Source organism: Podarcis tiliguerta (genome assembly GCF_965153285.1).
Source record: "Podarcis tiliguerta genome assembly, chromosome: 7".
In the NCBI taxonomy this organism is placed as follows: Eukaryota; Metazoa; Chordata; class Lepidosauria; order Squamata; family Lacertidae; genus Podarcis; species Podarcis tiliguerta.
The window spans coordinates 32937313-33176977 of NC_139540.1; the positions used below are offsets into that span (position 1 = coordinate 32937313).

A 239665-nucleotide genomic window follows, 5' to 3' on the forward strand; every position below is an offset into this window, starting at 1 on the left:
ACAGTCAAGTAGTTCTATCTTCCTCTGTTCCAAATATGTATTATTATTTTTATTTATTTTGGCCGCCGTCTTTATTCCCAGGCAATGCCTTTGTCCTTCGCCTCCCCTTTGGGAGGTTCTACTCTTAGGAAACAATGTTTGCCCAGAAAACGCCTCATGCAGCACAATCTTATACAAAACTGCTCAATAAGGAGCCCCACCGTGTTTAATTGGTTTATTCCCAGGAATATGTTCGCAGAGGATCCGCTGGGAAGTGTGCTGGGCGAAACTGGATGCGATCATGTCGCATGGTTTCTTGCATTTCCCGATAAGATTACCGTATTAGTTTATTTTATTGGCGGGGGGGGGGGGGTATGCATAATCCTGAGGCACTTTGAAGGCTATCAGATTTATTCCGGCATAAGATATCGTGGACCATTCAGATGCATGAAATGTTTTCCTGTGATGAAAGTATAATATGCTTCCATATGCTGTTGCGGGGAGGGGGTGTAAACGGTGAAGTCAGAAGGATACTATGCGGAAAGTACGAACGAGCAAGTGACAGTCGCATAAGTAACCTATCTCCTGACATGTCACATAAACGGAATGAGGCACACTGTACTGTAATTTACAGCTAGTTGATCGTTCTTTACCATTGTTCCCGCTTCTCCCATCAGCCTCCAGATAAGGCTTATTAATCTGTGATTCCGAATTTCAGGATCGCCCCCACCCCAACTAATGCCAAAGTTTTGTGCTGCGAACCCCGCGTTTTGTGCGACTCCCCAAACCGAGTAATTGACAAAACAAATCGGAGTCACAAGTTAATGTCAAAAATCCATCCTTGTCCCATTGACTCCAAATCAGTGCCAAAGTTTGGTGCCATTTTGTGCCGCAACGGCCCCCCCGCTTTCCCAGCCCCCCCCCCCAGCTATTGATGAGTGGTCCTTGGCTGAGAGAATAGGTTGGGTAGAATGGGATGCTAAGGAACTCCTCATCTTTGAGCGATCTCGGAGGAACGCTCCTTTTCCTTTGGTTTATTTTAACCTTCCCTGGTGAAGGTAGGACTATGGATGTTTTCACAGTACTGTAATGTTGACAAGACTTCGTTTTTTATTTCTCTTTTTGAGCACTTCATGTAGTAAACGCTGTTAAGGTAGGGAGAGCGGAAGAGAGTTGGAAACAAAACTGACCTCCAGTGCCGATTGCATCTTGGGCAGTCATTGCTGAGATGTGATGCGGAGCGAAGGCTCTCCACCTTTCTCCTCCTCCTCCTCCTCCTCCTCCTCCTCCTCCCCTCTAAGCAAGCCGGTCTTTGACCAATAGCTGGTGCCGTCTAAGGAGGCGGGCGAAGGTGGTGGTCGGAGAGAGACTTGCATCTCTCCGCTCGCCTCCTTCCGGCGAGCATCCTTGGAGCACCATCTGCCCGCAAGGCACACGTGGGTCTTCCTTAAGAGGCCGCTTCTGGTAGGCGCAGCGTAGAGGGGCGGCCAGAAGAACCGTCGCGGAGCAAGTTGAGCAACTCCGGAGTGAGTAGCAGCTGCGGGCAGCAAACTTCCCTTCTTTGCCTGGCTGCCATCCATCCCGGGAGCCTCTGACGTTGCCGGGGAGCGGGAGGCGTCCAAACACCATAGCTGTCAACGTTTTCCTTTTTTTAAGGGAAATTCCCTTATTCCGAATAGGATTCCTCGCAAGAAAAGGGGAAAGTTGACAGCTATGCCAAACACCTGCTAGTGTAGATGCCTCCCAAAGAAAACCGGAGTGACTCCGGTTCTAGAGCGAGCGCCAGATCACTTTTGCCAGCAGAATAACTAGGAGAGAAAGGGATGCTGCTTTCTGCAGGTGTTTGGGAAGAGTATTTCGACTTTAGCTGCGGCGCCAGGACCGATCCTTAGTCCAAGGCGTCTCGCCTGCCTCCCACTCGAGCCCGCCGGCCAGCCGGGGCAGATCTGCCCTGCGAGGGCCCGCCTCTGCCCTCGGGAGGTGCCCCTTGCTTAAGCGGAGGGGAACTCTCCGAAGTAGTAAGCGCTCGGCCCCCTCTGTCCCTTGCCAGCGCTGGAGAGCCAGATCTGACGGGTAGGACTGGTTCTGGTGCCCTCACTCCGGAAGAGGAGGTGGCTGGCCTGGCCACGCCAGCCTCCCCGAGGCGACACTGGTCCTGGGTCTCTAGGAGGTTCTGGGACGACAGCAAGCCCTGCTACCGCAGTGGGCCAGATCCCAGACGTGGACCACAAGTCCCTGTAAAGATCTGGCTGATGGTTAAGTAGGGAGCATCAAGGAGTCTTTAACCCACCGCTGGTCCCTGGAGTCATTTTTATTTCATAGGCAGAGATAACTTTCCCCGCATGGATTCTGAATAGCATCCCTCGCTTTTTAGTGTCTCTGTTTGGCTTATTCATTCCCAGAAGGGCGCCCCTGCCCTGGAGCTCAATGGGACTTATCTCCCAGAGAAGAAAGGGTTTTCAGGATCGTAGCGCAGGAGGGCCTCCTCTGTGCGCAACCCGACGTATTTCAGGAGGTTGGGCGGCTGCATCTCTTTTGGGTCCGCTGCAGAAGGGGGCATTTCAGCTGGTCCTGGCCAGCCCTGGAAGGTGCAGGAGGAGCCCCCGAGCATAGCTGTCAACTTTTCCCTTTTCTTGCGAGGAATCCTTGACAGCTATGGTGGGCAGCGCCGCCTCTGCGAGAGCTGCTTGCGGAGGTGCTCCTCGAGGTTTGGCGGAAAGGGAGCGCCGTCAGGGCGACGAGACCTGCGGGAGCAACACCACGAAGCGCCGCTTCCCTGGACCAGAGCTTTCCCAAAGTCACAGATCCCTTCCAGTGCCGTCCCTAGGAGTGTTTGCTCACGAGTAGCTCCATCCGAGTTCAAAGGAGCTTATCCTTCCAAGATGCGTTTACAGCCTCATCTTAGGCAGCTTTACCCAGAAATAAACCTAGCATGATATGGGAAACTAAAAAATGAACGCTGACAGGCGTTTCCTCCCCTTACTTATTCTTACCCCATGAAAAGCAGCATGGGGAGATTTTTTTATTACTTGGGGTTAAATACATCCCCTCCCCCCAGTGATTTATTTTGAATGTTTCCGGCTCCCAAGCACTGTAAATGGTGAAGGGCTGGAATTTAGGAAAGGGGTTTTAAACCACCCTGCAGATGGCAATCATTAAGAGGACGGTGTGGCGGGTCTGCTTTTGTGGATGATGAAAGGTGTCCCGGGATGGATTTCAAGCCCGTTTTTCGCACGAAGGTTAATATTGCTCTCTGGTCCCCTCGGAAGAAAGTCTCCCTAATCCATGGGGATGGGGCTCCCCCCCAAGCACCCCACATTCTCATGTAGAATCGGTAGGTTCGCGAATCCACTTGGACACCTGAGGAAAGATCCAAGCTGCGAGCAAAGAGAGTGACAGCCCAGAAGAAGCCCGCCAAAAAAGGAAGCTCGAGGGGAGATGGCGGGAAGAAGGTCGCGACCCCGATATAAGCTGACCTGGGAGTAAGGGCCATTGAACTCGGCGAGGCTTACTTCTAAGCAGACTTTTTGACAAGCCATGCTTAGGATTAAGATATAGTCTTTTATCTGTATTCTGTCGATAACTGGCGCTCCCTTCCTCGGTGCAGGAAGCGTTCCTGGACTTGTCACAGCTGGGGCTCCTGCTGTTTCGTGTCCATTTGCCTCGCATTAGCCCCTCGTGTTCGCTTTGGGTGTTCCCGCCACACCCCACAGATGACGACCCTCCGGGAGAGTCCTCGGTGGGTGGGGACTTATGAAGGGTCTCGGGACAATAGGGCGGAGAGCGTTTCCCTGACGGGGAAGTAATCCGGTGGCCTTATATAAGCCTCCGGGGACGGGAACTGACAGTAGCTGAGGTAACCTCAGCTCCACTGCGCCTGAGGAAAAGTTGCCCTTCCTCCGTTCCCTCAGCTCTCTGGCCACAATGCACCCCATGACGAGTCTCCATGAGCACCTTTTCCTCCAGCAGGTAGCCCCCTCCCCCTCCCTGCCCTCCCCGAGGCGCGCGCTGCCTCTCACACCCGCCCTGCCTTATTATTTCTCCCCACAGGTTCCCGCGCTTTCCGCCTCGCCGCGCTCCTCAATGGCCTCCTCCTCCTCCTTCTCCGCCGAGCCTAGCCGAGGCGAAGGCAGCAACGAGTCTTTGCTGATGCTCCTGAGGGGCTGCCAGCCCGGGCCCGGCGTCGCCTCCCCCTTCGGCCCGGTCCTGCCAGCGCCGCGCTTCTTCGAGGCGCAGCCTTCCGCCTGCCCCTTCCAGGCGCCCCTGGGAGCAGGACTGAGTCCCGGTTCGCCTCGCCTGGCGCCCTTCCCCTTCTCGCGCCTGCCTGCCGCCGCCTTCCTGCCTCCTCAGCTGCTGCCGCCGCCGCCCGGTCCTCCTCTGTCCAGGCCCCAGCCGCTGCCGGTGGTCTTCCCTTCGCCCTTGGCTCGGAAGGGCGAGTCGCCTCGCCGGCGCGTCTCCGAGGGAGCGTCGCCCAAGAAGAAGAGCCCCGACGGAGCTCCGGACGCCGCCGAGCAGCGCGCGCCCACCTACCGCTTCACCGCCCAGGAGCTGCACGCCGTCCTCTACGGGGCCGGGCCAGGAGGGAGGCAGCAGGGCGCCATGGCGGGAGCCGGGCACCCTCCTCGCAGCCCGGGTAAGGAAGGCACCCGCGCGGGGTTTCCCCACAGCCTAGAGGGCGGAGGGTGGAGGGCAGGAAGAAGGCGGGCTTGGGGTGAGAGGGTGGCTGCTTCATAGGAAGAAACTTCGACTAGGACGACCAAGTTTGCACAAAAGCTTTTTTTGCCGGGACGTCTCACTGCCCCAACGCGAGGCTCCTTGGATAGGAACGTTTCCTCAAATAAAAGTAAAGCGTGGCGTCAAATGAAAATGGCACTTTCCCCCACCCCATTAAATCTGCTCCCAGATTTAAGATCGTTAGGAAACTTTTGCCCCCGGGGTTAAATAACAGGGGCAAAAAGAACCCTTCTAATACTTTGAATTCTGGGTTCTTGGTGCACACACAGAAAGAAAAGTGGCTGGAATTTGCGGGCTGATTTTCTTGGGCAGATGGCAATATCCTAGAAGGAGTCTGGTGCAGCCGTGGTCAACTTCTGTCCAAATTTTGCAAAGAAAAGTACACCCCCCTTTTTATATAAAAACCCCCAATGACTGGAATAGGATGGGGGTGGGAGGAAAGAGTGAAGTAGAAGTTCAACCATTAATTGCAGGCAAAATTAAACTGGGTTTTAAGAAATCGGAGCAGTTCTGTGGAAAAACTAGATAATGGCACAGCTGGAGTCAATTTCTCTATTTTATTTTAACCCAACAGTTTATTGCTTAAACTGATGAAAACTATTGTATCTATCAGTGATTTTTAAAAAGCATTGGGTGAGGAACTGGTGTAATTATTTTATTATCTTCCATGTATTGGTTAAATACGTTTTCAAAGCAAAAATGTTTCTGTGGAAGGAGAAACTCTGAATGCTTCTGGAGAGTCTCTCTTGACTCCCCTTTTTGTTACCTTTAATCCACCCCCAAATAAGAGAATCCAATTTTTTCTCAGAAGGGCTCCTCTTGCGAGAGAAGACCCTGATCATGCTGATCATGCTCCAACGCCTTTGCCAGATAAGAGTCAGGAAATCCTGCACTTTAACAGCAGGGCTATGGAATAAATTACCCGCTCACCCCCACTGTAACCATCCATCCCATATGCTTCAGAGAAGTGGTTAAACTGGGGACAGAGTGGGGACCTTTAGATGTGTCTGTGCCCGCGCGCAGTACTTTCCTAAGCTTATCTTGTTGGCACTGAAGGGTGGGGTAGTTTATTTCGGATGTATTACTCCGGTGTAACAGGGTTTAAGTTTTGTAAAGGCACGAATCCTATGCATTTCTATTCAAATTCCAATGAGGCAAATATTGATTCCAGCCTGTTTTATTGCAGGGTCCGTAGACCCGGTGTAACTGCAATCCTCGCTCTACTTTCATGGGAATCGCCTATTTAATTCGGTGGGATTTACTTCTGAGTAGGCATGGTTGGGATTGCGCTGTTACTCCCAGTTGTCTGAGTGCAGTACTAGTTCTCCTTTGCTTTCCCGTTAGGCGCAGCTGACGGTCAGCCGCCGCTCCTAGACAGGTCTTCTCTGCAACTCCCGGAAGGTAGCTGCGTTTGTTTGGTTTGGCTTTTGTCAAAGGGGTGGTTGGGGAAGAGGGGTCAAGGCTGATCCTTTTGAGTTCTCCTCGTTTTCTTCAACCTAAAGACTAATCCTTCTCCCTTCTTCCTCTCTCTCCCCCACTCCCGTTTCCTCTCTGTAGGGCTGACGGTGTTGCAGACCGTCTACGAGGACAGTCCGCAGCTGGGAGTCTTCTGCACCGAGACCATCCCCGTCGGCGTCCGCTTCGGCCCTTTCCAGGGCAAAGTTGTCAACATCAGCGAGATCAAGACTTACGATGACAATTCCCTGATGTGGGAGGTACAATTCGCTGATGTACTGTCGCTTTCTTTTCTCCGAGGGGAGGTGCGGGGGGGGGGGCTGGATGCCTCAAGCCACGCCTCTGCATAGCTGATCATCACCGCACTTACAGTACTTGGGAAACCAGTTTCTCTGGTTCCAAGGGGTCTTACTCCCAGTAAATGCGCACGCGCGTCCAGCTTTCTAAGGGAGATAGCGCATTTCGCTCCTCAGCTGGGTGTTTTAGGAAGAAAGCAGTGTGGAGTAATGGTAGAGTGTTGGACTAGGGTTCAAATTTCCGCTGAGCCATGAAACTCGTAGGGTCAATCAGTCTCTCAGCCTAACCTACCTCACAGGGTTGTTCTGAAGATAAAATGGGGAGGAAGAGGGCCGTGAATGCCGCCTTGAGCTTCCTTGTAGGGAAGGTGCAAAAAAATAAACAAAGGGCGTATGATGCTGGACTCGCATCAACCCCAGGCTGCACGGCCAGTGGTTATGTAAGATGAGTGTTTTAGTCCCATCTGGAAGTCCAGAAGTTCCTCCACCGCTGTCTAGAGGAATAGGTGGCTTGGCTATGAAAAGATCCTGCGCGGATTGATTTAGAAGCAATCCCCACTGCTAACTCCTAACTAAGCGTGTCCATGAGGATTGCAGTTTAGCTGAACTCCAAACCCCTTGCTTTCAACGTGAGTGGGGCGAGGGAACAGGAAGGGGCGTTTAGATTCCCACCCACCCCTCTCCTTGCCAGAAGCGGCGTTGTCTTCCTGGGTTGCTGCTCTCGCTATAAGCGGGGCGAGCAACCGTGTGTAAAGTTTGTGTGTCCATCCCAACAGATTTTCGAGAACGGCCGCTTGAGCCACTTCATCGACGGCAGGGGCTCCTCCGGCAACTGGATGTCCTTAGTGAACTGCGCCCGCTTCCCCGAGGAGCAGAACTTGACGGCCCTGCAGTGCCAGGGGCAGATATTCTACGAGAGCTGCAAAGAGGTCACGCCCGGCCAGGAACTGTTGGTCTGGTACGGGGATTGCTACTTGCAGTTCTTGGGCATCCCTATCAGCCTGAAGGGAACGGCGGAAGGGAAGCCTGTCCAGGCGCACAGTGAAGGTCAGTTGGCAACCTTCCAAGGCTCCGTAAGAGTCGCGCTCAGAGCTGTTGCAGCCGGGAATCTGAACGGTCTGCTCTGTTTGCACATTGGCTCTCTCCCCCCAACCCCCAAATACTGCTTGTAAGTTCAAAATAAGTTAAACGCTTCACTTTATAGTCTGGTTGTCCACTTATAAAACTCCCTGTTCATTGCATTTATTCCTCCTCCCTCTTTCACTTTTTGTGCGCGCGCCTGCTTCTGAAACTAGGTGGCTGTAAAACAACCCACCACCCCTGACGGTGGCTTTTTCCTTCCCTTTCTCACCCTCAGAGTCTCTGGAGGGCTATAAGTGCGAGCGCTGCGGCAAGGTGTTCGCCTACAAATACTACCGCGACAAGCACCTGAAGTACACCCGGTGCGTGGACCAAGGGGACAGGAAATTCCCGTGCCAGCTTTGCAAGCGATCTTTTGAGAAAAGGGACCGGCTGAGGATCCACGTCCTGCACGTGCACGAGAAGCACAGGCCTCACAAAGTAAGGGATCGCCAACTGGCGCCGCAGCTGGAGCAGCAGGAAATAAGTGTTTCAAAGAGTACAGAGTGCCACCCGCCCCCAACACGCTTCTCAGGAATGGAAGCAAGCCTCGGGGAATGGGGGGGAATGTGTGCGGAGCATTGTTGGGCAGGGACATCTCAGGCGGTAGATTCAGGATTGCCAAAGGGAATCGTCCTCAATAGGACGATTCAATTAGCCTTGAATCGTGGGCAAGTTGAACGGTCCGTGTATCTCTGTGTGTGTTCTGTGACTTGCTTTTGCGTGATTGTGGTTTCATCCAACGGGCACTTTACTATCCTGTTTTTAATTTTAAAAAGGTCTTTTGGTCGTTTTCATAAAGGGCTCCGTGCGTGTAGCCTTACTTGGGAGTAAGTCCCATGGAAAGCAATGGAATTTGACTTCCGAGTAAGCATTGCTTTGTATGGCATCGGGCTTAAATACGGTGTGTCACAAAGGATGCCCTTGAAAGTCTCTGCAGCTGTTACGTGTTGCATTTGTGTGTGTGAATGCGGAGGAGCCTAATGGACTGTGATAGGTTGTTCTCCGTTGGCACTTGCCGATTTCGTTTAAGCTCCGCATAAGTAGGCTGAGGCAGAGACTCAATGCAGTAGTAGTTATCTATTAAGAGTACGTTTTCTTTGCGGTCTAGTTAAAACAGTGGTTCTCAAAGGGTGTGGCAGGAGACGGTGGCGGGAGGATTCAAATACAATCAATATTATGTGTTATTATGTGGCTGCATTTTCCCCCCTGGGTGTCCCATGATCATATTATAAAGCAGCTGTGTTCTGAGTTACAAGTCAGGCACTGCTAGGAGTTGCTTCTTTTCCTTTTCCAATGTATTTCTTACCGATAAAAAAAAATATCGGTGTGGCGCCTGCAAATTTTACTTCTGAAAGCGTGGCCCAAATAAAACAGTCTGAGAACCGCTGAGGGGGTGAAGGAAAACCATGGTGACACTTCCGGGAAGGGGTCGTGATTGTGCCCCCTCTCGGGAAAAAACAACGCAGAGAGTTCAAGCTACTCTCCTGCTTCACTGCAGGGAGTGATTGCAGCTCCAGGAAAACCACCATTGCAAAACGCGCCGCCTCTGAAATCTTTTTTTCCCTCTTGTTTTGTTGCTGCCCCCCCTTTTTTCTTCCTTTTTTAAAACTATGATTACTTGCGGTTTATTGGAGCAAATGTTCGGCCTCAACCCTGGAGCGCACTTGTCTGAAAGCAGACCCAGTTCATTCAAAGCCAATGAGGTTTGCTTGTGATCTTCACACAAAACCCCTAGCAATGAAATCGGATGGAGCGAATTCCTGAGTTCCTCAAGGTAATGGTTCTGGATAGTTCACCTGTTGTGAAATTTAGAAGCGTGGTGTTGCATTTAGTTGCAATTGCACTACACTTTTGGAAACAGTATTACAAAATGGAAAGGTTATGGAACTTTTAAATATAGATAAGTGTGCTTTCTGTCTCTCCTCTGCCCTGCTATACCCAAGGATTCCACGGCACTGAAATGTCTTTTAGCCTCTCCAGTATCTTCGGTTGGCTGGAATAATTAAAGATGAACTAGGCAAAGGGGAATTCCCATAAGTGCCATATTTTAAAGAGCAGCTCCTTACTTGAATTGTGTTAGAGCTCCTGGCAGGGGGAGGGGAAAGAACTCTCGTTTCATAGTGAGAAACTGATCTCACCCACTTTTACTTAGAAGTAACTGACAGCCCAGCCTTTATGTATCTATATGTATCTATAGATTGCAGCCTGAGGCTGCAATCCTATACTTACCTAGGCATATGTCTGATTAAATTAACCGGGGCTTACTTCTAAGTAGATAGTCTTGGGAATGTGCTCTGAAAAGGTGTCACTTGACTTGATTGCTATTCCAGACAATAGCTGAGTACTATCTTCCATTTAATAATATACATTCACATCATTATTATCCACTTTACCACCCTGGCTCTTTAGAGTCTATCAACTTCCATCCCTCCCACCTCATGGCTTTCAAAATTAACCTTTATATCATTGCATCCTGTATGTTTCCCACTTCTAATCACACTCATTACAAAATAGTTCAAAATGTAAATAAATAAACTTCTCATTACAAGTCTTCAGATAACCCTGCTAGTGATGTTAATTGCTTACAATAATCTTTCAGATATTGAATAAATTCACTCCAGTCCTTTTGGAATACTTGATGGTGCTTGTTTCGGATTTTTCCCGTCAGCTTCGCCAATTCTGCAAAGTCCATCATCTTCATCTGCCACTCTTCTTTCATTGGTACTTCTTGTTGTTTCCATTTTTGAGCTAAAATAATTTTTGCCACAGTGGTTGCATACATAAACAGTTGTTTTATCTTCCCTTCACCCACTATATCCAAAAAAAAAGGCTTCTGGTTTTTTAACAAAAGTATTTTTAAATACTTTCTTTAACTTCAGTCCAACAGACTTAGGACAGCTTTACAACATTTTAGTTTTTTTCTTGATTTGTGCCACTCTGCCGTAAAACCTGCAGAGAACACCCCAGATGTAGAACCTCTCTCGGGTGCTTTGTTCTCCACAAAGGGTGACAGGAATGGGAGGAGGGAGGAGCTAGCACATTAACTTAGCATCCAACCATGACTTCTGAACTGAGGGCTGTTCACTAACATCCTCTCACGAACTAGCATTACACTTTCTTCAAGCCCAGCTGGCCATATAAACACAACTTCAACTCAGTTGTCTCATTCCCTATCCTTGAAATCTGATTAAGCGGGAGGAAAAAGTGAGACATCTTCCTTCATTTTCATCCCTTGTTACAGGGACAGAAAGAGCCTCAGCTTGGTAGCAATTAAGTGGAAGCAATTAAGAAGTCTCAGACAATAAACAATGTTAAAATAGTTTTGTAAAATAGTTACAAACTACAAGTGCACATCCCCTTACATGCATCCCACTCAGAGACCTTATAATAGATGATAGATAGATAGATAGATAGATAGATAGATAGATAGATAGATATCTTCTCCTTGTTTGGGGCTGCTGCCCAGAAGTTGCTGCCTCAGCGAGGGAAGGTGGCCTTTGATTGACTAGCGGCTTCTCCTCACCTCCATTGCATGTCCATGAACCCATCCTGGTACCAGTTACGTTGGGCGCCCTTCTCTGCCCCTGCCCTCTGTGGCCAGCCAGCCACTGCTGCTGCACAGGCTCAGTTCAGGCTAGGCAGCTGCCCCAGATAATGAGTCTCTCCCTCCCTCCCTGCATGCCCTCCTTATTAAAGTTAGCTGCTCTCCGCTTTACACAATTTCACTTATGCCTGCGAAGGCCCAGAACACCTGTATATGTGTGTGTGTATGTGTGTAATCAGCCTCTGTTTTCACATATCAATGCTTGGAAAATGCGCGAAACTATATAGTAGACACCGATACTCCAGTATTGGACAAGACTACAGGCTTATGCCAGAGTGTTTTGTGGGGGACGGGGGGAATCAGACTCTCAGGCCTTGTTATCACTGTGCACTCAAGTGCCCACAAATTGATCAGAGCATCTTTATAGGGCAATCTGCAAATCAGTGTGTAGGCATCAAGCCTACACAGCAAAGGCACATAGTACAGGCAGAGAGGGGCTGTGGCTAGAATAATCTTCTTGGCATGATTCATACATATAGGTTGAAACCTTGTATATTTCTACATTCTACATGCATTATTTTTTATATGTAAAAAAGCACATTATCAGTTATGTTTGCCTTGTCTGTCTTGTCTGTATTCCTATCTAAATCTCTTGTCTTGTATTGTTATCTAAATGTGCATACGTGTTGCATGCCAGCAAAAACGTCTGTAACTGTCGCTGCAGTCACAAAACGGTCCTATGTGTTCTCTCTTTTCAGTGTTCTATATGTGCCAAAAGCTTCTCTCAGTCTTCCAGTCTAAACAAGCACATGAGAGTACACTCTGGAGAAAGGCCCTATAAATGTGTGTATTGCAACAAGGTGAGGACAACCATGCCCTTTGCAGTTCCCTTGAGGTTTTAGTTGCTTGTAGGACATTATGTTCTCTGGCATGCTCAGTTTAATCTGTTTTAATTCTGAATTTAACATTGAGCCCCAACTATATTAGATGTAATGCAGAAGACACACGGCAGGTCTCCCAACATATGCATTTGTTATTACTGCATCTGGGAAGGCATGGAAATACAATGTTTTCTATTTGCAATGAACTGGAGTCTCAGCCTCCTTAGGTGAATGTAAGGCTATCTGAGCCAAGCTTTTATTCCTGGGTCCCACACCTGAACAGACTGTTATAAAACAGTGGTGTAGTTGATGGAATTTTAGGCTCTGGATTTAACCTTCTTGCAGCCCTCTTCCACTTAGGTGATAAATAAAGTGGCAAGGCAGCCCTGCTAGGTTCCTCCCCACTGGCGGGGGAGGGGGTTGGTTTTGCTGAGTGGGACCTTGGATTTCTTCCTCAAAGTCCTCCCTTAACAGCATCACAGACTGCAAAACAAAATATCACCTTTTGATAGTTGCTGTGACTGACTTGTAAGTTGATTTGTCACATGTGTTGCCTGCCTGCCCTTTAGGGGAGCTTGTGGAAATGTATATGGAGCGAGTCCCCTTTTTATTTCCACTACAATCTTGTGAACTATGCTTGTCTGAGAGATAATGATGACTTGCTCAAGGCTATTTACAGAATGCCATAGCTTGGCTGTGATTTGCACATAGTTTCCCACATCCCTCCTTCACTGGCTGTGAACATATGAGGCTGGGATTTTATCTGCCATATATAAGACCCAGCAAAAGCCCAATTGGTTCTCCTGCTGTAGAAACATGCATTGTAACTTAATTACAATTTTGTGAGCATGTGATTCCTTTCATCTTGTTTGTCACTTGTAGCTTTGTGTCTGAATGCTCTCTCTCTCTCTCTGTGTGTGTGTGTGTGTGTGTGTGTGTGTGTGTGTTTGTGTTTGTGTGTAAAAGCTTTTTATGCCACCTGAAATCATTTTGTTCACCATCTCCATAGGCATTCACCGCCTCCAGCATCCTGCGCACCCACATCCGCCAGCATTCAGGAGAGAAGCCTTTTAAATGCAGACATTGTGGCAGAGCATTTGCTTCCCATGCTGCCCATGACAGCCATGTGCGGCGCACACACGGTGCTAAAGACAACTGCCGCACCTGTACTTTGTGTGGCAAGACCTTTTCAGAGGTAGAAGAATTCCGCTTCCATATGAAGTTTCACACAGGCCATTAGCCAGAAAGCTAACGAATAGGATACAAACCATTTGGACATCTGTGTGGCATTTTCTGTAATGTGTTGGTTTTAATGTAGCGCTACCCACCCAATAGAGATAATGAGAGATACAACTACATACAGCTGCTCAGGATGTGATCTTCACCCATTAGTACAGGCATGAGGAACCTATCCCCATGCTCTGAGGGCCAAAGTGGTGCCACACTATTTGAGCCCTGCTCAAAACACACACACCAATCACTCCCCCGATCTCATCCCCCACCCTTTCAGCTGATTTGTGCAAAACAGCTGAGCAGTGCTAAGTCATTCATTCCCTTAGTGCAAAATTTCTGCTTGTGCAACAGAACTCTCCCCTCTTCCCTTCTCATGCCCCCCAATCTTTTATGGGGGTTCTCCTAATTCTTGAACAAACTGGGGAGGAAGAGAAGGGGAAATTTCCATTGTTCAAGCATAAATCTTTGAGTGGATGGAATGAGGGCTTTAGACAACACTCTTAACATTGCAGTGGGGATGAAAATCAGCCATTCCTTGACTGATCCCACCATAATCAGCTCAGGAAGCAGCAGGTTTCAACCCAATCACAGTGTGTTAGGAAGGGAGGTTTTTCAACACACTTGCACACCCTTCCCAACACATTGCAATGGGAGATGGCCCATCAGTTGATTGAATCCTATAAGATGTGGTGGTGTGAAAATGACCTTCCACTCACTTTGGCTTAAGGGGTGGGGAGAACTTTGTTTTTACCTGCATTGTGAAAGGTGGAAATGAAAACCAGGTTCTCCTGATCACCTGAGGAGAGGGCCTTGTTTCAGGGGAGTGCTAGGGCAAAAAACTACTGAGATGGAGATTACCCAGAAGAATCCAGAAAATTTGATCCTGAGATGCCAAAGACATTTTAGTAACCACCGATGCCAAATTAAAACACAATGTTTAATTATGGCAAATATTTCTGCACTTCCAATACATTGTATTTGCTGTCAATTTTAAAAAAAGAGAATGTATGTAATTTTTGCTGGCTCATTTCTATGTTTTTGTGCTGCTAGAATTTGAAAGGTTTGTGAATGTGTTGCTTAGGGATATTGGGTTGTATTCAGTGGTGTTGCTCAGTGGATGTTAAGCCTTCTGTCAGCAGAACAGGGAAGGAAGCAGTTTTCAGCAATTTTCCCTGCTCTCTGCACACCCCCCAAATCTTCACTGGAGCAAATGGGGTGGTGGCATAGGGAGGGAGAATTGCTAAAATCACTTCCAACCCTGTTCTATTCTTATTACAGTTACCCACAAAAAGGCTAGTTGTGGTGTTACTAGCTGCCAGCCATTCACTCATCTGTTAACTTGCTGCCCCTTACCTGTCTGCTTGGACACTTGTTGGCTCTATGTCAAGGATGCTCTCCTTTGGGCTCTAAGCTATTGCCTACCTCCCTTCCTGTCCAGTGTGCCAGCCCATTTCTCACCTAGGGCATTCACCAGCTCATTGCTGGAGAACAGAGTGGCAACACATCAGCAGGTATATTTGTTTTTAAAATTACACTATTTAATTTTTGAAAATGTGCACAATTTTCTTTAACAAATCTCAAAATTCATCCCGTGCTTAATACTGAGGCAACACTTTTAAACAATAGCTTATTGGCACTCTTGAAGTGGGGAAGGAAATACAAAGTTTATGAAGTATTGTTCAAACATAATCTACAGCAAATTGTACTTTATATAGGCTTTGCGCATAAGTGTAAGAAATATGGGCTGGAATGTTTGTGATTATGGTTTGAGAGTTGCCTTACTCTTTAAATACGGTGTGACTGTGTGTTGCTGTTGGAAGTTAAATGTAATTTTACATTTGGGTATACAAATGTTAGTGACTTGCACTGATCTATTTATTATTGCTGCTCAAAATGATGTCTGTCTTGTTTTGGTGGGTAAAATGAAATCCTGTAAGCATAAAATATACATAAAAATTCTTTACATGAATGTTAAGATTTGTAGAGTATGTGGAAGACTGAATGGCTAGAGTTGTGTTTTAGCTTTGTTTCTTTCCTTTTGCATGTTTGTCTATGTTTTGTAATATTTGAACAGATGTGATGTAAGCTGTGGCATTAAGATCCTTGGGGACCTCAGATGTAATGAACTGCTGTATGTGGTGCAGCCCTTGGAAAAGGTTTTGAATTTTGATACTGTAGTTGGTTCAGAGCACAGTTGCAGGGCTGCTGATTGGGACCTGGCATTGGGGGTCATAGCTTGCTAGTGCTCAAATGTTTCCAACTGAGCTCAATTTGTACTTTCCTTTCAACTTCCCCTACATGGTTTGGTGTAAGCTGAAGATAGTTCTGGATCATCTGATTGATGTTTTTCAGTAGATCTGCAAGGATTTCTGACTCCCAATTTGTTTGAACATTGGCACCACTAACAAAATGACCTTCCCCACCTGAATTAGGCTACCAAATAAAGAGAGCTACACATAATGTGAAGACGATGAATAAAGTTCAGTTCTGGTACTGAAAATTTTTTCCTAGGCTCAGAATGTATTCAGAAGCACCCTCCCTCTCTTTTTTACTTGTAAGGTTTAGTCTGGCTCTTGCTAGTAAATTTTGGGGTTCTACTAAAAAACAAAGTAGTTCCAAGAAACCTGAAATCTGCCCAATCCTAGACCCACGTACTACTTGTTCTGTCTCCTTTCCAACCAGTCTGCATGATCACTGAATCTGTCTTGGGCGTCTCCACATTCTGGCATATAGCCCATCTGTTCAATGTTTTGTTCTGACACTATTCTGTTCTAGTTTTTGTGTGTTGCTTCTGTTCTAATTTTCATGTTTGATTTGTGTTTTTTACTTGTGAAATGTCCTGAATGCTTGATGTAGAAGAGTGGGATAAAAATAAATTTTATTTAAAAACTAATTAGCTAACTAGTCTTTTATTTGCTATCAATAGGCCCAGAATCATGACATACATTTTCCCTAGAACCAGACTGCAGAAATAACTTGAAACCCCTAAAACACATTGACCAATTATTAGGCATCATGAACAATTATGACATTAGTTCAGGACTGAAACAAGTACCCTGGACAGCTCCATGGGCCGACAACAGCTCTCTCGGTATTCTTCAGTGTGAGAAGTCTCTTCAGTTAAAGAGGCCTCTTCCAACAATGTTTTTGATTTAAGCAGAATTTAAAATAGAATGTGTGTGTTGTTGTTGTTTAGTTGTTCAGTCGTGTCCGACTCTTCGTGACCCCATGGACCAGAGCACGCCAGGCACTCCTGTCTTCCACTGCCACCCGCAGTTTGGTCAGATTCATGTTTGTAGCTTCGAGAACACTGTCTAACCATCTCGTCCTCTGTCGTCCCCTTCTCCTTGTGCCCTCCATCTTTCCCAACATCAGGGTCTTTTCCAGGGAGTCTTCTCTTCTCATGAGGTGGCCAAAGTATTGGAGCCTCAGCTTCACGATCTGTCCTTCCAGTGAGCACTCAGGGCTGATTTCCTTCAGAATGGAGAGGTTTGATCTTCTTGCAGTCCATGGGACTCTCAAGAGTCTCCTCCAGCACCATAATTCAAAAGAATGTGTGTACTCTGTTGAAATGAGGAGACTGGGAAGAAAAAAATGACAATCGTAGTCAACTCCCCATGTATAAACTTTAATTACTGTTTGTACAAGATAGATGTGTGTTGCATGCATTCTTACTGTTTTTGCTTTAAACTGGCTTGATCTCTAAGGGTCACTGTAAATTACCATTTTAAGAATTTACTATTAGGAAATGCTGCTTGTTCTATTGGAGACAGAATATTCATAACAGGAAAAAGAGTAACTTATGGTAAGCCCATTCCTCTTGTATTTTCCTCAAAGGATTGGGATTCTTCTTTGAATTTAACAGCTTATAGTTAAATTTATAGGTAATTCAGAAGCACCTGTCCTTTCACAGTCCAGGGGACTTGCTCCAAGTGTGTGTTTTAGATGTTCCTCCTTAAATTAATTTTCTTACCGTACTTTTTGACAGAAACACATTAACCTTTTAAAAAGGTAGCTTTTGATTCATGCCCATTCAGTACCCATTTTGTACAGTATACTGAAACTAAGGTGCGTATGTATAAACTCTTGTAAAGTGTGTATATGTGAGATATATCTAGCTGTATTAGACAAGATGGTTTTCAATTTTTCTTTTGTTCAAGCAGTATCCAAACAACCCTAAAGCAGAGCAGGGAATTGCATTGGGTCAAATGGAAAGAAGCAGCTGCAGAAATGGACACTATATAAGGAAGCAGGAGGGGACCCTGTCTATTTTATTTATTTCATAGAATTTATACTGTTTGATTGTCAAAAAAACAACAGCCTCAGAGTAGTGATGGCCTCTTTAGCTACATCTTTAAAGGAGGAGTGTTTGTGTGTGCAATTAGTTGAGTTAAACTGGGAGATATCAGGGTTGCACTTAATTAATTTTTAAATTTAATAGATTTATATCGCTCCTTTTCCCCAAATTGGGATTCAAGGTGGCTTATAGTATTTAAAAACAGCACAATAAATAAAGTAATAAACCAAACTAGTTGCAAACAATAATTAAAATACCTCAAAACACATTTAAAACCAGTTTGCCCTGACAGCAGCCCAGTGAGCAGCATTGTCTACACCTTAATTATCAAACTCCTGTCTAAGAAAGATTTCATAAAGGGCCTGTTTACCACTTCCTCCATAATTCAAAGAACATTCTATGGGAAAGTCAGGAGGGGACCAAAAATTAAGTGTAGTAATAATGGCTGAGTCTGTGGTTAGCTCAGATGTCTGTTCTCACTTTTCTGCTTTCATTTGGTGCACAAGTATCCTTGCAGCTGATTCTCCTCCCCCCCAACAGATGTTGTTGGTCAGTCACCCATTAGTGTACAGTTCAGCACTGACTCAGAGGTAGCTCACATTTGAAGCCACTCTTTTTGTTTGCCAGCTTGCAAATATTAGATGCTCCAAAGGCCCAGAGGAGAATAGATTGTAATAAAATGCTGGATAGCACACATTTATCATTGATTTATCTCTGGAAAACCTGAATGTAGGCATATTTCCACATCATTCTCAATTTGAGGTGTTGAATATCTTTCTTCGATCTGTTGATCCATTGAAGAAAAGTACTGCACAAGTTCCAGGAGAAAGTCAACACAGTGAAACTATTCCAATTACCATTATACAAATTTATAGACTTCTTCCTGGTGTATAAAGACCACTGAAGCAGCTTACAGGTAAAAACAAAACAAAACTCTTTAAGAAAAATAAAATCAAAACAACAAACTTTATAAAGAAATAATGCCATGCATGCAAACTCCAAAAACCATGAAACCTGTCATCAGATATAAGATTGATATCCTATAAATGGTTGGGTTACACAGCAAGGGAAGCTTCCTAAACAAACCTGTAGAAAAAGCACTTAACTGTTTTGCATTCTACCCACAAGAGTATTTTAAATGTAAAACAAGAAGTGATCTAAGCACAAGCTGCAGAGGCTTCTGGCAATCTCAGATGTTTTGTTGGGATCTTAAACAGGGATGGGATGGGGATTGTCTTCCTGAAACATGAATGACAATAGAGCAGCTAAAACAGTAATATGGCCCTTAAAGCTCAGGCTGGCCACTTGCAGCACAACAAAAGCCACCCCAGTGACATCTGCTGCCCTTTAGCTGAGTCCAGCATGACACCAAATGTTCAGATGTTTTCATCCTCTTTCCCTGCCCCCCTCCCGCCAATAGCTCTTGTTCTACTGTACTAAATGGGGTGGGGTGGAGAAGAGAATAAAAGGAGGAGAGTTGCTTCTCCCCATGGAACGGCAGAAAGCAGCCAAGAGATTAGTGAGCTACAGATAATGCAGCAAGCAAATATTGATTAAACCAAACTGTTCATTAAACCAGGAAAATCATTCTACCCAGTGTGCCTCCCAACTCTGGTGTTGGAAGAGACCAGTATTCTCAGATGGTGGATGATGAAGGGCTGGTTGGACATAGGGAGAGGAGTCATTCTCTTCCCTGCCCCCATTTATGGGGCTGTTTGAGGAAATACTAATTTGAATGAGGCACAAGAAGGTGCAGACATTTCCATGAACGCGGCAAATGGAGGAAAAAGTGTGGTCTAAACTGTAGGACTATGTGCCACAGTCTCTGCATAGTCCTCCTAGTCCCCAGGGTTACCGTGTGTCTCCTTTTGAAGGGCTGTAGCAAACCTGCCTCATGTTACATAAAAAAGATACCAACTTTAGAGGGCAGTCCTGTGCTTGAAAGAGCCTGAGATGTCTAGCCCAAGGTTTAAAGATAAAACACAGATGGGCCACTTACGATTCCTTCATCAGCTGGGCAACAGACTGAGCAGGCATGCAGGTCACCAGGTTTTGGTCTTCTCCACTATGGCAGGATGCATTGCGTTTCTGTTGAAATTATAATAAATTATTCCTGAATTTGCACCTATGCACTTATTTAGAAGATTTATAAATGGGTTAATCAAAGAAATTAACATATGCAAATCTGTCTTTTATTATTACAGTTAGTTAGATCCTGCCTTTCATGATGTAAACGCTACCAAGGGAGCTTACCAGTAACATTCAATTACATAGTTTGTAAGCATAATAAACAATATTACGGTAACCTCTTAAAAACTCATTGGAATCATTCCCACAGGACAGTTGGTGGAAGATCACCCTGTGGGAAGGAGAGTGCAGCTGGACCAATCCCTGAGAGGTGGTCTTCACCTCCAGCCCTCTCTTTCAGAATTCTTCCCACAGGGCAGTTTTTGTCCTCTTTTCTGTGTATGTCTTTTGGTGATGCATAACTGGCCACCTTGCAGTTTACGCTGACTCATAGAAAGCTGTCTTAGGCTGAGTTGGACCATTAGTCTCTACGCTGACTGGCCATTGCTCTTTCTTAAAGGGGTCTTTCCCAGTCCTACCTGCAGATGCCAGGAATTGAACCTGCAGCCTTCTTCATGCAAAGCTTTCCTACTGAGCTATGGCTAGAGCCTATTAGAAAAGAAAAGGAAGGACAACGCACAGGCTTCTATTGATGCCTGGTGAGCCCAAGGCTTTCACATTAGGAGCACTATGCTCCAAGCATAACACTGAACTGTGAGGTAGCAATGGAGAAGTTTGGAGGTGAATTTTATTTTTTAGAATAAATGACTGATAAGTGACTGATGGTCACTGTATCTACAACGTATACCGATGGTGGCTTTTTTTTACTGTTGATATTAGTATTCTTTGTGTATCATTTTTTTTCTCTTTCTTTTTTACTTTCCTTTAATCCCCCCATGTTTTTTCCTTTCTCTCTTTTTCCTTGTTAAATTTGCAAAAATAAATAAATTTAAAAAAATCAATTAACTACTAATGCAAGTAGTACAATGGCAAATACAAATTCCACTTACTAGGCACAGCTATTTCCCCCTTAGTATGGACGCTTCTCACAGTCCATTATTCTGAAAAATGATTCCTTGGTGGCTGTTTTTAAGTTGCAAGTCCCTGCTCTGCTGGCATAAAGTTGAAAGCCAGGTTCTTAGCAGTCTTCTTGCCAGAAAGCCAATACAGTACAATGGCTAGAGTTTTACTTCGGAGTAGGTGGCTCCATTTCTATTGCCTGCTTAGCTATGGAGCTCTCCTTGTGCAGGGACGGAGTTTGGCCTTTCAGCAGCACCCTGTGTGAGGCAATAATCTGGCGCCCCTCCACTTCTTGCCTTTTGTTCTGCTCAATTCACTATGTCATAGTAGCAATGCCCTGCGGCGCCCCCTAGGCTCAGTGATGAGTGCAGAGGAACTGGTTGCACTGCCTCGTGCAAGTCATTCTTTGTGTCTCTTATTAACTTAAGTGGGGTCATGAGGACAAAATGCCCTGTGCTGCTTGGAGGAAGAGCAGGATTTCATATGTAGCAGGCAAACATCTCCCAGGTGCTATGCATATGTGTCACTAAGGCTGTGTTCTAGTCTCTTATTACACTTTAGCATTGAATATAAAAGCTCCCCAGCAGCTTGGGATTGCACCACATGGAAGTGACCCCCACACACACACTGTGTTTGTGAAGGGGGCTTTAGCTTGGATGCTGACAGAGCTGCTCAACTTGAATCTGGAAGATCTAAGTTTGAGTCCTATCTTAGCCATGGCTCCATCACTTTGCTAAGTCTCCTATCCCTGACTTCTAAGTGGGGATAATAAGTGGCCTACCCTGTGTGATAGCAAAGCAGCTAATCAAAAGTGATAGCAAAGGTATAGCCAGAAGCAGCAACCTCAAAAGATCATGCACTAAGATTAAAATTAAGTAACAAGACACAGGATAATTTCCCCAACTATTTCAGATTACGTCTCTTGAACTGGAATCAGCCCAAATGCATTCTAAAAACCCTTCTAAAATCCATGTTACATGACGAGTCCCCAGTAGCTCCTTGGACTTAAGGCCATTCCCCTCCACTGCCCCCAGTGTTCAAGGGGAAAATACAGTGGGGTTTTATAGGTGTCTGGCCTTTGTGCCATCTATCCAATCCTGGGGCAGGCTGCTGCTGGCGCTCCCTCGAGGAGCTTCACTTTTCAACGTGTTTGACCCACAGACTCTCTCTAAGTGGCTACCTGTCAGTTTCCATTTCAGCCTTACCTTACTGTTTACATGAGTGCTGACCACTGCCTGACATATTACCTGTATTGATTCTCTAATAGCTGTCAAGGTGGAGAGAGAGAGACTATTCTAAGACAGGGCTTGGAGCTCTTAGCCGAGTAGGATCATAAACGCCTCCCATTAAAGGGTCCATTCAATAACAATCTTTACCAAAGTAAATGGACATCAGTGGGCTCCGCAGCAGGCTGCCTAATGCAAAGGCCATTATAAAGCACCGAGGCAGAGCTGGAGGAAGGTTATGGCTGTGGTATCAGTTTCAGCAATGTTTTTTTCAAGGGATTCCTTTAATGAAAAGCACGTTCTTTTTTATCTCAGGGCCGTAATATAGTTCATAGTTGTCCTGTGTACCTAAGACCATATCCACTAAGAAAAAATAATTAAGTTGTTTTAGCCAGCGTTTACTTGCAGCTAACAGTAACAGGGCAGGTGCATATATGTCTCCTGGAAAAAACAACAACAACATGCAACCTTAAAATAATCATTGTTCTGGTGGTCGGAAATGATGCAAGTACAATGCCCTGTAAAAATATTAATAAAATGATCCCATTCTCATTGCAGTGTTGGGAAGCAATACTAAGTCATCTCAACTATCAGATTCTGGATTAGTAACACACCCATTTAACTTTTTTTATTTTTTATTATCCAAGCCGTGCAGGCTAGACATTATATCTCTATCTATATATGGCATCTTTTCTAAAAATTAAAATTCAGTTTTCAGGATGTCGGTGGGAACTACCAGATTTAATGTAAGACTATGGAGTTCAGTGTCACACAATATGTTGAATGTTCCATCTGCCAAACGTATCAGCTTGCCAGATGAAATGATCCACCTTTCCTCCCCCACTTTTATAGGGGTTCTCTCAAACCCCCAAGCCAATTTTTGGGTGTGTGCAGGAGGAGGAGGAAAGATCCTTTGCACAAGTGGAAGCCCTTGCACAGGACTTCTGCTGATCATGTTTATTAGGCACTGCCCGCCCACCATGTTTAGAAATGTATTGTGCACAAACAGATTCCTGGACAACTGAAGGCGGCCCTGTTTAGGGAAGTTTTTTTTATGTTTTATGCTGTACTGTTTTTAATATTCGGCTGGAAGCCACCCAGAGTGGCTGGGGAAACCCAGCCAGATGGGCGGGGTATAAATAATAAATTATTATTATATTATATTATATTATATTATATTATATTATATTATATTATTATATTATATTATATTATATTATATTATATTATATATTATCATCATCATCATCATCATCATCATCATCACATGTGTGTCTCTAAATGCTGTAAAATCTAAACTGAGTGCCAAACTAGGCACAACACTTTTGGGAGCCACATCAGAGGGGTTTTTGGGTTGGGGGTGGGGATATTAATAGGCATAGGGGGTTAGTGTTCATCAAGACTGCCTTCTATGGCCCTGAGAAAAATCATCCCCAGCCTCAATGCCTACTCTTACTCCAGAAGGGTAACTCCCAGGATTACCAATGGAGGCTAAGAACAGGCACCAGAGGATAATCATTATCTGGGCTCCAGTGCTGAGAAAAGGTTAAACCTATCTCTGTGTAGTTATTCTCCACCCTGCCCCACCCGTGCGGTCTTATCCTTCCTTTTCTTTCCAGCTGATGTGTTTTCCAGTGACATGATCAGCATTAGGCCTAGTTTGGCTTTGAGGTTCTCTTTGTTCCAGCAGATCTCCTTTGAGGACAGCCATGGACAATTTGCGTTGTGGACAATGACCTTGACTGGAGCAAATGAAAGCCGCAAGGCTCTCTTGTGTAGTATCTGAGCTCATTTTGGTAGTTAGGAACCCAACACCCAACCAGACACGACATCTGCTGTACTGGAGGGCGTTTGGGTGGGGTGGAGATGTCTCTCCACTCACCTCTGCTGATGCAGAACAGCTGTGCCCACCTAAACTATGAATTGACAGTAGCTAACCCCCCCGCCCGGGGTGTTTTCAGGGATGGGAGTGGGAAGGGAGGAGGTGGAGCTTGGCTGGCTAAGGACAGTCTGGATTCAAATATGGTTCAGCTTCTGGCAAGTTGCCACTCAGGGCATGATCTGGGCCCCACTGCTGCATGAGTCTGGAGTTGATGCAGCAAAGATATTGAGGGCTCCTTTCCCCTGCCAATCATCCACCTTGGCCAGCATGAGTGGCAGCGCTCTGCATATGCCCATGGCTCTGCTGCTCCATTAAGCCCCAGTGCTGCCTGCCAGAAGTTTGGCTTGCTCTATGTACCACAACCATAACAGTCTAGCCCAGAGGTCAGCAAACTTTTTCAGCAGGGGGCCGGTCCACTGTCCCTCAGACCTTGTGGGGGGCCGGACTATATTTTGAAGGGGGGGGGGAAATGAACGAATAATAATGAACGAATTCCTATGCCCCACAAATAACCAAGAGATGCATTTTAAATAAAAGGACACATTTTACTCATGTAAAAACATGCTGATTCCCATACCATCTGCGGGCCGGATTGAGAAGGCGATTGGGCCGGATCTGGCCCCCTGGCCTTAGTTTGCCTACCCATGGTCTAGCCAATCCAAGGCACAAGGGAGGGAAGAATTATGGAGTTATTAAAGCAAAGCGAAGTTTCTTGGAATTTGAATAGGCTGGTGCTTCAGTGGTCACAGCCAAAGTTTCTGATTATGTCCTGGCCCAATAGCAAAAACAACAGCATTGGATGGAGCTGTGAATTAAAAAGTGAGTGCAGTCTTGTTGCCTTGACATTTCACTTTTACTGTTTGCTGCAGAGTGGGAAACAGGTGCTTTAGTGCCTTCGCTTTATTTACATACCAGGCTTGAAAGGCTGCAGAGCAGATGACTTTACAACAATGGCAGATGGTGAGCATCCTTCTTGGGGGGACTGCTGATTAGGGCAGTCTTCTTCTTGATCACCAAGGAGTTGTGGCTTAAAGTGAATCCCCCTTGAAAGCTGTTGCCTGACATGGACTAAGCTTCTATTGCTGTCTTTGTGAAATAATGTCCATGCTATAGCGAAATGTTGAATGGAAGGGTCTCCCTGAATTACTGTATTCCTGTCTTGTAGGGCTGATTGCAAGAACAGAGTAAAATAATTGGTGGTCTATAAGGAAGACTCATTAATGCATTAGTTTAACATATTAGTATTGATCACACAAAGACTTTCAGCTGTAGTTTCAGAGATTTCTACAAGGAGACAAGACAAAGGTCAATGGGTAAATAGCGCTAAACTTGAGGTCAAAGGTGAATGTGTACAGTCATTAAAAACAAATCACAGTAGATTAAATGACGGATTAAATCCGTGGGATATGACAATTATCCTGAAATAGTTTCAAGTCAACATGGCCAATAACACAGTGAGTCCTGCATTCCACTCTGTTCTTTCAACCTAATTTTAATTGCTGGTGGAATAAATTTATTATTCCTCTCAAATTCAAACTTGGCAGCTTTCTTCTTTAAGAAGTAGCGCAGGAAAGGATCTGGCCTGTTTTTGAATTGTACAGTGAAACAACTCAGATGCTTGTGGTGATGCGATTACTTTCTTCTCTGCCAATCTTTTATGTGACTTATAAGGATAATTGAATGAATACTAACAATGTGATAAGTAGGTAAGAGGAAATGAGAGAGACAGAGAGAATATATCTCCAGGAATTTCACATTATAAACACAAACAAAAAACTTCAACAAATCTTATTTTTGTCCTGTGTATGTAGATTTTAAAAATGCAAATACTTCATCTAGCTCAAGGCAATCTTCATGGGATTAAACTAGGGTTGCCACAGCATTATTTTCCTGAATGAGGCTCTATGCATTTCACAGCTGCATGGCAGACAAAAATCCAACAGGGAGCCTCTTTTCCTATTGCTAAATGTCAATGCTAGAAATGCTGCTCTTGTTGAACTTTGTCATGCAGATGTTAACGCATAGGGCTTTTACTGGAGGGTGGGGGGTGGCGGCGGCGAGGTTGTAACCTTAGATTAAGCAAATGATTTAAGAAAATTTATCTTAAAGTCAACATTTTCCAGAATCCTTTGAAATGTATTTGGACCCTTCTGATTTCCTGAATCTAGGAGAAGATCCTGCCAAAGTAGATACTGTTAGTTTCAATATAGAAGAGCAAACTTGTTTATTTTCTTCTCAGAGCAGTTTTCCTTCTGTGAAATGGGTTTGGTTTGTTGTTATTGTTGCTCTTTGTGAGGTTTGGTATTTGGGGCTCAGCCTCAATCTTTGTCTTGAACTCAGTTTCTTTGGAAGTTATTTGACTTTTGTGACAAGGAAGGTCCCCTTGGCAGCCATTATTAAACATGGCTGCCCGTTTTATGGTGTTCACAGCATTTACATTTCCAGATGTGGCCCAGGGCTCTAAAAGGCTGATGACCCCTGAATTAGTTTGTGGCTAATAAAGGCAGCCATGAAGGTCACTGGCTGACTTTGAGCCAGTCATCCCAGCGGTAACTTTCTCTGTTCCTCCTACCTGTCTTGATTGGCTACAACTTCTATCCTCAAAATCTTGTCAAGTCTTTAAGGCAGGGATGGAAAACTTGTGGCCTTCCAGATGTTGTTGGATTCCAGTTCCCATCCTTCCTGACCATTGCTCATGCTGTCTGGGTGTGTGTGTGTGTGTGTGAGTTGGAGTCTAACAGTGTTTGGATGACCACATGTTTCCCCACCCCTGTTTTGTTTTGTTTTTAAATCCCAATCTAGAATATTTATGGAACAGATCGTTTTAGTTATAGAACTTTTGTTTCCTGATGTTTTGCAATATGATTCACACAGATAAGGAAATTGTTATTTCTTTTCTTAACATCTTGGCCACAACTGAGGATACTTCTGTCATGCTTTAATCTCATTGATTTCAGTGAGATTTAAATGTGTGGGATTTAAGTGTTTGAATATGTACATTTTTAAAAGAGAATGTTTATTTCCTTTCCTTTAGATGCATTTTACCTGAGGCCATTGCACTACTTTTTTGACCGGTTATCTTGGATTGATGCATTACTGTGAAATTCCGATAAGGGAATCTGGTGTCACAACAATATAAGTTCACATCAAATGCCAACAAAATGTCATAAAACTGAAGAACCATATTGGTTTTTGATGGTGTTTGAGTTTCTGAAACAGCAGGACAGAACTAGGCTAACCCTCAAAATCCCATGGGCATGGGAGGTGAGAGGGGCTTGATGTTTTGTGCTGACTAGGACTGATGAGTGTTGTAATCCAAAACATCTGAAGGACATCAGGTTGGCAAAGGTTCTTATGGCCCAGTTTTGGCCATGCAGTAAAGGTCTGGCAGGGGAGTGCTTGTTTGATTGACAACGGGGTGATAAACTGCACGGGAGCTCACCCCGTCCCTTCTGATGGGCAAACCCAAGGGGCTAAGTGGTTTAGACCACAGCACCACCCGCGTCCCCCATTGCTCTGTCCCATCTTCTGCCAACCTAGCAGTTCAAAAGCATACCAGTGCAAGTAGATAAATAGTGTCCCATTGTGCCAGAAGCAGTTTAGTCATGCTGGCCACATGACACGGAAAACTGTCTGTGGATAAATGCAGGCTTCCTTGGCCTGAAAGCGAGATGAGCATAGCACCCCATAGTCACCTTTGGCTGAATGCAACCATCCACGGGTCCTTTACCTTGACCTTATCAATAAATGTCACTCAGAATTAACCAAGCTGGTAGGAGTACTGCATCTTTTTTCAGCTGAAGGAGGAGCACTACATTTTCCTGATAATCATGACAATGACTGTGATCAGGGTTGGCTCCTGGAAGATGAGTGGAGCAAAGGGCAAAGGATGCCACTTCCCTCCCCACCTGCAGTGATATTATCTCCAACTTCAGGAGTTTAACTTTCCTTGACAAATCGACCCTCTTTGACCCTAATCCATTCTGGGTAGAAGAATTGATATGCAAATGCATCTTAATTGTTCTCTATTGCCTCTATTGGTAGGCAGACTTGGCAGAAAGCCTAATGCAGGCAGGGTTTTAATCCTGAAGTCTTAAGAATGTTTACTTTAGAAGTAAGATTGGTTGATTTCAATTAGATTTATTATCTAGTAAGTATGCTATGGGGCTAAAGTCGATACACACACAGTTAGGGGGAAAGACTGTACTGGAAATCTAGCAGAAATGAATGAGGAGGATTCCCATTCACCATCCATTACTTGGTTTTGGCTAGGTTCTTACAGATACATCACAATATTTGCTTCAATTTGTAGATTTCTCTTCCTCCTGCAAGCTCCATGTGATATATCTGTAGTACTTGCTGGATTATTTATCTCTGTTTTCATTGGTGCCTCTGCTTCTGAATTGTGCTGATATTGTTAACTTAAAATCCTCTTTCACTGGGCAGCTCTCTGGAATTCATCTTGGTGTTAGCTTCCAAGAATACAGATGTCCTTGGCCAGTTTTCATCAATAACCTGGTGCAAATCTCCTTCTGCATTCCTGCAATGTCTGTAAGACAAAAAAAGGGGGAGAGAGATGGGAAGAACATTTGCTGTTCTTTATACTGAATGCTTCTTACTAGAAATTGATTTCTTGATTTGGTTAATGCCTTTTAGCATAAATGCCCCCATTAAATTTCAGATTTGAAGAAGTAGCAACAAATCTGATTGACATCTTCAAGTATGTCTGTGTGCTGTATCTGTGCCTTTTCCAGCTATGATATTGAACATGTTTCATTTTTAAGAGGGATGACCTTGAGTTGTCATTGTCTTAGAAAACTCACACTGGTTAGGAAGCTTCCATTAATGTCCTCAAGTGAAAGCTACAGCCAAGTCCCCATGGGGTATGTGAGGGATAAAGGAATTTTACTGTCCTCTGGACACAAAAATCCATTTGTTAAAACATATGCTAAGTGTAATGGAAAATAGCATGCAGTTATTGAATTCCTTGGTGGGGTGAAATAGTCCGTATAGGATAGCTTTGCTTTCATACTTATCTGTTTGATTCTCCGGTTCCATGGATTTTGAGGGCAACCTTTATTATTAAAGAAATGACTTATAATTGGAATATAAAAGATAGCTAGCAGAAAGCAAGGATCAGTTTGTAAAGCAAAGTGGTACATTGGGTTTGATTCACACTGAAGTTTTTTCTGATGTTCTCAGCATCTCTACTTTCCCCTCTGTTGTATCTTAGAAGAATTGATAATAGACCCAAACTATCTCTAACCCACATGCATGGAAATTTAACTGGGCTGTAAGGACTTTTGTGTTACCTTAAACCAGGGGGCGTCAACCCAGTGCTTGAGGGGGCCACGCTGGCAGCATAGGCTTTCATTGGTGTTCCTGGGCAGGTGCCTTACACTGACTTCATCTTTAAATGAAAACTCAGAGTCTCTAGGCAGCCCAGAAATAAGGTTATGGGACAAAATGTGAAGGTGCCTTCTAAGTGATTTCTGCAAAACAAGAGTGAGTGTGGTGAGGCCACTTTGCATATTTTTCCTGCTACTGAATAATGTTTCATGTTGTTATCAGACAGCATCAGTGTGTGCAGTCTGTTTTGTGTGCTCTACACAACCAGGATATGTCTGGATTCCTATGGCAGAACGAAGGGTCTCAAATCTCAGTGGCACCCTGTGTGACTGCAAAATTTGATGCTCCTGCCTCTTGCTCTCCATTCTAAAGCATAGTTGTGGCATCCCCCAAGGCTCCGCACTCACTGCAACCAAATCAGTCAGGTTCTCCTAAATCCACCTCTGCTGTCAGGGGTGATTCTCTCTCTAAATTTTTGTAATACCACACTCTCCATGGCAGTCATTTCAGACCCTCCAAGAGTCCCTATTTTACAAGGGCATCCCTGATTTAGAGAAGACATCTCAGTTTCTGATTTGATAAATGTTGGAGAGTATGCCATTTATGTGACTCATGCCCCCAGCATTCCTCCAAAATGTGCCCACTGGTCCAAAAGGTTGGTGACTAACTCCTGCCTTTAAACACTAAGGCTGTAATCCTATACACAGTTAATTGGGAGCAAGGCCTATTGAACCCTATGCACTTTCTGAGTAGACATGTCCAGGCCTACATTGTCAGGCTGTAATCCTGCTACTTATGTGGGAGTAAGCTCACTGAGGGCTGCTTGCTTGGTGTTGACTCATGACAGGGCCTTCTCAGGGGTGGTTCCATATTTGTGGAATTCCGTCCTGGTGAAGTGCATCTGTCTCCCCCATTATTGGCTTTCAGGAAGGATTTTAAAGCATTCCTGTTTACCCAGACATTTTGATGGCTGAAAGATACTGTTCCTGGCAACCCTGAAACCATTGGTCAAGAGAAAGTTATTTTTTAAAGTGTTTTAGAGAGTTGTCTGTGAGATTGTTTTAATGATGTGTTTGCTGCCCTGGGCTCCTTTGGAAAGAAGGGCAGGATAGAAATGGAATGAATGAATGAATGAATGAATGAATGAATGAACCTGTTAGCAATAAGATTACCAAGAAAACCTCACTGCCTGGCCAAAAAGAGTGAGTTTGACCAGTATAACTAGATTACTGAATTGGCCAGCTGCTGACCCAGCAATCATTCACCAGCACCATTCAGTAGTATAATAGGTCTGATGAGTCAAGTGATGTGGGGCAGAGAAACAGCTTGTGCTTTGAGAGCCTGGGCAATAGACCCATACCATAAGAGCACTAATCCTTTTTTTTGTTATTATACCGATGTACTGGGGAGGAGAAGGGCATAACTAGACTGGGTGCAGATGAACCCTTTTCTGTCTCTTTCACCTGAGACCAGATGATCCAAAACTTTTAGGTCTTTTTAATATATACAGTGGTACCTCGGCTTAAGAACTTAATTCATTCCGGAGGTCCGTTCTTCACCTGAAACTGTTCTTAACCTGAAGCACCACTTTAGCTAATGGGGCCTCCCGCTGCTGCCGCACTGCCGGAGCACGATTTCTGTTCTCATCCTGAAGTAAAGTTCTTAACCCGAGGTACTATTTCTGGGTTAGCGGAGTCTGTAACCTGAAGTGTACGTAACCTGAAGTGTATGTAACCCGAGGTACCACTGTATAAGCAATGCCATCAGAGTTGATCCTGGGGGCAGAAGTTCAGGGCCCCACTCAGCTGAATGTGCAGCAGAGATGGCTTACCACGTTTTGAAGTAAGTGAAGTAACAAACATTCCCGTCTGAAGTGTCCGGTTGGGGAAGGCTCTCCAGTAAACTAAGATTCCTTCAGCCCGATAGGTTTTGATTACAGTCTTCATCAGGAACACACACACACACACTCTTCACAAAGTAAGCTCACTGGATCAATAAAAGTTGAGTGGGGAAAACATCTGTAAAACCTTTTTATCTAACTGCAGTGCTGCATATAATAACTCTACAACCCAGGATGTGATATTGTTGTACCACCCAATCTTTGTGCAGTTCAAGATTTCAGGGGTTCCAGGTACTTACCAAAGCCAGAGGCAGATTTAGGGTAGCACGACTGGTTCTCCTGGACTGTAGAGCTGAGGAGGGGTACTACAGGGCTCTGGAAATATGACGTAGTGCATGCGCAGAAGGCAAGAGGTGGTGGTAGGGAACAAAATTTGGCCTCACACTGAAATTTGAAAGACCACAAGTCTGTCCCTGCTCAGGGTTTGGTTTGCTCAGTGTGGGATGTAAACACAGGAGCAGTCAATGACAACATTCCTAGAGTGTACATGTTAGAACATGGGGAGGGATGTCAGTCCAGCAAGCAGGTAAACTTCCTGGGGACGGACTTCCTCCACATGTGACCAGAGGTGGGTGTGGCTTCACCTGTACAGGTAAATGATAAAAGCACAGGGCAGCCAGCCATTCTCTCTCTCTGCCATCTTCCTTCGATGAGGAAACATCTAAGCATGCCCTCTTGGCTTTCAGCCAAGAGAGGAGATAAGGACTATCTTGCTACAAGATAGATTCTAAGTGTATGTAACCTTTTTTAAGCTGTCTGCCTTCTGGGATCATACGGTGAACAGAACGTGAGTAAACTCTTTTATACTTTTATAAAGACTGTGTCTTGTCTTGAATTTTAAGAGGGAACAAAGGGGAAATTACCAGAGTAATTATTATAGAGGTTCTAGCGAACCTGTGCAGACGTTACCGTTGCGAACTTAAAGGGGAATGTCTATAAACTCTGCTGATATTTTGGGAACTTGTTAGCACAAGTTGGATAAGGATATAATTAGTCAATATATCCTCTCCTGCACCCCTGAACATTCCCACACTCAGAACGAGGGACAGCAGAGACTGTGGTGTCTTAATGATAGATGGTTTATTTACACAAACATACAAGCTTATGATGGAGGGGCTCACAGCATTAATGTCCATCTCTTTTCCCTCCATTATTTTACCTGTACAGATTAGGAAAAGTTCACCGTTTTGAATTAAAGTAGATAATGTTGGTAGCTAATGACAACCACAAGCCTTCTAGCCTGATTTTCTAATTTACATATTTTGTCTTTAGCTCCAGTACAGCTGTTGGGATCTAATGGCTAACCTGCATTCACAGAAGTGTCAAGGGGCAGAAATATGCAATATTTACTCACCAAAACAAGCTTTTCTCCAAACATGCGCCTCCTCAGTTTTTTTGTAATGAGTCTATCAAGTGCTTATAAGTTGGACTGCATACTACAACAGACTATCTTCTTTTTAAACACTCCTGGGGAAAATGGAAATAAAATAAAAGTAAATGAGAAAGCAACACTTGAAGCTCCATATATTGAAATAAAAGTACTATCCTTAGTTTGCCCTTGTACTGCTAAGCATCGGTGCTTTATTGATTGGAATTAGGAAGTTAATAAGCTTCTGGCTAATTAATCAGATGGGTAGGGACTGGAACTGCACTGCAAGGCTTAATCAAGTCATCAAAACTCTCAAGCCATGGAGAAGGTAATTAAAGAAAAAGGATGCCAGTTATATAGTAACAGGAGTCTAGGAAAGGACAAGAGCAAGATAGAGAACCTCCATTTTCTTTTGTACACTTTTCTGGAATAAATCAGCCCAATGACCAAGGTACAGTTTCCAGCTTCCTATCGGCAAATGATGCTGGACAAATGTATAAATCAGTCCACAGAAGTCATTTAGTCCAGCTTATTGAATTGACAATGAAGTGATGTTTATTTGAAATAGATTTATTTTGGCGCTATTGGGTCCTTCAGCAGAAGCTACTTCTGCTTGTGCCTGTTTACCCCAAGGTAATTTGATTTACTGATCTTGGGCTTACAAACCTAATCAAGAAAGTTTATTTGTTAAGACAATAGATCGATTAGCACACTGGGACAATGTTATAGTTTACTGCAAGACTCATGCCATGGAATTCAATACAGGAAAATAAATATAAAGTTTTCTGTTTCACCTCACCCCACTGAAAGCAAATAGAAAGGCATCAGACATCTTTTGCAGTTTCATTAGGAGACAAGTTTATAGTCCCTGAGGTTGTATTTCGCAACTAATTGCTGTGATTTTTACAATCACACTGGCTGGTTGTTAGCAAAGAGGACTACATGGAAGACAGGCTAATAATTCAAAACACGTCTAATATATTTCCAAAAAAGGGTGTTGATAACAGATTCAATTAATATTAAGAGAAGCTATGTTGTACACAGGTTCTTTGCAATAATATGAAAAATCTGCCCTTCACTACTTAAAGTAGCTGGGTTTTTTTACAACTAATGTCATACAAATTTAAGAACAATATACACTATACTTCTCTGTGAGTTAGTTCAAGCTCTGTCTTATTTTTCTCTCAGTTAATATTCATTTCTCCTTAGAATGAGCTATGCATTTTGACGTAATCTATAAGCACAGTTTGATCTATTAAGAAAAAACAGTGCTCATGCAATGTAGACACAACGTTGCAGTTGTCAGGGTAGTTTAACTAACCATCAACCCCCTTTCCTTGGGAACTCTGGGAATTGTAGCTTAGGGGTTTCATCACAGAGAAAAGTAGATGGGGAGAATTCAGTCACTCCCTGCCCTGCCCCTCTTAGTCTGAAGTCATATACCAGAGAGAACTAGGCGGGACATATGAGGAGATTTACAGATAGTTTTATTCAAGCGAGGACAAAATCCCTTCACAGTTTTTTCTGGCACAGTCTATGAAATGGGAATGGTCTGCCTTCTGTACAGCAACATGTGACATGCTAATCTCTTCTGTCAATTTATCCACTTCAGTACTGTAGGCATTGTGCCCTAGCAATGAAGGTGTTGTGCCAAAAAGTATCGTATTTTTCGCTCTATAACACGCACCAGACCATAACACGCACGTAGTTTTTAGAAGAGGAAAACAAGAAAAAAAATATTCTAAACGAAATAGTAGATATATGATTTTTGTGGTTCATGCTGTGGCCACAGACATGTGATCTGACAGTGAGTTTGGAGTAGGCCAATGCAAAATTCCTGAGGATCCATGTGGATCCATGCTTTGTAACCACGGAGGAAGGAAGGAAGGGGAACCATGGATCCTCTGCTCACGACTGCAGCAGATCCCCCCCGCCACCCACAGGCATTCGCTCCATAACACGCACAGACATTTCCCCTTACTTTCTAGGAGGAAAAAAGTGAGTGTTATGGTGCAAAAAATACGGTAAATTGCAACACTAGCAGAGGTCAGCAGGAGTCATGGAGTTGCATGTGCTAATCTGTCCCCATCCCATTCAATGTGAAGGTCTGAAGGGGAGTTCTAAGCATGCTCAGTTAAATGTACTTAGGACACCTCTCTGAAGTTGTGAGCTGCATGTACCTAAATGCGTAACTTTGGTGTGATATAGTTTATTTACAAATTGTATTTTGGTTCAAAGGCCCCCAAGGTGATAAACAGCATTAATATACTATATTGCAGAATGAATATACAGTAGAAATATAATATATACAATAGATCAATAAAAACATTAAAAGTCAGTGTGAAAATTCAGTCAAGTATGCAGAGTTTTATATACTGTACTTTTGTTATACATGAAACTGCAAAAATAAAGGTTATTAAAAACAAAAACCAGTATTAGGGGTTCAGTGATGCTAGAAGGGGCACCTAGTTGCAAAAACCAGTCAAGCAGAGTCCTGAGCTTAAAGTGAGTTACGCTGCTTACGTGTTCTTGTGGAGTCTTGCTAGGATTTCACTGAGTTTTATGTTTAAATCCAGCTGTAGTATAAGAAAAGACACAGCAGGCTCAGATGGTCCAGCTGAATAATGAAAGAAATATGATTGTGTTTTCCTACAAAAGGAGAGGAATAGGGTACTTGACAAGACTTCTTGTGAGGACACTGGAAAACTCAGGGTTCTCCATAGGTGTTTAGGCAGTGACACAAGCCCTGTTCAAGTGTTTGGTGTGAAGAGGTAATTGCAACACATTTAGGGGGTGTGGAGTTGTTCATACTGGCCCACTCCCAATACACTTGCACCTTATTCTCCCCTAGTCTTCCTGCCCTGGGTAGAAGGGTATGAAGGGGGCTTCTAGGCATGTTTCTGGGCCAGCTCTGCTGGACTGATCATAGCCTGGCCTTCAGCAGAACAGAACTGGGGACAAAAATAAGAAGAGGTTTCCCTAGCATTAGTGCTAACTTCCCCCCAGACATTTGTGTTGCAGAAGGGCTGGTTCCCCAAATATGAAAATGTAGATTTCAGAGCATGTGTCCCAGCAAGCATGAGAACATGAGAAGAGCCCTGCTGTATCAGACCCAAGCCCATCTGGTCAAGCATCCTGTTCTCATGCAGGCCAACCAGCTGTTAAGGGGAGCCTGCAAACGGGACCTGGTATGGTAACAGTGTGTAATGTTAGGAAAGTCACACACTGTAATAATAATAATAATAATAATAATAATAATAATAATAATAATAATTTATTATTTATACCCCACCCATCTGGCTGGGTTTCCCCAGCCACTCTGGGCGGCTTCCAACAAAACACTAAAATACAATAACCCATTAAACATTAAAAGCTTCCCTAAACAGGGCTAGCTTCAGATGTCTTCTAAAAGTTTGGTAGTTATTTTTCTCTTTGACATCTGGCGGGAGGGCATTCCACAGGGCAGGTGCCACTACCGAGAAGGCCCTCTGCCTGGTTCCCTGTAACTTGGCTTCTCGCAGCAAGGGAACCGCCAGAAGGCCCTCGGCGCTGGACCTCAGTGTCCGGGCAGAACGATGGGGTGGAGATGCTTCTTCAGGTATACTGGACCGAGGCCGTTTAGGGCCTTAAAGGTCAGCACCAACACTTTGAATTGTGCTCGGAAATGTACTGGGAGCCAGTGTAGGTCTTTCACTATACAGTGTGTTTGGGAGAGGATGTGGCAGGAAGTGTCCTGTGTGTATTTCACGCAACCTGCCCTCCCTCCTTCCCGTATTAACTTTCTACACAGGCAGGAGTCCCAACTCATTGGCAATAACCAAAAAGTTGAATGAGCAATCCATTGGAGTGCTGACATTCCCCCGAGAAGGCAAGTCATTAATATTGTCACTGTGAATGTCATTAGTGTTTTCTCCAAATGTTATAATTAGTGTGATGAATATGGGTTCTTCTAACAATGGTAAGAGATTTTGCATTTATTGGTCAATAGTGGCGTAAATGCAGAGCCTGTAAATCATGAATTCAATCATCATCGGGGTTTGACATGTGCAATATGTTCACCTAAGTGATACATTAGCATTCAGAAGAATCTGACATGTTTTATAGATAATGATGGGTTTATCACAGGGATCATTGATAATTACCACAGCTTTGCTCTTTCAGTCAGGCATGGCATGATGAGTTGATTCAGAAGAGTGCAGGAGGAAGACTCACATTCCTTCTTCTAACTTCTAACTCTTTCTTAAGGGGTCCCTGAAAAATATTCTGACTTTGGAGGCTGTGTCCATTCCGTATGTGTAAAACTGTGCACATCCATGTGTTAGTGCTTCGGACATTATTTCATTTTAGTAGGAGGTTATAAGAATATGTATTCTTGCATCTGTAATTTTTTGCTATGAAATAACATTCAAGTTTGGCTGCTCACTCCTAAAAACATGTCTTCTGTGTTAGAATCCAAGCTAAATAAAAAGGACAATTTGGTCCAGCATGTGCAATATATTTAGGGCTGACAATGGACCAAATTTCTTCCTGATTAGAAGAAGTTAAAAGGATATGAACATCCTTCTTTCTTTTTAACACAAATAACACCAGTTCCTTAAGGCAACTGTGTGCCTTGATTCATTCTGAAACCAAGTGATAATGACCATCCAAGCAAGCTCCATGTCGTTTATTCCTTCAGAGGTGGAAATTATACACGAGAGACCAGAGCGGCTAATAAGTCTCTTTGGGTATTATCTATGGGGATTCGTCTTTGGCACACAAGAATTGAGGTCATTATGATGGTGTCCCAACCATACGGAAATAGTACAATTAGCAAGACTAGGTTTCCTCCGTTCAGCCCAGCCCAACCCCAAAGGAAACAGGAGAAGGGAGATGGTGTGTGCAGTGGGGGGAAAGAGAAGAGAATCTGAGCCAGGTAGTGAGAATGGAAGAAGAGCGGTAGAGGATTTGGCATAGGACACTGCTTTATACAGAGTCAGATGGTTGGTCTATTGAGCTCAGTATTGTCTTCATTGACTGGTGGTGGCTCTCCAGGGTTTGAGAAGGGAACATTTCCCAGCTCCACCTGGAGATTTCAGGGATCAAATATGGGATCTTTCGTATGCAATGTATGCGCACTACAACCAACATATGGTCTTTCCTCCATTTATACCACCCATCTCCAAGAATTCCTTGCAGGCAGCTGGTCATCTTTCTCTTAACATTTAACCTAAATCTGCCACTTTCCAACGTCTTGAAATATTCTTTTTGTGGGCTAATATACTTAGTTGTGTATCTCAAATAATAAAAGAGGGCCTTCTTGGTACAGTGGTACCTCTAGTTACGAACTTAATTCGTTCCGGAGATCCGTTCTTTCCCGCCCCCCCTTTTTTATAAAAGTTTTTATTAATCCGTTCTTAACCTGAAACTGTTCTTAACTAGAGGCGTGCTTTCGCTAATGGGGCCTCTTGCTGCCGCTGCGCCACCAGCACATGATTTTCGTTCTCATCCTGGGGCAAAGTTCTCAACTTGAGGTAACTCTTCCAGGTTAGCGGAGTTTGTAACCTGAAGCGTTTGTAACCTGAGGTACCACTGTAGTTGCACCAGCCCTGTGGAAAGCTCTCGCACCAGATGTCAAGGACATAAACAACCATTTGACTTTTAAAAGACATCTGAAAGCGGCCCTGTTTCGGGAAGTTTTTAATGTTTGATGTTTTATTGTGTTTTTAATATTCTGTTGAGAGCCGCCCAGAGTGGCTGGAGAAACCCAGCCAGATGGGTGGTATAGAAATGATAGAATTATTATTATTATTATTATTATTATAGCTGACCAAGATCTCAAACCCTCCTGTAGTCTACCTCAAAGGATCCTTCTTTCTGCATTTGATCCCAATGTCAGTCACAATGCCATAAATGCCACTGGAAGGGAACTTCTAGCCTGTGGCCTTAATTAGACTTGCTGAGCCTTTGGATTTGACCCACGAGGTCATTTTGGGCAAACTGTGCTCACCTTTATGACCAGTGGCGTAGCGTGGGTTGTCAGCACCCGGGGCAAGGCAAGTAATTTGCGCCCCCTAACCCGTGGATTTGCGCCCCCTAACCCATGGATTTGCGCCCCCTAACCCTAACCCCCAGATGTTGCGCCCGGTGCGGCCGGCCCCCCCTGCACCCCCCACGCTACGCCACTGTTTATGACATCTGGCATCATATGACATCCAGAGCAGTAAAGTTTGAGTTGTGGGTGTAATGGCTTGTAGCTATGGCTTGAATTTTAAAAAAACCCAAGTTCAATCTTCAGGTGCAGAGGATGAATCTTCCTTTACAGCTGAAGCTCCAGAAATGTATGACATTATGCAACGTCAGGTGATTTACAGCTTGATGGCCCTGCCTCACCTGTCCAAATGGCTTGCGGAGGGTTACACACTTTTGGAACTAGTCCTCTGGCCGAAAGCGGCTCCTTCACCCTTGCAATATACCAAACTGCCATTGAAACTTCGCTCGATTTGCCTAGCAACATACGGTTGCATTACAGAAAACTGGCTCAAAACTCCCTTTGAGCACCTGGAGTTAGTTTTGCAGACCTTTGGAACCTGGCCTTAAAATAAATAAATAAATAAATAAATAATAATAATAAAACCACAGTTCCCAGAATTCCCCAGGAAGATGGTGGTCTCTTAACAACTCTCTGCACCCTTAACAAATTGTGGTTCCCAAGAGTCTTTGAAGGAAGCCATGATTATTTAAGTGGTATAATAGTGCTTTAGATGTATGGTGTGGATGTGACTTGACAGAAGAAATAAAAGCGGTAATGAGGAAAAACGTCATGATCTATCCAAAGTTAATTCTGTTTAAGTTGCATTGATTTTAGCTGGAGCATTAAACACTTGCACTCCTCTTTCTCATTGAAATCAATTGAGTGCACACATTATTTTCAGATTTTGGTATGCCCACATAAGATAACCACTGCTATGATTCTGATTGATTGATGGCAAACAATTTGCGGCCTGATACGTCAAAGACCAATTTGCAGATCTTTTCTTGGTTTTTCCTATATTCATTGATATATCAAGCAGGTATTACAGCCAATGAGTAAGGCACATTTATTATATGGTGGTTACTTTTAAGGAGAAAGCCTCTGCCCTCTGGAATTAATGCCTATTAACCTTGGTCTAATTGTGCTCTTGAGCTGTCATTCATATATTATTTATTGTCATAGCCTCTAACCTGGTTCTCTATCCATTTCAACAAAACAAGTCCACCTTTCAAAATAATCACTGGTCTAAAGGAGATGTTGAAGCTTCCCAAATGTGAAAGGTTGGAAGATGTGTCAGTCCTTTGAACTCTTCTGGCGAAAGGTCAACGTCCATCATAGTGAGTTGGGGAGGGGGGGCAGAAATCAGAGGGATCTGACCATAAATCCTGCACCTTCTTTGCTATGTACATGATCTAGGTGTGTGTGTTTGAGCAAAGGGCTAATGGGGGGAGGGCAGGAGGGCCATTTGGCCTGGGCTTCAAGCTCAAAGGGGGCCACAAATTTAGACACCTGTTGTTGTTGCTTTAGTCTGGCATATGTAGCAATGGAATGGATCTTTGTCGTGGAGCTGTTGCACTAACACTGAACAGCCAGGAACTGGCGATTCTTGCAGAGAGCATGTTAGCCCCTTCTCGACCTGGATATGCTCAGGGCCAAGAACTGAAGCACGTGTGGGCCTTGCTGTTGCCTCCTGTCATGTAGATCAGATGGATGGATCCAAGGTCTAGAACCAGGTGCTAATCAGATAGTGTACTTGTTGATTTCTGAGTTCTGGCAGGAAAATTACAGTTAAAACTACTTCCTTTTCTGGGCTGGTGTTCAGACTGGGGTGGAATCTACACACGTATAAAAAATGCTGTGAAAATGCTTTTTTTAAAAAAGTTTTGAAAAATACATTGAATTTGGCGTAGCTCACTTTCACCATCTAGTGTCAGATTTGTATATTGTATTTTACAACACATTTAAAACGTTTTATTTGCAACTGTATAGCCAAGTCCTGGGTTTTGTTTGTCTGCAAAATGTTTGTACCATTTTGGTGACTTTTTTGATATGATGCTAGTTTGTTGGTCTGATAAAATTGAATCAGCTAATAAAATTGATTCATTCTCTGGTCACTGAACAGAAGATGGCATATCTTCTGTTCATACCTCTGTTCCCCACCCCATTAACCGAAGTGTTCCAAGAATGGGTGCATGGAAGGAAGCAGTTCTGGGGGAATCCTAGGATTTCTGCTAGGATGAGTTGTGATAAGAATGGTTAGGTTTTTGTCCTCACTATAAGATCATGTCAACAATTCATATCCTCTTACCCCCATTCAGACATGTCTTGACTTCTTGTACAGGTGTTATCAGAAACACCCAAATTCACTACATTACAAATCAGACCAACCAGATCAGAGGCAGCAGTATCTTATCAGCTGGTAGTTATCGCTTGAGTCACAGATTGGAAACAAATAGATCAATTTGCCATTGATCCATTTGGTCCTATAGGGAGCTCTTTGGGGAGTAAGTACCTAAATGATCCAATACTTCAAGGCAACTCTGCTTTGAAGACATTATGAGTGCTGATAAAACTCATTACCTTCTAATTTTTGAGTCTCCTTCTGGCTACAAGAGGGTGTTAATTTACCATCACAGACTTCTAATTAACTAAGTTTTATTGTAGCCTATACTGATTCTATAAATGCACAAGTTAGAAACAGGAAATAATAAAATATAATGATCTCTCTCTTACACTCTCTCTCTTTCTCTTGCTTATGCGAACATTATTTAAATTCCAGAGGAAGGCTATTAAAAACCATTCATAGGCTGTGAAGGGACAGTGATCCACTGTAGGTAGTGCTTTCTGATTATTCTATCAAAGTACTTGCACATTATTTTCATATGTCCATTAGGTCTCATTTATTCCTTTAACGAATTCTCACTCTACCTCTTTGTCACGGTTGGCAGAGATAATAACAATGCTTAACATGGTGTAAAATAAAATAGCATATTGTGGTTTGAATTTTAGTCAGTGACTAACAACAGTCTAGGACTCACAGTGTTTCTGGAAGACATCCATTATTGGCTTGTAGTGACATTGCAAAGCATAGTAATTTTTCACAAATGCAGTAGCATTTTTATCAGTGTTCTGAACTGTGAGGGACAGCATACATTTTATCCAAGTCTCGCATGCTTGTTGAACTACTAAGAGGCTTAGGAACAGGGATGCAAAATCAGGAAGGATGAACATTTCAAATGTGAGATTTCTCCCTGCAGTAAGGAGCATTTCAGTGGTGTAGTCTGTCTACCCCTATCATGTAATAAGCTGAAGAGCAGAGGTGAGATTTTGCTTGCATGATGGAGAAACTCATATCACAACAGTACCAAATTTTTGCTGGCGCTCTATGCTATAGTGTACTTAGCATAATGGTTAATCCATACCAGGTCAAGGAACAGAAATTAAAGCCATAGAAAATAAGATAAGAAATTAAAGCAGTATTGCTTTAAGTAGTTACACATGTCGATAGTTTATTTGCTTTTGCTTTTCAAATAAAGAAAACCCCCGAAATGGGTGTTAAAGATACAGCATAGTATTGCAGCCAAGGTCATTCTTGTAACATCAAGATGAACCTTAGAGGACTGTGACTACTTTTGTTCTTCTCCAAAGTGGTTTTGTGGTGAACCTTCCATTTTCATTAGGACATTTAATAAACAACATCAAAGCTAATTGAGGTCTCAAGTTGGGCTCCCAAAGGCACAGCTGAAACAACTGTAGTGCTTGGGGATTATTTTTCTATAACACATTTTCCTAGTGTAGACAGAGCTTCTACTTATAAAAACAATTAAATATGCTACAGTTGCAGCAGCTTGCCCAGCAGAGAAAACTCTGAATGACTTGCTTCTCAGACTTTAAATAATTCTAAGCAGCAACCTTTTGCACATTACATGAAAAGTTCCCTGAGTTATAAAAGAGGGTTGAGCAAGAAAGCAGATCAGACGGGGGAAATCAGCAACCCTATCTGTGAATTTAGACTGGTTTGCACATTTTGAGTATTTGAATAATCCCTAACACACAGTCACAGGAATTAGATCTATAACATAATATTAGTTCTCTCGGAATAAAGCAACCAAGAGGTTTGTGGCACCTTAAAAATAAACAGTTTATTAGAGCATAAGCTTTCATGGCAGATAATGTAATGGAGAAAATCAAAAGGTGAGAGTTGAATAATGAGACGCAAAAATTATAGCCAATAATTAGACCTTTAATAGGAGACGCACAAACTGATCAGAGATGGCTTCAAGTTACTGTACAAGAAAGGAGATTCTGGCTAAACATCAGGAAAAACTTTCTGACAGTAAGAGCTGTTCGACAGTGGAACAGTCTCCCCTCAGGAAGGTTGTGCACTCTCCTTCCTTGGAGGTTTTTAAGTAGAGGTTGGGAGATTCCTGCAATGCCGGGGGTTGGACTAGAAGAAATATGTCTGGGAATGCACTTTAAGTGTACTGTTGTTGTTTAGTCATTTAGTCGTGTTCGACTCTTCGTGACCCCATGGACCAGAGCACGCCAGGCACTCCTGTCTTTCATGGCCTCCTGCAGCTTGGTCAAACTCATCTTCGTAGCTTCGAGAACACTGTCCAGCCATCTCGTCCTCTGTCGTCCCCTTCTCCTTGTGCCCTCCATCTTTCCCAACATCAGGGTCTATTCCAGGGAGTCTTCTCTTCTCATGAGGTGGCCAAAATATTGGAGCCTCAGCTTCAGGATCTGTCCTTCCAGTGAGCACTCAGGGCTGATTTCCTTCAGAATGGAGAGGTTTGATCTTCTTGCAGTCCATGGGACTCTCAAGAGTCTCCTCCAGCACCATAATTCAAAAGCGTCAATTCTTCGGCGATCAGCCTTCTTTATGGTCCAGCTCTCACTTCCATACATCACTACCGGGAAAGTGTACTACTGCCCTATTTTCTCCCATTGTTCTTTCGCCCCTTTCCCTCCTCTCTCTCTCTCCCTCTCCCTCTCTCTCTCTCTCTCTCTCTCTCTCTCTCTCTCTTCTTTTTGTTAGTTCCCTTCTTGAATGACATGGTTTATGATGCTTCTAAAAACAAAAGAAAGCATGATTTAAGAATGAATAACGAGAACTTAAATGTATGTTAGATAGGCACACCTTTTACAGTAGCAGATGGGTGATCATTTAATTAGCCATGCTGAGATGATTGTATTACCGGTAACACCTATAGTGGGGCAAAGAACCAAAGAACAGGAAACAGTCATAGACAGAACAGATATCCTGGTATTGGTAAGCTCGTTTCTGTTTTAGGGTGCACACTCATTGAGATAAATGAAAACTACTTCTGTGTAAATGTGCTTAGTACTGGGATATAAGTCATTCTGTTAACTGGATGACTGATCTTCATTTATTCCTTGAGAAATGTCTCCTGAGACCTAGCCCCTGCTATGACCTACAACTCCATTAATAAATCTGGTTCTCAGAGTGTGCTGCCTATAATTCCTCTGGCAAGCCCAGCTTTGCTCAGAGAGAACAAAAAATACACAGCATGTGGAAACAAGATAAGAATATAGACTGAAATCCTAAACAGAATGACTCTTAATTTGGTATAAAGTAATTTACAGTGTAATCATATGGATGTCTTTTCAGAAGTAAGTCCCACTGAATTCAGCTGGGTAAACATGCATACCATTACAGCCTTCATTCATTCATTTGTTCATTATTTTAAAAGGTGCCCAGTGAAAAGAGTTCTCTGGGCATAAAAAAGTGGATTATAACTAGGTAACACTGCATGCAGAATGAACAGATATTAAAATATGAGTCTTAACCACTGTGGTATAGCGATTACAACTATTTCTCCAAACACCTCAAATCCTTTCCTACTATGAGGAGATACCCTGGGCATTCAAATGGGTATTTTCTTGTATTACACTATTTAAAATGAACATAGATCAACACAGTTTTGAAAAATCAAATGAGGCTATGCCATTTTGTTTTTCTGAAGCATGAAACAGGATGTAGTCAAGGAGATCTCATCCCAGTTATTTATGTATATTATTCATCTTGCATGCAGTCTTGTTTTGCCTACTTTTAAATAACATTTTGTACAATTTTCATTGTTTAGAGAGTTTGTGTGATTTCCTCCCCCCCCCCCCCACTTATGGTACTTTTCTCCTTTGTTTTGGAAGATTTAGCTGGGCAACATACAAATGTCCTTCCTTGATTTTTACTTGTGCAAAGGACTTATTTGGTGTAAACATGCCTATGCTTGAGTGCAGTGTGCTCAGTGAAAAACATTGTAGACTGTTTTGCTATTTGTTTTGTAAAATCGCAATATACAATTTAAATGAATAAATAAATAGGTGTTCATACGGTTAAAATGAGTATATAAAATAACTTGTTGGGAATTCAACAGAGTAAGTTCTTTTTACATTTCAGTTTTGGAGCTTTAAGACCCCCTCATAAGCTTTAATTCTTCCAAAGGGTTTGCATGAATTGGGGATTAGCTTTAACTCATAAGGTTTCTATTTAGTCAAAAGGCTACATACCTATCAGACCTTTCTGACAAAACAGTAGATATTACCTTAACCTGCTGAGACATTGTCTGATTTCATCCTGCTTCGAGGTATGTCATCATTTGATGGATCTATGCAAAGGAGGTCTAAAAAGCCTCCATCAGACCTTTTGTTAGGTAAATAGAGGAATATAAAGAAGCCCATAATCATTTCATTACAATGTATATACAGTGTATGTATAGTACCCCCCCCCCCATTTTTGCAGTTTTGATTCCTACAAAATACTGTTAAAATCTTTGATAGCTATAGTGAGGGGGGGGGAGTATTTGATCCCCTGCTAAATTTGCCCGTTTGCCCCCTGACAAAGAAATGACCAGTCCATAATTTTAATGGTAGGTTTATTGTAGCTGCGAGAGACAGAATAACCGCAGGAAAACCCCCAGAAACCCAGAAGGTTTAGCAGGGGATCAAATACTTTTTTCCCTTCATTGCCAGTGCTAAGCTGTATTGAGAGTCTTCCTTGTGGATTGTACTTCTGTCTTCCTTTCCCATATATTTTACTCCCTTTAAATTATGTACTCCTTATAGGCCATTCCCCCCCCCCAATTCTACCTACCAGTTCTTCTAGTACTATTTATTTGGTTTTTATCCTACCCTTTCTGCAAAAAAACAATGCACACCCCCTTCAAAACAATTCCATTCACAATGAAAGAGAGCGCTTATGTTTTCCAACAGTGCCGTGATGGATGCTGTGTGGAGGTGGTTGTCAGGCCTAAGAAAAATGTCAAAACCTGTGTGTGTGTGATCAAAACGACACTTTAAATGTATTAGAAGGTGAATTGCGCTTTGGAGGGTCATGGGCAGCCAATTATATGAACAGGGCACCGGGAACCACAGCTCAATGCTTTGCATACAGACTGCTAGGTTTCTTTCTTTGCACCTCCAATGAAAAGCATCAAGTAGCAGAATAAACAAGAGTGAGTTAATTGGGGGGAAAGTCTGACCTGGTTTACAGGAGCTTCAAAAGTTGTATGTGATGAATTCACGTGTATAACTATATCAAAATTGCACTCAAAATTACTTGCTTCCACCTCCAAGTAATTTTTCCCTAGCAAGTTGTGGCCAAATCCTAATTTATGCATTTATTTGACTCCTTGTTTTTTTCTTTAGAGACCCCTCCTTCTCTCTCCCTTTTGGGGAATCTGCACCTTCATCTCCTTCCTCCCCTGCATCTTCTCTACCTTTCCCAGCCTGGGGATTACCTTTCTCCACTTCCCAAAGTGTTATAGACACTCTCCCCCTGTTCCCAACCCCTCCAATCATTAAATCCTTCTGTTCTCTTACACAGCACTCTCCCCTTCCTTTCCCACACAGAAATCTTTGAAGGTCTTTATCTCCTCCTAAGCAAACGAGGGAGCTCTTCTGCTTTTGGAGGAAACCCAAAGGACAGCATATTTATTTACCAATTTATAACGAAATGAAAAGAACAGCTAGAATTTCTGGCACAAACCCATGGGGGAATTAGATCTTCAGCTGCAAGATGCAAGCTTGCAACCATGAAAATGATCTAAAGCAAGGATGCGGAGCCTTCCAGATGATGATAGACTCGAGTTAGACTCCATCCTAGCTGGGGCTGTTGGGAATTAGAGTCCAGCACCACCTGGGGGGCCCATGGGTCAGTGGCGTAGCGTGGGGGTGCAGGGGGGCCTGCTGCACCGGGCGCAACATCTGGGGGGGGCACGCTCGCACTCGCAGCTCTCTGCCCCTACCTGGCTGACTCACTCTTTCTCACTGCAGTGCTGGCTGTACGAATCCGATCCGAGCTGCTGGGTCGCCGCCCACTGTGGAGGGGAGGGTGCCAGGCATGCGGTGCGGTGAGGAGAGAGAGCGAGGGACTATCTGGGAGAGGGACAGTGCAGCGGAGGGGGTGCAAATTACTTGCCTTGCCCCGGGTTCTGACAACCCACGCTACGCCACTGCCATGGGTTCTCCATTCCTGTTCTAGGCAGTATGTGCTGTGGATCAGGCCTGGGGTGTTCCCTTGGAAGAATGCAATTGGATGAGGGAGCGGTGTTAGGAGTCATTCTGCAGAGAAACAGAAAAGATGATTTTAACTTTAAGAACTGTTTCTGTGAGTGGTTTTCTAGGCTGATTAGGTACAGCTGGTGATGAGTACAAAAGGAGGAGGAGTTGCAGTCTGAATTTGCCTGCAGAGAGAGAACTCCCACATGCTTTGTGTTTGTTGTTTTGTATAGCTGGAATAAAACCTTTGTTTGAGTGTTTTACACTGGTCTCGTGGTTCTGCCCTCTGCCACCAGAAGAAAAAACCCCTCTAATAAGCGGTGATGGCAACGAGGAGATCATCTTAGGCTCAGCAGTTTCCAAATAGCAGCTGGATAGCAGACCTTGATATATATTTATTCTTATGTCCAGGGACCCCAAAACATGGAGGAGATAGGGACAGACAGACAGACACTCCTTTTAAATTGGACACTCCGTTAAGCATCTGCTGCCCCAGTTGATCAAACAAAAAAAAATGTGGCTGTAGTCATTAATGATTAGTAAATTAGAGGGAAGGTTGCAGTCTGTAATAATAATAATAATAATAATTAATAATAATACCCTGCTCATCTGACTGTGTTGCCCCAGCCACTCTGGATGGCTTTCAGCATATACAATAACATAGTAAAACATTAAACATTAAAAACTTCCCTATACAGGGCTGCCTTCAGATGTCTTCTAAAGATTGAATAGTTACTTACCTCCTTGACATCTGATGGGAGGGTGTTCTACAGGGTGGATGCCACTACCGAGAAGGCCCTCTGCCTGGTTTCCTGTAACCTCACAGTGAGGGAACTGCCAGAAGGCCCTCAGAGCTGGATCTCAGTGTCTGGGCTGAACAATGGGGGTGAAGACGCTCCTTCAGGTATACTGGGCTGAGGCCATTTAGGGCTTTAAAGGTCTGCACCACCTTGTATTCTGCTTGGAAACGTACTGGGAACCGAAGTAGGTCTTTTCAGGACTTTTCTCAGAGTCTTGCGTGCTGTGCCAGTATAATTTGCAAAGGGTCTCAAACTAAATTGAGAGGGCAATCTGGTTTGGAATCCAGTGTATTGCAGTTCCAGCGTATTGCCAAATGAACATGACAATTTTAAGCACTTTAAAAAACAACAGCATAGATACATAGATACAACAAACACCCATGGAAAATAATCTTGCCATAGCATGCCAGGAGAAATAATCCTACTCAAATATTTTGTGCTTTATTATTAGGAGGCCTTACATGCCCATCACCACAAAGTAATCTTTCTTCCTGATGAGGAAGAGGATGAGGAAATGTGCTCTCATCTGCTTGAACTGCAAATTTGTGTGGTAATCTGCAACCCTAATTATACGAATGACAAAAGCCCCTTTCAGATACCAAATAACCTCACATTGGACAGAATCAGAATGACTGGTTCTGCTACATTTCTGCAGCATGCTTCCTCAGGGTCAGCCCTAAGCATTAGGTAGAGTGAGGTAGCTGGATTTTCGGGTGTTGTGATCAGGCAGCAAATGAATGTTAGATAATTTATTATTAGATTAAACTAGAGTTAACATTTATACTGTATTTTTCTGTTCAAATAATACTTAAAGTCATTTGCGATGAAAAACAACACTAAAACCACATATTCAATACTGTATTGAGAGTATTAAAAACAACTCTCAAAGGATCGCCCAAAAGTGTTGCTTTCCTTTTAGCAACTACCTGAAGGCCATCACTTTCCAGACATCAGCTCTCCATATCCTCTAGGCTCCTCTGGACAATGAATGAATGGCTGTGGTCTCCTTTGGGCTGCTCTAGGCACCAATGACAACAGTCTGTGTGTTGCCTCTAGCTTCACTTCTAAGGACAGAAAAGAGTACTTCTTCATTTTCCTTCCTTAGCAGCCAGTAGTGGACAGCTTGGTGCCTGTTGGTGTGGTGTTGGTGCTGAGCTGAGTAGTAGCTGCTTACTTAGAAGTGAAAAGTGTAGTTGTGTTAAATGATATTCTAGATGCTTAAATGACATATGTGTTAAATAATGGTAAATGATTTGTAGTGTTAGTAAGTTTTGATTAATTATGGGTAATTATTAGAAAATTGAGTAAATAATAGTTAAGAACAGATGCAGAATGCAGAAAGTTGTGTTAAAAGATTTTCTAGATGCTTAAACGATATCTGTGTTAAATAATGGTAAATGATTTGAAGTGTTATCAAGTTTTGATTAACTTTGTGTAATTATTAGAGAACTGGGTAAATAGATATGGAAATGTAAGAGAATTTTGTTTATATAAAGAACCAGAAGAGGGGATGGAGGGAAGAGTGGAGATTCTTGGAATCTTGATTAAAAGGTTTTGAAAAGATATTGCTACACATGGGGATTGGGGGGGGGTAGTGTTAATGTGGAGTTAATTTGTGGAAAACAATAAAAATTTATTTAACAAAAGAAAAGTGTAGGAGAAATGTGGTGAGGAGGTCAGCACAGTGCAAATGCACCAGCAGGAGAGTTGGACTGCATGGACTGCTGCCTTTGCCTCACACCCTGCTACCTTGCCTCTCCCATTCTCCCCATAAACAACAGCTACTCAGCTGTTCAGAGGTCAGGGAATTGCCACCACCCCACCCCACTGTTCACCACTGTAAATAACCTATCTGGATTTGGATTTTGCACCTTGACAGGGCAACTATTGGTATCAGACCTGCTACATACGGAGGCACTTCTCCTCACTAATGGGACTTTTACAAGCACATACATAGAGCCACAACAATGCTATCAGTGTGTATCTAGGCTCTTCAAGGGACGCGGGTGGCGCTGTGGGTAAAAGCCTCAGCGCCTAGGGCTTGCCGATCGAAAGGTCGGCGGTTCGAATCCCCGCGGCGGGGTGTGCTCCCGTTGTTCGGTCCCAGCGCCTGCCAACCTAGCAGTTTGAAAGCACCCCTGGGTGCAAGTAGATAAATAGGGACCGCTTACTAGCGGGTCGGTAAACCGCGTTTCTGTGTGCGGCTCTGGCTTGCCAGAGCAGCGATGTCACGCTGGCCACGTGACCCGGAAGTGTCTTCGGACAGCGCTGGCCCCCGGCCTCTTGAGTGAGATGGGCGCACAACCCTAGAGTCTGTCAAGACTGGCCCGTATGGGCAGGGGTACCTTTACCTTTACCTTTAGGCTCTTCAAATGAGGAATGGGAGGGGATTTATCAAATTATTTTCCCCACCACCCCCTTTTCTATAAATTGTGCATTTTTAATTTTTAAATTAAATGCAGATAATAATAGAAGAGGTGATCCAGCCACAGTTCAGCAGTTTTAAGTCCTGCTAATTTTGGTGAGAGAGATTTAGCACATGTTTGCCTCTCCATTGAAATCAATGGCTCAGAACTGTTTCACAGGAAGAGTGGATCCAGCCCTCCAAGGGTGCATATATGCATTAAGACTGCAATCTTATACCCACTTACCTTGGAGTAAGCCCCCTTGAACTCAGTAAGGTGTACTTCTGACATGCAATCCTGTTGAAAATGTTAAATGACCCTTCAGCCCTTGCAGAGAAACATTATCTATTCAATTAATGGACCATAAAATGATCTAGATAAAAGACAAGGTGCCATCACAAGCTCATATCCAAAGAAAGCTAATACTGATTTTATAAAACTTCATGGATTTAAAAGGCTGTCGGAAATGGAGAAGTTTCCTTGCGCTGGATTCTGAATAACACTTTAGGAAACTGGAAACCAGAGAAGGACATGTGCTGGTTGCACAGAGAGTACAAATATATGGTCTTCTGGAAGCTCTGGCTTTTGCAGTTTTTGCAGAAATAACAAAGAAACAGTGAAAGAGGAGAATAGCTTTGTCTTCACAAATTAAAATGTGTTTTTAAAGGGGTTTTTATAGAAAGAATGAGATTCAAGGTCAAGCTCATCTCAAAAACCTTGCACTAAGGTGAATTTAAAGTTTTCAAATGTTAGGGCTGTTGTCAAATCTGTAGGCATGCTCACTTTTAGACTGTTTCTGTGATTCCCCCTTGTTATCATTCCTAGGAACAGTTTCTGTTTATAGGGTTGATTGCTAGCCTACATGCCACCTCATAAAAATGATGCATGGGTGCCACCTGCAGGACAAAAGAAAAATGACTAATAAAAAGGCAGTTTAACATACATTGCAGTCACTGATGTACATTCACTGATGGGGAAATATGTGATGATAATATTTCCCCTCTGATATGTGGTTGTGGCACACTTCTCTGAAAGATGTTAAGAGTCAGGTTTTACCTCAGGAGCAAGCCTGAGCAACACAGCCAAGGAGTCTGCTTTGTGATGGTTATTCTATCTGTCACACACACCATGAAAAGTTTGGCAATTATAGTGGTTTCTTTATTTACGACTTCCACCAAACTTAGCAATTGTAACAGTTGCTGCTCTGTTTCCTTCTCCTACTGCACAGCTGCAAGGAGAGAAAAAGCAGGAGCATCAATAAGGAAACCAAGAGAAGTGAGGGCTTTGGAAAATGCTGGTAGCTGGAGAAGTTCCATAGATCTGACACCTCCAGCTCAAAGGATGGGGGACTGTTGACCGATAGACCAAATGTGCACTTTGGGGGCCTTCTCTATTTGACCTTAAGTCCCCCCCCTTATTTGTTTGTTTGCAGATTTATCAACTTCTTCACAGGAAAAAGTTACTGAATCAGTGTACAATACAGTGGTACCTCAGGTTACAGGCGCTTCAGGTTACAGACGCTTCAGGTTACAGACTCCGCTAACCCAGAAATAGTATCTCTGGTTAAGAACTTTGCTTCAGGATGAGAACAGAAATCGCACGGCGGCAACGGGAGGCCCCATTAGCTAAAGTGGTACCTCAGGTTAAGAACAGTTTCAGGTTAAGAACGGACCTCCAGAACGAAATAAGTTCTTAACCCAAGGTACCACTGTAAATATTAAAATGTAAGTTAAAATGCAAATGGTTACAAACTCCATAGAATAAAAGCAACTGGCCCATTTCTACAATTACACAGTTATTATTCATTTAAAATGACAGGGTCACATTTCAGAGGAAGCCTCCTTAAAAAAAAACCACCTTCAATAGGTGCCCAACTGTCCAAACATTAGGCACTTGCCTGATTTCAGTTGGTAACTGATTCCAGAGAACTGGATGATGCAACACCACAAGCCTGGTCTCTAGAGCATAGTTAACGCACCCCTGGGACATGTGATACGCATAGCCCTGCTCTTTGGAGAGGTGTGCTTGCCAGGCAGAGATATACTAGACAAGGCAGTCCGTCAAGTTTGGAAACAGCCTTATATTGGCCTTGGCTCTCTTTGACATATTTTGGGGTTTTCAAAAATTACTGTGTCTCAGCTTGAAGTGCTTATTTTCATCTCAAAAGAAACTAGCTCTTCTTTTTTAATGTAATTTTATTGAAAATTTCACATTACACAGTGCACGCCAACGATTTTAACAGAACAAATAAGGTAAACAATAGGGGTATGAGTAATGACCTATCAGACAGCAATATTTTATTTATTATTTATAAAATATTTTATTTATTATTTATTAAAATATTTATATATCACAATTCATTAAAAAAACACCAGAGTGGTTTACCACAATTTTACATAAAGCCATAACATAAAAGCATATTACAAAGTTAAAATCAGAAATTAACCATTATGGAAATATCTATTATGAGTTGCCTGCAGATATTAAGTAGCCACTAGGGATCACTCTCTTAATGCTACTCTCTAAACTCGGTCCCAAAGGTAGGATTGGAACCACCATAATACAGCACCCCTAATTCCCATTTTCCAGAGCCAGTCCTGAGGGATACCGTGGTCAATGGTATCAAATGCCAATGAGATATCAAGAAGCAGGAGCAAGATTGCATTCTCCATGTCCTGTTGTCTGTGGCACAGCCAAGGGCAACTCAGTTCCGTGGCCAGGTCTGAACCCAGATTGGGCAGGATCAATAATCTGTGCCCTCCAAGAATTCCTGCAGCTGCCCCACCATAGCCCTCTCCACCACCTTCCCCCAAAAGCGGGTATTGGCAACTGGCCAATATACGTTCCAACCCCAGTGGCGTAGCGTGAGGGGTGCAGGGGGGGCCCGGCCGCACCGGGCACAACATCTGGGGGGTGTGCGCTTGCACTCGCAGCTCTCTGCCCCTACCTGGCTCACGGGTTAGGGGGTGCAAATTACTTGCCTTGCACCGGGTGCTGACAACCCATGCTACGCCACTGTCCAACTCAAAGGGTTCAGAGCTGGTTTCTTTAGCAGCGGCCACACCACTGCCTCTTTCAATGCAGCTGGGTCCAACCCCTCAACACAGCGAAGCATTAATCACACTCTAGACCCAACCAGTCTATTTTAGGTAAAAGGTAAAGATACCCCTGCCCGTACAGACCAGTCTTGCCAGACTCTAGGGTTGTGCGCCCATCTCACTCAAAGAGGCCGGGGGCCAGCGCTGTCCGGAGACACTTCCGGGTCACGTGGCCAGCGTGACATCGCTGCTCTGGCGAGCCAGAGCCGCACACGGAAACGCCGTTTACCTTCCCGCTAGTAAGCGGTCCCTATTTATCTACTTGCACCCAGGAGTGCTTTCGAACTGCTAGGTTGGCAGGCGCTGGGACCGAGCAACGGGAGCGCACCCCGCCGCGGGGATTCGAACCGCTGACCTTTCCATCGGCAAGCCCTAGGTGCTGAGGCTTTTACCCACAGCGCCACCCGCGTCCCTAAATAGACTAAAATAGTAGTCTATTTTACTACTCACAAAAATAGTTTGGAGAAGAGAAGAATTCACACCCCAACGAACCTGTTTTTGCCTTAGAGAGCTCCCGCTTCTAATTTTAGAACCATGGACATATGTCATGTAAACAGCATGGAAAAATAGTCTCTCCCTGCTTCCACCCCACAGTATTTATTTTATTTTATTTTTATTTAAAACATTTATCTTCTATCACCTCTTATGGGAAATAATAGCAAGGCTGTGGAACTGAGTCTTCAAGGGGAGTACAGTGGTACCTCAGGTTACATACGCTTCAGGTTACAGACTCCGCTAACCCAGAAATCGTGCTTCAGGTTAAGAACTTTGCTTCAGGATGAGAACAGAAATTGTGCTCTGGCGGTGCAGCGGCAGCAGGAGGCCCGATTAGCTAAAGTAGTGCTTCAGGTTAAGAACAGTTTCAGGTTAAGAATGGACCCCTGGAACGAATTAAGTACTTAACCCGAGGTACCACTGTACAGAACCACCCAAGACTTGGCTGTTCCCAGACTACTCGGTCTACTCACCATCTCTGTTTTGTCTGGATTTACAGCTTATTTGCAGTCAAGTGTTCATTAATGACCTCAGTCGCCTTGGGTTGCAATGTAAGAGTGGATTGAATGAGAGAGAGTCCTTCACCATAGCATTGCCCCTCCTGAGAACTGCACAGTACTGGGGAAAAGCTGTATAGAGCATGGTCTCACAAGCAAGTAAGATTTTCTAATACTACCAAGCAGTGTGGGTAGAAATTGCAGCTGCATGCAGCGGATTCCACAGCCCACGCCATTAAATGTTAACAGTCAGAAAGGGCACTATGAATAAGCAAAGTTTTGGGCCCATTTTCACTTAAAACTGGTAATTTGGTTGCCAGGCATTTCTGAATTATGAATTCTGAAGGCATATTTCTTTGTGTGTACACACACTCAAGGAAACAACCTATTACCTTTACAGTGTGCTGTGTATTATTGAATCTTTTATATATTGCACTGTAAAAAATGGTTGGCTGTTTATGAAGTGGGATTGTGCAGAGACAACAAATGTGACATTCAAATAATTGGCTTTGGCCTTTCCCTTCGGCTGTAAGCTGATTCTTTACCAGACCAACATTTCCTATTTAAAACCAGCATTTTAAAGCAATAAAGTAACAATGCCCTCTTCTGGACAAATTATAAAATGGCTTTTGTGACTCAGAAACATGTGTGTGTCTCTGGCTTATTTTTAAAAGCCTAGCTGCTTAGATTTGAACTGTGACATTTAAATTGTAGCTAGCCTTACCTTCTTCGGTTCTATAGAGTCAGGTATGGCCCAGGAGGTGTCTTGTGAGTGCTTCGTCCGTTAAACAGGAGTTTGCAGCATGAAGAAATAAAGACTTCATGAAAAAACACAGAGGACTGCATATGGCCAGATGAATCAGGAGAAGCAAACATATTTGTTCTATTTATGGACTCCTGAGTGTCACTCTCTTGTTTGCAAAAGATAGGCAAGTGTTACCGAGAGCTCCTTCACACATTACTTTCTCTTGACTCAAAGCACTGTCCTGAAAACCTGCACATTTTTCTTTCTGCTGAATGTGAAGAGCATACCTGAATTGTAGAGTGGTGGTGGATGTGCGTTTGAAGAGCTGGTGTAGCATAGCGTCTAAGAGGCTGAGATACAGAGCAGAATTTTTTTGAATCTTGCCTCAACTATGAATTAACTAGATGGCCTTAACTACGTTACTCTCTCTTTCAGCCTCAGTCACCCCTTCTGCAGTATGGGGGACAATAATAAAGGCTTACTTCACAGGGCTGCTGTAATAAGAATAAACGTGCAGTGCTTGGAACACTTTACAAATGCTAGGTAGTATGTCATCATCTTTATTATCATCCTCCTAATGAGAGGGTATGTCTTTTTTTACACATATATTGTGTGCATAAGAGCACCAAATAGTTGTTGCAGAATTTCTGCCTGCCACTTTTGCCTGCTTCTTTTCAAAAGGTTTTGCCTCCTTTGGGGTATGATTCTATAACCAGATGATTGCTATATTTAGTTGGGCTTTTATCTGCCTATCAAGGAAAAACAGTTTTATCATCAAAGTGAACAACACTCTGCATCTCCACCCCTTATATAACCATCTATAAATAGAAGTCATGAAAATATCCTGTCTCGAAATATGTATGAAGATCTCTACTTAGAGAAACAGATCCTGCAAGAATCTACTACTGTTAAGGCTCATGGAGTCTAAGAATTAGGGAGAGTGCATCATGAAATTCTGAAATTAAGTTTCAGCAAGAACATGCTATTAACAGTACAACTGCTAGGAGGAGTAGCAGTAGTAGTAGCCGTAGTAATGCTAGAATCATTGTATTGTGTAATGAACTTCAAGCTTGTACTTTTTAATAGTTTGTTTTGGTTTTATGTTTTGTGACCTTGTTTGGTGCAGCTTGTTACAAACAAACAAACAAACAAACAAACAAACAAACAAACAATGTAGTTACTGTGGTAAAATACCATGGTATTTTACATTAAAAACTTAAAGAATAAATACAGTAAATGCATATTATAAACTTTTAAGATCGGACTTTATGGAGTTTGGATTGCCTTTTACAATGGGTTTGTACAGCTGGGTACTGCTTTGTCAGTGTACTCCCTGAGAGGAATGTGCAGCCCCTGACTCCCCCCTGGGTGGGACTGCCTGCCTATCAGCCATGTGACACTGTCATTACATCAGATTAATTGAAAGTTAGCCCCTAGGGTGGGAGTGGGGAGATAAAAATTTGCCCTGCTGGGCCAAAAACCTTCCCCACCCATGATGACAAGTCTCCTTTAACTTTTTAATCTCTAAGGCATTCAAAGGCTCTGGAAGAACAGAAGGAGAGTAACAGTTTATGCTCTACATAGGGAAATGCCTGACAGCTGAAAATATTTTCACAAATAGCAAAGTCAGGCAGATAACTTGCCCATCATATGCCACTATCCTCCGCTCTATTCAAGAACTCTGAGTCAGATGCAAGGCTTGCAAGCACTCTGGCTAGATGGGAATAGAAAAGTGCTTTAATGGGATTCCCACCACTTTGTACTTCTTTTTAAAAGGGGTTGTCATGATTTTTTACCACTCAGCAGTACCAGGATAAAATGCACACTGTGGCTTTTTGAAATAGAGCAGAAAATCTCTCTGGCCTCTCCTGTGAAAATCTGTAAAAGACCCCAGTGCTTCCCTGTTCCAAGAATTATTCTGCAGCCAGTTTGGAAGAAGATGGTGTTAAATATTAAAACTTTTTTAAAAAAGTTTTTAAAGTAGGGCCCTGAATTTCTTCCTCAAAGTCTTGCCCTGATGGCACCACATGTGCAATATCAATACCCCAATGTATGAAAATAATCACAACGCGTTGCTCTGCAAATGTTGTACGATAGATGCTTTTATGAAAAATTGCCATTGGTTGACTATGTCACTGCAGTATTGGAAATAGAACAGGGAAATCAAATCAAATAATATTGATGCCTTCCATGCTGTTGAGTTACAGCTCCCACAATCCCTGACTCCTACAATCCCTGATATGCTCGCTGGTGCCATTTGGCTACTGCTGGAATAACACATACTGGTCTGCAACTGCTGATGGTATTGTGCTTTATATGTGAAAGCAGAACATAAAGCAAGATACATGTGCCTGCATGTGTGAAATGAGGATGCTGCACAATGTGCTCAGATATGACCCCTATAACTAAACATTTAGGAGGTCTCCTGAGTAAACGGCTGAAAATTGCAGATGACAAATTAAGGGAAGCAAATATGTACATACTCCAAGCATTAGAATTAGTCACCCACTATACATTTGCCCATTCTGGCACAGAAGCGTTTAAAAATACACACGATGCCTCAAGCAATTCTGGCATTGGAGTAAAATTGCGAATCCCTATCCTATTCATCCTGTTAGTCATTCCGCTGATGGCTGCATTTTAGAAAACAGTCCACAAGAACGAATCCACAAAAAGAGGTCACGTAGTGAAGGAATAAAATAAGGAATAACTGCTCTCTTCTCATTCATGTAAAAAGAAAAGAAAAGAAGTGTTAGCTTCTTAATTATTATGGGGTGGCCTGGTTTTCTGGCCTGAGTGGCGGGTCTTTTGTGCAAGGTCCAGGATCTCCTGGTCCCTTCCCTCTCTTGATTTAAACATTTTCCAAATTTTTTTTTTTTACTTTGCTAACAGGCTGTCATATTGCAAAGTGTATTGCTGTTGAGACCCCAGCTACCTGCTGTCTTCATTTGTCCAGTAGCATCTCTATATAGAATCTAACATATGCAGATGTTATGCATATGGGCACTTGGGGTTGCGGCTTTTTAAGTAGCTGGCAGTGCCCCTGCCCTGTTTATTTCTGTGCCCCTCAATTTTGCCTTTTAGATCACGTGCAGCAAAAGAGGAGTCAAACAGAGCATCTTTGCAATAAACATTGAGTGAACGTGCCAACAGAAAAAGCCACAGCACCTGTGTACTTTATAGGAAGTGTGCAGAATCATTCTGAAATCTTGGCCAGTAAGCAGAGGGAAGGCGAAAATGTGCTCTAGCAGATAATGTTGGATGTAGCTCTTAGTATCTTCTTGACATGGGAGGTTAGATATTTTTGTTTACTTGGGGGCATTTTACACTGGGATTATTTTTGCTATGACACTTTCTAGAAAAGAACTCTAAACTTATTGTATTGCTTTAAATTGTTTTAAAATGATGTACCCTAAATGAAGGGGCACAATATAAATGCAACTGCAGTAAATAAGAAATAATTGCTCGTTTTCTTTCAGCAGATTATTTGTTCTATGCTTGGAATCAGAATGCTCTCTGAAACATTCTTTCCATTGTCCTTGGCTTCCTTCTTTTCAGAAATGAAAGGGAAGCGAGAGTGAGTGAGTGAGTGTGAGAGATTCAGTCCTGAGGTTTGACTGGCTTGCTCAAACTCCATCTGGCTCTTACATCTGCCTGTTAGCACATATGTCACATGGTAGATGACAAGATACAAAGAGATCTCATGAATACAAGGGTTCTACAAGCAGTGTGTGCAGCAAGTACTATTCACAAATCTTGTTATTGTCACTGGATGGCATGCGGCTCGCTAGGCATTGACTGAAAATGTAACATTTTATATAAAAAGCCTCTTGATATTTCAGTGTAAGACTTATAGGGAGATGCAGAAAACGTCCTTGATGGGATTAAACTATATTGTTTCTTTTTCCCCCACCCAACAATATAACAATCTAGATTTAGCCCTGAGTTAATTAAATGGGTGAAAGTCTGCATATTTAGTGATGGAAAGCTGATGGTTTGAATTTTATTTTAAAGGAAGTGCTTGGGTTGGGGGTGGGGGGTGGGGAGCCTGCAAAGCATTAAGAATAGTTTGCCCCCTTAGCATACAAAAACTAGCAAGTTTAGGATTTCTTATTTTCCTCTCTCAAAATGAAAATTATATAAGCCTAAACCCTTTGAAGTTTGTTTCTGGGTTGAAACTGCACTAAAAAATGGCATCATATTGATTAAATCAGTGCAACAGTGTCCGCCCTCCCATGAAAATACAATGGAATTTGGTGACCTATTTTTGAATGTTACCCTTTGATTTGTTTTCAGAAGTTTGTGTATATGTATTTAGGCTGATGTTCATAAAACAAAATAAATTCTGCACACTCAGCATTGAGCAAAGTGTATTTGTAAATGGGTTAATCTCTTTGCTAGCCGACTTTATTTTATGGGAATCTTCATCCATCACACTCCTTTCCATGTACACTGGTCCATGAAAACTGAGTGGCATAACTGAGGTCAGGCCTCAGATCAGAGTTATAAAAAATCAGAGAATCAAATTAGTTCTCTCATATCAATGCAATCTGAAGGGATCCTTGCTAATGACACAGTCAAAACTGGTGACTCTAATCATTTGTTCTATGTATTCTAGCCCTCTTAACAGGATATCAGATGTAAACAATCTACAAAGGTAAATAAGAAGTGTGTTGCTTAAAGGAGGATTGTGGGCGTTTCTGTTTGTGTGATGTGATATTGTCTTTATTACAAAGAGTCATGGGTTCTCATGTAATAGTCCTTAGTGTTGGCATCTTCACTGGCAGATTGACAGAAGTGGATTTATGTGTGTGGTAGAACTGTGAACCCGTTTCAAGGACTGAAAACAAATTCCTGGTATGCGCATGAGTATCCTGTTCTTTAATCCTAAAATTACGTTGCTGCTCCCCCTACTACTCTGTGCCTGGTTAGTGGCAGTGCCAGATTACTAAATAGGCTGAGTAGACACCGGCCTATGGACTCCATGCCTTTTAGGGGCCACGTGACAATGGATCAAAATAATATTGATTTTACCTTGAAAGAAAATTACAGTCAAGTTTTCTTAGTTCAATGTTATCCCACTAGAGTGGGGGTCCCCGATATTTTGACTGTCTAGCACAGGGGTAGGCAACCTAAGGCCTGGGGGCCAGATCCGGCCCAATCGCCTTCTTAATCCAGCTCACTCCGGGAATCAGCGTATTTTTACATGAGTAGAATGTGTGCTTTTATTTAAAATGCATCTCTGGGATATTTGTGGGGCATAGGAATTTGTTCATTCCCCCCCCCCCAAAAAAAAAATATAGTCCAGCCCACCACATGGTCTGAGGGATGGTGGACCGGCCCACGACCGAAAAAGGTTGCTGACCCCTGGCCTAGGGGCCTCCACAGGGTTTCATTCAGCACTGGTTAGCAGATCTTCAGGGTTCTAGTAAAACCCAAAGTACACCACATTAACCTGTAACCTGCCCATTTCTGCTATGTGGTGGCCAGATGCAAAAGTGGACAGGGTTCCTGTATCTTTAACAGTTGTGAAGAAGAGGGATGGGAAAGTAGATGCTGAAACTACCTCTTTTACACAGCTGTTAAAGGTGCAGGAGCCCTGTCCTCTGGCCACATGACCCGGAAGCTGTACGCCGGCTCCCTCGGCCAGTAAAGCAAGATGAGCGCCGCAACCCCAGTCAGCCATGACTGGACCTAATGGTCAGGGGTCCCTTTACCTTTACCCTAGTACTCAAGACTGTGGAGCTATATTGGCTACTGCATTATCTGGGCATTTGCCATTGAAAGCTGCCAGCTGTAGTCGCTAACTACAGTTGGATACAACCAAACGAATAAAACATTTTCCCTAACTCACACCAAGCTGAGATTGATGGTGGAGGTGGTGGGCTTATAAGAACAGTTATAGTTCTTGCTCATAAAATCATTATGCCAATTAATACTTTTAAAATCAGTTCCTGAAAGGTATAGCTCTTTTGCTCCTTCCTCATTTGGGTCGGAATGGATGCCATCTTAAATGCACTTTAGTACTCTTAAAAAGGTAACATTTCTAGAGAAAGAACATCACATCTTTGCATGATAAAATTTAGAGTAAATGCAATACATCCAGGAATAGGTTTAGAAGGGCGGTATAATCCAAAGAGCTATTTTTGTGTTTATGATGCAGAACTTTATACAACCATTTGTTAGAGACAAAGCCAAGCAGACTATTTAAAAGCTGCTTTTTCTCTCTCTGGTTGGAGTGAGTTTCAAGGATCTTCAACAACAAAAGCCCAGGGTACATTTCAGGTGAAACCATGGAAACAGCAGGAACTCTTTTACATAAAATAGCTAAACTTTTAGTCATGAATGGCCTTGACATTTAAGGCTGGCACAGTAGAACATTAGCATTTGTAATGTGAATTAGGGGTAAAATATTCAAAAGTGTCCTGTTGACTTAGATCTATTCGGAATAAACCACTGTGTGGGATGCCGAAAATTTGTAAAAGCTTGACAGGGTTGATGTTATTTTTAAATGTAATATTGTGCTTTTTCTAGAGTTTTGGTACAACAGTGTTCCAGCCCACTTCCATGGTTAATGGTGAAAATATTACTCTGTTCCCGTATTATTGTCACCTATTGTCAACATTAGCTGAACAGAAGCTAAAGGCATAAAGTGTTTGATCTATATGTCAAACGCTTACTGTTTAATATCAAAAATACGCATATACTTTCTACGTTCTGTTGTTCTCAGTTCTTTTCAGTGGTGGACCACAATATGTGTGAGAGTAACAGATGAAGTAACAGCTGTGAAATCAACTCCACCAACCATCTATGGGATAAATCCACAAAGGGCAGAAACTGCCCTTTTCTTTCAGATCTATCTCGGTTGGTCAAATGATGGGCAAGTAGTGACAGCATATTACTCTTCCTCTTTCTACACCAGCAATGGGGAACCTACAACTCTCCAGGTGTTGTTGGGCTTCAACTTCCATCTGCCCCAGGCACCATGACTCATGGCCAGGGACGATAGAAACAACACATGGAGGCTCCCAACCCCCACTCTATAGCCAGCTGATGGAGTTGATCAGAAGCCCCCTCTTCCCATTTGTAACAAAACTCTAGAACAGTACATAAAATAATATGAGCCTTGCTGGATCAGATGAAAGGCCCATCTAGTCCATCATCCTGTTTTCACAGTGTCCAACCATATCTGTACCATCAGAGAGCCTTGCAGAACCACCACCCCATCATTACAAGCAGCACCTTTGTCTTCTGCACCGGGTTCCTCTGGGTCCCCCTTGCTTCATGCAGGATGCTATTTTAGCAAGACATTCCTTGCACCTCAATAGGTACAGCCAGTGATGGGAGAGGGATGTCTGACTGTAATCCTATGAATATACATAGAAATGTGGAGTGTCTGCAGAATTTCAACTCAGAAGAAAACAACTGATCCGCTGAGTTCTTTCTGATGCCACTACTGTCTGATTTATTTATATTTACTGGGTTATTTGAAGCACAGGGATATTAGTTTAATACAAAGAGATGGGATTTGTTTATGTTGTCCCTGATCCAGTGTGACTACAAGTGGAAGAATGTATTGTATTGGACTAGCAACATGAGAGAATTGAAGTGGCACCAATCAAGCAAGACTCAAAAGCCCAGTGAATATTATTGTTGTTCTGGAAAACATCTGGTGGGCACCAGGTTGGGAAAGTCTGGTTTAATGTGCTGAAGTATTTAAAAGTGCAGCTTTCTGCTTGTCTACTGAGTTCATAAGATTGCAGCCTAAGAAACTAAATAATTGGCTTGCAATGTTTCATCATAAGCAATGAGGAACTTTGTTTCCTGATTGGATCCTGCTTTCACCCTGCTCTGTGATGCAGTAACTGTAATTACAACAGTCCTATCTCCAGCTGATCTTAAAACAACCAGCTCAGACGCATTCATTCAAATGGGCTGAAATACTGGAGAGCACTGTGGTTATACAGGCCTCCCTTCTAACCAGCTACTGAATTGACTGAATCAAGGTCGCAACAGGTTCTGCCCTGAGCAGGTAGGTACAAAATTTCTTTTACCACTGGCAATCTTTTGTTGTGGTCAAACTAAGGGACCTGGGTTCAAAACTATAAAAGGATTGAAGACTGGCAAGGCCTCAAAATAGCGTGTGGAGCCCCTAGGCCAAGCAGGTTTATGTTTCAAGTGGGGATAAAGGAATAGGAGCTAAGATGTATTTAACAATGAGAGAAAAAGGGAAGGAGCAAAAGGAACAACTCAGACACAACTTTTATTGTAAATCAGTAAACAAAAATGGAGGAAAATGGAGTCTAATAAATCAGTTATCCACAGGTGAATGATTTCAGGCCTATCTTTTGTTACACAGTCCTAGGCTTGAATACATGTGTAGGCCTCAGTCTCACTCACTGGTTGTGGTGCTGTGACGTTTGCTTTTCCAGACGGAAAAGTTGTTGAGTTGTTTTTAGGGGGGCGGCCAAAGTAGTTGAGCATTTTTAAAAAAAAGGGAACTTGGCAGTTTGTTTGTTTTTGCAAAATCACAAAGAAATTGAGCATTTTTTTAAAAAAGGAAAATTGGCAAAATCAACACTGCCAAAATCTGATGCCATACATCCAGGTTTTCCTGGACATTTAACCAGTTTTGCACCCAGACACTGCTTTCGGATCCAGTACTCCAAATATGTCCAGGAAATTCCAGACATATGGCAACCCTATCTTAGTCTCTTTCCTCTCCGAAATCTTCAACTGAGCCACCCTCTCCAGAATCACAAGAAACTCCTTCTGAAATCTCAGAAAGAAAATGTCCAGGCCTCACCCACTCAGCCTGTGAGGGAAGTTCCTGGTTCAGAGAGTGGGCATGGAGCTTAAAAAGAGAGGAGGAAGGGTAAGACAAATCGCTACTAACCCAGCTGGCTTTCTGAGATCTTTGACAGAGAGAATACGGGTTGCATAAATCAAGATAGACATGCACCCAGTAAAATCCTTGCTAGATTTTGGGCTGATATCATACCTATCCCACACTACCTGTATTTAGAGTCCATGCAAAAGAGAGCCTTCAAAAGTCAGAGAAGAACCCGAAGTGATTATCAGAAGAATATTGTTATGAGGTTGGGAGAGGGATGACCCCTCTAATCCCAGGATCCATCAAGTGTTAAAATCTAATCAAGTCTTCCAATTGCAGGAAATAGCCAAGTAATAGGATGGAGAGCTGAGAAAAATGCCAATATATTTCACTTATAGCAACCAATGCGCCTCTTTGGTTTGAGATACTACATGGGTAGTCTAAAAAGTCTGGGACACAAATTGTCACGGCCCTCTAGCAGCTATGGTTGCCATATTTCAAAAAGTGAAAGTTGTTGCCAAAATCTACACTGCTGACATGGGTTGCCATACATCAGGATTTCCCCAGACATTTAAGCAATTTCCGCCTGGATGTCGTTACACATGGCCAAATCCTGTCTATGTCTGGCAAATTCCAGTTGTATGGCAACCCTAGGGTATGGTGGCTCATTTAGCAAAAGTAATAGATTTTGCATTTTGTGTATATTCAGTTCTAATCAAACTAAGCCTCCTAAAGCAAAATATACATCAGTATGACCCCCCCACAGAATAACAGAATTGACCAAGGGTCATGTGGTCTACCCCTGAAAATATGACTATAAAATCTGCATCCCCCTCATTCAATTTAAGAGGTGACGGGGGATTGAGGGGCTCAGTGCAAGATGGCAAATTGTTGGGGACCCCTCCCTCAACAAAAAAGGCCAGAGTTGGGAGCAGAGTGGGCAGTGATGTGACCTAGAAAGAAAGCAGCAAGCTGGAGCAACATTTGAGAGCTACATTTGATTTCTGTTTGAATCAAATGGGACTTTTTGGGGTGTTAATGCTGTGAACTCCTCCATTGTAGACTTAGGTTGTAAATATATCTAAATATACCATCTATCATAATGACACCACAGCCTCTGTTGGACCTCATTCCCAAAACAAAACGGGAACTTACTCAAAACGCCGAGAAGCCCCAGAATTTTGCACCACTTGGGAGTGGGTTGCAACAATATTTAGGTGCAGTGGAAGATTCAAAGCAATCATGCACTGAAATTGGATTAAAAAATCAGAAATTGTTCCTGTGATAAAGGGATTAAGAAAACCTATATTTTGGACTTGTGAGGCCCTGGAACTGACTAAATGCCTGGCATAAGTGGCATTAAAAATTAAGCCAGCAGTTAATTGACAGGCAGACTTTGCATTTGTCCAGGTTGTGGACCAGAGGAAGACACCATACGAAATAAACTGAAACCATACCCCATACCCCCATCTATATTGCCAGACTAGTGTAAATTCCACACATCAACATGTTTTTAAAAAGCCAGAATACATAATTGAAATGGAGATCCAATGGTTATCACTGGCAAGCCAAATGGGGATGTGTGCATATGTGTTGATTTGACCAATTTAGGGAACTGAAGTAACACATGAAGGCTAGAGTTAACATTGCATGATTGTGGTTGGTTACTGAAAACGCTGTCACCTGCTCTACTTCTCCCAGAGGGAGGAACAAGAGCCACAATATATGGGGACAGTAAGATCCTCAGAACAGCAGGAGGCAGTGCTACTGATATGAGTTGCCACACAGGACACATGTGAGTAATAACTTGGCCCTCTGGTATACAGAGTACATCAAAGAACTCACAAAAGTTTATTTATTTTTTAAATTTATAATTATTTTTTTCCTAGGTAAATATAAAAAAGAGAAATTGTAATATGCCTTTTGTTAATATATGATAGAATGTACTGTCCTCAGTGTTTGCTGTCTCATTTAAGTTTGTATTATTTTGCATTTATTATACATATAGCAGTGCCCACCTGGATGTTCTGAAATGTTGTAGAAGTTGTGAGCACAACTCTTGGTATGATATGCAATTAGAAAGCTGTTGGAGTGGAATGGGGTCAAAATCTAAACAAATACAATTTATGGCTAAATGTGTGTAGAGGTGTGCACATGGTTCAGGTTTTTGATGGCAATTTTAGTCTGAAATTGCATGACTAATGTTGCATGGCAGGCACAAGACAATTTGTTGTCTGATGCGAAAGACAAGATTGATTTCCCTTATGCATTTCTTGTATAGAAAGAAGCTGACTGATTTGGCAGTTGAATCTTAATCCAACACTGGCAGTGAGACAGTGTACCTGAGGTGGCGGTCTCACTTTGCCTAAATGGTAGGAATGGCCCTGCTAAAGTGACAGTCAATTCTATTTGGATTAGCATTTATAGCCTTGAGTGGAAATGGTCTGCAGGTGCACAACAAACCAACTTTACTGAAGCAACAGTCGGCATCTTTCCCATGCCAGGATGGGAAACTCTCTGAGAAACCCATGTATGCCCCCTTGTGCTCCCTGAATGAAAGGCAAGCTTTAATTGTAATAAATAAAATATGCTATGGCTCAAAGGAAAGTTATGGCTTGAGAGCTTTCAGCATTTAGATAACTCATATTGATAGGTAATCTTGTCACTGATAGGTAATCTTGTCAGTTAAGATAGCTAAACAAATTAGCTCTTTTGTTGTGTCATAATCTGTTCCCTCGGGACCTTTTTTGGTTCCTCGCAGGTAAAGGGTCAGTGAAGACTTTTTTTTTTCATTCTCCTGGTGCTTTTAAGGGAAATCTGCTGTTGGTGCATTGTTCCCACACCCTTTAAAACGCTTTTTAAAAATATCTTTGTGGCCTTATCCTGGTGTGCTGTCTACTTAACATATTAATTATTATTTGATTTCGCTGTCTACTTAACATATTAATTATTATTACGGCTACTCCTACTAACTGTAAAACAGAACCGCTCTACCCTTAGCGAGTTTACTTTGAAGGGACTCCCGCTCCATTCGACGGGTTTCCCCCTTAGCTTGCATATAGGACTGCATTTCTGGGATGGATTGTTAATTTTATTATCACTGGAACAAGCCCACTTCAACCGAAGGGCGGCGAGGGGATTTCGGCTCGGAGGAGAACGCTGGTGTATCGTGTATGCTCGCCATGGAATCTTCTATGGGGAGGACTCTCTCTCCTTTTGCCCCTTCCGGCGGGAGTTCCTCTCGGCGGCGGTTCTTCGCCAGCCCCGCGGCTCCCTCTCTTGACTCCAGGGGAAGCCAATCTGCGTCCCTCTTGGAAAGGCAGGAGCAGGTGGATCGACACAGCCGCGGGGAGACGTTTCTCCTCACAAAGGAGAGGGGAGGGGACGGAGTGCGCCTGCGCGCTCCACGCGGCCTCGCTCCTAGAGACGGCGCGGGGGGGGGGGGAAACTCCGCATTGAGTGTCAGGCCGGGTGAGGAAGGGAGTTCAAGGGGAGACACTCGGGAGTCGCTACCTACAGGCGGGAGCAACCCAAGCTAGAGCTGGGGCGGCTGGCTTTCTGCCCTTCCTCCTGCCTCTCTCGCCTTTCCATTCCCCCCCACCGCTTTCCCTCCCGGCTTCCCACGGATACGAGCCAGCGAGCTGTGTGAGTAATAGGCTGTTTCTTCATCTCGGAAGGGTGCTCTTGGATGGCGGGGAGGGATGCCTTGCATTATAATCCCTTCGCGCTTCTCTCCCTCCCCCCCCCCCGCTTGATTCCTCCCCCTTCCCCTGTTCCTTTGCGGGTTCCCTTTAACTTCTTCCAGGTCTGCCTTCCCTGTAAGCTTCCTCGAGGCTTAAACTTTTGGGACTCGGCGCTGCACGGAGCGAGCCCCCACAGCTGGAAAGGAGACAAAAGCGGGTGGGAGAGGCTGGGGGCGGACACAGAGGCATCTCTTCCACCTGGGCACCACCACTAAGTGACCAGCTTTGTTTCCGTAGGGGAAATCTGTGAAGTAGGTGCACAGGGATGGGGTATTAATGTGTGGGATGTAGTAGGGAGAACTTGTGGAAATAGGGAGTCATCTAAGGTGACAGTCCTATGCACGTTTAACTGCCGATGAACTCAGCGGGACTTGCTTCCGAGGGTGCGGGTTTAGAATTGGTCCGAAAGTCCTGGAGTTTCAGAGATTAAAATATGTTACAGAGAGGCTGGCATGTGCGAACTGGTTTCTAGCTCTTTGGGAAGGCAGTGTGCATGCCGCGTGCATGGAACTTATTGTGCAGGCTGCTGCATGGCAGCGGCAGCTGTCTAGTTAAACGGATTCCCTGCGCCTTCCCCTGCCTTTTAATTTCGACCCCCCCCCCCAGTATGTAGCGGTGCCTTTATATTTTAGCACAAAGCCCAGGCAAACGCTCACAAAGCCAAGCACGGAGCTTTATAAATGTTACTCTTCCAGATGGAGATGCAGATGGGCACTTTTTTCTGGCCAAATACACTGATGCATGTGGCTGTGTAGATCATTCTGTGCCCCAAGACTCCCTGTGTGAGGGTGTTTTGATCATGAAGATATGTGCATGAAATTGCACTTGCTTGCCGTTACTGTGTACCAGTGACATACAAATAATGCTTGTCTTGTATGTTGATTTTGGGATGGCACATGTCTGTCAGATATGTATTGAGATTTTCTTTATTTCCTGTGCCTATTATTTTCCTTGTCTTTCGGAGAGCCTCCTGTGAAACTCCAGTCCTTGTTATCAGGAGCCCAAGGAAGCAAAATGGATGAGGTGCAGACAGTCTCTGATGCCTTGCTATTTGTAATTGAATATTTATTCCAGTATATTTATTTTTAGCCATGAAAATAAAGGAGTTAGTATGTTGACATTTGCTATTGCATCGGAGTTAATAAAAGGGGCTATAGTGTCTGCATAAGGACACTTATGTGTTATGCATGTGATTCTTTTATAAATATCTCTTTTTACAAAGGGTAGGCTGGTGAGGTGGGGAAAGAAATTGCTGAAATGAACCTGATTTTGCCTTCATATATTTTTGAGGGATAATTTTTTGTTGCGTTGATGCTGTAACTACTTCTCATTTATTAAAATGAATGTCATATCAATAGGCTGTTACTGCTTTTGATTGTAGTGGAGGGTAAGAAGATTCCAGCCATCCTGCTTTTATTGTTCAGGGGAGAGTGCCTGATAATAGAGATTGCTGTGTCCTTTTCTAGCCCCAGGGAGCAGCAGCTGGGAACTACTGCTGGGTGAAGCAGGACAAAAGCAGCATACTGACCTTCTTTACTTGATCTCTCTCTCTCTCTCTCTCTCTCTCTCTCTGCCTTACAGATTGGCAGATTTACCACCAGGAGTCTTTAAACTGGAGACAGAGAGAGGACATCCTTCAAATCCATATCCTGGTGGCCGATGATGCAGGCATTCAAGGACTCTTTCCCAGAGCTGCTAGGCTTCTCTAAGAGCTCTGGCACTTCTTCACTGCTAAACGTGTCCAATTAATCCACGTGGGAATGTGCTTGCAGAAGGGGAGAGGCCCAGTCCGATCCGTTTATAGCTCAGCTGCTGGCAGGGGGGAACAGGTCCTTAAGCAGTACTAAGAAGGATGGAGCCACAAAAGAATCTGCTGGGCACGTGCTCTGATGCACTGATTTGACAGTGTTGGATTGTAGACTCCCTTATTCCAGAGTGGCTGTGGCTGATGTTGAAAGCCACAGTGCATGCTTGTGTGCTCATGGGATGAAAAGACAGCATTGATTTTCAACGAGATTATGCATCTGATTGGAAAGTGGTAACTCTCAGTCCAAACTGGGCTTGTGATCAGCATGCTTTTGTCAGGGATAACAAAGCAGCAGAATCACCAGCGCCCAAATTCTCTTGGGGGACAGCAGCCCGAAAAGCCGGATGAGAGCTTCAGGTCCAAGAGCTTGCCGGTTCTGAATGGATCTGTTCCACCGATTAACACCTCACAAAGTGCTCTCATTACAGCCAAAAGGAACTTACAGAGCTTCCAGGGGGGTTCTGATCAGAGATGTGGCCTTGACCCTGACACATTAGCACATCGCAGCAATGTTGCTGCTGCTGCTACTGCTTCTTCCAGGACTATGTTCTCTTTTACAGCTTCCAGTTTTTCAAGAATTGGGAGTTTTGCTGAAAGAACAGGCTGCAATAACTCTGCCAGCATTAGTAAAGGGGTTTCACCAGCTTCTACGCTGCTGGCAATCCCAGGTAGAAAATTTCTCAACGTAGTATTGATAGATTCTAGGTTCTTTTTGGTGTGCATGTGCTTCCTGACTTTCATCCAGTCCCTTATGGTCTCTGGCTATCTGAGCAGTGTTATCACCACCATTGAAAGGAGGTACAGTCTGAAAAGTTCTGAGTCTGGGCTGCTGGTCAGCTGTTTTGATATTGGCAGCCTGGTGGTAGTGGTTTTCATCAGTTACTTTGGGGGACGAGGACGAAGGCCTCTGTGGCTTGCTGTCGGTGGATTATTTATTGCACTTGGGGCTGCCATGTTTTCTTTACCTCATTTCATCTCTCCACCATATCAGATCCAGGAATTGAACTCTTCTGTCTCTAATGACGGCTTGTGCATGACTGGCAATAACTCCAAAGACCATGCGGAGTCGCCAGAGTGTTTCAGGGATTCAGGTGGAAAGGACCACTCACTCTATGTAGCTTTATTTATTTGTGCCCAAATTCTCATTGGCATGGGCTCCACACCCATCTACACCTTGGGACCAACCTACTTGGATGACAATGTCAAGAAAGAAAACTCATCACTCTACCTAGGTAAGATGGCTGTGTGTAAAAACAGATGTGCGTTGAAGGGGATTACCTCCCACATTAAAAAAAAAAGCCCCAGAAGATAGTCAGCAGTGGTATTGGCTCTGCATTTAAATTTACTAGCATTTATGTAGTGTAAATGTTGCATTTAATGTTTCATAAGAACTCAGACTTTGGCAGCTGTTACCAGCTCTTCTGAGAACTTTGCTTCATTGGCTCATGGTTTGTATTTTCATCCACAATGAAGTATCTTTTCAAGTAGTGATTGGGGGAGATTTAATTAGGTACTTGATTTTTCAGTTGAAATCTGAGGTATGTGAACATGCTTCAGTTTCAGTGGATTGATTGGCTAGCACTTGTCTGTCTCGGAAGACAATGGAAGAGTGTGCCTTTGTGGGTGAAACCGAACCATTGGCGAGTTAAAGCGCCTGCTGTGACTGTAGAGACCAATACATGAGAACATGCTTGGTTGCACCTGGGGCAGATGAAGGTGTCCGGTTGTGCTGATGCAGATGTACCAATGTTTCTTCTTTACATGTGATTTTTAAAAATATAGGTCCAGATTCAACAAACATAGCACACTAGTGGAAGCCAGTGTAAGGCTCCCGTTAGCACACCAGGGCTTTCCCTTTCTGCCTCCCCCAAAGCCATTCTGGAAGGTCAGTAGAGCCCCCCAGAACAGCACGCAAGGGAAGATAGGGGGAATTGTTTCATCTGCCAAGCAGAAATGTTTGCGCTGATGGATCGACTAGAAGAGAGTAACCTTGAATTCTTCCCTCAGTGACCAGGTGTTACGGTGTCTTGAGTTGCTTTTTATAATGCCTGATAAATAGTTCAGTCCACTTAGGTTGGTGTTTTTCAACCTAAATACACACATCATTTTCAGCCATCTTAGCGGATGGTGAGGGATGATGGGAGTTGTAGTCCAACAATATCTAGGGACCCAACATCCACAGGAATGATGTTGGGGCCCAGGATACTAAAGATTATTGAAAGCAATGATGATGAAGTCCCATTATACAGTATATACCAATTTCCAGCAGAAACAAGGGTGCCTCAGTGCCATCAGCTCAGAGAGCTGAAAATGGCTGGAGGTTACAGAAACTAGTTATTCTGTGCATACATGACATTATGCTTACTTACCTCAGCCAGCATTTCACCAAAAATAGACCTTTGGCTGTGTAATGATCTGTAATGATACAAATGTACTTCCTAGGGAAAGTTAATAAGATACTTAAATTTCAAAATACTTTTTTGACTGAAAATCAGATTGTATCAGCAACATTTGAAGGCTGACACAAGGCTGAAATTCATTCTCCAAACTGAAAACTAAATCAGAGATCAAGTGTTGAAATTTAGATTTTATGACTTGGGTTTTTTGATATCTTAATGCAGTATTTTTCTTCTTAAAATTAGGGAGTTGATTATTTCTCCTTGTAACTTGATGTACTTTGAATTCATTTAAGTATGCATGGTGGATTATATCGGTGAAATCATTTATAATTACCTGAAACTACAATTTAGTTGTCCGTTTTTAACAGTACCACTATGGTACTAATGTATGCATGGGCAATATATTTGCACGCTAAACCACTAAATTTTCTTACTCTTTGTCATACTGGGTCCTACAGACTCTACTGTGCTTGTAATAGCTCACTCTACTACAATTAACTGATTTTAGTACAAGTTGATGCTTCCAGGTTCTTCTGCTTAGTCTGATTAGAGTTCACTTTTCTGTAAGTTATAAAGTCAGTTCAAAAATACTGGCAGCAGTTCAGTCTTTTCCATGTTACAGCTAGGTTCCCTGATTCTTTTGCCTATTTTCAAAAAATATCATTGGTGAAGGTGGTATGTCTTCATATTTTTTAAAAAGCGTAAGAAAGCAAATCGTTTTATGTAATTTTAAAGAGAGCAGAAATTCTTGAAGAGATTGGCAATGCATGCATATTACAATTTCTAAAAAAATTGTTTGCACCATATAAATGAAAAAATGCCGTACCCCTATGGGTCTTTTTAAATATCTTAATATTGTCCTTTTGCTGGCAAAGGAACATTCATTATCTGTAAGTTCCTCATATTTTGTTACAGTCAAGTGGCAGTGAATAGAAGGTGGACTGTGTTTTCTCCTCCTTTTTCTAGATAGCCCTTCCCTAGTTCCTCATTGTTGGTTCCAACATTTTTGTTGGACTACACTCCCACCATCCTTGTCAATTGGTCGTCCTGGCTGGGGCTGATGTGCTGGAATCCAACAACATTTGAAGTGCCACCGGCACACCATTCCTGGTCTAGTAGAACTAGTAGCCTTTTTCCTAGAATGTATTGGTTAAATATTATGACATTGTACTCTTGCGAGCTTCACAGATATGCTTCCCATGAGAAAGAAATTGAATTTTGAAATATGAAAAGCTTATGGTTAACATCACTTCACTATTTTCAGAGAAAATTACACAAACTCAATACTGTCCTGCAGTATGTAACTCCCATTGATTCTTACTAGATGTGCATGGGGTGCACAAGATTGCAGCCACAGAGAAAATTACTGGTACTAAATTACAATGCAAAATCAGTGTTTTAATGTGAAAATAATAATTATACAGTGGTACCTCGGGTTACATATGCTTCAGGTTACATACGCTTCAGGTTACAGACTCCGCTAAACCAGAAATAGTACCTCGGGTTAAGAACTTTGCTTCAGGGTGAGAACAGAAATCGTGCTCCGGCAGCACGGCAGCAGCAGGAGGCCCCATTAGCCAAAGTGGTGCTTCAGGTTAAGAACAGTTTCAGGTTAAGAATGGACCTCCAGAACAAATTAAGTACTTAACCCAAGGTACCACTGTATAAATATTATTGCCTCCCAACCATTGTTTAGTCATTTTTGCTTTCCAGCAGTTGTTCCACAGGAGAATAAAATAATAATTGATTTTAAGAGTGTTTACTGTTTTGGGAGATGTTATTATTGAGCATTTAATAGTGCAGTCCGTGACATATCTACTTGGAAGTAATGTGACTTATTAGCTGGTAAGTGAGGCTAGGATTGCAGCCTTAGGCAATGAAACTACTTATCTATAAAGGGAAGTGTCACAGATTTGTTGATTATACTTGTTCTTCTTTAAGAATGTTAACTGAAAGAGAATCAGTAGCCTGAAGCAAAATCCTGATAAGATACAAGTGATTTTGATAGGAAATACAGGCATTTCCAGTTTTGCTATTCTAGATGGGTTCTTATTTGCTGTATTGGTGAAGCCTTGTTGTCTTAGGTTGGTTCTAGACCCAGATTACTACTAAAGAAACTCAGTTGTCGTGGGAAGAATTTATTTTGTCAGCTCTGTCCAAAGCACCATATGGTTTCCTTGAAAACAAGAATTTTGTCACTGTAATCCAGGGTGTCCAGATGCAACAGAAGAAAGGGGTCTGCACTTTCAGTAAATTCACAGAAGAGAAAAATTCAGCAGGTGTAGCTGGACATGCAAGCTGCACCTACTGAAATCCCCTCTGCTGCATAGCAAAGATGCAGAAGCCCTGTTCTCTTTTGCATCAGGACACCCTACTGTGACCTGTGCTCATAAAACACTCAGAATTGAGTGCTCTACCAGGGACAGCCATTTGAAGATGCAGCTGGTGCAGGTTGCTGCAACCTGTCTTCTTCCAGATGGCACTAATAGCACATGAAACCAGTACTGCAGCAATAGCACTAATGTTCAAGCCCAGATCAAATATATTGTTTGTAATTGATTATTTTTATGGAAAGGAAGGGTAGAAAAATAAATAAACCGGTCCTAACCTTCCACAGACTTGAGAACTGCAACTGTATCAGCAAGTTCTCTCCCCCCACCCCAATGAATCTACTTCCTTGCTCGTTTGGAAGAAGCATTGCTCAAAGTTCTGTGGGTTTTTTCACCACTAGGCAGTTGATTCAGCATGGTAGAATGTGGCCCGTGCCAAAGTGTGTGTCCTAAGTACACTTTCCCAATGGATTTTCAAAACAAAGAGGTGGTTTGTTTATTGCATCCAGTTTCTTAGAGGTTTTAAGCTTATTTGTTTCCTTTTAGGAATTGCAATGCTGCTCATCAGTAAAAGCATTTTAGAATAGCAATATAAAAACGTTATAAACATTTAATAGAAATAATCAAGACAATAACAGATCAAAAAGCAGCATTAAAACGTTTCCATCAAGTTTAGAAATCCATCCAATTTGAACAGCTTGGGGAAATAAAAAATAATTTACATTAGTGTGAATGCCAGGCAAGCCTGTGTGTGTGTGTGTGTGTGTGTGTGTGAGAGAGAGAGAGAGAGAGAATTTCCTAAGCAGAATACAGTACCACAACAGAGAAGCCCTTCTCTAGTTATCTCCTGCCTCATTACCTCAAAGAGGGCTTTGAAAGATCTCTGTGCATGGGCAGGTTGGTGTGGGAGAAGATAACCATTCACGTCCTAAGCTGGGTAGGACTTTATGTACCAGCAGTCTGAATTATGCTTAGAAATTGATTTGGTAAGCACTCGTGAGATGTATTTCTAATGACCAGTCTTGGTTTGTGGCTGCATTTTGAGCTACCTGAAATTTGTGACCAGTTTTTAAAGACAGCCCGCATTGAAGTAGCCTAGGCCAAAATTTACCAGAGCATGGACAGCCATGATCAAATTACCTCTAAGAGGGCTTGCAGCTGATGTATCTGCCTCAGCTAGTGAAAGGGTGTGCCACTGAAACTATGTGGGCTTCCAACAACCAGGCTGGATCAATGAGAATCCCCAGACTGTGAGCCTCATTCTTCAGCAGAAATGCAGTGCCCTTCAGAACAGGTCGAATATCACTTCCCTGGACAGAGAAATCGCCTATTATAAAGTACCTCCATTTTGTCAGTACTGATCTTTATTCGCTTGGCCTATATCCAGTCCATTACTGATTCCAAGCATTGATTCAGCACTTTAATTGCCTCACCTGAATCAGATGTAACAGAATGGTAGAAAGGAATGGTAGAACTGAATTTAATATGTGTATTGATGATACAAAACTGGAAAACAGTGGGTATTCTCATTCAGTGGTTTCATGTAGCTATTAAATATCCTAAGAGACAAGATGGAATCCTATTGGAGTCTCTCAGTACCACCTTCTGGAATTGGCTTTTTGGATATGAGTGGGATCGCCATGCTTCTAGCTCCAAGTCCAGAGAGCCTGGCAAAACACACACACAAAAAACTCCAAACCACCCACCTGGATGATCAATGCAGTTTCTGTGCAGAAACTGAGCCTAAAACCAGATTGAAACGCATCCTCTGGTTCACATATTAAGTCAACATTTGGCTTAGCGTGAACAAGGAAGCCCATCTGGAAAATCATGACTGCTTTGCTCTCATGGTCTTGCTGCTGCTGTTCTACTGAGAACTAGGCCATAGTTTGGCTTAGCGTTACATACTAATCCAGGTTTGTGGTTTGTCTTGCTCCAAACAATGACCTATAACCTAGGTTTGATCTTGGCTGGCCACTCATGGTTTGTTTGAAATTACTTGTTAAATGAGATTTTGTGTGGCAATGTAAGAAGTTGGGGGGGGGAGCAGGGGGGTTTACTGACATTAAGTAGAAGGGAGCAGAGCAGCCGTAGAAAATGTGCAAAGAAGAGGGAAGGTCACTTGGCTGCTAGAAATATAGATAGACTTGAAAGGAAACCCACTGAGGCCATCAGTGCAACCCTAACCATATCCAGGGCTGAAACTAGGCTCTCTGTCACCTGGGTCAAAGACCCAGTTTGGCAGCCCCCCCCCTCAGATTTGTGTTTGCATACACACACAAAAACACCCTCAACACATTTATTCGTAAAGGACAAAAAATAGGCTGAAGCCCAGGGAGGCTGGGAGCCTAATGGTGCCCCTCTGGAGGCTTCACCCACGGCAGAAACCTTGGCAGATCCCTCCTAGATACAGCTCTGCCATATCTACTCAAAAGGAAGTCATTTTGAATTCAGTGGGTCTTATTTCCAAATAAGTGCAGTTATGATTGCAGCCTAAACCAACTTCTGTTCCAGCGGTTTGGTGGCCACACAGAATCACACAGAATCATTATATGTGATTGAGGCTGCATGTGATTGCAGTGCTTTTTGGAGCCAGAGGATCTGGGGCTGGTATTTCATCATGTGATCTGAAAAATTCATTTGAGAAGCAGATTAGCACCTTCCTATAGCTATCAATCAAGCAGAAATGTATTTTTGAAATTGAATCGGCTTGAGTTCACCAAGTTGAGAAAGCATAGTGTAAAACTGTTCACAAGAGATGCTACACCTAGGGAACCAAGCCCAGCCCTTTTTCCTCCTCTGGAGAAGCATGCAAGGAAATGTGATCATCCAGTCAGCCTCATGGGCATTTCCCTAGTATCCAGTAAAGATCAGATTAAAATAAAATAATGCACAACAACTTATGAATCACTGCTACTTCTCAGGCACTGAAATCCAGCTTAATAAAAAAAGAAAAAAGTATTTCCGTATTTCTCAGAGGTATTGAGTTTGGTAACTCTCCAGAGAAAAGGAATTCCACCTCTTTGTGGCAGTGTAAGATCTAGAAACTTCACTATTTGGAGAGTGTAAGGTCTGAAATCCTGTAAAATTCAGTGCTTGGAATATGTATATGATTAATCTTTAGGGCCTTGAAATTTCATAATTAAGGACTAGGATTTGTTATCCCTTCTCTTCCCTTCAACCTTCCTCATACTTGAAAAACACCTCTATCTGGCAGATTGATTTCAACAGGCCTCAAAGTTGAAAGCTGCTCAGGCAGTTGGAACGTGAGAATAATCTCTGCTCTAAATGGATTAGTCAAATGAGCAGAGGGCAGGTGAGGCAGCCAAGGGCACATGATAAATGGCATTCATCACGTGGCTGTGCTGTTCAGTCACATAGATGTTCCCTTATCTTATATGCCATGCTGCCTTATTTTTCAAATTGCTAAGAGGTTGGTGGTATCGGTACGGGTCCCATCCTCTAACATACATGTGTGAGGGCAAGGCTGTAGGACTCGCATGACCAAAATTGAAGATGCAAGTCAGAAATGCCCTCAAAAGTTACATGGATTATGTGTCTGACTTTGTGGTCCTGTACCTGTAGGCAGAAAGGAATAGACTTCCTGGCTGATTCAAAAATAAAAATATAACTCAGTTTTTTAATGGGTTAGCACAGAGTTTTTGCAATGTATTTCTAGTGAAGACTTTTGCATTTTGTACTTAAATCGCAGAATATAAACTTATTTCTCTAGACCATTTCCCCTGAACTTCCCAACTCCTTTTCTTTGAAAAAACATGCTTTGATACATACAGTAGTCACTTGAAAGTTTTGCATCACTGTAGTCCCCCAGAATGCTTTAAGAGCTGCCTGTTACTACACAGTAGTAATCCTGATTTTACAAAACTCACCTTATATAGATGTGGGAGCTATTTTATTTATTTTCCATGTTAATCCAGCTCAGTGGGTTGAGTGGCAACGTCATATCCTCTTAAGTGCAGGCATGCAAGCTCAGGCGGGACAGCTGTTTTGACATTCCTGACTGGGTGTCTTGCTCTTAGAAAGTGCATTTGATGCTTATACATAATCTCTTGGCTGTCTGCATCCCAGTCCATCTGTCAGGATGGCACTGTGCCAATTTACAAGGTAAAGTGTCTTTTTTAGTCAGGGTAAGGTGCCAAGCAATTATACGTTTAGCAAGATAAGCCTGCAAAGTCCTGCGGTTTTTGCAGTGGGCTTCCTTGTGGATTGTAAAGACCGTGAATGAGTCAATCCCCTTATTGCTTGACACAGTAGCAATTTTAAAAATGCCCCGATATAAGTAGCATTAGTGAGAGAAGGAATGCTTTGGACTTTATTTACAGAAAAGAATGGCACAATTTAAAATCTCAGAGAACTTCAATCCCTGATAAATAATGTAATGTCTGATGCATGGAACTTGTTCACAGTTCTGACTACTTCAGTGAACTCTGATCACAGAGATAAGATCTGTATCTTCGATATGGATATTGTTCCATTAGTGGAGATTCAGAGAATTGTTTAAAATCACATGGTACAGTTGTGCTGGTGATGATAAGCAAGTCTAGTCCTGTTAAATTGCCTGGATGAGAAGCTGCCTGAGGACCATATATGAGCCACAATAACAGAGTATACATGTAATAAATAAGAAAGATGTACCAATATATCTCATTCTGATTGTAAGCCTTGTAGTGTCAAATGTGCCCTTGGTGCAGTGTGTCTGTTCTGCAGTTTAGAAGGAGATACCAAATCCTATCATAAATGTGATGAGCATTAGGTAGTTGGATCTGCAAGGCCACAATTAAGCTGCAGAAATAGCCCACAACTCTTTTCCTTTCCCCTCTCCACTATTCTTCTGGCTCCTCTTTTACACCCCCACCCCCTGCAGAATTTTATTTTCCCCAGTAGGAATTGATGCTGTTGACTTACATAAGAGAAAGTAAATGATCCACTTGGACTATTATTTGGGCTGGAATTAAATTTACATCCTCTCTCCAATGACCACAGGCATGGATAATCAAGCCAACCTCTCTCTACCCAGCCTCTTGTTTGGTTCTGTTTTTTGATTATGCAAAGGTGTGGCAGAACGTTGGAAACTAACTAGCTCACTTTTATTCTTTTGAGTTGCTTTTTAGGCCCATTAAGTAGAAATGTGGATAAAGGTATATAAACACATAAATAAAATTACTCCCATTTTTTTGATGGGACTGAGGAGGAGTTAGGAACTTACTCAAGCCATTAATTGCTGAAGGTGGCACTGAATTCAGGTTTCTCAGGTTAAGGAGACCCAAGTGCTCCAGTATTCCATGAATGACGCCTATGGGTTTTGTGTGTGCTTCTGAGTGAAGATAGATGTAGGCCAGAACTTTTAAATGGGTGTGGAGGACCTGGTGGCTTCCTGCATTGTGTAACTGGAGAGCCACTCTGGGCTGTGCAGTGGGGCAATTGCACATGCACACACACTGCTTTTGTGTAGCCCATTTTGGGAGGTATTTGAATAATACTGCGCTGAGGGACCTGAGGAAGCTTTAAAATGTTGGCAGTAGTACAGCCAAGGACTGGCTAGCATTTAATGGATGTATGCCCAGTACATAGCAGTTCAAGGCCATCAGCAATGTCATCTGGCCCTGTTGGCTCCCTTATGAAAACAGTAATTTTAGGGTTTGACAGTGATGAAAAGGCAAGCAGGACATCTGTGAGGAAATGAGTATATATTAGGAGCTTTTGGCCTCCATTTCCAGCCTGACTGGAATAAACAGCAAGGTGGGAATGCATAGAATAAGATGATGAATCTTATTCAAAAAATGGAAAATTTACATTTTTCATGTTGTATTTTTGCCTGCAAATAAAATATGCTAGCTTGGGGAAGGGCTGGAACTCACTGGCAGAGCACAGACTTTGCGAGCAAATGGCCACAGGTTAAATCCTTGGTGTTTCCAAGTAGGGTTTAGAGAGACTCCTATCTGAAACCCTGGAGAGCCATTGCCAGTTTGTGTTGACAAAATAGTCTGTCTTGGTATAATACAGCTTAGTATGTTTTTATAATGGTGGAAGTACTCAGACATGTGGTTCCCTACTGGCAGTCCGAAGTGATACAGATTGAGAAGGGCTGTGCCACGCATTGCTTCTGCCTGGTTGAGATGGATTGTCCAACGGGCTTAGCAAGAAGGGTGGTTATTTTAAGAAACTGATACTTGGTAACTGAGCTATGGGATATTACCACCCTTTAAAAACTGAAACGGCATATTCATTTGCCTGCTAATCAAGTAAAGTATTTATATATTCCTTGGTTTGATACAGGATGGTTCAGTTGATTAGCCATTTGACGATCTCTTTTTGGCCAGCCAAATACTGGTTAAATATTTTCAAAGCATCAGCTTTATTCAAGTAACATTTTCCTGTCAACATTTTTGTTGTTGGAACAAATATACCTTAATCATCAACAGCTCTCATATGTGACTTACAGAAACAAGTCAGTTAACTGTTATGAAAAGAAAAAAATGATTTTTAAATTGTAATGAATCATAACTTTTTACAATGTTACGTAAGTAAATGTGAATGATTCACAGAAGAGTTCTTCTTTTTGACTTTTATCCTGGAATACTAAGGTAATTTTGTATAGTGAGAGATGCATACAGAAATTTTAAAAACAAGTCAGAACTGGAAGGTTCCATAAATTTTAGGATGTGTTATGTATCATGGTGGTGATGGTAAAAAATAGTAGAACAGAATTCCAAGTACAATGTACAATTTGATGTTTTAGCATCACTGATATGAAAATTATTATTATTTATTAAATTTGTATATTGCCCTTCATCCAAAGATCACAGGGCAGTTCACAACATAAAAATACAAAATGTGAGCACAGCATACATAATGTGACTGAAGGAACAGATGGTGGCTATGGTGTCACAGTCTGGTGTTCTATGTCAGCTGTCATCTATTGCATGGTTTGCACTGATTTGTCTTATGCATGCTGCCAAGCTAATCCTCTCTGTGAGGCAAGCAGAAACAGAGCACAAATAAGTGCTAAGAGTTCAGAGTTCTTTTTTTAAAAGAGAATGGAAATGTTACATATTTATTTTAAAGTATTTCTGCTGCTTCAAAATTTGCTTCAAAATTGATTGCAAGGTTGCAAAAATTAGAACAAAAGATAAAATATGAAGTGCAACATACTAATATAGACCACAAATAAAAATACATATTGGAATACTTCATATTTTATACATCATCTGTGGCATTTTCTCTCACAGATTATCACTTCTTAAACTTAATAACTTATTTCTCTCTTTAATTGGAGCTCTTCAAGTATCACTGCATTTTTTGTATCCCTAATGGCTCATAATGTTCGTGAACTGGAGGCAATAGCTTTTGCAAAGCACCCTTAGAATTTCAGTTCCAATGGTCTTGTAGAAAACCAGCACAGAGTCTTGTAGCACTTTACACTTTAAAGACTTACATTTGGAAGGCTGTTTTGAAATGTGGGATAAAAATAATTTAAATAAGGATGTTTCCAGAAAATAATAATAATTGTTGTGGTTGATGTTAATGCTAGTACAATTTTTTGGCCGTTGAACATGATCTACTTCCTATGTGTCAACAAAAATAAGTTTCTGCTAACTCATGTCCTCAGGGAAAGGCAGAGAAGAAGCCTCAAGAACGATGCTTAATCATATTATACCAGTTTTGCATCAGCAGCAGTTGGGGGGGGGGTCAGTGTAAAGTGCTAGTTCTACTCTTTATGCCCTATATGATTTGGGGTAGATTATTTGAAGGACTTCATTCGCGAGGGATGTGGGACCTGTGGTCCTCCAGATGTTGTTGGACTACAACTCCCTTCATCCCTGATCATTAGCCTTCCTGGCTGGGCTTGATGGAAGCCGGAGTCTGACAACATCAGAAGGGCCACAGGTTCCCCATCTCTAGGCTGCAACCACAAGGGTCTGCCTTTGGCCCTAATAAGGTGGCCTGAATAACATGCAAATTGAGGTTTGGTACAACACGTACCCAAACAGCTGTAATTAAGTGGTATCCAAATTGTTGAAATAAAAATAGGCAAGTAAATAAATAATAAAGCTCACATTTGCTTATGCAGGTCTGTAGCATCCCACTATTTAGAAATGTCGCTTCCAGATTCCTGACACAAGTAGTGGTGTAATCATTGGGAATTTCAGTGGACTTAGAAGTGTAATCCGAGGAACAATGAAGGAATATAAGAAGCTGTTCTTTGAGGCCCCTTCTGACTATAATTCTGTGATAGGAATAGCTTTGCAGGCCATTTTAATTAATAGACTGCTTTAGCGGTTGCTGAAGATATGTAAAAATGTACATTAGGCAATTTTAAAGTGTGAATATAGAGGGGAAATATCTGGTTTCTTCTATCAGGCATGTACAATAATATTCTGCAGCAGGACTTTGATCTCCTCTGTCATCCATTTATGTAAAAGAGAACATCAAAGTTAAAATAGAATTTTGCCTTTAACAATTTCTTCAGTTCAGCAGATGGTGACTTTAATTAACCCGATTCACCAAAAACAGAATGCAGCACGTTATGCATCTTTCCAGCTCAAAATATCTCAAAGGCATTTTGCAGAAGTAATGAGCAAAATATTGGCAATGCAGAGTTTGCAAATGTAGCAGACATAATTAGTTCAGCAGCATTTTACACAGACTTGCGTATTTGAATCTGATTTTGTAAAAGCGTATGCCAGTCTAGCGTACCATGCATAAGCTGATCATGCTAAGAGTGTAAGTGATTGGTGAAGTGGAGATGAACAATAAATAAGCCATAGACTTAGGCTCAGCTTCCACCTTCAATGGTAGCTGGAAGTAGGAGTTTGATTTTTAATAGGGCCATAGGAAGCTGCCTTACACCAAGTCAGACCATTGGTCAATCCAGCTAAGTACTATCTACTTACTGGCAGTGGCTCTCCAGGTTTGCCTCAGTGTGAGACAAGTTAATGGGTCTGAGAATACAGTCAGATGGAAACAATTCGTAGAAACCTGGTCCTTGACATATAAAAGCGATACCTAGGTGTTCAAAAGTGTTCTAAATGGATTATGTTCTTCATGTATGTGACCCCTGTATGTGGCCCCAATTGGCATATCCTGTAGTTTTCTTTTCCATCTAATCTCTTTGAATTGCATGGTTTCTCTTTTACTTCAGGCAAGCACAACTTGATAGTATCTTTGAAGTATTAAATAACAACAACAGCAATACCATTTCCAGATGTCCATGAGCTGTTCAGCCTAGACCTGCTGGAAAAATGTTTCTTAGAGCTGTGCATACTGATAAATCCCACTATGTTCAGTGATGCTTGCTCCCTAGTAAGTCATTTTAGGATTGCTGCCAAAGTATGATTTAAGTGGTTGAGGATGTTACTAACTTCGATTTGTCTGTTTTTGGTAGCAGTTACTGATACCTGGTGCAGTGGATGGTTGGTTTGGATCCCTGGGAGGGCAAGCATGCTAGCGTCAATCTTCCCATCACAATGGACTTTGGCTGCCAAATGTATACAGTGGTACCTCGGGTTAAGTACTTCATTCGTTCCGGAGGTCCGTTCTTAACCTGAAACTGTTCTTAACCTGAAACATAACTTTAGCTAATGGGGCCTCTTGCTGCTGCCGTGCCACCGGAGCCCGATTTCTGTTCCTATCCTGAAGCAAAGTTCTTTACCTGAAGCACTATTTCTGGGTTAGCAGAGTCTGTAACCTGAAGCGTATGTAACCTGAAGCGTATGTAACCTGAGGTACCACTGTACAATATTTATTTATTAGAATTTGATACTGCTCATCAGCAAACTCCTCTGGGCAGTTTACAAAAAGTATGAATTGATAAAATGCAAAATAAGATCAAACCTCCATTAGAAACAATAGCAATACAACGAGTGTAAAACCATAAAAAGCAAAACCAGCTGCACTCCTGCAGATAATCTCAGTTATTGAGCTGGGATACAACTGGGCCAGAAGGCAGCTCCACATAGAGTGCATTGCAGTAATCTAGCCTCAAGGATAGATTACACTGGTCAGGCTCTTCCTGTCAAGGGACACCCATAGCTGGTGAACCAGGCAGAACTGGTCAGAGGCACTCCCAGCCACAGAGGACACTTGGGCATTTAGTGTCAAATATATATCCAAATGTGCCCCAAGCTACTCACCTGGTCCTTCAGATGGAGTGTGACCCCATCAGGAACAGGTAACTTGCTGATCTTCCCAGGATTAAAGCACAGTGTATTGTTCCTAATTCAGTTCAGCACTGCATTCAGACACTGATCCAGATCTTTCACAGCCTCTCCTGATTCATATGTTATAGAGAAATAAAGCTTTATGCTGCCAGAGTACTGATGACACCTTGCTCCAAAATGTCAAATTTTAATGGCAGCTAAGTGCAACTACCTTTGTCTGTATCCAATACTATATTTTGTTGCTCAGCAAGATAATGCTGAAACCTGATTCATTACTTTAAGTATATCTGATATTGCATGGTATTTTTTTTGTTATATTACTAAATATTATTGAAATTATTTTCTTATTGTATGAAAGCAATATACCAACTAGTTCTATGTAAAGAGGTTGATGTTTACATCTAAAAGCTGGGTAAAATGTGTCAAGATGTTCTGGGATAAGCTGTTCTTAATATGTGATGTTGATGTTGTTTGATTATGCTTTCCGTGGACTAATAGAGATACTGATTAATGTTTTTTACATGAGAGAAAACAATTGTGTTGTTGCTGTTTCTAACTATGGAAGCTGAACACTAGTTGGTGTGAGTAGGTGCAGTCTTTGCTTTGTAGCTACACGGACAGCAGTACTGGGACACTCCCACGACCTATCTCCAGTACCTATCATAGTCTTCTATTTAATTTTCTCTGGTCTTTAGCCTTAAGTGCTTACAACTAGCCTTCCTTGGCTGTACATATATATAATATACCTTCTTAAATGCTTCATTCATTTGATAAAGGGGTCTGTTGCCCGCAAATGCTTATGCAATGAAAAATACTGTTCCTTGTTAAGTAAGGTCCCACAGGGCTTTTTGTTGTTTCTCTTTAGATTTTGCCTTGGGCCCAAGAAATTACTTCACTTTCCCTCCCAGCGCCTGTCATTGCCTTTTTCTTAAAAATGACTTGATGGCATTTGTTTTGTGGTCAGTTTATCAACTCCGATATGAAGATTTAGTTAAGGATCATAGCATGGATGGAGATAGTGCTGTCAGTCATTGTTAAAATCATCAATTGTTAAAACAATTTCAAACAGATTTTCATTGGCCTCTAACAACCCCAACCAGTGTCGCCCCCTACAGGAAACACCAATAGAAACATTTCCTGAAATTACTGAAACCAGGATGTTCAAAGCATGAATCTATTTTTAAAATATGTTCACCTTCCTATCAGTGTAATTCAGTACACGGAACTGCAGTTCTCAAAATACCTCTGTCCACTCCTTAGAAATTCCAAGTAAATTTCACTTGGCAAACAGCGATAAAAAATTTGGGAATGGAGGTTACTTTCTTCATACTTTGGCAAACTGTTCTTGCAGCAAATCGAATTTTACGGTGAACATGATTAGAGGTATATATGGAGAACTTGCAGCTAGAATTTTTTTGGGTGTTTTTGCCTTCATACCATTAAAATTACGATTCACATATCTTCCATGAATCCTGTGCTACATCCCACACCACTGTATTAGGCAAGTGAAGATTCATACCATTTTTAGTATATATCAACTGCTAGTGGGGTCCTGCTTTTGGCCGCTATGAGAACAGTCTGCTGGACTAGATGGGTCATTGAGTTGATCAAGCAAGTTCATCTTACGTTCTTACTAGAGCTGACAGCCAGAGAGAAGACAAAGGGGAGAAGGAATCAAATAGGCAAGAATGGATCCTGTGAACCAGTTCTTAGAACCAAACTAAACGTGATGCGAAATGCAGTGGTGATTTATCTGATAACAGATCTTCAGTTTATTTTCTAATTAGTCCCACATTATGGCTTTATGTCAGGAAACACACATTCCAAATGCACTTTTCAACTGGCTATACTTCTGTGACCCAGGATAATTTAATTTACTGCACTTAATTCATGCGAACTGAAGATTTAAAAAAGCATGTGACAAAATCTGATCTATTTCTAGAGGCAAAAACATTTTGTTAAAAATGTATAATTATAATTAATAAGAGAAATAGGACATTAGGGCTGTTAGATGGATTCACAGTATTCAGCTGAAAAATAAAATCATTATTGCTTTGTTGAAAGCTCCCTGGAGCTTACTTGGTGACTTTAAATTATGTACATGTGCATATTTTTTACATTTATATTGACATTTTGGGAATGTTTATAGAAAATGTGTTGGGAAACCAGCAATGCTAGAGGGTTTTTAGGTTTTAATTGCTGTTGTAACATTTATTTTCCTTCATTATTCTGAATGAGATTAATTTTGGTTGAGAGGAAACACCACGACATATTATTGAAGTCTTTTAGGAGCAAAGATTCTATATGCTGTTCTTAATTAATATTTAGAATAGTCCCAATAGTCCCTTCCAACATGCTAGAGATGGAGATCTGGCCTAAGTTTCATACTGTCTTATGATATTAGATCTTAGGTCTGATTCATACGTTTGACTACTTGTGTGGTGGTAGCTGCTTCTAAATGCAACATCTTGAGCACAGCTCCATGTACTAAGTTGTAAGCAACTCATCATGTAGCTTAAGGAGATTTTGATCATATCCCTAAAAAAGGAACCAACATGGTTGTCTTATCAAATTACTGTGAGCTGAGTATTAGCAAATATTTTCTATAGTATTGCTTAGTACTCTTGGGGTTTTTTGCTTCTTTAAGGACAGTTACAAAGATGCCTTTTAAATTAGCTGTACATTGTTATCTGGAATGTGACATTGTTATTAGGGGATAATTATATTTAATTTATAAATATCAAATTTTTTTTCATAATAGACATGCGTATATTTGGTTGCAGAGAAAACTTTAAGAAAACCCTATTTTCTAGTTGGCTTAAAAAATAATTGGCTTTTAACAACACTTTTGAAATAACTACATGTGTACAAGGTGTTTTGTACATAGACATTGTTGGCACATTTGGAACTCAAGAAGAGGCAGAATTCCTGTTTGCACATACACAGGCAGAAGTTATGCAGAATACAGTATGTGTAGAAAGTGAGAATAAGGACTGTGAACACAGTCCATGCACCCCTCCTCTACATCAAGAATCCTTTTACGTGAGTGTGCATTTGAATTACTTACAAAAATTCTATAACATTTTATCTATAGACTATTGTTATTCCACACCTAAAACCATAAGGTGCTATGCAAAAACTAAAAACAGACTTTGTCCACACGCCTACAATATGAAAGTGAAGGAAAGAAAACAGTGAGTATCTCACAAAAAAGGAAAAGTAGCAGTGTTGGGCTCATAAGAAAAATACAAAATCCGTGTTAGGGTTATATCTTTATTAGTCCAACCAAAATTATCTTGTAACATTTTTGTTTGCCGATTATAGTTCTGACATGGATTTTAGATTGAATATCCATTAGTGGACATCTTGAGAAGTTTGTGGGGAGCAACAATAGGCGAGCACAAGAATATGAACTCTGCTATTTCTGCCTTTGGCCTGATCAGTCAATGGCTTACCAAAATCTTGGTAGTGGCACCTCAACTAAGGAAAAGCCTTCCTGAAGAGGCTCCTGGTGGCATCTTTATTATCTTTTCCAGGGCCATGTAAATACCTTTTTATTTAATTAGTTTTTAAAACTGTATCTTAAATCTAGAGTGTTGAACTATTTCATGTGGCATCTGTGCAAGGAATATTTTTTGCTGTCTTTTATTATTATTACTTTAATCACAATATACAATAGCAAAATGCATAATAAAAACAAGAACAATGGTTCCAATACCACCGCTATCATAAACTCACCAGATGCCATGGCATGCCTCTCTGTCTCCCTCCTTCCACTCCCCAATCGGTAGGGACTTATCTTACAGGATTGTTGTAAGGAACACAGCAAGAAAAAAAAAGTGAGTCTAAATACTGATGATTATTATTCTAGGTATTTTGGCGTGGAAAAGGTCTGCTTTGCGCTGCTGTTTAAAAGGTCTTTATCCATTCCATGTGGTAAGATTAATGTGCTGGAAAATGTTCAGAAGTCAGTGTTTTCCATAATGTGGTTGATATGAATCTTGCCATATGAAAATAAGTAAGGTACATGTGAAAACCCATTCTTTCTTTCTAATAGCAACCAGCCATATCCCCCTGCAAACTCACAAGCATGATGGCCTTCTCTGTTGTTTGTCCCAAGCATCTGGAATGCAGAGATGTGTTGTTTTTGAACCTAGAAATTCCACTAGGTTATCACACATAATAGCTTCTGGTAGACCTGTTCTCCATTACTGTACTTGTAACCATCAGACACTCTTAATTGTTTTCCATGGGGGTTGTGGAGGGATCACATGCACTGCTCCTGCGCTGTCCAACTTTCTCTTAAGGGCAGGTTGCTGACCTAAAGCTGGTTTGTTCAGCTAAACTGTAAACCCTCAGTGTGTTGGGAATTCTGATTCTTCAGGGTTTTTGACTGGGGAAAACTGTTTAAGTACATTTGGTCAAATGCACTAACAACCCCGTTTCAGACATTACCACTTAATGGGGAAAAGTCAGGAGTGCTGGGTCAGTGCATGTTGTCCCAACCTCCTCCATGGATACAAATTAAGAATGGCTGAAGAAGACTTGAGTCTGATCCTTTTCTAAAGCTTGTTTAAGCTGCTGATCAACCCTGTATGTGACAGTGAATTTCACAGGTATTTTTTTCTTGTGTGTCCTTAACCTTCTGCCAGACACCTCTATTGATGATAATTTGTGCTTATTTTCTTAGTATTGGAAAAAGTAGCATCCTTTTTTGTATTGTAGGAGATACTTCAGTTGTTATAAATGATACACAGTACAATATATAATTTATTCTGCATTGGGGGAATAATCCGACTGCTTCCTAGACATTGCTAATCTTTGGAGAGCTTTAATTGTGATTTTGAGTGAGATCTATGCAGACTCCATAAGGTCTGGGTGAATTAAGTTTGGCAAGACAACAGAAAGTGAATCCAAGTTTGTTTCCCTAGTTGTTGCTTTTAAAAGCAGCCACCTCCTTTGGAAGCACTCTTCAGTTATACTAATGTAAGTCTGAAGCTTCAAAAATAGCACTGTTACCACAAGACAGGAACTATGATTAATTTATAACATAGGAATGGTGCTTCACTTAAGAAGTTTTAAAGACAATATCCGCTATATTAATTGTAAAAAAAAATAAAAGTTGAGTTAGGTAGGACGCTAAAACTTACCCAATGGTCATTGTTCCCATAGGACTTGATAGAGTGACATGGTCAGAGCACCACCACTTGAACCCAGTAGGGCAGAAGGTGAGGCGGGGGGGGGGGGGGGACAGAATGTCTCTTTTTGCACTAGCTCCCAGGACCAGGCTGGTGCACTGAAACTACCACCAGTGGCATGCCTACCAATGGTAGTGTCTGTCCACTTGCTATTTAGGCAGGGACATTCAAGTGCTCCTAATCAGTGGGCCAGTGGACACCCCCACTTCAACCAAACCCCCTAGAAATCATGGTTTTGGACTGCTCTGCCCAACTTCCTTCCTCATTAATTCAAACTAATTATGGTACGGCATTTGAGATTCTTTACAATCCCACAGACCAGTATGGTGCAGTGGTTAAAGTGTCAGACTAGGATCAAGGAGATTGGGGTTCAACTGCATACTAGGCTATGATCCTCATTGGCTGAACTTGGACCAGTCTCTATCTTCCAGCCTCATAAATTGTAAGGATGAAATCATGGACTGAAATATGACTTTGGCGCATGACTTCAGTCATTTTTTGGTGTGATAGGTCCAAACTCACAAATTACACTATTAATTAAGGGGGGAGAAACCATTTTTTGTTGCTTTCTAAAAAATCATGGGTAGCTCCTGACATTCCACACTAGTTCTATATTAATAGGCAAATATATATTCCTATATAGAATTGTAAATAAGTTTTAGGCTAGGAATTCTTCATTAGCTACTTAAAATTTCATAGTGGGTACTTAATGAATGGCAGGCATTTTTATTGTCTAAAAGTGACTAGAACAGCCCACCTTACTTGTGCTTCAGTCCTAGTTTTAGTTTCACTTTCCATATCTTACCACAATTGCCTGACTATTCAGGATCACATTTCACCGCAGTGGGGATTGGTAACTTGTTAATGGAGGGGACCACTTCCTAATTTCCATTTATGCACTGAAGAGTTAAGTACATTATTTTAAGGGTCAGGGTGTTTAATATTTATATTGCCAGTAAGATATATTTACAGAAACGGAGGACCGCATACAGTATCTTCATAATAATTTTAAAGTTTTAGGCAGCATTCCTATCTCTAATGGAATATAGCCTGCGTTTGTTATTTTTATCTTTGTAATACAGTACAGTATTTCTGCTAACTGTGAAACTTGTCTTCAGCATTACTAAATAAATGCCCTGTAATGTCTGTTTAGACTAAATAGCTGCTGCACATTCCATTGGTAAATGCAGATGATTTGGGTGCAAATCATGTATTCCCCAAAATATATGCATATTTATACCTGGGTCTACTCTGGAAAGAGTTCAAGAGGGGCTTGTTCCACACAGTACAGTGCATTCTGCATGCCATCCCCATGCCTCTACCCCAGTCTGCCAAGGTGGTTCTGTCCCATGTGGCCCCTGCCTGGAATTCTGGCTCTATCTTTCGCCTTCCCAAGGACCCTTGCCAGAAAAAAGCCCAAGCCTCATGTAAAAGGACACTCCCCCCCAGCACAGTCTGTCCCCTCCCCTGTTGTCTACCTACTCCACTTGCTTATATGTCAATAATCAGACACTGCAAATAGTTTTTCCTTACTCTGAAAATAAGGAATGAAAAAATACCCTGAAATATGTAGCCCCTTAAATTTAGAAGTGTCAAAAAGGTATGATGTTACCATTCATTAGCATGCAGCAGGAATGGAACTTGCTTTTTAGAAGGCAATCCTGTGTGTGGTTGCAAGGGGGTGGAGAAACAATAGGAACTGTAGAAAAAGGCAGGAGTGGCTACTCTTAGAATGTGCAAAATCATAGGAAAGCACTCATCTTCCTTTTCTATCTGTGAAAACTTTTATTACTTTAGCATTCTGCTTTAATATTGTAATGTCTGTAATATGGTATATTTTGACATGTCCTGGGTTGGCTTTTGCTTTTCTTTTTTCAGCCATCATGTATGTAATGGGAGCACTTGGTCCAGCAGCAGGATATTTATTAGGCGGAGTTCTTATTGGGTTTTATGTGGATCCTAGAAGTACTGTTTATATTGACCAGAGTGACCCTCGTTTCATCGGTAACTGGTAAGTTGCAGCCGTATGTCTGTCATGCATGAGAATGACCATTGACATTGGATTCATGATCCAGCTAATAACATCTTTTTGAAGGTGGTTAAAGCAGCTTAACATTTGACCGTGTCCTTGGCAGTTCTGAGTTTAGAGTAACTGCAGTGCGTGATGCATCTGTGGATTGTTTAACCAGATTGATTGCTGTTTTGTCACTTATTTTTTTCTGTTGTTTGCTAGTTGTACATGTAGAACTATGAATAAATATTCAAAGTTAAAAAGGTTTTTAAAAACCAAGTACTTTAGCATTTGCAGCAAAGCCTTTAGATTCCCTTCCTGGAGTATGTGTGTGTGTTTCTATGCCAATATCCAGCTACACTTCTGCACTTCCAACTATATAGGAGTTAATATGTGAGAATAATTCAATTTGCATAATTAGTCATGCATTCTCATTTTATAGCTTACTGTTGTGAGACATTGTACTGGCACAAATTATGATGCTCTAACATGTCTACTTGAGCAACAGAGGGGTTGTCACAATAAAAGATTTATGCAGATTTGTGGGCAAGATAGCTGAATGGACTTTAAACATAAGTTGCCAGGCACCAACAACAGAGATGGGCATCACCTTTATGCCCTGCTTGTGAGTTTCCCAGAGATGCTGGAGTAGATAGACCTTTTGGTTAGAACCAACAGGACAATTCTTACTTGTTGTGTTTTGCTTGCCAAGCAGCCCATGCTGCATAAGTGCATTTTCAGATTAATTAATCTCAATTAATCACATTCCCCTTCTGTTGGGAGCACAGAGTAGCTTCCTATAGATGTATCAAACATCCTTCCATCCAGGTACTGACCATGATGATATCTGATTAGTGTTAACAACTTTAGCACCCTAATTTCTTCTTGCTGTTCGCTGAGATAGCCAAGTTGACAAAGCACTGTTTAGTTTTAGCAGCAAGTGGGTTAGAAACAGCTGCGACGACATTAAAGGAGCAGCAATAATTATATAAGAGTCGCAGTGAAGGGAGTTAACAATCTAACCATGAACAATCTAACCATGACAATAATAGTGGTGATCTTAATTTGAAGAAATATGGCCTTAGATTTTCCAGACATTCAGTGCCAAACATCTGCCAGAAATAACTGGGTGCTGTGCTATAATTAGGCACATTTACAAGGCACTGAGTAGCCATAAAGCCTATGGCTTCTTATTTCTACCAGATGCTCCTTAATTGGTGTTCTGCAGATGGTACACTCAGCTACTTAATGGCCAGCAGCTGGTGACCTCGGAATGTGGGAGGTCTCCATCTCTCTCTACCGGTATATATTCATTCTGGAAAATCTAACACAGGTAGAGTAAGGTAACCCATGTGAACCACACACAGAATAGAATATTAGGACGGAATAATACCGAGTCCATGTCAGCATCCAGTTCTGCAATGTTTTTCCTCCAGAAAATATTTTCTTTCAGATTGGCTGTTTGGTTGCTACACATCAACCGTACAGGTAAAAAGAAAACTCTGACTGAACTGGAATGCAACTGAAGTTTGAGAGCCAAATTTAGCTTAGTAACTAGAGACAAAAGAGATGAGGGAAAAAGTAGCACCAGTGGCCACATAACTTTAGTTTCCTACTAAATGCTGAGGAGGACATGCTTAATTCGCTGCTGAAATAGACACCTGCTGTCTGCCTTAACATTCATTTCAAACTTATTTTGGTTTGTACTGCAAGTGCTATTTGCCTACTTGATTGATATTCTGTCACCTAGTTTTTGTTGATTTAATAGAAATTCATTTTGTATCATATATTGGCTTGATTCGCACATTATATGAAGCCTTGGTTTGTTTATGGATTAAACTTTAAGCTATGGTTTTTTAAACAAACAAACAAACAAACAAACAAACAAACCACAAGTTCTCCCATAGACAATCAAATAAACCATGGCTTATTTGGTTTGCTTTCTAGCTGCTCTTGCCTCATGGCTTTACACTTTGGTGAGCATCTGTGATGGGATGGCCAAACGAGCTGTGGTTAAAAAAGAGTGCTGGATTCACACTTAATGCCAAATTATAGTTAAAGCAAACCAAGCTTTGTCAGTCTCTTAGAAGCCAGTTCATGATTTGGCAGTAAAAAAATCCTAGTTAAGCTGCTTGGTTGGGTTCACACATAGCTTAATCAACCATAGTTAATCAACCATAGTTAATTAATAAACTGCACTTTAATGTTATGTGCAGACCAGGCTGTTTGAGTCTTTGTGATTCTAGTTGTGACTCTTGTATGTCAATTTTTTAATTTTAGTCGCCATGTAAAGAAATATTTTATGAAATAATTAGAAGTACATTGGATGTTTTCTGTTTTACAAGATGCAGAGAATCTTTGTACAGTCTCAGTCACTAGTTTTTGTTTCTGGTTGCAGTACACATATAGCTCAGCTGCAATTGTTCTTTTTTATCTCTCAACTTCAGGTGGAGTGGGTTCCTCCTTTGTGCCACTGCGATGCTTTTTGTCATACTTCCAATGTTTACTTTCCCCAAAAAGCTTCCACCTCGACACAAGAAAAAGAAGAAAAAGAAGATGCATGCTGATGATGTTTCAAGTGATGATGATATTGTAAAAGAAAAAGCAAACAGCAAAAGTCAGGTAGACCATGAAGTCCCTGCTTCAATGGGATTTGGAAAGAATGTTAGAGGTAATATATGTTTTTAAAATATCAGATTGGGGTGAGGTTTAAAATCATACCATTACTGTTAGTTTCTGCTGAAAATTGATAATGAAAGCCAATAGGCAATAATAGTGCACTTGGGAAATGGGAGAGTAACCAGTGTTTTGTAGCATATGGTATTCTATCTCAGGACCAACTGTAATCTCTGGCCAATCCACAGTTGGTGTTGGGTAAATCACAACATCCTGGTACATGCAGTCCGTGCTAAGCATGTCAGGATCTTTCAAGACATTTGTCATGTTCCTCCACAGCTTCATAAATCATAATGTGGCCACATTCTCTCCCCTGTCCCGCAATCCTGTGGCCTCATATGGATTATGTAGCTGTGGAAGAATGTAAGAATATGATCAACAGTTTTTGTTACTGCCTTAGATAAGCTGGAAACAGCCTCTGCATGGTAGCTTTTGTCATCACCACAAGGAATAGCACCAGTCACGATTTCCTAGTTCCTCATCATGTAGATGGTCTCCATGCCGGCATCTGTCTAAAAATGAGAACTGGCGGGTGCTTAGGTAAATATAGGAAGCAGATATTCAAATGAGGTGTGGGTTAGTTACATTCACAACTATTGTCTGGACACTGGAAATTCTGAAACTGAAAGTGCCTTCCAACTGGAATTGCAGAGCAATGCTGGTTATTCTAATAACTTGTGATGAAAAAAGTATAAAGTTTAGTAGCCAGAAGTTACAATTATATGTGTAGTTACCAGGGGTTAAGTCCCTTTTAACGCATTGGTACAGTGGTACCTCGGGTTACATGCGCTTCAGGTTACATACACTTCAGGTTACAGACTCCGCTAACTAAGAAATAGTACCTCGGATTAAGAACTTTGCTTCAGGATGAGAACAGAAATCGCGCGGCAGCAGCGGGAGGCCCCATTAGCTAAAGTGTTGCTTCAGGTTAAGAACAGTTTCAGGTTAAGAAGGGACCTCCGGAACGAATTAAGTACGTAACCAGAGGTACCACTGTACTTACTTTTCGGGATGCGGGTGGCGCTGTGGGTTAAACCACTGTGCTGCTTGGGCTTGCCGATTGGAAGGTCGGCGGTTCGAATTCCCGCAACAGGGTGAGCTCCCGTTGTTCGGTCCCAGCTCCTACCAACCTAGCAGTTCGAAAGCACGCAGTGCAAGTAGATAAATAGGTACTGCTCGGGCGGGAAGGTAAACGGTGTTTCCGTGTGCTGCTCTGGTTTCGCCAGAAGCGGCTTAGTCATGCTGGCCACATGACCCGGAAAAACTGACTGCAGAAGCGGACAAATGCCGGCTCCCTTGGCCTTTAAAGCGGGATGAACACCGCAACCCCAGAGTTGTTTGTGATTGGACTTAATTGTCAGGGGTCCCTTTACCTTTACTTACTTTTGAGTGGGCATGTATAGGTTTGGCTGCAAATTACTGCTATCTCACCAAGCAATTGATACAATGGGTTGAATTCAGACTAAGGCTGAAATCCTAATCCTGTTTACCTAGGGAGTAGGTAACTCTCTTTGAATTCAGTAGAGCTTACTTCTGAGTAGATATGTTAGGCTTGTGCTGTGTCAGCCACTGTTTGCCAAAACCAACTTAAGTCCCATTGATTTTAGTGAGTCTGGATCCAACTCAATGTGTTCAGATAGCTGTCAGTAGAAATATCATAACATCCAGAGCAGAGAACAGAACCAGCTTGCCCTGTATGTAAAGATTTAGTCATTGTTATACAAATTGGGAAAGCAAAGGAGTTATATGTTATCTGTTATTGGGCAAATGTACAATTGCCTTCATTTTTCTCCAGTTTATTTCTGTCTATACATTAACGTAATTGAAACAATTTCTGTTTTAAGACACTGCAAAAGTAATATATTATAGTTGGTGGTACTAGTAACAGAAATAATATATATAATATCCTATTTAAACTACTCTTATTGGGCATTCAAAGCCCATAAGCACATGGGGCAGAAAATAAGACACAAAGGGGTACATAGAGGCTGATTTAGGGTCATCCAATAGTGGCTCAACAATGTATGCATAAGCTTTTTGCCAGTGCATACAACCTCTTCACTCCTTCCTTTTGTATGAGTCAGAATTAAATCAGGAAGTCATTAAATAACTAGTCTTTGAGCAGGGAAATCCAAAGAAACCAGGATTTTCAACCATGGTTGGTTTGAAGTTGTTTTAAAATCTGGGCTTGCTTTATAGTTGCTTTCCAATGTGACTGAGTGACTCCCCCCCCCAAACCTTTTGTGGCCTGTAATATAATTCTAGCACCATTTGGTGACCTAGTTGTGGCATTGTCATAAAACTGCACCATCATTTCTTGGCATATCGGTACAGTTTCATATTCACCTTTGAAAATGTCACCTTTTTCTTTTTCTTTGACATTGCAGTGTCATAATTGCTCAGTTAGCAATTCAGCAGATTTAATTGGCTATAAGAAAATGTGCTTCATGCCATTTTTTAGTTTTGGCTTTCTTCACATCTAAACTTTGTGATGCAGTTCCTCAACCATTCTCTTTTGCGTAGTTCAAATCTGAGCAAGTCTTCTGGAAATAAGACTTTCAGCATTGTCCTCTAAATGACTGTGTGTCAGGAAAAGTTGCAGAGTAGCATTCTGCTGAATTTTTGCAGTGACTGCTATATGTCTTCATTATTTTAAATGAAAAATTGCTGCATCCACCTCCACTGTAATTCCCCAGGGCTTGCCGTAATGCTTCTCCTTGGCCCCCATTAAAAGTATTCATTACAAACGTTGGGGGAGAAATCACCCTTATTGGCTGTTTGGCCAAGTTGACCTGAAAATGGTCAGGCTATGCTGCAAAGTGGAATGATCTCCCCTCTCCTCCCTCTGTGTCCCCACAAGCGGCTCAGGGGTCGGGGGCTGGTAGAACAGTGTTCAGGAAGAGGATTGTTCTCTCTGGCAAATTGAAATGCTTACAAAAATTATGTCCATTGCAGTGATATGAAAAGTTAGGGATATCATTGTGTTTGTGGAGAAGAGAGAAGTAGTAGAGGTTGCAGAGAAGAGTGTTTGCTGTTGTAGTTTCCCCCTATCGTCTCTTGTGTTCTGTGTTGCTCATTTATAGTCTGCTTGGCCAGTCTCTTTCTTCTTGGCACTTTTAAATGTAAGACAGTTGCTGAAACATCAGCCCCGCAAAATGTCCCTATGAGGTTGAGGACTGGAGGCAGTAGAGAATTTCTGATAAGACACACTGAGCAGTCCTCACTATGCTCTTCCTGTCTCTACACTCAGTTCCTTTTTTCATGGTGGCATGGGAACTACAGTAGCAGAACCCCTTCCCATGTCACTTGGATAATATGATGAACACACATCCTGCCTCTACCGTAGGCTAACTTTGTCCCCATTTCCAGGAGTAGTGTCCAGATAGGAATGAGCTGCAGCATGGGCTCATTTATAACCATTTCCTGACCCGCACATGAAGGAGCCATACTGCAGTAGCTTCTGTACAACCAGTGTCACATCAAAAGGAACTTTTGAAATCCATATAATGTTGGGCTGTACCCTGCTGTTCATTATAACCAAGGCCTGCCAAACGGGATTGTGTATTTAGTTCTACAATTACAGTTCCTGGGACTTGGACATCTGATCCTAGCTTATGCTGAGACAGTCTAGTCCAGTATTGTCTACTCTGACTGTCACTGGCTCTCCAGGATTTTTGCCAGAGATTTTTCCCATCACCATCTACCTGATCTGTTTAGGATGAGATGCCAAAGATTGGACCTGGGGTCTTTTACATGTAAGGCAGGTCGTCTGTCACTGAGTTATTTACTCCTAAGACTTCTACTTGTGGAAACACACTTGGGAATGTTGGAAAGGCACTAACAAATGCTAATATTATTTTGTATTCACATTGTGGAACCCCCAGGAAGAGGTCTTGGATGGTAACCATTCCTTCAAATCCAGTTCAAAGCAGGCTGATTTTCTTTTTGTTTTCCATTCATTATGTATATATAAAGTTCATGTGTCATACTTCTATTTTTATTTTTGTGTCATTTGTAGAACTTCCAAGAGCAGCTGTCAGGATCTTAAGCAACATGACATTCCTTTTTGTGAGTTTGTCATACACAGCCGAGAGTGCCATTGTTACTGCTTTTATTACCTTCATCCCCAAGTTCATCGAGTCACAGTTTGGCATCCCAGCTTCTAATGCCAGCATCTACACTGGTAAGGCATTGCCATCAGTAAGGAAACCTGTAAGAATTATTCTTCTGTGACTGGCAAAAGAAAACTATTAGAAAAGTTTCAGCAATGCTCTTTTTAATTGTTTGTTTTACAGTTTGCAATTATTCGGCCTTATAGGTACCCATTGCTTATATATGAGCAATTTGCCATGCCTGTAGTGTGATAATGTTTTCTCATGCAGAAATAAAATTGCTCTGGCAATGCCAGCACCATCGAAATGTTGTCCTGACCTGTTAGATTGCTACTGATTGCTTAAGAGCGAACTTTACTGCTCTTTCAGCATGTCTCACTCTCTTGCTTGCAGGTCATTCATTGGTCAAATGGCCTGTCCATATCTTTACTCATTTTTCATCTCAGCAATAACTGAAACTATTACTCTGGTTATTTAAATCTATATAGCTCTTGTATGAATTTCCATGTAAAGGCATTAAAACATCACAATTACCAAGCTGAATCAACCCAAAGGTCCATCTATTTTCTCCCAGCAGTGACTATTTGCAGGCCTCTGAGTTAATTGGAAACAAGGCTATTCCATAATGTTTGCTTCCAGCACCTGAGAATCAAATGGATGTTGCTCTGAATTTGGGGGTTCCAGTGGTGGCGATCATAATATGCCTTATATACCCTCCCATCTTTTGGCCACATACTCAAAACAGATTACAAAATACATTAAATATTAAAACCAACATTATTGTTGAGACAGCATAAAACATAGTTAAAACAATTCATTTTTTAAAAGGTGGCACCATAAAATCAACCTGCAAACACTAAACCCTTTCCCAAGATCATCCTATATGAAATAGTTTAGCCTCCTTTAAAAAGCCAGCTAACATAATTATCAAGGTTTATAAATGTACTTAGAAAGGACCCATTTAGCTAAACTAAAATAGCCTGATGTAAATTGCATCTTGGCAAGACTTCACTGCTCTAGAGTCCTTGAATGGGAAAACACTTTCTATTTACTGCCAAAGAAGAGGTCTAGGAAGGGTAGTTAAAACTGTGTAGTTAGAAGAGATGAAGAGAAGTAATGGAAGCACCTTGACATGGAATTCCTATAGGGGCAGGAGAAACTTAGTTGAAACGTTCCATATTTTAATAAATTTTTATAAGGGGAGTAGCCAAGAGACGTTTTGTACAAATGGTGAAATAAAGAAAATTGGCGCAGACAATCCTGTATGGACACCTCCACAGCGTATGGAAGTTGTTCATTCTATAACATAAAATACAGTAAAGGCTATTTTGATTGACAGTCTTGTAATTCCATGTGATTAGTACAGAAGCTACTCAGGCTCTTAATGAATGTTGCTTCTGTGTTTTATGGCATACCCAAGGGCCTTAATTGTATCATTGCCTAGTATTAGATGTGTACTCATAAAGTCAGGGTAAACCAAGCCTTAAGCTTGATATGAGAAATTGCTAATGTCCAACCCAAGAATGAGAGAGACAGAAACTGGTTAGTTGATGCATACTTTTGGATCAACTTAGATTTTTGAAAACGGTCTTTCTCACAGCCCAATTCTGTCCATTTTTTCTTCACATTTAAGCCTCACTCTACTCAGTGGGGTCTATTTCCTTGTTTAAGATTGCCTAGTACCACTTGTGAAAACCATACAATAGGTATTTGTATATTATTATTTTCTCCAGTGTTGGAAAACTTTTTGTTGCAACCTTTTGACGCCAACTCAAGGACAGAAACTGGATATTGCTGACTCAAAACTATTCTTGGTTTGGGGCAGTTAATACAGTAGCATCTTTGACACATTCAGAATCCATTCTTAGCTGTCTTTGGAAAGTAACTTATGTGTGACACAGTAGCAAGCAATCAGATACTAGATTTGAAAATGACATGTGACACTCTTGCTTAGCACATGCTTAACTTTGGAATCTCCTTTGAGCAAATCATGGCATAACTGAGTGCTCTTTTCAGAATGCATTGCTTTGCATTTCATATACAGTACATAGTCAAAAAGAATATGTGTTGTTTCCCGTGTGGCCTTTACAAAGTCCGTTTTGTCAGTTTGATTTTAATCTGCTTCTTGGAGTCTATAAATTGTTTACCACTTATTTCTAGTGGTTCAGTTGCTCATTAATAGAAGGGCCTATATAGGGAGCATAAACAAATATCACCTAGATTCTCAAAAGGAAAACAAAGCAAATGAGTTTAGCACATTTGGTTTATAGTTTTGCATAATAACTACAGTGTTTCTTATTCTTGATTGCCATGAGAAATAATGAAATATTTGTTTAAACTAGAAGGAACTCCATGTGCAGGGATAACTGTGAGTTCAAATGTCAAGGAAGCAGTTGGTAGAAGGGAAGAGATCAAAGGGAAAGGAGCTCCCAAATTCTGAGGAGATTTTGTAGAGATGCAACAACAGGCCAAAAGTAGGCCCTTTGGTTTCTCAGGCTCTTACTTGTTTCCCATATAGTCCACACCTTGCTAGTACAGAATTTCTTACTGTGAAGTAATTGATTTGCAGATCCAGTTAATTTACCATCCTTCCATGTGTTTACTTTGACTTTGCTTTGCCACTTGCAATAAATAGATAGATATAAATATTTTAGGCCGTGATGCATTTTTTTTCCTATTTTTTTTCTCTCTCTCTCTGTTGAGACTTTTCAAAAACTAGATCTAGCATCAGGAAGACAGTTCCATAAAATAATCCTTAGTCATGAAATCCCATCTAAAAGGAAATGAATTACAATCTATACCACGTTTGTATCTAAATAAAGAATTATCACCCAATTAGAAACTTAATTTAATTCTCTTGAATTTCATGTATTTTCCAACAACACTTGGAGCTGGTTCCCTTCCCAGCCTAGCATGAAAACAAAGCAATATTTCTGCTTGTATTTAACAATAGCTCTATTTATTCTGTTTCTGCTGCTTCTGGAAAAATCATAAGGAAGCTTTTATTAATCCTTTGACATAACTGAAGGGCAGTGAAAATTCTGACACTTTTTTGCTGTGGTGAAGTTCTCATGAAGAATTGCTGTGACGGTTAAGTTGCGTTTTGGGCTGCACTACTTTTCACTTAAGGTGATGAACATATGATTAAATGCTCCTCCATGAAGAAGAAAAACCCTGCCAGAAAAGTAGCATGTCACAGAGAAGGCTTAGGCTAGTTAGATTCCTTCTCCTTCATATCTAGGTGTGTGTTTTTCATATGCACTGATTTTTAATTTTGTATGGAAGACTATTACTTCAGAATTTGTATATTGCCCCCCCCCTTCTGGTACACAAAATACAACAATAGAATTTATTATATGCTTCATATGCTAATAAAAATCACTATAGAATTTATCCTATACTTCAAGCACTAATAAAATCAATCTGAATACATTAAAGCAGTAGTGGTTAAGACCATGCACAGCAGCACACATTTTCATTAAAAACTGCTTGAAAGGTCTGCATAAAATCCAGTACGATATGTGTGTGTGTGTGCCTTTTTAGGGAGGGCATTCCACAAATATGGGGGCCACCACCAAAATGACCTGTCTCTAGTTCTGACCACTTTGATGGATCTGGATGGTGAGTCCACAGACAGGACCTCTGAGGCCGATCTTAAGCAGATTCAATGTGTGCAGGGCAATCATGAAATTGCCCAATTATCGCCTCATCTGCTTGTGTGAGAACCAGCCTTAGGCAATGGGGTCATACTGTTTTGTCTTTGCATGACATCCTTAGAGTTCTGCTTGAATTTAAGGATGGGATATTTAATGTTTTATCATAAAAAAAGTGTAGAAATTTCACAGCCACACTGGTAGGGAAGGTTTTTCTCTTCCCGCCCCCTTTTATTCTTTCATTCTTTGTAACATAGAAAGTGTTTTAATTTTACCCTTTTCTTTCCTTTTAATCAGGTGTGATCATTGTTCCAAGTGCTGGTGTTGGTATTGTCTTAGGGGGCTACATTATAAAAAAACTCAAGCTCAGTGCAAGAGAGTCTGCAAAGCTGGCAATGATCTGCAGTGGTGTGTCTTTGCTCTGCTTTTCAACACTGTTCATTGTTGGATGCGAAAGCATTAATCTAGGGGGGATAAACATACCATATACTACTGGGTAAGTATCTTTTGGCTTTCTAAATAATTCATGCCTTCATCAAAGCTAGCCTGCTTATATAATGGTAGTAAACTTGCCTTATTTCATAAGGACATTAAATGTGGCAATCAAAGGGGGGGGGGGAGAGGGAGAGAGATAACCACAATTTGAAGCTTTTGTGTAGGTGTGGAGAACCTGTTTCAGCCTGAGGTCCTACAATTCCTTGTGGACTGTATGTGCATGCAAAGTGCATGCAGATGTTCAGCAAAGGCAGAAAAATGGAGAAATAGCCTCTTGTTCTGGGCTTACAAAGTGAGTAACCCTGTCTTATATTAAATAAGACAGATCTGACTCAGAATGCTAGATATTTGGGACAAACACCCAAGACCTAACCTCTGGGCCAGAGAATAGAAACTGCTTGAACATTAGGGGAAGCATCTTAAGAAGAGCAGTTTGACAGTGGAAAAACCAGTATGACAACCGAACCAATTACCTAGAGCAGGGATCCTCAAATTATGGTTTGCGGGCCACATCCAGCCTGCCAGGGTCCTGTATCCTGCCCGCCCAGCAATTGCAGAACCCGCCACTGTCTAATAGGTCTTGGCCCAAAACTTTAGCGGTACAGGAACATGGTGGGCGGTGCCAGGGAACACGCGGGTCCAGAGGGCTGGGGAAGGCGAGGCCTCATCGGTCGGGAGAGAGGCTGCTTTAGCTTGACAAGGTACAGAGGAGCCCCAGGAGCTGAGAGGCTGTTGTGGACTGAACCCTGAGGTTTTCTCTCATTCCATGCTCCTTTCTTCCCACTGCCTTACTAAGCGGCCTCTTTTCCCTGGTTCGCTTGGCACTTCCCGCCCTCCCCACTTTGCTTCCTGGCAGTTTCAACCGAAAAGCCGCTCCTCTCGCTTCCTTTTCTTTCCCCGGTTTCCTTTCCTTCGTCTTTCTTGCGCAAAGGCAATTACTTACTCAACTATTCCCTCCCTCGACAGTCATTTGTTTTGAGCGCCACATTTTGCTTTTCATTCTCCCGTTCCACGTCAAATTGCAGGGAACGGGAGAGAAGGGGAGTCATTATGCCGTCACGCTTTCCTGTGCATTTACAGCCTGCCTTAAGAGAGTTAAGATTACCTGGAGTGTCAGCTTCGCCTTTGAGCCAGTGCCACCGACTGGGCTCAACCACTTCAGCCCCGACTGGGCCAGGCGAGCTGGGGTAGCACTTCCAGAGACCTTCTTCTGCAGGAACAGGTCTAAGTGCTGTGGACTCACAACTCAGAGCTGTGAGCACCAAACTCACTTCCAGAAGACAGTCGTTCACAGCAGAGTACAGCAGAGCATAAATCACTCGGATGACAGCGCTGAAGAATATATTCTTTTATTCACTACAGCTACTGTACTATACAAACTATATATAAATGGAGACGCTGGACTGCACAGCCAGTGCTCACGCCGATGCCACGGATTCTCTGTGGGACCCCAGCGAGGGCTGCTACTTCCATTGTAGCTTCTCCTTCTGGTCAGCAGTGCTTTCAGACTTCGCCTTCGCCTGTGGCCAAGTGGCAGGGAGGTCCCCTTCCCCGGTCACTTCCCTTGCCTCCCAACAGTTGGGGTTTCAGAAATCTCCAAGAGCCTCTCCCTTTAAGTGGACCCTGTCATTCCTCTCCTGCCCCCTTACACACACCTCTCATCCGCCCTCCCCTTCTTTCTTCCTCCTTTGACCATTTCTTGCAATCAGAATTTATTCTCCAAAGACCTGTGTGTAACACAAGTGCCCCCCCCCCCATTGTCACATACTTCTAAGCCCACAGAAACCACATGCACACTGCACCAAGTTAAACTGTGGAAGTTGCTGGATTGGACTATCAACAGCTACTAGTCGTGATGGCTATGCTCTGCCTATGCTGTCTCTTCCAGTGTCTTCACCCTTAGAGCAACTGCACTGCATTTAATCCAAATATATCTTGTTGAAAAGGTTCACGTTCTGCAGAAGGAGATTCTTACATTTCTGGCAGAACAGAGCAAATTGGTTAGTGCCCATGATGTCACCATGTTTAATGCCTTTAAAGTATATTGTAAATATTGTTTTGTTTTTCCTGTTTTTTGTGCACCACAAATACAATATGTGCAGTGTGCATAGGAATTTGTTCATATTTTTTTCAAACTATAGCCCGGCCACCAACAGTGTCTGAGGGACAGTGAACTGGCCCGCTGTTTGAAAAGTTTGAGGACCCCTGACCTAGAGGGATAGTAAACTCACTTTTGCTTGAGGCCTTTAAGCAGAGACTGGATAGCCTTTTCTTGGGGATACTCTGATTTTGGATTTCCTGTACCAAGCAGGGAGTTTTATTAGATAGGCTGCGCAAGATCTCCTCCAACTCTATAATTCTATGACTAGCAATAAATTTGGATATTCAGACTTTATCCTCAGTAATATATCTTAATGTATATCATTTGCATTATGAGGCCATAATTGTGCCTATGTGTTAATGGTGAGTTGGCTGGAACACATTCTGCTATAATAATGAGAAATTATGGGAAATAAGGTTTTATGGCTTATAGTTATAAAATGGTTCAATAAACTGATTTGAAGCTTGACTCTGGCATGTTGACAGCTGTTATGTGTGTTTTTCTTTCAAAGGCTGTGCTGAAATGTTTTCCCCCCTAGAAAGATTTCTCAATTTCTACTGCATCTTTTGAGAAATGGCTTGTTGTGTTAGGTCAAGGGGAAAGTCTAGTATGTGCCTTCCTCTAATGGTAGTTTCATTAAAAAGGCATTTTTGTGGCCAATATTAGTCAATGGACTTGTTTATTATTTCTGGAAGTAAAGAAGCATGTAGTTGCTAAGCAGGATTCTCACAGACAGCCACATTATTGAAGGGTTTACAGTTCAGGTAAGGCAGGGGTCTGCAACCTTTAAGACAAAAAGAGCCACTTGGACCCGTTTCCGAAGAAAAAACAACTGGGAGCTGCAAAACCATTGCGACATTTAAAGCATGCGCACCGCTGCCCTCCAGTCTGACAGCGGGCGGGAAGGTGACTAACGCACGCACCGCCCCCATGCGACGTCACAGCCAGTACAGCGCCTGCACAGTGGGGAGTGTCGGGGCGCACAATGTGCTTCCTCCCCTCGCTAGTATCCGCCCCGGAGCCGCGGCAAAGGTGTAAAAGAGCCACATGCGGCTCCGGAGCCGCGGGTTGCAGACCCCTGAGGTAAGGCAAGGGATTAGAAATTACATCGAAAAGGGATAAGGAGAAGAAACCCAGGAGATAAGTAAAAAATAGTTTGAGAGGCATGGGGTTGAATTTTCAACAGGCAGATTTTTAAGGCACAGAAGAACCTTCAGGAAAAAAAGTAGAAAAGGAGATTTAGGGTACTTGTGTGTGATTTATCTGCTGTATTTCCTCTCTTTCCATTGTAGCCTTTAAATGCAAGGCTTTCCAGTTGACCTGAAAACCCCCAGCTGGGCCAGCCTTTGATCTTTAACAACCATACAGTGTGTAGAAATCAACTGGTGTGATATTAGGCCATGGGGACCTATGCGTACCCCTGCTAATGTCACCCAGTAAACCAATTGTACTGGCAAAAAAGCATCAGTAGCCAATAAAAGTTGGCAACTCTTATTTCACTTAATAAATTAGTCTAAAGTTGCTTGTGAATTCTTGCCCTTCTAAATGACGTGTGATATTTATAAGAAATCATTAGTGAGAATATTTTTTTTCCTTTTAAAATTGTGTTTCACATTTTCCATTTCAAGTTTGCCTGATGAGAGAATTATAGGCATAGCTTTCTCAAAAGGTAATCAGTTTTGTTGAAAAAAAAAAGTCTTTGGTTCCAGCTCTATCATTCTGTGTGAATGGTATTGGTTGCATAGATTCCATGTGTCTATTTCAGTACACAGAACAATCTGGGACTAGGTCTACAGCTCTGCCACTCATAGCCATGGCAGTAGTGAAGCTGGAACTAGCTACAGGATAAGATACAATACTCTATCAATATTGCCTATATAACGTCTGTTAAGAACATGGCATTAATGTAATTTCACAGAATTTTGGGGCTTGAGTAAACATAGAAAGCCCTTTACACAACATGTTAAACTGAAATGTGTTTTGCTAATTGACTATGTAGATGCTAATTGAATATAAAGATGCAGCCCTATGTGCACTTAATTGGGGAGTGAGCTTAGTCCCATTGAACTTGGTGGGAATTGCTTCTGAGTAAACTATGCATAGAAGCAAACTAAAGTGTCAAGTGTAGCAAAAATAGCCAACTTGAACCCATAATTATTTGGTCTAGTTATATATATTAGTAAATAATATTCCTAGAAAATAGTAGCATAAATGGAAGGATTTAAATTGAATTAAAACAAGCTTTTTAATGCTTTCACATTCCTTGTTCCTTAATTGTGTGTATTTTTGAATGTCTATCAGTTTATTTCACTTGATGCAGAAAATGGCGCAGTTTGAGAGAAGTGACAAGCAAGAGGAGCCAGAGCCGTGTTATACACAGGCATTGCCACCATGCTGCAGGAGCAATAAGCTTGGCAGACCTCTTAGTTTGGACCAAATGCCTGAAGATGCTCTGTGTTCTGCAACTTTTGAAGTACTTTTCCAACATCATGTGTTGCATCTTTAGCATATGCTCCAACCATCCTTGTTTTATGGTACCAGTTCCCTGGTAAATCATTGTCCCTATTTCTATCTGTGGGGGCTGTCTTGTTCGCATGAGTTGTTAGAGATGCCAGTCTACAGGATTTTGTGGTGCATGTTGACACCATTGAAGTGGGAAATGTACTTCTGTGGTCCTGGAAGCTAAATGTAGATTGTTAGGTAAGAAGGTCGAAAGTCAGCACCATCAAGTTATTTCTTCCTTAAATGCTGCCTGCTCCACATACTGGGTAGCTAGATAGGCAGAGGTGAGGAGCGTCAATGAGTAGATGAGATGAGATGATCGTGTCAGGAGAAGGGGTTTGGATTTGAATAACATTTTGGGACAAACCAGGCCTGTATAAAAAAGATGGACTCCACTTGCACCAGAGTGCAACCAAACAACATTTTAAAAAGGTAGTGGAGCAGCTTTTAAACTGATACCAGGGGGTAAAGTCAACAGGAACTCAGGATCATCTGGTTTCAAATTAATCATTCCTAAGAGATGAACATGGGGCGTGGGTGGCGCTGTGGTTTAAACCACTGTGTCTCTTGAACTTGCCAATTGGAAGGTCGGCGGTTCGAGGCTCTGCTACGGGGTGAGCTCTTGTTGTTCAGTCCTAGCTTCTGCCAATCTAGCAGTTCAAAAGCATGCAGTGCAAGTAGATAAATAGGTACCACTCCGGTGGGAAGGTAAACGGCGTTTCCGTGTGCTGCTCTGGCTTCACCAGAAGTGGCTTAGTCATGCTGGCCACATGACCTGGAAAAACTGTCTGCAAAAGCAGACAAACGCCGGCTCCCTCAGCCTGTAAAGCGAAATGAGCACAACAACCCCAGAGTTGTTCGCGACTGGACTTAACTGTCAGGGGTCCCTTTATCTTTACCTTTAAGGGATGAACATATTTATGACTGTCCACATGATGGTAAGGCAGAGCTAGGCAATATAAGCACAGAGGAACAAGATAGCCGTTCCAAGAGGCCAAAGCACCCTACAGCAAAACGCAGGGACATCTTGTATAGTTTATTGCTAATTTTCATCTCCTTCACTTATCTGGCTGCCCCTTTGCCGGCCTTTCCCCCCACTCAGGAGTTAGCCACCTCGTGACATCACTAGGCCCCATCTTTGATTCTCAGACTTTGGAATGTTGGAGACCAGGCAGCCACTGACATCCAGGTCTTGTACGGTAGGTTCCGCCAAATTAGAAACAGTGTGAAAACAGAAGTGTTCAGCAAAATTCCGCAGGCACTAGGACACACAGAGAGAGGAGGGTAAGTGGAGGGACAGAAGCCTGCAACCTTCTGACGCCTTCATTGTCAAGAGAGCTGCTAACTAATGCCACAGCTCCTGAGTTCCTGCAGGCTTTTCCAATTCTGAGGCACCTGGAGGAGCCATCAGGGTGTAGCATGCGACTAGCAACAGGCACAACAGGGAGCAGGAAATATAAACACCATAATAATCAGTGACATTGAGATCCCAGGGACATTGGGAGTGAGTGCTGCTGTTCGGATTTACAGGTCCCAAAGCATATGTGAAGAAAGAATTTATTCAGGCCTATGGTCTCCAGACTGGAAACCGATCCTAATCCCTGGTACAGGGAAAATGTTTAAAGGGCATTTGTCACTCATGTATAATTAATGTATTGCCACAGTGCCATGCCTGGGTATAAATATAAATCAGGCAGCTAGGAAGATAAGGAGCTTAAAGGGGACTAAAAGGACACCAACCAGTTCCCCAATTCCCTGCACCCAGCCATTCAAATAGGGGATGCTGGAGAGAGAAGGGGGCTGTGCCACAAGTTAGTCCTGGAGTCAGAGAAATGATGCTGTGACCTTCATGTCCTGCTTGTGGGCTTCCTTGAAGAATCTGTCTAGCCACAGTTGGAAGCAGCGTACTGGGCTGGATGGTCTGCTCCAGCAGCGCTCTTACGTTCTCATATCCGCATGTTTTCACATTTGCCTATCATATCCTTTTTAATCCTCTGTTTTAGGTTTTAAACTCTTAAGAGAAGGGTCTTGTTTCTCCTTTCATAGCTGTAACAAAGCTGTAGGTGCTCTATAAATTCTAGTAAATGGATTTATTTCTTATGCACAGGACCAAAAGCAGAACCTTCTCTTTAAAACCTTGTGACATAAACAAATGCTGCAAAAAGATTTGCTTTTCGGCAGATGTATGTATCCTAAAACTATGATGCCAGTGTAGTAGGAAGGGTAACTACGGTTTTGGTGGTTCAGTGTAAAAACACAGCTTTCAGTTTGGGAGAAACATTAATATTCCTTTGTGTTTCTTACTCTTAGATTTTGCACTTGGTTGCAAAAGTTGGGAAACTACCGAAAGACTGAAAGGATATTCCGTAAATTTATGTTGACACACTCAGTCCTATGCTGATTTGCCATAATTTCCCATTATCATCTGAAAACTCCAGGGCTTTCTGTGTATTATATCTTAGGATCGATATTGGCCGCTCGACCATTGTCTAAAGGTTGTTTTTTTGACAGCTAAGCAGGGGCGTAGTTAGAGGTTTATAATACAGTGGTACCTCAGGTTACATACGCTTCAGGTTACATACACTTCAGGTTACAGACTCCGCTAACCCAGAAATAGTGCTTCAGGTTAAGAACTCAGGATGAGAACAGAAATCGTGCTCCGGCGGCGTGGCGGCAGCAGGAGGCCCCATTAGCTAAAGTGGTGCTTCAGGTTAAGTACAGTTTCAGGTTAAGTATGGACCTCCAAAACTTAACCTGAGGTTCCACTGTATTATCTGTGCTGTGGAGAAAGTGAACATTGGTTATGATAGTCAAATGGAACATTCAGGTTCCAGTGCCTCTGAATTTCAGTTCCTGGTGTGTGCATGTGTGTGGGACAGACAATGGCAATCCTTTGTTGCCCTTCATTGATCTAAAAGTATTTTTATTCAGTTTTTAATGCATGATTGTTAATAACTGAAGCACAAAAGGTACAATAAATTATAAATCAAGATAAAGTGCTTGAGTATTCAAATGCAGAGTATTAAAACCTATGTTCAAATGAGAAATACAAGTAATTAAAGAAAGATGGGGGATTAAAACATGCATTAGCATTGAAAGCCAAGTAAGAATATTTTTCTACAATGAGGAAGATGGGGATAGAAGAGCCCAAGAAGATTTTGAGTCCTGTTTGCAGGATTCCCCAAACCCCTGACACTTTTGGAATAGGATGCTGGAGCTAGTGTCCCTTCCTTTGATCCAAAAGGATCCTCCTTATATCAGACAAACAAGCTAGTCTTCATTGCATTGAGTATAAATGGAAAAATAAAAAGAGCAGTGACAACAGTGAGTTGTTCACGAGTAAATTCATTAGTGAGGGGTCTGTTGTTTACAAGCCGGATACATTCATGTTGTTGTTTATGTTGGCTGCAGCTGTATCTGACTGCTATATGACAAGCCTGAAGGAGTTCACAAAATGTTCCAAATAGCAGCCAGAAATCAGTCATTACTCCACTTCTTAAAGTGCCAGGCTCAACAGCTTCAATGCCTTCTCTCTTCACCTTGATCAGTAATTTGAAGCAAAGATCAGTCACAGCAACAATTCAGTTTTTTGTGCCTCCTTTGTTATGTAGGCTCCTTTAGGGCACAGCAAATTAAATGTATTAACATTTGGGACTTTGAGGGGAATTTCCTTATTCTAGCCTTCAGTGTTCCTCTCCTCTGACTTTTTTCTGGGTGATTGTAATTAGTTTTTTGCCTGTGTGTGAGGGTGTTTGTACTCGTTTGTCTCCCTTCGTCCCGATTGTGGATGAGGAGGTAGTGCTGGTGTTGCGGCGTTTGCAGTTGGGCTTTTGGGATTCTGGTGCAGTTCATTTTAGAGTGATAGGGTCAGGAGCTTGGCACTGTGTCTCCTCAGAGAGCAGGAATGTTGTTTCTCTTTCTCTCTCAGAGCTTGTGGGGGGGGGCAGTTTCCCTCAACTAACAACCCCAGCAGCTCCTTGGAGTCACATTTCCCTGCCCTCCTCGTCCAAGCAGGATTGCGATCTTGTGGCTCCCTCTTTTTCTCTGACCATCTGTGGCAGCATGCTTTCTGCCAGAGAGAGGAGCCATGTCTGGCGCGCTGCAGACAGTTGGCGGGTTCCCACATTTTTCACTACGTACGCTGGGCAACTGTGCTTTTGAGGGACGGCATCTCCTCAAAGCACTTGGGACCATTTCGTACATTTTGCAAATCCAGGTTTGCTTCAGAGGATACACTCCATAGGGAGTTGTAGCTAATCGCTGCTTAAGGAGCTTCCTTCTATGAATTGCATGCTTGCAATGTATTAGGCATAGTCGTACTCATCACTCTTGGGGGTCCATTTCCCCAAATATAGGCCTATACCCCCTTGTGCTTATGATGCAATGGAAAGCTCTCTTCGTTTACCCCCAGAGGTCTCCCAAATTGCTGCGGACTCTCAGGAAAGGCCTGGAATAAGTACCAGAAGAGCTGAAACTGGAGAAGGGAATTGGGGAAAATCAGGTAGAGGGAGGCTTCTATGAGTAATGCTTGGCCTATCCCCCCACCCCAAATTCCCCACTTCTACTCTAGCCTCTGGAGAATCCCCCAACCTTCAGGAATGTGGGTTTTTTTTTGTGGGGGGGGGTGTCAAGAGGGCTGTGTGGAGAGGAGGAAAAAGGAGTTCACCTTGTGTGAGCATCTTTTGGTCACACACTTGATTGGATAAAGGCTACTCTTGCTTTTCATTCTTTTCATCCTATTTTGAAAAATAAAATCACACCATCTTTGAAATAACCCTAAGGGTTTCCCCACTCCTTATGTGGCAGTTGCGTTCACTGTCACTGCTTAAAACGTAGAGCTGTTTTTCAAATTCCTGAGTAACACTGAAGGTGAACAACACTTTGTTTAGAAATCTAATTCACCTTTTTGGTCCCCCTTCCCCAAATGAGAGCTAAGTAATGCTTCAAAATCCAGTGCTCACCATAAAATAAAATGATGACTCAAAAGTTTCTCAGTGCTCTGTTCTTATTTGAGTTCACTGCTTATTTATTTAAACAGTATCGAACTGTTCATAAAAGACATGTGTAAATATAATCAGCTTTCAAAAAGCTTTTATGTTTTGCAGAATGTTATTTGTTTGTTGAGAGCTTCTCAGTGAGCTTTGGTCAGTGATGTCTTTTCAGTGTTGGTCATGAATATTCAATAGAATTTCTGCTGCAGACAAAAGAAGCACCCTTTTTGTTTTCTTCTACTGCAAAACTTAGTCTTGCCTCTGGTATAATTGACTGAAGCGAATACTTTAGCCCAGTACTATAAATACAGTAATTAGAAAATGCAGTGATAGCTGAAGAATACCTTTAATAAAATGTATTTTTTAAAATCAGATAATTTAAAAGTCCATAAATACATTGGGTAGAAAAACCTATAGAAGGTAGCATTATACCTAAGAGTAATATTAGCTCACTGGGGCACAATATAACTACAATGATTAAAGATCATTTTAAAAGGCAGAGACTCAGACTCTTACAAGTCTTATTTATTCATTTTATTTAAATATTTATAAGCTGTCTTGCTGGGCCAAGTCCAGGTTTCTATGGAAACCTGTGCTGTATCCTTTTTATTGATATTTATGGTACTTTCCTACTAACTTATGCAATAATAGATGACTGGAATTTTCATTTTCTGCTATGCAGGTATGTATGCTTACTAAACAGATGTTTTTGAGGGACAGATGTGGTTTTTAATATTCTGTTGGGAGCTGCCCAGAGTGGCTGGGGAAACCCAGCTGGATGGATGGGGTATAAATACTAAATAATAATAATAATAATAATTCAAGTAATTTGCATGGTTATATGCAGGCAACAAAACTGAAACAACAACTATATAGTTAGGAACTTTTATTATTTAGTCAGTTTAAGCAAGATGTGTATCTGAATGGTTCTGGAATCAGAAATGATCTTAGTCAAGATTTGGCATATTGAAAATGGTCTAAACTCAATCTAGATGGACGGCCACCAGACCCCTTTTGTTCAAGGGTAAAAGCATGAGCTCTTCTCCTCTAGCAACAGTAACTAAGAGCTCATTTGCATCTTATTGCATCAAGCACCAATGTGATGCTGTGTAAAAGCAAAGTGTGAAGATGCACATGTCCAAATACACAGTGGACAGAGAATTTCAGTCCATGTATCTTTGGTTGTTTGGGGCCCCATGTCTTCCCTTCGTATAACTGCTGTGTAAGTGCAGTGAACTCTAGTGTCCCTGCAGTGCCACATAAAATGTGGATCCACCTACATAAGAATTAATGGCCATATCATATATTAGTAATTGTATGACTGGAGAAAACAATTTCTAAAGTATCTGTGCCAATGCGGGAATATTTCAGAATAAAGGAACAAACTAAAAATGACAGGTGCCCAACCTCCTTTATTCGATATCCTGCCTCTTGTAGGATTCCTGCCCCCTCAAAGTGCTATTTTGTCATCCTAAACATTGTTTTTGGAGTGGGTTGTGATCCATTTGGATGCTTGTCTTGTTGCTCGTGACCCAATGGATTGTGTTTCAAGTCATCGTCCCCATATGACCCCAAAATCTTCGGAGCCCCAACCAATAAACACAAAGAACACAAAAGTGCAATCAATATTTCTGTTTGAGAAATATTGTTAAGTTCTAATACTTGCTGTTGCTGATACAAGAGGCAGGCAAGTCTGATCTTAAATGGTGTAATGCAGCACTCCAAAATATCACATTTGTGGGGAATCCTAAACCTGTCCTAAAAGGAGGCAGGACTTCTAGTGAAAATGGGGCAGGGCACATCTCACAAGACACTTTTCGTTTGACAAATGTTGGTAGTATTCTTATTATTATTTTATATGCTGCCGTACACACGCAGGTCTCAGGGTGGTTCCCCTGGTCTTACAGCTATAACTGTTTAACATTTTCTTCACCTAATGCGTACTGTAATCTCCTTTTTCTGTAGTCCTACACTCACCATGGCACATAGGAATCTCACTGGGAGCTGTAACGTCAACTGTGGCTGCAAAATCCATGAATATGAACCTGTGTGTGGGTCAGATGGAATCACATATTTCAACCCTTGTCTGGCTGGTTGCATCAGCAGTGGAAATCATAGCACAGGGGTAAGGATATCCACAAGTACACAAACTGTACTTCTCATGCCATGCAGAAAAACACTTAAGCAAGTAAGGTCATTACCCCTTTCTTCCATTTTCAATGCTACCCATCCCCAAACCACTCACTTATGAGACAGGCATTAGCTCAGTGGCAGAGCACATGCTTTTCTGGCAGAAAGTCCCAGATTAACCCCCTGGTATATGCTGAAACCCCAAAGAGCCATTGCTAGTTAGTGCAGACATTACTAATCTAGATAGACCAATGATCTGACTTGACATAAGGCAAGTTCCTAAAGATACTGACATATAGCTTAACAGAAAATGACAGTTGCTCCTCTACTGAATGAAATCCCCAGCCTTAAGCATGGAAAAATATCTTAGACTGAAATAGGAGACCTTCTCCTTCAGAAGTAATATTCAGCTTACAAGTTTTGCAAAACCTTTTTGTGCTTTCACAGCCTAGGAGAGCTTCTGTTCTTCAAATGATCTAACCTCAGGCATTCTTTAATTCCAATTGCTATTATAGTCTTTCTGCCTTAAGAGCCTGTTCTTCTAAAAGGAGAGGGTCTCCTTCCTTCCATAACTAACTGAAGATGTGTTAGTGTTCTTTTTAGAACACACAGAAAGGGTGGGTGTTTCCACTCAGGGAGGCGGTACATTTGGATTTTGCGAGCTATACTGATTAAACACCCACCAGCCAATCTTTTTCAGGGAAGCTGTTAGCCTGCCCCCAACTAGCCAATCACTAGCTGTAACTCAGTCTTCTCCAACCCTGGTTCCTCCTAGATGTTACTGGGCTACAACCCCCATCATTCCCAGCTCACATGGCCAATGGCCAGGGATGGTTGGGGTTGTAGTCCCAACAACATCTGGGGGGAAGTAAGGTTGGAGAAGGTTGTTCTAGCTAAATGGTTGTGTAATCTGCTACTCCCCCAGAGTTCCTCAATGCTATATCCTTGTTTGCCTATCCTACTCGGTTGTCCAGCTCTACTCCTTGCCTGATTTCCCGCTTGTCTGCCCAGCTCTAATATTACATAACTCTACTTCATCCTAACCTCTCCTGCCAGACCCACCATAGTGTGTTTAAAGAACTAACTTCTTTTGCCTTGATTTCTGCACTGACTTCTCTTAGACTCTAAAGTCTTTAGCATCTCATTACTTCTAGCCCAGAATTTCCCAAACTTTGCCCCTCATGGAGCTCTTAAAAAATGTTGAGGGTCTTGGAGGACCTACCACTCAATGGTTTTTCTGCTTGTTGTGCCAATTGTAATGGGCTGTGCTGGATGCTGCCTGCATTTTTATTGCTCCTTTTATTTATTGGATTTTATTTCATTGCATTACAATTTGAATTCCATATAAGCAATAAGAGCTGTAAAAATACAGTTAAAAATCAAAATGAATATTTAATGCAGGCATGCCACAGACCACACAAATGAAGTTTGCTGATCATGTGTGGTCCACAGACCAGTTTGGGAACCTTGTTCTAGCCCACAAGGAACTGCATGATTATATAGGATGGAACTCCAATTTACCTCTGCAAGCACATGTTCCAAACCTGCATTTGTGTAGGCAACAGGTGTGTGCAGGTGTTTTTTAGGAGAGAATAGGAGGTGGAAGGGGGGAGTGCTTAATCATTTGCACTGATTCTTTCCTATAAATACCTGGCCCCTTCCTTAGCGTTATAAGACAACATAAGATCAATAAGTCACTTTCACCTTCCCCCTAGCTAGCGCATTGTGCCAATTCAATGGAAGCATAAAATACAAACAAGAAACCTTAGCATTTGATGCTCCTTGTCTTTGATGTTCCACAGATAAGAAATTATACAGAATGTGCCTGTGTCCAAAGCAGACAAGTTATTACACCACCGACAGTTGGACAGCGCAGTCAGCTGAGAGTGGTGATCGTCAAAACATATCTCAATGAGAATGGTTATGCTGTGTCTGGGAAGTGTAATCGAACCTGCAATACACTCATTCCATTCCTCATTTTTCTCTTCATTGTTACGCTCATCACAGCATGTGCCCAGCCATCAGCAATCATAGTAACACTCAGGTGAGAGGTGCCTGAATTATTACAGTTTTATTAGAGGGATAGTATGCTGTTACAAGGTTCTGGGGGTCTGTGTCATCTTCAACAGGATATGCCTTATCCTCATTTATCTGATAATAGATATCGAGGTGACCCCTTTGATATATTTTAGTTATATGCACCCAGTTCACAGAGGCACTTGAAGATAAAGTGTGAGAGAGGGACACAGTAGGAGTGGGCCATTGCAGATGAAACCACTTAATAAACAATCTAGGAGGGGATTCAGTCGGGAAGATGTGGATCCGCTGCTTTATTTGACCTCACTAGTTCAGAATGTATATGGTGAACTCCTTTTTTTAAAAAAAGATTTTAATGGGTTGAAGAAGTGGTGAAGATGATCTGTGATCTTCTCAGCTGGCTTGACACAATACTTCTAAGATGACCTAGGTCCCAGATGTAGCATGGAAGCTACTTTTCTTTCTGGATAAAATCAGTCCATTTATTACATTCATCAAATGATACAATTTAGTAGAAACAGAATAAAAATCATAAAAGGAATACAGATATCACAGAGGAAACCAAAGGGAGTCCTTTGCTGCCTTTGGCTTCCAAATTCCTGTATGCCCTGAGCTCTCCAAAGTAGGGTGGAGAAGCAATTTAATGGGGATAGAAAACAAAGCCCGATAAAAGAGTTGATTCAATCAGGATGCAAAGCTTTTTAGTTTGCTTCTTCACTTAAATTACTTTATGTGAACCTTTGGATTTGAGTCTATTAACTGCCTTGTTTGCACTTAACTCTGTGAATGCTTTTTTTGTATACTAATAAGTGGACTCACACTCTCAACTTCTTCTCAATAAGGATTTTTTATTATTATTAAGAGAAATTGAAGGTATTACCTTGCAGTTTAAGGCTTTAAAATACCATGTGTCTTTTTTAGGTCTGTGGAAGATGGTGAGAGGCCTTTTGCACTTGGGATGCAATTTGTTTTATTAAGAACCCTTGGTAAGTGTAGTCATGTAGGGGTAACTTATTGCTTCAGATCATATTATTTAGGAAAATTATTGCAAAAATACGTAATTGGATGGAGTTAAATTTGAGACACTAGTTTTGGCTTGGAACCCAGTTGAGTAAGTTGCTTTGCTACATTTGAACCCACCTATTGGTAAATATCACCCACAAGATCTTTTGCCCCTTCTTAAACTTTAGGTATGTGTAGTTGTTTGCAAAGTATTTTGGCCTTCGCAAACCAAACCGGTTTTATTATGCAATCGTATATTAACTGTTTTCATCTGGGAGTCAATTAATCTTAATCTTCCTGTTTATTTCAGCATACATTCCCACTCCAATTTATTTTGGAGCTGTCATTGACACAACCTGCATGCTGTGGCAACAGGAGTGTGGTGTGCAAGGCTCATGTTGGGAATACGATGTGACGTCGTTTCGTTTCGTCTACTTTGGTCTGGCTGCTGGCCTAAAATGTGTTGGATTCCTGTTCATTTTCCTTGCCTGGTACTCCATTAAGTACAAAGAAGAGAAGCTGCAAAGGCAGATGTGGAGGGGCTCATCTATCAACACAGTGAGTGAGGTGGTGGGGAGCACCGGAGCTCAGCAAAACTATGCACGGACTAGATCCTGCCCCACTTTTAGCTCTCAAGGCGAACATACTGAAGATGCTGGTCCGTCACTAGGGATGCATTACATAGCGCAGACCTATCCTGGCCCCCTTACAGAAGCAATAAATGCCCCAGATGAAAAGGTTTCAGAAGTACCCACTCCTGAGATATAGAGCCCTTTGGTAACCTCAAATTTGGTTTGTTGGTCAGTTTTTAAGTATGGGGCCTTTGGAAACACCCGTGCCTTCTTTTTCTTAACCTGATCTGCAACAGATAACAAACCAACAAAGCTTAATGCACAGAGCCATGACCTATCCGAGGGCTGGAAACCTCAAAACAACCCAGGTAGCTCTTTCTTCCCTTTTGGGGAAGGGAGTTTTAAAACATGTTTGTAAGTATTTCAGCTGTGTCTGTTCAATCCCCAAGTTCCAGGCAAGTGTTAAAAAAGGCAGAACTCAAGATTGACAGAAATGAATATCCAAAGTTACAAAACAAATAAGGAAATGCATCCACAACTCCTGGACTGGGGAGGAGTAAGTATTTATTTTGACTTCAGTTTCAAAGCACAACTAAAACCAGTCTCAGCTATGCAACTTGGATTGGATAACTTTTTTGTTCTGTGTATCTATTTTCCCTCAAAATTTCTCAAATCATCTGAATTAGAAAAGAGGGCATTTTTGTTATATTTTAAATAAAGAGTACTTGAAACCATAGAACAGTTAAATACACTGGGTATGGTCTGAAATTCTAAGGCATAATAGTTTAAACCTGTTCAATTCATTTAATTCTAGCATGATGATGTAGTATTTTTTAGTTTAGCGCAGAGAATTATAACCACCAGTAATTTTAGTATTAAACCGTAGTAATATTAAAGCGTTTTAAATATGTGCATAAAGAGCAGCTCGGTATTTGTATATTCTTGCAACAAGGAGATAATCTGCCACAGATACCCTTAATACTGCTTTCACCAATTCCACACCCAAGCTATCTTAGAATGAATGGACACACACAAAAAGGATGACCTTTTGGGGTTGTGGCAATTTGAGAAGAATCTCACGTTAATTAAAGCTGTTGGAATTGCATAGTGGTTTGCTTATTTTGTCAAATGAACAGATCACCATTCACATATCTCATCATGCACTAAGTGTCATTCTGAGTATGTGATAGTGCAATTAAAAGCCTGTTTTGCCATGTGGCCTGCTGTAACGCGCACTGAATTCTTTCCAATTCCCCAAGGGTGAATTGTTGGGCAAGTGATGCTTGGCTGTAGGACAGCCAGAGCTGATCTCCCCTTGCTGCAGTATTAGAGGATACATGTGTACATAGGTTCCAAGGTATGGAGAAACAGAGATTCAAAAGCTACATATATAATAGTTAAGTGATTCTTCCATCTTACAGTTGGGTGGTTTTTTGTGTGCCAACCAACCAGAGGTAGTCTAGAGTAGAGCACTGTCACTTGGACAAGATGCTTAATGCTTTCCCATCTTTACTCAAAGATTACACCCTTCAGCTTCTCTCATGCTGTTCTCCCTCTTGTCTTTTCCTGATAGGTGGGACAATAGCTTGGAAGGGCAGTGGATTTCTGAGTGGGCATATAGCAAGAAGGAAGAGTTGAGCAGCTGTGCCTGCTCTTCCTCCATTTAACTTGGTTATTTTTTTACTTTATATATTTTTAAACTGTTGATGGAAAAAAATCACACAGCTAAGTGTTGTATATAGTTTGATCCAAAGTTCCAGGTTTTCTTGTTTTGTTCGATTTAAATTTATCAAATTTCTTTCGTTATGCATTCGTTTTTGTGGGGCTGTAATTCCCAGATAGTCTATGTAGTATATTCCCAGTGAGATGAAAAAGGCTTCTGAGTGTTCACTGAGATTGTTGTTTATGTCTTGGAAGTACTACAAGGCTGTGCTGTGTATTGTATCAAGGTATTTGAAGTCATGAAGGATTGCTGTTGTGATGGTTTTCCTTCTTGCAGTTAAAGAGCTGTACAGGGAATTCTGTGCATGCAGTGGGATGTCGTAATCCCACTTTGCGGATGCAGTTGTCAGAGGTTCTAGGCATTACGAAGAGGAAAGATGAAAAGGACAAATGTTTCAGGCCACATTTCTAGCAGAAGAAAGCAGTAAGGGAAATACTGTGAGAGAAAGTGAGAAGCATGTGAGGTAATGCGCATATAAATGATGCTATTGGTTGCTATGGCAGTGTGCATATGCAGTGCAGATCTTCAAAACCCAGTTTGCGTTGATGAACATATAACGTGGAAGCATCGTTAGTGCTGGCAATGGATTGTCAGAGGCACTGTGGTTCTGGAAAGTTGAGAAGGAAGCACTCATGTTCATGAAGCTGGCGCCTGATTTTGTGGTTTGCAAGGAGCCAAGGTTGCATATGAACTAGCAGTAGCCCTGTATTTCAAGGAAATGTGTTGAAAACGCAGGTTTTAAGTCAAAGGGTAAATTGCCCTTCAGTCAGCATTTTCCAAGTGGTGTGCATGTCTGTGAAGAATCATGCTCAAGAGACCTTCACTGTCACTGTGATTGTTGAAAGCGGTAGCAGGAGGTCTGGTCATACAACTTAATTGCTTAATTGCTTCACATTGCTGTTCTTTTACTGGTCTTCTTTGATGCTACCCCTTTCAGATGTGGAAGAAGGGGGACAACTCTTTTAGGGGAGCAATGTAATACTTCAATTACATTGAATGCCCCCCAACAGTGTTTTAAGTTCTAAATATTTTGATAACATTGTATATAGTGTAAATGGAAGTAGACAGCCATAAATATTAATGTAAATACATGTTTATAGTTGTAGCATTAAGCATATTTATACAAACCTAATATTGCCTCAAAATCTTCAAGTTCTTCTTCTATCTACAATTATCATTGTTGGTTTTACACCCTTGAAATCTGAAATGTTATCCAAAGTTGCCTCCAATGTACTGCATTAGTCTGAGCTTATTTATTTCAGATCATTGTGTCATTTATGTATTTATAGTGTGTGTTACTACTCTTGTATCCTGCAATACATTGTCATAAAACACAGGGTGTAAGGCCAGGACTTGTTCTAGGAGTGCTGTGACTGAACACTTCCAAAGCTCCCCACCCCCTTTTAGTAGAGAAAATAATGAAAGATGCAACTGGATTACCTTTTGAACTAGATACATCCTGCCCTGGTGCTAATGTGATGAAGTAATTCTTTATCTGGCATGAGAATATTTCATACAAGTTTAAATAGCTGCATGTGCTTGCCTTCTGAAATTCTCATTGTTGTCTACAAAAGTGCACATAATTATTGGTAGGTTGGGCACACACTTCTGCTCCACATGTTGGCTGCTTGCCTGAAGTAGTACAAAATTTAAACCAATATCTTTAGGTACTTTAGGCATGAGGAATGGACTGTTTACTCATTCTCTGTTGATCTGAAAATGTAACATTCAGGAAAAGGATAGTAAAGACACTGTGCTTCAGTTTTGCTAAACAGATGTGATAGGCAAGTTTTCAAGGTTTCTGTGGCAGACATAAAACACATATATTGGTCACTTGATATTCCTTCTAAATAGCCGCCACAATCATTTGGTCAGGTTAATACTGAATGAACATGGTGATACTGTCAGTGGAGACGGTCAAACTATGCCTTTTGGCTTCTGAACTTTATAAAAGGTAGTACTCAGCTGCAGAACAGAGCAGTTAGCAAAGCTGTGCAGTAACCACATATGTTTGAGGCTTACTGGAAATATGCAGTACTTCTACCTGAGAGGAAAATTGCAGGGATTAACTTAACTAGAAATACTTCAAAAATATGCAATTTTCAATCGCTGTTAGCTTTTTAAATACTTGGCTACTTCTCTCTCTTCCAGGCAAAAGGGACATTGCCACTGGTTGTACTTGCATGCAAATAGTGTGCCCCTCTCCTCCCCTTGTTTCATTTTTAAATTCTGCAAAGTTTCATCATAAGCTGACTACAAACCATGGATTATGATGCTTTAAACCCAAGATTCCTGGCTTAAACTAAATTGTAATGCTAAATCAAAACTCTTTAAAAATGAAACATGGGGAAGGGGCAATAAGCTTCACTTGGACTCATTGAGACCCATTTCCGTAGTGCTAAACCGTGTTCCTGAAAAGAAATATATGGTATTAATCAAGGGAGCAAGCTAGTTAAAAAGATTATACTGCATAAATGGTGTTTTTTTTAATGTGTCCAACGGGAAAGTGTTTAGCTACTGTGCCTGTGGTAACAAAAATGCAATTTGATGGTTACAGTAGGTTTCTTTTTAGTGAAGATTTTTACTAAGACGTCCATGGAACAAATAAGAGTTTTCCAAACCTATGTGCAAGTTCCTGTAAAATAAACATTATGGGCAAAATTTGTTGTAAACATCTCTTTGCAAGTGAACCCCTTGGATACTTCAACATTTTGAAATAAAAATGGCTTCTCAGCGTGTTTTGTTGCTGTACATTCTGAACCTTGAATGTGTGGGTTTGTGGATCTCAGTCGCAGGATGGAGCCGTAGGTGGCTGGCTGGTGCCCACTGAGACTGATGGGGCAGATGGGAGGCACGACATGTGGTGAATCACAGGTTCCCTACCCCCTTCTCTAGAATGGCAAAGTCTAAGCATATACAGAACAGTAAGGGGTTAGTGATGAAAATTTCTAGCTATTATAAAGGCTCTATTTTTTGAGGGGCGGGGGAGTTCCTCCTCCAGCCCCTTGCCACATGGAATTATGTATCATTAATTGTTGCCAAATGAGTACAGATGCCACTCCCCACCGCATTGCTTTCATCTGCCCATCTAAATTATAGCTATGTGCTCTCATCTAGTGAAGTTGATTGGTGCAGAAGTCTCCTCTGTAACAGGATGTAAATGTTTTTGGGAATTGTGTTTGTTTAGGAACTGATGCATTACAAAATGTGAAACTCAATTTTAACGAGCCCCCCCCCCTTTGCTGAGTGATTAAACTCCACATAAATTTCTGTCATCAGTAGGTGCAATGTGGAACTGTTACCTAAATGACAAAAACAACAACAACAACAACCACCTACTAGTTTATAAAATGCAGAGATCTGGGCCACCAGACTTCATTATGCTGGTGGTTTTGACTATTTAAAAATATTAGGAAAGATGCCCACATATTTGCAGAGGCTGTGTGTCTATTGCAGCAGAGCAGGCTGTTCAGTAGTGTCACAGTGACATCCAATGGCTGGTAAGGAACAGCAAACAATTTTCTGCCTTCTGAGGCATGTGACACAAGTGTCCTATTTAGTAGCTGTAAGAGTGAAAATTGAAATAATTGATGTCTTTGTTGCTAGCCTGTCTCACACTACTGAGTTTATTCCAGTCCTAAATAGTGACAGACTTTTCTACCACAATCGAAACTAGTTGTTTTTAATTGTTCTATCCAACTAGGATTCTACAGAAGCATTGAACGGTTATTTAAAATGGTTATTTAGAAGGCCCACATAGAATTAACTCAAATCTGCATAAACCTATTATCAAATTTAAAGATTTTGGTCGGCTGTGCTAGAATATAAGACGGAATCCCAATTCTGAACCTACCTTGTCATCAGTAGATGTTTTTAGAGATTTCATAATACTTTAACTAAATTGGCAATCTACAAATTATACTATTACTGTGTAACTATTGCCCATAAACATATAGTAAAAGTGTCCAACTCACAACTGAGCATAGTGAGTGGTCTTCACCATTAGCTTACCTCAACACCAATGTAAAGTTTACTTAATACTTTGTCTTCAGTAACTGACGTTTGAAAGTATTGAAACATTTGCTACGTTAGCCTTATAAATCTTTGGTTTCACTCTTTTTTTTTTACTATGAAACAGGTACAGGAACTCTTTATTTCAAGAAATATTGCTTCTAGACTTCACCGAAGTCAGAATTGTTCTATAAAAGTATTGCAGAATATATAATTTTTTTTACAAGAACACAGTTTAAAGTCTAATAATGGACACTCTATATACAAACAGCATCATTCATGCCCATAAATACGTTTGTTCGGTCATTCCGCTCGTGACACACACATGATTAAACACCTAGTTAATGTCAACAACTTTACAGAGTCCATCACAAACTTTTCCTGAAAACTATTAAAAAGCCTACTGAGAACCAGGAACACGCAATTGTCAATTTTAACCTGTGTTATTTAAAAAAAATAGTTTTTAAACCCTATTTCCATTACCACACATAAAGACATGTACTCTCCTATAGATCAGATAACACAGAAATACCACTTTGCTCTATTTTATAATTCAAATGTTGTGGTTCAAAAGAACCTCTAAAACTGTTTGGCAAAATCAAGCAATGAACTTATACTCAAGAGTTTGTCTGCAGTTACGTACCTTCCGCGTCTTCTAAATCTATGTTTACCAATTTTTGCATTCAACTGTTTTGTTCTAAAGCAGTCCAATCCATTAAGTAATGTGGGTCGTATGGGAGATGGTGCTTTTCCGTCTTTTTGAAGTCACTGGAGAAGCCCTTGTCTATTCCACAGGCACCTTGGAGATTTCCTGTGTTTGAGAAGCCTCTGCATTAAGATGTATGGCTATAATCCAGCATTCATATGACTACATAGAGAGAAGGCCTCACAGTTGTGTAATCTCCCATTGGGATGAGTAAAAATCTGAGTGACTCTCCACTATACCCTTCCTAAAAAATGCTTACTGAACATGCTGGTATGAAACACTGCCAATGGTATATTTGTATAGGCACATTTTTACATACACCAGTCCCCTTCTTTGGATGAGAGTTCAGTTACAAACAGAGGTAGCTGACCCATGGCCTCCAGATTTGGACTTCACCACACAACATCTCTGGCCCTTGGCCATGTTGGCTGGGACTGATGAGAGTTAGAGTCCAGTAACATATGACAGACCACAGATTAGCCTCCCCCGTTCTAAACTCTAAAACTTATCTGAGTAGTTTCCGAGCACATCAAGGCTTGTCTTTGCCTAATGAAAATTAAGCTTCCTTTCAAGCAAAAGAAATCGAAAATTTGAAAACCTTCATTACTTATTAGTTTCCTTATACATTGAAATCTGAAAATATAACACCTTCTCTATTACATCTTTTGTTAGCTGCTTCTTTCTGAGAAAAATTACCATAAAATCAATTTGAGCATAGAGGCTTAAAACCAAACATTGCTTTCTGCTCAATGCTCAGATAATTGGTTTTCATAATCCATGCTGCATATTGCTTTTGCTACCAACCTACTTTATTTTGTTGCAATTACACACTATTTAGCAAAACTAAGAACATGTACCAGATTAATAAAGGCTATGGCACACAGATTATAAAAGTGCAATATAATTTTACTCTTATCAGTATGAAATTTCAGTGGTTAATTAAAAAAAACATGATTCAGGGAGCTTAAGTGGACAGAAACATTCATTTGTGGTGAGCCATTTGCGGAACAAGAAGACAAATGACTCAAAAGACTAATTTGCAGATGCCTTTATACTGCAGAAAATCAGGGTATCACTGCAATGTGACTTTCTTTTTAACACTGGAACTCTGGCTCCTTCAGTTACACTTTAAGAGTTTGTGTATGTGTATGCAGAGCACATATCATGGTCTCATTTTGCTAAAAAAAGTTTACAGTAGCAAAATTTGGAATGTCAGTTGTCATAACTACTACTATTTGCCAACTAATTAATAAAGAAGAAAGAATGTGTGGTTTACCACAATCTAATCTGAGGAGAGTGGAGATGAGGCACTGCCTTCTACACTTAGACGCTGAGAAGAATTTGGAAAATGTTCCCTTTTTTTCAACGCCCTCTCGGTTTTATGCTCCATGATGAACTGGTGGATTCCCCCTGCATTCATGGGAAGATAGATCTGCTCTTCAAAAATATCCTCTGCAGAGTCACTGTCTTGGGCTGAGTCTTTCTGAAGAATGTTACTGGGTTGTAAGGTGAAGCTATGGCTAGACTCAAGCTCTGTCAAGTCATTCCCACTGAAATCCATTTCAATACGAACTGGTTCTTTGGTCTCCAGCCGCGCGTCGGCTTGGTAACTATTCCAGTGTGGTAGGTTTGGACTCACGTTTGCAGGAATATCATTGCTTAATTCAGGTTTGCTCTCCTGGCTTAACATAATAGCACTCAAAGCCAGTGTCCCCAAATCTGTAGGCATAATAGGCTGGGCCTCTTGGGCTGTCAACCAACTTGAACCTTCGTCTGATTCAGCAGAGCTCATATCTAGCACGGCAAATGGTGTGGATGATTCATCCAAGTACCCACTGGCATAAGTAGCCTGAGTCTTTGCTCTTCCATTTTGCTCAGAGTAACTGTTCAGCAGTGCAAAGATTCTATCTACATCCTTCAAGTAATTTGTCCAGTCGTTAGGACTAAGTCTGTAGTCATTTCTGGCTTCATATAAACTTTCATTCACACTGTACAAATCTTCCAGTCCTTGCCAGTTGACATTTTCCATGAAGATTGGCAACTTAGCCTTCCCATCCATGCCATAACTGTCCTCTGCTAAAAGAGAAGAAATGAAACTGTAGTTACACTAAAGTTCAGTATTGATTGTGTTTGCTATCACTGTCCTGACTCAGTTCAGTAGCTCCTTTTTTTTCATAACTGCAGCATGTCGAATGGTTATGGAAAAAGATAAAGATCACACATTTTTTCTTTTAACGAAAGTGTGGGGACACCCACAGTGAAACACCCCATATTTTACTTATAGATGGGGAAAAGGCACTTTGATCCAAGTAGCAATAATTGAGAAAAGGAGTCAAAAGCAGCCCACAATCAAAGCAGGAGTGGTATTCAACTAAGTTCTATGGACAGCAGACCCACTGAAATGAATGAATTTATGTTAGTTGTGTTTACTATCTTCAATGGGTCTACTCTGAGTAGGACCAGCATTGAATACCATCCAATGTGCACATATGGGATCAATGAACCTTGCTTGTTTTCCAACTCTATCAACAATAATAAAGAAAGTAATTGTGGTTCCAATAAGATGCTCCATGACCTACTACTGTTACTAAACTGTTGTGCATAGCCAAGTTACTGTACATTTTCATCTTTAAAAAGATGGCAACGATGTGGTATCAGAAAAGGGGGGGGTGCTATAATGCAATATAAGAAAACACTGGTGCTTCTAGTATATCACAAGTAAGCCTGTGGATTTAGACAGTAGAAATATTACTGAGAACACTTCATTGAGGATACCCAGGGAATCAACATACAGATAACAAAAGGGAAACAAATGTTTGTCCTATACAATAATGGCAAAGTCAACTACAGAATTATGAGGGCTATGCAGCCAATGAGAGGCTACAGAAGAACAAGAGTAAGGTATCCATGCACCAAAGGTCTCTTCTGTTGCCATCTTTTACTCTACCCCAGGTAAATTAACAATTATTCAAGTTTACTGGTTCAAAACAAATGTAATAAGGCCCAATGTCTTCCTGAAGTTTTTCTAACAGTCTTGAGTATTCTCAGGGTTCCTCATCTCTGAAGATTCACTCAAGTACATATTACCCAACAGGTCTTCTAGCCAGGCTCTGATTATGTCCAAATCTCCATGGCTTCAACAATGCTACGGTATGAGGTGCTTTCAGACTACATACGTGACAATGCAACTTTTCACTTGGGTTACAGATTCAGGAAATGCAAAAACACATTTTTCGTATCACTTGTGAAAATGCCCTAAGTGTCTGAACATCCTGATCAAGGTCCAAATCTTGAAAGCCAGTACCTACATACTCATAACTTTACAAAATACCAATTCATAAGGGGAGTTAAAAGTCAACAATTATGCAATTGTACGGGATATGACATGCAGAGCTGAAGTATTTTTAATTGCCGTATCAGCTTCGTTGCTGCTGACGATAGCAAGAAGATAAGTGTATTTATAATGAAACATTCTGAAAAGACCAAAATAACAACAACAAAAATGCTTCCATCATTGAAAAATGCATCAGAAATGGGAACCTCAAGAAAGAATGGCAAGTAGAAGCAAAAAGTTACTGGCATAATCAAAAGAGATAAAATATTGACCCAATGTATTTGGACCATCTTCATGGAAATTTAGAGAAACAAATATCCAACATTTAGATGTGCTGTTTCTTCTTTTCTTACCCTATGATATCCAAAACTTGTTGGATCAATAAACATCGCTTTTGAATCCCACTTTGCTTTTTCTCTTCTACTTCCAGTTCAGTCATTATAAACAATCAAGATTTGAATGGCATAGATTTTAAAAAAGTGACAAAAGATTTGAATGAACTCCCCTTTGTATAAACCGAATGGCTTGAGAGGGGGCAAGATTGCACCCACTGGTTGTGCCCTTGGTGTCCATGTGTTCAGCATTCATGCACAAGGCTGATGGCAGGTGAAATATTCTGGTGGTCACTGACCTCCAGACCACCACCCTGGGGGTGTCCCCAAGTAAGTGTGCCAGGCAGCAGTGAGGGGTTCCTTTTTACTTATATATATATATATATTTATACTCAAGCACCGTATTCTTGGGACAGAAGTGGTGAGTGGCTGTATGCAATTTGCTTAATGGTGTAAAGTGATGCCAGCAACTGCTGCCATTCCTGGCGGCCCCAGCTTTTGCCTGACTCTGGGCCTGACACTTATGTATAGGTGAGACTCCTTGTCCCAAGGTTCCTAATTGCATGAAGACGCCTTCTGCAGATATGTCTGCACATGCATGAAATGCCTTCCATACGTTTGCTAAATATGTAGATGTTGTGGGACCAGTGGGTGCAGTCTCATTCCCCCCATGTGCATCTATGAACACGAGCGATGCTATTGTCACATGAAACAACATACAGTACTTCCAGAGAACTATGCCGTGCCTTCCACTCACCCCCAGCCCCCCGTACAAGGATGATGAGTGAATTTCCTAAAGCAGGACTAATGTAAAATGAGCCGCATGAAGTCTCAGTGTGAGCAAAGTTAAATGTGCAGTGGAAGATGTAAAAACCAGTGGCCAGGTGCAGAACATCATTAGCGCTTGCATGCAGCAAAAGCTACGCAATGTGCGGGATACAGGCATTAGTCGAAATGGACCAGGTCATGCAATTATTTGGAAAGAAGCTGCTGAGGAGAATAATAAAGTGTGGATACCTGTGTGGATCATAGCTTCCTCCATCTTTATTTCCTGATATAGGAAAATACAAGAGTAACTTTTGTTAGTGTTTAGATTTGGTAAAAATCATTCATAATGTAGCTTTCCATGCACAGCATCTACCTCCTAAAAAGAAATTTATCGTGTTATAATTAGGTAAAGCGACAGTCCAACAAAGATACCTGGTAGGGAGTGTACTAAATAAATCAAAAAATAGAAAAAGTGATAAAATTGTAAGAAAAGGGAAATGTTACATATTATTATTATTTTATTAATTAAATTTTTATGTCGCCATTCTTCTGAAGATAAAAGGGCGGTTCACAACAACAAAAATACAAAATGAGAACACAAAATGCATAATAAAGCAATAACAAAGCAATAACCCACTCCCACAAACACATTTAAAAGGCCATAGAATTTTAATCAGCCAAAGGCCTGGTTATAGAGAAACGTTCCACAAATGGGAAGCCACCAAAGAAAAAACCCATTCTCACGTTGCCACCCTCCAGACCTCTTGTGGAGGAGGCACACAAAGAAGTGTCTCAGGTGATAATTGCAGAGTCCGGGTGGGTTCATATGGAGAGAGGCAGTCCTTGAGGTATTGCAATCCTGAGCGATTTAATGATTTATACTTCAAAACCAACATTTGGAAAGTAATTGGCAGCCAGTGCAGTCAGGTCAGGATTGGTGCAATATGTTCAAACTGTCTTGCCCCGGTGAGCAACCTAACTGCTGAATTCTGTACCATCTGAACTGTCTTCAGAGGCAGCCCTGCGTATAATGTGTTGCAATAACCTAACCTAGAGGTTACCAGTGCATAGACGACATAAGCAATCCCTGTCTAGACAGGGGCACAGCTGAGCTGACGGAAGGCATTCTGTGCCACTGAGGCCACCTGAGCCTCAAAGTGACAGCAAAGGATCCAGGAGTACCCCCAAGCTACATACCTGCTCATTCAGAGGGAGTGTAACCCCATTAAGAGCAGGCAACCTCTCATCCACCCAGTCTAGAAAACCACCCACTTAACAGTGCCTTAGTAACTGGACTGAGCTTCAGTTTGTTGGCTCTCGTCCAGTCCATTACTGAGGCAAGACAATGGTCCAGCACATCTACTGGCCTTACCTGCAGATGTAAAGGAGAAGTAGAGCTGTGTGTCATTGGGATATTGCTGACAACATACTCCAAAACTCCAGATAACCGCACTCAGCTGTTTCATGTAGATGTTAAACAGCATAGAGGATTAAACTGAACCCTGAGGAACCGCATATTGGTAACAGGAATTATTATTATTTTTGCAAAATTTTAGAGAAAGATTTCCCTGGAACACGGCCCACAACCCCTAATCACTTTACAGGCTTCAGATTACAGAAGAGTAATATAATTCCTTATTTTTCCAGGGAAACTGGAGAGCTAAACACAGGGGACACAGCTATGTACTTTCTCAGTGGGGTTTGATGCCCCTTGGTGGGCCCAATCCCAGGACAAATTCTCATTTGTTCTATTGGCAACCCAATATAAGTATTGGACAAGTAGATATAAAAGCAGATGGTGACCTCAGGCCTTCTCTCAGGCCCAAGGGAATACCTGGTGAAAAGAGGGCTGTAAGATTGGTTTCTACTAATATTTTGAGTGACAATGGAGAAGATGCATAAAATGAACACACACACACCCTTTAAGGACTCAAAACTTCATGTCCTAATACAGCAGTTAATTGGTACAGTGAAAAGAAGTATTTGAGCACAAGGCTGCATAGAATAAACTTTTCCAGATGTGTTTTGGAGGGCAAGTGGAGTTATTCAGAGAAGAGGGAGTAAGTTTGCAATGTTCAAAGGCAATGCCTTCTTCATTATTGCTTCACATTTCCCAGGCTGGCTCCTTGCATTGAGGGGGCAGGGGAGATGTCAGGCTTACAAGAAGAAGAAATCATGTATACATGCAGCATGGTAAATAATGCAATTAACTCTGCCTGCTTTTGTAATTATTATGCAGTTTTCCTGTAATATCTGTGTACAGCGAGGTGTCATATATTCTTCAGCTGCAAATCATGTCTAAATGGCTAAACATATTGTAAATACCCCATTCTGATTATGCTTAAAATCATTCTTTCTCTAGGCGTTTCACAGACCACTTTAACCATTCCTTGTAGTCATTAAGGGTGCAGGGACAGAAACAACATTAACAACCCAGAGTTAAGCATCATTTGTTATTACCTGTGTCAAGCCCCTTGGGTCTTGGATTGCACTGCTTATAACCTTGACAACTTCGTAGCTCCATTAGCTGTATGTGTAGCTGGTTCAAGGTGCCTCTTTCTACAGTGTGTACTGTATTTGTCAGCTAGACACAGGTGGGAGGGGAAAGGGGGAAAAGAAATGTTATGAGTGTCTGCAACTGCAAAGGGTGCAATACTCAAATGACTGAAGTCTATACGCCTACATGTAAGCCGAGCTTTAGGGAACCACCATAGCTCAGTGGTAAAAGCATGCAGCTTTGCACGCAGCAGGTCCCAGATTCAAACCCCAGCATCTCTAGATAGGGCTGGGAGAGTTTCATTTTCCCATGAAACATCCCAAAGTAATTAACAATAAAAACGACTTTTTAATCCACTACAGATGGAAACTGGGATAAGGATCTCCACTTAAAAGGCTTGCTGAGAATTGAAGGCCTTTAAAGAGGTGCCGAAAAGACAACAAAGATGGAGCTTAAATGAAGCGTAATGGGAGGGGCAGACATTAAACACACATTTACCTGGTAGGGGTCTGTGTTCATGTCAAAATACTCCAGGAATCCTGTAGCAAACTCACAGAAGAGGAAGTTATGTGTTTCATTTAGTGTTCGTAAGCACCAGTAAGTGTTGTTGTTTGAGCTTGTACAAGCACAAAACGATCCCACTGTTGGGGAAAGGGGGGAAAAAAACCTTAATCAGTATTAAGGAAGCACATATTCAATCCAGGAAAGGCAATTAGCAGTGACCAGAGGAGGAATGACTGCTGGGAGGAGCAGAGAGAGAAGAAAACGCCATGGTACACCTGAAGCAACCCAACCAGACGCCTTCATCTGCCCCAGCTGCAACAAAACACATCGCTCCCGGATTGGTCTCTACAGCCACAGCAGATGCTGCAACCTTCCAACAGCTTGACTTCAGCCCCAAAGGCGCACTCCTCCATTGTCTCCCGAGACAGATGGATGCCAACAACAAAATTATGCCTAGTGCAAGGTGCATACCATCTCTCTGGATGCAGTCTTTCATGCGTTAAAGGAAAATGGACCCAGAGACCTCCCCCTAAATAAACACACATTTGACTCAAATTTTAGTTTTGGTTTTTGGCAGAATTTAGGCCACAACTTTATTGATTACAGAAAGTGAGTGGTTGCATAGGCTCTGGTTCGACTAGCTCCCTGCACCCTTGCAGATAGCACTGACTCAGAGCTCTATCATAGGTCAGCCAAGGGTGAACACCTGAGGTAGGTGGAAAGCCCGGGAGCAGACTGTGTTCACTCCCCAGATGCTCCCCTGGACTCAGGCACGGGCACAACCCCCTCTTAGGGGTTGACCAAACCAAGTTGAGTACCTGGATTCCTTTAACGGAATACCCTTCACATAGGGATGGCGAGACCGTTCTCCCATCCCTATCCGCAACCTTGCAAGTTGTGACAATTTGCTACACAGCAGGCGAAACCCAAATGGCACCAGCCAATCAGCCAAGTGGGCAAAATTCCTGCCGTGCCCCTGTCCCAACGACAAACAACACATGACGGCATAGCAAGCTCAATCGCAAAATGCCCTAAATATAGGGAGAGGTGGGCGGGTGTTCTGATGCACAAGCCGAAAGAGGAAGCTCTGGGTCACATGCATAGGTATATATAGGTCCCTCGATCCATTTAGACTGCTCCCCATTGGCCAGATTAAAGGACTTCTTGAGTAAGTTATCAGAGAATTGGTCTGGCTACACCTAGAACCATTCAGGAGCGATTCTACTGGGCAGGTTCATAATGTGAGAACAAGTCGAATTACGGAACACAAGCAGGTAAGGTAAACAACTTAAAAGTGGTGTAAGCTATCACCCAGGTGGGCTCAATGAATGATTCAGATGAGACAGAAAGTGGTATCTCCAGGACACCAGAATCCTATAATAACAACAACTATTGTGCATGCTCTGTGGTCCCATAACCTCATCAGAAATTTGAATGTGCCTGTATTCCAATTTCTATTTCATTTTTGGCATTAATTTAAGGGAAAACCCCTTTAAAAATATTAAACTCGTTAAAACCCAGTTTTAAATACAATTTAAATTCAATTCCAGTTGTATTTAAAATAAATAATCCAAAAAACACAAGAGTATATATAAATCTCCCAATGCTGCAAGAGCTCACACCGACCCCCGAACCCCAGAAATGAAAGTGGTTCTCACAGTTCCAGAATGGTGCAGTCTGCCAATGGTTGTTATCATGCGTAAAACAAGTGAGTCCAGGAAGGCTGCACTCGTCTCCTTTTTTCTGGCGCTTTTTCCCTTTCCTTTCTTTCCTTCTCCTCCGGTTCTCTTTGAAGAGCTGAAGTTTACCATCTACCTCTTGGGCAGCTTCCCTAGTCAGATTCAAGAATATTTCATAAACCAAGGCTTAATGCTAACAGTTTTCATCAAGCACCTACAATAGATTGGAGTTCTCCTATAAGCAAATCAACATGCTTAGCAGCTGGAGGGAAGAAGTGGATTGTTTCAGGACTGATTTCAAAGGTCACCTCCCACCTGTGCTTGCTGCCGAAATCCTCTTCCCTGAGCTGTGACTCATATGGCAGAGAGTAATGCTTAAATGTTCTTGCTACATGCACTAATTTACATGCAGATAGCACACACCAGAGTTATTTGTATCAGGGCTGTGCAAAGCGGGAGTTTATATGGTCAAGAAATTACATATCTGTACCATACAGCTAAAAATGACTTTGCACAGGCAATCTTATAGCCAAACAGCCAATGATGTACACAAATATAAATAATATTAACAAACAATAATACATAGCTTCATATCAATAAAAAAAGAAAGAGGGGCTTACTTGAATGGATGAAGGTGACTTGTCTTAAGCTTTTCTTGACCTTTAACCCCCTTTTCTTTATTGTAATAGCTGTAAGGAAATATTATGACAAAATGAGGCTTCGCTGAAAACCAGCACTTAAAAATGGAAGTGTGGCTATTAGTTTCATTCCTTAAATATTTGTACAGAGATTACCCCACCAGCTTTTAAATAAATATAACTGTTGGTAAAAAAATGTTCAAACTCTTTATATCTTTATATATAATGTAAAAGATTGCAGTGTATTCTTTACCCAAAGGCCATGAAACAATCAATTTTAACCTTAACCAAACGAAATACTCAGCTACTATATAGTCCAAAATTTTGCTTCAAAAACTCCAGTAGGTTCACTTATTTAAAATTTATTTCAGAAATGCACATTACTGTTCTGTGTGGCACTCCATAGAAGAAGCATTTCAAGAAGAACTAGATGAAAACATGCCTGAAGTTTGGCCAAAATGTATGACTGCTTTCTTTATGCTTTATCCCATTTTAACCAGAAAACTAAACCTTGGGAGTTATTATCTGTTCCCCCATATACATTGATTTTCCACCTGGAATTATGCAGATGAGAAAAAGAAATGCCCTTACCTTTTTTTGCTACAATCACAGTCCTCAGGTTTTCGTCTTTTTAGATGTCCTCTCACTTCTCTTAAATTCTTAATTTTATCTTGGAGAGCCTCAATCTGCAAAGTTAGTTGCAGGTTTTGTAAGAATTTCATTCAATACTTATCAGTGCAGCAAAACATTGCTACTAACAGACACTGAGTATTGCCAGTGGTCTTATTACTATTTTACTATTCATCGTTTGATAAATCTCACACATTGCATCTACAATGATAGCCGCTTTTTACCACTTGGTGAACTGACACCAAGAAATAATTATTTGTTCAAGTCCACATAGTGATATTATGCTAATATCATAGTGAACTAGGGTTTGGTTTTCTGTGCCCATGTCAGCCTCACACACATTCCTCTCCTCATCCCCTGAAGGAGTCACAAAGCTTGCTGCTGTGTGCAAACCTAGAATTGTGGCTCATCTTAACTGTGGTTTAGAGACATGAGCCAGAATCAGATACCATGGTTTAAAGATGGCATGTTTCCCTAAAGTAGGAGTCAACATGCTACTTTCCATAATTTGGTGGCTCACTCCTCCCATCAGTCCCAGCCAGCATGGCTAATGGTCATGGATGATGGGAGTTGTAATCCAACATCTGGAAGGCATCACACCAGCTATTTCTGCCTTAAAACCATAGTTGAGACTAATCACAGTTTGTCCAGGTTCACATTAACCGTGGTTATTTGAAAACAGAAGCAATTGCTTCTGATTTTCTCATGGTTGCCAGCCATGGGGGAAGATCTCAGAAGAGGAGGCTCATTCGTGTAATGCTAAACTGTGGTTTAGCACTAAACTGTGGTTTAGCATTATGCCAAACACAGCCACCCCATGTTTGTGGCCAAGCAGAGATTTGAACCTAAATCGCCCAGTTCTGATTGCGATCCTTCACCCACTGGTATATTTTGTGAGATTTGCATTTTGGTAAGATACCAGCACAGGTGGTTAATAAAGGAAAATGACTTCAAACCTCTTTGTCAATGTAGGCTTTGTGGTCTTTCCAGGCTCTGGCTGATTGGTATAGTTCCCTCTCACAGTGAATAGAGTCATTCGGAAGAATAAAACACCTTTAAGTGGAAAAATGGATAAAAGAAAATAGGGGTGATGTTTGGGGGAGAGAGATCTTGGGTACATGCAGCCTAAATCCTCTGAATCCACAGAGTAAAGAAAATACTATAAATTATTTTTACTACGGTAGCTCCAGCATCTCGTAAGAATCAAAGTGGGCAAGTACTTGCTCTGCTTCCTCCCCAGGGCGGAAGGACACAGCTTGGTTGGATCCTCCTCAATGGCTACAGGCACATGATGGAACAGCTTCCACTGTGAAGTGTAGCTGATTCCTTCCTGCCTGGCTCTGTTTGCCAGTTACTAAAGACCTTTTTACATCTTCAGGTATTATTGAGAGGTTTGGAGGGTGGCAACAGCTTTGGAGAATGGGCCTATTCTGTGTTGGCTCAGCGTCTGAGGAATGCTCTCCCCAATAGGATTTAATAAATAATAATCAGACTAGTTTCCACATTAATCACAACTTCCTTGCCCTTACCTTTATAATAATGATAATGATGATGATAATTTATACCCCACCCATCTAGCTGGATTTCCCCAGCCACTCTGGGTGGCTCCCAACAAAATATTAAAAACATGATAAAACATCAAACATTAAAAACTTCCCTAAACAGGGCTGCCTTCAGATGTCTTCTAAAAGTCAGATAGTTGTTTATTTCCTTGACATCTCATGGGAGGGCGTTCACAGGGCGGGCGCCACTACCAAGAAGCCCCTCTGCCTGGTTCCCTGCAACTTCACTTATCGCAGTAAGGAAACTGCCAGAAGGCCCTCAGAGCTGGACCTCAGTGTCTGGGCTGAATGATGGGGGTGGAGACGCTCCTTCAGGTATACTGGACCGAGGCCGTTTAGGGCTTTAAAGGTCAGCACCAACACTTTGAATTGTGCTCGGAAAAGTACTGGGAGCCAATGTAGGTCTTTCAGGACTGTTGTTATATGGTCTCGGTGGCCACTCCCAGTCACCAGTCTAGCATCCGCTCCTAGACTCACTACCCTTAACCCACTATCTCCCTTATCCATCCATCAGTCCCAATGTATCTCTGCTCATGTACGTGGCTCCTCTGACTTCACCGTAGTCAGCTGTGGCAAAAGCATTCTTACTTATGAGTCACTCGGACAGAGTCTGGCTGGCCGACTGCGTTGGTTCCATCGGCTAACATCGCTTTGTCACCACCAGCGGTATCTTCCGATTGACCCTCCTCCTCTTCACTGTAACCTCCATGCCGCTTAACAATGCTTTTGGGTTGGAGGATATGCAGTTCTTCCTCCTCAAGGTTTATATCATATATTTCCCCTTCAAATTCCACAGACAGGGAACGAGTCTGGCGTGTGTGAACAAACCGTGGTTTGTATTCTACATTGGTAAAAGAACACAGAAGTGTCAATTAGACAACTACTCACGGTGCACTCTTTATAAAGAGGGGAAGGAACCAAAACCCGGGGACTGATACAGAGTAACTGGGGAGAGGGGAATTGTACATTCATTATGATTTTCACTACAAAGCTCTTTGGTCCAAACAATCAATGCAACAGACATGACCCTACCTAGCCCTGCACTGAACACTCCATTTCTTTAAATAAAATGGGACCTAACTTTCCAGGGCAAAAAAACCTTCCCAAGGCAATTTTCAAAAATTGCTCTGCCCGGGTCTGCTCTACACAGCACAATGGACTGTGACACTATTCTTGGAGAGATTTTAATTTTAATCGAGAAGCATTAGGGCAATGTCATTTCCTCTCCCAAAATCTGAACTGCTACAGCCCAATTTGCATTCTCATTCTGTTCCATTTGTCAGAGTCAGACAAGAGAAGTCCCTAGGAGCGGGGAGGATTACCAGCATAATCTTGCACAAAAATTGTCCTTTTAAGACAGCGATGGGAAACCTGAAACCCACCAGGTGTTGCTGGACTCCAGCTCCCATTAGCTGCAGCCAGCATGATCAATGGTCAGGGATGATGGCAGGGGGGCAGTAGAGCTCAACAACACTCATAGGACAACAGGTTATCTTTCTCTGATTTATGAGATGTTCACATGGAGGTCACTGTAATTGTGAGCAAGGCCTGTGATGTTCTGGTCAGGTGAGGTTTTCATTTTGCCACCCCTCTGCCGCTTCCTTGGCCCACCCCACATCAAGTGTAGCTATGTTGAGAAATGCTCTACTCCACCTGGTAGGAAAATACAGGTTTTCTGGTTGGTTACATAGCCACCATAGTGAATTGCCACTTTGTAGATTACTGGAAATAGTACCTTGTCTGTCTCCCCAATATAAGAAATGTGCACTAGATTCAACTTGATAAGTAGTTCACATTGGAGTCCACTGGAGGGCACTGCAGAAACATGTGTTGGAAACTAGCTAGCTAGGAATTTCGCTTTAACAGGAATCTGGATGCATTAAAGTACAACAGGGACAAATAATTTGTGTACAGATGGCTGAACAATTTAAACTGCATTTAGGGCTGGGAAAAAGTGATGAGCTGAGTGATAATACTGTCATTGCCAGGTTGATCTAAATAGTTTGTTCTAGATGTTTTCTGCCCAGCAGAAAGCATAGCTTTTTATCTTGTAAAAAAAAGTGTAAGACAGCAGGCAGTTTGGATTAAGGATGCATTCAGTAAATATATACATCTAGATGAGAAATCGCTGCTCAGTAGGACAAGAATACAGAACATCTATTTGGGTATATTTCACAAGATTGTCTAGCCTTTATAGAAATGTACTAGAACTACACTAATTTGAGCTACACTAATAACTTTTTCTTCAGATACAAATATTTAAGTACTATTTAAACCTGGCTAAGCTCACCGATGTTGTTTAAAATAGTCTAGAAACACAAAGCTCCATTAAACTGAGAGCAGACAGAATTCGTAGTAGTGTGGTGGTTAGAGTTGGATTAGGATTTGGAGACCTAAAGCTCACTTGACTATGAAGATTCCTGAGATAGACACCAACTCTCACCTTGACCTACCTCACAAATGGGGTAGTGAGGTAGGTCAAGGTGAGGATAAATGGCGGGCGGCAGGGAGAACCATGTACAGCACTTACAAATGCAATAATTCAAGAAAAAAATGTTTGTAGTCATGAGCTGATGGGAGTGGGAATCTCTTTGGGATAAATAGTACTTTCTCCACATTTACTTCTATGGTTTAACTTGCTTACCTGGTTGGCTTTGGCCTGAAAGCTGATTAGTTGCCCCTTCCTAATTTATGCTTCAGGTGAGCGGCCTTGTTTGCCCCACCTGAGCCACCTTGCATAGTGAATCCAATCTTATTATCTTATTATTTCTTTACCACACTTCAAAATCTTCTCTGAAGGGGTGGGTGGTTTTGTGACCGATGAAAGAGCCAGCCAGTAAGTGCTGTAAAAATTCACCTCCTACTCTAACGCACCCTGCCCTCCCAAACCGGAGGTGAAGACTGTAGGGTTGCCAGAATTATGGTAGGTTTCCACATCAAGCTCACTGCCAAAACAATGCACATCTAAATGCAGCCTTACTGGAAGCCCTGTTGTTCACTGGAAGCCTTCGGCAGTGATGGAAGCCGATTACAAATTTTCTTAGAATTCCCGAAGTATAATGGCACCAACTTTCTAGACTCAGAGGGCTCAGAGCAATATATGTGGCAGACTATAGCTCCAACCCCGTGTCATTGGTTGCTTACTGCTCCGCCTGTCTCCTACTCACTGCCTGCTTTAACGAATGCTGAAAGTCAGAAGCAGAGGTACCAGCACATGTCTCTTGAGCAAAGCAACAAATTGTGCCTGTTGCGTGACTGGTTGCGTCTGAACCTGCTTGATCTGCCAGGGCCCTCTCTCAATAGCACAGTCTGTGAAACACTGGAAGAAGGCAATTAGGAAAGATGGACAGGCAGTCCAGGCCAGTGAGAAGCCGTTCCACCAGTGCACTGGATGAGGAAGGTGGGAATAGCTCTGTACAAGCGGCCAGGGGGATCTGATGCGGACGTCACACAGCATCTATTGCCTGAGGTGACCACCTCACTGTGTCTAGTGGTAGGGCTGGCCCTGCCAGAGCTGAATGAAGTTTGTGACTAATACTTACAGTTATTAGTTTATTAGATCAAATAATCACACAAGGTGATATCTGACTAAGTCATACTTAGAGCACACTACCAAAGTCAATGCGCATACTTTTTGAATGCAATGTACTCTACCAGATGCCGCCCACAGTGATTTATATTAAGTGGCATAATTTTTTTCAGTCCACAGTGAACTTGCAGGATTTGTTTCCCCAGATGGAAGATGTGTGGTGCCTAAACCTGGAGCAAATTAAAGTCTCTGACCTTTCTGAAAGCCTTCAATATACTGTCACCTACTTTGTATTCCGGGGTTTCTCATAAAAGCTCTTTGATTTTTTCTTTGAGTCCTACTGCTCCGGTAATCAGCTTCTCCGCAGTCGCAGTCATTTTCTTTGCTGCTGTATCCCCGGGAGTGAATGCTTCGCGTTCTCTTTCTGATAGCAAGGATGTCACTGGACGCTTTGCATTTGTGAATGCGGAGTTTGCCAGACGCATCTTCGATGCACTGCCACTTCTGCAGGGAAAAGACAACGAACGGGCTGCTTAAATTTATCTCTCCAAACCTCCATTTTTATTTTGAGAAGTACAACAGGCAATGCCTTCCTTGTGGTCAATAGTTTATTTTTGCATTCTTGCAAAATATTACCTTACACTCCAGGTAAACCTGTGTTTGCATAACATGCAAATGAATTACACCATGGGTAGGCAAACTAAGGCCCGGGGGCCGGATCTGGCCCAATCGCCTTCTAAATCCAGCCCGCAGACGGTCCAGGAATCAGCGTGTTTTTACATGAGTAGAATGTGCCCTTTTATTTAAAATGCATCTCTGGGTTATTTGTGGGGCATAGGAATTCGTTCTCCCCGCCCCCAAAGAAATATAGTCCAGCCCCCTACAAGGTCTGAGGGACAGTGGACCGCCCCCCTGCTGAAAAAGTTTGCTGACCCCTGAATTACACCACTGCAGCAATGGGAAATATATAAACCATACAGATCAACTATACTAGGAGTAGCTGGGCAAAAAAAGCAGCCTCTGCTTCTCACTTGGATGGTGTGGTGACGGGGAATAATGGGGGCCAGTGATGGTCACTGGTATGGCCCTGCAGCCTCAACCTCACTGCTGCCCCTACCCCACACCATCCCAGTTAACTGATCCCACCATTAGGACGGTGGCTCCATATCCCACCACCCACCATGCCAGCTGTGTCTGAACTGTTCCATCCAGTGTCTCCCATTACACTCAACTCGTATTTTCACTCACTGACACAGCCAAGAAACCTTCAGAGGACTCCCTTTCAGAAGCACACTGGTGCAGGGCAACAAGAAGTTGCACTAAGGTTTCTCTCTGCAATCCCATGCACTGTGCAACCAATCAGAGCACATCATTGCAACTTCTCCTCTAGTCAGAGTCTGCACAACTCCTCAAGGACAGGCACAAGCCCCTTCTTTTCTGCACTTATATGGTTCTCTTTTTTCCTATTACTTGCTGCACTATGTGGACAGGTTAAATGGAAGTTGCATATGACTGAAGACCTTAGATAATCTGACTTTTGGGCTCACGCTCTGAAAAATTATTACTGCTTTTAATTTTTATGAATGTGCAGGCTTTAAAACATCCCAGCTAATCTACCACAAACTGCAAGTTTCCCAATGGGCTAATGAAGAAAGATAATGCAGTCCTCGAGAAGGAAGTTTTCCAAAAAGCCACAAAGTAGTAGTTAAGCCTGATCTGCTGTTGCATAAAACAGCACTTTTCATGCACTGAAAACAATAGTTTGTGAGTGGAAATAGATCTGGAGCACTTCCACGTCTGCTGAAGTCCAGCTTTCCTTGCTAGATCACAGAATATCAAGAACAGCTGCTAATTGCTCCTAATGGAAGTTAAAAGCCCATTCAGGTGACCTGCAATATCAGGGTCCTCCGTTTGATCCCATATGCAGCTGGAGCAAAGCCACACACACATCGCATACAGACCAGGGGTGGTGACAGAGGAAGACAAGAAGAGTACTAGCATGCAATCTGTTGGATCGGCTACTTCTGGATAAGCATAGGCTCGATCTACAGAGATCAGTAAGCTACAACAGACAGTTTGCTATGTTTACAACTGACCTATCTATGTCGCCCAGCCAACTGCAGAGGGTTTCACTTAAACATGGGCGTGCTAGATGCCAAAACAGATTAAAGCGTGAAGTGCTTTCCATGTCTACTCAGACGTTATGTCCCACTGCATCCAACAGGGTAAACTCCCAAATAAGTGAGTATAGGACTGCAGCCTAAATGGATATAACCAGAAATGGAAAATTACTAAAAGCAAGGGATGATATGGTTTACCCTCGACTCAAGGCAAAAGATTCCATCACTAATAAGCACGAATGAGACCTGGTTAAAAACAAGGTACTGTGTGGCTGAGCACAGGGTGCCACACTTTATCAACATTGATGGGACAGGGAGGGGGTTGTATCAGAGGGCAATGCCTCACCATGTCTCTTTGAGCCACCATTTTTTCTCAAGTTAGGAAGCTTCCCAAAATGATAGCTGCATCAGTCACCAGTGCTTCCTGCCCTCGTTGCTGTGTGCTTCTCCTTTAGGTGATTATACAGATCAGCTTCGCTTCCTGCCTTTACTGCTGTGGGTTCTTTGATCACTAACCCTGATGGCTCTTCTTCACAGACACAGCTAGCCAGTCACCTGTTGCCAGCTGAGAGAAATCCTTGACCATCCTCATTTCTTTGAACCAGTCATAGCTTTCAGGATTATGAAAAACCCTCCCACTTGTTTAACATCCGTTATGCCCTAAGCTTCAAAACACAGTCCTGAAGCAGGAAAAATGCTTGGAATGTTTTGGAAGGGAAATGTAATGATGTCCACCTAGGGAACCTTTGGCCCACCAGATGTTGCTGAGCTACAATTCCAATAATCTCTGCCACTGGCCATGGGCTTGCTGGAGCTGATGGGAATTGTAAGTCAACAACATATGGAGGGCCACAGGTTCCCCACACCTGGCCCAGGGAAATAGATTTCACCTGAGAAAATTGCCACTGATTTCTCTCCTGTTACCCAAAGGGTCTTTGGCCACAATTTAATTCCTTGATATTTATACAAGTCCCCTCTTCTGTTCAGCATTGATGTGGTTGCACTTACCGGTGTAAAAATAATTCATCCTCTGCCACAGTAATGTCCACATCCACCAGACAGCGATCCTAGCCTGTCTGTACTGGCTGCCAATCAGTTTCCGGGCCCAATTCAAAGTGTTGGTTTTGACCTATAATGCCTTAAATGGCTCAGGACCACAATACAGTGGTACCTCAGGTTACATACGCTTCAGGCTACATACGCTTCAGGTTACAGACTCCCGATAACCCAGAAATAGTACCTCAGGTTAAGAACTTTGCTTCAGAATAAGAACCGAAATCGTGCTCTGGCGGCGTGGCGGCAGCAGGAGGCCCTATTAGCTAAAGTGGTGCTTCAGGTTAAGAACAGTTTCAGGTTAAGAACGGACCTACGGAACGAATTAAGTACTTAACCCGAGGTACCACTGTACCTGAAGGACTGCCTCTCCCCATATAAACCGTCATCATCTGAGGCACTTCTTTGTGTGCCTCCTTCACATGAGGCACGGAGGGTGATAACATGAGAATGGGCCTTCTCTGTAGTGGCTCCCCATTTGTGAGATGCTCTCCCCAGGGAGATTCGCCTGGCGCCTTCATTATATATTTCTGGGGCCAGGCAAAAATGTTCCTCTTCAACCAGGCCTTGGGCTGATTTATATTTTGCTGCCTTTTAAATGTGTCTGTGGAAAGGGGAGTTATTGTTTTGCTGTTTTGTTTTACTTATTTTCATGTTTCTGTCCTCTATTTTACTCTGTGAACTACTCTGTGAATCTAATAAACAACAACAACAACAACAACAATAACCAGTCCATGATAATAACTAATATATGCCCACCCACAGGTTCATTGTAGTTAATGGCACAGGGGCACCTACTGCCTATTTGTTACAGAATACCAAATCTGCCTTGACACGTCTTGGGCCTGTTGCATATTAAGATAGCCCAATGGTTGTCATGGTGACCTACAAAGCTCTGAGCTGTTTCCAAGTCTGAGACCGCTTCCATCAGCTCAGACAGGGATTGGCTAGGCAAAGGGATGATTGGTACTGAGGAAATCTCTGAAGTCTCTCCGTGGCCCAACACCAGGCAAAAGTATTTAATATATGTTGTCTGCCATCCAAGCTACCTGATGATAGAGACTGAATATAATTTAAGCTCCTTGGAGGATTTTCCAGTATTGATTATGAATCACAGCACAGTAACAGCTCAATCCAGCTTAATAAATGTTGAGATGAGCTGAACAGAAAATCCAAAACTGAACTGGCAAATCCAAAAGTAGCCCCTCTTACAGATTTGACATAGTTTTGGGAATTATGTAAAAGGGCAAACACATACACATTACTCCTCTGCAGTCCTGACAAAAACCCCTCTCAGCATCCTGGTCATGTAGACCATTTTTTGCAACCATGATACAACCCAAGGTTTGTGCCACTAGAGCTATAGCAGCATATACATGACTCAGCCAGTGAAACCAAAGCAGCTTGTCATCAGGGAACATCAAAGCCGAGATGACTCCACAACTGAAGTGATTAGAACAGCAGCCTTTGGAAACAAGACTTGATGCTGGGTACAGTTTCATCCTCAATGTATTCCTAACAGTGGAGCCAACATTTCAGTTTTTCCTTTTCCTTCTGCAAACCTATCTAGTTCCCCACAATCCTCTAGGAAGGAACTTAAGTCAGAAGCCTCCGTTCCTGCTATGCCTTACTGCTATCACTGTGGAAAGTCCATTCCATGGGGAAATAGAAGTCCCCAACTTGAAGTTCCTGGAGCAAGAAATTAAAAAGTCCCTGTCCCAGGTCCTTCCTTCCATTTGCCGCCTCCTCCATTCATGCCTGAAAAGTTATTCCCACAAATCTAGTCACCTGAAAGGAATCTGGACAGTCTTTTCAAGGAACTGCCAAGAAAACTGGCAGCGACACACACCATTCTGGAAAGACTTTTCAATAAATCCCAAGAGGCAGATTATGGCGCCCTCCACTTATTGGTTTTATGTGTATTAATATAGATTTACATTCAACGTTGTTAAAGTGCAATAAATGTCCCACTTAAGTATTTAAAATGAACACTGTTTACTTAATATGCTGTGACAGCTTTAGACAGCCATTAAAGCCTTTCATGTAATGAGGAAATTAATTACAGAGTCTACAAAAGATGCCTCAACAGTAGGCATGCTTAGAGGTTATGGAAACTCTGGCAGCTGACAATTTAGGCTTTAAGAATGTTGGAAAGGTTGATCACCAAGGCATAAAAAATACGGTCCAGAGTGAAGAACTCATTCACTGGATTTCAGTGGAAATTTAAGTTTGCAAAGCTTTGGCTTTGTTGCACCCTAAGTCTTGAAAAACTAGGTTTTAGTGCTGCAATAGCTCAGAGATCGGAGGAAAAACTCTGATCCTGCTTTCTCTAACTTGGTGCACCAGATATGGAATGCCCGCCCCCACGTCATATGTATTTTTAAGCCATGTAAAAACCTGCGTGTTCAGACAGGTGTTTCTATGAATTTGGTAGGAATATACAGTGGTACCTCTGGTTACGTACTTAATTCGTTCTGGAGGTCCGTTCTTAACCTGAAACTGTTCTTAACCTGAGACACCACTTCATACCACCTCGGCGCGATTTCTGTTCTGATCCTGAAGCAAAGTTCTTAACCCAAGGTACTATTTCTGGGTTAGCGGAGTCTGTAACCTGAAGCGTCTGTAACCCGAGGTACCACTGTATGTATTTTACATTTGAAGGAATCTTATAAGCCAGGTTCCGTTGACCTTCTGGATGCTGCTCAACAACAACTCCCATCAGCCCCAGCAAGCATGGCCAACGGCCGGGAAAGATGGGAGTTGTAGTTCAGCAACATCTGGAGGGTGAAATGTTCCTCACAGCTTTTATCCAATTTTTGAGTGAATGGTGTGTGTGTGGTGTGTGTGAGAGAAAGAAAATGGGAGCTACTATTCATATTGATCTTGATCAATGACAGCTTAGTACTAAGGTACCCAGTACAAAGAAGATTCTGCGTACAGATGAGGGGTGGGGGGTGGAACAGAAGTGTAAATGGCCATTTATTAATATAGAGGGAGGAACAAGCTTTCTTCAAGCTTGGGTATGAAACCTACTTTTTCTAAACATTCTTGAATGAAATCTTATTGCTTTATATAGCTGGCTGTTGCTGTTTTAAGCAACAATATTCTTTCATTGGGTTTTTAATTATTGTTGCGAGCTGCCTTGATAAGGGGGAGTTTAAAACAAGAACTGTGGGGGAAGATACTTGCAGCACTCAACCAGGTCGCCATATGGATCCTGCACCTATATGGCTACATTTAAAGCAGACCCTATGAAGCTGGCTTAATAATAATAATAATAATAATAATAGGCAAATCAAATCTTAATTCGGTCTAGTAAAAATAAAAAATGCAAAGATTTATCTGCAAAAGGAAGCGTAAGGCTCAAGTTTGGCATCACAGACTTAGGTGTTCTTTTCAGAATTATAGCACATAATAGAAAGATGAAATGTAACAAATAATAAAGAAGCAAACCAGCTTCTAGCTTAATCACCAATTTACAATGAAGGGATTTAGCTCAAATAAAATATCTTGTGTGCAAAAACGGTCTGCAAATGCTACCACTGTAAAACATGTTCTTGATTCAAGGGCTACATTTAAAAATAATTTCCCTAACAATGGTTTGTTTTGTGTGTTCTTGCTTTGGGAAGCAATTTATTTTCATTGAATGTCCCCAAAATATCCCTAATGACCCCTGCAGAACGCTGGACAAATGCCCAGATGGCATAGTTGAAAGAGTTTACCTTTAGCTAATTAAGTCACATTAAAGGTAACTGGAATGCATCAACTTACAAGGTAGCATAAAATAACTGAGAACAAGGTGGAAGGCATAACATTTACATGCCAGTTTCCCCATTAAATTTTCTATTTCCTAGTCAATTGAGGGGGGAAAACACATTTACAGGGAGGAAATTCTTCATAGAAACTGCTTGGGGCAAGTATTATTCTGCACTTATTATATTCTTTAATATAATGAGTGCATTATATTGATAATGTAATATCATGAGTATATATTCTTTAATATCTATAAGAGCTTGTGGCTATCCTTGCCAGCATACTGTACTTATCAGTGCAAACATTATCGAAAATTTCAAAGACATTTATAAGGAATGTGTAGTTTCATGCTGAAAGACATTGATATTATTATCAATATACAGGCATACATAGAACAGCACATAACCACATAAAAATATAATCTTAAATACACATTAAAATATAATGGCGGAGGAAGGGCATGTTTAGCCTGGAGAAGAGGAGGTTAAGGGGTGATATGATAGCCATGTTCAAATATATAAAAGGATGTCATATAGAGAAGGGAGAAAGGTTGTTTTCTGCTGCTCCAGAGAAGCGGACACAGAGCAATGGATCCAAACTACAAGAAAGAAGATTCCACCTAAACATTAGGAAGAACTTCCTGACAGTAAGAGCCGTTCGACAGTGGAATTTGCTGCCAAGGAGTGTGGTGGAGTCTCCTTCTTTGGAGGTCTTTAAGCAGAGGCTTGACAACCACATGTCAGGAGTGCTCTGATGGTGTTTCCTGCTTGGCAGGGGGTTGGACTCGATGGCCCTTGTGGTCTCTTCCAACTCTATGATTCTATGATTCTAAGGTGATGGTGGGGTAGATGCCAAACTGATTCTGCAGGATTGAAGCCACTCCTATTGATAATAGTGCATGGTTGAGTCGCACTGAAGATCAGTGTTGCAATAATTTTAAAAGCTGCCATAAGATGAGTCTGAAATACCCAGAACAAAGGGGCAGAAGAAGCAGAATAACTGCAGTCTGGCAAATGTGTTGTGACTTGCAGGCAAGCTCAGTTGGTTAGAGTATGGTGCTGATAGTGCCAAAGTAGCAGTTTGATCCCCATATGGGCCAGCTGCATATTTCTGAATTGCAGGGGGCTGGACTAATTGATCCACAGGGTCTGTTTCAACTCTACAGTTCTATGATTCTAAGCAAGCAACAGAATCAAGCGCGCGCGCACATAAAGCCTAATGTATACTGGACTAAAGATAACCCAAAGCCAACACCAATTTTGGATACGCACAACTCTTTCAACTCAATTTCAGCCTCGGTGAGGCAATTAAGGACAAATGGGTGACTGTCAAATTCTATTTCTCTCACTTCCTCATTTTTCCAATCTTAATTCTGCACATTTTCACATCAGTTTGCAATTTTTTACAAAGCTGAAAGTGTGTTGCCATTTTTGTGTGAATTTCTCCTACCCTTCAGATTTCTGTATGCAATTTCTCCTAATAGTCACAGTATTGCAAAGCAATTTTAACTAACAGAATGCATCTTTATGTTATTTTGTACACATAACTTGGATGGAGAACCACACAGCAAAATTTGGAGAAGTGTGAATTTTGAAGTATGGCTGTGTTTCGGTTCATATATTGTTTTGTGCAGTGCAAGTTAGATAATTTCACCTTTAAATGTGTTCTGGACTAAATTTCTTCTCAATCCCTAGGAGAAACCCAGTTATTCCCCAAGGCTCAAATGATGTGCAAGCACGAGAGGGTTTTTTCCACCCTTAAACTTGCCTCTCATTCTATGGACTAGACAACTTACCATTTCATGTGTCCTGTGAATGATAGTGGAAGAATGTGCAACCTTGTACCCAAACACTGTCCCTTACATTTACTTACATACACACACAGACAACCTAGAGTCTGGGCTTTTGTTTGATTATCCTACTTAAATTAAAGTTTCCTGTGCACCATAATTGCTTTTGTAAATGCTACAAGGTTGTTTCAAAAATCAATAATGTCAGCAAAGTCATGTTTATACACAGTGTCATAATATGAAATGCTTTTAGTGGATTCTTGGGACTGTCTGTCTGGCTAACCACTTGATACTTCAACCCAGCTTTTACCTGCTGATGTGTTTTAACTGTACTCTATTGCTACCCATAAAGGTGAACTTTACCAGTATATGAATGAAAACTTATTTATTTTGGGAGCACAGAGAGCGCGTCAAATGAGACTCTGCATTAAACGGCATCCTAAACTTCCTCTAAAGTATTAAATGCTCCTCGAGTAAAAGCAGCAATCTGTACAAAACTGTACAACTCATGGTTCTCTGTGCGACTTTTGGGACAAAGCAACAAAATAGACATGAAATCTGTCATTAACATAAAAGCTGCTTTGAGAAACAGTAAATGCGTTAACAACAGTGACATAAAACTATTGCTAGCTTTTTCCAAAGCTAATGCCAAACATCTAAGGAAACCCCTTTAGCTGTTCTAAGTGTGGACTCAGGCAATACTCCTCTTTAGACCACACAGTGATACTTTCCATAGCTTGGAATTCACATAAAACTGAAAAGGACTGGCATACATTTGATTTCTACAGCCTTCCTGTATTTAGCAATGGGCTCCTCTGGAGCTGGGTGAGAGGAGGCCTTGTCCAGTTGATTATAGAGAATGGAACCCATCTCATCTAACACCCTGTTTCCAGCATCAACTTACCAGATATCTCCAAAATATTCACAAGCTGAGCCTAAAGGCAGCACCAGTGTTACATCTGGCAGTGCCCTTGACACCATCCCAAGTCTCCCCTTGTTTCTCCCTGTGGCAGCAGCTGGAATGTGACAGTTTGGGTCTTTTTACTTTCAGCACCTCAGCAGCGGCAATGGTAGCAGAAAGGTGTAGCAGCAGCAAACGCAGCAATCTAGACAGCCAGGGCTACTGTTGGCACCTAACACTGAAAAGAATTCCTCCCACAATCTCCGAGGAGCTGATGTAGAGTTGCTCTGGGTGGATGCCAGCCAGGCCAAAAGCCAGCAAGTGTCTGGCACTGGGAGAAGCCTCAGGCCCAGGAAGCTTTAGGTAGCAGTCTGTTTGTTGACAGGCCCTCCTGAGGGCTCCGGCTATTGGCAACTGCCCACTGGTGCCAACTTCTGGTGCCAGATCTACATGAAGACACCAGTCCTCTCCCACTTGTTTTAACTGTTTGGCAGAGGAACGGACTACCTTGGAAGATGGTGAACTCTCCTTCACTGGAGGTTTTTAAACAGAGGTTGGGTGGCCATCTGTCTGGGGTTCTTTAGCTGTGATTCCTGCATTGGACTAGATAACTCTTTGAAGTCCCTTCCAACTCTACAATATTTTCAATATGATTTGCTTCCCAGGATCTAAGAGGCCAGAACCTGGAAGTTTCATTTGGCTCGTATGGAGAGGAAGAACCATATGCGCACTGCCTTGAGCTCCTTGGGAGAAAGGTAGGATATAAAAGTAATTGCAAAAAATTAATAAATTGCGTGCTCACCTAATCTCTCAAGAAGGCACACACAGTAGAGACATAATGAAAAACGGAGGGATAGTCTCTTGCTTACCTGACCAGGCTGCTCACAAGCTGTTTGGTATCTTGCTTGCTGACACAGCTCCTTTACTCTCTCATATTTGGGCAAGTGATTCGATTGCTGGGTATTTTTGCTCGCTTCTTCCTTCTTGCGCAGAAATTTACTTTTTTTATAAAAGAAAAGAAAAGAAGCAGCACACTAATGCATTTATAAGCAGCACACATGAATAAATTGCTTACAGGTATCCTGACGATAAAGCAATACAGAAAATGTCGTGAAATAAATAAGGCCAGCTTTCCCCGTAGCAGTAGCAAATAAGAAAAAGACAAGAAAAAGCCAATGTGGTACCTTTCCAGATATTGTTGTACTGCAACTCCCACCAGCCCCACCCAGCATGGGAAATGTTCAGGGATGATGAGAATGGTAGTCCGATAACCTTTGAGAACTATGTGAGCTATGTGCCTTGTGATGAATGATGTTCATCAGGCCCAGGGTAAAAACCTGGAAATGGCTTTCATCTGTATCTTTGGGGATTTCTCTGTTTCAGCCAAAGTTATCCCCTTTCATAAGACCTTCTACTATTAAGAAGATGTGTAGAAGCCCCGGGTAAGCCCTTTCCAGATATAACACACCTCAAAAGAATATAAGTAGGGAGGGCAGCACTGAAGATGCCACCCCTGAAATGATGCATGCTCATTAGAACACCTGAGCAGAGTCCCTACACAGACTGCCATGCACACAAGCCCTTTTCCTGTGAAAGATTCTGCATCACGGGAGATGGGAGATACAGTCATACCTCGGGTTAAAGACGCTTCAAGTTGAGCGTTTTCAGGTTGCGTCCCACGGCAACCCGGAAGTAACGGAACGGGTTACTTCCGGGTTTCACTGCTCACGCATGTGTGGACGCTCAAAATGACATCACGTGCATGCGCAGAAGTGGAGAATCGTGACCCGCGCACATGCGCAGACGCAGGTTGCATTCTGCACGGCTTGCAAACAGGGCTCTGGAATGGATCCCGTTCGCAACCAGAGGCACTACTGTACTTGCACAGTTGAAACGCCCTTCTTCAGACTCCTCCCCAACCCCACACTCACTGTGGGAATGGGAGAGTGAAGGGGATGCAAAGAGTTCAGGAAGCAGAACCACACTCTGGCCACACTCTGGCCACACTCTGACACAACTAAGGGGAGGATGCCTGACCAGAGTTATGAAGGAGCCTTCATGCATTCTAATAAACGTGCATAGGTCAAGGGCTGCAGCCTATTGCTCCCATGTACGTTTTAATGTCCAAAAAGGAACAATGCGCGCGCACACACACACAACACACACACACACACACTGCAGATGCTCCTCTCCCTATTACCAAGAAGAGCAGGCTGCTTAAGGCAACTCATCAGTGAGAGGGAGGTTCTCTGGATGTGCTCAGACGCACAACTGTTTTTATTACTGCTTTGTATTATTTCGGGGTTGACCTCAGGCATCAAAAATGAACCATGAGTCAGAGGCTGTTGCTGCAGGACTATGGATCTTGCAAAGACCTCTTGGCATTGGACAAACAGCTAAGAGCAGCAATTAACAGACAAGCTGAAGGAAAGAAAAACAATGGGATCTGGAAAATTGCTGGATGAAGCTGCTTTGAGGTAAGGAATGAGCTTCATAGACTGCAGTGTCAATGGCAGCAAACAAATGGGCCAAGCTACCAGAAAGAAGGAAGCTAGATCTGTGCGTTTGCACCTAACATTTATTGCTTTGCTGCCGATTAAAAAAAAGTGCAGTTGCCCACCAGGAAGATTTTCCCAGAACTCTCTCAGCCCCAATAATTACCCTCTTTCCACTAGGAACGTATCACGCCAAACTTTGGTTTTCTTGTTTGTTCGAAACCTGAAATCAAAATAATAATATTTACTGTTGGCCTCTATGACTATGTTTGTCTAGGCAATTAAAGGTGAACTATTTATTTTCCCTCCAAACCAACTAGCTGCCCACATGTTCCCACAGTTTTAGAAATGTGTTCTTTAAAATAGTTTTAAGCTGGGAAAGCAGGGGCCGACTCCACTAGTTTTACCACAGCTCATTTTCTATCTGCTTATTGATTTACTCAGGCATTCGCTACCAGACAGCCTTCAAGAAAGAGCTTTAACTCACCTGTTTCCTGCTTTTTCAAGGTCCAGCAGTTTTAGAATAGATTTGCCATCCATATCAGGAGGCGTGTCAAGTCCTGCAATATCCAAAACTGTTGGAGCAAGGTCAATATTCAGTACTAACTGAGATATTCTGCAAAATTACAAGAAAAGGTCAGAGTTATATTAGGCACGTTGGAAGCAACCTTTCACATCCTTGTAGAATTTGAACGGCAATTACTTCCAGTGTAGCACTTTGATGTCAAACTATATATAATAGGAGTGAAATCTCAAAGTTCCCCTTCCAGAACTGTGCAATTAGCAGGAACATGCTAATACTGTATCAAGACATTTTTTAAATATGAGTCTAAGTTAAGCAATGATATGAAGCAGAGATTCTTCTCTTGCCAGTAGACTCATCACAAAATCTATATTTATGTAGCCTGAGACGCCACCATGAGTACAATATATCTTCACATGACCCTAATAACTCTTTAGCAGCAAGCCACAAAAGAAGAACTGCACAGGGCTATAATAAAACAATGAAGGAGCTCCATTATACCTTTTAGCAAGCGTGCTTTCTCTCTCTCTATATATATGTAAAAGGGAGGGGGGTAGGTTTGATCTTCATAGCCAATGCTTTGCAATAATCTTGTTGAAATAAAAACCAGCCACTTAAGAATGACAATCAAATGTGCTTACAAATATTTTACATTAGGTACAACAGCTGTGCTGCAGACATAGAAGAACGTACACTGATCCCGGCTCTACACTTGGACCACGAATAAAGAAAGGGACGCGGATGTCAAAGTCATATGGCATTGACTTCCCTTTGACCAGTCCAAACTGCCCAATATGGTAACCATGGTCAGCAGTGTAAATAATGTAGGTATTCTCCAGTTCGCCAGTCTCCACTAGCATGTGATATAACTGAAACAGAATAAATAGAAAAGTAAATATGGAAATAATGCTAAGTCAAATCTATCACGCACACAGCAGGCATATGCAAGCGATTATATACAAACGATCTAATACGGTTGCATTTCGGTGTTGAACCAAAACCACCAAGTCAGCAACTTTTCATATTGTAGTTTATTAGGGTTTTTGAGAGAGCTTGTGGGTTTCACACAATATATGTCCACTGCAAATGTCCTGTACAGTGAGTGACCACTGTTGTAACTGTATCTGTCTCAATAGCAGAGGATGGACAAAGGCAGTTGTAAATCATTTGCTACTGAAAAGTCTTCCTCTCGTGTGGTTATGGAGCCACATGGATATGTCTTAGACCATTATTCCTTCTAAGAACACCAAGTATCCTCTACTCTAGATGAGAGGTAGCTGATCAAGGCCTCAAGTGAAGATCTTTCCCAGACCTTCCATTAGAGATTTCCTATCCATGAAGATGCCAGGGAACCTTCTACCTGCCTACCATGTGCTGTACCAAAAAGACAGCGCAACATTATTGTCAGCATTTCACAGAAATGGTGCCTGCGGAATGAATTGCTCCAGAAGATTCAAGCCAGTGGGTTGGATTTGTGGACGCATCTGCCAATAGATATAGCTCCTCTGGATCCAAACGAATGAGCTCAACCACATGGTATATATCTTTATATTCTCTCCATTTGCTAAATCCAATTCAGTCTTTTCCTATCAAAAATGGAATTACTTTTTGCCACATTTAAAAATAGAAAAGGACTTCTTATGGCAGTCGTGCATGGTTATAGATGTGCAATTCAGATATTTGTCCAGGGAACTCTAAGGCAAGTAATATCTGTATCCAAAGCCGCCTTCTCACCATTCCAGAGGAGTAAATCTCCTTTTGAGAAAAGGTCATAGTCAAGTTAAGAAAATAAACTACAGAACACAAATTAAAACGCAGTCTAACTCTGCCAAACTGCTGAAAGATTTCCTGGATACGGTTGCTTCTTCAGAATTGCTTGTTAGTGTTATAAATAATACCACATCATTCTATGCCATTTCCCCTCGTACAAAGAGCTGCAGAATTCTGGGCAGACATCTCCTTTATGATGGGAAAGACCTATCTCTTCCTCACCCCCTTTGTTCCTCCCCCTTTCAACAGAGAAGTATGAACCAGGGAAAGAAAGAGGGGGAAGTGCCTCTTTGGGGTTAACACCAATGTGGGAAATACTGTATTCTGGGACAGGGATTCATTATTCTGCTAACTTCTTCTTTCTCCTTTGGCGATCACTCGTAGCCAAGTAAGATTGCCTTCCATGAACACAAAATTACTAAGGGGCTCATGACAGCAGCAGGATTAAAGAGAGTGGAAGGCTAAAAAATTGTTTTCAGGATTTTCATTTTGCTCACCCTTTCCATGGAGTCATCAACTGACAGCAAAGTTTGAAGTCGTTTGCGCTGCAAGGTATTCGTGAATTCCATGTGGATAGGAAGCATGGGACCTGTATATTGCATGATCCAATGCTTATCCATATTTGGTGCATAGTTGTAACTGGGAGTTCTAAAAAAAAGAGAGAGATGATAGTTTAGAAGCTTCCAAAAGTTCATTTCTCTTGTTAATACCTGCACCCTTTGCCCGTAAGATGCCTGATTTGCAAGCTTAGCATAACAGGATCTTTGAAAAAAAATGTGATAAAAGAAAATACATTTTCATAAATCAAGAGGTAAGATTAAGCAATAGCAACTAAGCAAATCCAGCTGTACACACTGCAGATCTGGGATCTGACCCAGTTACAACTCCAGTATTCTATGCATTAACTCTGAGATGTTTCTGAAGCCCTTCATCACAATAAGCAGGTGTCTGGGAAAGAATACCCAGATCACACAAATTTTCATTTTCTTTTAACATGATTAGAAGACGGTGTCATATCCTATAACATACGTAATTGTGCTCCTCACATCTATGTGACTATTGTTCCTGGTTTTTTCCTTCTGCAGAGAAAAAATGTAGTCCAATGCTGAATAGCATTGAATGTGTTTACATTACAACACGACACAGTATTTTTGAACAGAAAACTTTTGCTTGTACACCACCACCATTTCCTTTACATAGACAGATTTCGTCAATTCCCTGTAGTATCTTTACCTGCTTTGCTCCTACAACATATTTATTTATTCATTTCTACATTAAATCTGAGGCAGGAGAGCCCCCAGATCGAAATGATCTCGAATCTTGGAAAGACAGAGGCCTGAGGGGTGGGTGGTTCTTGCGGTGGGAGACAGATCAACTGCCCAGTGGCGGAGCTTCATGATCCAGAACAGGGAGCGGAGAGAAGGCGGGAGCGGGGCTGGTGTACACCCTGGGGGTGGGACGCACCACCCACAAGGACGTGGCATGCATCCTGGGGGCGTGGCATGCCACCTGCAGGGGTGGGGGGCCCAGCGCAGGCAGGGGCAGCCGCGATGGCACGCTGCCGGTATCGCACTGCTGGGGGCAGTGCGCTCCTCCTGCACTCCTCTTCCTCCACCAGTGCAACTGCCTATGCTGGATGTGATTGTACTCTCTGTGAAGGAGCTACTACCCAGGGTCCAGGCTCCATCTGTGATCCAAAAAGAAGTGTTTGCACATGCAGAAAGAAAGCCAGATTCTTTACTACGACATTACTCTTATAATTGCTTCCCCAGCCTTTAATAAACTCATCTGCTCCCTTCATTAAGCCTTCTATGTTTAAAATCCAGAGAAATACTTTAGAGACATTGAAAGTTCCACATGAAAAGGAAAAGAACGGAAGTTCTGCATGAGCTCAGCAGGATGTTGTCCTTATTTTTCACCGAAGAGCAAACCCACACAACACTGTTGCATCCCAGATTTCAAAAGCAGTTTGCCATGCAGCATGGGGAGGTTGAGGGAGACGCTGTAGTTCAGACACCCACAAAGCTTAATGGGGCATCTGGAGCTAGTAATGGATTTCAAGACACCCCTCTAGAGACCAAATTGACCTAAGCAGGATTTCATTGACCTGGGACTCATGCATAGGATCATACCCAGCATCAAGCTAAAAATCATTAGCACCACCAGAAAGGTCTGAAACTGGTTTGTAAGTTACCTGTTCAGTGCAATCCTGTACATTTCTACTTAGAAGCAAGTTCCACTGAGATCAGTCGGTAGTATAGGACTGAAGTCTAAATGAAGTGATTCTAAACTGGGATGCATATCCCATAAACATCCTACGAGGGCTAAAATGTACACTTGATTGTCCAAACATCACATTCCACTTTCTATTAGCAGCTTTGAGAAATGATTCATTCTAGATTAAGAAGCACTCCTAGCCTAGTGTCATGAGTGAAAACACCCTAAGAATGGTCTCTTAGGATCAGAAATACAGCCAACGGTATGATTTCACAGCATTTCCAGAAACATCAAGGGACCAAAACTGAAAGTGATTAGTCCAAGAGGTTTCCATTACAGCAAGCACACATTTAAATATTCCACTAGAGGCAAAAGACACAATAAGTTTCTCTCCATGATTAAGCCCTGTCAAATAATGTTAAACTAGATGTAAGAATCTGCTTCAGACCAAATAGCTTAACCAATACAGCACACCGGAATCGGCAGTGATTCTCCAGAGACACATATGCAGAGGCCTCTCTCAACACAAATACATGTTCAGTTTAAGAGGGAAACAGAATAATTAGCAAGTACCTGCTGTATCGTGGATCTAAGGGTGATCCCCAAGGGAAGAAAGAGCAATAACAGTCACATTCTTTATTAGACTCGCACACTTGATTTAGGCACTTATGACACCATTACACACCCACACATCCCTTTTCAAACAATTTCAGGGTATATTTCCCTAGCCAATGGCAATTCTCAAAATAGACTGTAGGCCTTGATCTTGCCTTCTGCAGACAATTTAAGAATGGGATTCTATGCTGAAATCCACTTGTTCTGGCAGAGCCCCACTGACTTAATCAGAGCTGTGCCAACAGAAACTTCACTTAGGATTACAGCCAGAACATACATTACATTGAATAACAATTCTTCGGTGGTTTTTCCTATTGCTTTGCCTCATACTTGTTCTTACAGTTTAATGTATGTTGCATGTTTTCACTTGGTTGCCTTTGAAAAATCAGCTGCACCTTACATAACTAGATGTATTTGCACGTTATACACACTGATAAAATCTTTGTGAAGCTTTTTTTTAGTCTAAATACACATAAAACTAAATATTTCTCATACATAACATTCCTAACACGGCAACTTCCTAACACGGAGAATGCATACAATTTTTTTGAATCCCCCTATCCACCCTCAAAAAAGGAGACCAGTGTCACTTGAGGAGCTAAATTTTACATTCAACCTGCACACCTAAATATGAGAAGGAGCAAATCAAGCACCTTTCCTTCAGTGAGATCTTTAAAGGAGAAAATGACAGTCACTTCTTGAAGAAGAGACACAAAAAGTGTTGTTGTTGTTTACACTGCTATGTTGATACCTGGTAGGTATGTATTGTTTCCAAGAGAAATAATTTATGTTTGCTATGACTTGCAATACTGGCATGCCCTCAGGCAGCACCATGGCCCTGCTCTGTGGTGGGAGCCTCCTAATCCCTCACCGTTTTGACATTCCCATAATATCCCAACATCACAAAAGTTAAGCACAAGTTGCTTTGCTTGGGCGGGGGGGGGGGGGGGGCGAGTCCAATTTGTCTCGGCATTCAGGACAAAACATGTTTCCAGAGCTGCCAGACACAAACCTCCTTAACACAAGGCTCAGTGGAGACCAAATATTTGTAACTCTCCTAAGCCTATGATCAGAAGTGTCCCTTTGTGTTATCCTGCTTTCTCCTGCTCAAATTCCTCTCTCTTTTCTTTTGCAGCATTCAGGGTGGTTACAGTTATGTGTGTGTCATGTTTAATGCTCACAGTGTCTTGCCTCAGGTCACTGTAGGAAACTTGCTTTCTAACCACAGGTTAAACTCTGGTTTGCATTCACCTCCAGGATAAACCTACGCATGAAGTATGATGAGGGCGCAGAATTCTGAAGCGATAAAGTGAACTGTACCACTTCAAACTACATGAGTGTGCAATTCTGAAATCTTTTTTTTTTTTAAAAAAAGAGCTTCCTACAAAGTGGAAAAACCCCTATAACATCAAAGATAAATTATCAACCCGCTCTCTTGTTGTGCCAGTTTCCACGGGCAGGGAGATTTCAAAATGTAATTAGCATTTTAAAAAGTGATTCACAGCTACAACCTAAAACTATACAATCCATTCTTCCACCTCAGGTGGTATCACTATTGAAAGTTAACGGCAGATCGGATGGTGCCCAGCAGCAAATGCTTCCTCATTCTTGCTAAAATCAGTCGTCACACATTCAAATGTACAGTAGGATTAAATGCCAAAGGGTAACTTCTGTTGAACATCATATAGGAAGCTTAAAAGCCTCTGATACCACCCCCTTACACACATGCAGAAAGTCGTATGTTCTTCAATCCCTGGCAACTCCTGTTAAAAGGCTCAGGTAGCGAGCGGTTGGTGGGAGACATTTCCCTGAGACCCTGGATAGCATCTTCTGCTAGTCAGATTAGACAGCCCTGGCCTAGATTGACAAATAAGCAGCCCTGGTATAAATGCAGCATCCTATGTCCCTAAGAAAGAACATACAATAATAATCTGATGCACAAGGAAAGGGAAGCCTTCCCGCTCTGCACCTGTGACACCAAGGTCACAGAAACTTTTATCAGGCTGGGAAAGGAACCTGGACACTAGTTTCCAGCCAGATGATAACGTATCGGCCACTGTCTTCTGAGCTGTAAAGCAATGCACAAACATGCAGACTCCCAGGAGCTGCAGCATGTGAAATGGCCATCTGTACAATTGCATAGTGCCTTGGGGGCAGACTCACACTATCCATTTGAAGCATATTCAATGCACGCTGATAAAGCACATGACTTCATCCACAGAATCCTGGAAACCATAACCCCAGCACCCTTAACAAACTACAGTTCCCAGGAAACCATGAGTTTTAAGTATGCTTTAAATATATACTGTGGATCTGCACGTGCATTTACCCTAGAGACAAAAGGCACCCACCATTCATTTAAACATCTATAATCCTACACAGTGGTGCCTTGGTTCTTGAACTTAATCTGTTCCTGGAGTCTGTTCAACTCCCGAAACCGTTCGAAAACCAAGGCGCAGCTTCCGATCGGCTGCAGGAGTTTTCTGCACTTAATCAGAAGCCACAGAAGCCACGTCGGATGTTTAGCTTCTGGAAAATGTTTGCAAACTGGAACACTTCTTTCCAAGTTTGCGGCATTCAGGAGCCAGTTTGTTCGACAACTAAGGCATTTGGGAACCAAGGTACTACTGTACACATATTCTTAGATTATAAGATTATTATAATAGAGTGCAATGGTGCTTACTCCAGAAGTGTGCGTAAGTTAGCAGCCCATCTATCTGACGGACCAGGGCAGAAAAATAGGAAGAGAACCTGCAAAATAGCGGAAACATCTGGTACATATCACCCTACACAGAAGCCTCCGAGGTTCTCCTATAGTCACCAAAGAGGCAGAGACCTCCAACAGATACAACCTCTGCAAAGAAAATCATGAGCTGTCATCCTGACATCTAGCGGCATGATACACAATTAAGAAAAAGCCCCTCCGATGTCATGTTTTATGCAGGGGCATTTAAGCAGCAGTCAAATCATCAGCATAGTCATGGTGCAATGTTTAACTTACATGTGCTGGGAAGCATTTGGATAGAGCTCAGAGAACTGTGGTGCAGAGTCTTCAGGGCCATGGGGAGCCGCGTGGCTGATCACCATCATTATAGGTCTATGGGGATACATCCTCTTAGACATTTTGAAATAATTAATGCTGTCGTTAGTGATCAAATCTGTGAAATAGTCCTGAAACAAACATTCAACACAAAAACAAGAATTGCCAAGTGCATCGCTTATACCAGACCATATCACAGTGTTTCATTCTGCTAGGGTGAGCTATGAAACAAACACGGTTTCTCTCAGGCTCCAGTTTCAAAAGCTGGGCTAAAGACACAGACACAATTCCCAAAGACCAGAATTACAATTCCGTTCCAAAGTCAAGTCTGTGCCCAGATGAACAGCTGTGTTCTGGGAAGGATTAACAAACAGGATAGCAAGGGAGAACGGAGGCAAAAGGTGTCAAGGCAAAGCAAGAACAGAGGAAAGGGTGGCTTAAGACAGTAAATTCAGAGATGAGGAAGGAACTGAACACAGGTCTTTCTGACCCAACCACAATACAATGATTCGGTACTGCAATAATGCACAAACGGAATACACTTTGTCTATTTTATATACAATTTTTTTTTAAGGTTATTACTTGCCCTTTTCAAAATGGCCTAGTTCAGATGTAGCCATAGTTTAGTGTGACAAGAACAAGCCACAGTGACTCATACACTCCCCCTTCCTTTGGTGCAGCTGCAAGGAGTTTCCCATTTACCATAGCTTAGTTTGTCCAAACTGACATACAGTGATTGTTAGGCACAGCTGTTTAAACAAATGCTAGCCATAGTCAGAGTAGACTCACTGAAGTAAATGAACATGACTAACTTAAGATTCACTTCATTTCAATGGACTTACTCTGAGTTGGACTAGCATTGGACACAACCCATAGCTAACAGTAAACAAGTCTGCTGATCTGCATAACAAGCTGTGTTTAATGGGAAAGAGAAAATGCCTCTTTCCAGCCAGAAACCCGGTCAGATGGGCGGTGTATTATTATTATTATTATTATTATTATTATTATTATTATTATTATTGACAACTGCACCACAGAAAGGAATTGGGGAAGTGCATGAGACCAAGGCTTGCAGAATATTGCTCTCAACACAATAAACAGTGATTTTGTGGAACTGCCCAAATGCAACCACTGGCTGAAAGCTGTCACTGAAAATGGCAAACCACGCTATGGCAACATAATGAGTTTATGAAAGTGAGATCTGAACCAGGAATATCCACCTAGATCAGGCTTCCTCAACCTTGGCCCTCCAGATGTTTTGAAACTACAATTCCCATCATCCCTGACCACTGCTCCTGCTAGCTAGGGATCATGGGAGTTGTAGGCCAAAAACATCTGGGGGTCCGAGTTTGAGGAAGCCTGACCTAGATCATAGCTCAGATTCACAAGTCATGCTATCTGTGTTCTTGTTACAATAAGAATCATCCTGCTCATTTCTTAAGAGCTGTTGAAGTTCTCCTCCAATTGCCTTCTCTGGCAGAAGAGCATTATTTGGCCACAGGAGATGGCTCTTTCAGTATTGACACCTTGACTTTAGAATGCCCTCTTAGAAAGGCTTGCCTGGCAACCACACTGCAATCATTTTGGTGCAAGGTTAAAACATTTTAATTCATACTGCCATTTAACATTGTCTAAGCCATCTCATACATAATGGTTTTAATTGCTTATTTGTTTACTTACTTACTTACACACACACACACACACACACACACACACACAGTGTTTCCATGCTGCCCTAGAATCAGACGAAGAGCAACTTATAAAATATTTTAAATAACTTTTAAAATGTGCACGAACACATCTAACCATCAGGGAGTCTTCTTTTTAAATTGCATAGTTTAGAGCAGCAGTGCAGCTGCTATTGTCAAAGTAGCCCCTTGCCAACCCCCAACCAACAACAACACCCCTAGCTTAATGGAGAACCAAGGTAGTAAAGTGAAAATCTGCAAGAAAGAGGAAGGAACAAAAAATGTAAAGACGGAAACTCAATAATTAAGCCACCTGCCAACTCTAAGCATTCCATTTTTGGCCCAACGAATGGGTGTGAGCTCCAAGGAAGAGTTCCAAGACAATGTGTGCAGATTCAAACACTTCCAGGCACGACTAATCAATCAAACAATGTGGATACAAATTCCTGAACAGCTGCAAAAGCAAACACTGAAAGGAGGCCGAGTGCATTTTGCACAACACTGTTGGGGCAACCTGAACAGCTGTGATAAGTTTTACAACACGAAGAACCTACAAATTAACTGACCCCACGGAACTCCCCAAATAACTCCTCAAACTCCTATAAGTTCAAAATATGGTTGAGGAGTAGCAATACAGGAGCGATAAAGGGGGAATTCACTGAAAGTATTCTACCCCGATTTCCAGGTAACTTCTTCTCCCACCTAAAGCTCAACCAGCTTTTTGAGTTCAAGGGTGTTTTAAAAATACAATAATATCCTTAAAGTATTTAATAAATGCATGTACTTCTTTTCTATAGAAAAAAACTCTGAAGAGTATCAGAGAACACAAATCCTAATTAAATCACATTTAATTTGAGGGGGGGTGGGATCCATTACAAATTCACAGCAGCGCTGAATGGGCTTTTCCGTTCTGTGAACGCAGTTACATTTCAAAGGAGTTCTAACCCTACAGATCAGAACACAAGATTTAAGGCCATGGGTGGGCAGAAAACGAGAGATCTTGAACATAACATTAATTCTTCTAGCATGATGAAAAAAAGGGGAGTTTTACAGATAACACCTAATACTATGGAAACATGTCTGTGCAATACCTTTGCATAATCAAAGCCGTGCTTCTCTTTGAGGCCATTGCGGCAAATAGTATAGTTATAGAAACGAGAGTTCTTGATTAATCCAACCCACTCTCGCCAGCCAGGAGGAATGTAGCTGCCATTGTATTCATTGAGGTATTTCCCGAAAAAAGCTGTGAAAAGAGAAAGAGGAAATGTAGGTTTGGTCGCACTCCTGGGCATTGATCCTTGGTCTGGGTCACACCCAAAATTCATGGATAAATAGACATTTGTATTTATTCATTTATTTTTCAAAGCAGTTTACAAACAGAAGTACAGTAGAAATACCAGGAAGTGCAGTAGATTGGCAGAATACGTTGATTAATTTACAGCAAACAACTGTTGTTTTTTCAAAGCCCACAGTTTAGACACAGCTAGAAACCATATGTTTGAAGTATTTTATCTTTAACTACACCTTTGTTAATTTAAGTAAGTGATGGGGAACCTCAGGCCCAGGGACCAAATGGGACCCTTCAGGCCTCTCTATTTATTTTATATTTCTTTATTACATTTTTATACCACCTTTATCTTCCAAGGATCTCAAGGGGGTACACATGGATCTTTCTTCCTCCCCATTTCATCCTCACACACGTTCACTTCATCAAAACTGGCACTCTTTGAAAAAAGTTTGGGCACGCCTGGGCTAAGGGATGGTGCCTGGCCCAAGGTCACCCAGCGAGCTTGATGGTGGAGTGGGGATTTGAATCCACACCTCCCAGGTCCTAGTCCAACACTCTAACCGTTACGCCACACTGCGTCTCTACTTGGCACCCAAAACAGTCCCCTCTCTTTAGGCCTCAATCCTTAGTAGCCCTACTTTGTACCTTCCTTGTGTGCCTGCCTGGAATATATCATTGAATTCTGACAATGCTTCTTGTTTGCCTAGATGGAGGACAGAGATGATTACATAAGTCTACGTAGAAACTAGCCCACTATACAAAGGTAAAAATAATGTTCATTGCTCCGCCCACTTTTGCCTCTAGCTCCGCCCACCACAGGCATGTGGCCTTCGGTAGATTGCCCTTCCGGATGAAAAAGATTCTCCACTGCCAATATAAGTCCCTATTAACATAATTCATTGTCAGACAGGTAGGTGAGCAGGTGGCCTCAAAACTTAATATTTAGGTAACATGGTCCAGACTTTTATAGAGCTAACTGGAACTTTCCAAAGTTACTGCTACAGGTTTCCCAGCTCAGAAGTGTTTAAGAGCAGAAAGAGAGTTCAGCTACTACCAGAGTACTGAGACAGGAATTCCTCATAGCGCTGCTCTTCTAAATGACTTTCCATGCGCAGACACAGTGATTCTCAGATTTCATCCACTTCCTGATTTGCCTAAGTGGCTGTAGCTTTAATTACCAGATGGAGGGAAATGAAATAAAACCACCTCGCCTTTTCAAACAGCCATTAATCTGGTGTTAATTCAATGAGCCATATTCTTCCAGAGCTAAGAAAACATGGGGACATTTTCCTTCCAAATAGCAGGTACCAGATTAGCCTGGGGAAATCCAGGTTCAAAACTGGAAGATCATAAGAACAGCCTGCTAGATCTAGTCCAGCATCCTAGTCCAGCATCCTAGTCCAGCATCCTAGTCCAGCATCCTAGTCCAGCATCCTGTTCTCACAGTGGACAACCAGATGCCTGTGAGAAACCAGTGAGCCAAACATGAGCACAAGAGCATTCACCCCTCCCACGGTTTCCATCAGAAGCTGTCTCCAATTGTGGAAATAGTGCATAGCCTTCCTGGCTAGCAGCCACTGATAGTCCTCTCCTCCATCCCTACAAAAATTTACCTTATAGCTGAAGATAAAGGAGTGGACCACGTTCACTGCCCTGATGGGACAAAAATACATGCTCCCTTCAGGAGAGGTTGGATTTGTTGTGGACTGAAATCAGGACAAGTGGAGAAAAACTGACCCTAGCATCAAAACAAAATCATCATCATGATGTGATGGGGTTACCAATATAAATAATTTTTTGAACTAAAACAAAATGCCAAGTACTTAATTGTCAGGACAAAACACCTCTGTTCTTTAAATTCCTGATTATTTCTCTAGCCCTTTTGTACTGAATCATAGAATCATAGAGTTGGAAGAGACCCACAAGGGCCATCGAGTCCAACCCCCTGCCAAGCAGGAAACACCATCAGAGCACTCCTGACATATGGTTGTCAAGCCTCTGCTTAAAGACCTCCAAAGAAGGAGACTCCACCACACTCCTTGGCAGCAAATTCCACTGCACAAACCACTTTGATTTCTTTCTTTATTCTCATCATATCCAGTCCAATAAGAATCTCTTATTCCTACTATACTGCAAGAGTGGCCAGCACTGTGGAGGCTATGCAGCCAAGGAGCAAGCACTGTGGAGGCTTTGCAGCTGCCCTCCCAGGACAGGCATTGGTGCCACATATTGAAACATGGCTGGAGTGGGAGAAAGTGGCAGCCAGGTTGGGGCAGAGTGGAACTGATCCATCCATACGAGGGTGATCTGTAAATATTTTCACAAATAAATAAATGCTGTACACCAAATCAATGATGATGTAAAGACAGCCATCCTTTTACTTACGTAAATGAAAAAGAAAGTCACTTTCCCACTAGATAGCTTAAAAACAGGTAATAATGCACAGGACAGTGTACGAGCGTCTTGTGAGCAATAGGCCTAACCAGCATCCTGCATTGGGCTTTGAAATTTTCCACATTTGTAGTATAGTATTCTCTTTTGTTTTTCTTCTTCTTTTACACTTGGCTCATTAAAACAAACAAAACCCTATCTACATGCTCCAACCGGTTGCAACTGTGAAGCTTTTTTCCTTGCTCATGTCTGAAATCTATTCATGATAGCCACAGGCAACATACATATTTAGAAACAGAAGCAATGAGAATTAGGAAGCCATTTCTGTTTGTATAATTAATAAAATACGAAGTACAGCTGAGTGAATAAAATGTCTCATTAAAAAGTAATACCATTTCAGGGAACATCTTTTCATTATTGTATCTAATGGTGCCCACAGGGATAATAGCAAAGATAAATGTAGATTTTTGCATTTTAATGAGACAGATTTTATCTGCAATACTGGCAGTTTTGCTAACTGTTCCCAGGACACAGTGCCATTGTTTAAGCACATGTAACATACTTTGCCAGCTCAGAATAATGGCAGTCTCTTTGACTATGCCTAATTGAGCTTGTGTAAACAGCAATCCTTCTCAAGGTGAACAATTATTATACTTGATACCCAGACAAATAAGAAGCATTTGGTGACAAATGAGGAATTGGTCAAGGAAGAATTACACTGCGCTTCCTTAAACTTGCTCTGCTTACGTTTTCCTAAGCAGCTGATTGAGGAGTCTCAAAGGAAAGCATAAAATAAAATGGCATAGCTCAGTAATATCCTACGTTTAGCAGGGCTGTGCCTATCATTAGGAAGGTACATCAGGTGACAGGGGCCAAGTGGTGATAACTGGTGGTGAGGTGTTTGAGGACAGAGCAGTGTGCCTTGCAGCCTGCACTGTGCTCCCTAAGCTAGCCTGACGTCATGATATGTGGTGGATGATGCTGTTCCGGCACCAATGCTGAAAGACTGAACTGCAAGTTTGGGCAATGCCTGTATCTGGAACTAGGTGGAGGCAGGGTCTACTCTGAGTGGAATTTAGTTGGCTACAATCCTAGAGTTTTTAGACTTTTTTTTTTTAGCCGCTAATGGGTCGTGGTTGCTTTTCCACGTAGTGTGTTTCAAACGAAATCAGACTTTCCAATGTCATTCCAGTGTCTGCACACACAAGCCGTCTGTGATAATGTGTCTGATTCCCCAGGAGACCCTTTAATTGCAACACTCCTAAACACCGGCCCGCAGTTCTCATAATTGCTTCAATCACAGGCATACTCCTTTGAAACAAGTGCTTGTGTGTTTCTTTTTTAAAAGTGACTTGTAGAAGCCACTCCATGCCCCCCAAACTCCCCAAGTTTGGCTTGCTCCAGCTATTTGTAGGGGCATAACACTGGGGGATTCCTCTCCCCAGGAACTGCCCGACTAATTTCAATGGAGTTCTTGACATAAGACCACATAAACACAATGGGCTCTGGATCAAAACATGTCCATGGGGACCTGTTGTGGGTTTCCTACAGGATCTGGTTGGCCACCAGGAGAACAGGATTCTGGACTAGGTGAGCCACTGGCCTTATCCAGCAGGGTTCTTTTTACGTTCCTATGTCCACAGCAGTGCTCTCCCCTCTTGTGATTCCCAGCAACCAGGTAACGGAGAAAACAGAGCATACCAACAGAACAGAACAAATGCCAACGTCCTTCAAGGAAGAGGCATTCAGTACTTGAGAGACTATTTATGCCAAGTGGAGTTTATATAGCATAGCAACTGAATGTAGCTGTTGAGTGTATGTTAAGTTGAATAATGTGAGTTGGGAGGGAAAGAGTATAATAGAGAAAGAGATGCAGGAAGACTGGGCAGTGGAGAGGAGTTGGTGCTTGTAGAATATCGGCTAAGAGACTGAGCTACAAGTCTCTGGTTTGACTCTCTCTTCTGCCATGAATTCAGTAGCTGGCCTTAGGCAAGTCACTCTATCTCAGTTGCCCACCTGCAACCTTTCCATGGTTGGGTTTGCTAAGCATTTTGAACTCTTTTAAGTACGATATCCTGGTCTGTGACTGTAAATGATGCTTGAGTAGACTACAACAACTTTGGTCAATACAAGCTATTTTAGTGTTTCAGTTAAGTAAAAGCAATTATCCATGATCATCTGTGTATATACAGCTGTATGCCTGGTTGAGAGGTAGCCAATGGCTACCCTCCAGATGCTGGCAGTGCCATTGGCTGTTCTGGCTGGCTGGAGCTGATAGGAACACCTATGTCCAGCTACGACTTTCTGGTAAGCTATGGCCATTCCTGGACCAAAATAGCCTTACTACAGTGTTCTATGCCCTAGAAATTTTACATCTTGATTACTGCAATAGCACTCTGCATGGAGGATGCATGGAGCATGCAGTTTTGCTAGTTATGGGTCTTTGATGCTGTTTTACACAGTCCCTTGAGACTTCTAATCTATTGGACAGATGATTAGCTGTATTATGTCACTGCTGTTTGGAGCTGATAACCTCGTTCCGGAGATTTTAATAGTATTGCTCTTTCAATAAACAGCTCTGTGACTTTTTCAAAAAATGAAAAACAGCTTAATAATGAAATAACAAATAAAGTAGTCCAACACAATATGGAAGCCACAGGTCCACCCCCTGTGCTTTTAAGTATACAAATATTTTCTCAACAAAAGTTATGGCAGTGAGGACAAAACCAAACTAAAATCCAATAGTGTTCTAGTAAGTAGTCCCCTGCATAAGTTGGCCTGCTTCATAAGTTACAATGGGAACAATCTGTTATATTAATATGTAGTTTGTTTGTTTGTTTTATAATGGAAGCAATCTGCTATATTAATAAGTATTCTTCCACACAGGACATCATATGAAGATCCCATAACACTCAGGCCAGTTTAACCCATACAAGCAAAATGTCTTTCAGCCAACATAAGACTTTTGCTAATGTGTTTACAATTGGCTTGAGCCACATTGGAGCCGATTTGCAAAGGGCTTCCCACATAGAAGGCATCTGTATGGTATTTTTTCTCCTCAGTGACAGCCATGAAGACAGCATAATGCATGAAACAGATCTCCAGTACAAAGTGAAGTTTTTCTATCATTATACGTGTTATAAAATAAGAAAGGCTCCATGCAACGTTTGTCAACAGTTATTCAGATCTGCCTTGGAAAAGTATTAAACTCCTTGTCGCAGGTAGGAAAAGCATGGAAGAAGAAGAAGAGGAAGAAGAAGAAGAAGAAGAAGAAGAAGAAGCAGCAGCAGCAGCAGCAGCAGCAGCAGCAGCAGCAGCAGCAGTAGTGGTGTGTGGACAGCTTCATCCCCACCCCCGGCTCAACACTTCACAGAAATTCCACTGGCAAAGTCAGTACAGTGGTACCTCGGGTTAAGTACTTAATTTGTTCTGGAGGTCTGTTCTTAACGTGAAACTGTTCTTAACCTGAAGCACCACTTTAGCTAATGGGGCCTCCTGCTACTGCCATGCCGCAGGAGCACGATTTCTGTTCTCATCCTGAAGCAAAGTTCTTAACCCGAGGTACTATTTCTGGGTTAGCGGAGTCTGTAACCTGAACCGTATGTAACCCGAGGTACCATTGTACAGGAGAACCCTTCTTAAACTTTCAAGTTAGCACATTTTGCGGCTGAGACTTAAACAAGTCAATTTCAGAAAGGGAATCAGACACTGCCGTCCAAAGAAATCTGTTCTGCCTGACCTGTTCACATCTTTCCACTGTTGTTTGTTACTGCCTTAAGAACATAAGAGGTACCTTGAAAGATCAGACCAAAAGGTTGATATAGACTAGTAGTTCATTTCCGACAATGACCAGCCATATGCTTTTAAAAGCTTCCAGCAATCCATAAACGCAGCAGCCCTCAGAGGTATCCTGCCCCTGAACACAAACCTTTATCTGCCTGCCATGGCAGGCTGATAGCAGGGATGGGGAACCTGTGGCCCTCTAGATGTAGTTGGACTTCAACGCCCATAAGCCACAATCAGCATGCCCAATAGTCAGGGGTGATGGGAGGTGTATTTCAACAATATGTGGAGAGCCACGGCTTCCACATCCCTGGTTTAGGTCTCTCTCAAGCACTGCCATCTTCAAATATTGAAAGGGCTGTCACATGCAAGGTGGAACAAGCTTGCTTTCTCCTGTCTCAAGCGTAGGACCTGAACCAATGGATTCAAGTTACAAGAAAGAAGATTCTGACATAACATCAGGAATAACTTTCTGATGGTTAAGAGCTGTTCGACCGTGAAATGGACTACTTGGAAGGTGGTGGAGAGTCTCCTTCATTGGAGGCTTTTAAGCAGAGGTGGATGACCATCTGTTCTGTATGCTTTAGTTGAGATTCCAGCGTTGCAGGGGATTGGACTAGATGACCCTAGAGGTCTCCTGCAACTCTGCAACTCTATGATTCTATTATTTTAACTCAAACTGCTATGCATAGGTTCTCTCTGGTTTCCCATTTAGGCAGCAACAAGACCCAGCTCTTGTTTCAAGCAAGGTTGCTGTGACACATGCCTTCCAACAATAACCCTGATGGCATTTTAAAGAACATAAAAAAGCAAGGTTATTTTTTAATCAAAGATTTTGAAGGGGTGTATGTGTGGAAACTTACCAGTCCTATACCCAGTGTTGTTCAGATACACTGCAAAGGTACGTGGTTCATGTGTTGCTTGCCAGGAAGGAGAAGAACAATTTTCATTGTTGGTATAAACATTGTGGTTGTGAACATATTTTCCTGTCAACATCGAGGAACGAGATGGACAGCACATTGGGGTCGTGACAAATGCATTGACAAAAGTGGCACCTCCATTTTCCATTATCTTCCTGGTTTTATTCATCACTTGCAAAGAACCTAAAAAACAAAAAAGAGCTGTATCAGGAGCTATAGCTTATTGGATATCAACAAACCCAGTTAGTACTCCTGCAGTGGGTTCACACACGTGGCATTACCTTCAAGAGCCATACAGCCATGTGGATCATTCGTCTATAAATTTGCCAAGTTCTATTTTCAACTAAATTAAATGTTTTACTTCACCAAAGATATTTGCCGCTACAAGGGTGCAAGCTGTGGTTGAAGAGACGGTTTGTTCACAGAGGTTAAAGTTTTATTTTATGAAAACAAGATTTTAGTCTCCTGGAAGATACACAGAATTGGTTCACGCATTGTGGAAAGCCGTAGTTAAAAATAAGCTATGGCTTACTGCGAACAAGCAGCTTATTAATACATACAGTTCTTCTCAATCATAACCTCTTTGCTCCTCCCTTTTCCCAGCTGGAAAAGAACATACATCAGGGTTGGCTTAGCTTTGTGAGCAAATCAACACTCATGGTTTGCTTGGAAAGAAGGAAGCCATGACTGCTGGTTTGAACTAAGAGTTGTTTCTTCCCCTTGGAGGAAATTGTAGGAGTAGGGTGGCCCCCAGCTCCTCACAACACTGGGACATCACATGAGTGATGTTATCCTCTCCATCGCCCTTGCAAGCTGGCACCTCTGACAGTAGACATCCCTATGCCAGTACTGGCTATACCTATTGGAGGGCAAGGGAATTCTTGCTAAAATAGCATCCTTTATGAGAACCTTACCCCCCTCCCATCACTCTTGCAAGCTGGTGCCTCTGATCCTAGGATTTCTTCTTCTTCTTTGGCAATTACTCGTAGCCAAGTAAGGTTGTCTTCCATGAACAAAGTCTTAACAGTGACTCCGTAAGCGACTGTGGAGGCCAGTTCTGGATCCACACATCCTTCCACAGTAGGGACAGAGGTTTCCAGGCAGGAGTTGAGCAAGGTGGGAGTTTGCCAAATGTACCTTCCTCTTAGCACGTTTCTCCCTTTCATCCTGAGTTTGAGCATCTTCGAAATCTATGACACCTTTGGTAAAGGCTGTTCTCCAAATGGAGCTCTCGCAGGCCAGTGTTTCCCAATTGTCAGTGTTTATACCACATTTTTTTTTAGATTTGCCTTGAGAAAGTTTGCCCCAAGTAAGTACAACCTATTCTCCAGAACACTGTACAAATAAAGTAGCATGCAACTGCATTCCTGAGAGGTCTTCTGTTGCAGCAATAATACGTAACATGCTGCATGAAAGATAAACTTCAGTAATAGCCTGTATAGTATCATTGTCCAGCTTATTATAAAGATGTGCGCAAATTGTACGAAATTAGTAGTGTAAAAGTAATAGAATGTTGAATACACACTATGTATGGACGTTGTGCATTATATAGTTTATTCACTAGGTGGCACTTGATATAATCATATTTGGGTGGAGTCAGGGGTTTCCTATGGTTGTTCTCATTGGATAAAATCAGTAACAGTTCTTGTCTCGTTTCCTAAGTGGCTTCTCCTCTATGCTTCCATGATACAGTACTTCAAATGCTTAAATGCTGTTGGAAAATGGACCATTATTAGCAAAATTAGCTGCTGTTGACAGGCAGCTTCCTTCTTTTCCAAACATGACTTGCCGCACGCAATAACAGAAAGTGTTTCATTTAATCAGAGGTTGCTGAAGTATTAACATATATTGATTCTGCAATGTACTTCTCAACAAAATGGGAATCAATTATCAAATGCAGTGAGAAAATTGATTCCCCTCCCCCCTTGGAGCACGATTTACAAATCTGTCAAGTAAGTATAATAATGTGCAGGAAAGGCAAATATGCTAAGGATCATTTACAGAGCAGAAAGTGATCTTTAAAAAACAACCAAAGAGGACTGAGTGAAATTATGCAGTAAATTTCAACAGACTTACCCAGCTCCACGTCTTGGTCATCTGTGAGTACAAGGATAATGTTTGGCCTGATATTTTTCCGCTCCTGCTGTACACGTCCTCTGAACCTTGGGGATTTGACAGTAGTACAGTGGCTCCTTAACAGCTCAGTGCCAAGCACAGTCCATATAAATGCAATGCAATAATGATTCATTGTATCTGTCCAATACTGCAGTTAAAACCTCGTGCAAATGCTTCTGTTCCTTAATTTTCAAGCTCTGGATAATGAAAGGGATAAAAAAGGGGGGTGGGGAGAGGAAAGAATGAGAGAGAGAGAGAGAGAGAGAAACCTAGTTTAAAGCTCAGCTTGCATTTGATTAAATATACATAAGACAGAACAGAAAACTGTTCTTATAGCTGGATGTTGCTTTTTGAAAATGATACCGATATTTTTCAATGGCAATGCGCTTGGTTTTCCTTCTCCAAGATTTAGTGCTAGCTGTATTTTATGGTTTGCTGCACAGCCATCTTCCAGAGATGCTTCTGTTTTCTTTACAGCTCATTATTTTCTTCTTCTATTATTATTATTATTATTATTATTATTCCACTTTATCTTGCTCAGGGCAACCCAAAGTGACTTGGGTTATACTAGATGACGCTTGTGGTCCCTTCCAACTCTACAAATCTATTATTCTATGACTTACAACCAAACAATTGATCCAGAAAAAAAGCATTTTGAACCTCTTTAGAAGAAGCCCTCTAAAAGGGGTGTTCAAATCCATAACTTCTTCATTCCCTGTTCAGCAGTATGTCTCTTGTGAAGTATGGCAGATATCCTTTCCTGGGAGCATTTAAAGAGAGACGTCGCTTAAATCCATCTCTCCTTATATACGGGGTTTCGGTGAGTACATGCCCTAATGGTTGGAAAGGCCCAGGTTTTCTTCAGAAAATCAGCAAAGCTAATCGGCTTGCTTTCTTCCCTTCAATAAACATTACTACGTTTCTTTCATCTCCTTTCCGTTCAAGAGAGGTCCCGTCCCAAGGCACAGAACAGCAGGCCTGTTTTAGTCCAACTCACCTGCACTTCTGAAGCAGAGATAAAGACATGGCTGCCGGCCCTAATCTCTAACATTATTTGACGCTGCTCTGTTTCTGTTTGTAACTTAACAGAGAGCTCGTATTAAGTGACAGTCCAGATGATCCTACCCAGCACCATGAAAGGCCGTATCCCTGTCCCTCATCAATCAGCAGTGGGACTGAGCACATCATCTATAATGCACGACAACTTGAAGCAAGCATTTGTCCCCAATTCTCCATTTCCAGATTCGGCTCACTGAGCCTATCAGAACCCCTTTCTCAATGGCTGTCAGTCAAGCAGCCCCACTATTGTAAGCTCTAATGCAACCTCAGGAGGGGTCTCCTTGCTGTGGCAGACTTAAACCCACAACAGAAAATGATTGATGGGCCTTGTGACTAAAAAGGTTAGTCACTTACACTCCAGCATTCTCTGCCCCATTGGCAGAGGCTCCACCAAGCGATGGAAACTCGTGATAATACTAACTGAACATGAAACTTAATTGGCCATATATTTTTATTTTAAAACACAGGCAGGGCTTGAAGGCAGACGAAGTGCAAGGAGGCATCCTCCATGGGAAAGTCTGCTTGGAAAAGAGGCGACACCAGCCTTAATGAGAATGGAACACAACTCATCAGACAATCCGTCCTCCCACACCTGAGACTTCATATTTAGGCATGCAACATTAACTAGTAGGGGATAAATCAGCAGAACTAATTAAATGGAAGCATAGCATAGCAGAGAAGGCAAAAGGGGGTGGGGGTGGTCCCATCACTCATTTCAAAACACAAAGGAGGGATGCAATTCCTTAGGGAGAAATTTGACACAGACCACCAGCAATAAACGTATATCGTTTAAATGCTGGATTTTTTTCTTTCTTTTCACACCCACTTATTACTTGAAACTTCACAACATATCCTATAAACAGTGTCATGCATCTCACTCCTCGGGAGATAATTGCACCAGGAGAGTGTGGATGTTGTTGTTTTTTTTTAAAAAAAGAATGAAACAAAAAACCCCTCCAAGCATCTGTAAGCAAAGAAATCCGGGCTCCATTGTCTGTGCATAAACATTCCAATCTCTGATTGACACCACAGCATAAAGGCAGTATGCTGGAGGATTCTGCATGCTAAGTTAAATGCTATCGCCCTGACTACATAACATAGTCTGAGCATGCTCTCTCTCCCCTTAAAAATATTTTGGTTTTCAACCATTTGCTCCAACTGGAGTACAGGATTATTGACCATTAAAGTATTTTTTCTGCCTGATAACAGCAATGCCACTTACACATGGTGCAAAAGCTAAACAGAAATTTCTCCTGGGGATCCTCTTTCAAGTGCAGACCTCAGACTCCTCTCACATAAAGTCAAGAGAGGAGCATGTGGGAGTAGGAAAGAACAAATGTGTAGCATTTCCTGGATCAGATGCACTGCCTAGATAATTTTTCCAAATAGCGTTGTACCCAAACAGACCTAGGTTTTCTACAGCCCGGGGCAAGGTGTGCTCTGGTGAGTCCCCTTGTCTATCAGCAAAGTTCGCCAGGATTTATTTGACGGTTGCAGCAAGCTGGATCTAGCCTGCCTTTTAATTTTCCACAATGCCCCCACAAAACAGCATTGCTCTGAAATATTGTGTGCAATTTAGATGGCAGCTGCCCAGACCACATGGACTGTTGGGCTGAAAAATAAATAAATATAGGGCCCCCCAAGTGTGGCGTCAGCCAGTATAAAGCAGGGGTTAGAGTGTTGGAGTAGGACTTGGGAAACCTGTCAAGACCTAGGTTAAAAAACCAATCATACCATTAAAATCATTGGGTGACCCAATCCCTATACTCTATTCCAATTTACGTTAACACTGTTACGGGAATAAAATGGGATAAGCAAGGTGGCAATCAAGCCACCTTTATTTCTCTGGAGAAAAGATGGGGAAGAACAGCAGCTCAGTAGAAGAGTATCCACCTTGCATTTAGGAAGTCCCAGGTACACTCCCTAGCATCTCCAGGTAGAGGCGAGAATGTCCCCTGAATGACACCTTGGAAAGCCACTGCAGGTGTGAACAGAGCTAAATGGCCCTTTGGCCTTATTTAAGTTAAGGCAGCCTCCTATGTTAATATGATATAAATGTAATACATCTGTGTGAGGGGGGAAGAATCATGGTGGCAGGCTGCTCCTGCTCTAAATATATTCTACATGATTAGACACCTCTTGTGCAACCAGGGAACCTGAATAGGTATGGCTCCTGATGATGCAGAGCAATGCCCAGGTATCATATATCATGTGTACTTCCCTATGCCCTTGTGCATTCATTTCCCTATTAGTTATCTGAAAAGGGCTTGGAAGGCTCAGCAATCCCAACTACTCACTACGTGCATTACCAGGTCCCCCTTGCACAAGCACTTATTTATTCAAAGGCAACCTTTTTAAAAGCTGCCATCCTCTCACTGCCCGGCTTCTAGCTCCTGAAGGAAATGAAGCAACGAAACACCCCTGCAAAATCTAGGGCTTCAGTTGGGGATACAAGAACGTACTGTAGTGTTTGTGTTGGCTACTTTGCTCTAGTCTACAAGTGTCCTCAGAGACACTGCAATTTGTCTTTGAGAAACAGTCAAAAGCAAGAAAAATTAAAGAGAGGCCTTGTTCTTCGCACATGGCGAGTGAACGTAAGGCATTGTGCAGTGTCCAAGGATCAAGAAGAGACTACAAGTTGCCTTTCTTCCATAAGGTAAATGAAAGCATATTGACTGCAAGTGAAAAATAAGCTACTTGGAGAAGGTATAAATATATTTTTGTACAGACAGGCATGTAATCAGGTCTCCTAGATGGAATCAGAGGAGGTGCATTTCAAATGTACCCCTTTTCCATATATATTCTGATCCTACAAGAAATAAACTTTACAGCAAAAGTTACATGGAGCTATAAAACTGCAAATCCCATTTATCAAAGGAAAACTGCACAAAGAGACTGCTCAGCCTGCTTGACATTCTGTGATCCATTACAGTGTGTATCGTGTTTACAGTGTTTCCGGTTTTTACACCACATGCAAAAGATTGCACTTTATTCAATAGGTATGCACGTGGGCATGATTGGTCTAGGCCAGTGATGACCAAAGTCTTTAGCTTGGGTGTTACATCTGTCTCTCCAAATAACATCGTTACAACCTCCCTTCATGTACCGCCTTTGGATCTGGACACACTACTCTCTGAAGTGCTTTACTTTGGAAGCAGCATTGTCTGAGACCTTTGGACTGCTTTCATTCCCCTAGCGAAGCACACAGGGAAATTTGTGCTCTAGTACAATCCATTGACAACGCAACAACTCTAAGGACCAATGTAGACATGGCTATGACATTAGATGCATGTCAACAACTGATGTGTATGTTCCTCCAAAATGTAAATAGCCACGAAGCAGCACCAAGATGTCAGCAGGTGGAGAGAAATAACACTTTCTCCACCACAATCTTGTCAAAAATCCCCGCCTCAAGCTGGGCTGAAAGCCCATGGGAGTTTCCCTTCCAATACAAATAGAAGCTTTTGGCATAAGTGATTAAAAAACAAAAATCTGGAACACACTAAGAAAAAGACAAACTTCACTTCTTGCACCACACTTCTGACCCTTCCAATTCATAGCGTATGTGGAGTTAAAATGCTGTGGTGCCATTTAGTCCAAAGTGTCCCAAAACATGACAGCAGGTGCACTGACTTCTAAGTGATGAAGTGATGCTTTATTAAAGCCCATTAACTGTACAGACATGGAAAGAGACCAAAACAGTACAGAGCTCTTACAAGGCTAAGGGCTAGCAGGAACAAGTCCAATCTAGGAAGCAGGGCCAGGGTTCACAAGTTGAAGATCAGGAGCAAGCATTGCAAGACTCCACAGGAGCTGCAAAGTTGTTCCAACAAGTTTCCCCACCTATCCACCAAGCTTTTAAGCAGAGGCTGAGATGCCCAGCTACTCGTGAGAATCCTCAGCTGCAAGTTTTAAACACTTTTCAGGCACCAACACTATAGAGCATACTGCAGTATTTGAATGTGGAAGTTATTGGACCATGTATCCCCAAATCCCAATCCCCATAGGTTAAGAGAAGCTGTAGTTTGTGCACCCAGCGAACCTGGAAAAAGCCACTTTTGACCACAGATGTCACCAAAGACTCAAACTCTTCTAGAGGAACTATGAAAAGTGCAAACCTGATGGAGTAGGACACAACTCACAAATTGCAAATACAGTGGTACCTGTGGTAACCTGAAACTGTTCTTAACCTGAAGCACCACTTTAGCTAGTGGGGCCTCCTGCTGCTGCTGCTGCGCCACCAGAGCACGATTTCTGTTCTCATCCTGAAGCAAAGTTCTTAACCCGCGGTACTGTTTCTGGGTTAGTGGAGTCTGTAACCTGAAGCATATGTAACCCGAGGTACCACTGTACAGCAACCACCTATCTATTGTTCATTGGAAAGCCATAACAAAATCAACACCATCAGACTTATGCAAAAGGTGAATATGACAAGCATTTTTTGATAATGTTTCCTTACAAGTTGGCTGTGATCTGCCTGCAGAAGTGGAATAATGCACTTCCAAACTGACCATAAACTAGCAAGAATTAAACAAAGATCAGGCCACTCCCTTTTTGGCATTAACTTGAGTCTTAAGTGCCTTAAAATATGGAAAGAAATGCAAAGCAACTTACAGATTAATATAACAAACCCTTTCTTGAAAGAGAATTTTTCCATCAGAACCAAAATAGTAAGAAGACACGGAAACCCCATACCTTCAATTTAGAGATTAAAATTAGCTCCCACTAGTTAATCAACCAATCCATCTTTAGATGACTAGTGTACCGACCTAATAATTGCCAATGAACAATTATGACATTCCTTATGTTGAAAATGTTGGTGAGTTACAAATACAGAAGCTTCAGGATTGGTGTGCATGTGGTGGTGGTGAAATTCTGATTTATCCTGCTCAATTCACACACATCGTTTCCACTGATCTTCAGTATATGTATCAGAGAGAGAATGAAATGCCACTGCATTTGAACAGGTGTGCTTTTGAGTTTGGGTAGCCCATTTAATTAGCAGTCCTGGAAATGTAAGTTTTAGGGTGACCATATGCCCTGTGTTATGTATCTGAAAGAGTGGGCTTTTTGAATGATTATCCAGTCTCAGTCCAAGTTTAAATAGAAAGACAAAAGAGTTCACTTTGTCACAGAGTTCCTTATTATGGTGAGATACATTGCACTGAGACCCCCGGGTATAGGGCGGTATATTAATTCAGTAAATAAATAAATAAATTCTATTTGAAATTGCAGGGATCATTTCTAAACATGCATATATTCTAAACATTAGCATTTGCTCATTGTTATCACTAAATCTGCATCCTGCTTTATCATCTTTTTTGTCACCCTAGAATCATAGAGCTGGAAGGGATCCTGAGGATCGTCTAGTCCAGCGGTTCTCAACCTGTGGGTCCCCAGATGTTGTTGGACTACAACTCCCATCACTCCTGAGTTCTGGCCTTGCTAGCTAGGGGTGATGGGAGTTGTAGTTCAACAACATCTGGGGACCCACAGCTTGAGAAAGGCTGGTCTAGAGGTGGAAGGGATCCCGAGGATTGCCTATGCAGGAATATTCAGCTGCATAGGGATTGAACCTGCAACCATGGCATTATCAGCACCAGGCTCTAACCAACGGAGCTATCCAGGCTGGCCCTGGTAAGATATATAAGAAGTTGTCACATGAAATTTACTGTAGAATTTTGGTGAAAAACAAATTAAAAGTTAAGGTGAATTTTTCTTCTAAAAGCATATGACAGTTGAAAAATGCTAGTTTTCATACATACTCAATGTCAGGGTTTTATTAGAGTCCCTGAAAAAAGGGTTTAAAAGCAGGCAACGATATTTTTCAAACGCTGCACTTATATTGCAGGAAAACAAGCATAACAATCATTTCAGAAAATCAGGGCTAGCAGTCCAGTTTCCTATGGGAAAGCAAGCCTCTCAGCGTGGAAAATGCATTTACAGTACAGCAAGCCGAGAACAGCAGGATCTACTGCCTCCTCTTAAAGGTTAATCCATTAATCTTAGTTGTAAAGCACTGGATTTATACTGAATATAAAGAATGCCATTAAATATCTAGGCCTAGCATTTATCTGTCTGATCTACAACATATTTATCAGTCAATCAGAATTATTTGCTCACCTCTAAATATAATCTGCCTGCAATTATGATGTTTAACCCATGCTGGGGGATAAATTATCATACCCACCAACTATAATTTAGTCTAACTGCAGGCATAGGGATTTGTAACCTCATAAAAAGTACGTTGTAATTTAACAAACAAAGTACAATCAGGGGATTTCTGCATAAACTTTTATGCAAGCATACATTCCCGCATAAGCACAAAAATGTAACACACGTTTTAATCCACCGTAACAGTTGTGTATATGCTAAGCAGCAACTTAAACTAGTCAAAAACTGCCAATTGTTTTAAAATTGTTCATTCCATTGGGCTGGTTTTGCCCATGTCTTCATTCCCAACCAGCTCCTGGGAAATATTCATAGGAGTAAAGAAATTACTTACTCACAAATTTAGGCTCGGATCCAAAGAACCATGAACGGAAGGAGAAAATGAATTAGTGTTGTTCCATGGGCCCAGCAACTAAAAGACAGTAGGGGCTGCATTACAGTATAGGAAACCAAATAAGGAAATTGCGGCCTGCCATTGGACTTGAAGCTTATTGGACTTGAAAATAAGCTCTTACAATGTCTTACAAAGGACTTTGCACAAACAGGGAGCTTCCTCTAGATTTGGAATGCTTTTCCTCACACAACATCTTCCACTTGGAAACAGTGCTTCCATGAAAAAGAGAGCCTTTCTACTAACAGAAGGGCACGTACCTCCAGATTAAGTCCACATAAATGTGAAGGTGGCAGCCACAGTTTAAGCAAGGCGTAATTTCCACGGCGACAGAAATTCTTTTGCTGATCACTGTGATCATGGGAATTGCCGCAGGCATTCTCCTCCTCACGTGGTGTCATGAACCAGGGCTCTGACTCCTCACTCTCAGGAGAAGAGGCCATAAATACAGAGGCCTTAATGGACTGGGAGACAGATTGGCCCTCAGAATCAGCCATCAATTTCTATGCCTCATTGGGTGTTCCCTCACGAAAAGAGCCCATGATGTCAGTAAATCTCTAGCCTGAAGACTTCCAGAGACAATGGAGTGGAGGCAAGATAGAAGCACAGGCTCAGTCTAAGTTTGCTGGTTGCTACAGCAGCATGTAGCGGGGTGGCGCTGTGGGTAAAACCTCAGTGCCTAGGACTTGCTGATCGTAAGGTCGGCGGTTCGAATCCCCGTGGCGGGGTGAGCTCCCGTCATTCAGTCCCAGCTCCTGCCCACCTAGCAGTTCGAAAGCACCCTAAGTGCAAGTAGATAAATAGGTACCGCTTTATAGCGGGAAGGTAAACAGCGTTTCCATGTGCGGTGCTGGTGCAGGCTTGCCAGAGCAGCTTCGTCACGCTGGCCATGTGACCCGGAAGTGTCTTCAGAGGGCGCCGGCTCCCGGCCTCTTGAGCGAGATGAGCGCGCAACCCTAGAGTCGGTCACAACTGGCCTGTACGGGCAGGGGTACCTTTACCATTACCTTTATAGCAGCATGTAAACCTGCCTTGTCTTCCAGCCTACACTCTACTCAGAGCTATCCAGGGTCCTGCCCACTTTGCTTATTTGCCTTGCTGGACTCTGTATTGCCTGACTATGCTTATCTGGACCTCCAATCTGCTTTGTTTGAGTGGAACCAGGTCAATTGGCCCTCCTGGACCCTCCTCTGACGATCTCACAAGCACCCCTCCCTGTGAGTGGCAGTAAAAACACAACAATAATAAATTATATGACCAACCATTTGCTGCCCTTTCATGGCACTCAAAGTGTCCACTTCACTCTGACAAATGGCAGTGATGTAGATTTCCTTAAGAATTTTAGAATAGGAATATTTTCTGGATTTCCCCCCTGGGAAAATTGCAATAATTTTTAGTTTGCATCAGGTCCCCCCCCCCCCGAAATGGCCTAGAAAGTGATCTAATTTAGCATGTTTATTTGCATTTAGTGAACAAAGCTACAAATTTAAAACAGCCAAGCTTGCATAATATCATATTTGCAGTTTGGCTTTCATGCATTGTTACTAATGACCTTACAAAATGGGGGGGGGGGGATATTGGGGAAAATTGCCCCACACATCACTGCCCAAGAGTAGGTATGACTGGAGCTGGAGATAATAAAAATTACTGTAAGGCAAGGGTTTCTTTTTTTTTTTAAAGTGTTTAAGTGTTGTTAAGATTATTGCACGTGATCTCCAAATTTCCAAAAGACCTAGAAGTACATAATTTTCAACCATGATGACTAAAATTACACCTAAAAATCAAATCTGGACTGTACCTTATTTCTGCATGGGAGCAAAGAAATATTCAAAGCGGCTGGATTAAGGCCACTTTTCTGTGCCAGTTAGTTTATAGGCCTCATCAAGAGTTTAAGTGTAACAAGCTTTAGGTTTATATTAACCATATGTGACATGAAATAATCCAAGAGAAAGTTCTAATACATCTTTCAGCAGAAAGGAGAGCTTTTACAAACAACTCTGATGTGAGCTTTTAACACACTTTTCCTAACTTTGTTTTCTCGCTGTCCAATTTGCTTTGTTTTAGAGGTTCATATTTCAACTCGCTGAGAATTGCACTTGCCACACAAAAGGATGTTGATATAATTAAGCCAGATGACGTGCCCCACAAGTAAAATCAGCCATTCATGAAAGCTGGTCACCAGAGGCCATTTCAAACAATGCATATTTCAGGGTAATCTAAAGTAATCCCTTCTCTCTGCTGATTTGGTTTCCAGGCAGTCTTAAGCACATGTGTGCTTGCAAACAGGAGGCTTATTAAAACCTGATGTTATATTGGAGATTATTAAGGCAGTGTGCTCGTGATTGAATTCAGTGTCTATTGTCCTTCAGAGCTAAAATATCAGTTATGGATATGCTTATTAAAATGGAGATGTGTCATGATATATCCAGTGAGTTCTTGTTAACTCATTAGGAAAAGTAACGCAGGATTCTAACTTTCAACGTTTTGGAAAAAGAAGTTAGTCTTGGCCCAATTTTAGCAGCTACCAGGAAATTCATGATAAAACTTTTCAGATCTTTCCCAGCCATAAACAATGACCTTTGTGTTTACTGGAATTTAGGCTATTTTCACATCCTCTTTATAAACTGCATAGTTTTGCTGGGCCTCTGCTCAGCTGTGTAATACATCATTTAAAAATGGACCATAAAAATTAACCTATCTAGAATTCAATGACTCAGGAGAGTGTCTCAAAGTCTGGATTATCAAAGCGTCAAGAAACATAGACATCATTTTTATATTTGAACCAGAATCTTAAGACATTATAAAATGTTGTTATCCTTTTTTTTTTATCCATTTGTCCCCAGAATAGTTTGTAAGTCTCCAAAAGAACAGTCCCATTTTCTATACCTCTATATATTATTTTAAAACTCTCTTGGATCTTTGACGGACCCTAATGGTCCATCAAATTCTTGGAAGAACATTTTTGTGACCTGTAATTGACCTGGTACAACAAACCCAAGAATGCTGCCTCCACAATGCTCGTGATCCTGTGCCAGGAGAAATAGCAGCATTCCAGAATCTGCATACCAGAATAATCAGACCAGGTGAAAAAACATCATGTTGGTCATTTAAAATGCTTCAATAGATACAGCTTGTAAATACAGGTGCAGCTTAACTTACATTTGGGTCTGATCCTGCAAGAACTTAGACAAACAACCACCTAAGATCATTAGCCTGCCCAGAGAGATCACAGCTACACACCTGTTTCAATTTAAGCAGTTTGTCAGAGCATGTAAGTTCTTGATCCTAAGGCTTTTGGGGGCTGGAAATAAATGATTAGGATGGAAACCATGCCCTTCCAGCTTCAATAGATTATGCCAGCGCTGCCAGCACAAATAGTTGGGATCAGAGTGCCAATCTATAATCTTCAAGCATAAAAAAGAATTACATGCACAAACTATATATTTCAAATATGGTGTGTGTGTGTGTGTGTGTGTGTGTGTGTGTGTGTGTACATGACTCATCCTAATTCTAACATTTTTAACTCTGCTGAATTTTAGGTAGAAGTCTTTCCCATCCCAGTCACTGGAGATCCATTTTAAAAGGTGGTGACAAGGACCCTCTGCAAGCAAGGTAGAGATGCTTTACCACTGAACTAAGCTAATGGTTAGGTAAAGTTAAAGGGACCCCTGACCATTAGGTCCAGTCGTGGACGACTCTGGGGTTGCGGTGCTCATCTCGCTTTATTGGCCGAGGGAGCTGGCGTACAGTTTCAGTTCATGTGGCCAGCATGACTAAGCCGCTTCTGGCGAACCAGAGCAGCGCATGGAAACGCCGTTTACCTTCCCACCCGAGCGGTACCTATTTATCTACTTGCACTTTGATGTGCTTTCGAACTGCTAGGTTGGCAGGAGCAGGGACCAAGCAATGGGAGCTCACCCCGTCGCGGGGATTCGAACCGCCGACCTTCTGATCAGCAAGCCCTAGGCTCTGTGGTTTAGACCACAGCACCATCCGCGTCCCTAATGGTTACATTTTATTAATTTACATTTGTAAAACGTCTGTCTACCCCTTCAACCTTCAAGCAAGTAAGTGCTCAGGGTGGCTTACTAATAAATATGTTATAAACCAAAACAGAATAAAAACAGAACATTTAAACGTATGACTTAACCCAATAGTTTTTGTTCTCTACCATATACATCTATTGAAGCTCAGGCTGTTAAGGGTTCTCTATGATATTGATTTCCAGGCCCAATTTTTCTATAATATGGATTGGAAAACTGTTTTAGCACTGGGCGTGGGGGATTGGAAGCTTGAATTTGTTTAATTCTGGATTGTTTTATTTGATGTTTTAATGTGTTGTAAACTGCTTAGAGATTTCGCCCCCTTTAAAATATAAAGCAGTATAGAACTGAAATTATTATTAATAAGTACTACTACTACTACTACTAATCCCACCACAAAAAATGCCTAGACATTCCGTTGTGGCAACTGTATCCTAGGTTTAAGGTGCCATTTGGCAATTAGCTTATATATCTGAGTTTCTAACACTGCTCAAAGCTGATGGCCAATCAAGACAGCCAGCACTGGCTTGCTCAGATCACCAGTCTAAGCATTAGACCAGGGGTCAGCAACCTTTTTCAGCCGTGGGCCGGTCCACCGTCCCTCAGACCATGTGGTAGGCCAGACTATATTTTGAAAAAAGAAAATGAACAAATTCCTATGCCCTACAAATAACCCAGAGATGCATTTTAAAGAAAAGCACACATTCTACTCATGTAAAAACACCAGGCAGGCCCCACAAATAACCCAGAGATGCATTTTAAATAAAAGGACACATTCTACTCATGTAAAAACACAGAGATTCCTAGGCTGTCTGCAGGCCAGATTTAGAAGGCGATTGGGCCTTAGGTTGCCTACCCCTACATTAGACAGCTTCTTATATATGTTTACCTGCTATAATGACATTAAAGATTCAGCACATTAGACTGCCTCCTAGCATTTTATGTTAAGACTTAGTGCACTATCACAGCAGCAGATGTATTCCCCACCCCTGCTGCCTCTAAAATGAACATCATGCCCACAGCACGCACTGAAAGTTCTCAAATCCCAGCGCCCAAAATGCTCATGGCTTGCTGCCATGTTTCGAACCCATTTCCTTTGTTCCTAATTCAATACATGAACTGGCTTATGCACTTCAAAAATGTTTTGTTTATGTGGTCACATTTGCCATTATCGCAGGCTTTTAAATGCACATACTTCACGTAATGACCATAAACTTAAGATCTGACTTCTTTTAAGATAGATGGAAGGGAAACGAAACATCTTGCCCATCTGACTAAGCCATGGTATTTATTATTATGCTCTATGAAGTATTTTAATATGAGTGACTACAGAAGCAATGTGGTCTATCGCACAGTACACTGCTTGCTAATTATGCATGACATCAATTTTTGAAAGTATTACACACTGACCTCTGAAAGGCTGAATTAATTTTACAATCAGGCTTGGATATCAGATTGCTGAAATGGTATTTAGCTTTTATTACTGCTCTGGCTCTTTATTCTCGGTCTCTCTGAAAGGAAAACAAATTCTCATGGAAAAAGACTCTTCGTCACTCCAAAACAACAGGACTCGGTTGGCATGTAAACGCTCCACCATCATTTTCCACCTGTCAGTCACTGATATAGAACAGATACAGGCCAAGCCAAAAGATGCTGTCTGACAAGAAGAGTTTCTAAGGCTGCTTTCAAGAGTGATGAATGCATTTTGTCTAACAACCTTTTTAAAGGGGCTTTTGAATATGGCACAGACGATAATGAGAAGCAGCCATTTTCATTCAAAACGATACCCCCATCATTTGAATGCAATTAGAATGACTTGGTTGGCATGCATTTTACTGTGCCATGGTACATTGGCAGTCTGGAAAATAAGCATTATCAGCACTTGTTGCCTTTTTTCTGTTACAGAGTGATGTAGCACCTGAGCCACAGAAATCCCGTGAGTGCAACACTTCCACGAGTGTGTGAGCATGAACATTTAAAAGTATATAATGCAAGCCAGCATGATGCCACATTAAATACACAGACACGGTCAGTGTCCAAGCATCATTCCTCTGTATCAGGTGCAAACTTATTAACACAGAGCCTCTTCCCTTTCGATATTGCTTCACATAGATATCTTCCAGACATGATCTACAATTTAGCCTCACCTGCTTCCCTCATAGTAATGGGCTCGCCATATCTCCTTAGATTCTTCGGCTTTGGTAAAGTGGATGGCATGTGTGCTGTCGGTGAAAGGATCTGCACTTGAACAATTGAACCTCCCTCCCCCCATGTGCCCCACACTTTCCCCAAATCTTCTCTGGAGGGTCAGGGAAACACCTATAACTGATTAGGGGGACACCAGGAGAGAGAGAGAGAAGAAACTGTCATTGAACAAGTGTCAATTCGTGCTCTGATGCAAAGCATCTATGGGATATTGCCCTGTGCTTCCTTGTCACTCTTGGGCAAGGTAATTAAAATAGCTGATTTGTGGTAGTCCTACAACAGTGACCTCATTTTCTTAAAAAGACAAAAGCCATGTAACATGGCATTTCCATTTTGGCTGGTCTTCCAGGAGGCCTATTCTGGAGCAGAGGGCCAGTCTGTATGAAAGAAAAGAGGCAACAACTGTCAGAGTTTCTTTATTTTGCTTTAGACTGTAAAGGGCTGGTGGTAGTGGGTTCTCAAATCATGGAGTGGGAATGAGACTAAAGCATCCCTACTACTGTTTGCCAGAAGAGGAAGTCTGCTGCACTTGGGCACCACCAATTCAGCTGGTTGAAAAAGGTACTGCATTTGCTGAGCTAGTGACACAAGAGGTCAAATTCTATAGACTCTGGCATCATTGTGATTCATTTTTTTTTATGCTTTTGGCCCAAAGGCACAGTAATAGGTAAACAGCATATTAAAAACAAAATATACAGTACAGTAAAATAGATGGGCCATTGGCCTGGTCCAGCAGGTTCTTGTCATATTCTTAAAACACTTCTAGACACATGTTCCTTAAGAGGATAAGCTCTATGCCTCCCTCCTCTTCTCAACCTCAAATCCCAACTACAAACTGGAAAATAGGCAGGGCTATTACCAGTTAAGATAAGCTGGAACTCCTACAATTAAGCAATTAAATCTGCATTTAAGAAAGAAATACAGCAGTAATTTTAAAAATACATCTGGTATCACAGCAATAATTATACCACCTGCAGTTTCTATAAAAAGTTCTATTAAAAATTATATTAGAAGTTAAAACATCTGCTGTTGCCTGATTAATGGAGGCCACTTTTGTAGATAGTCAAGCAAAATGCTGTTAATTCATTAGATCAATCAAGTAAACACTGCAGCCCTAAAGGTAACAATGAACTTATTCATGGGGTTGCTGTGAAAACAAACATGATCAAGACTAAACAATTCATTGTGCATTTAAATGATTGCACTATACAAATTATCAGCATCTTATGTCTATGGCAGGGTGTGTGTGTGTGTGTGTGTGTGTGTGTGTGTGTGTGTGTGTGTGCATGAATGAATGAATGAATGAATGAGAGAGATAGAAGCATATGTCTCAGCAATGATGCAGTTGGGTAATTTTAGACTTAAGAACCGATAAAGAGCCAGCTGGATCAGGTCCATCTGGTCCAGCATTCTGTTTTCACAGTGCCCAACCAGATGCCTATGGGAAGCCTGACAGTGGCATTCTCCCTGCTTGTGACTTAATGCTCTTATGGAGGGTGGAGGTATAAAATTTTTTTACATAATGTACTACTACTACTGCATAATGTAGCCAGTACTGAGTTAGCTCAGCTGCTGGGCTTGGGGAACCTGTTCATTCTGCTGACTGGAAGCCTGGGTATCTGTCTCAAAGTCCTGCCCATATGACAACACTGTGTGGAAGCACTAGCATTCCAATTATACAAGGTGTGTAGGTGTGTGTGTGTGTTATGAGAGGGAGAGAAATAGACCACTCCACTTACCTATTGGTGGTCCTCTGAAATATTGTTTTTAGAGAGCTAATGGGATGCATGACTTGACTCTAAAGGTGGAGGAAGAGGTAGGAATGAACTTCTGCAGTTCATTGATTTGGCAGTGTGCGCTAAGATATTTATAAAAGCACCACAGAGACCATACCCATAGGCTTACAAATCACATTCCCTCTCTCTTTCTCACACACCCTAAAAACCACGATGCCCCTTTCCTTGACTCTTCCTGCCTGGTTATCAGCTTTTGTACGCTTTCACAACATAACCATTTCCTGAAACTTCCCTGAATCCCTCTCAGTGTCTCACCCAATTGTATGGGAATGGATTCCTCTTCTAATCACTACCCATTCATTTTGGCTCCCGAATTGATCTTTTACCAAGGACTTTGACAGCTAATTATATTTATAAATAGTCCAGCTTGTGCTTTCATAATGAGATCAAGGCATTTTAATGCAAGGTACTCAGAGCAATTAAACATTTCATACCACCCTGCTTCCTTCTTCCAACAAGAGGACATTACAGCAGCACCCCGAATCCTTCTGCAATAAGAAGAGCACTTTTAACAACTGAATGTCCCTTGCAGCCTCCTCAGCTCATGATCTCTACTGCCAAGGCAATAAGGCCAGCTTCCTATATGTGAAATTGCTTTCCTTTGTCCCTTGCTGCTGATGTAGTAAAAATAATTGCAGGATTAGGAAGGAAGCAATCTAGTTGTCCAGTGGTTTTTGGTCTTCACTTAATGTCTTTGATGTTTAACCTCCTGCTATAAGTAGGTGTCTTTCAGATAGACAATTAGTCACGTTCTGGCTGATAAAGCCAGCAACAGAAATCCCCTATACACCAAGATTTTATTTCTAAGAATGATTTAGCTACGCTAACTGTGTGCTACAAGTTCAGGTGTCAAGCACTTCATATCCCCAGTATCACTGGAGGAAATTAAGCATTTCTAGTTGCTGTAAGCAAAAATAGGAAATTGTCCTCTGAGATACTGTCTTCGGTAAGGAGGCTAAAACACCTTAAATTGTAATTAACTTTACAAAACATTATCTGAAGCACAATAGTTAATCCATGAAAAGTTGGGCTTCATTTTTAACCCAGATCAAGAACTCTACATAGTGAAACGATTTTTAGAATGCTGTAGTACTTAAAAAGTGCTTGAGAGGAATGCAAATTTAGTCTCAATGATTAACATTCAAACTAATGTTTTTATCCTGTAGATGGAAGAAGGCACAGTGGTACACAGAGTGGATTCTGCTACTCTGCAGCAACTATGTTTGTCTTGACAATAAAGATAGCTTCCATTTTGCTACACTGGCTGCCATTTGCTACAACATTCTAGCACTTTTCAGACATATTGTGTGATGCTCAAAATACCTTCAGGAAGCTGCAAAGATGATAGTCATCCTTAGTGTGCGCATTTTACCTTCCTCCTTTTCTGCCAAATTCTATACATACTATGCAACAGGTTAGCATGAAACAGTTTGCGTAAATAGACACTGCCGAACAACACCCATCAACAGTGGTTGTAGCCGACACAGTAGCAATGTGAACTGAGGCTCCATTGACACAACACCGTAGTGCATGTGAAACACTAGTACAACACTTCTTCTCATCCATCATGGCACCTTTAAAAACCATAAGCACTATTCCGTTGTTTTTACACACATTTTGAGGCTGCACAAAGTAGCCGTGACTCTGATGTCAGGTTTTCCAACCAGCTCCTTCTCCTCCTGTCCTGTGTACAATGCAAGTATCTGCAAGGATGCGACTTTTGCACACACACAGCTTTGTGTGTGAAAGCCTCCATGCAATCTGGAACCCCCTATTGGTTAGGGTTCCAGATCAGGTGCGGGCCTTTACATATACAGCCGAACATGCAAATGCCACCTCTCTGCAGTCATTCCAGCTGCGGTTGCAGGCACCAGTCAGCATGCACAACCAAAGGGGTTTCGCTACTTCGCACTGCCCTGCTTTCCACCTATGTATTGGTCTGACAAGGGACGCAGGTGGTGCTGTGGGTTAAATCACAGAGCCTAGGGCTTGCCGATCAGAAGGTTGGCGGTTCGAATCCCCGCGATGGGGTGAGCTCCTGTTGCTCAGTCCCTGCTCCTGCCAACCTAGCATTCCAAAGCACGTCAAAGTGCAAGTAGATAAATAGGTACCGCTCCGGTGGAAAGATAAACGGCGTTTCCGTGCGCTGCTCTGGTTCGCCAGAAGCGGCTTAGTCATGCTGGCCACATGACCCGGAAGCTGTACGCCGGCTCCCTTGGCCAATAAAGCAAAATGAGTGCCACAACCCCAGAGTCGGTCATGACTGGACCTAATGGTCAGGGGTCCCTTTACCTTTACCTATTGGTCTGACACTATGAGTAAAAGCTTATGAATAAGGACTGTGTATGCTTCTCTTCTGATAGCAAACCTGTAATGAAGACTACCTTTTTTATTAGAAGCAAGGGGAAACCTTATACCCTTGCCAGCTTTCATGGCATTACTGTAAGTACCTTGCAGCCAAAAAGATTGAGCATGCTGATATAAAACTTTAGAAATGATAAATTAAGTAGGGGGGGGGGAGAGATGATCTCCACATTATTGGAGCTTGGAACTATTATTTGTCAGAAATAGTATTTAGCTCAGAATGCAAAATTGCTATTTTTATGGTGAATGACTGATGCAATAATTGTAATGTTAAAACCTGTTTTTATACCTGTATATTCTACTGTTGCGGGATAGAGAGTGCATAAGAAATATTATAAAATAAGCAAATAACGTTTAGGAGCTGGCATCCCTGTGTCATATTCAGTAGCAAGGAATTCACTGTGGACATCCCTGCCTCCAGGCTTCCTATAAAAAAAAGGCCTGATTCAGGTTTGTTTTGTAGAACTTAACCCTGTTAAATAGGTCTGTTTAGAAACCACCCCTTTGCATAACTTGAATGGTTTAATTTTTACAGGCAAAACAACCCCAAATTTTAGGAGAACAGAGACAGTCTCATGATGGCACAGAGCTGAAATATGGCTAAGTGTATACCATGATGTTAATGAATCTACATCTAACTTTATTTAGGGGGAGGGAAGTATATAGTTTCTATATGAGCAAACAATAACATATTAATTCTTTTGTAAAGAGTTGTACACATGATCAGCCATACATATGGAAAACAGTTAACATATCCATTGAAACGTAAAAAAGGTGAAACACCAGTTTAGAAAAAAAAAGCAAGGGAACACAGCACATGATTCTTTCTCCAAAACAAGAGGAAATTTGAGTAGCTGGTGACTCTAAATATCAATATGCAATGCATTTCTGTATTGTGATACAAGCAGGTTATATTGCACTAGAATAAATGAATATATACGTATTTCTCCCCCTCCTCCTGAATGCCATGCCCTTTTGTGTGTAAACCTCTCTTTCAGAATCCTGGGAAAAAGAAATCAGCAATTATCCTCTCAAAGGTCACTTGGCAACTCAAACACCAAACCTCAGCCCGGTATTGGCTGCTTCAAACTCTGCGCAAGTCAGGCCACAACCATTTTCTCCCCTTCCTGTGACTCGTGTTGGTTTTATTTAATCAGCTTATGAGACCTCCCCGAGTTTTCCTGTGATGCACTATGCTAAACATCAAAAAGGTTTCTCCACCGCTGTTTTGTTTATAAAGGGAAAATAAAAGAATAGCCGTTTAATCATGCTGTGCAACAGCTCCAGTCTGAGCATTTTAAGACCCATAATCCCCTTTCCCCTCAACCCTCCCAGAAGAAAGTGTTAAATTATAAACACATGAGCCCCATTCTGCCCCCATTGAAAAACAGCAGGAAACTCCCGGTTCTTTTCAACAGGAATCTTAAAAGAATTACTGTAATCATGGAACATACAACAAGCCTTGGATATTTATGATTCAGAAATAACACTTCGGAAGAATGGGAGAGTTTGCTTATGGGACTAGAAGGAGCAGTTCCTTAAAACCACCTTGACTACAGGCATGATTTGGATCACATGACCAACTACACTTATGCAACTTTGTGAATCAAGAAATGCAAAACTGCAAAGTTATTTTTTGAAACAGAGAGCTACATTAACTAAGTATGCAAGTAGACCGCAGCCGTAACCTTTTCAGGAAGGGAGTTTGAACAACTGAGGCAAAACATAATGATGAGAGATGAACTCTTAAGGCCTCATCAACAAATTAAAAATAAACAAATTGCCAGGTGATCTTGAACAACCTCAAATGTGAAGTGCTGATCTTCATAACAAAAATGTGTAACTTGCCCCTAAAATCAGCTTCCACACCTGATGGCTGGAAAGCTGCCAATGTAACAACAATTTTTTAAGAAGAAATCCAAGTGGTATTGCAGGAAATTACAAGTGAGTTAGTTTAAAGGTTTTTTTTTTTCAGTTGAAGTTGGTCAAAGGCAACATTAAAGATAAATTATCAAGTATATATTCTTCTATATTATAGAATAAGTCTCTACTTAATCAACATCAAAGTAAGTCCTGTCACACTAAACTTTTTGAGCATTAATAGGCATGTGGGTGGGGTGATCTCGTAGATAGTGGATACTTGGGTGCTTCAAAAAGCTTTTGACAGATTTCCTCACCAAACTATGCTGGAATGGGATAAGCTAGGGATCTTTGAAAAACCGCAGCATTCAAGAAAAAGAATATAGGCTGCAGTCCTACATCTATTTACCTAAGGAGCAAGCCTACTGAACTCAATGGGATTTTACTTCCAGCTGTAGGATTGTGCTGCTCATTTTGCTACCAGTCAGGGAAGTCCAGTACTCGATGGAGATATGATATACAAATTTTAAACATTTTATTGGAAACACCAAACCACTTAATTTTACTGAATCATCCCACTAATTTTACAGAAAATTCTGAATTTTAATGAAAAGAGTTCACTCTTCTGCACAGACACAAAATCACCTCTCTTTACATTTTATGATCAATAAGGAGCAGACTACTTAGGCAGTTAAAATAAGTTCAATATTCCAGACTGTCTAGTAAAAGGTACATGAATTCCAGGGGGGGTGTCCCAGCTCAATGAAGCTATAGACTGCACTCTAGTAGAGGTTTCGTAATTCCCTCAGCTGCAAACTTAAGAGGCACACAGCCTCTCTTCTCAGGCAGACACTGCAGCATGCCAGCTTCACTGAATGCATGCTAAAGAGGACCCTCACCCACTCAGACACAGAAGCAGCCTGTCCTTACTTGCACCTTCTAATACCTGAAAACATGTAACCTTTGCTGCTGTTGAATAATGCTATCTAGCCCAGAGGCACGTTAAATGAGCTTCCTTCAGATGCATTTTGACACTGCCATTAATCTATAGCTTGTGAATTTAGCAGAACCACATAACCTTTTCGTTGTAACTCCAGACAGTTCATAGAAGACACATTTTAATATTATTTTAAGAGAAAGAGAAGAAACTGCAAATTGTTTAAGGCTTTTATATAATTCAGTAATTACACCTTGACCTATCATGTAAACCTGTGTTCTTTTTTGATGATGATGATGCATAAGTGATACTCTACCTTTGGAAGGGGACTGCACTTTGAGCGGGGGGAGGGGGAGGAGAGGGGAGGGGGACGACTGTCAAAGAAAAGGTTCTGTCTTGGGTTTCCACCAATCAAACCCTTTAGTGGTGGTACTGTATTTATTTAATGGTGTTGATATCTTCTGGGCAGATTCATAAGGAAGCAGGGGGCCTTTTCAGGTACCATTTATAGGTAAGCATCAGCCTCCGGAACTGAGTCTGGAAATAAATAGGAAGGCAGTGCAACTGATGTTAGACTGGATAAATGAGGTCTAAAAGCCATATGCTGGACAGCAACCTGTCTGCCATATTTGCACTGCTGCAGTTTCCAAATGATTTAAAGATTAAAGCAATGCACTATTTGTGTGGCTATCTAATCTAATTTGCCATTGGGGAGCATGTGCTTAGCATCATACTCTCCAACATGCCGCAGAGGAAAATTTGAGTTCTTGTGTTTTGGGGCCATGCTCCCATGTGAGCCACATGAGAACCTGGAGCCCTGGGTGTATTGCAGGGCTGTGCTCTCGCAGGAGCCAGGTGAGTTGTATGAGAGCATGCCCCCCCCCCCAAAAAAACAGGCAGCACAGCACTTTTGTGGGAGCCAAAACAGGACATCCAGTCAAGCTGGGATGGCTTCTGTAATTCTGTGATGTCCCGGAACAGTTGAGGGCTATGGTATTGCCAACTCTGCTTCTAGCCATCAAATACCAACAAATAAATTCTGCTCTCGTGCATATATAAAAATAATGGTGTTTCCCTGCAACTTCATGGTGGCAAATAAAATGTGGAAACAGCACCTACTGGGCTGCGCAGAATACATACAATCAGAGGTGGGCCCTCTGGCTGTTCCTTCTTTGAGCAGAGAGACTCTTTTCAGTGGCCCTACACATCTCTTGCCCTCCTTTCCCCAATGCATTATGGATGCCTTCCCCTCCACTAAACACACAATTGGTGCCCAAAATTCAAAAACTGAAATGTTGCAGATGGGATCCAGCAGGAAAATTTAAGGACACTTCCAGTCATTTTGTTCCATTATTCTTACACATCAGGACAGTGAACTTGTTGCAGAATTTGAGTGTGAAAATAAAATAATAAAATAAAATAAAATAATAATGATGATGATGATGATAATTTATTATTTCTACCCTGCCACTCTGGGCGGCTTTCAATAGAACATTAAAAGCAAAATAAAACTTCAAACATTTAAAACTTCTGATGTCTTCTAAAATGCTCGGGATGCTTCAAACTTGCAATTATAATAAAAATGCAGGCAAATTAATCTATTTAGAAAGGCACTTTTAATCACCAATAGGAGTGAGACACAAAGTACTAAGTCTTTATCTGCTTGATTATGCAGCAGCCTGAAATGGAGCCCCATTCCATCAAATGTACTCTATGCAGAAACTTTAGCATGTGAACATTTAATCCTCTACATCCACTTTGCAATAATCAACATTATTTGCATTCTGGACTTTTAAGTTCCAAGCATCACCAAGTTGCCAGTGTAGGGCTGCATTGTTAGGTTTGATACCGATGTGGTTGATTAGTTTCATTCTGGGTTTGAGCCAGGAAAGGGATTTCATTCTCAGGATTTTTTCCATGTCCCAAATACAAGGCTGTAATCCTAATGATACTATAGGGTTCGCTTCATATTAAGACAGCTTGAAATACAACAGTCCACGTTGAGATCACGTTACTGGCAGGAGAAGAATGCAGCAGACTGAAAATACATTCTTCTTGATCACAGATTCAAGTATTCAGGGAGGAAAAACACCTTGACCACCTTGCAAAATAAGTTTTAAAAGGAGCATTCTGGAAAAAACATTGTTTGAAACATCTGGGTATCTAACTGTTAGGTAACCACAGCAATTCACCATTAAAGCACAATAAGACAACTGATACAGGCCGAACCACAGAAAGAGATTCTGGTAATATGGAACCAGCAACCTAAATACTAGAAGAGGTTTTCGGAATGCTTCCAAGAATCTAATACTTAGATTTACTTGCTGAGAGGCAATGCGGGTATCATTTACAGATACTTCTTCATTATGGCTAGGGGGAGTTTCACCAAATCAGTTTACTTTCAGGTCATACAAGAGCAAAGATCCATCTATTCCAGTATTCTGTTCTCACAGTGGCCAAGCAGATGCCTATGGGAAGCCTAGGAGCAAGAGGTGAGAACAGCAGCACTCTTTCCATTTGCGATTCTCAACACCTGGCGTTCAAATACATACAGGCAATCCTCGTTTTGTGCGGGGGATACGTTCCAGACCCGTACGCACATCAGCAAGAGCCCGTGTAAATGCTCTGTCCCCATCCCACCCTTTTAGTGAAGTTTTAGCGTCACTTCCGGGTTCAGCGCTATGCGTGCATGCGCAATCCTGCATCAAAATTGACTGTTGCCTGTATTGCCTCTGACAGCGGATATAGAACATAGCCTTCAAGGCTATGCCATCAAGGCTACTAGTAAGCCCTTCCTATTCTCCTTGAATTGGTCTAAATATCTAAATTCAGTTTGGTTTCACTTTTAATACTTAATTTGCACTTTGCAGAACAATACTGAAACTAACATTTGTCAGAATTTTTCAATGCAGTTTCCCATCCATATAATGTGTATATGTAATGTGCATAAAATAACATTGTAACGTTATTGGGTGAAAGCATTAAGATGCATTCTATTTGAAAACAAAATATTTCAAAAATGTGTATAATTAGTAGCAATCCACATTGAAATAACGATGAATTTTCATGAGCCCTTAAAAAAAAACTTTGCAAACTGATGAGGAAATGTGGAGAAGTAGATAGGAAAAACGAGTAACTGAGAGAAATCAAAATCGACCTGTTTGCTCATCCTACTTCAAAGAAAGAGTGAAGTGTTTTGCCAGCTTGCCCACTAAACCTCTAAACACTTGAAAAATATTTCATTAAACAGCTGTACATGGAATATCTGCTGTCTTGGTGATTTAAGATATGTTCCTTTCAGATAGACTGGGTGAGGCTTTTGCGGGATGTAGCAGACACACTGTGCCTGCACTAGCACCTTGAGTGAACAAGAGCACTTTATTCTAATTACCCAGAAGATTGTCAGAAAGCATATACCAGCAATATCTGGAGAGCCAAAGATTCTCCAGATATTGCTGAACTACAGCTCCAATCAGCCCCAGCAAGCATGGCCAAGGATTATGGGAGTCTAGCAACATATGGAGGGTCAAAAGTTCCCCACACCAGACTTTTACCCAGGGGCGAATGAAGGCGTCTTGACACCCGGGGAGGGGCGTCGCTACGTACGACGCATGCGCTGTACATAGTGATGCCGCACATACGCTGTACATAGCAGTTTGCCGGTGGCGCTGCTCCAGCGCCGTACAGACGGTGCCAGGATCCCTCCATCGCTACTACAACCATGGACAGAGGATCCTCCACATGCGGCTGTGGTGGCGCAATGGCTGATTGCGCAGTGAGCCCCCGCGGGTGCCTTCTTGTCAACCCCCCCCAGACATGGCACCCAGGGCACACCGCCCCCCCCCATCCAGCATCAGCTGCGACGCCACTGCATTTACCTTTGGTTTTCTAGAAATAAGTACCTGAGGCATTAGTTGAAGAGAAACTAGACAGAAGGATTAAAAAAGAGGTTCAACCACCAAGTCACCATGCTATAAGATGACCTGCTGATTCAAAGAAGCATGTGATGGCATGTTCATTTTTATTAAGTTTCTCAATTATGTGATTTATATATTTGGATTCATGTTTCTTTCAAGGATTTAGGTATCTGAGTATTAAATATATAAACACATCACACCAAACACTTTTCATTAAACCACACATTTTAATCTCTTTAATAGAGTCATCCTTTCAACAACTTCTTTAAGTATTGTATTTGGGACTGCACTTCATCCTGTCTGTGTGGGTCCCTGCAGGTCTAACCCTGCAAAAAGATGGTTTGGCCACAACCCAACACAGGAGTTCAGAGTGTGCCAAGTTTGTGAAAATCATTTAGCTAGTTTAGATGTTTATATTCCCATTTACTGATTCACCACAGTACACTGATTCCTTAGTTGAATAAGAAGTACTTAATGTTTGACAGGATGGAAATAAACAATAGTAAATCTTCTCATGTCTAATTATTAACTGTCAGGTGATGCAGATCATGCCAATTGTGTTTCCCCCACCCCCGTTTTTGGTCTAATTAATTAACCTGTGTAATGTTTGACTTTGGTGCCCTTTGAAGGTTTGCTGCAGCCAACATGTCTGCAAATTTTCACAGCATTGAAATAAAGTCAGTTATGTGATGTGATCAGCAAAAGGGAGGCAGGAAGAGTTTCTACTGTACGGCAATTTATACACCATATATCAACCTTCACCAGCCTAGCTTCTACCAGATACTTACATCTCTCATAAACCCCATCCAGCATCGGCAATAGCCAGTGACCACGGACACTGTAGTCCAAAAATCTGGAAGGCAGCCATTTGAGATGGTGCTACATACTTCCACCACAGCTCTCATTGCAGTGATGAGCAAAAATGGCTTATATACATACATTCACGAGAACGTGGGACAATTTTATGTGTATCTGACTGAAAGGAATTTACTATGGGCATACAACATCTACTTCTGGATGTTTATTCCAATACATATCCAATTTACTCCTGAAGTTCCTAATCCAGCAATCATATGTATACAGAAGCCTGCTTGGGTCTATGCACCTCCTTCGCAGAATCAGGGTGCTTTAAATATTTACAGTATACAACCAACATTATAAAAACCAACCCTTTCCCTATTGACAATTTCATGTCATCACTCAATACTGATTAACAGTGCAATCCTATACATGTCTGAGATTAAGTCTCACTGAGTTCAATGGGCTTCTTCCCAGATGAGATAACTCAGTTACTGAAGCTATTATTCTGATATAGAGAGTAAGAAATTTTGGCTTTATAATTTTTATGCTTGTTCCAAACCAGTGGTTCTCCTTCCAGAAGCATATTAAAATGCCCACTGTAAAACAGGCATGTGGCACATGGAAGGTGCCTGTGATCCCTCACCCTGCTGTTGCAAGAATTTGCTCATAGTGATTATATATTTTAAAAAATTGTATCCAATCAAACTCTGCTGGGAGTTCATATTTTTCCACCACTGTACTACTGCCAAGCACACTGCAGTTAATAAATTTTGGATCAACTTTGTGTAAGAACAAATAACTATTTGCATCATTTTATTAACAGAGCATTAACCATTTCCCCCCTAAACACTAGAGCAGCTCCAAAAGGTGGAACTTTATACCTGAATCCTTTCCAACACAGACCATTTCATATGTATGAGCAAATTTTATAGGAGGCAAAGGCGAACAAATTAAATTTTCTTTAGAAAAAGATCTGTTTAACATTAAGACATAGAACAAGCTATTAGGAGTTCTATAAATAATGGCCAGTAATTTGGCCTAGATCAAGTAGCGCTTCCCATCTTTTTAACGTAAAACGTCTTCACATCTTGTTTCCTTCAAAAACAATTGATAAAGATGAGGCTCTTGTCCCTTGCCAAGATGTTCTACATATCCTAATAACTTTTTTTTTTAAGTGACCCAATCACTTGCAAATATTTCCCCTCATAATTGCCTTTTGTTCCATATGTTCCAGTGATGAAAAGCTAAACATCTTGAAGCCCTTTGCTGTAGAATGTCCAGCGCAAATTAAGACAGCATTCATCTGAAAACCCTATAAGCCCCATTTTTATTGAGGAAAAAAGTGGTCCTTGATATAAAAATTATTTTAGGAAACAATAAGTGCATTGGAAACCAGGCTAATGGAGATGTTCCAGAACTTTCTACCAAGTGCCTCAAATCTCATGATGGAGTTCATAATCAGATGTCTATGAAAGCATAGCTCTCTTTGCTGTTTTAGCCATACATGTCTACTCATAATGTGACTTATTCTCACATAAGCATGTATAGGATTGCAGTCATAGTAATCCACAAGACAGCTTTGAGTGGCATGGGGAGTATTTCCTACCATTCAGATTTCAGCCCACACTGGTGTCATGACACTAATGGTGTTGAAACTTTAGTGGCATTGCTATTTCCCCTGCCACCAATGTCATACTAAAAGCCTGAGCATGGAAGAACCAACACTAGAGCTTTTCCTCATGCCAGATCTGCTCCAGCCTCAGCAATCCCCCCAGGACGGGCTCCTCACATAGGGTATAAGGTCATAAGAAAGAACACAGTGAGGCAGTAGCATCAGTGACAATGGAAATTAAGAATTCTGGCTAAGCTGCCTGAGAGTTATTTTAAACAGGATCTGAGTTTTGCAAGTATCTATTAACATAAACATATCTATTAACATAAACATAAAATCTATTAACATAAACATAAATCTATTAACATAAATCAGGGGAGGCGGATGGCGCTGTGGGTAAAACCTCAGCGCCTAGGACTTGCCGATCGCATGGTCGGCGGTTCGAATCCCCGCGGCGGGGTGCGCTCCCGTCGTTCGGTCCCAGCGCCTGCCAACCTAGCAGTTCGAAAGCACCTCAGGGTGCAAGTAGATAAATAGGGACCGCTTACCAGCGGGAAGGTAAACGGCGTTCCGTGTGCTGCGCTGGCTCGCCAGATGCAGCTTGTCACGCTGGCCACGTGACCCGGAAGTGTCTGCGGACAGCGCTGGCTCCCGGCCTCTAGAGTGAGATGAGCGTACAACCCTAGAGTCTGGCAAGACTGGCCCGTACGGGCAGGGGTACCTTTACCTTTACCTTTATTAACATAAACCAGAATTTACAAAGATACCAAAAAATATATTGACCCTAAGAGTGGTGATGGTGGATCTCATCAATAAGAAGCAATTTTCAAGGGGATTCTGGTGTTCCCAAGATGGAGAAGAAGCCATGTTTACACCCACCTTTAAGCAGCAAATAAAAATTTTATTTTGATTAAATGCAGCATAAACAAATATGGGATGCAACAGTCCCCATCCTTGCCCTAATCTCCTCTTCCTCCTCAATATTATTTTTTCAGATTTATAAACTGGTTCACAACATAAAGCCATCGAAGCAGTGTACACAATAAAAACAGAAGAAAACACACAAATGCAAGCTCTAAACAACAAAATCAGTTCAACGAACTCTAAAAACGAGTAAACCATCCATACAAACAAAAGCTGTTCATCAGATATGAAGTTGATGTTCCATAAACAGCTGGGTTATGCTTCAGGAAAAATCTTAAACAAAAATCGTCTGTAGGATAAATTTCATGAATTTGCCCACTTATTCTGCTACTTCACATTTCAGCATGATGACTTCATGCATGTATATTCTCATCTTCCGCCAGAACATTTCAGAAGTTCAAGACCTTGGAGATTTTAGCAAAACGTATTAAAAAGCTTATGAAGTATAACGGAAACGTTACTTAAAGCAAGTCTGAGACTAGTAAAAAGAAAGCTCAGCCACTCCAATAAGTGGTGAGTCGGCAGTCCCAGGAGATATATAGAACGAAGCCAGAGATAGCTGGAAGTCAGATGTCTTGGAAGATTTATTTATTTATTTATTGGCTATAATGGATTGCCAAAAGCGTGCATTTCATTATCAGCATCTCTACTGAAGAACAAGACCACAGATTTCCTGAAGCTACACATCTGGGGTAGACACACACCAACATTTATATGAGGAGTGAATAAACTTTTTCAGACAGAAGGAAGTGTTCCCTCGGGGCCAACCTTTTAGAGGTGCTAGACAGGGCCAGAGGCAAAAGGAGTCAGAGTAATGGATGTGAACCCTTCCATTATACACATATTCCAGGCACAGAGAAGGCAGGATTTTCTCCAGCCTTGCCAAGCCACTTTTTTCATCCTCTATCCAGACAAACAAGAAGAATGAGCACAGCTCAAGGACACTTCCCAACAAAGCAAAAGCACTTGGAGAGAGTGAAGAGCAGGGCTAGGAAGGGTTGTTTCCTTGGGAGAAAGTGTGGCCTGGAGAGTCAAGGGCCAAATGGAGAGACTTGGAGAAGACATAGTTGGCCTCAAGTCAGAGGTCCCACATCCTTGCTATATACTGATACTGATCTTATGTACAGTGGTACCCTTGGGTTACATATGCTTCAGGTTACATACGCTTCAGGTTACAGACTCCGCTAACCCAGAAATAGTGCTTCAGGTTAAGAACTTTGCTTCAGGATGAGAACAGAAATTGTGCTCTAGCGGCGAGGCAGCAGCAGGAGGCCCCAATAGCTAAAGTGGTGCTTCAGGTTAAGAACAGTTTCAGGTTAAGAAGGGACCTCCGGAACGAATTAAGTACTTAACCCGAGGTACCACTGTATACATTTGGCAGCCAAAGTGCAGCTTGAAACCGTGAGTGCCCTACATGAAAAAAATGCACAAAACAGGGTTGCAGTTCTGCTCCCTAGAGCATGGACTCTGGCCCCACCACTACCTAGGCCTCATAGGCTTAGCGGCTGTCCAGTTAGTAGGGTTTTGTGCTTCAGAGGTTGACAGCTCTAGATCTCTGTGTTCACTCTCGATCCAGGCATTCTGACCTCCCCAAGTTCTACTTAAGGCTCTCTTGCAAGGTACAGTAAGGCCACTGATTTACATGGCTAATTCATGATGGAGACCTACTGTCTTAGAGAGTATGGTACTACCTAGGAGGAAGTCCATTAGCAGCAGAGTCAAGAAGATAAAACTTGTCTGTGAGGACACAACAGATCCCATGTGAATCAGCTCATAAATTATTATAAAAACAAGCGTAGCTGAAATATACCTGCAGAATATAACTTCACACCTCTCCCTCCACAAAAAGGTTGCAACCGTCAAGGCACTTATCTTTGAACTGTTGATCCAAAGAGAAACCATTTCCTGCATAATTTCCATTGTGCAATGTTGCATTTTTGGAGATGTGTGTGCTTTATATGTGTGTACATTAGGGTGGGGGGTACAGCTAGCATTTAAAGAGCCATTTGTTCATTACTGTAGATCTCTCCCTTCATTAACTTTATGAAAACAACATACAAAACTGAGACACCCAGGAAGGAAGTGGTGTCACTTTCTCAGTATGAACTGATGGAGGGTAATGAGCTCAAAATTGCATCTTCCTCTGCACAACGCTATCAGTATTTCTCTCAGTGACTGCCTTGTATTTCTGGAAAATTAGTTGTTTTCTCCACCAAGCAGGCAAGTTGTGGTCTCAGAGTTAGAAAAGGATGCTAACTAATGATGGTTTAAGTTTATGGCTAAAAATACTTGAAATCTACATTATCAAATCTTCCCAGAAGCATGCATACACACAATGCAACTTGCAAACTGGCGACTTCATAGTCACCACCTGCACTCTAAACATAGAATCTCGACTCACAGCCAGATAAAAAAATAGTATTTTCAAAAAGCAGGATAAGGAACAATTCAACAAGAAAACCGCTGTCCAAAAAGCTAGCCCTTATGAGCAGCAGGTGGAGTGGAGTGGCTAATAATGAAGTACAAATCGTGAAGCTCCTGGTTTTGCCATGAACTCAGTACATGTTCTTAGGCTTTCTGTCTCAGGAGACAATGGAGAAGTGCACCTTTGGGGATGAGGTTGGGATGTTGCAGCGCCTGCTGTGGCTGTGGAGACCGATACGGGAGAGACATGTTTTGTTACAGCTGGGGCAGACGAAGGCATCCAGTTGTGCTGCTGTAGATGCACTTTCTCCCAGCAGTCATTTCTCCTCTGGTCACTGCTATGGATACACAACTTGACCGCCTGCCTCCAGGCACTGTGGTCGTCTGCAAGGGATTCCCACATGGTGGGGTTGATGTTGTCAGCCTTCGTGTCATGTTTGCAGACATATTTGTAACACGCAGCTGGCCTGTGGTGCCAGAGCAGGTCCTTGGGGATCCTGCCATCTTCCATTCTGTGGACATGACCAAGCCAGCGTTGATGTCACTGAGGCAGGAGTGCGAACATGCTGGAAATGTTGGGCTTGGGAGAGCACATCTTTGTTTGGAATTCTGTCCTGTGCCCCAAATCCTCCTGTACCCCAAATTATCGCGATGAAGTGCATGTGGAAGGCGTTGAGGCATCGTTCCTGGCAGTTGTAAGTTGCCCACAACTCTTTTTACTAGTCTCAGACGTTTGTGTTATACTTCATAGGGTTTTTAATACATTTTGCTAAAATCTCCAACGTTTAGAACCTTTGGAATGTCTTGAAGACTGCCACATTGGCTACTGCTGTGTTAAAGTATGTATGCAAGAGCACTGAAACACACAGTGCTTCGGGAATGCTAAACGACTTGTTTTGGATTGCATTTTTTAAATAAAAAAATGTAGATGTTCTTTTATTTTTCCAATGAGGCTTTAAACTTTCTTCCAAAATTGAAAACATGCTTCCTTCAGTTTGTATTCATTTATATTAATTAAGACTGCAGCTTTTATGTTCGCGCAATAATAGTGGAACATTTGCAATGTATTTCTAAACAGTTAGATACAAATTAATGCAATGGTGGTGGTAGCCTTAAGCAAATTTCTTAATAAACAGTTGCTATTTAGTGTTGAATAAGTGGCTTAAGAGGGTAATTAGAGACATGTTTAGGAGTTTTAATTTAATGAACTGCACCACAAATACGTCTCCAAGCATAAGCATAGGCTTTTTTCCAAGCATTGTTTAAACTTTTACAGATACTGAAGCTATCATAAAAAGGAATACAATACAGAAGTATTCCAAGTTGGGACAAATGCATTTTACTTACACTATGATAACATTCCATTAGCAAACCACAATTATCGGTTGCCACTGTTTTACTGTGGAATGTTTTACCTAACAGGAAGAAATGGATTACTTAAAACACACACACACACACACAACACACACCCTGAGTGGCATCTTAGGCCACCCAAGACTGAGGATGTTTAAAGACATTGTGTTCTTTCCCTTATTCTTCAAAGATGGACAAGCAGTTTGCAGACTAGTAGCAGTCTTTTCCCCCCCGAAGACCACTCAGCTATGTTGTTCTAATTATTCTTCATAATTACACAAATTCCTAAGAAATGTAGAACCTATTACCTTTTCTTAGTTTAACATGCAACAATACTGTAAGGATACTTGAGGAACTCAGTCTTTGGAAACACCAAAGGATGGCAAACCTATGGCCCTCGAGATGTTAGTGAACTACAACTCCCATAATCTCTGACAACCAACAATTCTGACTGGGGCATATGGGAGTTGGGAGTCCATTGACACCTGAAAGGCCACTCAGGTTCCCCTGTTACCATATGCTTTTCACAGGTAAGGTCTCACTCCGGTAGCTAAGCAAACTTTGAGTTACAAAATCTGTGAGATTACCCATCAGGAACATAGGGTTGTAACCAGTGCTAGACATACACAGAGCAAACATAGCTAACTTTGGTCCATTAATTTAAGTTGGTCTACTCTGAGTAAAAGTTAGTGGGATGCAACAGATAACCTGAATTGCAAGTTAGTGAGTAAAAGTTAGTGGGATGCAACTGATAACCAGACAGGTGTTGTGTGGATAATAGGAATCTAATTATTTGAGAGAAATTCATTAAAAAAACAACCTTACAGTGCAACACTAGCCTTGTCTACTCAGAAACAAGTCTGATTGAATTCAGTTTATGTCCAGATAAGTGGGATTAGGATTTCAGCCTTAGTTTACTTTTAAAATATCAAGCAATATTTATATAACAAGATATGCTATGAGAGCACAGAACATATGCAAAAAACTCAGTACCGAGAGTTGCAATAAGCAAAACCACATTTTCAAAGCTATCTAAGGATTCTTAAGGAGCTATCCGTTCTTATCAAAATTATTTCTCTGACTTTGTCCCAAAGGAGAAGGGAACAAGCTAAGATGATAAGGAGTCAATGTGTTAAAGGCCTCCTTATTTTTTTCTGAATTACTTCTAAATATTTATACTCATACAAGTCAATAATATTTTTTTTAACAATAGCTTGGATCATCACTCCTAAATAATGAGCTATTTCATCATCTACATGTCAGTATTTCATAAACAGTGAGTTTCCACTAAGGCTCAATACAAAACAATTGACTTTAGGTCAGGTTTAAATTCCCTACCTGTGACCCCTGATAGTATAACTGCTTTGAAGCTGCCAAAATGTTTTCACTACATGTTCATCTTCTCATGTTAGCCAACAAAGTTAACAATACTAGCTTAACCAAAGTTCCTCCCCCTCAAAAAGACTCTTCTGGAGACAGACAGCAATAAAGCAACTAAAATGCAGATGAGCCAGTAAGTAAAATAATAATTAGAAAACACTGAGCTATGAGGAAACAGCTAGCAGAAAAGGAGGGGGACAGAGAGAGAGAGAGAAAGCTTAATATCAGAGTGAATATAGCAATCCAATTATAAAGCAAATATTACCAGGCAGGCTATATAAGCAACATGAATTTGCAAAGATTATTTTAAACTAAGTGAAATTATGTTTGAACCACTAAAGCAGAGACATCGGAGATCAGAGCTAATCTATTTTTCTCTAATATCCATGACTCCCTCCCTCCTGTCCTATACAAAAGGACTTGATCCCCATCTCTAATGTGAAGATCAGAACTTAGCTATCCATGAGATTTTGCATTTTGTCGAGTATTGCACCATGGTTCTTGGAAGTTTTTGTGTGTGCGTGTGTTATTTAAAAGTGTATTTTGAGAGAAAAGGGGTTTCCCATCCTTCAAAATGTTATTGTCTCTTGTTAAGCCACAAGTAAGACTCCTGTCCCCAGTTCTCGTGCACACACATTCTGCGGTACACACTGTTATCTTTGTATATTTTTACACTTACCAAGTCTGCTTATCTCAAAGTCCCATGGAATTCAATAGACATCCTTTTGAGTAGGCATGGTTAGGGTTGCACGTTAGAAGCATACATCACATACATCACACTCGCACACACCCCTCTCTAGTTGTGTAGAAGTAAAAACCTGAATGTAGAATCTGTGTCCTTGCATACGTCCCATTTTTAGGGAAGACTTCATCACCCACCCTGTAGGTTGCTGCCTGCTCCCAGGGTCAAGATGCACTGCAAAAATGATGGCATCGTGGAAACTAAGGAGAAAGCCAATTCTCAACTTCTTGCTTTCCCTCCATTTAGCTTGCATTGGAATCCAAATTGTCTCTGGTTAGTCTCTTGAAAAAACTGATTTGCTTACCTTGTCTGCAGTTGGAAAGAAAGGAACTGTAAAACATGAGTCCAGATGTGGATGCCCAGCTGTTGGGAGAAGCAAAGTTAACAGTGAGTAAATATCTGATCTTTTAAAAAATGTTTTTTAACTCCACTTTTTAAAGCATTATAGGACAGCTTTATTTATTTGAACATTAAATTATTTAAACATAAAAGGGTATGGAAACATTTGCAATACAAGACAGAGAGAATGCTGGGATGTGAACATGGGAAGTCAGGGTCAATGTCCACCTTATGCATGAACTCATTAGATGTCTATCAGCCATGTATTTTAAAGCAATCATAAACCACTTAATATATATTTTAAAATAAATAAATTTCTTAAGTGGTGAGCCTCAGACAGGTGCATTTCCCAGTCCTACCCGGAGATATCAGGAATTCAACCTGACTTCTCCTGCATGTAAAACAGTTGCTCAGTCACTGTGCTGCCGAAACTGCAACCCTGCACCAGATCTTGACCATCATCAAAGTGCATGCCAAGCTACATCATGGCATCTGCATAATGCTTACCACAGAATTATAGTAGCGACATGCTGACCAAATCAGAGTATTTCTTCTTTTAAAAACCCAGTGGGACAGTCATGGCATTTAGCCCTCGCAAGCTGTTATGGACAGCATTTGTTAAGGCACAAGGCTTGCAGATTGGCAGGAATAATGTCATGCCCTCCCAATGAAAAAGTATAAAGGAATTGAAATCTTGCATTTGCAACAAAGCTCAGTCACAAAATATTCTCAATTGGACCTTTTTACTCCAATGTGGCACATCAAAGCAAGAAGCACATAGATAACATTAACATATTTACTGTGAGGTGCTTTTGACTACGAAAAAGGACTAGAGATTTATAGAACAATTATGAAATATTTGGCCATAAAATCCAGACTGCAGAAATGTGAGGCTAGTTGGAATTTGAGTGGCTCCTATTTAGGCTAAATAGGCAGGTTAAGTAAAATGATGATAAATGTCTAGATATTATGCAGAAGCCTTATCACATATTGTTTCATTGTAAGTATCTGGTATGCTTAGAAATCTTTCAGAGAAAGTTTCTAGGAAATGAGCCAAGTATAACTTAGTATGGAGCATAACAAGAAGGGGAGTTTGGGAGTGCCTTGAGATAAGATCTTTATAACAGAGAAGTCAAAGCTTTTAAGGGAATAAATGATTTAATGACTTTGAATTTGGTATAAAAGTTTGACTGAGAGCCTATTGGATGAAGAGACGTTATTCCACAGGTCAGAATAATGCAAGAGGACCACACAGCACAAGAGCTCTAGTTTTTTTCACATCTACCAAAGAAAACAACAACAAAACTTTCCAAACCCCTTTAATCTTTGCTTGATTTTTTTATTATTATTTAAAATAATTTCTACCTCACTTTTTGCCCCGAAAGGCTGGTTCCAGATGAAAAAACACTAGAATAAAATTAAAATATTGAGATAAAAGAAATACAGTATCTCAATCAGTATTCAGTAGGGCTGTTAGGGTCAGGTGTGTTTTTGTGTGTGTGCGTGTTTTTAAACCCTCTTCACAACAGGAGTTGAAGGCAAATTAAAAGAACATTTATGCCATCCAAAGAAATGGGGAAAATAAAACCTCTTTTGAAAAGGAGCTGGACAATCTGGTGCTGTTCTAATGTCCCCCAACCAAGCACATCAGTGAAGATGGTGGAACATGGAACAGATCTTCAGATGCTTAATACTGTACAGTGAATATACAGATCCATGCGGGAAGAGAGGGTGTTTCAGAAAGCCTGGCCCCAAAGCCATTTAGGACTCTTTAAGTATCAAACACCACTTTGAACTGTGAACTGAAATTAATCGGAACCAGAGCTAATGAAAAAGAACTGATATGCATCCTAAGCAGTGAACACCAAAACTACACTAGATGCTACATTTTTAATAGCTCTTTGTAACACTCTTCAAGGACAGCCCCAAACAGAGTGCACTGCAGTAGTCCAACCTAGATCTAACCAGGAGTGATACAACAGCCAGAACGACATGACCCAGACCTACTATTCAAAAAGCAATTGTCAGAATTGGCCATAGTTTTTTTAGGCTGAGAAATCATGAGCAAAGATGTCAGTTGCAATCCTACGTACATTTACCTAAGAGTGCCACTGAACTCAATGGGACTTATTCTTGAATAGACTGGCATAGGTGCTTTCCTGAGAAACCTGCATAGATGTCCTTCCAACTATGTGATCTTGCTTAGACCATCTACTTCAGCCTTCACCAACCAGGTGCCTGCCAGATGTTTTGGACTACAAACCCCATCAGTCCTAGCCAGCATAGTCATAGGAGTGACAACACTGTTTTCATAATGTACATTTGGTACTTTAAAAAATTCACCATGCACAATCTAAAACAGGCATAGACAAACTTGGCCCTCCAGATGTTTTGGGACTACAATTCCCATCATCCCTGACCACTAGTCCTGTTAGCTAGGGATCATGGGAGCTGTAGGCCAAAAACATCTGGAGGGCAGAGTTTGCCTAAGCCTGATCTAAAACAACCAGTTGCAGAACTATGATGACCATTGACAACAAAGGAGGGAAATAGCCCCAGAGCAATAAAGGTTCTAGGAAGGCACACGTAAGATTTATGGACCCAATGAAGTATCCATTTTAGATTCTTCCGGGTTGGGGGAATGTAATAAACATAGCTACACAAAAGACCATGGTGCCTAATGAATGCTATGTGTGTATTAAAATCCATTTAACCAAATAATCTCACTCGGAAGAAAGGCTTCAAAGCCCAAGTTTTGCTGGGACATTGAACCAATTAAGTAAATCTTGTGTGCACTTCCTAGAACACTCTGTGCAACTTTGGCGACACATGGCATCATCTGGAAGTCACTGTCCCCTTCTCATTTCTGAAAAATGGCTGGGAATCATCACACATAGATGCTGGCAGCACGGCTACTGTGTGATTTCCAAGACTTGTGGGAACCTCCCTCCAGTGTTACGTGCTTGGATGATTGGTGCTGGAATGGTTCTGTCACGTTAAAGCTGCCCCCTTTCATTTTAAGGATGTGTCTTTGGCATTGTTATAGCTGACCTGAACCACTTGAGTAGCCACCATACAAGCAACTAAACAGACAGATGGAGACGATTATGTGGTCAGAGATCGTCATAGTGCCAATGCAGTGTAAGATTTGTTGGGTGTGGTTTCCTCCACCCTCTGTTTTTCCATTCCTGCTCCCACCCTGAGTGGCCTGGATGGGAATTGCAACAATACACAGGATTTTCAGAAACTGGAGAGCATGGGTGGAGAATCTGCGGCCCACCAGATATTGGTGAACTCCAACTCCCATCAGCTCCAGCCACCACAGCCAAAGGTCAGGGATAATAGGATCTATAGTCCACCAACATCTGGAGGACCACAGGTTTCCCATCCCTGTAAGAGAGACTTAAGCCTTTTTCACACATTATGAAGAAGGCTCCACATGATTAAGGGGAACGTCTGAAGACGGAAAGTCTATGCATGTAGGCTTCCTCACTTCATGCATGGTTACGGTTGGGGTGAGGCATTGGGAGTTCCTAATGTTAGGAGCTGGGCCTGTGATACAATCCCATTTCCTCTTCATTCTGTGAAGCTTCCTTCACATACTCAACCAGCAGAGCATGAGACACTTAATCTCAGGGTTATGAGTTTGAGCCCCACATTGGGCAAAAGATTCCTGCATTTGCAGGAAATTAGTCTAGATGGCCTTTGTGGTCTCTTCCAGCTCTACAATTCTATGAAACTGTGAAGATGGCTGCAACAGCATACTAAAGACACAAATCCGCAACTGGAAAAATATAAAATAGATTTTTTTAAAGCCTCCAAGAACTCTGTGCCTTGTTATACCTAAATAAATTCCATTGAAATCTTCATGGTTGCATCTTAACAATTTGCTTTTCATGGCCATTGGAAGCAGAAATCCACATTTTTCTTTTTTGTGACATCACTGTCCTCCAGTTTGGGACTGACTTGTCTCCAAGTTCTCTAGTCAACTAGGAGAGGTGTCAATGCTGGAAGAGGAGCTAATTGTGTTTTGGAAAGTTGGACTTCTATCTTGATCAGTATCCCAGGCTTTAATTCCACTCTAATATCAGGCATTCCTCATTTATTTTTAATTTGGGGTGAAGGAACCCCACAGGGTGATCACACATTAAGGATACAATCCTATACACATGTATTTGGGGGTTATAATCTTGCTGAACTCACTAGGGATTACTTCCAAGTAAGCATAAAACATGTAAGGGACAGTTCACTTTGTGCTTACTGTATTTTGCACTTAATGGCTCTATGGAGGCCAAACATGTCAGCCAAGCTTATACAGCCTTGATTTCCATGACTAGGTAAAAAAAAAAAAGTATGACTGACAGTTCTGAATTAGTCATCTCTTAAATAGCTCCAATAATCCATGATCCCATACAAAAATGCTGAAGATAAGAAAAGAGTAATCATTCAGCCCTATAAAGAATAGAGATTTGAAACCACCTGCAGATATACTGCTGGGAAACAAAGTCATTTCCTTCCTGCAGAGCAGCAGCTAACATTGGTGTAAATAAAAAAATAGCTCCTGGACGCAAGTGGATGTCAAACAAGCTGTGGAAGAATGAGCAAAGACTCTTTAAAAAAACAAAAAGACTGGCTTTATCTTAACACCCAAACTTATTGTGTCCAAATCAAACCTCAAACATATTCACGCAGACACAAGTCCTATAGAAACCAACTGAAATTTGACCCTGAAAGCACTTACTGGCTGATGTGTTTTCATTTCTCCCATGCATTTACACATATTACTGCTAGGACCTTTCTCTCTGTTATACTAATAAGAGGAACCAGCATATGAAGAAGAGATGGTGGTAACCCCTGATATTCTCTGAACATTAACGTGACATCATCAAGGATTCCTTTGAAGAAGATCGTAGTATTCAGATTAAAATAGCAGCAGTGCAGACCTAAGACATTTTGGTGCCTAACGCAGAGCGGTAAATAGCATCCTCTCTCCCCAAAGTACTCCATACTGGTCATGGTACCCAAAGTCTTTCCAGTTATTTTAGCACTTGAGACAGAAAAGCTCTTCTGCTCCCTGGAAGTAAAAATAAAATCAATAATAAATTAAATAACCAACATCTTATTTCATAAAATTTACACACCATTTGATTTAGGGGTGGTTGTTTTTTTACAAAGCAATTTATAAAAACTTGCGTACCATTTTATTGATGTCTACCATTAGGCTGAGACAGCCAAAATCAGCTGCATCAGGTGGCTGCCACAGTCAAATGGTAGGGCTGGCTCTGAACAGCAGAAGCCATTCAGCATTAGTGCCCATTCCCCCCCCCCCCCAATTAATATGACATTGTTGCTGCAAAATTCTAAGATGCTGTGATATAGCCCCCAACCATCACAGGAGTATCCTTAGTTTGGATATTGCATGTAAAAACTTGTGGCAACACAGGAACTGCCTTTTTGTGTTAAGAGCCTCACAAATCACCAGGCAATCAGGTCTGTAGCCCTGTAAGAAGTATAAACCCATCCATCTTCAAATGGAAAAATCCTTGGATGTCAAAGGGTCTTCCTTATATTTTCAAACTCACAACCAGAACTCCAGCTTCATATGGTTGTAATAAGCCATACCTATACACATAAACACTGTATCATTTTTTTAAATTAAAAAAAAAAACTTGATACGCCTAGGCAGCTCTATGATTCTGTATTATCAAGGCTCAAAGCCTTGATAATAAACCATCCAAAATCCTTTGCAATAGATGACCTAGCCAGAAGAGTATTTGAAAATCATTCAAAAATCATTCTTTCCATAGATGCCTAACTTCCTGTAAGAGTGGTGGTTTATAATGCCTTCCATATTTGGAAATGCTGTCCCGCACCATCTCAGCATGTTTCACAATCTGTTTTCATGAGTCCTTGCCCAGAATGAAAACCCACGAAGTTCTTTAACTGGGATCCCGATATCTGCTACTATTTCAAAGTACGGAGAGATGCAAGCCCATTTTCTCTCAAGTTTTCCCAGGATGAGCACGGCAACAAGCGTAATAAGAAAAGACGACGTTCTGCGACAATCACAAAATCTGCTCCTTTTCTCTATTTACCTATTCAGATATATTCCATGCTGTTTTGAAAGATGCACAGTTATACATTGTTAGCAAGATTTACATAAACCAGCCACAGCTCAAATCAAAATGCTGCAGAGCTGAGGCGGCTCACCTTACCTGGACTATGAATTGCCAGAAAGAGTAACCCCCTGCCAAGTAATAAACTAACACACAATTAAGCCAATCTACATCAAAGCATGTTCAGCCTCTACCAAGTCACTGCATTCCTTGCCAGAATAAAAATGAACTGGGTTAAAGCAAATAATGTTGCACAGTTCAGTGAAATTACATTTCTGTCTCTTGAGTGCAGGTGACAAAGGCATCCCAGGCACACAAGTAAAACCCAACCTTTGATCCTTTAGTTCTGCTCTCTCTGACCACAATGGTGATGCCTGCCACCATCACACATTTATATCCCAACTCTTTCTCTTAAGGGATTTGTCCCCAGGGAAGCCCTGTAGCTCAGAGGTTCGAGCCTTGCAGGCAGCAGGTCTTGGGTTCAACCCCTGGCCTCTCCAGGCAAGGGCTGGGAGAGTTTCCCTGCCTGAAGCCCTTCAGAAATGCTGCCAGCCAGTTTAGACATCACTGAGCTAGGTGGGACCAACTGTCTGACTGCGTTCAAGGCAGCTTTCTGTGTTCCAGAGGTTAATGCTGAGCTGCAGAAACTCAACAGGAAAGTCTCCAAGGACAGTTCATAGCCGCACTCACAAGGAGAGTCCAAAAATGCAGGCAGCTGTGTTGATTCACAGAGAACAACTACACTGACAACCCGGATGAGGCATGCGGCATGATGGCACTCTTGTGCATAGTTATGCAGGAGTAAACTCCCTTGAACTCAGAGGAAGTTACCCCCAAGTGCAGGGGTCAGCAACCTTTTTCAGCTGTGGGCTGGTCCACCGTCCCTCAGACCATGTGGTGGGCCGGACTATATTTTGAAATAAAGTATAAACGACTTCCTATGCCCCACAGATAACCCCGAGATGCATTTTAAAGAAAAGCACACATTCTACTCATGTAAAAACACCAGGCAGGCCCCACAAATAATCCAGAGATGCATTTTAAATAAAAGGACGATTCTACTCATGTAAAAACACGCTGATTCCCAGACCGTCCATTGGCCAGATTGAGAAAGTAATTGGGCTGCATCCGGCCCACAGGCCTTAGGTTGCCTACCCCTGCCCAAGTGCATAGGTTCGAGCAAAGATGTCAACAGCTATATTAATATTTTTTTTTTTTTTTAATATATATTTATTGAAGTTTTCAAATAAAGCATATATTAGATAAGCACAACTTATCATTGTCCATTTAACATCTCTCAATTATTACATGGGACTCCCCCACACCTCCCGCATACACTTACATCATTATTAAATTTATTTCAAACAAATTATCATTTAACTCATCTTAATTAATAATCTTAATTTGGTTTGACATATAATTCAGCCTTAAATCTAATTTAATGGTAGACAATTATCTGCACTGGCATCCAATTCAACACTCAGCCAAATTACAATATTTTTGTAAATAAATCTTAAATTCCCTCCAGTCTTCTTCCATCCTTTCTTCTCCCTGGTCTCGAATTCTGCCGGTCATCTCGGCTAATTGCATATAGTCCATCAGTTGCATCTGCCATTCTTCCACAGTGGGTAGCTCCTGAGTTTTCCAATTCTTGGCAATTAATATTCTTGCTGCTGTTGTTGCGTACATAAAGAATGTTCTGTCCTTTTTTAACACACTCTGGCCTACAATACCCAGGAGAAAGGCCTCTGGTTTCTTAGTAAAGGTGTATTTAAACACCTTTTTTAATTCATTATATATCTTCTCCCAAAAGGCCTTCACTCTAGGGCAGGTCCACCAGAGGTGAAAAAATGTTCCTTCATTTTCCTTACATTTCCAACATTTGCTATCAGACGAATGGTATATTTTAGCCAGTTTAACAGGGGTCATGTACCATCTATACATCATTTTCATCACATTTTCCTTCAACGCATTACATGCAGTGAAGTTCAGCCCAGAGGTCCACAACCTTTCCCAATCTTCAAACATAATATTATACCCAATGTCCTGCGCCCATTTTATCATTGTTGATTTTACCATTTCGTCATGTGTGTTCCATTTCAGCAGCAAGTTATACATTCTTGAAAGTACCTTAGTCTTAGGTTCTAACAGTTCAGTTTCTAACTTTGACTTTTCCACTTGGAATCCTAGCTTTTTGTCATTTTTAAACACTTCTTTAATCTGAGCATATTGTAACCAGTCTCGCACTTTGTCTCTCATCTTTTCTAAACTCTGCAATTTCCAGTTGTCACCATCCTTTTCTATTATCTCCCAATATTTTGGCCAGTTGGCCTCCATATTGGCTCTTTTCCGAGCCTTAGCCTCCAGGGGTGACAGCCACCTCGGAGTTTTATTCTCCAGTAAGTCTTTATATTTTGTCCAGACATTAAAAACTGATTTTCTGACAATATGGTTCTTGAAGGCCTTATTTATCTTAGCTTTATCATACCATAAATATGCATGCCATCCAAACGCGTTATTGAAACCTTCCAAATCCAAGACATCCGTATCTTCAAGAAGTAACCAATCTTTTAACCAGCAGAAAGCTGCAGCTTCATAATACAACTTTAAATCTGGCAGGGCAAAGCCCCCTCTTTCTTTCGCATCTGTTAATATTTTAAATTTGATTCTGGGCTTTTTGCCCTGCCAGACAAATTTAGAAATATCTTTCTGCCACTTCCGGAAGCACTCTGTCTTGTCTACAATCTGCAGTGTCTGAAACAAAAATAACATTTTTGGCAATACATTCATCTTGATGGCAGCTATTCGGCCCAACAAAGAAAGTTTTAGTCTTGACCAACTATCCAAGTCTCTCTTAATCTCTGACCAACATTTTTCATAATTATCTTTAAATAAACTCAGATTTTTTGCTGTTATGTTTACCCCTAGGTATTTAACTTTTTTAACCACATTTAGTTCTGTCTCTTTCTGAAGCTGTTCCAACTCAGTATCTGTCAAGTTTTTCCCCAAAACTTTAGTTTTTTGCTTGTTTAACTTAAATCCTGCCACTCGACCAAAGTTTTGAATCAGTTGTAGTACTCTTTTCAAACTAGACTCCGGCTCCTGTAATGTTAGAACTAGGTCATCTGCAAAAGCTTTAAGTTTATATTGTTTCGCTCCGACCTGAATCCCTTCCACCAACCTGTCCCCCCTAATCATATTCAGGAGCACTTCCAGAACCGAAATAAACAGTAATGGGGAAATCGGGCAGCCTTGTCGTGTACCTTTTTCAATTTTAAACTCTTCTGTAACCACATTGTTAACTATCAGTTTAGCCTTTTGTTCTGAATATATTGCCTCAATCCCGTTCTCAAACCCCCGTCCCACTCCCATTTCTTTTAAATTCCCCTTCATAAATTTCCAAGATATGTTGTCGAAGGCTTTCTCCGCGTCTATAAAAATTAAAACTGCTTTAGTGTTTATATTTGTTTGTAAAAGTTCCAATATGTCTATGATGTTCCTTGTGTTAGTAAACATATGTCTGCCCGGGAGAAAGCCTGCCTGGTCTTTATGGATTATCTCACTTAAAACTTTCTTAAATCTTCGTGCCAAAACATCTGCAAATATTTTGTAATCCACATTTAAAAGGGAGATGGGACGGTAGTTCTTGAGTTGTGTCTTTTCAGTTTCTGACTTTGGAATCAATGTGATAAATGCTTCTTTCCACGATTCAGGCGCCTTCTTCCCCTCCATTATTTCATTACTGACCTCCAACAAAGGTTGTATCAAATAATCCTTCAATGTCTTATAGTAGTTAGAGGTCAGTCCGTCTGGCCCTGGTGATTTGCCCTGTTTCAGACTCTGGATGGCCTGTTCAATCTCTTGTCGTGTTATTTTGCCATTCAAAATTGTTCTATTTTCTTCTGACAGCTTTGCTAATCCATTTCTCTCCAAAAATTGTGTAATCTCTATTTCATCTTGTGGCCCTTGAGTGTATAGCTTTTTAAAATACCTCTGGAAGCACTTTCTAATCTCTCCCGGGTTCTGAATGTTCCTTCCTTCAACCTCTAAGTTTGTTACTGTATTTAATCTTTGTCTCCTTTTCAGCTGCCAGGCTAGCAGTTTCCCACATTTATTTGCCGATTCAAAAGTTTTTTGTTTCATTGTTTTAATCTTCCATTCTATTTCCTGATTTATCAGTTTGGAATATTGTGCCTGATAAAGTTTAATTTCTCTCAGAATCGGTTGGGACTTCGGGTTAGATCTTAACTTCTTCTCCAACTCTTTGATACTTTCCAGAATTTTATCTTTCTTTTCATTTTGCAGTCTTTTCTTTAAGGAATTCTGTTGAATCAAGAACCCTCTCATCACAGCTTTACTTGCATCCCAGATAGTTCTTTTTTCCACCGTAGTGTTCAAGTTAATCTCAAAATAGTCCTTTAAAGTTTTTTGGGCCTTCTTTACAATTCTTTGGTCTCTAAACAGGCCATCATTCATCTTCCATCTAAAGGAGCCGGTTGGGATCAATGTCATATCCATTCTCAAGGCGTTATGGTCGGAGCATGTTTTAGGGCAGATTTTCACCTTCCTCACCTTAGGTGCCAGACTTCTAGTTATCCATATTTGGTCGATTCGTGTCCAAGTCAGTTGAGCTTCAGAAAAGAATGTTCCTTCTCTTCCCAAGGGGTTTCTAACTCTCCAGATGTCAACCCAGTCCATATTGTCAGTCATTTCAAAAAAGGTCTTAGGTAGTCTTCCCTCTTTAGTAATGTTCTGGTTCTGTGACTTATCCATATTTGTTGATACCACCCCGTTCATGTCCCCCATCATGATGACGTTGTTGTAATCCAGATAATCCAGCATGGTCTCGTGCAACTTCTTATAAAAATCCGATTTTCCTTCATTTGGAGCATAAATTCCTAATATCAAAATTTTTTCTCCTTGATACTGTACTTCTATTGCGAGGATTCTTCCACTTTCATCTTTAAAGAGAAATTTTGGTGAAAGGCTCTCTTTTGCATAGATCACCACACCTCTCTTTTTAACTGTATCCGATGATATAAATTCTTGACCAAACCTTTTATTTATTAACACCTTTCTATGGAGCCTAATCACATGTGTTTCTTGTAAGCATATAATGTCCAATTGTTCCTTTTTTAAAATATGAAAAATTTTAGACCTTTTTTCGGGACTGTTACAGCCATTTATGTTCCAGCTCAAAAGCTGCAGAGACATCCTGGATAGGTCTGGTTATTCTTTCTGGGGTGGTACCTTGTTCTCCGGTCCTTGAGGATCCGAGGGGGCGGGCTCCCCTGGAAGTTCTGGCGCTGGCAATCCAAGTCCTTTGTGGAGGTCTTCTCCGTGTGCTCCCAAAAACTTGTCTCTATCTTCCACTGTTTTGATTTTGATCTTTCTCCCTCTGTAGGTAAAGGATAATCCTTGTGGGAACTCCCACCTGAAGATAATTGCGTTGCTTCTCAACAGTCTTGCCAATTCCGTGTAGTTAGATCTAAGGTCCAGCAACTGCTTAGGAATGTCCTTGTAGATTTCAATTCTCTTGCCCAAAATGTCTAGTGACTTTTCGTAGTGCAGGCCCAAAATCTTGTCCCTTTCCTCCTTTGATCTCAGTGTTATCAAACAGTCTCTGGGCTTCTCTGTCCTTCTGACTCTGCCAAGCCTGAAAGCAGATACGATTTTGAAGTCTTTTTCCTCTAGCTTCCAAAACTTGGCAAATTCCTTAGTTAGAAATTCAATAAAATTATCTTCTTCCACCTCTGGTATTGACCGTATCCTCAAGTTGGTCTCCCTGTTTCGCAGTTCTGTCATCGAAAAGTAAATCTGATGTTCTCCAACTTGTTTGCTGAGTGGTCTTACTTCTTTCTCAAGTTCTTCCAGTCTTTGACTAGTATCTTCAGCCAGTTTACGATTTTCACCTACAGCCTCCTTTAATTCTCCAATAGACTGGGCATTCCGTGCAACTTGTCCAGTCAGCTTATTCAAGCTTTCTGTGTTCTGTTCAATTTTAGCTGTATGCAAATCAGCCTTCTTGTCCAGAGCCTCCAGTTTCTCCAAAATTTTCTCCAAGACAGAGCTACTTGTCCCTGAAGCCATATCTCCCAGGTGCAGCTCCTCTGTCTCTCCCTCCCCTGCCTGTATTAGGGAGGCCGCCTCTATGTCTGGAGGCAAAGTGGAAGGCAAGGCCGGCACAGAAGATCTGCGCTGTGAGGCTGCAGATAAAGTTAGAGTTGTTTGTTTAGTCCTTCCTCTTCTCCTTGCGCCACTCATTCCAAAGTTATCTGTAATCCAAGGTCAATCCAAGTTGTTCCCATGAGAAAGCAGAGTCCCAGATACAATAGTCAAACAGAGGCCGGGAAAGGGAAAGTAGGACAAAGTCACTGCTGTAAATCCAAAATCCTCTAGAGGGAGCTTAGTACGTCTTCAGGGAAAAGATCAAATCCAAGTTAAACTTGTAAATTTAAATCCATGTCCATCGCCTCCACAATGTATTATTTTTAGCAGAGTAAAACTTAAAGCAAAACAGTGTTTCTTACAGTGCCTTGACTGCAACAGTTTCAAAGTATCCAGTTCCAACTCAGAATGTTTCAAAACCTGAATTCAATGTATCCAAAGTTGCAAACTGGTGCTCTTCCAGGCAGCTCCAGCACCAGAGATTCTTATTTATTTTGTAATCCACTGGTTCCACAGAAGAAGAGTATCAATGCACTCCCAATATGACCAGCAAAAGTCAATAGCTCAAAGTCTTTCACTCAGAAAACTGCTTTAACAGGGTGCCAGCATTTAGTTAACGCATAACTTTTTGTCTCCACTCCTCCTGCTCTTTGCTTAAAGTTCAGTATAGCGGGAGATGGGCTTCCTGCTTATCCTCACTCCGTTTTCAGCCAAATTTCAACTTTTTTAAAAAAGTTTTAAAAGTTTCAGAAAGTTCTCAAAAAGTTTCAGAAAGTTGACAAAAGTTTCAGAGAGTTTTCAATGTCCAAATTTACTCACGGGTTGTAGTTTCCAAAATTCAGAAAAGTTGCAGGAAGAAAGGACAGCGCTGACCGGCAACAGCAACGCGGCTTCACTTCGCTGTTTGCGCAACGACCCACAGCGCCGCTACCCCCTCCGCGATCCGGAGCCCCTTACGGGGTCCCTTCAACGTTTTGGGGGCTGCTTCTGGCGCCCGCCGGGTCCCGAGACCACAGGCTTCTGCCACCTGTGGTTTTCCTGAATGGGTCTCCGCTTCGCCGTAGCGGACGACCCGTTTACAGCGGAGCTCCCTTCTCCTTACTCGGAGAAGGCAGCCATTACCGGTCGCGCCGCCTCCGGAAGCCAACAGCTATATTAATAATGGTACCATAAAGCAAGCAGGCTCAGAAGGAAAGGAATGGCCGGGGGCACCACCACCTTTCCCTCTATATGTTAATTTGTGACCAACTAAAACTTGAAATGGACCATAAAGAAGGCTGATCGCCGAAGAATTGACGCTTTTGAATTATGGTGCTGGAGGAAACTCTTGAGAGTCCCATGGACTGCAAGAAGATCAAACGCATCTATTCTTAAGGAAATCAGCCCCGAGTGCTCACTGGAAGGACAGATCGTGAAGCTGAGGCTCCAATACTTTGGCCACCTCATGAGAAGAGAAGACTCACTGGAAAAGACCCTGATGTTGGGAAAGATGGAGGGCACAAGGAGAAGGGGACGACAGAGGACGAGATGGTTAGACAGTTCGAAGCTACAAACATGAATCTGACCAAACTGCGGGAGGCAGTGGAAGACAGGAGTGCCTGGCGTGCTCTGGTCCATGGGGTCACGAAGAGTCCGACACGACTAAACAACAACAACAAAACTTGAAAGCCTCATTATCACCTCATCCACATGCCAGAGCAAGGTGTTCCAGCAAGACTGGCATTTTGCTCCTCCTCTGAAATCATCCTAGAAGCTACACTTGCCTGCTCTCCTTTTCCAGCTCCACTACACCACTTCTCACAACAACCTTGCGAGGCATCTCCAGGTAAGGTTGGGAAAGACCCTGTCTGAAACCCTGGAAAGCTGCTTTCACGCAGGACTGAGCCAGAGCAACCAAACTTTCTGACTCGGTACAAGGCAGGCTGCTATAAACTATAATTCTAGGTTAGCTTGACAAGTAACAACTTGGCCAGAGCTACTTAGTGGTCTTCATAGCTGAGCAGTGAGTCCTGTTCCAAGTCTAACACTCTACCCATTACACCACATTGGCTTGTGACTCGTCTGGTATGTTCTGCATTCCATAAAGAAGACACAAACACACACAGAGAGAGAATGGAGGCAAAAATGCCTATTCCACCCAAATTGGAAGATTGTCCTGCATAGCGGCAGACCTGTCAGCCGCAGGGCTTCGCCACACCCCCCAGGAACTTTTTCTCTCTCCCCCTTGTTCTTCAGATAATCTCCCTGTGCAACATCCTAAACTCTGAACAGTTTTACAGCTGTCGAGTCGCTAATGGGAACTTCATCTGTGTGTACCCAGCACAAGTGCTGTCAGGAAGAAACCAAATGTCAACCTGAGGTATGCAGCAGTAGCCATAAATATTCCTTTGAACATTTACCATCTGGAACAGTAGATTCTGCTTCGACAGAGAGCTTGGACTAGCCGGAGGGCATTGTCTTTTCTTTTTAAAGATAGTCCCCCGTCAGGTCAAGTGATGCGAGAACAGAATTTAGATCCCTGCTCAGTTTCTCTCCCTCCACCTCTTGGCACCCAGAAGTTTTCAAGGACATTAATGTCACTAAGCTTGCAATCCTTCCTCACAAATTCTATCCAACTCAGTGGGACTTACTTCTGGAGTAAATATGCACAGAATCAGGTGGTAGGTCAGTTACCTAAAATGCAGCTCCACAGCAGGAAGCAATTAGACTGACATCGCTTTGCGTGTTTATATTCTTGACACCACACCGCTGCACCTTGCCTTGTACCATATTGTATATCTTTGTGGAGACAAGGTGGCTTACAGAACAAGCCTCGCCAGCCACATTTCTCCAGATATGAAAGGGCAGCTGGAGCTGTTCAGCCCATGGAAGTTTTAACCCCCATTTGCAAGCGTTCTCTTTTTCTGCCTTTAAAAATATCTGGGAAAGTTTCCACCTCTCCTTAGGAGCTTTGCGTGGAAGGGGGTGGAGAGAGAGAGAGAATCAAAACACTCCCATTTTAGTCATTTCATTTAACTAATTAGCAGTTTGCCAATACCCTTATTTGATACTGCTGGAGGGGTTATTTAGGAAAAAACTATGCTTTCTTGGAGAGGGTGTATAATCTGTAAGCCAGCCAAGCAGACAGGGGAATGCTAAATGTATGCATTTAACTTGAAAAGTTTTAGGGGTGATGTTATCCGAAGCACGCATCCTCCATCATAACCCCCCTACATTCCTCAGATCTTATTCCAGAAAGGATTAGGCACAGTATCACTTAGAGAATCTCTCACCTGTAAAGGTTGAGAGCATAGCAAAACTCCCCTCACAGCCACCCACCCATGGGAGAGAATAACTTCTCGCAATTCTTACATTCCAACAAGGGATGCAAGAGTTATTGCCTATGCATATTTATTTATTTCAAGGCTAAATGTTGTTATTTGGTCACAGATTAACACAAACAAAACAAAACCGGATGCCTCAAAATATATAAGAAACAGAGAGCCAATCATATCTAACCAACAAACTGCACATTCTACTTAAGTTGGCAAGTAACGTGCACCATAGGAGCCTGGAGAGCAGTTACAGGTCCCGATCCTCCATTTACCAAGGAAATCCCATAGAGTTCAATGGGTTTACTCCCAAAGCAAGGGGCATAACCGCTTTAAAGCCGGGAATCCTTCTAAGCAGCAATCCCCACATGTGGGGGTAGGAGGCATGTTGGCGAAATCAGCTTCGAGGGGCAGCCCTGAAAGTCTTCGCATTAAACGCAGATTAAGGATCATTTATTTGCCCAAGTCTCTGCATCTTGTTCCTTCCCTGCAGATTTGTTTAAAGAAGGGAAAAAAGAAAAGCCCCTTTCAATTTAATTAACACTTCGGAGAGGCTGTTTAGAATCTATAAATAAATACAGCTAGACTTTAATGATCCGTTATGGTGATGCTACTTAGTTTTCAGCGAGTCGTAAAACTTTCACAAACAGACCTGCAAATGAATTACATCCATCTGCTCCGCGCAGCTGCGAGGGCAGCTCCTCATCTCCACAGCGCTGGGCTGCTGCTCTCAGCTTGCTGCTGCTGCTGCTGCTGCTGCTGCTGCTGCTGCTGCTCGCCCTCCTCCCACCATCACCACCCTGGAAATCCAGCAGGCAGCTTTGCCAAGTCATCGACATACCCCAGCCCAGCCCAGCCCTGCATTTGCCAGAAAGGAGCCCGTCCCGGGGAAAACAAAAACAAACTACACCGGATACCTCTCCAAAAGAAGAACCTGACTTGCCTCTCTGAACCGGCCAAAGCACAAATTCCGCCCCGCTGTCTTTCTTGGCACCCGGTTCCCGAAGATAGCAGAGTTGCGTGCGGGCGCTTTCCAAGGAGAACCCGGCCAAACTTTTTTGTTTCGGTTTTTTTTGGTACTTGAATGATCTACTACTACTGGCAGTGGTGGTGGGGAGAGATGTTAGAGCCTGGCATCGCTCTAGGGCGCAACTAAAGCTTCTTTAGCATCAGAAATCTAGGGAGGGGAGTCGAAAGCGTGCACGTGGGTGCGTAAAAGACACTCCCCCGCCGCAGTCCATCCCGTCCCCCACCCCACCTTCCCCGCCGACCAGAGGCTGCTGCTGCTGCAACACCTTCTCGAGCGTGACCTTAAAGTGCATCCAGAGTGTCAGGTCTGCGAGGGAAGGCAGGCATCAAGCTCTGCCCGCTGTTATCTGTCAGCTATACAATAGGAGCATTGATAGGACGGCCGCGACCGGCTTGGACCAAGTGCGCCGGGCTAGCATTCCATTCAAAAGCAGAGGAGAGGGAGAGAGAGAGGAAGAGAATGGTGGCTGGGAAGAGAAAGGGAATCCTCCGCTGACTTTTGTCCCTTTTACCTGGGCGATCTGCCGCTTCCTGCGTAAAAAGTGACCCTCTTCTGCGCTGCCCCCCCCCCGGGAAAGAGCGCGCCCGCGCGCCAAGGCGCCACCTCTCTGGCTGCTTCCTTTGCGCAGCCCAAGGAGACCACCCCGCTCCGCCCGGGCCGCCCTCGGCTCGCCTAATCCCCACTCGAACGCGATGACACACACTAACCCCAACCATCTGTTGAAACACGTCCTCAAGCCCTCGGCGCGCCGCTGTGTCAAGACCGCGGGGGCTGCCCGAGCCAATCGCCGGCGCGGGGTGGCTCCGGAGGAAGCGCCGGCGAGGCAGCAGCGACGAAGACGGCGACGACGCGAGGCTCCAGGTCGGAGCGCGCACTTAAGCCCGGTAACCTGAGAGTTGCCGACAGAAAAAGGGCGGCTATTAAGAAATCCAGCAGCCGCAGGAGCAGGAGGCGAGGGGCGGGGTCAGCGGGGAAGGTAGAGGGGAGGGGAGGGAGGCCTCTTCGCCTCCGCCCCCTATTCTGGCTGGGGGGGGGAGAGAGAGGGTGGCTTTTCAGGCGGGGGGGGGCGGTCTTTAGCGCGCCTCCCAACTCCTTGCATTCTCAAAGGACCTTCCGCTGTGAGACGCACGGGAGAGTATTGCTGGGGGGGGGGGTGTTACCAAAGAAAAGCACATGGCAAGGCTGTTGGGAATCTCCAAATAAAAAAGCCTTCCTCCTCAGCTAGAGGAAGAGATCAAAAGCTCCCGCTGGAGAACCTGAGCAAGTGCTAATGTGCGGGTCGTTTGCGCCGAAACGGAGCCATTCGCATCTTGAAATCCTAACGCCACCTTCTCGGGATGGTCTGGAGGGGGGGGGGGAGAGAGACTGCGAGAAGAGCCGGGCTCTTTCTTATGCTAAGGGAGGCTTTGTCCTCTTTACGCGGGTGTAGATCCGCTGAGCTGCAGGCATTTCTCCAGCGCGGATCTCTGCATGTCTGGGTCCGCTGCCTGTGCAAACAAGTGGATTGTCTTTCAAGCCAAGGCGCAGCAGTGACCGAGGGGCAAAGCTGGGCGCCAGCAGAAGGGATCCTATCAGAGCGACGCATCTGTGTAAATGCCCACATTCCCATGGGGCAGTTTATGCCCAGGAAGCCCCAGCCTACTGAGCTCAGTGGAACTGAGAGTGCAGTCCGATGCAGAACCAGCCTATTCGGAAGCCCCATTGAATTCAATAGGATTTAACACTCCCGTAAAAGTGTGCAAAGTTATTCACAAGTAAACATGCAAGAGTTCATGCTTCACTTAAGTTATCTCATTTAAACAACAGCAACACACAACTGGCCAAATAAGGTATCTTGTATGATTCCCCTCGCTCTTGATCAGGTCAGAAAATCTCTCTGAATTAAAGAGATGATTTAGCAGAGGTAATTTTCCATTTAGGAGTGGCTTTTATCAACACAGATTTTACATCTGTCTGAGCTTTCCTACCTCTGTGACATCTGTCTTGTTTGTAAAGCGGACCTAATTATTAGGAGGGTGATACCAAGGCAAAGGAAATACATTCTGTAACTAATAAAAAAAACCAAAATCCTTATTTGCATGTTCTGTCAAATAAGCAAGTGTGGAAAGAAGAAGGGAGAGAAGTCTTTTGAGTCTTTAAAGATTCATTCTAAAGTGTCTGACTTGACACTTCGTTAAATCTGCATTTCACATGAGGACAGATGTTGGATTTCTTTGAACTGGGAAAGGAAATTCTAAAAAGAGAACTGTCATTAAAAGTGCAAAGCTCTAAACTGTAGAAAGACTTGCAAATATGATCTGTTTTAAGCGATGAGTTACAAGAAAATGATCTGAAAGCCCAGAAACACTTATTCGGTTTGCTTCATTTTTGAAATCAATACATGTTAATGGAAGATATGTTAGACCCACATTTCATAATAAAACATTAATTAAGAGAGGTATATTTTTGTGCCCAGTTGGTAAATGGGGAAAATAAATAGTTCCTCGTTTCATTTGCTTCAAGTTCTAGAAGTGATTATATGGTGTCTGTTTCAGCCTATTAGACTGCAACCGCTTTCACAGATGCTGGTATTCACCACAATACAATTCCCTAATCTTCTCAATCCAGGTAAACAAGGAGCAGGACAATATTTTCAATGATGGTAAGTGGCAAGGCCAGCTAAACCTATTATCCCTTGGGTATCATAAGAATTTAAATAGTGCCAATTAATGTTACAGGGCAAACTTTGTTTCCTCTCTCTCTTCCCACCCCCTTTATTTCTTTCCCTACCAGACTGTGGTCTTGAAAGTCTCTGGATAACCTTGTCCATTTGGAATTCCCTGGAGGCATTCTGAGAGCTAGTTTGTTTTACATTCTCTCCGACTGTTCTCTGAGTACCAAGTAAAACCTAAGAAGCTGCAAAAGGACAGACGTAACAGTTTCACCCCTACCGTTTCAGTGACACCACATCAGAAGTGCATACTATTTGGAGACATAGGAAATCCAAAATATTGCAAACAGCTGTTAGAAAAGATAGCCAGTACTGAATTAAGCGACAGAGACAGAACAGGTGAAAAAAGTTTACTGTTGCTTTGCATACTGAAAGCCCTTCAAATATGTTTTTTACGAACAGATGGTCAGCAGTTTGAGGACAGAGAAATGAAATTGTTGTGAGTTGTCCGCAGCCAAGGGATAGGGTGTAATATAAACAGTGATGATGTAAATACAATTAAATGGTAATATTAGTAAAGTGGAAATAAATTGTTTCTAAATTTGCTATGGCACGTACACACTATGTTTAAGTCCTCCCCCCCCCCCAATTAATGCTGATTTTCCCTTGCTAGACCCAAGGAGTCCCTAATTTTGTTAGTTTTTAATGGCAATATAAATTCAAACATGTCCATGCAAGCATTAATGAAATACTGTACTAGCAAGCTGACCGTCGAAGGGTAGCAGTGAATATGGGTATGTGCTTTAGGAATGAATGAGACCGTGCATAATAAGTGGTCCTATTCTTCACCACCATGTTGGCTGCCTGTGACCCTTAATATTGGTCAAGGTGATTATTTTATGCTGCACTGCATTGGATACAGCATTTTTCTTCATACACTGCCCTCTTCCTCCACACTAGTCCCACAACTTCCTCCCAAGTCTCCCCAATATTTTCAGCAGAATCTATTCATATATTCAGATGCAAGTCCTAACTGGGAAAGGGAAGAGAAAACACATTTCCAGGAAGTTCAAGGATCTTTCATGAAGGTCGGAGCAGCAGGAACACATCTACCCAGCACAATGGAACTTCTCTTTGTACGTAAGAGAGATTTTAGAAGATATGTGTGCATATCTCTAGATCATTGATAGATAATCCTCAAGTCCCAGTGATCTAAATCAATCACAAAATAAAAAAATTCGTTCCAGTAGCACCTTACACAAACAACAACAAAGGTACCCCTGCCCGTACGGGCCAGTCTTGACAGACTCTAGGGTTGTGCGCTCATCTCACTCTATAGGCCAGGAGCCAGCGCTGTCCGCAGACACTTCCGGGTCATGTGGCCAGCGTGAGAAGCTGCAACTGGCAAGCTAGCGCAGCACACGGAACGCTGTTTACCTTCCCGCTGTTAAGCGGTCCCTATTTATCTACTTGCACCCGTGGGTGCTTTCGAACTGCTAGGTTGGCAGGCGCTGGGACCGAACGACGGGAGTGCACCCCGACGCGGGGATTCGAACTGCCGACCATGCGATCAGCAAGTCCTAGGCACTGAGGTTTTACCCACAGCGCCACCCGCGTCCCCCAATAGCACCTTAAAGACCAACTAAGTTTGTTATTGGTATGAGCTTTCGTGTGCATGCACACTTCTACAGATACTTCAGACCAACATGGCTACCTAAAGGTAAAGGGACCCCTGACCGTTAGGTCCAGTAGTGGACGACTCTGGGGTTGCGGCGCTCATCTTGCTTTACTGGCCGAGGGAGCCGGCGTACAGCTTCCGGGTCATGTGGCCAGCATGACTAAGCAGCTTCTGGTGAACCAGAGCAGCACACGAAAACGCCGTTCACCTTCCTGCCGGAGCGATACCTATTTATCTACTTGCACTTTGGCGTGTTTTTGAACTGCTAGGTTGGCAGGAGCAGGGACCGAGCAACAGGAGCTCACCTTGTTGCGGGGATTCGAACCGCCAACCTTCTGATCGGCAAGTCCTAGCAAGCCCTAGGCTCAGTGGTCACCTATCTGTAATTAAATCAATCACTTCTTCTACGTTCAGCATTCTCTTATATTCTCTGTTTATTCAGTTCTCTTATTTATAACACACCCCCTGAAGGCACTTCAGTAAACAAGGCCCTATATTATATGGATGGGAAAGCTGATATACACACAATTTTGTAAATCTGTTTGGGTTTTTTTAAAGAAAGAATGCTATTTTCTTAAGAATTAAATTAGAAACATTCAGTTCCACAAAGGAAAGGCTTCCTGTAACATTTAAGCTGTTCTAATGAATTTTGGGAGAATTTAGGAGAATTTCTATTTCCCAGGTGCTGTTGTGTATTTTTTTTTAAAAAAACTACACATTTCTTACAATCTGTAATAACCCCATCCCACTGCCTGTTTGCTGACTTCTTGCCCATTCCTCTCATGCTTTAGTTGATTACTAAACTCCAACTTGAGTTCAGTAATCAACTAAAGCATGAGAAAAAGTGTCAGTTCCCCTTAAATTTAGGAAGAGTCATGGATCCATTTAAATCAGTTTAAATGGAGTCCTTCCATTGTTGATTGTGTGTGAATACTGCATCTTTGCATGCCCTTGCATTTACTATAGAACCAGGATTGCCCCTACCATTAGACAGAGTAAAGCAGTTGCCTCGGGTGGGAAAGGCTGCAAGGTGATGAGTGATGGTGAGAATTTAGACCACAGAGTTCACCTAAGGTAGCCCAAAGTCTTAGGACAGTGGTTCTCAAAGGATGTGACATGCCACACTGGTGTGCCAGGAGATTTCAAGGGCATTCAAGGAAATATTAAACATTTCAGTGTAATATAGTATAGTATTAATATTGTTTTATTTATTTGCAAAATATGGATATATATCTTTTCAAAATCTTTTCTGTTTGTTTTCCAGTGCATTTCTTATCAGTAAAAAGTTTGGTATGGTGTAAGCAAATTTTTATTCTGAAAATATGGCCGAGAGTGAAAAGTTTTGAGAACCATTGTCTCAGGGCGACCCTGTATGGAACATGACTCAGCTTTCTAGGCCTGAAAAAGAGCTCTGAGAATCTTGAAAGGTTGTTTGATCTCTCAACACATATTTGCACATTGTATCCCAACGAAGGTTGGGTTTTCTCCTGTGAAGCTCATATGAGGAATTGTTTTAGCAGTCTGCTCTGCTCAAACTACCCACCATAAATGTTAAAAGGAAAATGGAAATCCTAGCTAGGTCAGAATGACCTTGTTGAGATAAGATTTAGAACCAAATAAATAATGTCCTGCTGAAAAGAAAATCAGACATGCAAGATTCATTGTTGGCAAATTCAGTGTTCTAAAATGCTCACTTTTATTCTCGTTCCCACAGTTAACATCTTACAGTAACCAACGGGTCTTTGTAAGGAAGTGTGTTAAGCGTCCCTCATCTTGGTTCACTTCCAGATCTGTATTCTGATTAGTTTGCACAAAGTTCGAGGGAAGCTATACTGAATCCACTATTTACTGAGCATTCACTCTGATTTGTTTACTGGGACATTATAGGAGTTACATAAAGTTGGCTTGTTGCAGAAGAGCAGCAAGATTGACTTTCATTGTGGAACCTGAATTTGCCATACTACTACTACTACTACTACTACTACTACTAATTATTATTATTATTATTATTATTATTATTATTTATTTGTACCCCGCCCATCTGGCTGGGTTTCCCCAGCCACTCTGGGCGGCTTCCATAGAACCCAAAAATACACTAAAATATCACACATTAAAAACTTCCCTGAACAGGGCTGCCTTAAGATGTCTTCTGAATGTCAGGTAGTTATTTATTGCTTTGACATCTGATGGGAGGGCGTTCCACAGGGCGGGCGCCACTACCGAGAAGGCCCTCTGCCTGTTCCCTGTATCTTTGCTTCTCGCAATGAGGGAACCGCCAGAAGGCCCTCGGCGCTGGACCTCAGCATCCGGGCAGAACGATGGGGGTGGAGACGCTCCTTCAGGTATACCATAGAATCCTAACCACAAAATACCAACTGTCTGGATGTGCCCTCGATCTAAAAGGAATTTCCTACTTTCCCCTCCTCTTCCTTGCACCAACGTTGGAAGAACTATGCAGACGCAGTTTCAAATCTATCTATTTAGCTATTCTTCCTTTAGTTTTCCTTATTAATAAATATGTCCTATGACCCACAGCTGCAAATGGTGCTGAGGTCTACAATGTTGAAACAAGTCTCAGAATAAAAACAAGTGAGGAGGTCAACAGGTCATAATAAATGGCATTGACCACAATCCTTTAGATATCACTGTTTCCAGCTACATACAGCCTGGCGAGAAGGTTAAAGGGGAACTGCAATGGTTGTCAATCCTATTTTTGTCTTTCGTCTTAAGCATCATCTATCAACAACACATGGGTTTTTAAGTTGCTTCAAGCTTTCTGCCTTGCATAGGGAATTGCTTGTAGTGGTTCAGGGCCCAGGGGAATGTCTGAAGGCGCAGGACACAGCAACTAAGCAGGTGTAAGCCACAGCACTGTCTGAATCAGACACACCATTTGCAACTCTTTGTACACTGCTTCGAGGTCCTCGAAGTAAACGGTTGGATATGAATATAGCAAATAAGTTCGCTTCTTAGTATGCCTATGCAATCCAAAACGAACAGGAATTTTGTCTCCCGCTTCCAAGAGAAAGTGCTGAAGTGTCAGGTAAGAATATGAAGTGTCAAATAACAAGCTTGTTCTGTACATGGCTACTCAGAAGTAAGCACCACTGCATTCATTGGGGCTTACTCCCACATTGATGTATACAGGATTTCAGCCTTCCAGAGCGTAGTACTATACATGTTTACTCAGAGGTAAGTCCCACTGTATGCCTTGGGGCTTAGTACTTTGGGCTGCAATCCTAATAAAGTCTACTCAGAAGTAGGTCCTATGGAATTCAGTGGGGCTTTCTCTTAGGTTTGGATTTTTCCTTGGGGTTTACTCCCGATGCCTTTCTCATGAAGGAGCATGGCCACAAGGCAGCCAAGATTTAGGGTGAGAATTCTTCTCCTAGGTGGTCTACTTTCCTTATGGTGTACAGGTACTGTGAAACAGGCAGAACAGCTAGAACACAAGTAAATGTAGTGTTCTATGAAAAACGCATAAGAGCAAATTATTAGCCCTACTTTGTGGCAGTGAAGATGACAAAGCCATCACATTTTTCTGCTGCCATGTGTCCACAGGTAACCCTCCAGCAAAGCTAAATGATTACTTAAATCAAACAAAAAGGCTGGAGGTGATAGAATACTGATAAAAGACCTTTGCCGCGTGTTTTACCAGTAAAGTGGTTCATACTTGTTCTGTGGTGTTAATACAGTTTCCGTGAAGATGTCCAGAGCACTGTCTAGTCATACTGCTTCGGATAAATTTCAGTGAGGATGTGGGGATATACATTGGAAGGGTTTCAGTCAACCACCTGTATACTTGACCCTTGACCCATATGACTCCATTCCATGTAAGCATGGAGCCCTAAAGCATTTGAGGCCCAAATACTTGACTGAAGGGGGGGGGGGCTTTCCCTATATCAAGCTACACTAGACTTAGGCTGCAGTCCTAAGCACACATACCTTTATGTGTTTTTTACATTTATGTTCCACCTTTCCTCCTCTTAGGTCAGGCTAAGAGATAGTGACTGGCCTAAAGCCATTCTGTGGGCTTCATGGCTAAGTGGAGATTTGAACCTTGGTTTGCCAGTCTTAGGCCAAACCACTACACCACACTGGAATATGCCCCAATGAATAAAATTATGATTTATTTCTGAGTAAACATTGTGCTCGTATAATATGTATTTTCCCCTTAGTGCACCAAGTTTCAGATTTTCAAGGATCCCCTGCCTGCCCGTTTTCTAGTTTCTAAGTATGAAGTTAACTTTATTCAAGCTAAAAATCTGGGAGTAAGCCATACAAAATATGACAAAACATGTGCTCTGTAGAACAGTCATTTTAAGAGTGTTAAATGTGAACAAACTAAAAGCAACTGATCGGAATTAAATCGCTTCCTTTAGCCAGATCTCGCCATCTTCATTCCTTCCCAGCTCAGCCTGACACAAACCTGGCTCTGAACTGGAACAGAGAGATATGAGAAATCCACAAACCTCCACATAAATTTCTCTTATCAACATTCAGCTTCAACATTTTCCCCTTGAGCTCGTTTCTATTATTACATGGAGCTGAGGTACCACTTTCCTAAGAAAACAGTAACAAGGGCAACATGTCTCTGGACAGAGAGCGTGGGAATGCACAGAGTTTAATATACCAGCTCATTTCCCTCTTCATCCAATAGCAGTGAGAGGAAATGAACACTATTCATGATGACAACTGATCGCTTAAATTCTGCAACAGTTTAGGAAGGTGATACAAGTAATGCAATCCGGTTTACGGCCACAGAGCTTCCTCCCAAGTAAGTGTGCTTAGAATTGCAGCCGTAGGACCCAACCAGGCATGCACTAAAATGTTGTGCACCTTGTTTATCCTTAACTAATTAGAAGGGTGGAGCAGCAGAGTTCTCACTGTTAAGGCAACCTGCAAAGGAGGCTTATCTCTTTGCTCCCCAAGCAAGATTGGAATGGAAACCAGTCTTTTCCACCCACCTATCATAACTAGGCGCCTTAGGGTAGAAAGTCTCCACTGGCACCAGTAAGGGACTTCCCAACCTACCCAAGGCTAAGCCAGGCAAGGGGTCCCCAATCTCCATTCCAAATCTTGGTGGAGGAATGAAGAGATAAGCCTCTCCTTCCGGCTGCCTTCAGAGTGAAAAATGGGCTCTCCCACCCCTGTAATTAGTTAGGGGAAAACAAGGCACAGCAGCTGCTTGCTAAACATTCAAGTGCATGTCTAGCTTAGCTCTCCAAGTGCCATCTGTGATAACCCATCATATGGGGCATAATGGCCAACTGGAAATCTATACCCTGTGCAGAAGTGTCTGGATATCCCATGTTTGCTTGTTTTAATCAACTGACAGCCCGAGGGGCAGCTGCTTTGCATGCTGGGAAAGTGGTGCTTTGGGAGAAGGCTTTAAATAATGTCCTTCTTTGCTCTGATTTAAATTATCTGTGTGGCTTCAGGAGGGAGGGAGAAATATGATTCAAACCAGGGAAAGGGAGGGACAGATTAAACATCCTCTCTCAAACTGCCATTTCCCTGGTCTTCAAACAGCCCCATAGGACTGCTCCTTTGTTTCTGTTTTAAATGGGAGATTGCAATCATGGTTTTCCTATTATTATTTTTTTTTTTTAAGGAGGGGGGTGGAAATGTACATGGTGGGTGGTTGCGTGCTTGCGCTCCTCACTCCTCCCCCCACCGTGTGCATGGGTGTAGCCAGGATTTATTTTGGGAGGGGCAGGCTTTATGTTTTGGGGGGGGGGAGCAGAACCAAGTTATCTGTGAAACAATTGGTCAGTTAGTCAAGTATTTTTATTTACATGATTTTGGGGGGGCAGCTGTCCCCATCCCCCCCAGCTAAGCCTTGTGCAAAATGATATAAAGCAAGGAAAGAGAACCTCACATATAAGCAAAAGACGATGTGTGATTAACGGCATTCTTTTATGCATGTCTCCTCTGGAATAAACCTATAAAAGAACTTGCTTCTAGGAAGAAGCTAACCTGGTACCAAGCCCTGCTGAACACAGTAGGACTTACTTCTGACTAACCATTATACAGCATTGTGCACTGCAATGGTGTAATCCTTGTATGCATTTACCTGGGAAGAAGCCCTACTGATGCATAGTAACATGACACAGTAGTGTAGCTTCTCTAATTCTGCCAGCGCACTAACTAAAAGCATTAGATGTATGAACTTTCCAATTTGTCTGTGAAGACAGGGTAAGTGAACATAAGAAAAGTCTGCTGCCGCAGATCAAACTGACAGTGGCCAGTGAGGCAGCTGTGAATAGCTGACAGTCGGGCAGGAAGGCAAGGTCACCCACTGAGCTTCATGGCTGAGTGACGACTGAACCCAAGTCTCCCAGCTCATAGTCCAACAATCTAATCACTACACAGCACTGGGTTTAGTCTCATTGGGGCCTGATTCTGCTCATGCTAAACCTCTGAAATCAGTGGAATTTATTCCCATATATAGGATTGTAACCTTGGATAGGGCTGTTTTTCTTCTTTTGGCAACATATTCTTATTATTCTGGTCCTGTTTTTTGACTGTGTCAAAGGCATTAAGCTTGACATAATTCTGACAGACAATGAGGTTCTTGAAATGAATTGTTTCCTGTCCCCCAGATACATATGAAACCTATATTCCACACAGAGATTTTAAATCAGCAATGCCTTCCCACAAGACATGACCACGTATTAGGCTGCTATTCAAGCATTTTTAGTCATTGCTTAAAAGATAGAAGGATGCAGTGGATTTACACAATGGCTTTTCCATCACTACATAATAGTGTTGCTATCTTTTTCCAGTACCTTAAGAGCACCTCGGGAGAGAAATTTAGTGGACGTTTTAGGCCACTGAAAGCAAAAATCCCATACATGTCTAGTCAGAGGTAAACCTCATTGAATTCAATGTTATATACTCCAAGGTAGCCTACATTTCTACACAACCGTCTGCCAATATAAGCAAAAAGGAAGCCTTAATTGTGGTTTCTACGTCTACAACAGGGTGGATTTTTAAAGTCACCTAACAGTGAAATCCACACAGAGGGCTTTTGCCCAGAATTCTGGGCCAAATAGAACTATCAAGGTAAGAAAGAAAAAAAAACCCTGTATCAGATGTAGAGTAATTTTGCACCTCTTGATGATTTTAGCCTGAGACACAAAACACTGCAAACAGCTTTCCCAAAGCATTTTCTGAAATCTAGGCCCTGCTAGGGGCAAACGTGCTAAGGCTGACCCTTTGAACTGTCCATTCTTTGTGGGCAAAAGTAGCACAATGCCACTACTACACACGGCTCTATTGCAATGCATCTCCAAATGAAAGATCTGCGAGAAGCAGATGGGAAGCAGCCGCATGAATGCACTCACTGATCCAGTAACTCTGTTAAAACAATGTTAAATATGCTTTCTTAATAAAATGATTGGGGGTGGGGGGGTTCTTTTAAGTATACAGAAGACTTCTGATGAGCGTGGAAACTGTTTTATATATATTTAAAAAATGTTGGCAAGTATAACTTCAGTGAACTGAAGAAAGAATTTTGACAAGTCAAAGACTTTTCTTTAAAAAATGAAAATCAACTCACTGCCAGCATTATTTCTCCGGTGGCTGGAGGCTGGGATACCCTCACTTTCTCCACTTAAAAGTGTAGAAATTTATAGTGATTTTATGCAGGTTCTACAGGCTCCAATGCATGCTGGGTGGATATGGTGGGTGGAGATTCTGGTGGTTATAGTCCCAAACATCTGGAAGGAGCCAGGTGGGCGAAGGCTAGCATAGAGCCAGTTCTGGAGTGGGGCCCCAAGTGCCTTTGCCAGGGTGTGAAAGTCCCCACGGGTTCTAGAAAGAAGTAGCTCCACTCACAAGATCATGCTGAATGATTTTCATGGGAAGAGCCCAAACTTTGGCTTTTCCCATCAAATTGCTGCAGTGATTGGTGACTGGTGCACCAGGCAGAAGTCTTCCCTGTGCAGGGAGCCCCAAAGTCTCTTTTAAGGTGAAAAAGTTAAATTCAAAAGGGATCCCCCACTGCACTAAAAGGAATAATTCATGAAGATCTCGAAGATCACATTTCAGGACTAAGTTTATTCTTTACTCTCTACCTTGCCTCAGCTCAGCCTCCACTGCCTGGTTCTGGTCCCAATGCCCAGTATGCAGAAAACACAGTAGTGTCAAGTTGCTGGGTCCTAGAACTGCTCCCCCTCCTCCTTATTCATTTGCCTTGACTACAACAGCAGCCTTTTGCCGCCTCCTCCTCCATTTCATTTCTGTAGTCAAGATAACACTGATATTAAACGTGTTTAAAATGTGAAAATGCACGTGTTCAAACTGAGTATTTATTTTTTTTATCAGGACTGACAAATAATCTTGCCCTATTACACAAAGAATGTAGAAGCAGTTTTAAAGTATGGAGTGGTGGGGAGAAAGGAAATACAGTATGATAAATGTTAATTGTGTGGGAAGCGGGTGGCACTGTGGGTTAAACCACAGAGCCTAGGACTTGCTGATCAGAAGGTCGGCGGTTTGAATCCCTGCGACGGGGTGAGCTCCCATTGCTCGGTCCCTGCTCCTGCCAACCTAGCAGTTCAAAAACACGCCAAAGTGCAAGTAGATAAATAGGTACCGCTCCAGTGGGAAGGTAAACAGCATTTCCATGCGCTGCTCTGGTTCACCAGAAGCAGCTTAGTCATGCTGGCCACATGACCTGGAAGCTGTACGCCGGCTCCCTCAGCCAATAAAGCGAGATGAGCGCCGCAACCCCAGAGTCGGCCACGACTGGACCTAATGGTCAGGGGTCCCTTTACCTTTACCTTAAATGTTAATTGTATGCTCCACAACTGAAGTAATACACATGGCCATCTCAAGATCTATTCCTTCCCTAAGACCTTTAAGTCCAAGGTCTAAAACAACCTGGTTGCACCAATGCATTTGAGGAGCCAGCATTTCCTAGGTAGGTGGGTAGGGTGTTATTGTTCTGGGGGTGGTGAATCTTTTTGTCCAAACTTTCCTTGACCCATAAACTTGGATCCTTTTATTATTATTTTTTTAAAATAATTGCTTTACTCATTTTATGATGCCTCTTTATTCTTATGAGACTGTTTTATGACTTTTGTGGTGCCTTTTTTTTTTTTTTTTTTGTATACTGCTTAAAAATTTTCAAATATTAAGCAGCTTAGAAATGTTTTTCAATAAATAAAAACCAATGTCTCTGCCTTCCCTCCTCGACTGCACCACATCTCTCCTATTCAAAATCAAGAAGCCAATTTTATAATGTATTGATTCAGGTTGGTAAATTCAAAAAATATTAGCTATGGGGAACTCTACCAAAGTTTTGTATCTTTTCTTTTCTTCTCTCTCTCTTTTTTGAAGTTAAATCATAATTTATTAGGCAGACAACACAAATTATCACTCTGATTTCTGACTCTGCGCTTGTGCCTTCAGCACCTTGAAAACAATAAACTGCTCCCCAAAAAGGAATGTTTTTTGATTCTGTCACGAATGCATTTAGCACACATGGAACCACCATAGGATCTGCTAACATGCTTCTTTGTTTTTGACAACCTCTTAAGAACTTTAGGGCGAACAGCACGAAGTCTTCCTGAGCACACGCCGCATGCAGACTTTGGTGGTTGCCAACTTTCTTGGTGTACAATCCTGTTTGGGATAGTCTGGTCTTCTTAGAGACTGTGTTGTAGGACCATCATGTCTCCATGCCCCACTCCAGCCCCCATTGCTACGAATGGAAACTATCTTTTCCAGAACACAACCTTTCAGTTTAATTCATTTAAACCCGGTGGCACGTTCTGGTGACAAGTGTTTTGTCACATTGTGTGACAAAAACGCCTTACAAAGTCCCTACCCACAACATGGGAAATTATAATATTCTGTGAACAAGAATGCTAGCAAATGCCTTAGCAGCAGTGGCAGTAAGGCTAGTGAGCAAAAGCACCAACAGATTAGCCATCCCACATCAACCGTTATATCGTCTTAACGCAAGGCATTTAGTAGTCCTGTATCAACAACTCTTCAAACCTTCCACTAGCAATGGGCAGTGTAAGTCTATACATGTCTACTCAGACGTTAGTTCCATTGAATTCCATGAGGTTTACTCCCAAAAAGGTGGACGTAAGATTGTACAATTGCTCAATCCTGTACTTGGCACAGCCTATGCGGGGAGGGGAGTTATGCCTAAATTGTGTGTGCCATACACTGGGCCAAGGATTAAAGTAGGCCTAGGTTCAAATGCCATGCAGCCATCTTGTCCCAACCATAGGATTAAACTGTATATTGAAAAAGGAAGGCAACTGTGCTACTTAGCTATCCCACGTGGCTGATAAAGGAAGACAAACTGGTCATAAAATACATTCCTTATCTGAATTTGGGCCAAACTCTGCATTATAAAAGATTTGAAGCTGATGCCATTCCATGGGTGATATCCAGTCACAGTCCCTTTTGAGCCCTGAGGGTTGCATTTCCTAATGGGAACCGCATGACAGTGAAGGGTGAGTCCACATGTAAAAATGGACAAGGCAAATGGGTGTGACTCTTACCTTTCTACAATAGATTGCATTCCAGCCATGTAAAAATCAGAGGTTTCCTCACACACACACCTCCAGGCAAGCATTCCTCCCAGGCAAAAGTAATCTAGGAGGTTTGGCCTGAGAAGACTCCCAGGGGCTGAAGGCCTGAGGAACCCCATAGTCAGAGTGGAGCCCTTGAAATCAATGGACTTATATTAGTCACAATCACCTTGTCCATTTCAATGCACCTTCTCTGCCCATGATTTAGTGGGATCCCACCTCAAGCCTCTTTCCTTGTTTCAATCATAATGTCAAATACAAAAATGTGTAATACGACTCTTGAATTGTCCATCTGTCAATGGGAAGATGCATCCCACATTATTTGCATTAGACTGTTGCAGGGTTGATAATGTAGTGGGCACTGCCTCTTTTAATACCCTTATAATTGTGTGTCTCTTACAACATCTACTTTTACCCTTAGGGATATTTATTAGTATATACCTCAATTAAAAGTATGAACCTCTGTTTGAAGCATTTAAAAATCAACAGAATGTCCATCTATTAAATGTTGTTAGTTGGTGCTGTTTGCAAAGAAAGGAGGACTGTAGATGCTTCCAGACTCAGACCCTCTTTTGGAAAGCACAGCCTAAAGTGGCTAGAAGAAACTCTTTCTTATGCTAAAGAGTCCTTGTTAGTTTAAGGGAACAAAAGCTTTGATTATAAGAGTAAATACACATGAAAATACAGAGTCAGTGGCTTGCTCTGAATAACTTGCATCAGTGCAGGTTTCCAAATAAAGATTTAATTGCATCCACTTGCAGCAATTATAATATCAAAGCCATGGACTTTAAAACACACACACACACACACACACACCCCAGAGGGTTCTCATACTCAATGACTGTTTTGCAGTGGGTTTTGAAAACAGCCTAAATGCAGTTATAATGAGCAAGCTCTTCAAAGCAGTTTAAAGAAGAGTAACACAGCAGTCTGTGGTTTGAGAAATCAAACTTGAAACAAAGTCATAGCCTTCTTATCATCTGTATTTTGCTCATGTGAATATCTGGGCGAGGGGGAATGGAATGCCTCAGATAAACATGTGCCTTCAAATGTGGGCAAAAAGAGTTTTTCATATTGAGATCCAAGCCTCGGTGCTTAAAAATGACTGGATTGCAGGAGTAAATGGCGTAAATTTGATCTGTTTCAAAAAAGATTATAAATTAATGAGGAAGGGTAAGATTTGCATCAAAACAAAACAAAGCAATAGTCTTTATTCTCTCATCATTTATTCCCCTCCCCCTCCCACAAATCTTTGTAAGTGAATTGTGGCAAAAAATATATATCTAAAAATCATAACTCACATTTTGCTTTGCTGTTGTTTGGCCAAATATGAGGCAAGGTGTGGTGACTGCCTTGGGTGGCAGGATCCACAGGGGCAGCAACAACTGCGGTGTGCTCCTTTGAAGCTGGATTACACCAATGCTATGAGCACCGCAACCCCAGAGTCATCCGCGACTGGACCTAATGGTCAGGGGTCCCTTTACCTTACCTCTACATCGGCCTCTTGGTGAATAGGAGGCACTGCTGCTCACTTTCCCCTCTTGTTCCCAATGTATTCCCCCCTTGTTCCTCAATAAGATGTTCATTCACCCCTTCTTCCCAGGCAGGGTAGGTTGGATGCTGCCATTTTGTGGTTCTCCTTAGCTGCCAAAATGTCTTGGGCTGGTCCTGGTTGTAAAACCATATAGGAAGACACAGTACTGAACGGTACATGCCTATATGTGTAGCCAAGTGTTTAGAACTAGTGCTTTTCCTGATTTG

At 42.0% G+C, this 239665-nt stretch overlaps 3 protein-coding genes across 17 annotated transcripts; 2 read left to right on the top strand and 1 right to left on the bottom strand.

Moving 5' to 3' along the window:
• Nucleotides 1-4062: 4062 nt before the first annotated feature.
• On the top strand, nt 4063-13398 carry PRDM14 (PR/SET domain 14; the record flags this gene model as incomplete). The annotated part of the gene is made up of 7 exons (XM_083450309.1): nt 4063-4612; nt 6058-6114; nt 6271-6428; nt 7241-7511; nt 7822-8024; nt 11889-11990; nt 13021-13398. 7 exons carry the CDS (start codon nt 4063-4065, stop codon nt 13249-13251), a joined length of 1572 nt encoding a protein of 523 aa, XP_083306435.1. The 3' UTR covers nt 13252-13398.
• Nucleotides 13399-62816: 49418 nt separating this feature from the next.
• SLCO5A1 (solute carrier organic anion transporter family member 5A1) lies at nt 62817-122157 on the top strand. 4 transcript variants are annotated; one of them, XM_083451023.1, is made up of 11 exons: nt 62818-62959; nt 65769-65822; nt 69085-70542; nt 91297-91429; nt 93877-94100; nt 98124-98288; nt 102168-102366; nt 113925-114084; nt 115892-116133; nt 117048-117112; nt 117439-122157. In XM_083451023.1, exons 3-11 carry the CDS (start codon nt 69576-69578, stop codon nt 117894-117896), a joined length of 2613 nt encoding a protein of 870 aa, XP_083307149.1. In that variant the 5' UTR covers nt 62818-62959; nt 65769-65822; nt 69085-69575; the 3' UTR covers nt 117897-122157. The 4 variants fall into 4 exon arrangements, with proteins under 4 accessions (XP_083307147.1, XP_083307149.1, XP_083307148.1 ...); XM_083451021.1 differs by lacking the exon at nt 65769-65822 and having other exon boundaries at nt 62817-62959; XM_083451022.1 differs by lacking the exons at nt 62818-62959; nt 65769-65822 and adding an exon at nt 66875-67405.
• SULF1 (sulfatase 1) lies at nt 121709-238038 on the bottom strand. Of its 12 annotated transcripts, none has more exons than XM_083450992.1 (21): nt 223725-223927; nt 206358-206416; nt 172036-172271; nt 169903-170142; nt 162669-162820; nt 159851-160020; nt 154515-154665; nt 152941-153116; nt 152212-152340; nt 151891-151947; nt 150099-150228; nt 139901-140117; nt 136673-136925; nt 135479-135575; nt 134484-134578; nt 133875-133943; nt 133234-133406; nt 131570-131712; nt 131035-131158; nt 125417-126216; nt 121709-124245 (listed from the first exon to the last, which is right to left on the bottom strand). In XM_083450992.1, exons 3-20 carry the CDS (start codon nt 172205-172207, stop codon nt 125423-125425), a joined length of 3342 nt encoding a protein of 1113 aa, XP_083307118.1. In that variant the 5' UTR covers nt 172208-172271; nt 206358-206416; nt 223725-223927; the 3' UTR covers nt 121709-124245; nt 125417-125422. The 12 variants fall into 12 exon arrangements, with proteins under 12 accessions (XP_083307118.1, XP_083307112.1, XP_083307120.1 ...); XM_083450986.1 differs by lacking the exons at nt 121709-124245; nt 223725-223927 and adding exons at nt 128824-128857; nt 237875-238038 and having other exon boundaries at nt 125174-126216; XM_083450994.1 differs by lacking the exon at nt 121709-124245 and adding an exon at nt 128824-128857 and having other exon boundaries at nt 125174-126216; nt 223725-224043.
• Between the last annotated feature and the right edge of the window lie 1627 nt (nt 238039-239665).

Coding starts and splice junctions, on each gene's coding strand:
- SLCO5A1 (XM_083451021.1), top strand. CDS start 69,576: ATGCTTTTGTCAGGGATAACAAAGCAGCAGAATCACCAGCGCCCAAAT. Junction 102,367..113,924: donor AACATACCATATACTACTGG/GTAAGTATCTTT, acceptor CTTTTTCTGTAG/TCCTACACTCACCATGGCAC. Junction 117,113..117,438: donor TGTTTTATTAAGAACCCTTG/GTAAGTGTAGTC, acceptor TGTTTATTTCAG/CATACATTCCCACTCCAATT.
- SULF1 (XM_083450992.1), bottom strand. CDS start 172,207: ATGAATCATTATTGCATTGCATTTATATGGACTGTGCTTGGCACTGAG. Junction 154,666..159,850: donor CCAAATGCTTCCCAGCACAT/GTAAGTTAAACA, acceptor TCTTTTTTTTAG/AACTCCCAGTTACAACTATG. Junction 131,159..131,569: donor TGAACACAGACCCCTACCAG/GTAAATGTGTGT, acceptor ACCTGTGTCTAG/CTGACAAATACAGTACACAC.